A 288358-nucleotide genomic window follows, 5' to 3' on the forward strand; every position below is an offset into this window, starting at 1 on the left:
ACCTCTCGACGTAGCGATCTTGTTCACGGTTGGTTCTCACGGTGGTATATTCTTGACTTTGACTTTTACTAGACGATGTTCACTCGTAGTTTGATGCTCGATGACTGGTCCTGATTCCAGCGCTGGGCCCGTTTATATAGGCCTCCGGGTCCCGTTAATCCTCGGCCATTCCTTTTCTTCTCTCCACTCCAAGGTCCAAAGTCCACGGTTTTACCGTTTGACCTTTCGCCCTCTGCACACGGCACCACACTGAAGTCCACAGTGCAGCGCTGTACCGTTCCTTCCTTGCTCACGGCACGCCTGCGCTCTCTGGGCTCTCGCTCTGACTAGTGCCGTCTCGCTCTGGCACCTCTCTCCGCTCCGTCTCTCCCAATCTCTCCAAACTCTCATTGGGTTCGTACTTTGTACTTTCTCTCCTCGTACTCTCCAACTGCTTTCTCCAAACTCTCTTTTCCTGCGTTGCCGTTACTACGCGAAGTAGTTGCGTAAGTAGCAACTGGCAGGTTTTCCATGCAGTTATTTTTGAGATATTTTGTGTGGAGTTATTTAACTCCTCACAAATCTAACAAATTATTATCAGTGCATATCCTACTTAGTCCGTCGGCTAGAGCATTTTCTTTTCCTTTAATGAAGGCTATATCGAAATCATATTCATTTAGTTGGATTTTCCATCTCTGTAGCTTTAAATTGGATTCTTTTAAGTTGTTTAGCCATACTAGTGGGCGGTGGTCGGTTTTTATTAAAAACTTTCTCCCATATAAATAATAATGAAAATGTTTGACGCCCCAGAAAATAGCTAGAAGTTCCTTTTCAATCGTGCTATAGTTCAGTTCGTGGGTTTTTAAAGTACGGCTGGCATAACATATTACTTTGGTATCCTGCATTAGCACCGCTCCCAAGGCATGGTTGCTAGCGTCTGTAATAAGTGTAAACTGTTTTTGAAAGTCAGGGTAGGCTACAACTGGTTCGCTTTTAATTAAGACTTTTAGCTTTTCGAAAGATTCTATAAATTCTAAATCATTTGTATTAATTTTAGAATTTTTTTTCAGGTATTTTATTAAATGTTTTGCAATTTTAGAGTAATCTTTTATGTATCGCCTTAAGTAGCTAGTCATGCCCAGAAAACTTTTTATTTGTTTTTGCGTTGTTGGCAATTTAATCCTATCGATTGCCTCAACTTTTTTTTTGCTGGGTTTCAGACCGTCTGAATTTAGAACGTGCCCTAAAAACTCTATTTCGCATTTGGCAAACTCACATTTGTCAATTTGAAGCTTTAAGTTTGCATTCTTCAAGCAATTTAATATTTTGGTAAGGTGCTCAATATGTTCTTCGATTGTTTTCGAAAATATAAGAATATCGTCCATATATACAATACAAAAATGGTCTATATAGTTTCTGAGTAAGTGGTTCATAAGCTGTTGAAAGGTTGCGGGAGCATTTCGAAGACCGAATGGCATACGCAAGAATTCGTAGTGCCCGCTAGCAGTTGAAAATGCCGTCTTTTGGATATCGCTCTCGCTCATTTCAATTTGATAGAAACCCTTTGCTAAGTCTAAGGAAGAAAATATTTTACATCCATCCAGCTTATGAAATATCTCATCTATATTAGGAATAGGATAGCGATCTTCAATTGTTTGCGAGTTTAATTTTCTGTAGTCGACAACGAGTCGCCATTTCGGTTGATTTGATTTATCCAATTTCTTTTGGACAACCCATAAGGGACTGTTGTACGGACTATTCGAATGTCTTATTATTCCTTGTTTTAGCATATCGGATATTTGTTTGTTTACTTCGTCATTATGGGCCTCGGGATACCTATAGGCTTTCGAATAGATAGGAATATCATTTTTTGTATGAATTTTGTGTTTAACTTCACTCGTAAAGGTTAAATTATCTCCTTCTTTATAAAATATACCTTCAAATCGTTTTAAAACTGGAGTGAGTAGTTTCTGAGAAATAGGATTTATATATTCTAACGACACGCTATGGCTAGTGTTAACTTCCGGACTATTTAACGTACTTGGGTGCCTTGTGTAGAAGTTTAGTTTAACATTATTCAAAGTAATTGTCTGTTCTGAATAGTTTATTATTGCGTTTAAATCATTTAATATGTTTCCTCCTATTATGCCATCGAATATATCGTGGAAGTTGTATTCCAAGAACTCACACGAATAATTATTTGTTCCAAATTCTTCAAATGAAGGAAATCTACATAGTTTATGTATCTGAATAATGTTTCCCATTGCTTTTACTTGAACTTCGATGTTTGTTTTCCATTTTGGGTGGCATATGTTTTCATTAATGATACTGAATTCCGCTCCAGTGTCGACAATGAGTAGGAGGTCTCTTTGAGTTGATCGAAGTTTTATATAGGGTAGTTTTGCTGGTCCCCTAGTTGAAAATTTGCATTAATATGACTTACTTCCATTTGACCTACCGAATTATTATTTAGAGTGTTACGTGTAGCTACCTGTTGAGGCTGGATAGTGTTATAGGACATTCTAGAATTACTAGATGGATTAGCGGCGTAATTGTTATTATAACTGGCCCTATTTTCATACCTATTTGTATTTTGCCTGTTGGAACTGCCAGGATTTTCCTCTACTTGTGGTTGATTATGGTATCCATTTGGAGTTCTTTCATTTCGATTGTTACTATCGTTACTGAAATATTTTCTAAAAGGAGGTTTGTGCAGTCTATTGGCCATTTCGTTTATTTTGTCGTAATATTGCTCTATTGTGGATTCTATTCTACATAGTTTTAATGCGTCCATCAATTCATCACTACTTTCCTTTTCCCCAAAATGTTTTATTAGTATTTCTTTTAGTCTTTCCCAGGACGTAACGTTTCCGTACCTATGCAAAACGGGTCTTACTAGTCCACAACATTTATTTTTTATAAAGTTAAAGAGGACTTGTCTCGATTGTTCGTCGAACACTTGAAAAGATGGCATTAATACGTTGATTTGATTTATAAAGTCGGGAAGCTGGTTTTTATCTGAGCCATCAAAATCTTGGATATTTTTTATACAATTTAAATAAACAGTTATTTCGGGATTCATTTTTAGGCCTAGTTTTTTTTTTTTTTTTTTTTTTAACTTAAATGTAAAATAAAATTAGAACTTACTTAAGATTAACAAATACTTCTGGATCGTGAAAAGAAAGTAATACACAATGATAGATTTTACGACTCCAGTATTCCTAGGCGGAAACTTTTCCTCTCAGAATTTTTTGACCAGTGTCGTCTTCTCCGAAGTCCAAAATAGTGCGAAATAGATGATACCGTAAGTGATGACGTCGACAACGATAGTAATTGCAAGGGCTCGTCGTAGCGAAAATCGGTGAATAAGTTGAGCGCAAAAACAGAGCTTTGTCTTTTGCTGATAAGGATGACGTATGTGGAGTTTGGTGTAATGTTTTCGAGCCGCTTGTCTCAGACCATTACGCAATATCGTGTGCATTTAAATACACGTGGTAATTTGGAAAATTTAATTCCAAAATCGGTGGTTTTTGAATCCTCGTCGCCAGTTAGATCGCGGCTTGGCCCATTATACGCGACACCGTCAGTTGACTTTCTCGAGGGTATAGATTTGGGTAAAAAGGCGTTCTTAACCAATTTTAATTGCCGGTTTCGATCGAGTCGTTGTTACAAGTCTAATTGCTAGTTAGGTCCCGCAAAGATTAAGTTCCAATTATGAAATCTCATTTAAATTGTTTCAAAGAGATGTTTTATTTAAAGCGAGCTGTTGCTTGTGCGGTCTGTACACGACTACTTGATTCGAGCTTTTATTGTAATGTCTTTCTTTCTTATCTTTATTCTTAGGCTAAGCTTATACATGTAGGTTACAATTAAGGGTATACAAATAGTTATACTTGGATATGTGACTATATAGAGCTAAATTTATTATAAAAAATATAAAAAATTGGGTGGGGGGGGAGGGGTATACTTTCACTTTTCCAACAGGTGTGTATAGGTATGTAGAACACTATAAAAAAAACCTAACTGAAATATGTTACATAGTTCGCGAGTTATTAATTTATTCCAAAAAATCGGGCAAATTCCCCATAGTGCAATGTAGCAACTCAAAAATAGAGATAGTTGATTTACCTGAACAAGGAATAATAACTTTAAGGTCAGATTGTACTGCTCGAACTGATGAGAAAATCTTGGTTGCTTAACACAGTATTCAGCTAGAAGATCAGGGAACATTAGCTTTGTCTTACATTGGAGAAGTCAACGAAATACCAAAGATTATTTGGAACCCGCTCGAAATACCATTAATTAACCATACGGACGAAATCAATCGTTTATCAAAGCAAATTCAATATTTTAAAAACTAGACTTTCACCATTTAACTGGACACGCATCATTTTAGCAAAAATACAAATACAAAGGCAGTTACAAGCCATAGCATTACCCAGCGGTATGCTTAATTTTTAAATTTGTAGACGCAATAAATCAATGATATAAAAATGTTTTATGTTAAAAAATAAATAAATTTACTAACATGTAAAAACACAATAAGTGCAAGCCGTGGCAAGGTGTCAAAATAATTATGCAAAATGAAATATATCGAATTAATACAGTCCACTAATTTTGTATTGCAATGTTTTTGAGAATAAATAAAATAAATTGTAATTAAAACATACACCAAACACTAATAAAAATAAAATATAATACTTTATGAGCTCTGTGCATGTCATGTGACAATTGTAAATCGACCCAGAGCCATAAACTATGATCTGTAATTTTAAACCCTACAAGGGAGCGGTGTTAGCATTTGTAATCTGTAAGTGCAGGCCACTTGAGATAATCACTTGAGATGTTTCTCACACTGCACTAAGGGTTCCTGTGCGGGGGGCAAATGATAACTCTCCCGCTCAGGTAGACGCGGCCTCTGCGTAGGCCACAGATAAGACCAGAATAATATTTTCATGTTAGTTTCCTAAGCAGGGACTTAGAAAATAAAAATCAGTTTTTAATACAGAACTCAACTGAAAACGTTGTTTTATTTAATTCATCCCTTTCACACGGGGTCGTATTTAGTTAACTTTTCCACGTCGCACTTTTACTGTTTTTCAGATTATTCCCGGCGAGCTCCCAAATGTGAGGTTTTATTAATTTCGCAAATGATAATGAATATTATATGAAATTATATTTTAAGTTATTTAAGGCCAAGGTATTTTTATACCCTTGCAGAGGGTATTATAATTTTGGTCAAAAGTGTGCAACGCAGTGAAGGAGACATCTCCGAGCCTATAAAGTATATATATTCTTGATCAGGATCACCTCCTGAGTTGATATAAGCATGTCCGTCTGTCCGTCTGTCTGTCCGTCTGTTTGTTTCTACGCGAACTAGTCTCTCAGTTTTAAAGATATGGAATTGAAATTTTGCACACACCCTTCTTTCCTTTGCACGCAGTATATAAGACGGAACGCGGGGATCGGCCGACTATATCCTATAGCTGCCATATAACTGATTGATCGGAAATGCCATAACTTTGGTGTTTGTAAATTTAGGAAGTTAGGATTTTCTTTGGGTTTTATTTTTGGCCAATCAATCCGACATATCAAATTTCATAAGGATCGGCCGACTATATTCTATAGCTGCCATATAACTGAACGATCGGAAATGCCATAACATTGGTGTTTTTAAAGTTAGGAAATTGGGATTTTGTATGGGTTTTTTATTTGGCCAATCTATCCGACATACCAAATTTCTTAAGGATCTTTGGTGTGTTTTTCAGATTTAACTTTAAACCAAATTTTTTTACCCTTGCAGAGGGTATTATAATTTTGGTCAAAAGTGTGCAACGCAGTGAAGGAGACATATATATTCCTGATCAGCATCACCAGGAGAGTCGATCTAGCCATGTCCGTCTGCCCGTCTGTCCGTCCGTCTGTCCGTCTGTCCGTCCGTCTGTCCGCCTGTCCGTCTGTCCGTCCGTCCGTCCGTCCGTTTCTACGCAAACTAGTCCCTCAGTTTTAAAGCTATCTGATTGAAACTTTCCCAAAAGTTGTCTTTCTATTCCAGGTAGCATATAAGTCCGAACGAGCCGGATCGGGCGACTATATCATATAGCTGCCATATAACTAATTGATCGAAAATGCCATAACTTTGGTGTTGTTAAAGTTAGGAAGTTTGGGAGTTTTTATGAGTATTAAGAATGCATCATATAAATAATTTTGGAAAATTTAATTTATAGAATATTCTGCAAGGGTATATCAACTTCGGCTCCGCCCGAAGTTAGCTTCCCTTTCTTGTTAAGTAATGATATTAGTATGATCGTCGCCTTGTCGTCCCGTTGTTTACGCACGTCCTTACTCAATCGGTGGTCGTCGACAACTGCCTCTCGTTCTTTGGGCTGTCAGTGCTCTCCTCGTTTTCGTCTTCTCGTCGTAATAATCGTCATTTCCTTTTCCATCGTCTTACTCTGAAATGCGTCTTTTAGCTTAATTAATCGTCTTTACGCCGTGAAGCTGATTTCGTTGTCTAGGGCGTCTTTTGGAATAGTGTTGCTTTATATGGGGGACTCGTACGAAAGCACTCCCACATATATGTATACAAAGAGTTACCAGGAGGACTCCACTTCTCCGTCTACAGTCATACCTATACATTGAGTACTTACCAGGAAAACTTCGGAGCTTAGGATCTCTGGTTTTAACCAGGTTTCTGTAAACCATATTTTCACACATCCAGCAAGTCATTTTAGACTAATCAGTCTAGTTACCAGACTGCATTTTTTTCAGGAAATAGTACCAAGAGAGTACCACATCGAGCAGTTATAAGTACCGCAGGAGTGCAGAAGTCTCTTAGTAGGGAGACAGAAAAAACATAAGCGTAGTGTAGTTAGTGCAACTATTAAAATTTCATTACGTTGAAAACGGACAACGCGCATAAGAAAGACAGCAGACGGAGAGTTACAAAACCAAAAACTTAGAACCGATATACAAAATTAAAATAGTTTTATTAGTCTGACTTTTAAAATATAAACAGTTCAACCCAAAAGCGAACGGGAACGGAAATGTATATTTAAATAGGTGACCGATAGTGAAAAAGTTTGGATAAAGCCCACCGATGAAAAAACGTGAATTCCTTGTATGCAATAAATTAAATTACAATGGCATCTCGGCATACAATTAGGTATGCAATGGTCAATTACCGATCACGCTGATTCTGGTACTAAATTTTCTTCCTAGCACTTTTAAAGTTGTCATCAGTTTCCTTTTCAACAAATTCAACTGGCTTCCCGAATCTAAAAAGCCCCTACAGTTTTGGTATATATATTTGTATATATTTATGTTTTTTCTAATTGCTAAGTAAGCTAAAAGGAATTTTGGTTATATAAGTGAAGCAAATAATATGTCTTAATTTATTATACCCGTTACTCGTAGAGTAAATGGGTATATTGTATTCGTGCAAAAGTATGTAACAGCTAGAAGGAAGCGTTTCCGACCCTATAAAGTATATATATTCTTGATCAGGGTCACTAGCCGAGTCGATATAGCCATGTCCGTCTGTCCGTCTGTCTGTCCGTCTGTCTGTCCGTCTGTCTGTTCGTATGAACGCTGAGATCTCGGAAACTATAGAAGCTGGAAGATTGGCATTTTGCATGCAGATTCTAGGAGTTCCTACGCAGCGCAAGTTTGTTTCAAAAAGGTGCCACGCCTCCTTTAACGCCCACAATCGCTTATATACGATTTTAAAACTTTAAATATTTCGGAAAAGTAAAAATGCAGTTTTATTAGATCTCGGAAACTATAGAAGCTAGAAGATTGGCATTTTGCATGCAGATTCTAGGAGTTCCTACGCAGCGCAAGTTTGTTTCAAAAATGTGCCACGCTCCTTTAACGCCCACAATCGCTTATATACGATTTTAAAAATTTAAATATTTCGGAAAAGTAAAAATGCAGTTTTATTGTGTTTATCAATACCTATCGAAATGTAGAAAAAAATTTTCAAATCGGACCATTCGTTAAAAAGTTATGCGTGATCAAAGTTTCTATCTCCATCTCCCTCGCACTCCCTTTACCTGAGTAACGGGTATCTGATAGTCGGGGCACCCGACTATAGCGTTCTCTCTTGTTTTTCTGTAAATTCATTAGTAAAGGAACATTTTTCTTATAAAGTTGAAATCAACTGGTGTTCATGACTTCTGAGGAACACTGTATGTAAAGAATTCTACAGATGTAGATCAAGGTTGGTAGGTCCGAACCGTTTGCGTTTCTCGAAATATCACGATGAAGAATAATAAGGATTGTTGAAAGCTTTTGCAAGCTGTATGCTGAAACATATTAGCACAGCGAAAGTTTCTTGACCTTAAAAAAACTTTTTGGACACGATTTTAACTTTGGGCTATTTGGATTTTGTATGTACTTTTAGATATTGAAAACTTTAAAAGCATTGGCCGAGAAGGAAGTTCAGTACAATCCCATTCGCTATCCTATTCTCTAGACTTCATTCGAGAATATTATAATGCTAAAATTTTTAAGATTGCTCAATGTAAGCTTAAATTTCACAACAAAGTTATTTTATGGTGTATCGGTTACTCTTTTAACTCTTGTTAACGATCTTGGCGTTCTCTTGGACCCTAAACTAAAATTTTCAAACCACATTTCGTCCATGGTTAAGAAAGCCAGAGGATTGCTTGGATTTATTAAAAGGTGGTCAAACGAATTCGATGATATTTATTTAACTAAAACTTTATTTATTTCTCTAGTCCGTCCGATTCTGGAGTATGGGTCTCCCGTCTAGAGTCCACAATATGGAATACATATTGGTCGTATTGAATCAGTACAAAAAACTTTCTTCTTTTTGCTTTACGGTGCCTAAACTGGGATGCAAATCTTAACTTACCTTCTTATTCTAGTAGTCTTCTGTTGATTAATTTACCCTCCCTAGCCAACCGTAGAACGAAGCTTCCTACTGTCTTCATTTATAACCTTATACATTGTGATATTGACTCCCCCGACTTGGTAAGTCGGCTAAACTTTTCTGTGCCAAGTGATTAACTATAAATTATATTCCCCTAATATTAAATCATTGTAGATCTAACTATGCCTTTCAGAGTATTATGCTCTGACTATAATAGACTTTTTCCTATAATCTCAAGTCTTGACTCTCTGCCGCTCCTAAAACGATTGATACTAGCTTCATTGACACAAAATTGATCTTACTATTACTTTTTTCCCCGGAATTTTACCTATATTTCCTTATTTCGCGTCTATCTTCTTGTGAATCGTGCCGGTAAAAGGGACGTGGGACTCCGCGCGAAAAAAAAAAATTAATCCAATAAAAGTCAATAAGTTACCCAATAAAGGTTAAATTGCTTGCTGAAGTTTTCTTTGTTGCACCTGACTTGCTATTAACAAACTCCATTTACGCGTTGATGTATGTGTGGAGTTCCAGTCCAACTTTACTTTGGTACGTGTGTGCAATTAAAGCTTATTGTGAAAATTTGTAAGTAATCGCTGTAAGTAAGTTAGTAACCAATAAGCCAAAATACATTATTATGTTATGCAATACCTGACTCAGCGTTGCCCTCGAATACATATTTACTTTCTCAGTTGCAATTATTAAAAGTAATGTTATTTTATTCTTTTTTTCAATTAAATTTTCTAGTGACTTAACAAAACCTAGAATTCCATGTGGATTTTTTCTACTACCTGCAATTACTTAAGTTAGTATTTCACGAGATCTCACTGAAAATTGATTTACAAAATATAAACACTTGTTTAATGTATGTAAATATATAAATGGTAAAAGGCTTTGAAATAAAAGGGTACGGTCAGAAAAAATTCGAACCAATTTGATAATATTTTAAGTGAAACTTAAACTAAACAACAAGGATGCCCTAAAAATATTTCGTTTAACTTTTCGTCATCTACGGACAAGAAGGAGATCATTATGAACCCATATTAACAAGGATCAGGTTTGAGACACTCTTTAAAAAAGAGTACGTGTTTTTCTTTTCTACCACTCAGATAACTTAATTTGTTATTATTAAATTTATTTCAGAAGATTGCATTGAAATCAAACCCTTTATTAAAAACAGTGTAAAATATAATACGTAAGTCTGAATTTTAAATCTGAAAACATTCATTTAAAATGCCGATAGCTCCAACACGATTATCGTTGGAGACTTTCCAAAAGCTTTGGTATTGCGGACAGCTCCAATATACCTTTGTAGTTACGGTAAGATAAGCAAATTTTTTTTTGACTTTTGACTCTGTTAATCATGAAGTTTTTTTTTTTTTTTTTATACTTTATTCTTATTTATTGGATCTTCTCTATTACTTAAGAGACTAACAATAAGTTTTCAAATCTTAATCTGTGTTACGTTAACTTATGTTATTGAAAAAGGGATGGGAAATCATTCCGCTGTAGACGGGAATGATAGCTTAGCCGGTTGAGTTGTCTGGCAAGCAGGTTTGGGTGATTTGATAATCTGGCTTCATATTTAATTTTTCTGGAAACAATTTCTTCTTTTACGGGATTTATATCCAGGTCTCTCTGGATGTTTGCATTGCGGATGTACCAGGGGGCTCCAGTTATTGTTCGTAGGGTCTTTGATTGTACTCTTTGAATAATTTCTATATTGCTGCTGCTTGCGTTTCCCCAGAGCTCGGAACCGGAACCAGATCGGCTTTAAGCACGAGTTATACAGTAGTACTTTATATTCGAGTGGAAGGGGGGAGCGGTAGTTCATGAGCCAGTGAAGGCTGCTGGCCTTTAGTTTTAAATGGGTCTTCTTTGCTTCTATATGCTTTCTCCAGGTAAGCCTCCTGTCTAGGTGTATGCCGAGATAGGTGACTTCGTCTGCTTGTGGAACCGGCTTGTTGTTTAGCGTCAGTGGTGGGCATTTCGACAAGTTTAGTGTAAATGTAATGTGCTTACACTTTTGCTCATTGACTTTGATACGCCAGTCTGCGAGCCATTTTTCTACAGCTACCAGGTGTTCTTTTAAATGGGCTGTAGCTGTTTTTGGGCATTTCGAGCGGCTGACAATGGCAGTGTCGTCAGCAAAGGTTGAGATGAGGGTCTGGCGGCTTGTTGGAATGTCTGCCGTGTAAAGGATGTACAAGATTGGTCCAAGCACACTTCCTTGGGGTACTCCAGCTTCGATGTTACGGATGGTTGAAGTAAAGGTTTTACATCTCACGGTGAAAACTCTGTTTCTGAGGTATGACTCAAGCAACTTGTGAGTGTTTTCCGGTAGGAGGGTTTTGATTTTGTATACCAGACCGTCGATCCAGACGCGATCAAATGCCTGTGATACGTCCAGAAATAAGGCACTGCAATATTGCTTGTGTTCGAAAGCCGTGCGAATTTCAGATGTTAAGCGGTTTACCTGTTCGATAGTTCCATGCTTTTCCCTAAATCCGAATTGGTGCAGAGGGATCGTTCTGTTGTTTTGAAGATGTGTTACTAGATGAACAAGAAGCAGTTTTTCAAATAGCTTTGATAGACATGGGAGCAGACTGATGGGCCGGTACGAGGAAGGGTGGGATTTGTCTTTTCCAGGCTTCGGGATCATTGTAATGACAGACTTTTTCCATTGGTCAGGAAAGTAGCCCCATTTCAATATTGAGTTAAATATAAATGCGATGCATCTGACTGCGCATGCAGGTAATTCAATTATCATTTTTGGAGAAATAAAATCGTGACCAGGAGCCTTTTTTGGGTTTATGTGTTCTTTAATAGCCTTAAGTATTGTGCTGGTTTCAAGGGTAACTGGGGAGGACGGCGATGCTAGCGAGACATTCGGTAGAGTGAATTGGTTGGATGGCGGGTGGGGCTTGAAGACGTTTTCCAAGTGATGGGCAAAGGTGTTAGCTCTTTCTTCGTCACTGCGCGCCCAGGCACCTGTTTGTGATCGAATTGGCCAATCGGGATCTATTGGTGGCTGCATGTTTGGGTGCGCTCATCATAGTGGGAATTTATTACCCGTTGGGGATAGTTTCGCAATGTAGGCCCGTTGGACCTGGTTCTTTTCGGTAGAGAGGGCCTTCGACAATTTTCGAGATGCTTCATTAAGTCTTTTCTTAGTAGCTGGGGACCGATGAGTCTGCCAGTCTCTGCGAAGTCTACGTTTTTCAAGTAGGAGAGACTCGATCTGGATACTTGAGCGTCCAGTTCTTAGCGGGTTTGTGGATGAGGGTTCTGGCGTAGAATGTTTGGCGGCAGAGGACATTACGTCCGTGAGGTGTTTAAGCGACTTGTCAATGTCAGATTCAGAAAAAATTTCAGGATCAAGTTCGATGTGTGCACTTACATATTTTTTGTACTTCAGCCAGTTTGTTTTGTTTGATGTTAGATGTTGGGGGCGTTCCAGAAGCTGCGGCTGTTCAGATAGACAGAGGAGAACTGGCGAATGGTCCGATGTAAGCTCTTTTAAGGTTTTTATGTTTATCAGCCTGTGCGAGACTCTTCTAATAACAGCGAAATCGATAATGTCAGGTTGTTTATTTGGATCTGTGGGCCAGTATGTAGGCCTAGCTGGTGAGACAAAGTCAAGCGCATTACCAGGAGTGATAATAGCGTTGTATAATTGGCGGCCTTTGGGGTTGATAAGACGAGATCCCCAGTGGGGATGCTTTGCGTTATAATCACCGGCAGCTATAAAGCAGCGTCCTAGTGAGTTGTAGAAATTCATAAACTCATTTTCTGCAATACTGAAGCGTGGGGGGCAATATATAACGGATAGGGTAAGTGGGCCGCCAATTAGGTTTATACGTAGGGATGTGGCCTGCAGGTAGTTAGTAGCGAATGTCTCCAAGGGATGATGTTTTATGCGTTGTTTTATGAGTATACCGGTACCTCCGTGTGCTTTACCGTCCGGGTGGTTGGTCGCGTGGAATATATATCCGATGATATGGAAGTAGTTTTTATTAGTTAGATGGGTTTCAGAAAGTAGCATGATATCGATATTGTGGCTGTTTAGGAACTGTAGGTGTTCGTTTTTGTACCGGGAAACGCCGTTTGCGTTCCAGAAGCATATTCTTAAGGAGTCCATTTATACAGACTTTTGTTTGATCAGCAGTTCCATTAGAAGGCTCTGGTTTCGCAGTAGTTCTTGAAGGGAACTTTGAATCGTCATCATGACGTTTGCAAGAGTAGCTAGTGTAGATTCTAGACCGCTAAGTGTTTGTAGGGGAAGAGTTTGGTTTTGCTGCGTAGAAGATTGACTTGTTGTTTGGCCATTTTGGCTTAAGAGCGGAAAATCATTTAGGTTTGATATGGGTGGCTGTGGACGCAATGCTGCAGGTTGGGCGGTAGATGTTTGTGAGATTCCAGGGTAGCGGAGTGCGTTGGCCAAGGAGACACCAGGAGTGGTTGTTGATGGGAATCATGAAGTTCTGTGTTCAAAATTGAAAACTCAGTTCAATTTTTCAACAACTTCTGTCAAACTTATGACCTCGTACCTAAAAAATCGTCGGCAGTCTGTAGTAATATCAAATGTTTCGTCTTCTCTTGTAGTCCTTAAACGTGGTGTGCCTCAAGGCTCAGTTCTTGGACCTTTACTGTTTACTCTGTATTTCAATGACCTTCCCTGTGTGTTGTCAAATAGTGATGTTCACATGTACGCAGATGATGTCCAGATGTATGTTAGCCGTCCCATTAGTAGAATTAACGAGTGTGTGAATATATGCAATCGAGAGCTTGGTAAAGTTAGCAGCTGGGCCAAAGACAATGGCCTTGGTCTAAACCCAACAAAATGTAAATGTCTCGTAATATATAAAAAGAAAGTAAATATTGCTGACCTGCAGCCATTGATGATAAACAGCATGCCCATTAAATATGTTGAAAATGCTACAAACTTGGGTTAAAAGTCTGTTACCCATAAATGTTCGTATGTTAATTGCCAAGACCTGTTTAATCTCTACACTTTTTTATGGGATAGACATTTTTTCAAATTGCGATGCAGCCAGCCATCAAAAAATAAAAGTTGCAAATAATAATATAGCAAGATTTATATTTAATCTACGTCGATTTGACCATGTTACAAGCTATGCATATAGAATATTTGAACTTAATTTGACCGGTTGGATGAAACTAAGAGTTTTAATATATCTGCACAAAATAATTTACACGCGGGAACCAACTTATCTCTTTGAAGCATTAAGATTCACTTCCTCAAGAAGAGCAAATAACCTCATTCAAATAAGACACAGATCTCTACTTTCTGAAAGGCAGTTTTTCGTACACGCAATAAGGCTATGAAACCAGCTCCCAACCCCTTTAAAAAATATAAGTAGCGCCACGCAGTTTAAGTCAAAACTCACATTACACCTACAAGATACTAGCACAATATAAAAAAAAAAAAAAACACAAAGCGACCCTTTTCTTTTCTTTAACCTTTAATGTTTAAGCGTAATTTTAAGAATTCCATTTAAACTTCCAAATAATTTATAAGTGACTACGTGACTATCGCACTAATTATAAGTTATCAACTTGTAGCGTTAGGAAAGCATTTTAAAATAAATTTAAATTGAAAATTGAAAAAAATTGTTAGTGGTATTCACAGGGTGCAGTATCTATAGATAAGCTTATAAGCACACAGGACCCTAAAAGGACATAAAATTAACTTTTCCTTGGACATCGCAGGAAGCTAAATATGTCTGCTTGAAAAATTTTAAATTATTGTATTGCTGTGTTACAGGCCGAATTAAGAATACATTTGGCCCTCGCTTAGCACGGACTCTTTTAGCACGAACTAGGTCTTACACGGATGCAAATTTGCTCCCATCCCCCTTTTAACACGCTAAAAACCTCGTACTTACACGATTTTTCCTTATAAGTAGTGCTATAAAGAAGCTTTAAAAGTCACCAAACAATCGAAAATTACTGATTTTTTTGATAAGGAACAAACTGGCTTAAACTATATATGCCTGTTAATTAATTATATGAAGCTTTTTGATTTTTTCATTTAATACCAATTTTTAATTTTGAAGATATGAATGCATAATTTATTAAATGCATATACTTAATAACTTTTGGTTAATTTGGAACACATGTATGAAATTTTAATAAAAACAGGCCAAATTTGAACAATAAAAAATTTGTTTTGCTGCCGATTTAAAATTTTGAGAACTTAACCTCTTATTTTGTACTGAATCCATGTTTCACTTAACACGATTTCGATTAACATGAGGATTTCTAGGGACGTAACCCCCGTGTTAAGCGAGGACCAAGTGTATTTAAGAAAATATATTTAACTGTTTGGATCTCCTGAAAGCTGGACGCAAAAACGAGTAAAATAGCTTTTTAAGACTGACCTAACCCTTTGGAGATCCAAGAAATTTGGACTTGTCCATTGAGTAGGAAAGAATAATTCTGTTCAGTTGTGCAGAAACTTAAAAAGAAGACAAAATAAATGCAAAAACCACAAGTAAAGCATTCAATTTTAAATAATTTTATTAATTACATTACACACGCAAATCGACTGAAATTTCGTTAAAAACACACTATGATAAAAAAATTAGAAACGCCAAACAAAAACACAGCCATTCACTGTGAGAGCGAATAGAGATTTTTGTTTACTTACTTGTTGTCAAGGTTTAGAAAAATAAAATTTGTATTCTAATCATGGTGTTTTTTTAAGTTTAAATTATGTTTTCCGACTGTTTTCATGTCTAATTTATTATACCCGTTACTTGTAGAGCATTGTATTCGTTTAAAAGTAGACCGACCCTATAAAGTATGTTGTATATGCATTCAGGCATGAACGTCAAGGTTTCTATTGGTCGGGGCACTCGGCATTAGAGTTCCTTCTTATTTAGAATCTTCTTTTCTAACTAACCAACTATGGTCATTGATATTATCTTTTCAGAAATATAATTTTTCTGCTTAACCTTAAAAACTAAGGATGTTCTTGGGGTGTTGGGATTTTCTACGTGTTTTATATTTAGCCAATCAATCCGACCTACCAAATATCATAAGGATCGGCCGACTATATCATATAGCCGCCATATAACTGATTGATCGGAAATGCCATAACATTGGTGTTTTTAAAGTTAGGAAATTGGGATTTTGTATGGGTTTTTTATTTGGCCAATCTATCCGACATACCAAATTTCTTAAGGATCTTTGGTGTGTTTTTCAGATTTAACTTTAAACCTAATTTTTTTACCCTTGCAGAGGGTATTATAATTTTGGTCAAAAGTGTGCAACGCAGTGAAGGAGACATATATATTCCTGATCAGCATCACCAGGAGAGTCGATCTAGCCATGTCCGTCTGTCCGTCCGTCAGTCCGTCTGTCCGTCCGTCCGTCCGTCCGTTTCTACGCAAACTAGTCCCTCAGTTTTAAAGCTATCTGATTGAAACTTTCCCAAAAGTTGTCTTTCTATTCCAGGTAGCATATAAGTCCGAACGAGCCGGATCGGGCGACTATATCATATAGCTGCCATATAACGATCGGAAAAGCCATAACTTTGGTGTTGTTAAAGTTAGGAAGTTGGGAGTTTTTATGAGTATTAAGAATGCATCATATAAATAATTTTGGAGAATTTAATTTATAGAATATTCTGCAAGGGTATATCAACATCGGCTCCGCCCGAAGTTAGCTTCCCTTTCTTGTTAAGTAATGATATTAGTATGATCGTCGCCTTGTCGACGCGTCGTTTACGCACGTCCTTACTCAATCGGTGGTCGTCGACAACTGCCTCTCGTTCTTTGGGCTGTCAGTGCTCTCCTCTTTTTCGTCTTCTCGTCGTAATAATCGTCATCTCCTTTTCCATCGTCTTACTCTGAAATGCGTCTTTTAGCTTAATTAATCGTCTTTACGCCGTGAAGCTGCTTTCGTTGTCTAGGGCGTCTTTTGGAATAGTGATGCTTTATATGGGGGACTCGTACGAAAGCACTCCCACATATATGTATACAAAGAGTTACCAGGAGGACTCCACTTCTCCGTCTACAGTCATACCTATACATTGAGTACTTACCAGGAAAACTTCGGAGCTTAGGATCTCTGGTTTTAACCAGGTTTCTGTAAACCATATTTTCACACATCCAGCAAGTCATTTTAGACTAATCAGTCTAGTTACCAGACTGCATTTTTTTCAGGAAATAGTACCAAGAGAGTACCACATCGAGCAGTTATAAGTACCGCAGGAGTGCAGAAGTCTCTTAGTAAGGAGACAGAAAAAACATAAGCGTAGTGGTGTTAGTGCAACTATTAAAATTTCATTACGTTGTAAACGGACAACGCGCATAAGAAAGACAGCAGACTTAGAACCGATATACAAAATTAAAATAATTTTATTAGTCTGACTTTTAAAATATAAACAGTTCAATCCAAAAGCGAACGGGAACGGAAATGTATATTTAAATAGGTGACCGATAGTGAAAAAGTTTGGATAAAGCCCACCGATGAAAAAACGTGAATTCCTTGTATGCAATAAATTAAATTACAATGGCGACTCGGCATACAATTAGGTATGCAATGGTCAATTACCGATCACGCTGATTCTGGTACTAAATTTTCTTCCTAGCACTTTTAAAGTTGTAATCAGTTTCCTTTTCAACAAATTCAACTGGCTTCCCGAATCTAAAAAGCCCCTACAGTTTTGGTATATATATTTGTATATATTTATGTTTTTTCTAATTGCTAAGTAAGCTAAAAGGAATTTTGGTTGATTTCGCTGTTATATAAGTGAAGCAAATAATATGTCTTAATTTATTTTTCTGTAAATTCATTAGTAAAGGAACATTTTTCTTATAAAGTTGAAATCAACTGGTGTTCATGACTTCTGAGGAACACTGTATGTAAAGAATTCTACAGATGTAGATCAAGGTTTGTAGGTCCGAACCGTTTGGGTTTCTCGAAATATCACGATGAAGAATAATGAGGATTGTTGAAAGCTTTTGCAAGCTGTATGCTGAAACATATTATCACAGCGAAAGTTTCTTGACCTTAAAAAAACTTTTTGGAAACGATTTTAACTTTGGGCTATTTGGATTTGGTATGAATTTCATACCTTTAGATATTGAAAACTTTAAAAGCATTGGCCGAGAAGGAAGTTCAGTACAATCCCATTCGCTATCCTATTCTCTATACAGTCACATTGTCAAGCTTGTTGCGAACCAAATTAGACATACCAGCTAATAAAATTTGTTGCTCTTCAGCTAGGAAGAAAACTAGTTGAGAATTTTCACTGTCTACTAAAATTCTGAAGGCATCTTAGATGGCTTGACACGTTTTAAATTAAATAGCTCGAGAAAATAGGACTGAACCATAATTGCTTTATTTTCGTAACGAGCTATCCCCAGGCGTAGAGCACGAAGATAATTAGCCCCTGTTATCTCCAGGCAATCAATGTAAGTTACGCAGACTGAATCATCAGCATTGTAAATGTCAATTCGTTGAATTTTTATTTCTGAAAATTAAATTGCCTATGTATTATTCTAGACTTCATTCGAGAATATTATAATGCTAAAATTTTTAAGATTGCTCAATGTAAGCTTAAATTTCACAACAAAGTTATTTTATGGTGTATCGGTCACTCTCTTAACTCTTGTTAACGATCTAGGCGTTCTCTTGGACCCTAAACTAAAATTTTCAAACCACATTTCGTCCATGGTTAAGAAAGCCAGAGGAGTGCTTGGATTTATTAAAAGGTGGTCAAACGAATTCGATGATATTTATTTAACTAGAACTTTATTTATTTCGCTAGTCCGTCCGATTCTGGAGTATGGGTCTCCCGTCTAGAGTCCACAATACGGAATACATATTGGTCGTATTAAATCAGTACAAAAAACTTTCTTCTTTTTGCTTTACGGTGCCTAAACTGGGATGCAAATCTTAACTTACCTTCTTATTCTAGTAGTCTTCTGTTGATTAATTTACCCTCCCTAGCCAACCGTAGAACGAAGCTTCCTACTGTCTTCATTTATAACCTTATACATTGTGATATTGACTCCCCCGACTTGGTAAGTCGGCTAAACTTTTCTGAGCCAAGTAGATTAACTATAAATTATATTCCCCTAATATTAAATCATTGTAGATCTAACTATGCCTTTCAGAGTATTATGCTCTGACTATAATAGACTTTTTCCTATAATCTCAAGTCTTGACTCTCTGCCGCTCCTAAAACGATTAGTACTAGCTTCATTGACACAAAATTGATCTTACTATTACTTTTTTCCCCGGAATTTTACCTATATTTCCTTATTTCGCGTCTATCTTCTTGTGAATCGTGCCGGTAAAAGGGCCGTGGGACTCCGCGCGAAAAAAAAAATTAATCCAATAAAAATCAATAAGTTAAATTGCTTGCTGAAGTTTTCTTTGTTGCACCTGACTTGCTATTAACAAACTCCATTTACGCGTTGATGTATGTGTGGAGTTCCAGTCCAACTTTACTTTGGTACGTGTGTGCAATTAAAGCTTATTGTGAAAATTTGTAAGTAATCGCTGTAAGTAAGTTAGTAACCAATAAGCCAAAATACATTATTATGTTATGCAATACCTGACTCAGCGTTGCCCTCGAATACATATTTACTTTCTCAGTTGCAATTATTAAAAGTAATGTTATTTTATTCTTTTTTTCAATTAAATTTTCTAGTGACTTAACAAAACCTAGAATCCCATGTGGATTTTTTCTACTACCTGCAATTACTTAAGTTAGTATTTCACGAGATCTCACTGAAAATTGATGTACAAAATATAAACACTTGTTTAATGTATGTAAATATATAAATGGTAAAAGGCTTTGAAATAAAGGGGTACGGTCAGAAAAAATTCGAACCAATTTGATAATATTTTAAGTGAAACTTAAACTAAACAACAAGGATGCCCTAAAAATATTTCGTTTAACTTTTCGTTATCTACGGACAAAAAGGAGATCATTATGAATCCATATTAACAACGATCAGGTTTGAGACACTCTTTAAAAAAGAGTACGTGTTTTTCTTATTATATAACTTAATTTGTTATTATTAAATTTATTTCAGAAGATTGCATTGAAATCAAACCCTTTATTAAAAACAGTGTAAAATATAATACGTAAGTCTGAATTTTAAATCTGAAAACATTCATTTAAAATGCCGCTAGCTTCAAGACGATTCTCGTTGGAGACTTTCCAAAAGCTTTGGGATTGCGGACAGCTTCAATATACCTTTGCAGTTACGGTAAGATAAGCAAATTTTTTAGTGGTATTCACAGGGTGCAGTATCTATAGATAAGCTTATAAGCACACAGGACCCTAAAAGGACATAAATTTAACTTTTCCTTGGACATCGCAGGAAGCTAAATATGTCTGCTTGAAAAATTTTAAATTATTGTATTGCTGTGTTACAGGCCGAATTAAGAATACATTTGGCCCTCGCTTAGCACGGACTCTTTTAGCACGAACTAGGTCTTACACGGATGCAAATTTGCTCCCATCCCCCTTTTAACACGCTAAAAACCTCGTACTTACACGATTTTTCCTTATAAGTAGTGCTATAAAGAAGCTTTAAAAGTCACCAAACAATCGAAAATTACTGATTTTTTTGATAAGGAACAAACTGGCTTAAACTATATATGCCTGTTAATTAATTATATGAAGCTTTTTTCATTTAATACCAATTTTTAATTTTGAAAATATGAATGCATAATTTATTAAATGCATATACTTAATAACTTTTGGTTAATTTGGAACACATGTATGAAATTTTAATAAAAACAGGCCAAATTTGAACAATACAAAATTTGTTTTGCTGCCGATTTAAAATTTTGAGAACTTAACCTCTTATTTTGTACTGAATCCATGTTTCACTTAACACGATTTCGATTAACATGAGGATTTCTAGGGACGTAACCCCCGTGTTAAGCGAGGGCCAAGTGTATTTAAAAAATATATTTAACTGTTTGGATCTCCTGAAAGCTGGATGCAACAACGAGTAAAATAGCTTTATGAGACTGACCTAACCCTTTGGAGATTCAAGAAATTTGGACTTGTCCATTGAGTAGGAAAGAATAATTCTGTTCAGTTGTGCTCTAAAGACAGAAACTTAAAAAGGAGACAAAATAAATGCAAAAACCACAAGTGAAGCATTCAATTTTAAATAATTTTATTAATTACATTACACACGCAAATCGACTGGAATTTCGTTAAAAACACACTATGATAAAAAAATTAGAAACGCCAAACAAAAACACAGCCATTCACTGTGAAAGCGAATAGAGATTTTTGTTTACTTACTTGTTGTCAAGGTTTAGAAAAATAAAATTTGTATTCTAATCATGGTGTTTTTTTAAGTTTAAATTATGTTTTCCGACTGTTTTCATGTCTAATTTATTATACCCGTTACTTGTAGAGCATTGTATTCGTTTAAAAGTAGACCGACCCTATAAAGTATGTTGTATATGCATTCAGGCATGAACGTCAAGGTTTCTATTGGTCGGGGCACTCGGCATTAGAGTTCCTTCTTATTTAGAATCTTTTTTTTCTAACTAACCAACTATGGTCATTGATATTATCTTTTCAGAAATAAAATTTTTCTGCTTAACCTTAAAAACTAAGGATGTTCTTCTCTTTTAACAATGTATCCATTGTTTATAATTCGTTTAAAGAGGGTAACGTTGGCAACAGAATTTCTAAAAACCAGTTTTGGAAGAAGCAAAAAATGTTAAAAGCCGGTGAGGGCGATTAAATGTAATGGAACCTTATTGAAAATGCATATAATATTAATATCAAAACAGTTAAATTAACTTTTAATGAATGAATAAATTTGTTCAACATTCATTTCTAAATATATACAAGAAATATAAATATAATATAATAATACATTAGTATATTAAAAGTTACCAATTTATATTCATCTATGTGCATTAAAAATTATTTAAATTGTGATTTCAGTTACAAAGCAAAAATGTATTTTATTATCTCAGTAATTTTCAAGATATGCCGCAACATACGGACTTAAAATATCAACGAATGACTAAACTTCCTCGTTTAACTTTAGTATTCACTTGGACTTGGTCAATGCATGGTCAGCTTAAAAGCTATTAACGGTTTTGCTTTTGTTGATCTAAAGGCGATCCAAAATTTAGCTAAGGTAAAAAATAAATTATAAAATAAACACATAAATAAGAACGTATAAATAAAAGTGTGTTAAGTTATAAGTCATGTTAAAATTATTTATATATAGACCAGCGATTTTTGACGCATCTTTGCCAATGATATTTCACTTTCATTCATATTTTATTACTATTGTGCAGCTAAACTTTTTTTGGGTACAAAATAATGTATCTGAATAATATTTTAATCATCGTAATGTATTTAAATACCAGTCGGCACTCTCCGTTCAATATGAGGATTTTTGACAAGCAAAAATTGAAAAATTAAATATATTGTAATTTCTAAAAGTTATTATGTTTTATTCTATTTCTAATTAAAAAATTATGAATTAATTTGATTCATATAAAAGTAAGTACAGATCACTGCTATTATAGATCACACTGTGACTTGTGACTCTATTCCCCTGGAGTAAGTGGGAACACAAGTACGCTGCATACATCACTGTGGACGGCGTTACACGTAAGTAACAGAGGGTATTAAAATTTCATGTAAAAAGATTGCAACGCAGTGAAGGAGACATTTCCGACCCTATAAAGTATATATATTCTTGATCAGCATCACCAGGAGAGTCGATCTAGCCATGTCCGTTTGACTGTCCGTCCGTCCGTCGGTTTGAAACTTTCGCAAAACTTTTCTTTCTATTGCGACTATATCATAAAGAAAAAAAATTTTTAAAAATTATAACTTTGTTGTTCTTAATTTTTTTTTGCTCTTTGGAATTTGGTAATATTAAAATATCAATTCAAATCGGACAACAAAATCATATAGCTTCATTGTTTTATCCACATATTGTGGATAAGTAAAAAGTTTATCTTTTAGTCCGGTAAAAAATCAGAAGTTAATTGAGAATGGAAAATAAAAAAAGGTGAATGTGGTACGCTCTTACTGTTACCGGCTATCGCACTGGATATTCGAGAAACATTGTTTTCTGACAACACACACCCCAAAAGATAAGCCTTGAACTCAGATCGACGAACACTGCTCGATTTTTTTACTGTTTGTCAACAAAGCCAACAGATTGGCGGGAAGACCGTTGCGCAATCAGTACATATTTTTATTATTAATTATTATATTTTCAACTTTCTTTTAAGAAATTGTCATTGTACTTGTTTGCGATTTATTTTAAGCTTTTTATTTTGTGTTCGTTTTACTACAATAAGTAAAATAATAAATCCGTTAAAGAAAATTATAATTTAATGTCAAAATTGTACAAAAAGAAACTAGGAATATATTTATCGACCTAAGCAACACCTATTGTGAACAAGAAAGAAAAGCTAACTTCGGGCGGAGCCGAAGTTGATTTACCCTTGCAGAATATTCTGTAAATTATATTCTCCAAAACTATTCACATGATGCATTCTTAATACTCATAAAAAATCCTAACTTCCTAACTTTAAAAACACCAAAGTTATGGCATTTCCAATCGTTTAGTTATATGGCAGCTATAGGATATAGTCGTCCGATCCTTATGAAATTTGGTAGGTCGGATTGATTGGCCAAATATAAGACCCATAGAAAATCCCAACTTCCTAACTTTACAACCACCAAAGTTATGGCATTTCCGATCAATCAGTTATATTTTCGATCAATCAGTTCCGACATATATACTGCGTGCAAAGAAAAGAAAGATGTGTGCAAAGTTTCAATTCGATAGCTTTAAAACTGAGAGACTAGTTTGCGTAGAAACAGACAGACGGACAGACGGACATGGCTATATCAACTCAGGAGGTGATCCTGATCTAGAATATATATACTTTATAGGGTCGGAGATGTCTCCTTCACTGCGTTGCACACTTTTGACCAAAATTATAATACCCTCTGCAAGGGTATAAAAATACACACCATTATCCATTAGACAGCAAATTGCAATTTTATATACATAGTAAACAATTTATATTTGTAGCAATAAGTGCTTGTTGCTTATGTTGCTTGTTTGCATATGGTGTTGTTAAGACAATAGCGGCATTCAGATGTTTTATTTCGCACCAAAGGATAAATTTTCTTAGTCAAATTCCCAACAATTTATTAAGATTTGCTAAATTCGGTGATTGGATTTACTGTCCCATATTCCTGTGTGTTCAGTTCCAATTATACCATTTTTGATTAAATACACGTATTTTAAATGAAATATATAAAAAAAATAATAATTACAATTTCATACCAAAAGTCAATATATTTCTGATGCGCCTGCTAAATTAGAAATTTAAATATAAAGAAGAATAATAAAGGAACATACTGAGGAATTATTAAACAATTTTTACAAATATAAATTTACCTGGAAAAGCACATACTAAACAGACCAATTAGTATAAACCAAATAAACGATTATCGGTTATCAAGTTTAGAGTATAAAACCCCAGCGGTAGAGGCGACTTTGCGCCCTCATAAAAATACATATTCTCGCATCTCTAGACGAGTGCCCATCTGTGTTTTTGCCGTTTGCGAGCTCGGTTTAAAAGCTTAACATTTCATTATCTGTTTTTGTCTTAAATAATTTTTGTATCCTACCTTGAGTCTTAAGAAAACCGGATAGCGGTCATATATCTACAATACTGGCGTTAGGTTACCCTGTTCATTCGCGTAGTGTAAAGCTATTAATATACAACTTTTAAGATCCTATTTTTATGTGCATATCTTAAAAAATCTTCTCGATCGGATTACAATCGAAATATAGTCGTTTTATGCAAAATTAAATTTTTCCCCAGCTGCTAGGTATTTAAACTTCGGCTGGCGGAACTTGTCTTTCAATTCTTGAAGTTGGTTTTAGCTAAAAACCATATTCCTAGTGAGGATGTAGCAATTCCTCAAAATGTATTTGGTGCAGACCCTTAAAATATTATGTGACTGGGAAAAACCATAACAAAAGGCACGAATGAAAAGTAATGTTTGAGGCAATGAAAATTTATATTCACTAATTAAAAAAAAATTATACCAAAATCGCGTGTTGATTTGAGTATAATTTTTTTTTATAAAGTCTTCTTCCATTTTTGAACAAAATGGTTATCTTTTATCTATATTTAAATTTTTCTGTCTTTATAAACGGAAGAACTTTGAATGCGCACTGTTATGCAGAATAACAAAAAACGCTGCCGAAATCAATTCTATCACGACTACAAACAGTTTTTAAAATATCAGTCATTTTAAAGGTAACTTAGCCCGCTTTTATACAAAAAACAAGGACGGAAGCTAACTTCGGCAAGCCGAAGTTTTAATACCCTTACAGACTTTGCCGAAATTGCTAAAAGTGAAAAAGTAGCGAAAGGAATAAGGTATACATAAGTAAACTAGATTTGCATCGTTTCAAGTCAATTGCTTTTATACTCCAAAATTGTCATATACAAATAGGAAAAAAAGGCTAAACGATATAGACGTCCAATCGGCAAGCGCTTTTACCCTGATCAAGGTATGCGTAAATAAATAAGACTTGGAAAAATGTATGTCAATAGCTTATACACTGCGCGAAAAATTCTAAAAAACATGAAATTTTGACCGATTTCACCGTAATGTTCCTATGGGAGCTATAGGATATAGACGTCCGATCGCCACGCGCTTTTACCCTGATCAAGGTATGCATAAAAAAATACGATTTGGAAAGATTCATGTCAATAGCTTTTACACTGCGCGAAATATCATCAATTCTTGCAAGATATATCCAATTGTTCCTATGGGAGCTATAGGATATAGACGTCCGATCGATTTTCAAACTTGATCTGCGTACACATGTTTTAGGACGAGTGTGAAAGTTTCAGATCGCTAGCTTTTAAACTGAGCTCGCAAACGGTATTGAAACAGACGGACAGACGGACATGGCTATATCGACTCCCCTATTGATCCTGATCAAGAATATATATACTTTATAGGGTCGGAAACGTCTCCTTCACCGCGTTACAAACTTCTGTCCAAAATTATAATACCCTCTGCAAGGGTATAAAAAAGATTAGCTATACCACTAAATGCACCATTTCATGCTACAAGCCATATATTATTATTCTTTCTAAACATACTCTTAGCATAATTTAGAGATTATCTTTTTTCTCTTTTCTTAATCCCAGTGCTCAGATAGAAAAACAAGTTCTAAAAATTACTCTGCTCTGACCAAAAACACTGTAAAAAATTACATTTTTTAATCTTTTCGCTAAGGTTTAAGTGCAAATTCGTCATATTTTTCATATTATTTTATTGGTCGCCATTTGACTAGATCGACGTTGAGCAATTTTGTTCAATAATTTACATCAAATAATCGATCAACAGCACAATCTTCTTCGTGAGCATAATAAATGGGTCAGATTGTTTTACATTGTGACTTGCTGTGGGAATACATGACAATTCAATGCTTTTACTATTAATGATTTTTTTCCCGTAAATTATGGCGATATTACGGTAATCTGTATTCTTCCTGTTTATGCGTTTTTTTTTATCGAAATATCGAATAACATGGTTCATGCTACCGCCATTTACTAATTTTAATGAATCACATTGAAATATAAAATGGTTTCTTTCCTTAATTTTGTCTTTAATTAGCGCCTAAAAAATAAATAAACACAGAAGGATTTCGAGATGCCTGCTATATATATTTATATTAGTTAAATTGCAACATAAGAGCCATCCGAAAGCCTCCGGACTTGTATCTGCCACGAATCGTTGGGGTTATAAGCCAGACATGATTTTAGCTTTTCGAAAGCTTTTTGTTTCTCAACGCCCCATGCAAGTTTAACGCAGCCGTCTTAAGTTTTGCTGCCAGTCAAAGACTGTTTTCTTTATTCAATGACGAAAATACAGACGCTTCGCTCTAGTGAAATTGGCGCTTCGAATGCACAAATTACATTGAGAATTTGAAGTGTAACCTTTTTACAGATGCTGTGCGTTGGGCCAAACACTAAAAACTGTAGCTTTGTTTCCTTACAAAATGGTCCAGTCTGCTTGACAGATGAGGCTATGTCGAGAACTAGAATCAATAAACAGATCTGTCCCACCGATTCGGCATTTAGTGCAAATTTCTCCATCTTAACAGGATTCTTTCTCGATCGTTGTTGTCAATGACTTATCAAATTCGTTAGAATGCAGCAATAATTTTCAGATTGTAGGGTTGGTAATATTTCCGCATTCGTGATTTTGGTTTCCGGGTCGCTGTTTTTCGGACGAGATTCTATTGACCGGTTCCGTAATGAGTTCCACCATCGTTTTAATCTCTTCGTAGACAAGGCAAGCTTTAATGATCTCGTGCAGATAGAGTTCCTATTCTAACAGCTTCCTTTTTAGATGCAACAAAAGTCAATGTCTTTATAACAGATATCTTCCTTTGTTGATCGAAACTCACATTTCTTTATTTGTTGCCCCAGACGCAGTACAAATTTCGCACAGCTCTCAGCTTCAGCTGGAACCAAACTTCTGAAAGGTATCTCTCAAATTATGAATTTAGCTTTGGAGAGAGATATGCCATCAACTTATCGACTAATATTAGAAACACATCCTACGGTGATTCCTCGTTTAACTCCACAAAGGACTCCGACCATGAGAATGGCACGACTTACAGTTGAGTTCCGCCAATATGCAAAGGTTTAATTTCAGCCATTATCTGTAATGAAATAATATTTTTTTTAAATATATATATTTGTCTATCTATGGTTAACTGCCTCTGAACTCTTTTTAAATAATTATCATGCAGATCCTGCCCCTGACCTTCGTCAGCTGATTATAAATGTGGTTAACTGCCTCTTACACTTTTTAGATAATTCGCTTTTCTACACTCATAGCAAAATTAACCCTAAATTTTAGAAATTCGCCATAAAACTTTATTTTTTCTAAATCCAAGAAAAGATTTATATTTTCAAGGAATTTTTTTCTCAAAACAAGAAAACTTTTCTTGAATCAAGAAAATGTTTCTCAAATGTAGAAATTGTCGCCATAAACTAAACTCGCCTTAAATCCAAGAAAGAATTTCTATATTTTAGTAAAAATGGTACTTGTTTTTAGAATTTTTTTTTCTTAAAATTAGAAATTCTGCCCTAAAAAATTATTTACCCTAAAAAATACAAAAAATTGTCTCGAATTAACCTTAAAAACTCGATAACCATAAAAAATAGATACGCTTTCTTAAATATAGAAATATTTTCTTAGATATAGAAATATTTTCTTAAATATAGAAATATTTTCTTAAATATAGAAATATTTTCTAAAAAATAAAAATTAATCTCAAAATATAGAAATATTTTCTATAACTTAGGCATCATTTTCTAAAATGACCATAAAATTGTTCTAACCCTGTCCGAGTAGCCTAGGGGTTAGAACGTCTGACCAGAAATCTAAGCACCGCAAGTTCAATTTCAGATGCCGTCATCTTTCTTTTTTCTTTTTTGATGAGAAGAAATGCTTAGCACGACTAAAGGTTTTACCCTTTATTGAAAAATAATTAAAATATTTGTTGTCATAAGAAATATCATCTTAGAAAATTTATTTTAAATATTTCGACTTTTACAGTTGCGACTAAACGAGTTCTAAAAACTTTTGTAAACTAATATTCTTCGCAAACGCCCCATCATATAGTCTTTGCCGTGCGTTCTTCGCGCGTGACCGTGGATCCATTCAATGTCTTTGAACTCACGCGCCGGAGAACTGGGTTGGAATTCCACCGACGGTCGAAACAAATTATAAGTTTTTTTGGATAAGATACTTATCGGAGTTTACTTGTAAGAACTGAAATAAATCATAGTTGTACACAATTTCTCTCTCTTCCCCTCAGAATTACAGTTGAAATCGATATTGGCCATTCGTTAGTGCAATACTAATACAAACTTTGTGACTTTTCTGAATGTAAAGCGAAGTGATTAAATCATATATGTGCATATGTATACACATACATAAGTCAATAAATCCTGAATGAAAAATTACATTATGATGAATGTAGGCTCATTTTTTTTAATTTTTAGAAAATATACCCTAAATTTTATGGTTAGATGCCCTACTTTTAAGAAATATTTTTCTATTTTTTAGAAAAGTTTTTCTTGTTTTTAGGGCCCTTTGCCTTAGATTTTAGAAAGGAACGCCCTTAATTTTAGAAAAATTTACCCTAAAATTTAAGGTGCGATGCCTTTGAAGACAAAAATTAGGCGAATTTCTTGTTTTTAGGGTTAATTTTGGTATGAGTGTATATTGTCCCTAGCCGCTGCCAGCGGCCTTAAGGGGACCCCCCATTCTCGGTTAAAAAAAATCTGCATTTTTTTATTTAATTCGAACCGATAACTATTTAAGAATGTTCTTTTAAAATTTCATGTGAATATTTCAAAAACTTTTGAAGATATAACCGATATGGTGGAAGTGTCAGGCGACGACGAGAGCTTCTTAAAACTTTAAGCGCTTTTTTCTCGAAACAGTATTATTACGACTGGCGCATGAGGTTACTCAAAAACTATTAATCCAATCGGTTCCAAATTTTAACACGTTTTGTTTAATGACAAAAAACAACAAAATAAAAAATAAAAAAATGATGTTATATTTTTTCTTGATAAAAAAATAAAATATGTACATTTACCAGCCCATTGAATATCGTCAAAATTTGAAATTTGAAATTTAAATAAAATATTTTTCTTTCAACGATCACATCTGTTTGGTCAAACATTTCAGCAGCTCCGTAGTTCATCACAGCTAAAATTCATCACATTTTAATCAGCAATTCATCAAATTTTCAGCGGTAAACAAGAGAGAACGCTATAGTCGAGTGCCTCGACTATTAGATACCCGTTACTCAGCTAAAAAAGTTCAAATTATCAATTTGAATTCGGCGATCTCTTAGCGCTTGCAGCTTTACAGCACGAGCATCAGCACCAGCGCTGCTTTAGCGCAGGCAATAAATTGACTGGAAATATTAAACATACATACTTATATTGGCTAAACACATACATTCTTAAATAGTATTATGTATATTAAAGTCTAAATGTTTGCACAACACGAGTAACGGGTATAGCGAATAGCTTTCTTTGAAAGGAGTTATCTTTGCCGGGCAATTGCAACTGTGTACAATGTAAATACATACATATGTATATGCTTACATACATACACACATACGCCATTGTTTGACTCAGACCTCCAATTTGGCTGACTTGATTTGATTTGCATAGTTCTTGGGATATAGTTCGGTATTGACAAATGAAAACCATCGCAATTTCCTTTAATAGAAATCCTTATCGAGAATTAACGTTGACTCTGTTGAGCACCTTGACCAGCTGTTCCAAAGTCACACGTTAGATGGCGCTATTGTATTGCGCCATCAACCCTAAGACATTGGTACCACGGGCCATGAAAGCCTGAAATGTAGGCGCTAGCCAGGCTTAAGCGTTTAATGGGTTTTTGGGCGTTAGAGTGGGCGTGGCAAACTTTTATTAGGCCAATCGATAGGTATTGACGAAACAAATACATATCAATTAAAATTTTCATAATAGCATCAAAACTGTGGCCACAGCTTGTGGCTTGTGGGCGTCAGAGGGGGCGTGGCACCATTTTGAAACAAACTTGCGCTGCGTAGGAACTCCTAAAATCTACATGCAAAATGCCAATCTTCTAGCTTTTATAGTTTCCGAGATCTCAGCGTTCATACGGACGGACAGACATACAGACGGACAGACGTACATGGCTAGATCGACTCGGCTAGTGATCCTGAACATGAATATATATACTTTATAGGGTGGGAAACGCTTCCTTCTACCTGTTACATACTTTTGCACGAATACAATATACCCTTTTACTCTACGAGTAACGGGTATAATTAGCGCATTTTAACCGGTAAATCAATGCATATTAACTAGTAATTCATTGGATTTTTATCAGCCTAGCAGCTTGATCATATACTTTTCATGAAAATATTAATACATATATTTGCAGTATAAGTTAAGTATATAAGTTATGTTAAATTAAGTTGTTAGTTTATTTTTAATAGAAAAACCGTGATAAAAAACAACTTTTCTGGAAATGTTTTATTTTTTTATTCTGATGGACGATGATGCACTACGAGCAGTACAAACAAGTGCCCAACAACACCAAGCACGAGCTTGTTACGCGCGGGCCCTATTATCAATTTGGGCAATAAATGCGAGTTCGCGAGGAAAATACATAAATTAAATAGAGACAAGACACAAGTGAAAATAAAAGGCACAATTAAGAGGAAAGCAAATGAGTTAAAATATTAGTTTTTAATAACGGGATAGAAGTGGAAATGCAAATTAGATGATAAAGGTTGTTATAAGTATTACATAGAACGCAAAAGGGCTCGTGCAGACAAAAATTTGATGAACATCGTGGCAAATTTAGAGGAATATAATTTCGTGTTAGTCTAACAGGAACATTGAAAGTTAGGCGGTTAACAAGTTCTGCAGAATCAATATCACCTCTTATAAGATTAAGCATTAAAAATAGTACCAAGCATTTTTCTACGATTTACAAGTGTAGGTAAATTAAGCAACAGTAATCTACTCTGGTAGGAAGGTAGCCTTACGTTTTGATCCCAGTTCAAACTACGAAGGGCACTTGATATTGTGGACTCCAAACCGACGAACAATATTCCAAAATAGGACGGACAAGGGAGGTAAATAATAATTTGGTCGTATAAGGGTCATCAAATTTTTTTGACCATCGCTTTATAAAGCCAAGAACACTCATGGCTTTATTAACAGTGGACATTATGTGGCAGTCAAATTTAAGTTTAGGGTCCAGAAGAACACCTAAATCGTTAACTGAATATATACGGTCGGGTGACGTATTTTCAAGAGAATAACTAATAAACGTAGGAGTACCCCTATAAAAAGTCACAACTTTGCATTTAAGGTAGTTCAACTTTAAAAGGTTGTACTCACACCATTCATGAAAACAATCAATATCTGACTGTAAGTTAAATCCCGACGCTATATGATTATATGATAAACAAAGCTTAACATCATCAGCGTACATTAGTACACGAGAATGTGTTATGATAGAGGGAAGATCGTTGATAAACAAAGTAAATAGCAAAGGGCCCATTTGACTTCCCTGAGGGACTCCAGATGTCACGTAGATCAATTTTGAAACAGAATTCTTGAATATAATCCTCTGAGTCCTACCATTCAAGTAACTTGAAATCCAAGTTAATAGATTACCAGGAAACCCAAGCAGATCTAATTTGAATAAGAGAAGAGAGTGGTTGACGGAGTCAAAGGCCTTACTAAAATCTGTATATACTGACGTTAGTCTGCATTTTTTTCTGAAATCCATTTATTACAATAGATGACAATTCAAGAAGGTTGGTGGTGGTCGATCTTCGCTTAACAAAACCATGCTGACCCGGTGATATAAGCGAGGAACATAAATGTTGCAAATGAGAAGTGATAATACGTTCAAATGCTTTAGGAATTGCCGACAATTTGGAAATACGTCTATAATTCTTGGCATCAGCCTTCGCACCCTTTTTATGAAGTGGAATAATAAAAGAGTCTTTCCAGATAGTAGGAAAAACTGATGATGAAATAGACAAATTAAAAAGTTTAAGAATCGGTTTACAAATGGTTGACGCACAAAACTTGAGCACACATCCAGGAAGTCCATCTGAACCGGGAGAATAAGTCAGCGTTGTAGTTTCTAAATCTATTAAGAGAGAGTTTTCAGTAATTAAAGGGGTAAAAATACAATTTGCCCTATTTAAGGGAGTAGGGTAGGTAGAACTTGACCAAGCTGTCGAACTATAAGTGGTTTGGAAAAACTCAGCAAATTACGTTAAATAGATACACATTTCCTCAAGTATATCATATTCTGCAAAAGAAAGTTATATTATTAATTCTCTGTTGATTAAAAAACTGTTTTTTTCAATGCCACATCTTATTTGTCCCATTTCTTAAGTTATTTCTTAGGTCAAAAGTAGACAAGAACTTTGTGCAGCTATGAACGTTAAATAAACAAATAATTATCAGTAAATATTGTTTTTTAATTTTTTTGCACAGCGGCAGAGTTGTTTTGACACGGTAGTTCATTATTATTAATATATTCCTTTGCACAACAAAGGATCAGTCCCGCAAACAAGATTTTTAAATTGTAACTGTTGGTCAATAAACCGTAGCCACTCAATTTTAATGAACTTTCTAAAAATGATGTCTTACTACAATCTGAGTACTAGGCTTTAAAAAACTAAATTTTAAGTAGAGCAACAAAGTGAGTCCAGCGATTGAGTCCACTTCTTAAAAAGGAGACACGAATTAAAATTCCCTTGCAGAGGGTATTATAATTTCAGTCAAAAGTTTGCAAAGCAGTGAAAAAGACATTTCTGACCCTATAAAGTATTTATATTCTTGATCAGCATCACCAGGAGAGTCAATCTAGCTCCGTAGCTCCGTTTGTCCGTCTGTCCGTCCGTCCGTCCGTCCGTTTCTACGCAAGCTACTCCCTCAGTTTTAAAGCTATCTGCTTGAAACTTTTCCAAAAGTTGTCTTTCTATTGCAGGCAGTATATAAGTCGGAACAAGACGGACGACTATATCGTATAGCTACCATAGGAACAATCGGAAAAAACAATTCAAAAAAATTATAACTTTGTATTTAATTTGTTTTTTGTTTTTTGGGATTTGGTAATATTTAAATATTATGGAATTACGGTTTTAATTAAATTAAAATCGGACAACAATATCAAATAGCTGGCATAGAAACGGGGAATTCGAATTCGGGATTATTCATTAGCCAAATCCATGCGGAGTACTGTTCGTTCTTTTACGGGAATATATTTATTTTAAAATTGTCGTGGCGTTCGACTAAAGTGTTCCTTCTTGTTTTTTCTTGATTTAAATAAACTAGTTAAGCTTATTTAGTGTATGGATAAGGAAACTTTGCTAAACGTTTGCAATCTGAAACAAGAATACATTTCTTAAACAACGATTTTACCCAACATCCATCTGCCACTCTGTCACCAGTAGTAAAAAAAATTGTTTGAAAATCGTGTCAGCCATGACCGTCTGTCCGGCCGCAAACTAGTCTCAGTTTGAAAGATATCTGCTATTTCAGGTAGCTCGAATACCATTTTTGGATTTTCAGGCACAGATGCAGCTACTAATGTACTTATCAAAACGGTAATGTCACAGGCATAGGGAATACGTTACTTGAACATGGCCACGTAAAATATGTGAGTCTGTCTATTCGTCTAATTGTTTCCAACATCAAAGCGGAAAATAATAAAATATAGATACTATAGATATTGGATAAATAGAACGAATAAATATTTAACGCCCTAGAACTTTTCGGCCAATTTTCAAAATAATCTTAGTGAATCTTAGACACAACGAGAGTCAGCACGAAAAAGCGATCTTATTTTTAAAGTTCATGAGATCTCTTTGTTTATAAAAACAGGCGGACAAACTGACAGACCTAGCTGAATCGACGACTGATGACCCTGATCAAGAATATATATCATTAAAGGCATAAGTTCCCTAATAATAAAATGGGTTAAAAATATAACTATATACCCCAAATCTGATTGGCATTTTTACTCAATTATTGTCTTTTTAAAATCAGGAAGGTATTATTCTAATGAAGACAGAATGAGTTATTTGAAAAAATGGTCCATTGGCTTTATTTTTGCCACTTCGTTTTCTTTTATGACCTGCAACGGTCACGGGAGACTGATTGAGCCACCTAGTAGAGCATCCGCTTGGCGCTTTGGATTTCAAACACCGCCCGACTACAATGACCATGAACTATACTGTGGCGGGTTTACCAGACAATGGAAAAGAAACGGCGGTAAGTGTGGGGAGTGCGGAGACGCATGGGATATTCCGGAACCACGCCCCCATGAACATGGTGGCCAATGGGGTCTAGGCTTAATCGTGCGGAATTATTTGCCTGGATCCAAAATGACTATTCGTGTAGAATTAACTGCTAGTCATATGGGGTAAAACAAATTATATCTTATGCTCCCCAATGTTTTAAAGCATATACAACTCTTTACAGATATTTTGAGTTTCGGATATGTCCAAATCACAGTGCTATACAGTCCTGCTTGGATAAAAATGTATTGATAATACTTGATGGCTCTCCCTCCCAGGCACATCCACAAGACCTCAATTTCCGTTTTTATCCCCGAAACGGAAGTCGCATCTATGAAATACATGCACAGCTACCAGGTAATATTGTAATAAATTATATTTAATAAAATTGGTTTTTTTACAAGCCAAACGCTTTTTATTAGGCCTGACATTTTAACCGGATTTACAATATTTTTTTTTCATATAATAAAAAAGCGTAAAACTTAATTTAAATAAATGTAGGTGTTTTAAGTTTGTAACTAAAACAAGAAAGGAAAGCTAACTTCGGACGGAGCCGAAGTTGATATACCCTTGCAGAATATTCTGTAAGTTATATTCTCTAAAATTATTCAATTTTGTTTGTTGGCGACCTTTGATGAATGTTTTATTTTTGAGTTTTTCCGGGTCAAGGTTAACAATTGAAAAAAAATTTTTTTTTAAACAAAAGTTTTTAAAATTTTATTTTTTTTAAATAATTTTACATATCTGCACCGTCGGACGTGGAAATTCAGTATTAATCCCCACGACCGACGGTGCAGACTTGTAAAATTATTCATATGATGCATTCTTAATTTCAACTTTCTAACTTTAAAAACACCAACGTTATGGCATTTCCAATTGTTCAGTTATATGACAGTTATAGGATATAGTCGACCGATCCTTTTGAAATTTGGTAGGTCGGATTATTTGGCCAAAAATAAAACCCATAGAAAGTCCCAACTTCCTAACTTTAAAAACACCAAAGTTATGGCATTTCCGATCGGTCAGTTATATGGCAGCTATAAGATATAGTCGACCGATCCCGGCCGTTCCGAAATATATACTGCGTGCAAAGGAACGAAAGGTGTGTGTAAAGTTTCAATTCGATATCTTTAAAACTGAGAAACTAGTTTGCGTAGAAACAGACATGCTTACATATATCAACTCAGGAGGCGATTCTGATCATACTTTACAGGGTCGGAGATGTCTCCTTCACTGCATTGCACACTTTTGACCAAAAATAATAATACACTCTGCAAGGGTATAAAAAACAGGTATATTAAAAAAAAACAAATTACGGTTGTTCCTATTGGACACGGAATGCCCGATCCGGCTCGGTCCGACTTACATATATACTACTTGCAATAAAAAGACAACTTTTGGAAAAGCTTTAGCAAGATAGCTTTAAAAGTGAGGGACTAGTTTGCATAGTAACAGACGGACGGATGGACGGACAGACGGACGGACAGACAGGCGGACATGGCTAGATCGACTCTCCTTGTGATGCTGATCAAGAATATATATATTTTATGGGGTCAGAAATGTCTCCTTCACTGCGTTGAAAACTTTTGACTGAAATTATAATACCCAGGGTATAAAAATGTTAATATATACGTATTTAGTAAAATTGGCAGGACGTGACACAAAACTTGAATCAGCCTAGCTTGTAAAAGATTGACCCATATATTTAAATATTCAAATATTATTTTATACATTTTAGATTTTACATGTGACCAATGCGTTCTGCAATGGCGCTATGTTGCCGGCAATAATTGGGGCATGTGTAACGATGGTATAGGAGCCATTGGATGTGGCCCACAAGAAGAATTTCGTTCGTGCTCGGACATTGCCTTAACTACAGATACACAACTTCTTATTGGTCCTAGTCATCCTTTTTACTCGATACCTACACAATCTAATAGAATGTCAACAACCACGGAACATATTTTAGAAAATAATCAAAGTGACACATTTATATATAATATTATATTGTCGCTAGTTGTAGTGCTTTTATTATTTGTTTGTGGTGTTGGATTATTTTTTTTATACAATAATAACAAACCATTTTGTTCAAAAAAAAAAATTGACAATCTAAAAAATATATCAATGTATTGGATTTCGATTCAAAAATCCATTACATGTGATGCATTTAAACCGAAAAGCGATGACAAATTTGATAGCCCACCAATCCCACCCCTACGAACCAAAAAGAAAAATCTTGCAAATGAAACAATTAAGGTATAATTAGCGTTATTTTGTTCTTATTTCATAATTGTGTCCAACTGCCAATATATCCAAACAAAGTTTAGTTATTAAATCACAAATTACTCACAATGTATTTATGTTCATAGACTTTAATCCGAGTATTAATTAAAAATAATTGTAAAATTAATTCCGTGGTGGAAAAACCGTGTCGTTATTTTTAAACATATAAATTAAGGGATTATCCGGGTCTTGACACTTCGAATTCGAAAATTCATTTTTTTTAATCTTTTTTATATAATAGTACAAAGTGTCAGGAATATTGTCTGAAAATTTCAAGTCGATCGAAGCAAAACTAGGAATGGGAGAAATTTAAAGCCCAGCGCGTCGAATGAGTCACAACAGGCAATTCGGGCTCTGGCGTCAAGCAGTATCGGCACTTTAAACGCGTGTAACGACCCTGTTTTGGGAGGCGGTATAGCTCGGCGTGGTCAGGGTTCGTGACAGATATTTATATTTATTCCTCTATAGATCGGTTTACCTCCCTTTCCCCAATAATGACACAGATGGGTAAAACTAGAGACGTGTATTTCAAAGTAATCGTATGATCGTGTAGTTGTGTGTAGATGCGTCGGGACTGCTTGCCCTGTCGATTCGGCGCTTCGGAAGGGCCGAATGATGAACTGCTTGCTGTCGAGATCCGGTGTGCGAGCTTCGGCGCTGCGAAAGGGCCGAGTGATCAACCGCTTGCTGCTAGTGTCGGCGCTGCGAATGGGCCGAGTACTGAACTGCTTGCTGCGAGTGTCGGCGCTACGGGTGAGCCGAGTGATGAACTGCTTGCTGCGAGTGTCGGTGCTGCGGGTGAACCGAGTGATGAACTGCTTGGTGCGAGTATCGGCGCTGCGGATGAGCCGAGTGATGAACTGCTTCGTCGTGCGTACGTCGGGTCGAAGTGTTCTGGGTCGTTGGGAGAGATCTACTTGGTTTCTAGTGGGATTCGGGAATGTAGGGCATCGTTAGTTTCGGTCTGCCGGGCATCGCTAGGTTCGAACTGCCGTTTCTACATCCGTTTCGTTTCCGGGTCGGGAGCCGGAAACGTGACTTCTGGGGGAACTCACTGAGGTGGGCCTGTATTACGAAAACCGGGCCGCCTCAGTGATCACGACTGGGTCTGGGCTGATTTCTAGGAATCCACACCGGGACGTCAGTGATCCTGTCCAGGTCGTAGAACCGATTTATAAACCGCGTTCTTACGGATCCACTACTACTACCAAGACTATCTACCAGAACACTTACCTTGTTGCTGATGTTTCCTCGAAGATCGTCGGAACGCAAGTGCATTTTTCTACGATTTACAAGTGTAGGTAAATTAAGCAACAGTAATCTACTGTTGTAGGAAGGTAGCCTTACGTTTTGATCCCAGTCACGTAGATCAATTTTGAAACTGAATTCTTGAATATAACCCTCTGAGTCCTACCATTCAAGTAACTTGAAATCCAAGTTAATAGATTACCAGGAAACCCAAGCAGATCTAATTTGAATAAGAGAAGAGAGTGGTTGACGGAGTCAAAGGCCTTACTAAAATCTGTATATATAACGTCAGTCTGCATTTTTTTCTGAAATCCATTTATTACAATAGATGACAATTCAAGAAGGTTGGTGGTGGTCGATCTTCGCTTAACAAAACCATGCTGGCCCGGTGATATAAGCGAGGAACATAAATGTTGCAAATGAGAAGTGATAATACGTTCAAATGCTTTAGGAATTGCCGACAATTTGGAAATACCTCTATAATTCTTGGCATCAGCCTTCGCACCCTTTTTATGAAGTGGAATAATAAAAGAGTCTTTCCAGATAGTAGGAAAAACTGATGATGAAATAGACAAATTAAAAAGTTTAAGAATCGGTTTACAAATGGTTGACGCACAAAACTTGAGCACACATCCAGGAAGTCCATCTGAACCGGGAGAATAAGTCGGCGTTGTAGTTTCTAAATCTATTAAGAGAGAGTTTTCAGTAATTAAAGGGGTAAAAATACAATTTGCCCTATTTAAGGGAGTAGGGTAGTTAGAATTTGACCAAGCTGTCGAACTATAAGTGGTTTGGAAAAACTCAGCAAATTACGTTAAATAGATACACATTTCCTCAAGTATATCATATTCTGCAAAAGAAAGTTATGTTATTAATTCTCTGTTGATTAAAAAACTGTTTTTTTCAATGTCACATCTTATTTGTCCCATTTCTTAAGTTATTTCTTAGGTCAAAAGTAGACAAGAACTTAGTGCAGCTATGAACGTTAAATAAGCAAATAATTATCAGTAAATTTTGTTTTTTAATTTCTTTGCACAGCGGCAGAGTTGTTTTGACACGGTAGTTCATTATTATTAATATATTCCTTTGCAAAACAAAGGATCAGTCCCGCAAACAAGATTTTTAAATTGTAACTGTTGGTCAACAAACCGTAGCCACTCAATTTTAATGAACTTTCTAAAAATGATGTCTTACTACAATCTGAGTACTAGTCTTTAAAAAACTAAATTTTAAGTAGAGCAACAAAGTGAGTCCAGCGAGTGAGTCCACTTCTTAAAAAGAAGACACGAATTAAAATTCCATGTGCTTTTGATGTAATCCTTCTTTACCCTTGCAGAGGGTATTATAATTTCAGTCAAAAGTTTGCAACGCAGTGAAAAAGACATTTCTGACCCTATAAAGTATTTATATTCTTGATCAGCATCACCAGGAGAGTCGATCTAGCCATGTCCGTAGCTCCGTTCGTCCGCCTGTCCGTCCGTCCGTCCGTCCGTTTCTACGCAAGCTAGTCCCTCAGTTTTAAAGCTATCTGCTTGAAACTTTTCCAAAAGTTGTCTTTCTATTGCAGGCAGTATATAAGTCGGAACAAGACGGACGACTATATCGTATAGCTACCATAGGACCAATCGGAAAAAACAATTCAAAAAAATTATAACTTTGTATTTAATTTGTTTTTTGTTTTTTGGGATTTGGTAATATTTAAATATTATGGAATTACGGTTTTAATTAAATTAAAATCGGACAACAATATCAAATAGCTGGCATAGAAACGGGGAATTCGAATTCGGGATTATTCATTAGCCAAATCCATGCGGAGTACTGTTCGTTCTTTTACGGGAATATATTTATTTTAAAATTGAGTACGGATTTCTTATTGTCGTGGAGTTCGACTAAAGTGTTCCTTCTTGTTTTTTCTTGATTTAAATAAACTAGTTAAGCTTATTTATTGTATGGATAAGGAAACTTTGCTAAACGTTTGCAATCTGAAACAAGAATACATTTCTTAAACAACGATTTTACCCAACATCAATCTGCCACTCTGTCACCAGTAGTAAAAAAATTGTTTGAAAATCGTGTCAGCCATGACCGTCTGTCCGGCCGCAAACTAGTCTCAGTTTGAAAGATATCTGCTATTTTAGGTAGTATTCCAGCCGAAGCCATAGAAAAGACCTTAACAAATAGATTAAAAATTATTATTATTATCTTTACGATTTTAAAAAATATACTTTTTGTAGGTTTTAAATTAAACGGAAGTTCTCATTAAAAATTACTGAAAATGAAATAACTTCGTTGTATACACATGAGATATACATACATATGTACTTTTTACGATATCAAAATTAATGGTTATATGAAATAAAAATAGAAATTGACATGGAGTCGTTTTATAGAATATTACATTTATCTCAAAGCTACTTCAAAGTGTTCCCGTTTTCTTTTTAATGTTTTAAACTTTGGCTTAGCGCTCGAATACCATTTTTGGATTTTCAGGCACAGATGCAGCTACTAATGTACTTATCAAAACGGTAATGTCACAGGCATAGGGAATACGTTACTTGAACATGGCCACGTAAAATATGTGAGTCTGTCTATTCGTCTAATTGTTTCCAACATCAAAGCGGAAAATAATAAAATATAGATACTATAGATATTGGATAAATAGAACGAATAAATATTTAACGCCCTAGAACTTTTCGGCCAATTTTCAAAATAATCTTAGTGAATCTTAGACACAACGAGAGTCAGCACGAAAAAGCGATCTTATTTTTAAAGTTCATGAGATCTCTTTGTTTATAAAAACAGGCGGACAAACTGACAGACCTAGCTGAATCGACGACTGATGACCCTGATCAAGAATATATATCATTAAAGGCATAAGTTCCCTAATAATAAAATGGGTTAAAAATATAACTATATACCCCAAATCTGATTGGCATTTTTACTCAATTATTGTCTTTTTAAAATCAGGAAGGTATTATTCTAATGAAGACAGAATGAGTTATTTGAAAAAATGGTCCATTGGCTTTATTTTTGCCACTTCGTTTTCTTTTATGACCTGCAACGGTCACGGGAGACTGATTGAGCCACCTAGTAGAGCATCCGCTTGGCGCTTTGGATTTCAAACACCGCCCGACTACAATGACCATGAACTATACTGTGGCGGGTTTACCAGACAATGGAAAAGAAACGGCGGTAAGTGTGGGGAGTGCGGAGACGCATGGGATATTCCGGAACCACGCCCCCATGAACATGGTGGCCAATGGGGTCTAGGCTTAATCGTGCGGAATTATTTGCCTGGATCCAAAATGACTATTCGTGTAGAATTAACTGCTAGTCATATGGGGTAAAACAAATTATATCTTATGCTCCCCAATGTTTTAAAGCATATACAACTCTTTACAGATATTTTGAGTTTCGGATATGTCCAAATCACAGTGCTATTCAGTCATGCTTGGATACAAATGTATTGATAATACTTGATGGCTCTCCCTCCCAGGCACATCCACAAGACCTCAATTTCCGTTTTTATCCCCGAAACGGAAGTCGTATCTATGAAATACATGCACAGCTACCAGGTAATATTGTAATAAATTATATTTAATAAAATTGGTTTTTTTTACAAGCCGGACGCTTTTTATTAGGCCTGACATTTTAACCTGACTTACAATATTTTTTTTTCATATTATAAAAAAGCGTAAAACTTAATTTAAATAAATGTAGGTGTTTTAAGCATATTTCTTTATTTCAAACTCAAGCTAATTGTAACTAAAACAAGAAAGGAAAGCTTACTTCGGGCGGAGCCGAAGTTGATATAGCCTTGCAGAATATTCTGTAAATTATATTCTCTAAAATTATTCAATTTGGTTTGTTGGCGACCTTTGATGAATGTTTTATTTTTGAGTTTTTCCGGGTCAAGGTTAACAATTGAAAAAAAATTTTTTTAAACAAAAGTTTTTAAATTTTATTTTTTTTCAATATATTTCGGTTGCACTCGGCAAGCGTCTACAGGGCAAATAATTTTACATGTCTGCACCGTCGGACGTGGAGATTCCGTATTAATCCCCACGACCGACGGTGCAGACTTGTAAAATTATTCATATGATGCATTCTTAATTTCAACTTTCTAACTTTAAAACAAGAGAGAACGCTATAGTCGGGTGCCCCGACTATCAGATACCCGTTACTCAGGTAAAAGGAGTGCGAGGGAGATGGAGATAGAAACTTTGATCACGCATAACTTTTTAACGAATGGTCCGATTTGAAAAATTTCTTCTACATTTCGATAGGTATTGATAAACACAATAAAATCGTATATAAGCGATTGTGGGCGTTAAAGGAGCGTGGCACCTTTTTGAAACAAACTTGCGCTGCGTAGGAACTCCTAGAATCTGCATGCAAAATGCCAATCTTCTAGCTTCTATAGTTTCCGAGATCTAATAAAACTGCATTTTTACTTTTCCGAAATATTTAAAGTTTTAAAATCGTATATAAGCGATTGTGGGCGTTAAAGGAGGCGTGGCACCTTTTTGAAACAAACTTGCGCTGCGTAGGAACTCCTAGAATCTGCATGCAAAATGCCAATCTTCCAGCTTCTATAGTTTCCGAGATCTCAGCGTTCATACGGACAGACAGACGGACAGACGGACAGACGGACATGGCTATATCGACTCGGCTAGTGACCCTGATCAAGAATATATATACTTTATAGGGTCGGAAACGCTTCCTTCTAGCTGTTACATACTTTTGCACGAATACAATATACCCTTTTACTCTACGAGTAACGGGTATAATTACGGTTGTTCCTATTGGACACGGAATGCCCGATCCGGCTCGTTCCGACTTACATATATACTACCTGCAATAAAAAGACAACTTTTGGAAAAGTTTTAGCAAGATAGCTTTAAAAGTAAGGGACTAGTTTGCATAGTAACAGACGGACGGATGGACGGACAGACGGACGGACAGACAGGCGGACATGGCTAGATCGACTATCCTTGTGATGCTGATCAAGAATATATATATTTTATGGGGTCAGAAATGTCTCCTTCACTGCGTTGAAAACTTTTGACTGAAATTATAATACCCAGGGTATAAAAATGTTAATATATACGTATTTATGAAATTGGCAGGACGTGACACAAAACTTGAATCAGCCTAGCTTGTAAAAGATTGACCCATATATTTAAATATTCAAATATTATTTTATACATTTTAGATTTTACATGTGACCAATGCGTTCTGCAATGGCGCTATGTTGCCGGCAATAATTGGGGCATGTGTAACGATGGTAGGAGCCATTGGATGTGGCCCACAAGAAGAATTTCGTTCGTGCTCGGACATTGCCTTAACTACAGATACACAACTTCTTATTGGTCCTAGTCATCCTTTTTACTCGATACCTACACAATCTAATAGAATGTCAACAACCACGGAACATATTTTAGAAAATAATCAAAGTGACACATTTATATATAATATTATATTGTCGCTAGTTGTAGTGCTTTTATTATTTGTTTGTGGTGTTGAATTATTTTTTTTATACAATAATAACAAACCATTTTGTTCAAAAAAAAAAATTGACAATCTAAAAAATATATCAATGTATTGGATTTCGATTCAAAAATCCATTACATGTGATGCATTTAAACCGAAAAGCGATGACAAATTTGATAGCCCACCAATCCCACCCCTACGAACCAAAAAGAAAAATCTTGCAAATGAAACAATTAAGGTATAATTAGCGTTATTTTGTTCTTATTTCATAATTGTGTCCAACTGCCAATATATCCAAACAAAGTTTAGTTATTAAATCACAAATTACTCACAATGTATTTATGTTCATAGACTTTAATCCGAGTATTAATTAAAAATAATTGTAAAATGAATTCCGTGGTGGAAAAACCGTGTCGTTATTTTTAAACATATCAATTAAGGGGTTATCCGGGTCTTGACACTTCGAAAAATTCATTTTTTTTAATCTTTTTTATATAATAGTACAAAGTGTCAGGAATATTGTCTGAAAATTTCAAGTCGATCGAAGCAAAACTAGGAATTGGAGAAATTTAAAGCCCAGCGCGTCGAATGAGTCACAACAGGCAATTCGGGCTCTGGCGTCAAGCAGTATCGGCACTTTAAACGCGTGTAACGACCCTGTTTTGGGAGGCGGTATAGCTCGGCGTGGTCAGGGTTCGTGACAGATATTTATATTTATTCCTCTATAGATCGGTTTACCTCCCTTTCCCCAATAATGACACAGATGGGTAAAACTAGAGACGTGTATTTCAAAGTAATCGTATGATCGTGTAGTTGTGTGTAGATGCGTCGGGACTGCTTGCCCTGTCGATTCGGCGCTTCGGAAGGGCCGAATGATGAACTGCTTGCTGTCGAGATCCGGTGTGCGAGCTTCGGCGCTGCGAAAGGGCCGAGTGATCAACCGCTTGCTGCTAGTGTCGGCGCTGCGAATGGGCCGAGTGCTGAACTGCTTGCTGCGAGTGTCGGCGCTACGGGTGAGCCGAGTGATGAACTGCTTGCTGCGAGTGTCGGTGCTGCGGGTGAACCGAGTGATGAACTGCTTGGTGCGAGTGTCGGCGCTGCGGATGAGCCGAGTGATGAACTGCTTCGTCGTGCGTACGTCGGGTCCAAGTGTTCTGGGTCGTTGGGAGAGATCTACTTGGTTTCTAGTGGGATTCGGGAATGTAGGGCATTGTTAGTTTCGGTCTGCCGGGCATCGCTAGGTTCGAACTGCCGTTTCTACATCCGTTTCTGGAACTCACTGAGGTGGGCCTGTATTACAAAAACCGGGCCGCCTCAGTGATCACGACTGGGTCTGGGCTGATTTCTAGGAAACCACACCGGGACGTCAGTGATCAGGTCGTAGAACCGATTTATAAACCGCGTTCTTACGGATCCACTACTACTACCAAGACTATCTACCAGAACACTTACCTTGTTGCTGATGTTTCCTCGAAGATCGTCGGAACGCAAGTGCATTTTTCTACGATTTACAAGTGTAGGTAAATTAAGCAACAGTAATCTACTCTGGTAGGAAGGTAGCCTTACGTTTTGATCCCAGTCACGTAGATCAATTTTGAAACTGAATTCTTGAATATAACCCTCTGAGTCCTACCATTCAAGTAACTTGAAATCCAAGTTAATAGATTACCAGGAAACCCAAGCAGATCTAATTTGAATAAGAGAAGAGAGTGGTTGACGGAGTCAAAGGCCTTACTAAAATCTGTATATATAACGTCAGTCTGCATTTTTTTCTGAAATCCATTTATTACAATAGATGACAATTCAAGAAGGTTGGTGGTGGTCGATCTTCGCTTAACAAAACCATGCTGACCCGGTGATATAAGCGAGGAACATAAATGTTGCAAATGAGAAGTGATAATACGTTCAAATGCTTTAGGAATTGCCGACAATTTGGAAATACCTCTATAATTCTTGGCATCAGCCTTCGCACCCTTTTTATGAAGTGGAATAATAAAAGAGTCTTTCCAGATAGTAGGAAAAACTGATGATGAAATAGACAAATTAAAAAGTTTAAGAATCGGTTTACAAATGGTTGACGCACAAAACTTGAGCACACATCCAGGAAGTCCATCTGAACCGGGAGAATAAGTCGGCGTTGTAGTTTCTAAATCTATTAAGAGAGAGTTTTCAGTAATTAAAGGGGTAAAAATACAATTTGCCCTATTTAAGGGAGTAGGGTAGTTAGAATTTGACCAAGCTGTCGAACTATAAGTGGTTTGGAAAAACTCAGCAAATTACGTTAAATAGATACACATTTCCTCAAGTATATCATATTCTGCAAAAGAAAGTTATGTTATTAATTCTCTGTTGATTAAAAAACTGTTTTTTTCAATGTCACATCTTATTTGTCCCATTTCTTAAGTTATTTCTTAGGTCAAAAGTAGACAAGAACTTAGTGCAGCTATGAACGTTAAATAAGCAAATAATTATCAGTAAATTTTGTTTTTTAATTTCTTTGCACAGCGGCAGAGTTGTTTTGACACGGTAGTTCATTATTATTAATATATTCCTTTGCACAACAAAGGATCAGTCCCGCAAACAAGATTTTTAAATTGTAACTGTTGGTCAACAAACCGTAGCCACTCAATTTTAATGAACTTTCTAAAAATGATGTCTTACTACAATCTTAGTACTAGGCTTTAAAAAACTAAATTTTAAGTAGAGCAACAAAGTGAGTCCAGCGATTGAGTCCACTTCTTAAAAAGAAGACACGAATTAAAATTCCATGTGCTTTTGATGTAATCCTTCTTTACCCTTGCAGAGAGTATTATAATTTCAGTCAAAAGTTTGCAAAGCAGTGAAAAAGACATTTCTGACCCTATAAAGTATTTATATTCTTGATCAGCATCACCAGGAGAGTCGATCTAGCCATGTCCGTAGCTCCGTTCGTCCGCCTGTCCGTCCGTCCGTCCGTCCGTTTCTACGCAAGCTAGTCCCTTAGTTTTAAAGCTATCTGCTTGAAACTTTTCCAAAAGTTGTCTTTCTATTGCAGGCAGTATATAAGTCGGAACAAGACGGACGACTATATCGTATAGCTACTGTAGTATGCATGTATCATTGTAGCGAGTACCCACTGTACCGACACCAACATTGTATTACAGTGTACCTAAACAAATACAAAAGCGCCGGCCGCTAAACTTTTGCGACCAGCCGAAATATGAATGTGCCTCAGAGCCCAAGTTATGGGAAGTGCTAGTGTCAGCATATTCCCATGGCCTGAGTGCAGACACATACAAGGCATGCATGTACAACTTCCCTCGCGCTCTCAGTGCTACCAGCACAAATACAATTGCGAGCATATACTTCGATATATATGACGGCCGCTGCCAATGTTTGCAGGCAGCGCAGCCGCAAATAGCTAACTGAAATTCATTATCAATTAGACAATTCAATAATAAAGATCTGCCCATGGAAAAGTAAAACAAAGTGACTATTAATTATTATAAAAATATGATGGCAATAATATAACATGGCGACCGTGACACTGGTCCTGGAGGACCTAGGAAGGAACAACTGCAACTGGAAATATAAATCTGAGTGAGTAGAGATGGAGTTATGGCAAAACGTAGAGACGTGCAAACCAAACTAAAAAATATAAAAAAAAAAGTGGCTATTATATAAAAACAAACCAGCACCGCCCTGGGCAACAGCCCAAAAAAAAAAAATTACAAAAGAACTTGATTTTCTTAATTCAAGTTTTGTAAATAAAAAGCCAATAACTCCAGCTCACTCAGTGATTAAGAAAATTAATGACGACAAAAGAAAATTAACACCTCCACCTCCAAAGCAGTTTCCAAGAAGAAACAAAGTGTGCCCTAAGACGACTGCGCTGGGCGACTGGAACGCCAAGGTGCGAAGGCACCTGCGGAAAAACCTGTGCGATGACCGGCACCGGTACCGCCTGAGCCCATAGGCCCAGGACATCAGCAGCTGAGACAACAAGTGTGAGGGGTAGGCCGCCCCTTACGCCAGCGAAGGAGCATCAGCGACCCTGGAGAATTGAACCGACAGCGCTTCCAAGAGTGCACATCTTAAATTTTTTTTATTATTTTATATGCATCTGCGATGCAAAAACTTATAATTAACAATAATTGTACAGACCAGGCAGTTTCTAGCTGCGGGTCTTAATTTTTTTTTACCTAGGTAGGGATACATGTAACAATTTTATACACATACCACAAAATTTAAACAAAAAAAAATTTTTTTAATTAATTAATTGAATACATAATTAAATAAATGCCTAAGACAAAAAAAAAATAATAAGAGAAAAAGGAGAGGAGGTCAGAAGAACTTCCTGAATTTAAAAATAAAAGAATTAAATAGGCAGCTATATGCTGAAAAATCTACCCCAGTATCCTGGGATGAAAATGTAGAAATTAAGAAAGAATTAGAGAACACGTATAGGGAATTAGATGCCTACAAAAATAAAAATGATATGAAGGAGGCTAGAAAACCTAAGTGCCCTGCAGATTGTAAAGGGCCTTTCGAAAATACAGCTTGCGAGTATACGTGCCATAAGAAAAATTAAAAGATATCAAAACAAAAAGAAAATATTTAAATATGAATGAACATTTTTTGTTATGAAAAGTAACGCAATATCTAAAACAGATTTTGAAAGCGTTACAGAAATAATACCCAAAATGGGTTTAATTGATACTAAAACAGTGGACTCCACTGCTAATGTAATTAATAAAATCGAATCAAAAACTATTGATACCGATTTAACAAACATATTATTATCAATAATTGTTTTTATAATGAGTGCATACATTTTGTATAAAGCCTATATGTACCGCAATAAGTGTGTATCAAAAAGAGCTATAAATAGAAGCCAGGCCAACGATCTGGATAAGATTTAAATTTATAAAGCACAAACAATTATTATAAAAATATGTTCAAAATAAAAATTAAAGTCAAAAATTTGTAAATGTATGCAATGACATACCAAAATAAGAGAATTAAAATTTTGAAATAAAAATAAAAATAAAATATATTAACATACAAAATGAATACCACAGATTGCATAAGAATTACTCTATCCAATCAACCAAATTTTGAGAATAGGGTATTAGCCATACTAAGAAACAGAGGAGAGGCTCTTTCAATTTCAGATTTTGAAGACGAATATATGAATAGGTACGACCTAGCCTTTTCCCCGCTTTTTCATTGCAGCGCTACGCAAAAAGCAATAGTACTGTCTACAGTAAGACACTGTAAAGTATTTTCTGAAGTAGACATACACCCAGTCCTAGGACATATAATTGTACTAAAAATTATGCACAACTAATACAAAAAAAAATAAGTCCTTAGTATGGAATGGGAGCAATTAACTCTCCACATACGAGAATTAAAGGACACATTTGACAAGTCTTACAAATGTATAAGCCAAAATAGGCCAATACATAAAGACACTATTAATAAACATGCAAAGATTCTTGTAGATTCTTTCAATACTGCAAGAACTTTAGTACATGAAAATAGGGCAGCGACAACGAATTGGTCAAAATTATCTAAATTTTTGATCAAATTACGTTCAAATCTAATAACTGTCAAAGATAGGTATAATTTAAATATATCGATACCGATAATTTTAAATACACCCTTGACAATAGATCAAGAAATAGAAGTAACAGAAAATGAAGATTCCGATTCGAGCGAAGGAATCGAAATAAAAGAAAAAGATCTACATGATCTAACAATTCCTGCAGTTATAACAGTAACAGAAGCAGAAGAAGAAGAATATATAGAATCAGATGTAAGCGTGCCAGACACAAAAGAAAACATAATGGCAGATCCAGCAGCCCAAAGGGCATATATAAAAGATATCTCGAATGCAATCCCGGAATTTAATGGGCAAAAGATACATCTTCAAAGATTCATAACAGCCTTGAAGTTGGTTAACTTAACTAAAGGCACATTCGAAGATTTGGCTGTAGATGTCATTAAATCCAAAATAATAGGATCTACACTATACAAAGTACAGAATGAAACAATAATAAATTCAATAATAAAGAAATTGCAAGACACTATAGTCGGTGAAACATCCCATGTAGTCAAAGCGAAAATGGCGAAAACAAGCCAAAAAGGCAAAACAGCTGAGAAATTTACATCAGAAATAGACAACTTACGAAAGCTCCTTGAAGCCTCGTACATTGACGAAGGCCTACCAGCCGAACACGCTGACAAATTTAGCACAAAAGAAGCCATTACCACAATGGTTAAAAATTGTGAGCATGGCCGCATAAAAACAATTTTAGAGGCAGGCAACTTCACAACTATGAATGAAGCCGTCACTAAGTACATACAATGCAGTACTGAAATGACAGGCAATGCAAATTCAATACTGTACACACAAAGAGGAAACAACTATCGCGGTAACAACTTCAGAAATAATTACCGCGGTAGGGGCAATAACCGAGGTAATTATCAGAATAACGGATATTACCAATATAATGGCTATAACCAAAATAACGGTTATAACCAAAACTATAATAATCAGACCAACAACAATTATAGAGGTCGTGGTTATTATAGAGGAAACAACCGTGGTGGAAACACCAACAACGCAAATACGAACACCAACGGTCGGAAAACCAATAAAGACCCTTAAGATAAAAAACACAGTAAAGAATACGGTTCATACTATCAATCTTAATTTCAATCTTTTCGTTTCTCTCAAAAATGAATGCACAAATAAATTATATACATTACTAGTTGGTACAGGTGCAGATATATCATTAATAAAAGAAACTTCGGACTCGTTTAACAATGTTGATTATAAAAATATTACCCAAATATCAGGTGTTGGCGAAGGAACAACCAACTCAAAGGGATTAGTATCAATAGAACTTCTTTCAAGCAACTATGCTATACCACATACTTTTCATTTAGTAACATCAAATTTTCCTATTCCATGTGATGGAATCATAGGCATAGATTTTATGAAAAAATACAATTGTCAAATAGACTTAAAACCAGAAAACAATTGGCTCATACTGAGACCAGATAACCTCTATAATCCGATTAATATTCCGATAAATCATACACTCGAAAATAATTCGACAATTTTACCAGCTAGATCTGAAGTCGTCCGAAAAATAACTATAAATTCAGAAACCAGGTATATAGTAATACCAAACCAAGAAATCCAAAATGGAGTATTCATTGGCAATACCATTGCAGATTCTAAAAACACTTTTGTCCGAATTCTAAATACAACAAATAAAACAGCAATTCTTCAATTAAATACACTTAAAGTCGAACCATTGGATAATTACGATATAATTAAATCCAATAAAAATACAAATAAAGAAGAAATCTTAGAAAAATTTAACAAAAATTTCCAGCCTCAATTTAAAGAAATACTTAAAGAATTATGCACCAAATACACAGATATATTCGGAATAGAAACCGAATAGTTGATATCGATCAACTAATAATTTCTATAAACAAAAACTAAGAATGAAAGATGATGAACCAGTATACATAAAGAATTACAGAATCCCCCACAGTCAAAAAGAAGAAGTAGAAAAACAGGTAGAAAAACTAATTAAAGATAAAATATTAGAACCATCAGTTTCAGAATACAACAGTCCATTATTAATAGTCCCGAAAAAATCATTACCAAATTGCGATACAAAAAGATGGCGTTTAGTAGTTGATTACCGCCAAATTAACAAAAAAATTTTATCAGATAAATTTACACTACCAAGAATAGACGATATTCTTGACCAATTATGGTTTAAAAATAGCGCCAAATTCTTTCCAAAGAATGATGACAATTGCATTTTCAGGTATCGAACCTTATCAGGCATTCTTGTATATGGATGACCTAATTGTCATCGGTTGTTCAGAAAAACACATGATTAAAAATCTTACAAACGTTTTTGATCTTTGTAGAAAAAACAATCTTAAACTGCACCCAGAGAAGTGCACATTTTTCAGACACGAAGTGACCTTTCTTGGACACAAGTGTACTGACAAAGGTATTTTACCAGATAGTAAAAAATACGAAGTAATAGAAAAATACCCAGTCCCAACGGACGCAGACAGCGCTAGAAGATTCGTTGCATTTTGCAATTACTACAGACGTTTTATTAAAAATTTGTCCGATTACTCACGTCACATAACTAGATTATGTAAAAAGAATGTTAAATTTGAATGGACAGATAAATGTCAAAACGCATTCGAATACCTAAAAACCCAATTGATGAAACCCACATTATTGCAATATCCCGATTTTAATAAAGAATTTTCCATAACAACAGATGCAAGCAAACAAGCATGTGGAGCTGTTCTTGCTCAAGATTACAATAACATTCAGCTACCAGTAGCCTATGCATCAAGATCCTTTACGAAAGGAGAAAGTAATAAAAATACAACAGAACAAGAGCTAGCAGCTATCCACTGGGCAATAAACCATTTTCGACCATATATTTATGGAAAACATTTCACAGTCAAAACAGACCATAGGCCATTAACCTATCTATTTTCAATGACAAATCCAAGTTCGAAATTAACACGAATGAGATTAGACTTGGAAGAATATGATTTTACTGTGGAATATCTTAATGGAAAAGACAACCATATAGCCGACGCGCTATCAAGAATAACAATAACGGATTTAAAAAATATCCAGACAAATAATAAAATTCTGAAAGTCACTACCAGAAATCAAAGTAAACAGAAAAATTCCTGCGCAGGAACAGAAAATGAAAAAATAGATTTGCCTAGGCATATTCTTAATAAAGCTTCTCAGCCCAACGTATACGAAGTCATTGTTAATGACGAGGTACGAAAAGTAGTGACCTTGCGAATAACTGATTCACTTTGCTTACTAAGGCATGGAAAAAGGTTATAGCAAGAATTGATGTTAGCGATTTGTACACCAATGAAATTCTCGACTTAGGTCAGTTCTTTCAAAGGCTTGAAAAAGAAGCCGGTATACTTAATATCAGCCAACTCAAAGTGGCACCGAGCGAAAAGATCTTTGAAACCATTTCAATGGAATCTTTTAAAATTATGGGCAATAAAAAATTACAATCATTAAGAGTAGCGCTACTCAAGCCGGTGACCCAATTATCAAATAATGATAAAGAAAAAGAAGCATTACTGTTTACATTCCATGATGATCCAATACAGGGAGGTCATACAGGCATAGCTAGAACATTAGCAAAAATAAAAAGGCATTATTATTGGAAAAACATGACCAAAGATATAACAAAATATATAAGAAAATGTCCTAAATGCCAAAAAGCAAAGACAACAAAACATACAAAGACCCCATTAACTATCACCGAAACGCCACAAACGGCTTTCGACAGGGTAATTGTGGATACGATCGGTCCACTACCTAAATCTGAACAAGGAAATGAATACATAGTAACGCTAATTTGCGATTTAACTAAGTACCTTGTAGCCATACCAATCCAGAACAAAAGTGCAAAAACAGTAGCAAAAGCTATATTCGAAGATTTTATTCTGAAGTACGGTCCAATGAAGACGTTCATTACGGACATGGGAACAGAATACAAAAATTCGATAATTGAAGATTTATGCAAAAACTTAAATATCAAAAACATAACTTCAACAGCAGATCATCACCAGACTGTAGGAACCGTGGAGCGAAGCCACAGAACATTTAATGAGTTCATCCGCTCATACATCTCAGTTGATAAAACCGATTGGGATGTATGGTTGCAATACTTCGTATATTGTTCCAACACAACACCCTCTATGGCACATGACTATTGTCCATATGAGTTAGTTTTTGGTAAAACTTCAAATTTACCTCAACAATTTAATAGCATAGATAAAATAAAACCTCTATATAATGAAGATGACTACGCTAAAGAATCTAAGTTTAGACTAGAACAAGCATTTAAGAGAGCTAGATTAATGTTAGAATCTCATAAAAAGAAACAAAAAATTAGATATGACAAAAATACCTTAGATTTGGATTTAAAAATAGGAGATCAAGTTTTATTGAAAAATGAAACAGGGCATAAGCTAGACTTTAAATATACTGGACCTTATAAGGTTGAAAGTATAAAAGAAAACGATAACATAGTAATTTCAAATAACAAAAATGAAAAACAAACAGTACATAAGGATAGGTTAAAAATTTTTATTTCATAATCACTTTAATTCTCTTATAATATATGACGTATGGCCATACATAAATTAAGAACCATAATTTAATGGAAATATAAGACAAAATTAAAAAAAAAAAAGAAAAAAAAAATATATATACTAAAATAAATAATACTTTCTGATTCGAAAAAAAAAACAATAATAAATTAAATAAATAACACAGCAAAAAAAAAATATATATTTATATTATTATAAAACAAGATGTTCATTTATATTTTATATACATATAGTAAGAAAATAACTTCATTGAATAACGTTATTTTTCAAAAGGAGGGAGATGTAGTATGTATGTATCATTGTAGCGAGTACCCACTGTACCGACACCAACATTATATTACAGTGTACTTAAACAAATACAAAAGCGCCGGCCGCTAAACTTTTGCGGCCAGCCGAAATATGAATGCGCCTCAGAGCCCAAGTTATGGGAAATGTTTGCAGGCAGCGCAGCCGCAAATAGCTAACTGAAATTCATTATCAATTTGACAATTCAATAATAAAGATCTGCCCATGGAAAAGTAAAATAAAGTGACTATTAATTATTATAAAAATATGATGGCAATATTATAACAGAGCTCTTCAAAATCATCGCGAACCTGGCTGCCGATTTCATTAATATCCAGCTCCTCAAGACTGTCATGGCCTGGGAAAATGCACCCTTATTCTCCTCTGAGAGTTTAACGCGAAGCTCTAATTCTTCCTCACTCATCGCCTGGAGCTTCTCAACAGTCAGGGCCTTCTCAGAGGCTTTAGCATTAGAAAGCATTGAATCAGCCTTCAAATTAAGATGCTTCACTCCCTGAGCTGGAGCAGCTAAAGTTGTTTCGGTTAACATTTTTACTAAATTTATTTGAATATTTTCAGTTTTTATCACTCTCAAAATAATTATATTCCACTGTGCAGTGCGTGCACAGTTGACCACCGAAAAACTAACGGATTGTATGTGCGTTTATTTGCACAGAAACGGCAATATAGCGGTGAAAGGGGGTGTTACGTACTCACGAACAAAAAACGTCTGGTCGCCGCTGTAAAACGTTTCAAAGCGGGAACGAAGGCACAAAGAGGAAGCAAAAATATTCTTTGCGATGCGCGGGACGGTTCAACAAAATTTTGGGTCCGTGAGCTTTTTCACCAACGCTAACCTTTGGTGGTGCCCAAATAAAATAAAACCGCTTTAGATTTCAATTAATTATGCACTAAGTTTATTCTAAATGACACGAAGGCCTTATTTACAAAGTTTAATATTTATGTTTAAGATTGGTTGGTTGGGCAGGCTGACCGATTTGTCTGTCCCTTTTAACTAGCGAGAGTATATGAACGAAGAGAATAGGCAGGGGATCTGCGACCGTGCCTTCAGCGAGCGAGAACAAATCGAACTAACTTAAGTAGATGCTTGCCGTGGACAAAGGACCAGGCAGCGATTGGCGAAAGGAATTCAAAAGGAGTAGCAATTATAGCAAATGAAAGAGTTGTCACGCAGGGCAAATAGAAAAAGCAAAGGAATTTAATTTACGTGACCGAACATTCCAGTTGATGTTCGTATCACTGCCACACGAGCAACTCCATCAGATCAGATTTCATGACCCTGGCTAATGGCCATTTGAGGAGGCAAGTTCTTGTTTTGAACCAGGACGACATTGTTGACTTGTAGCGCAGGTTTGGGGATGCGCTACTTTGACTGTTGCTGCAACAGGGTCAGATACTCTTCATGCCACTGTGACCAGAAGATTTGTTGAAAATAAGCAATTCTCTGTCGCCAGTCTAAATGGTTGAAGTTCAGCTTTGTGACGTCATGGTCAGAGTACAACACCAGCGGAACTGTGCCAAGAAAGTGTGCAGAAGGTGGCACCTCAAGATCTGCCGGATTCTCTGAAAGAGGGAGTAAAGGTCGTAAGTAAATAATTGCCGCAATGTGGCAAACGAGTGTACGCAGTTCATCGAACGATAATAAAGATGGGCCAACAGAACGATAGAAATGAAATTTGGCCGTTTTTACTGCAGAGGCCTGCAAAGTGTGGCGAAGGAGGGGGAATAAAACGCCACTCAATTGAATCTTCCATGCAGAATTTCTCTATAGCTCGAATGTTTGGGCCAGACAGGAATAAATTCTTCAGCTCAGCCAGCTCGTTTTTAGCTCCAAAGAAGTTCGTAGCAATATCTGACCATATCCGGACAGGTTTGCCTCTGGACTTGGACGTTGCAGCTGAACTGTTTTTCGGTCACCTATCGGCCAAAATTGAAATGCAAGTTTTTTCGAAGTCCATTATGATAGCACGTGTAACTGGATGCTGGCGTGGCAGTATGACAGGATGCTGCGCATTGTAATCCAAGGACGAATTTAGTAGTCTGCCAGCAACTCGCATCAGACCAAAGCTATTGATAAATGGAGAAAGTGAGGCCAACGGGCTGGATGATGTAATTTGCCGCTTAGAATGCAGCCTCCAGTAGTCATTAGCCAGGTTGCTCATTTGGATACTTCTGATAAGCATCTGTGTGCCCATTTTGACATCATCGACATCGAGACCATGATGTCTTATGCGGTGAACATATCCAAAAGTGTGCGTCATCTTTTGCCAATAATTCACGAATTTACATTTTAAAGATAGATCCACTTCGTTAGCGATGACGACCAAAACGCGATCTGAGGTCGGGAAGAGTCTTCACAGGCAAACAAGATTCAGGCCAACCGTGCTGTATGAACCAAAGGAAAGATTCCAGAAGCTCGCTTGGGGAAGCACCTCTTGACAAGATGTCGGCTGGATTACAGTGCCACTAGATAGCTCTTGAATTAAAGATAATCGATTAGCAATAAAAACTTGGACACGTAAAGGTTCATCGCTTATACATTATAAAGCTACAGCAGATTCTGACCAGCAATAAAACATGCGATCGAAGAGATTCATGTTGCGTACGTCCCGCATCAGTTGAGCCAGTAATAAAGCAGCGCACAACTCTAATTTGGGAACCGTGAGAGTCTTCAAAGGTGCCACACGAGAGTGAAGTCGCTTCTCGTTTGCCATCAGCTATTAAAACGAGATAGATACATCCTCCACCATTTGTATGCAACGCACGTCGAGGAAACATTATTTGCTGAGTACGACCCATGTTAGATGACAACTTCAGCCATGATGTGTTGAGTGCCTCAGGAAAGCTTTCATACCACTCCAACTTCTCTCTCAAGAATTGTTGCAGAAAGATCTTGGCCTTGGCAACAATTGTGGCAACTGAGCAATTGTGAAAAGCACCAATCATTTACATGTCTTCGGTGAGACCTGATTGGGAGAAAAAGAAAAACGAATGACATCCGCTGCAATGTCCCAGGCAAGACCCAGTGTCTTGGTAAAGTCGCTGCCATCGTCAAACTTCAGGAATGTTTCTTTTTCCGGGTCAGGAATTTTTCAAGGAAACCACGCTCGTTGGAACACCATTTTTTGAGCTTAAAGCCACCTCGTGCAAGCAAGTTTGTTGTTTGAGACATGATTTCGAGGACTTCCTGTGTTGATTGGCTTCCTGTGATCAGATCGTCAACGTAGAAGTCCCGCAAAATGATTTTAGAACCTATTGGAAATGTGCTCTTATCACGCGTCAATTGTTGCCAATTGATGCTGCAGGCTTAGTTCCAGTCACGGTATCAAGTTTGAATACCTGCACCTCCTGGTCCGGTGAGTCACGCCAAAGAATACATTGAAGAATGCTATCGGGTTCAGCCACCCGATCTATCAGCGATACATCTTACAGATGTCACCAGTCATTGCAACAGGGAAAGTCCGAAACTGTAACAGCGAGTTGAACAGCCTCTGTTGAATGGTAGGCCCTGCCATGAGAACCTCGTTCAGCGAATGTCCACTTGACGTTTTGGCAGACCCATCAAAAACAATTCGCAATTTAGTCGTGGTGCTGTCTTCTTCAAAAACGCAGTGGTGGGGCAGAAAATATTTGCAAAGACTCAAGGAGTCTCAGGGCACGACGGACATGTGCTTCAAATGCAAATATTCACGAATGAATGCCGAATATTAGACCTTGACTTCTGGCTTGCGCTCTAGCTTGTTCTCCAACTTGAGAAACCGACGATAAGCTTGATTGTAAGATTCACCCAGTAATTCTAGAGTGTTCTTTGCACGTATTCGTACGGAATATTCACCAGAGTCTAAGCGACGAAAGTTGGTCTTGAAATGACAGCTCTCAACTTCCCAAAAGCGACGGACTAGTTCATCCATATGAACTTCAGCAGCAACCAATTCACGCTGCACAGCTTGGCCGTGTAATGTAGTTGCCCTGCGAGTAGAAGATCCACCTCCTGTAACGATCCAACCAAGCCTCGTTTTTTGCAATAGGGGTAACCCAGCAGCCAACTCAATCTGCCCTACATATGATAGCTCAAAAAACATGCTCGCGCCAATAAGAAGATCTATTTGCCGCGATCTATAGAATTCAGGATCGGCCAACTGAATATTCGAGGGAATTTTCCAACCATCGGGTTTAACGGTCAACCTGGGTTGATTGTCGGTAATCGCTAGAGCAACAAGAGCAGATAGGCATGCAAAGTAATCAGAGGTATGCGACTTTAACTTAATGCAAACGGACACTCCTTCAGAGTATAATTGCGCATCTCCAAGACCAGCAACTGATACGGTAGACTTTGTTTTGTGCAATTGCAACTGGTGAGCGAGTCGGGAAGTCACAATATGGACTTGCGATCCCGAGTCTAGCAGCGCACGGCATGGGATCCAAGCACCTGATGGACTTTGAACGCTTATGACTGCAGTTGCAAGAAAGACAATGTCAGAATTACATTCTGAGCCAGCAAAGAGGTAGAAGGGCTTGACGTAATTGCAATTGGCGTACCTTGTTCTGCAGCGGGAGCTCGCAGAACCTGGGTCAAGACTGAGTGCCAAAATGGAAAAGGGCGTGATGCTTGGACCTGCAAGTTCGACAGCAGCTTGACTTACAATTGCGCATTTGATGCTCCTTCTTTAAGCAATTAAGGCAGAGCATTAATTCCTTTACTTTTCGAATACGCTCTTGTACTGAAAAATTAGAAAATTGACCACAGCTATAAATTGAATGGCCACTGTTGCCGCAGATTCTTTCCAATTGGCCTGAGTTTTGCTATCTAATTGTTGGAGTAAAACATGAACAAGAATGCAGTTTGAAATTTGCTCAAGCGAACCCATTGACTGAAAGGCACGTAGATTAGCATTTATTTTATCAGACACATCTCTCAGATTTGTTGCGAACCGCACCTTCACTTTGGGGAGACCCAAATTTGCCATTATATGAGATTGGAAAATTTGACGATTATTATTAAAACTTAAGAGTACAGCATAGTTGCTATCAAAAATTTCTAGTGAGCGCACTTCTCAACAGTCAGGGCCGTCTCAGAGGCTTTAGCATTAGAAAGCATTGAATCAGCCTTCAAATTAAGATGCTTCACTCCCTGAGCTGGAGCAGCTAAAGTTGTTTCGGTTGACATTTTTACTAAATTTATTTGATTATTTTCAGTTTTTATCACTCGCAAAATAATTAAATTCCACTGTGCAGTGCGTGCACAGTTGACCACCGAAAAACTAACGGATTGTATGTGCATTTATTTGCTTAGAAACGGCAATATATCGGTGAAAGGGGGTGTTACGTACTCACGAACAAAAAACGTTTGGTCGCCGCTGTAAAACGTTTCAAAGCGGGAACGAAGGCACAAAGAGGAAGCAAAAATATTCTTTGCGATGCGCGGGGCGGTTCAACAAAATTTTGGGTCCGTGAGCTTTTTCACCAACGCTAACCTTTGGTGGTGCCCAAATAAAATAAAACCGCTTTAGATTTCAATTAATTATGCACTAAATTTATTCTAAATGACACGAAGGCCTTATTTACAAAGTTTAATGTTTATGTTTAAGATTGGTTGGTTGGGCAGGCAGACTTTGCACTTAGCGCTATTTAAATCCAAATGATTTTTACAACACCATGTTTGAAAAGCATTTAGGTCAGATTGTAAGTCTAAACTGCTAGAAATTTCGTTATATTGCAGGCTTAACTTAACGTCATCTGCGTACATAAGGACACGCGACTTTTTCAAGACTAGAGGGAGATCGGAGGCAGACCGATTTTTCTGTGCCTTTTAAATAGCGAAAGTATATAAACGAAGAGAATAGGCACGCGAGCTGCGACCGTGCCTTCAACGAGCGAAAACAAATCGGACTAACTTAAGTAGGTGCTTGCCGTGCACAAAGGGCCAGGCAGCGATTGGCGAAAGGAATTCAAAAAGGAGTAGCAATTACAGCAAATTTTCGGACGTTGATGCACTATGATCAGCGCAAACAAGTGGCCATTACGACACCAAGTAGTGCTTGTTACGCGCGGAGCCCTATTACCGAATGGGCGTCAAAAAAAGACCGCGAGAAGTGACAAAGGACAATATAGAAGCGGGCAGACTAAGTTAGAAATACGTACAAGACTAATACTAATACTCATTTTGTGCTAAGTAAGATAAAATTAATGCTTTTAGGCTTGGCAAAGAGTCGGTAGTAGAAATAATATGGTGTAGTCTATTATAGTCGTTACACAGTACTTTAAACGGTTCATGCGTAGCATAGTTATTTCTAAAAATATATAAAGTAAGAGGAACATAGTTCCTGGTAATTCTATTAGGCACAGAGGAGTTTATGCGACCGAGTAACTAGGGACTCTCCACATCCCCGTGAATAAGTTTATAGATAAAAGTTGTGCCAAGCATCGTTCTACGAATTACTAAGGATGGTAGATTAATTAGGAGAAGTCTACTATAGTAGGATGGTAAAATAAGGCTTGCATTCCAGTTAAGGCCCCGTAGAGCAAATAATAAAAAGTTCTTTTGAACAGACTCTATCCGGTCTATATGTACACCATACTGAGGACTCCAAACTGCTGAACAGTACTCCAGGATTGGACGGACTAGTGAAATGAACAGAGTCTTTGTAACATAGGGATCAGCGAATTCCTTTGACCACCTTTTAATAAATCCAAGTACTCCCCTGGCTTTATTCACCATAGAAGTAATATGGTCACAAAACTTAATTTTTGGGTCAAGAAGGACGCGTCATCAACATGCGTAATTCTAGACAACGCGCAACCACCCAGCGTATACGTGGGATATTTTGGGTTCACCCGAAATAATGTCATTACTTTGCACTTAGCGCTATTTAAATCCAAAAGATTTTCACAACACCATGTTTGAAAAGCATTTAGGTCAGATTGTAAGTCTGAACTGCTAGAAATTTCGTTATATTGCAGGCATAACTTAACGTCATCTGCGTACATAAGGACACGCGACTTTGTCAAGACTAGAGGGAGATCGTTTATAAATAAAGTAAAAAGAAGTGGGCCAAGGTGGCTTCCTTGTGGTACGCCTTGGGTATGGCATTTGAATAAGACGGATTTGGACGGGATGAAAAAGAATATGTTGTCTGGAAAAACTGGGCAAATAGATTGGCAATTACCTGATCAGAATTTGCCGTAGAGTTTTCGAATGATAGCGATGCAGGGTAACAGGCTGATTTACGCTTAGTGTTAACAAAATTATAAGACTGTTTTGGATCTTGTGAAAATTGGACCCTACAACAAGTCAGATAGCTTTTAGAACACCGGGCGTTAAGCACGAAAAAATTTGACCGAGCCGTTTGGTACCGAGAGAAGGCAGATTGTGAACCGCACATTTTAAATTTATTGAAAAGTCTGGACTTAATATTTTTTAGGTGTGACAACTCTTTATTAAAACACGGAGGTTTATTTGAAATTGACGGATAGTATAACGGAACACACAGATAAAAGAAGGAATTCAATGCATTATAAAAGATATTAACGGCCTTAGCCACGTTAGTGCATGAATAAAATTCGGACCAGTCATAGCCGGATATAAAAGTATTTAAAAGATGAAAGTTTGCCTTACGAAAGCAGCGGATTCGTTTAACACGCACTCCAACGGTAATATCTCTCTGAGGTTCTTATACCGGAGTTAGTCGGTTAATAATCCCGCTCTCTCTCTTTTCCATTCTATCTCATTTCGTGGTGCCTAACATCAAAGTTAATCGGTGTTTCGCTCGCGCTCTGCCGCTCTCCTTTCTCTCTCATCAAAAAGTTCTTGATCGCTCTTGATTTTTTGTCCGCTACTGTGGTGCAAGAAAGTTTTCTCGGCTGGACTCAAAGTATTCCCTGCCCTGCAAAATCTATTACTGCCGTAAAAATACGGACCTGTTAGCTGAGCCCGATTCCCCAAAGCGCAAAAAAGTCGCGGTCGGTGGCCATTCTTTGGCAGGTGCCGTGCAACCTGCTGCCCGCGATTCGATTCCAGCTCAACTGCCAATCTTAGGTGCCACTCAAATGGTACTAAGAACGGGGGCATAAAGTGATTCGTTACCCGAAGTTGCTGGAACCGATGTGGCGCCGATAAGTACTTCCGCTCTGTCCGATCAAAATAAAGTAGTGGCCCCAACACCTTATGTGGACCGGCCGATACTAGTAGTACAGACACAAATTCTGTAGTACCAAAAAAGGGTTGCATGTGTTGTACAAAAAACGCTTAATTGTGTTCGGGTGCCCCAGCTAAAACATGTATTTGTTTCACGGCTCGCCCAAGACCTGTCATCACTGGATATTACGGCTTATATCCGTAACAAAATCCAAGTTGATGAGTTGAACGGACGTTGATGCACTATGCTCAGCGCAAACAAGTGGCCCTTACGACACCAAGCAGTGCTTGTTATGCGCGGAGCCTAATAACCGTAAAAACGAGATCGCGAGAAGTTAAAAAGCACAATGTAGAAGCGGACAGACTAAGATTAGAAATACGTACGAGACTAATACTAATACTAATTTTTTGCTAAGTAAGATAAAATTAATGCTTTTAGGCTTGGCAAAGAGTCGGTAGTAGAAATAATATGGTATAGTCTATTATAGTCGTTACACAGTACTTTAAACGGTTCATGCATATCATAGTTATTTCTAAAAATATATAAAGTAAGAGGAACATAGTTCCTGGTAATAATATTAGGCACGGAGAAGTTTATGCGACCCAGTAACTCGGGACTCTCCACATACCCGTGAATAAGTTTATAAATAAAAGTTGTGCCACGCATCGTTCTACGGTTTAACAAGGATGGTAAATTAATTAGGAGAAGTCTACTATAGTAGGATTGTAAAATAAGGCTTGCATTCCAGTTAAGGCCCCGTAGAGCAAATAATAAAAAGTTATTTTGCACAGACTCTATCCGGTCTATATGTACACCATAGTGAGGACTCCAAACTGCTGAGCAGTACTCCAGGAATGGACGGACTAGTGAAATGAACAGAGTCTTTGTAACATAGGGATCATCGAATTCCTTTGACCACCTTTTAATAAATCCATGTACTCCCCTGGCATTATTTACCACAGAAGTAATATGGTCACAAAACTTAAGTTTTGGGTCAAGAAGGACGCCAAGGTCATCAACCTGCGTAATTCAAGACAACGCGCAACCACCCTGCGTATACGTTGCATATTGTGGGTTCCCCCGAAAAAATGTCATTACTTTGCACTTAGCGCTATTTAAATCCAAAAGATTTTCACAACACCATGTTTGAAAAGCATTTAGGTCAGATTGTAAGTCTGAACTGCTAGAAATTTCGTTATATTGCAGGCATAACTTAACGTCATCTGCGTACATAAGGACACGCGACTTTGTCAAGACTAGAGGGAGATCGTTTATAAATAAAGTAAAAAGAAGTGGGCCAAGGTGGCTTCCTTGTGGGACGCCTGAAGTAACTCGGATCAAATCAGATATCGAGTTTTTAAAGTCTAGCTTTAATACAAGAAGCGAGTGATTTACTGAATCAAACGCTTTACTAAAATCAGTGTAAACTACGTCAGTCTGCATGTTCTTTCTGAAGCCATTTATTACAAAAGACGTTAGCTCCAAGTGGTTTGTCGTCGTAGATCTTCGCCTTATAAATCCATGTTGACATGGAGATATAATCGAACTACATAGATGTTGCAAATGGGGTGTAATAGTGTTTTCGAAAAGCTTTGGGATGGCGGATAATTTTGATATGCCTCTGTAATTACTTGTATTGCATTTATTTCCTTTCTTATGAAGGGGAATAACAAATAACTCCTTCCAAATAAGTGGGAAATGAGATGTTTTTAAAGGCAAGGTAAAAAATTTGTACAGAGGTCTACACAGAGTTTCAGCACAGTATTTAAGCACGCAGCCTGGAACTCCGTCCGGACCCGGTGAATAGACTGGCTTAACTTTATGGAGATCCAAAAGAAGGGAGCTTTCGCTTAACCTCGGACAAAAAATCAAGTTCGACTTGGGTATGGCATTTGATGAAAAAGAATATGTTGTCTGGAAAAACTGGGCAAATAGATCGGCAATTGCTTGATCAGAATTTGCCGTAGAGTTTTTGAATGATAGCGATGCAGGGTAACATGCTGGTTTACGCTTAGTGTTAACAAAATTATAAAACTGTTTTGGATCTTGTGAAAATTGGACCCAACAACGAGTCAAATAGCTTTTATAACACCGGGCGTTAAGCACGATAAAATTTGACCGAGCCCTTAGGTACCGAGAGAAGGCAGATTGTGAACCGCACATTTTAAATTTATTGAAAAGTCTGGACTTAACATTTTTTAGGTGTGACAACTCTTTATTAAACCACGGAGGTTTATTTGAAATTGACGGATAGTATAACGGAACACACAGAACACACAGAAGGTTGAACAATTTAAATTTTCTTGTGGTAGGAAAGTAGCCTCCTCTTTTCGTCTTTCCTATCAGAATACAAGAGGTTTACATAGTAAGCTGACTAAATTGTACTCGGATAGTTTTTCATTCCCATATAATATTATTGTGTATACAGAAAGCTGGTTAAGGCCGGATATTCTTAGCTCCGAAATTCTCCCGGGTAAGTACACAATTTACAGGCTTGATCGTCAGTCCAGACGGGGAAGTGGAGTCCTGATTTTATACCTAGGAATTCGATGTCATTAAATTCTTCGGATGTTAATAATTCAGACGAAAGGGTTGAGTCCTGATTGCTGTCGACTCAACCCTTTCGTCTGAATTACTAACTTTCGAAGAATTTACTGACATCGAATTCCTAGTTATAAAATGATCGTTTCCCGGTAGTTTTGTATATATTACTTGTTCATGTATCCGACCATCATCTGAGTTCCCTTGTACGCAAATCACCTTTCCGTTATTAAGTCCATTTCCAAAAAACTGTTAGATCGAGATCAGTTAATGGTATTAGGTGATTTTAATATACCTAGTACGACATGATCCCCAGACGAAAACTCTAACATTTTACTTCCTTTAGCGCAGCATGACTTTATTGACGGATTGCTTGACATTGCGCTATCCCAAGTAAACCATGTTAAAAACTCCTTAGGACGTTTACTGGACTTGTGTTTTGTTTCAAATTCAGAAGGCGTTTGTCTATTAAGAACATCACCACTTACACAACCAGAAGATCCTTATCATCCAACTCTAGAGCTGAGTGTAGATGCGAGAACAGAGCTGAATAAAAAATCCGAAAAGTCGGTTAAACGAATCCGCTGCAAACTTTCATCGTTTAAATATTTTTATTTCTGGCTATGACTGGTCCGAATTTTATTCATGCACTAACGTGGCTGAGGCCGTTAATATCTTTTATAATGCATTGAATTCCTTCTTTTATCTGTGTGTTCCGTTATACTATCCTTTGTAGATCAATCATTTCTCCGTGTCAACACGGATTTATTAAACGTAAATCACAAACCCTCTAGAGCTTACTACATTTGTCATAAAGGGCTTCAATAGTAGTTTTCAAACAGACGTCAATCCACTGACTTTAGTAAAGCATTTGACTATGTAAATCACTTCCTTCTTGACCTGTTAGGTTTTCCAGTTGATCTTCTTAGATGGATCTGAATGACAGGTCACAAAGGGTCCTTTTTAAAATTCTATTTCAAAATTTCTCCGTGTTACCTCCGGTGTCCCACAAGGGAGCCATCTGGGTCCGTTACTTTTTACATTATTTATTAACGATCTTCCATCAATTATAAGTCATTCTCGAGTACTTATGTACGCAGATGATGTTAAGTTATGCCTGCAGTATAAGGATATTTCCCGCCATTTAGACTTACAATCCGATCTATAGAATTTTCAAAACTGGTGCCGAGATAATTTACTAAATTTTAACGGTTCCAAGTGCAAGCTGATGTCTCTTTATCGAGCCAATCCGATATACGCGACTTACACGATAAGTGGCAGCTCTTTGGATAGAATAACTCTTGTAAACGATCTTGGCGTTCTCTTGGACCCTAAACTAAATTTATCGAATCACATTTCGTCCATGGTTAATAAAGCAAAAGAGTGCTTGGATTTATTAAAAGGTGGTCAAAAGAATACGATAAATGAGGAATTTAACTAAAACTTTATTTATTTCGCTAGTCCGTCCGATTCTGGAGAATGGGTCTCCCGTCTGGAGTCCACAATGCGGAATACATATTGGTCGTATTGAATCTGTACAAAAAACTTCCTTCTTTTTGCTTTACGGCGCCTAAACTGGGATGCAAATCCTAACTTACCTTCTTATTCTAGTAAACTTCTGTTAAACGATGTTTGGTAAGTGTCTTCATTTATAACCTTATTCATGGTAAGATTGACAGCCCCGAATTGGTAAGTCGGCTTAACTTTTTTGTGCCAAGCAGATTAACTAGAAATTATATTTTTAATTAATAATTTTAGATCTAACTATGCATGAGCCCTTCAGAGTATCATGTTCTGACTTTTTCCTACAATCTCAAGTATGGACTCTCTGCCGCTCTTACAACGATTAATATTTAATTTGCACAAAATTGATCTTACTTTTTTTCATGGTCTTTTACAAATATTTTCATATCTCGCGTCTATCTTTCCTCGAATCGTCCTCTACGATACACGCCCCTCGGTGGATTGGGTGGCCGTGTGATTCCGTGCGATTTTATTTTCACAAGCTTCCCTTATACTTAATAACTAAACATTTTGCATAGTTAAAATCGCTTGGGACAATGTTCGGACTATAAGGCGTTGTCATGATGAAACACAATGCCCTTACAATACTTCAAGGCTGGTCGCTTTTGTTCAAGTGCAATCTTCAATCGCTCGAGTTACTAGATAACTATAAATAATATGCCACCATACACCCAGCAAAGCCTTCCTAGCCGTCAATCTTAGCTTTGCCACCGTTAGAGACAACTCACCGTGCTTCGAAGAGGTCAGAATTTATTGTTTGGCCACAATGAATAAGTATAATAAATATGCCACCATACACTCAGCAAAACCTTCGTAGCAGTCAATACTGGCCACCGTTAGAGACGACTCACCGTGCTTCGTAGAGGTCAGAATTGATTGTTTGGCCATAATGGATAATTAAAAATAATATGCCATCATACACTCAGCAAAACCTTCACAGCCGTCCAACCTTGCTTTGCCACCGTAAGAGACGACTTACCGTGCTTCGACAAAGATCTTTTTTTTCATCGCCAGTGACCAACCGATTCAGAAATGAGTCAAGTTTATTACGGTGCAGAAGGGATTCGCGCCATTGCGCGCTTACCCAACCAAGGATGCCCGAAGGATTCTACATGGGACATCACCCATGTTCAGTCGGCCAGAGCTGCTATTAACCCTAGTGGAGCTCCAAAAGGACTAATTGAGATGGGTAAGTATGATTACTGAGATCCGCTTTCTCTTTTTCTGTTTGAAGACCCTGTGAGCGATAAGACCAGACTCAAGGGGAACAGGATTGCCCAGAACTAAAAAATAATCAGGTGATATGTGTAATTTACAATAATATATATAATTTTTGTCGGCGCATGGGAAATGCTAGTTTCTTGGAATGCTTGTGTTTCACAGAACCTCGAATATGTCTTGTCTCTATGCAATATTATTGTTTCTCTTCGTTCGCCTTGCAAGGTTCCGTTAGATGCCGGAGAGTTGCAAGTGTAGCAATTCAAAAGTGAGTAGCGACACACAGCTGCCTTGATTTTATCTTGTTCCTTTTGAGAGGAATCGTTATATCGAAGCGTCAGCGTTGTGTCTCCGTCACCTTCTGTGGTTCGAAGGAACAGCATAGGCAGTTGGAAGAACGAATGGTCAGTCTTTGTGTTTAGACCGAAACTCACTTCGCTTTAATGGAACCCGAACATAATTCGACTGTAAATTATATTCTCCAAAATCGGATCGGTTGGCCAAAAATAAAACCCATAAAAAATTCAAACTTCCTAACTTTAAAAACACCAAAGTTGTGGCATTTCCGATCAATCAGTTATATGGCGGCTATAGGATATAGTCGGCCGATCCCAGCCGTTCCAACTTATATACTGCGTGGAAAGGAACGAAGGGTGTGTGCAAAGGAACGAAGGGTGTGTGCAAAGTTTCAATTCCATATCTTTAAAACTGAGAGACTTGTTCGCGTAGAAACAGACAGACATACGGACATGCTTATATCAACTTAGGATGCGATCCTGATCAAGAATATATATACTTTATAGGGTGGGAGATGTCTCCTTCACTGCGTTGCACACTGATGACCAAAATTATAATACCCTCTGCAAGGGTATAAAAATTTGATCGAACTTGTGCGAGCCATAAAAACAACGGAACCTGATGCAGGGCAGAGCAAATCGGTGCAACTACCCAAATTCAACCCAGACAGGGCAGGTGCCATCGCTTCATCGTGGTGGGAAACTATATTGGAAATTATATTAAAAGAAAATACATTGAACGCAAGCCGTATGATTTTAGAACTAACGACAAAATGACGCGAAATGGAAAAAGAAAAAATTGATAACCGTGGGCAGCGTCTGAGTTTCACATCAAATGTTCGAACCAGAGGTGATTTACAGTCCGAATTAAAAGTGTTCACATTTAATAAACGGAAAAGTGGCAAACGGCACGTTTGCACCCTTTTTAGTGATGAATCACAGGCCGTGCCCCATCAAGTGATTCCCCAGTTTAAAGTTGGAAGACCAATGGCCATAAAGAGCAGTAATCTTCGATATAGTGTCATTTTTGTGGAAAACAACAATGTTTGTGTGCAGACTCAAGAAACAACAACATCGAATGAGAAAGAGCGACATGGCGACACATGAACACCGATATGAAAAATCAAATGTAACCTGCTACAAGTGCGGAGACTGGGGACACATATCTACCAAATGTACAAAAAAGGAAGCCGATAAGAACATTCAACCGGGAAAGCGAGTGGTGCACTGCTCGATGCAGTTCAGGAGCGAAATGCTCACTGATGAAAGCTTAGTTTTCTGGAAAAAGAATAAATAATATTGTTATGTTAAAAAGGCATCGGCAGTAATAGAATATGTAGTACAGTACAAGTTTTAAGAAACATTAATATTGATTACATATTTATTGCGTTTTTGTTTTATATACAGGGTGGCCCATCTAGCGTTTGGTTTTTGAACTATCGATAATTTTGACTTTGACATTTCGAATATCATTGTCAATGTGTCAGATATTTAGTAGAAGGTTTGCGGTTTACGAAATGGTTAAGTTTAAGCTCGAAGAAAATTGGGAAATATTGAAAACTTTCTTCCAAAGTGGAGAGTCTTCAACCGAAACTGCAAGAAAATTGCGGTCAAAATTCGGAAAAAATAAAGCGCCTTCCAGGCAGTTTGTGGATAGTTTTGTGAAGCGTGTGCGTGAGACTGAATCGTTGATGGATAAAACAACACGTTTACGTGCTCGTCCAGTTCGGTCGGTCGAAAATATCGCTGCGGTTGCCGAAAGTGTGAATGACAATCCGTCGACGTCAACTCGGTACCGTGCTCATGAGTTGGACATTTCGCGCACTTCCCTGCAACGGATTTTAAGCAAAGACCTCCGTCAAAGGCCATATAAGATTCAGTTGGTTCAGCAATTTAAGCCGCATGACCATCCAATGCATTTTCGGTTCGCGGAATGGGCTCAGGAGCGCTTGAGAAAATCCACACGTCGTCTTGGAGAAGCCTATGCATCCACAACGAGTGACTGTTTGGTGCGGTATGTGTTCGGGTGACATCATTGGGCCGTTTTTCTTTGAAAACGAGGAAGGAGCCGCCGGTGTCCGCTATCGCGGCATGTTGGAAGACTTTTTCTTTCCCCGAATGGAAAAGGAAGACATAGACGACATATAGTTCCAGCAGGACTGCGCTACGTGCCACACAGCCAACGTCACAATCGATCTTTTGCCCGGTACGTTCGAAAATCGCATAATCAGACGAAACGGCGATGTCAACTGGCCGCCTCGCAGCTGCGATTTCATCCCGTTGGAATATTTTTTGTGGGGTGCCGTCAAGGATAAGTGTTACGCCAACCACCCAGAAACGATTGACTACCTAAAGCACGAGATTAAAGTCGCCATCAGGGCCATTGAGGGCCTTACCATCGACAATGTATTTAAAAATTGGGTCGACCGAATGGTCTACTGTGAAGCCAGCCGAGGCAGCCATATGAACGAAGTGGTGTTTCATACATAAACCGCAATGTTGAGGCTATCCAATAAAAAATTTTGAAAAATATATACTCGTTGTTTTTTTATAGCGATTTTAAAACGCAAATTTTTCGTAGGCCACCCTTTAATAGGCGATGATCACATGCAAAACGATATTGTCGTTGGGCGTGAAATACTGAAGCAGGGTTTTAATATTGTCATTTCATCAAACAAATGTTTTATTGTTTTATAAAAGGCATTCTATGTACTCAGGTGAGAGTTGACGAAATGAAAATTAGATTGATTGATCCAAGAAAAACAGTTCAAAGATCTTACCGATTAAGTCCATACGAGCGGAATTTAGTTCGTGAGAAAATTGAGGAGCTGTTGAGGTGTAATATAATAAGACCAAGCTGATCACCTTATGCAAGCCCTATATTGTTGAATAAAAAAATGGTTTGGATAGGCTCTGCGTTGACTATAGAGAGCTAAATAAATACCCGCTGCCATTTATACAGAATCAAATAGATTAAAATAGAGTAAATTCTTTTAGATGTTTAGATATGGATACTACCAAACTACTTTGGTTGCGGATTCTATTAAGTACATAGCGTGTTTGACGCCAGATGGCTAGTATGAGTTTTTGTCTATGCCATTCGGTCTTAAAAACCTTTTGTTTTCCAAATCTTAGTAATGCATGCGCTAGGGGATTTAGCAAATTCTTATGTTATCGTCAACATGGATGATATCATGATAACTGCCACAACACAATGCAAGCCGTTTGAAAGATTAGAATTGTTTTAAATGTGCTGACAGAGGCTGGAAATATTGGTTCAACATTTAGGCTACAGTGTTTGTGCTGGTGAAATTCGTCTAAACCCTCAGAAAATTGTAGCGTTGACTGCTCTTCTGCCTACACAGTCTGTAACAGCACTTAAATAATTTATTGGATTTGCAGGGAAGTTTGTTAAGGAGTTTTTACAGTTAATAAACCCGTTATATTTCTTAGCTTCAGACAAAAATAAACTTATTTGGAAAGCAGAACATGAACATATACGGAAACAGGTTTTTTCTATGTTTACCGATGAACCAGTCCTTATTATACCAGGGGGGGCCGATAAGTACTTAGCCTCCAAAGGAAAAAGGAAAATTTTGGAAAAGTGACGATTTATTTCTCAGCATAATCTCCTTTTAGCTCGATACACTTGACCCAGCGATGATCGAAATTCTTTAACCCGTCTGAAAAATACGTTTTTTCGAGGTCTGCAAAATAATACATCCCTGTGACCGTTTTGCCCTTCTCCAGGTAGTCGATGTAGATCACACCTTGTGAATCCCAAAAAACGGTGGCTATCACCTTTGCGGCCGATGGGACAGTCTTCGCCTTCTTCGAAGCAGGTTCGCCGGGTGAAGTCCACTGTTTCGACTGTTCCTTGGTCTTTGGTGTGTACCAGTGGATCCATGTTTCGTCGACGGTCACGAAACGACGCAGAAACTCCTTGGGATTGCGCTTAAACAGCGTCAAACACTGCTCTGAAGTGGTCTCATTCCCAAAATTTCAAGCAGGATAAGACCCACGCGGTCTTTTGACATGCCTACTGTCTCAGCTATCTCGCGTATCTTCAATCGGCGGTCTGCCAATACGAGATCGTGGATTTTTGACACGTTATCCTCCGCGGTAGCCGTTTTCGGGGCATCAGGGCGTGGCTCATCAAAAACCGACGTGCGACCACGTTGAAACTCTTTAAACCAATTTTTGACGGTCGCCATCGAAGGACAAAAGTGTCACCGTATACAGCATCCAAGCGCTCTTTGATTTCGCTGCGCGATTTCCCTTCCAAAAACAAGAATCGAATCACAGACCGATATTGCTCTTTCTCAATTTTTCTAAAATCCGCGGACACGTCCGATTCCACACGCAGTCAAAACAAAAGTACGAGTCCGATTCGACTGAAATTTCGACAGTAGCCGTCTACGAGAATGTAGAGGCTAAGTACTCATCGGACTGCCCTCGTATTAGGTTGTCAAATAACTCCTTTCCGCTCTTTTGCTCTTTATTCTTCATAATAGCCCCCTCGAAGAAACTTCTTACCTTATTTGCGAAAAACTCTGACAGCCACTTTTCACAACCCTCTTTTGAGCACCAATAAGGACATTCGCCATGGACAGGTAGTCACTTGGCGCTATGTCCGGACTATATGGTGGATGCGATAAAATCTCCCATCCGAGCTCCCGTAGCTTCTGACGAGTCATCAAAGAAGTGTGTGGTCTGGCTTTCTCCTAGTGAAACACCACACCCTTCCTGTGGCCAATTCTGGTCGCTTCTAGTCGATCACCAGCTTCAAGCGGTCCAGTTCTTAGCAGTAGATGGTAGAATTAAGCGTCTGGCCATATGGGTGCAGCTCATAGTGTATGATTACCTTCCAATCCCACCAAACACAGAGCAAAACTCTCCTGGCCGTCAATCCCGGCTTGGCCACTCTATTGGACGATTCACCGGCCTTTAACCACGACCGTTTTGGCTTTCACATTCCGCGTCAAAAATGGATGGAGTTCATTCCGTTTCAGCAGCATATCGCAGGTTTTTTTGCGTCAAATCATGCGGCACCCAAACATCCAGCTTTTTTTTGTATCCAGCCTTCTGCAGATGGTTTAAAACGGTTTGGTGACTAACTTCTATCTCCTCGGCGATGTCACGATATGTCACATGCCGGTCTAGCTTGATGTTTTCCATGATTTGATCGGTATTCGTCGTCACAGGTCTTCCGCCGTCTGGCTTATCCATGGTGTCGTTTTCACCGGCTCTGAATCGTCGAAACCGTTCCTCCGCGGTTCGATTAATCTTACGGAAAGTTTCTCTAGCGGATTTACCGAAGGAAAACTTCAAAACAGCGCGAATTTCGGCGTTAGCGAACTCCATGTTTACACATGTATAACTTTTCGACGCAATAACCAAACTGTTATGAATAGCGTCGTTTTGTAGGTAATGTCAAGACCTTTCAATCTATATATAGCATTGCCCGATACCGATATGTAGCGCTTTGCACAAAGCCGCCAAATTCAAAAACCAAAAAAGGGGAAGGGAGATATTTCGCAACCTGATATTTGAGCCAAATATAATGAGCCAATTGAATTGAATACAGATGCAGGTTGCAGTGGCTACGGTGCAATTTTATTACACAGAATTAATTACAAACCCCAGGCAATAGAATATTATAGTTAGTCTACATCACCTGCAGAGTTAAGATTTTACTCGTATAAGCTTTAGCGGGTTTTAACTCAATTAAACATTTTCGACATTAATTGTTAGGCAGGAACTTTACTGCTTACTCCGACTGTAACTCATTGAAGGTGTCAAGAAATAAACAAGATTTGACCCCTAGAGCACAGCGTGGTGGTCTTTTTGCAGTCATTTACATTCGATATGTGTCGATAATGCATTTAAATTTCGAAAAGACACTGCATAAAATGTACAATATTTACTGGTTTGACAATATGTCAAAATATATCAAAAAATTTGTTGACAACTGCAGCACTTGCAAAATGTCTAAATCAACCTCCGCAAAAATTCAGGCTGAACTGCGTCCAATCCCAAAAGTAAATATTCCTTGGGACACTGTCCACATTGACATAACATTGAAATTAAGCGGCAAGAGTGACCAGAAGGAGTATGTTACTCTACAAGTTGACGCGTTTAACAAGAATTGATATCTTAGTCACACCATTACTTTAGACTGTGAGAATTCCATAAATGCTGTCAAGTATGCTGTTTTCCTTGTTTGGAGTACCATACCGAATAATAGCTGACCAGTTCAGATCACAAAATAAACTTGCACTTGATTGCCTCCGGTGCTAGTCGAGCTAGTGGCCAAGTGGAACGAACAATGCGCACGTTGAAGAACATGTTAACGGCGGCTGAAACTGGAACAGAAAGGTGCCGCTAGCAATCATTTGTACAACTATTCATGTCACGAAGACAACTCCTCTGGAAATATTATTGGGTAAGGTAGCACGGCCATTTGGATTACTTCAACCTTGTAAAATAGAAAATTATGTTAATCTGTCGAACGTAAGAGCACAAGTTGAAAAAAATTGTCATCATTTTAAAGACCTTAAACAGTAAACGAACTTACAAGTATCCGCACGAAGATTTAATAATTTGAATGTGTGCGATAATTATAATAATGTTGAAAATGAAAATATTGAGAATGTTGAAGTTCCTGAAGAAAGTGAAGTGAGCCAGTAAGGGTGGCAAAAATATGTAGTATGTAGTAAAAGGAAATGGCAGAGTACTTGGATCGTGTAATGCAAGTACAGAAGTAAAATGTTTGAGAAATACGAAAGATTGTTTGGAAAGAGAAAGTAATAAAATGATGGAGAGACAGTATCGTGGCATGAGTGGACGATATTGTTTTAAGGAGGTTTGATACTATTTTTTAAAATAATGAGTTTTCATAAATTAAGAAATGAAAATTTGATTTCATATTTAAAAATTGAAATAAAAAGGGAGCAAAAGTAAAAGTGAAAATATAGTCTTTTATATACGAGGTCGCGTTAGACTCAGTAAAACCGAGTCGGCGAATGCTAGTTTCTTAAAATGCTTGTGTTTTACAAAACTGTGCGCGACACACAGCTGCCAGCTTGATTTTGTCTTCTCCCTTTTGAGAGGAACCGTTATAGCGAGGCGTCAGATTTGTGCCGCTGTCGCCTTGTGTGGTTCGAAGGAACAGTTAGAAGAACGAATGGTCAGTCTTCGTAGATCGACGCCTGTGTTCAGACCGAAACTCACTTCGCTCTAATGGACCCGAACATAATTCCACATATTTATGGCTTTTTTCTTCCTTTGTTGAGGCAGCATTTGCTGCTTCTCTTTATGGCGGCGCATGGTGCCAAAATGGAGCTGGCGAAGATAGCTGGGCCTTTCAGACCACGTCATACGGCCTCTATTGTCCCCCGGAATATAAGAGGGGAGCGCCAATGACCAGAGCTGGGTTTCAGGGTGCAGCCTTGTCAACCTTGGTGCCTCCTCACAACTGCTTTTAAGGAACCGACACACCGACGAAGGTTGCCGTCGAATATAACATGTCGAAATAAAAACTTTACCACTCAACAACCAAATGTGACTCACTGCTTAATTTTTGTAAGGCTCGGCACAACAAGCTTGACTTCCCGATCCACGTCTAGTTGGCTGTACAATGTGGTATCTACTGTGCTTATTTGCGCTGTCCCGATTCCTCCCGCCATTTTTCTAATCCTCTCTCATTTGGATCTATGGACCTATGCTACTCCATATAAAAATATCAGAGCGATCCTGGGCGAATTGAATCCCTAAAGTATTCCCTCCTACCAGGACGTGCACTTTACGGTGGGTGCACATATTTCTATGATATTATTCAGTTGATACGGATAATTAGGGCAGGCTTGGGTGAACCACTGTTCAGCAGTTTGAATCGTTAGTTTGTTGTCTAATAAGGCAGAAATGATCTGCCTGCAAGATTCCGCAGCAGTTTTTTCTTGCGCTAAATAAAATTTCAAAATGGCTCGAGTTTCACTGTTTGTGAAGTCCATTTCGATCGTTTGTAATTTGTAAGTGCGGAAACTGATGTAACTATACGTCATTTAAAAAGCGATTACCGGATTAATACAATTAAAACAGATTGTAAAAATATTTGTAATTCCATGGATTCCGTTCTTACCAAGACATATAAAACATTGCCAGATACGATTCCATTTCCACCTCACAAGCAAAGCCCGAAATTTGAATCCAAAAACCGGTATGTCATTAGCAACCAACCTAATATTTATTTAAGGTTCGAATACTATATAAAAAATATTTATATAATATATATTTTGTGTTTAACCTGTTTTTGGTGCTTTTTTGGAATTTTTTTTATACATTTGTCTCTGAGCAGACGTTTTTGCCCTAATAATAATAACCATTTTTATATTGGTTAGGCCTAAACTATGACAATGATCCACTTCCAAATTGCAGCAAACTCAGTTAGCACTGGCTTAAGGATGCCGAACCACAAAATGGGTATATCGTCACTTGAACATTTAAAGCATAAAACTCGTCCTCAAAATTAAAACATCGGGAAAAAGATCGTTAAAATATTTGTAATTCACTTGATCCCATTCTTACCATTAACGTTTTGGCATAGTAATTGTAAACTCAGTTATATACTTTTGGCATAAGTCACACTCTGGCTACGATGATTCTTGTGGTAATGGATTACAAAATTTGTGAAGTAATTCATCTGTGGCTAGCTTGAATTTAAAATTATTTTTTCATTCTCAATTTTTACTAACAAGGCACGCTTTGACTAGAATTTTAGAAAGTGTTCTTTGGCATAAAGCTTTATCTTTAGTAAAAAGCCTTCCAAATAATTGGGCGCTTAATGATTGTATTAAAATAATTACAAATTAATTTTTTTGTTAATAACATTTTTATATCTTTTAGTATTTTTATTTTGTCCTCTTAATAAACGGCACCTCATAACCATGTTATATAATTAATTGATAAATTGGTTAGGTTTAAACTATGACAATGATCCATTACCACATTGCAGCACATTAAAGCAAACGCAGCAGACTCTTACTGGTTTGTTTATGCCAAATTTCAAAATAGGTATATCGTTGCTGGAACATTTGGAGCATAGCACCCGTCCACAATGCCGGCTTAAAAAAAAAACATTGAAATATTATTTATATTTTTTAAATCAATATGTATCCGCTCTTACCAATGATGTTTTCGCATAGTAATTGTAAACCTTGTGGTACATTCCTGGCATAGGTCACACTCTGACCACGATGATTCTTGTGGCAATTGGTCCAACAATTTGTGAAGTAGTTGATCTGTAGCTAGTTTAAAATTAAAAATATTTACTCCTTCTCTATTTTCGGTACCAAGGCACGCCCCTGCTTTTACAAGTATTTTACAAAGTGGCGATTGGCCTCTCATAAAGGAAAGCAGCAGCGGAGTATTTCCATCCAAGTCAGGAATATTAATTGGATATTTTGGCATACATTCTAGAAATAGTTCGCAAATCAGAGCGGCTGTATTATCCTCAACAACACGACACAATTCATGCAAAGGATTCCGACCTTTTAAATTTGTTGCCTCTGCGTTTACTCTGGATTCTGTTAAAAGTTCACGTACAATGAAGAACTGACCGCATCTTACAGCTATGTGTAAAGCATTATTGCCATCAGCATCTGTTGCGTCGTAGTCGGCATTGTTTTGAATTAATGCACATACAGCGGAAAGATTTCCGCGCTCAATGGCAATATGAAGGGGCAATTTTTGGACAGCATCCCGTTCATTCATACGGGCACCAGCTAAAATTAGATTTCTGGTTATCATTTCATTAAATGAGGCAGCCGCCAAATGTAAGGGCGTAGATTGATTGACATCATGTACTCGAGAATTAACATCTACCTGAATAGCTATCAAAAATAAAACACTTTCTAAATCGTCTTTCATAATTGCTAAATGCAAAAAGTTTCTGCCGCGCTGGTCCATTTGCTCAGCTGCTGTTGGAAATCGATCCAAAATGCGTTGGGCGGCCTTGTGATTACGAATACCTAAGGCGGCTGCAAAAGGTGTATTTCCGGACCTATCACGGAGTTTAAGTTCTATAATAGGGTGACAAAGAAGAACGGCTATTATCTCTTCATGTTGGTTTTCAATAGCTACATGAAGTGGAGATTTGTTTTCAGCGTCCATTACGTTAACATTAGCACCGTGATCAATTAGTGTCTGAAGAACTTTGGTTAGGCCCCACTGACAACATAAATGCAGCGGGGAAGATTTTTCCTTTGCTTCATCTCCACCCTCACCATTCGGACCTGGCTGTCGTGCGGAGTCTAAGTCACATTGACTTCGAATAAGAAATATAGCAATTGATTCTTTGTTTTCATCAATTGCACGATGTAAAAGAGTTTGTTGGCATCCCTCTGGTCCGTTGCCCCAGCAGTCAGTGTCAACTCCGTGTCGCACAAGCACACTTGCCACATCTTCATGCGCAAGTTCCAATGCTGTCCATAGTGGTGAAACTCCTTTTGAATCGGGTCTTAGTGCGATTCCTCTTGTGCAAAGGGCATTCACGACTCTTGGTAGATCGTATTCGATCGATAACTCCAATGCAGAAACCTGATCATCTATTAAATGTAAAAAAGTTTTTGAACAAAATACAAATTGAATAAATTTATTTACCTGTTACAGCAGTAAAATCTGCACCTTGCTCTAGTAAAAACAATGATGTATCAGTGTCTCCATTCTTTATTGATTGATGCAACAGTGTTAAATTGTCCTTATTCTTTGCATTTACATTTGAGCCGCCTCGGATGAGAATAGGTACCAGTTGAGTTCTATTAAGAGCTAAGCATAGACTTAACGGTGAATTGCCATTAATATCTTGGCAATTAAAATCAATAACATCGGGGATTTCGTTTTTTATCTGAACAAAAGCTTCTAAGGCATTAACTGCATTAGCTTCAACTGCCATATGCAAAGCCGATTTAAGATCGCTCTCGATGGATTGTAAATTGCACGGAGCACCTTTAACAATCAATTTTTTTACTAGGTTTGGCATGTTTTTTGAAGCAGCAATGTGTAAGGCTGTTAACCCTCTTAAATTCATATGATGAAGAGTTGCAAAATCTGCCAAAAAAATTGCTGCGGACTCCCCTAGATGTCCGTCCATTGCAAACACCTGTAGTAGGCTATCTCCAGTTTTTGACTTTTTGGGATTTGGGTTTGCACCCATATTTAAAAGCATTGAGGCTATCTTAAACTCTCGATCTCCCAATAGTAAACTAAGTTCCAGGGCACTCTTTTCTTCGGAAGTGCGCAAATTAATATCAATATTTGGAACTTTAAGTAAATGAAATACCATTTCTGAATTTTGTCTGGCTATTGCTATATGCAAAGGTGTTTCTCCTTTTACATTTTGAATATTTACATTTGGATTCCTTAGTAAAATATTCTTTCCAACTTTTAATATTTCCGCAAAATTGTCTGGATTATTACTATATTCAACGAAATTACAAATAATATGTAATGCAGTATCCGACGATGGGCTAAAAAATTACATTTTAAAATAAATTTATTTTCATTTTTTTGTATTATGTTTACTCAGGCGAAAGGTCTAAAAGACAGTTTTCTTCCAAGAGGAAATTTGCCGAAAAAACGTCACCATTTCTTAAAGCAGCAATTAGCAGTGTAGACCCCTGTTGAAAAAATATTTAGTGAGTTGAAAGATTTGCTGAATTCTTACCTCTATATTAAGAGCATTTATGTTCGCCATTCCGCTTTTCACAAGGGTCTGAGCAATTTTAACATTTTTTGCTGATAAAGCCATTTGAAGAGGCAATAGTCCATTTTCAGAAAAACTATTAACCAGTTGTGGAAGCTAAAATACGCAAAGAAAATAAAAAATATTATATTATGTTTCTCTATTCTAAGACTTATAAAATATTTTTGATTTGGATATTGTTTTAGCACAAAAAATTAAAACTCCTTTCGTAGTGTTAATAATTATGTAAATTTAGCCCATCTGACAAACATTTTTTATGGGAATATTATCGGTATCTCTGATCGGAACATTATCTTATCTAAGATCAAGGCATGTGGAAGGTGAGGGAAAAATGTAAGCACGACGACAGCTTATCGTTTCTAATTCGAGACACGGCGTAAGCTTATGGTTCCAAAAATAGTGATTCGCAAGTACACTATTTCTCGTATAAGAAAATCCTTTTTCAAAACCAAAAAGTGCAAATACAAACGAACTCTGTGATAAACTTTTTCAAAGTCTTTCTTCTTTTTTATTTGTTTTGATTTCACATTCGCCAGCCAATCACATATACAAACTTATTGCGATATGGTGCATACACAAAATCAGTATTTAGAAGATAACCTTAAATGAGACAAAACTATCATAAACGAGTCATCTGAACTTCAAGAGACCTTGCAAGTGTCCAAAATAAGATCAACTAGTGAAACTGAGGCTAAAGCATGCGACCATAGAAAGAATAACAAAAAAACTTAAAGGACAGTGCTGAACTGTAATTGCAAATTCTAGAAATCTAGTTTTGAAGCCTTTGTGATACCCAAACACTAACAGAGGATGATTGCTGTGGAGACTCAGGTACAAATGATTTTTATTGTGTAGAGCAGAAAAAGCGGACTCATACACCGCATTGTTCTCGTTGCAGCCTCCGCAAAATCAAGTTTACGAAGGTCACGATGAGCACTTTTCTCTATTTTTTGATATTTTGATTCATTGATTGATTTTATTGATTGATTCATTTTTATTAGGCAAGTCCCAGATTGATATTGATTTTATACGTTTGTAATTTTTCCAAAAAAGTTACAATTGCAAAAACACAATTACTAAATCAATTGTTTAAATTTGTCTGCATTTTGTGGACTATAGATTTAAAATATATAGGCGTGCAAACACATACTTATGGGATGTATCTACCAAAATCAAATATAATTCAAAGCGAAAAATAAACAAAATTTAACTATTAATTTATAAATAAATAGTTTTGCAAAAACACCGCATTGTTCTCGTTGCAGCCCCCGCAAAATCAAGATTACGAAGGTCACGATTAGCACTTTTCTCTATTTTTGGATATTTTGATTCATTGATTCTTCTTGTAATAAATTGACTAAAAATATTAAACATACATACTTATATTGGCTAAACACATACATTCTTAAATAGTATTATGTATATTAATGTCTAAATGTTTGCACAATGGGTTTTTGGGCGTTAGAGTGGGCGTGGCAAACTTTTCTTAGGCCAATCGATAACTATTGACGAAACAAATACATTTCAATTAAAATTTTCATAATAGCATCAAAACTGTGGCCACAGCTTGCTGCTTGTGGGCGTCAGAGGGGACGTGGCACCATTTTGAAACAAACTTGCGCTGCGTAGGAACTCCTAAAATCTACCCAATCTTCTAGCTTTTATAGTTTCCGAGATCTCAGCGTTCATACGGACAGACAGACAGAAGGACAGACGGACATGGCTAGATCGACTCGGCTAGTGATCCTGAACAAGAATATATATACTTTATAGGGTCGGAAACGCTTCTTTCTACCTGTTACATACTTTTGCACGAATACAATATACCCTTTTACTCTACGAGTAACGGGTATAAAAATGCATTATTTTGTACACACGTCGATAAGCCAAAATTCATGGATTCTGTGATGCATCTAAACGAGCACTAGCTCTATGCTCGTTCAGATGCATCACAGAATCCATGAATTTCGTTAGATCACACACAATAAATACAAGCTTGTTATTTGGCACGCCCAATCTGGAGTTGTGTACTTACTTTAAAAAAACATTCAGAAAGTTTCAGCCACAGCTGCCCGCTACACTAGCAATAACTTTTTTGCACATACTTAAAAACAATACTTCAGTGGATGATCTATTTTAAATTGTTTTGTCGCAAATAAAGTCTGTTAGTTACAGCACAAAATCCAGGTGACATAATTTCCAGAGGCTTTCGTACCAGTGAAATTTTAAAGAACAACATGGGCCTAATTTTTTAATAAACTCATTGCAAGGAACGGCCAACATTAAGTCAACCATTAAATCCACCAATAGAAGCAAAAGAGCGATAATATCCTCAATGAGTTCCAATTAAAACTTATGAATATTTAATTCTGAGCACTGCAAAAGACTTAATATAGGACATCCTCTATTTTGATTCAATGTCGGTTTTTGACAGAATTGGATTTTGTTCTGTTCCACATTGCTTTAAATTTGTTAAATATATATTCAAGCCTTCTCATGTTACAATAAAACAAACGTTTGATAAAGTTAAAAAAAATGATAATATTAAACCATAGCTAAAAATGAACATCACGAACAAAACACTTACCTTAGAAGTTTAATTTATTTATAAGCTGGGGCAACATGTAGAAATAAACAGCATATTGGTACCACAATAAGAAAATATAATTTAACAAAATCAGGACAAATCTCCTAAACGAAAAGAGTTATTAAATGTTTGAAAAAAATATCCATCCGTATTCCCCTAAGGAGATAACCTTTATTTCGCTAATGCCGTTAAGCATTATATACCAATTACAGACCACATACCGGTATATATTAAACCATATAGGAATTCAGTTAATAAAAGACACGGAGTAAAGAAGCAACTGGAAAAACTCGTAGATCAAAAAATATTACGACACAGCCGTTCGTCATGATGTGCACCAGTATGATTAGTATCCAAAAGGACGGAGAACGAAAATGGATAATAGTAGTAATAATAATAGATAATTAAATGAAAAACTTGATCTATTATTTAGCTTAAGCAACGCAAAATATTTTTTAACTCTTGACTTAGCAAACGGATATCACCAAATTAAAGTCGAAACCAAGGAGAAAAGCTTTTGTCAAATGCCTTGGCTATAGGATACTCAGCTAACAAATTAAAAAAAAATTTGTTTTATTTGTTTAATGGATTATGTGTCTTAAACTAGTTTTCTGCTACCTATGGGGCAGCTTAATCAAATTATATATTGGAGTTACATTATATCTTATTATAGTTACATAAAAGTTTTGTTTTAATTTAAATATTTCTTTTCGTTTTTATATAATCCTGGAAGGGGGATCCGTAGGGTAGCACCTTTTAAGTGACTTGTTAGGCGTCGAACATAGCTGGCTGCATTCGTTTGAAGGGCATCGCCTACCTTGGGAACCCGTAGGTCCTGTTCAATGTCCCTGTTCCTCACGTACCAGAGAGCATCGCATATTTTGCTTAAAATGTTAGTTTATGTATTTTTTTACTTTGAAGTTGAAATTCTTTTAAAACGGCTAGTGAGTTGCCTTGTTTTATTTTGGCAAGAACTTTGTGAAGTCTGTTTGACAACCTTTTATACATGTGGTGAATACGCATGTCACCTGTTCTTACATATTCTTTTCTGACTCTTCTCTTCAAGCGTAAGAGCGCGTCAGCACTTTGCGAAAGGCCAGATCGTCGGTGTTGGTTGGCTGAATTCTGGGACGTAGGTTTTTTCATGAACAGTGATATCGCATCTTCTATATCTTCTGGACTGTTTATTTCCAATATTTTTTTTTTTTTTTTTTTTTTGCACGGAGTCCCACGGCCCACTTACCCGCCCAACCGACTGAGGGGCGCAGCCGTGTATCGTACGGCACGATTCGCGATAAGATAGACGCGAGATAGAAAAATAAAGGTAAAGGTCCGGGGAAAAAAGTAATAGTTAGATCAATCTTGTGCCAATGAAGCAAGTATCAATCGTTTTAGGAGCGGCAGAGAGTCAAGATTTGATATTACAGGAAAAAGTCTATTATAGTCAGAACATAATACTCTGAAAGGCTCATGCAAGGCAAAGTTAGATCTACAATGATTTAAAATTAGGGGAAAATAATTTCTAGTTAATCTACTTGGCACAGAAAAGTTTAGCCGACTTAACAAGTCGGGGCAGTCAATATCACCATGTATAAGGTTATAAATAAAGATAGTACCAAGCATCGTTCTACGGTTGGCTAGGGATGGTAAATTAATCAAAAGAAGTCTACTAGAATAAGAAGGTAAGATAAGATTTGCATCCCAGTTTAGGCGACGTAAAGCAAAAAGAAGGAAGTTTTTTGTACAGATTCAATACGACCAATATGTATTCCGTATTGTGGACTCCAGACGGGAGACCCATACTCCAGAATCGGACGGACTAGCGAAATAAATAAAGTTTTAGTCAAATAAGGATCATCGAATTCTTTTGACCACCTTTTAATAAATCCAAGCACTCCTCTGGCTTTATTAACCATGGACGAAATGTGATTACAAAATTTTAGTTTAGGGTCCAAGAGAACGCCAAGATCGTTTACAAGAGTTATTCTATCCAAAGAGCTGCCTCTTAACGTGTAAGTCGCGCATATTGGATTGGCCCGATAAAAAGTCATCAGCTTGCACTTGGAACCGTTTAAATTTAGTAAATTATCTCGGCACCAGTTTTGAAAATTATCTAGATTGGATTGTAATTTTAAATGGCAGGAAATGTCCTTATACTGCAGGCACAACTTAACATCATCTGCGAGAATGACTTATAATTGAGGGAAGATCGTTAATAAATAATGTAAAAAGTAACGTACCCAGATGGCTCCCTTGTGGGACACCGGAGGTAACACGGAGAATTTCAGAAATTGAATTTTTAAAAAGGACCCTTTGTGACCTGCCATTTAGATAACTCGAAATCCATTTAAGCAGATCAACTGGAAAACCTAAAAGGACAAGTTTTTGAATGAGAAGTAAGTGATTTACAGAGTCAAATGAGGAGTAATAATTTTTTCAAAAAGCTTAGGAATAGCTGACAACTTAGAAATACCTCTGTAGTTACTGGCTTCTAACTTGTTACCTTTTTTGAAAAGAGGAATAACAAATGATTCCTTCCAAATATTTGGGAATTGGGAGGTTTCTAGAGATAAGGTAAACAACTTGTGAAGAGGTTTGCACAGGGCCTTAGCGCAATAGCTAAGCACGCACCCAGGAATACCATCGGGCCCTGGCGAATAAACAGGCTTAATACGAAGAAGATCCAAAAGAAGAGAGCTTTCTGTTAAAGTGGGACAGAATATGAGGTTTGACTTGGATATGGTGTAAGAATAAGGCTGTGATGAATAATCTAAAGTAGAGTAGGTCTTTTGAAAAAATTTGGCAAATAAATCGGATATTGCCTGATCTGTGGTTGCCGTCATGTTTTCGAACGACAGCGAGGAAGAAAAAGAATTAGATTTACGCTTGGTGTTAACAAAATTATAAAACTGTTTCGGGTCCTGAGAGAACTGGACCTTACAACGGTTTAAGTAACTATTATAACACTGAGCATTAAGCACGGTAAATCTTGACCGAGCACTTAAATTTCTAGTAAAAACAGATTGAGAACCGGTATTTTTATATTTCCTAAAAAGTCTGGACTTTACAATTCTTAAGTGTGTCAACTCTTTGCTAAACCAAGGTGATTTATTGGAAGTTCACGGATAGTACCACGGAACACAGGAATAAAAAAATGAGTTTATTGCAGTGTAAAAAACATTAACTGCATCGGACATATTAATGCATAAGTAAAGATCAGACCAATTAAAGCCAGAGATAAAATTATTTAGCCTCAGAAAGTCTGCCTTGCGAAAACAAGGCATTCGTTCGGATTTTTCTGATTTTTCTTCCATAACTCTACCCGTATCAAATGAAAGTTCGATTGTTGGGTGATATGGATCTTCAGGTTGCGTGAGTGGTGCTACTCTGGACAGGAACACACCTTCAGGATTTGATACAAAACACAAATGACCTAATGAATTTCGAACATGGTTTACTTGAGATAGAGATATGTCAAGCAGGCCATCAATAAAATCATGCTGTGCTATAGGTAGTAAGACATTCGATCCATCCTCAGTGGACCAAGTAACTCCAGGTATATTAAAATCACCTAGAACTATCAACTGATCCCTATCGGAAAGCTTATTTGCAACGGATTTAATAACGGATAGGTGATTTAAATAATCAGGAAGTTCAGACAACGGCGGAATATATGAGCAAGTTATGTATATAAAGTTACCAGGAAGCGATAACTTTACACAAATAAATTCAATGGTATTGAATTCATCAAAAAATAACTCCTCAGACGGGAAGTTTGAATCAACTCCAATTAAGACTCCACCTCTCCGTCTAGAGGGACGGTCATACCTATATATTGTGTACTTACCTGGAAAAACTTCGGAGCTAAAGATCTCCGGTTTTAACCAGGTTTCTGTGAACACAATAATATGAGATGCAAAGAAAAGGCTATCAGAATACAATTTAGTGAGTTTGCAACGCAAACCTCTTGCATTCTGATAGGAAAGAAGGAGGTTAGAAGTTAGTTTTTTGAAATTGGTACACTGGTTTGGCCTCGACTAGGAAGTTTTACTCCCACGGGCCCCTTCTTCTTTATCTTAGCCTCGAACTCTTTTACAACCATATTATCCGGCCAAAAGTCGCCCGAGCATATGGCTTCAAAAAGCTCGTTAGGGACAGTTATCTTGAAAGATGAAATGTCTCTAGCATAAGAAAACTTAAACTTTTCCACCTTTACACTATTACAATCGGTTTAGTTTTGTCTTGTATATAAGACAATACATCAGAAGATGTTTGATCAGGGGAAAGCCGAGAAACAAAAATTTGTTTCTTTAGTGGAACCACTGTAAGGGATTTTGGTGGAGCAGACATTGTTTCTGCAAAACCAACTTGAGCCGGTTGTCCGGACTCAGTAGTCCCTTGTGGTGGAGATGCTACATTCTGAGAGATAGGTGGATCCCCTAATTGTGAAACCACTACGGACAAATCGGAATTCTTAGAAGTCCCTGGTTGCATGCATTCTGTAACGGATTGTTCGGATACCGAATCTTTTTTAGCTGCTGATCTTAGCAACATTTGAGGGTTTGCTGCGCTTAGGGGACTCTTCTAATAGCTTACGACTATTAAACTGCGAGTCCAGCGCAGAGAGGAGATCATCAGCTCGGCGAAAACTATCTCTAGCCACTCCGAAACAGCTAATCAGCCCCATCAGGCCGCCTTTAGTTTGGCGCATGAACGATTTCATCTCGTTCGCAACCTCGACACAAGCGTCACAACAAAACTGCAAATTGGGCCCCTTTGAAAGGTCATCACTTGTCCCGCCAGCGCACTTGGTGTGCACCATATTTTCACGCAGCCAGAAAGTCATATTAGACTGGTCAGCCCTGATTACGAGGCTGCATTTTTTGCAGAAGCAGACTAAATTTGTATTATTCATTTTATTTATTTACCACTGTACCAAGAAAGCGAATTGAAATTTGTAAGCGAGCAGTTATAAGTACCGCAAGAGAAACTGCACGCTTAGAACTTTCAAAAGCAAAGAGAGCAAGAGAGCGGGAGCGTAAATAAGTTAAAGTGCATGCACAAAAGAGAAACGGCGGGGTTATAAGAAAAGAAAACACAGATAAGAATTACGTAAACTAAAACAATTTATTAGTATTAGATACAAAGTGCACTCGCGAAGCGAACGGAGTTTAAATTTATGTTTAAATAAACCGGAAGAGAATTAAAATTGTTTTGATAAAACCCACCGATGGGAATAAACGAAAACAAAATGCAAAATTCGTAGCGCAGAAAAAAAAACACGACCGTTCACTTTGAAAGTCAAAGACGATTGAGTTGAGGTTTATTTTTCTATCTAGTTCAGATTTAAAAATATCAACATTGGATGCATGTGAGAGTATAACTTGCCTCTTCGGTATAAATTGCGGTGCTTTGTATAATGTGGCTACAACTGGTAAGTGATCCGAGGAGAGCTCATATTTAATTTCAACAGATAGCTTATTTAGAGCAATCCCATTAACAACAAAAAAATCTTGAGCAGAGGGTGTAAGTCGAGTGTTATAGGAATAAATTTAGAGCAATCCCATTAACAACAAAAAAATCTTGAGCAGAGGGTGTAAGTCGAGTGTTATAGGAATAAATCGTTGGCTCCCCCGTAGTAAGAATTTGGCAATTACTGCTGGAAATGGACTCTTACAAGTGCTTCCCTCGAGAGCATGACCTAAAGTGGCCCCACCATGGATGCTTTGCATTAAAATCACGACCAATGATGAACTTGTTGCCAAAGGATAACAATAGATGGTCAAAATAAGCTTTACACCATGGCTCATTTAGAGGTATATATACAGAAGAGATTTTGAAGCATTCACCATTAGTTGACACACTTACACTGGCAGTTTGTATGCTAGCGCTGGAGGTAGGTTCATTCTGGGAATGAACAATGACTGAACGAATCAAAACTGCCACTCGGATGATTAGCGTAGTATTGGTCCTACCCGGTAAATAAACTTTATAGCCAGGGCGCAAGTGGGTTTCTGTAATTAACATGATATCAGTTGAATTAGCGCTGATGAAAAGTCTGAGTTCTTCATTGTTTCTGACCAGTCCTCGTGCGTTCCATAATCCGATTTTAAAAAAGGATGGAATCATTTTGAGATTAGTTTATGTACCAGGTCTCGAAAGAATTTATTTGTTTCCATCGTTTCCTGAATTAGTTTGTCCATTCTTGTAATTAGGTCGTAGATTGCATTCTCCAGCATATTAAATTTATTATTGACATTGACATTGTGGTTCTGGGGATGATCGACTAATCGCAACCTATCCTGGGTTGAATGCGCATTGACTTGTTTTCCTTCTTTTGGCCTTACCATATCAGCGTAGGAGAAGCCGTTTTTCACAGTAGCATTCGAGATAAATTGTGCTTTGTCTACTTGATAAGCGGCAAAATTATGTCTGTTGCTATTCGGCAATCCGTCTCTTGGTAATCTTGCGTCTAGGTTGAGCTTAGGTTAATTCGGACAGGACAGCCCTTAAAGCTGGAAATGTGGTCTTCGCCACAATTGGCACAGATCGACTTCTCATTACATATTAGCTGACATTCTTTGGAACCCGTGGTATGGACACCAGAGAATTTGCCGCAAACTGGAGCTTTACGGCGGTAGTTCCGAGTATGTCCGAAATCTTGGCATCTGAAGCACTGCACTAGATCTTTATTAGCTCTTGCCTTCATCACATAGTTCACCATAGTTCCCCACTGATAGCCCTCAGGATTTTCGATTTTGCAGGCTGTATGATGTCAATGTTTCGGCTCCTCGCGTTCCCCCATAACTGGGAGCCATATGTCCAGATAGGCTTGTAGTCCAGGCGCAGGGCCGATCGAGCTATTAATATACAGTAGAATTTTTTTTTTTTTTATACGCCAATCAGATAGCCCTCTCTCAACTACGATGAGGTGATTAGCTAGTTGTGTTGTTGCTCCATGTGGGCACCTCGAGTGACTTAGGATTACAGTGTCGTCAGCGAACGTAGATGTTGTTAGCTGCTCATAGGATTATTTTATGTATATAGGACGAACAGAGTAGACCCAAGAACGCTTTCTTGCGGGACACCAGCTTCGATAGTGTTGTCGTCAGATGTTGTTGTGTTGCTGCCAGGAGTACATCTTCAAGAGCATCAGTGGAGCAGTCGATGTCTGCTTCGATGTTGAGCTGCGGGGTTAGTTCGATGTGGGAACTTACATACTTTTTATATACTTTAACCAGTTGGTTCTGTGCGAGGTTAGTCTCTGGGGGTGATCTGTAGTTTCTGGGCTTGAATAAGAGTTTTTAGCACTGGCGAATGGTCTGATGAAAGGTACAAAAGCGCTTTGGCGTTTATTATGTTGCTTGGAATGTTTTTTGTCACCGCAAAATCTATTAAGTCTGGGACTTTTCTGGGGTCTGCTGGCCAGTATGTGGGGCTACCAGGGAAAACATAGTCCAGTTTTTTGCATATATATAATTATAATTGCCTTTCTTAGGGAGCCACGAGTCGTGATCCCCAGTGCGTATGTTGGGCATTAAAGTCTCCTGATGCTATGAAGAGATTGTCCTTCAGAAATTGTAAAGCGAGGCGGGCAGCATCATCGTTTTGAGTATTTTGATGGCGCGTTGTTGTCGCCGCACGCGGTTTTTCAACTCCTTGTTGAAACACATCCCCTGTAGTTTGCCGTGTGATTTCCTCTGCAGTTTTCACATTTCTTATTTTGGGGATCTTCCTTGTTGGAATTGTGAAAATCTCTACAAACTACGCAGAATGATCGAAATGTGCAGTATGTCCTGGTGTGTTCATACTCCAAACAGTTTGTGAATTTCACTAGGCCGTTCCTTTTATGTGGCTCTTCCACCTTTATTCTTCGGTGCAATAGGTATTGCAGGTTATAAATAGGATGTACTTCATTTTTTTTCAAGACTCTGCTGTCTGGCTCCAGCTCTACCATGAAGAGTGGTTGCGGCTTTTTGCTTTTGTTAATGATGTAACCAACGTTCTTTGCAGAAAAACCGTTTTCTTTGAGGGCATCGATAACTTAATTTGGGGCTACGATGGGATCGATTCCTTTTAGTACAACTTGCAAGCCCTTGATGCTTTTTAGTTGGAACGTGTATTTGAACCCAGCTCGGAAATGTTCTTCAGATTTTGTCTGAAGTTTGGTTTCGTGAATATTCAGTTTAGTGAAAATTTCCGTCCCCGAGCAGCGCAATAATTTTGTTGACCAGGCCGTTCGAACTTTTCTCCCTTATGTAAATTGGTGGGAGCTTTGGTTTTGGTTGGGTCTCTTGACCCAGTTCTGGTTGAGTTTCAGCTAGAAGAGCAAATTTGTTGTTGTTGCTCCCGGGTAATTCGTTGTCTCGTTGGACAAGGACTATTTTATGCTTCTTACCCACCGTAGCGATCCATGCCGGTTTGTTTGGCCGTGCCCGCTTGTTGAATATTGTTTTGGTTTTGTTTTGATGTCATAGTTTTTGCTGCCGTTGTATTTGGCGCTACAGCGAAGACATCGCAGTCCATTTCGCGATAAGAGCCATTGCTGTGGATGTTGTTGATTTTGCTGCCGTTGCTGTAGTTGTTGCTGTTACTTTTGGTGCGATTGTAGAATCTGATGGTGGATGGTTTTACAATGAGAAAGGAAGACCTTTAGGTATCGACTGTCAGAAGAGTCGGGTTTCTATATTTTTATGTGTTTTAAGCGTCTTTTAACTTATTTTGTTACACACCAGTTTTGTTTTTATATTTTATTTGTTTTTAATACATCCACTTTCGTTTATGTTGGTTTTGTATCGACCTTGTAAACAATAATTGTAGTGTTATTGAATTACTCGAGGTCATACGTTGGTGATATTTTTTTTATTTCTTCTATAACACAACGATTTATTCCACTTAACTTTCATCACACTTACACTCCCTGCCTCCTGACGCTCTGCTTCCATCCCCGTAGATAGCTAATGAGTCTGAGGGGACGTGCAGACGAAACTAGCTAGTCCTATCATAGTCGGGTTCACTCCCCAGGGAGTGTAAGTGTGATGAAAGTTAAGTGGAATAAATCGTTGTGTTATAGAAGAAATTAAAATATAACCAACGTATGACCTCGAGTAATTCAATAACACTACATCCACTTTGTTTATTTTTTCCGGAGCTCGCGCGAACACATCCTGTTGCACTTCTCATTCTGTAGAATGTAGATATGCCTGGGGGTATACAATTCAAACCAGATACAGTTAAATATGGTCCGATTAATGACAAGTTTTATTGTATTCTTTGGAATGCCGAATAAAATAATTTGCGACCAACGAGTGGAACTATCGTCAAACAAGCTTAAAGATTTCTTATCCTTTACGTCTTTTTCACAGTAAAAAACTCAATGGTCGAAAAACTGGACTCCACTCCTCCAAATTTATAGAACAATAAAATAACAAGAAAAGGAAAAAAAATTGGCTTGAATAACGTACAAGTAGAACTCATAATTTTTTAATAATAATAAACACGATTATATGAAATTTGCATTTCAAGCAAAAATATATCCTTAAATGAGGAAAAGAGTCGAACAGCTAAAGCTAAATTACATCATTTTCAGAAAAGAAAATAGGAGGAATAAGCTAACCTCCTGACCCCAACGAGTTTGAAGCCTCAAAAAATTTAAATGCTGTAGATGCAAGAACACCGAAAAATAATTTTAATACATAAACGAAGAGCAAGTATGGCTGAAAACTTATATAAATAATTATAAGAACAGAATAAGAAAAACATTAGTTAAGGAAGACAAAAGGATTAAAAGATTAGAATTTATTGATAGAATGTGCTTAAAAATTGGCATGAAAAATCTTAATCTAAATAACATAACGGATATTGGCAAGCATAGAAATAATTCAGAAATTTATTGAGAAATTTATAAGAGTCGCAACTTTAACTATTCTTTGTGTTAAATGAAGTTAACGAAAATTGTCTGTACATTTCTATAAAAACGTGAGGATATAGAATGAGTGTGGACTAGAAATGCCGCTTGGAGGCTCAGCACTGGTAAATATTGGCGAATGCGGCGATATCTCCGACAAGCATAGAAAACAAGATGTCAAACGACTCAGGAGTTAGAGTAAATAAAAATGTAGATATAATTTTCAAACTAAACACACCAAACGACTTTTCAATCAACTATAATAAAAAAAAAAAAATGTTAACATCAACTAATCTACATCCTTTGAACTGGTTCTGAAAGATCAGATCCTTAATACTGATTTTTAAAATAATGAGTGTATAACTGAACATACACATATATTTAAGATAATTTGAAAAGCTTCTGTCAAAAACAAAATAACTAAACAAAAATAAATGAAATGTGCCACATTAAGATTATATCAATGGGAAAGCAAATGCACATATATTTTATAAGGAAAGATCTCAACGCTGAGTGACAATTTAACGTTCCTGGCCTGTATAAGTCTTGTATATATATCTTGTATTTATATATTAATTTGCCTTTATTAGACCAATGCTTTTTAGAATATAAGCTAGGAGTATGTTTGATTTACTTTACCTTAAACTTATCTGCTATTTTTGATTCACATTTTTTAGTGAGTTAAATTTTTGTTATCTTTTTGAACTTCAATTATTGCTATTCTACATTATATATATCTATATTTTCATTGATATAATTAAAAGGTTAAAGTAAACTGATCATGTCATGGAAGAAACGCATTCAAGGGGTGAGATTCTTTTACCTCGGCCCAAGTCCTTTAGGGTGGGGCACAAATATGCCTACGTAAGAGATCGGCGCGGTAAAACTCTTTATTCTTCTCTTCGAAATTCTTTCAGAGAAGTAGAACATCGTTGGAGAGTTGTTAGAATGGCAAAACTCCGATCCCGATTTAGCACTTTAGAGAAGCCTAATAACTGAGTTAATCTCCCGATCCATCTCAATCGTTCTCTGTCTATCTCGTTTCAAGGTATCTCGTTTCAAGGTAATCGGTGTAAAGCGTGAAACTTACTTTCTGTTTATTCAAAACTGCAAGAAAGTTATTTTGATTGGGAAGCTGAGTATTCCTAGTCATAAATGCGAGCAAATCTATCACGCCAAGTGTCTGGACTATTCAGACCTGTTTCGCGATGCCATCGAAAAGAGGAGTGGCATACGCTACTACTGCGATCAGTGCATCATATACCAGGCAATATATCATAGGCGGTGTTACGATTGGTTTCGCCGACTGAATCGCTGCCACTATTCGTATGCTATCTAAAACCAGATACCGGTAGTGCAGATACTAACGCGGTTGGATATTCTAAAGCATATATTAGGTTTTCAAATAACTCCCTTCAGCATTTTTGCTCTTTATTAAATGCTTTATAAAAATTGATACAGTGACCGGATTTAGATAAAATATCCGCCGTTTTGTTCGATAATGTGTTCTCATTTAGACAGCAACTTCATAATACCCCCCTCGTAGAAACTTCCCTCCTTATTTGCGAAAAACTCTGACAGCCACTTTTCACAACCCTCTTTTGAGCACCAGTAAGGGCATTTGCCATGGACAGGACACTTGGCGCTATGTCCGGGCTATATCGGCTCCCATCCGAGTTCCCTTAGCGTTGTCCTGGTGAAACACTAGACCCTTCCTGTTGGCCAATTCTGGTCGCTTCTGGTCGATGCGTAGTAGATGGTAGAAATTAGCGTCTGGCCATATGGAAGCAGCTTATAGTGTATGATTCCTTTCCAATCCCACCAAGCACTTTCCTGGCCGTCAATCCCGGCTTGGCCACTGTTTTGGACGATTCACCGGCCTTCAACCACGATCGTTTTCGCTTGATATTGTCGTATGTGATACATTTTTCGTCGCCAGTCACCATCCGCTTAAAAAATGGGTCATTCCGTTTCAGCTACATATCGCAGGCGTTGATTCTGTCCAACGTCAAATCATGCGGCACCCAAATATCCAACTTTTTTTTGTATCCAGTCTTCTGCAGATGGTTTAAAACGGTTTGGTGACTAACTTCTATCTCATCGGCGCTGTCACGAGATGTCACATGTCGGTCTAGCTCGATGTTTTCCATGATTTGATCGGTATTCGTCGTCACAGGTCTTCCGCCGTCTGGCTTATCCATGGTGTCGCTTTCACCGGCTCTGAATCGTCGAAACCGTTCCTCCGCGGTTCGAAGAGATAGAGTACCATCTCCTAAAACACCATTAATCTCACGGAAAGTTTCTCTAGCGGATTTACCTTTAACGAAGGAAAACTTTAAAACAGCGCATATCCATGGTGTCGTTTTCACCGGCTCTGAGTCGTCGAAACCATTCCTTCGCGGTTCGAAGTGATAGAGTACCATCCCCTAAAACACCATTAATCTCACGGAATGTTTCTCTAGCGGATTTACCTTTTACGAACATGTATAACTTTTCAATTCAATAACCAAACTTGTTATGAAATTCATTATATGAATAACGTCGTTTTTGTAGGTTATGTCAAGAGCGTTCAATCGATATATAGCATTGCCCGATTCCGATATGTAGCGCTTTGCACAAAGCCGCCAAATTCAAAAACCAAAAAAAAAGCGGAGATAATTGACAACCTGATAATTGTTTCACCGCTCGCCCCAGACTGGATATTATGCCTTATATACACAGAAAGTCCATGTAGATGAACAAAAGTTAAAGGAAGGCGAGAAAAGATTTCTACGGGCAGAAATCGGAGGCATGGAAGAACAACAAAAATTACTAATCTTTTTAAGCCGAAGAGACTGAGACAAAAATACAAGAACACAATTTGAAATTGAATCGTAATTTTGTGTTAATAGTAACTGAAGTTTAAGTAATGTTAAGTTTGCATTCTTGCATAATATCAAACAGTGCATAAAGCTATTAAGTTAACGTAACATTATAACCATTTTATTACTCTTTTATTGTATAGTCTTAAAAATGAATATGCAAGAGATTTCGCCAATGCACGTTGCAGAACTACGCGATATCGGACGTAATCTGAAAATGACAAAGGACAAAGGACGGTTCAGAGTTGGTTCGCAGATTAGACAGTCAGGTAATCACAGGACGAAAGCGTCAAATTCTCGAACAAGAATAAGAAATGAACTCATTCACAGAGTTGTTGAATGTGTGTTTGTGCAGATAGAAAGTACGCAGGATTTAGAGTTGAGATGTGTCGTGAAACACATGATAAATGAATACAACTGAATCAGAATATTCATTGTCCGGCTGAGATACAGATTTTACTTACCGAGTAGCCAGTATTTCAACATCCACGACGTATTCCTTAAACGAAACAGAAGATAGAAGTTGCGCAGGCGGCTGAAGAGTGGGCCGAAGAGAAGATTATCAAGACCTGTACTTCAGAGTACGCTCATAGTACTCAAAGCGAAAAATAAAGGGCAGAAACGATTGTATTACGATTATCGTAATCTTTTTTCTTTTTTTTTGTTTTTAACTTTGCTTTTATTTATTGAATCTTCTCTTAATTTTGAGACTTACAATAAGTTTACGAATCCTAACATTAAAATTTAACTAACAGTATAATAAGACTGCATTCTGGTTGCGCGTCCCTCAAGTCGGTCGCTGGGTAGGTAAGTCATTGCGACGAAGGCGTGATTGGTTCGTCAACCTTGTAAGACCTCTCGCCAGGTGGTTAGGGTGCAACGAAAGCTTGGTAAAGTACTTTTCCCTCTTTTTTGCGAACACTTCTTTGACTGCTAGAATGTTTAAGTCGCGATGTATGTTTTCGTTGCGAACTTACCACGGTTCTCAAGATCTTCGCCTGAGCTCGCTGGACTATGTGAATATTGCTATTGCTGGCATTCCCCATAGCTGAGCGCCGTAGTACCGTTAGTACCGAGTTATACACCAGAACTTTATATTCAAGGCTAAGGGAGACCGAGCGTTGATAAGCCAATGAAGGCTACTGGCTTTTAGCTTTAGGTGTGTTATTTTGGCTTCAATATGCCGGGCAGTTTTGCTTGTTGAGGGTGAACGTAACGTGCTTGCATTTTTGTTCGTTCACTTTAATTCGCCAATCTGATAGCCAATTTTCAACATCGACCAGATGAAGAGCTAGCTGCGCAGTTGCTTGCATCGGGCGTTTTGAGCGGCTGAGAATAGCTGTATCATCAGCAAACGTAGATGTTGTAAGTCGTGTGCTTGTTGGGATGTCTGCTGTGTAGAGGACATATAATGTTGACCCAAGCACGCTACCTTGAGGAACTCCAGCTCCAATAGTGAAATCGTCAGTTATAGCAGTGTTGCATCTCACAGCAAATTTTCTGTCGTAGAGGTTAGACTCTAAAAGCTTATGGGTGTTGTAGGGGAGCATTGTCTTGATCGTGTACATTAGACCTTCTAGCCAAACTCTATCAAATGCTTGAGAGACATCTAAAAATATGGCAGTACAGTACTCTCGTTTTTCGAACGCGTTCCGAATTTCTGATGTTATCCGGTTGACCTGCTCAATCGTTCCGTGCTTTTCACGAAACCCAAATTGATGTGACGGAATTCCTTCCAGGTATGTGTTTATCCGAGTCAATACGCATTTTTCAAAGAGTTTAGATAAGCATGAAAATAGGTCTTTTCCCGGCTTTGCTATCATTATTATAATCGACTTTTTCCATCTCACTGGAAAGTAGCTAAGTTTTGCGATGGCATTAAAAAGCTGGGTGATAGTTCAGCTGATTTTTGATGATGTTAACGATTTCGTTTGGGCGAAACTCAATTGGCTCATATTGAAGCTGAGGCTTTGGTTGAAAGACATTTTTTAGGTGGTTGGCAAACGTGCTGTCTCTGTCTGCATTGCTGTGTGCCCAGCCGCATGTGGGATTTCTAATAGGCATCACAGTTACTTTCGGTGAGCTTAGAGTTGGGTGAGCTCTCCACTCTCAATCACTTTGAATTTAGCTATTTTAATTTCTTTAAGTCAGAGACATATTCTGAAGGGATGTGGTTTTGGGAGGCTAAGGCTCCACCAGACTTAATTTGTATTCAGAATAATAAGCTATATTTAAAAGTGCAGGAAAGCTTTAAACCATGACCTATACGATTTTATAAAAAAAAAAAACGGAAAAATGTATTTATTAAACAGTTTGACTCAGTATATGGTGACACGATGGGACAGCGAGTTTCTCAACTCATAAAAATCGCACCCGTTCTGCTGCGTTTGGTAAGGGTAGTTGGCTCTAGGGGCTAAAAAGACACTTTTTTACTGCCGTTTAAAAAATTGTTTTAAAGTTAATAATGCAAGCGTTTACATGAAGTGTAGTCGATGCAAAATGGCTAATAAAATGTGTAACATTAATAACAAGTGTTTTTTAGTTTAATATATTTTTTTACACAGTCGTTGACTGCTCACTTTCGTTGCTTCCCTTCGACTACAATTAAACTCAACATACGTCGTGGTGAATTATTAGGCTCAGCTGACACCGGTTCCCAATTTTTTTTTGAGCAGTTTGAGATTTCCCTGAGGCGTCCGGTTTCAATTGGTTTTGTTGGGGATGATCCATCAGTCCCCTCTCGGGATTGGCATTGCTCTGGCCGCAGCAGCGGATTTCTTTCTTAAGGTGACTGACGTTCCTGGAGCTGCACCCGTTGTACTATGCGGTGTTACAATACATTAAAACGAACTTTTAAAACTCCTTCTTGTTTTTACTTCTACTCGCATATGCGATTTTGAAACGTTTAACCAGCGATTTATTCATATTCTCCACCTCGCCGTTCGCTCGTAGCCAATATGAAGGAGTTGTAAGCAACTCAATACCGTTTGTTGCACAAAATTCTTTGAATTCTGCGCTTTTGAACTGAAGACCATTTTCCGCTGTCAATGTTTGGAGAATACCTAGCCTTGCGAAAACTTCCTCCAATAAAGGTTATTATAACCGTTGATGTGATTCTCCTTGATATTTTGTACGTAAAATATATCGAGAGTAAAAATCGATGAGTACCAAAATATATTCTCCGTTAGGTAGCGGGCCCAACGATCGGTTGCCAAACACTTCCATTGGACATTTGGAAACGATTGCCTCTTTATTGGGGCCGGACGAACCGGAGCTTACACCAAAATGCAGCTCCGACTTCTCTATCCATTTTTGGCTACCGCTTCATTGCATTCTAGCCTGGATGACCCTCAAATGCTAACTCCAACACTTTCCGTTGTCGATCTTTCGGGATCACAAGGTTGCTCCTCTTAGTAGCAGATTACGGAGATTACGAAACGGATAGAAAGGTACGTCATTGCATCTATTATTTCCTCTTCGTACTCGGCTATCTCCGAGATTGATAACGAAACTGGTATTAAATTTGAGACAATTTGAAATATGTTTTTCTCTTTCTGCGAATGAGTTTGACTCGGTTTTCTGGGACAGTCTCGACAATTAGTCGGGGATGTTTTCTTTTCCTGGGTTATACACAACGCGGAAACGGCACGATTGTAGGCGTAGAAGCCACCTCTCGAAGCGGGCTGCAGGTGAGCATAAATATAGCTACAGGAGGCTTATGGTCCATCGCCAAGTCAAATTCTACACCGACCACCATTCTGCTTAACTCGATTAATGTTTAATCCTTAGCCTAGCCGGTCCCCTCTTTAGCCTTATCAGAGCTTCAAATACTCTCAATTTTTTTGAATCCTTTTTTCCGATTGTTCCTATAGGAGTTATATGATATAGTCGCCCGATCCGGCTCGTTCCGACTCATATACTACCTGCAATAGAAAGACAACTTTTGGGAAAGTTTCAAGTAGATAGCTTTAAAACGGAGGGACTATTTTGCGTAGAAACGGACGGACGGACAGGCGGACGGACAGGCGGACGGACGGACGGACAACTCTCCTGGTGTTGCTGAAAAATATATACACTTTATAAAAATGTCATTAGAGAAAAATGTCATAGAAAATTCAATGACAAAAATATTGTTCCACACATTTTAGTCAAAGGCACATCGTCCCGAACAGCGTGGTTGCTGGAATAGGAGGCTTTGGTTGTTGAACTCTGGGCTGAGTCATTGAAGGAGCTCAAAGAAAAAATTGTGATGTTAATTAAATGACGGTCATGATTGGACGGAGCTGAATACAATGTGTTTTGGGCAGAAGTTCGTACAATGCTAAAAAGCCTGTCAAGGTAGTACAATTTTAAGACTGTTTCTTTCAGAATTGCTCTTAGCAGCGAGATAAATGAAATACATAGGAAGCAGCATCAGAAGCCGACCCGAGCTGAACAAAATGGAGCGTTCCCAAACACTTTATTTTATTAGATGCAATAGAAAATGAGGTCATAATATTCTTTTTTAATCAGTGTTAGATTTTAAACATGAAAATAAAAAGCCAAGAATTTAGAATTTAATCTGTAATGATTTCTTAATTTAAAACGGACCTTCATAATTTTCTGTCAGCTCTTGATATATGAAGACATTGACAGTAAAAAGACTAGACAAGTAGGCGTTGGGAGTGTGAACCCCAGTTTCATTTTCCACCAGATTCCCATCGTTCCACCATAAAATTCGGTAATATGAAAAGGCTATTAAGGTTTGTTTCTCTGGAGTTAAGTTTTCAGTTAAACGAGTTTATTTCAAAACTATTTTTTTTTAGAAAAGTTTAGCATAGGGATCAAGTAAGGTGAGTTTATGCTGTGCTTGTCTGAATCTTGAGTTATCTAAGTTAAATTATTTTTATTGGATTTAATTTTTGTAGTTTACAAAAAAAATTTTTCTTAAAATTTGATTTGATTTGATTTTTAATGAGAGTCAAGTCACTGATACAAATAGGTTTTTCAGGTTTCCTACATCAGTTGAATATCTAATAATATGTGTTTTTATCCACAAATTTTCTGCGTTTCCTTTATGTTGTTAGTGTGACAATAAATTAAAAAACATCGATCCATTGGTGTTTTTATCGAAAGTTTCTCCACCTCTATTTCTAAAGTATATGGTTTTATGTGTTTCTTTTTTAAAACTATTAATATGATACAAATGTATTAAACCCGAATTTTTTTTTTTAAATCTGTATGTTTTAATATAAATTTTATGATTAACCAAATGTCCTGGGGGATGTCCGAAAAACAAAATAAAGCAGTCTGTTTTTTTTACAAGTTACTACATTTGCGTTATAAGCACAGCCAAGCAAACGTACATAAATAAGATATGGAAAGAAATCTGGATTGGATCTAAGATGAAGTACATATTAAATCACAAATTTGACAACTATCCGAAATTGTATATATACATATGTATATATGTTTGGAAATTGATTAACGTCAGTTTTACTTTATTTGTTGTAGTTTTCTCTGTAATTGATTTGATAGATTCACAATAAAAGAATATGTGCACATAATATAAGTTAAGTTATTAATTTGAAAAGCATTGAGACAAGGAAAACTTGTAAGTGCATACATACAATTGGTCTTCGTAAACGGTGAATTTTTTCAAAACTTTCTCTTTTACTCTTTTATATTTTTATTAAATGTTTATTCATACATATTTTGACATTTCCAGCATTAGTAAAGAAAATCATTTTTTTTAATTGCAGTTAACTTGATTCTCTTTTATTTTATGGCACAGTGACGAGCCAGAGGTTTATGTAAATATACGCACATGTATAAATATGGACAGCAATCAAAAATCAAGAAGCGGCGTATTTTCATTATTCATTGCAGTAATACTGGGTTTGTATTTCTTTTCCATTGATAAGTTTTTGGTAGGCCACACAATGAAGAAAAGTATTTCTAAGCTATAAAACGGAGAAACATTTCAATAGTTACGCGTTAATTTCTATATTTTATAACCTTGCAGAGGGCATTATAATTTTTATAAGTTCGCTACGCAGTGCGTTTGTCCGTCTTACCGCCCGACTGTTCGTCCGTCCGTCCGTTTCTACGCAAACTAGTCCCTTAGTTTAAAAGCTATCTGCTTGAAACTTGCCCAAAAGTTGTCTTTCTATTGCAGGCAGTATATAATAAGGAACGCGCCGGATCAGGCGACTACATACAGTGGCTCACAGCTTATTTGACCCACACCTAATTTTCAACATTAAACAGGTATAACTCCTGAACCATAAGAGATACGCATAAAAATAAAACGCAGAAAGGTTAACTGTTGTTTTAACTTCAAAAATATGTTTTCATTTATTTATTCTAGCAAGGAACTTATTAATTAAACAATAGAATCTAAAAATAATGCCTTTTTCAATGTCACAGCTTATTTGACCCAGTTCATCAAATTAATTATAAAAAATTGCAAAAAAATTTTTTTAACTTTTAGTATTTGGTATGTCCGCCCTTTTGGGTCCACAACCGACTTCAGTCGATTGGGAATAGATTCGACCAATTTTTTGAGGTTCCTGGGGTGATTTTAGCCCATTCTTTGAGCAAAGCCGTTTTCAAGTCATTTTATTGGAAATATTGCGCTCCCGAATTTTTGACTCCCGCAAAGCCCACAAATTCTCAATAACATTAAAATCGGGTGACTGAGCTGGAGATTTCATTATATTGGGACAATTATATCCCAGCCAATATTGAACAATACCCTACTTATGCTTTGGGTCATTGTCTTGGTAGAACCGAAAACCCTGTTTTATTCCCAATTTCTCAGCACTTTAAAGTAAATTATCCTTAAGGATATTAAGATAAACATTTTTATTCATTATGCTTTCAATAAATTTTAGGTTTCCGACTCCTGCTGCGGACTTACAGGCCCAAACCATAACGTGTCCGCCGTCATGCTTAACGGTGGGTTTTAGATGTTTGTCCTGCAGCTCTGTATTGGCTTTACGCCATAGCTAAGAACGTCCTCGGACCAAATATATTAAATTTTGACTCATCAGCGAAAATTACGTAATATTTTTGGGTCTAAATGTATGGCGTAAAGCCAATACAGAGCTGCAGGACAAACATCTAAAACCCACCGTTAAGCATGACGGCGGACACGTTATGGTTTGGGCCTGTAAGTCCGCAGCAGGAGTCGGAAACCTAAAATTTATTGAAAGCATAATGAATAAAAATGTTTATCTTAATATCCTTAAGGATAATTTACTTTAAAGTGCTGAGAAATTGGGAATAAAACAGGGTTTTCGGTTCTACCAAGACAATGACCCAAAGCATAAGTAGGGTATTGTTCAATATTGGCTGGGATATAATTGTCCCAATATAATGAAATCTCCAGCTCAGTCACCCGATTTTAATGTTATTGAGAATTTGTGGGCTTTGCGGGAGTCAAAAATTCGGGAGCGCAATATTTCCAATAAAAATGACTTGAAAACGGCTTTGCTCAAAGAATGGGCTAAAATCACCCCAGGAACCTCAAAAAAATTGGTCGAATCTATTCCCAATCGACTGAAGTCGGTTGTGGACCAAAAGGGCGGACATACCAAATACTAAAAGTTAAAAAAATATTTTTTTGCAATTTTTTATAATTAATTTGATGAACTGGGTCAAATAAGCTGTGACATTGAAAAAGGCATTATTTTTAGATTCTATTGTTTAATTAATAAGTTCCTTGCTAGAATAAATAAATGAAAACATATTTTTGAAGTTAAAACAACAGTTAACCTTTCTGCGTTTTATTTTTATGCGTATCTCTTATGGTTCAGGAGTTATACCTGTTTAATGTTGAAAATTAGGTGTGGGTCAAATAAGCTGTGAGCCACTGTATATGATATATGTAGCTCCCATAGGAACAATTGGAAAAATTCAAAATATTAATATTATATTTAAATATTATTGAATTACGGTTTAAATTAAATTTTAATCGGACAACAATATCATATGGCTGCCATAGAATCGATGACAAAATGCAGCGCAAAATGGCTTCATGGTTTTTAGTAATATAGGCATAGAGATCGAAATGTCGTCGATTCGTAATAACTTCGGTTTTCCGAATTTTGCTTCCTTTCTTGTTTTAACTTAAGAAACACCAAAGCTATAGTCATTTCCGATCAATCAGTTATATACCAGCTATGGGATATAGTCGGTCGATCCTTATAAAATTTGGTAGGTCGGATTGATTGGCCAAATATAAAACCCATAAATCCTTGAAAAAATACATCGGCTTGAAAAGGGTACTGACATAAGCTCTTAGCTTAGGGAAAGAATTATAAAATCATACGAGAAGGTTGAAAGGACCCAAAAGTCGATTGGCATACTCGGATATATATTTCGCTGCACTAAAAGGTTGTTTTTCACTTTTAAAATTATTGATTTTTTCTAGGTTCAATTCGTTTGTAGAAACCATCATGCAGGGCCTGAAAAAAGGCTGTTGGGTGAATATCCTTACCAAAGTCCTTCTTATCATTAACTTTGATACGTGTTGAGAAGATCTGGGGGTTGACATTATCCCTTTATACGATTCTTACGCTTTCCTGGCCACTCAAAGCCATGGATTGGCCAGTGTGCCCTGCATTTTGCAACTGCGTGGGTCCTTTAAAAAGTCGCAAAGAACTCAGAATGGGAAAAATGGCTTCAGTGTATCCTTTCCCCAATGTTGACATTCGATTAGCATTAATCCTGCTTATTCAATTTTAATTTTTGGACACATGCGGTTGATTTTATTTTTACATTGTAAAGTCAAACAACTTTTCCTTTATTTTAAGTCACTAAAACAATTTTAGCTATAAAATTAATCATCATTCCATTAAGATTATAGAGGCAATTAAATAATATAATTTAAAAAAAATGGTCAAATGGATAAAATTTTAACAAAATAGTTATTTAAAACCCAAGTGTGCCAATAATTTAAAAATATATTTATTTAATAATAAATTAAAACGTAATTTTATGCATTTGGTTTGTAGTATTTAATTACTCTCGTAGCAATAGGAAATTATTTGTAAAGTAACTATTGTTGGTACCTAGTAGATCTTTCAAACACTGGTCTTAACATAAGTTTTTGTGTTGAATTTGCACCTAGATGGACTCAAAATCATGTACGCCTTAAGTAATGACTGAAATTATAAAATTAATTGAAAACACATAACTTTCCAATTATATTCAAATTATTATACCCTTTCAGAGATATTATAATTTTAATCAAAAGTTTGCAACGCAGTGAAGGAGACAATTAAGTAAATTTATGAAAACTTCCAATTTCAGTCAAAATTTCTAACCCTATAAAATATCAAACAAAAACACCTCTTAATTTCTAATGTAACAATTTGTGACGAAAAATGATATTACATGCCATTTTTTTTTCTATGCAAACTAGTCTCTCATTTTTAAAGCTATCTAAATAAAAATACCAAAAACCTTCTATCTATTGCAGGTAGTATATATTTCGGAATGGTCCGCATATAAAACAATGGGAACAAAATGGAAATAATAAGGTTAAGAAAAAAATGACCTAACTTTTGAAGAATAATCGGACGACTATGTTAAAAGGCTCTTATAGGAAAGATCGAAAAATGAATAGGATAATAATAGGAAAATCGACCAAACTCCTTTGGTTTTAAACACGTCGATATATTTGTTTAAGGTCAAGTAAAATCAGTATATATTGAAGAAAGTTTTAAAATGAATTTGATCGTTTAATTCGATCATCACAACTTAAAGTTTAAGTGAAAGTTGGGGTTAAACATAAATTAATAAAGCAAATACAAATTTTTTAATTTTAATTTTTTTTAATTTTTTGGTCCTATGGAAACTATATGATATAGATGTCCGATATTAATTTAATTAATACCGTAATTCCATAGTATTTAAATATTACCAGTTCCCAAAGAAGAACAAAAAAAATTTTTTAAATTATGTTATACTCTTTTAAATTTGTATTTCTATTGTTTCTATGGGAGCAATATGATAAAGTCGCTCGTTCCGACTTATATACTACTAGCCAAAAGTAAGGTAAATTTTCAATTAAAAATTCGCGGGCTTAAGATGACGGACTAGTTCTTTTTTCTTGAGTTAATGTCAGTATCAGTACTATATTTACGCTTGTGTTTACCAAACGATCAAGAGTGCATTTATCGATTTTTACAATGTCTGCTTTAATTGAGCAGAGAAGTAGTGCCATCAAATTTTGTTTACGGAATGAAATTTCGGCTGCGGAAACGTTGAGGATGTTGCGGAAGGCCTTTGGTGATTCTACCATGCCGCAGAAAAATGTTTATAAGTGGTACAAAGTCTTCAAAGAGGGTCGGGATCGTGTTGATGACTTGGAGTGCTCCGGACGACCATCGACGTCAACAGATGACCAACTCGTCAATGAAGTGAAGGAATTAGTGCTAAAAAATCGTCGGTTGACTGTTAGAGACCTTACTGATATGATCGGAATATCAGAAGGATCTGTGAAAACCATTTTGAAAGACCATTTGGGCCTACGAAAAGTCAAATCTCGTTTGGTACCGAAAACGCTCAATTTCTGCACTCGTTCTTCGTGACCAAATCGCCAAGAATTCGACGCATATCGTTCCGCAACCACCGTATTCTCCTGATTTGGCTCCTTGTGACTTCTGGCTATTCCCAAAACTTAAGAGACCACTTCGCGAAACGCGTTTTGAGTCGATTGAAGAGATAAAAGCGGAATCGACGAGGGCGCTCATGGCTATATCGGAAAGGGACTATATGGCCTGTTTCGAGGATTTGAAAAAACGTTGGCATAATTTTTTTTTATCGGGAGGAGATTACTTTGAGGGGGATGAAATTGATTCAGGAGAATAAATAAAGAATTTTCACTTTACAAACAAATTCACCTTATTTTTTGCCTACAGTTGTACTACATGCAATAGAAAGACAACTTTTGGGAAAGTATTTTAGTCAAAAGTTTGTAACGCAGTGAAGGAGACATTTTCTTGATCAGCATCACCAGGAGAGTCGATCTAGCCATGTCCGTCTGTCCGTTTCTACGCAAACTAGTCCCTCAGTTTTAAAGCTATCTGCTTGAAACTTTCCCAAAAGTTGTCTTTCTATTGCAGGTAGTATATAAGTGGGAACGAGCCAGATCGGGCGACTATATCATATAACTCACATAGGAACAATCGGAAAAAAGAATTCAAAAAAAGTATTACTTTGTTGTTTTGAATTATTGTTTGTTGTTCTGGAATTTATAAAATTTCGGCATGCCGAAGTTGGCTTCCTTTCTTGTTTCTAACAATTCAAATATAAATTTATAATTGACGTTATAACCTTTTTTGAATGCGTAAAAGTTTATTTCAACTAAAAGTATCTAAAAAAAAATGTAATCCAAAAATTTTGTCACTTAGGCACTGCCAGTCTTGAACACCTCTTCGAAAAAATGGTGACGCTCTACTAAATTGGTTTTTCACTATCAATTATGGGAAAGACTCCTGGTAATGGTATTTGGCTTAAACCAACAATTTCGATTTCAAAGAAAATCACGTCCTAACGAATTAAAAAAAATGTCTGATATCAAATTTTGATATACCTCTGTGTTAGTCATATTTATTAAATATTATATATTTTAAAATTTTTTTTAAAAAACGAATGACTAAATTATTAAACTAAATAGAACGCTGTGGTTAAATAGATAAATGAACAAATTTTTATAACTGAAAGGGTATTAAGACTTGAACCAAAGCTATCTTTAGAATTCACAAAATATTTGGTTTAATCTTTCAATTCATTTAATGTAAAAGTGGGAAAACGTAAATAATATATTTTGTTTAATCTGTCAATCCATTTAATGTAAAATTGGGAAAACGTAAATAATTTGTTGTTTTTATATTTTATGCCCGAAGGGATTGCGTTTTGCAACATGTTGTATGTTCGGCTACCAACCATCATCTCTCGTCTCGCCAATAAGGTTAGCGGTAAATGTCGATAGGATTGTGCAGTGAGATGTCTAGGTGATTGAAGCACCCTGCGGTAAAACAATTATTAAATATTAAGTTCGTAGGAATCTATATGAATGTATTAAAGTCCCACACTCTCACCCGCTTAGTCTCTGCGCTGTGGTACATTTAACCTTTTTTGTCTATATTGAGTATAAAGGTATGAGAAAAGTGTATAGAAACTTTCTTGGTTATTAGATACATTTTTGTATTTTTTCACATAAATACCTACTATAAAAACGGTTAGATTAAGGTTTTTTGTTGTACATGGTTAATGCAAAGAAATTTACCTTCTCTGACTAAAAAAAACAAAATAATATTTATATTCTAATTTCAGTCAAACACACATTGGCTGATGTGTTACAATGTTATAAGTGCTCCGTATCTATAGAAAAATATGTGGTAGACAATAAAACGATGACGACACCACTATGCTCAAAGTTTCAAGAGTCTTCTAATTATATGGTGCAGTGTCCATATTCAACAATGTGTTTGAAATCTATTTCAATACTACACCTACAAAATGGACAAGAAAAAGAAGCTATTACCAGGGGATGCGCTCAACAAAAAAATACTACACAGGTGTGATAATTTAAGGAAACGAAATATTATAACAATCCCTAACTTATTTTTAGATTTTTCGCAATAAGCAGTGGGAACAAGAACATTTGGTTCAAGAAGTGTATGATGAAGGATGTAGACCCATAATCAACGATCTTTCGGGAGGATCAATAAAAAGACATTGCTATTGCCGCGGAAATCTTTGTAATACAGCTGGTTCTTTTAACACTAAAAGTAATGTATTACTTACGCTGTTTTTCGTTTGTAGCATCTACCAAAAGTTTTAAAACAACCGATAACTTGAGTAGCTTACTCTGGTGGTAACTGTTTTTTATATTGAGTCTTTAAGTTAACGTACACTTTTGACACAATTCGTCCGCAGTGTTGATAATGGACCAGTTATTAAAAAAAGAAAATGTTTTTGTTTACTGAGTTTTCCAAAAAGGTTTTTCTTTGTATATAATAATTCTGAAAATAACTTGTAGAATCCTAATAAAGTATGGAAGATGTTAGGAGATAATTAAATTAGCTGTATTAATTGCCTAATAATGTTGGAGATTTTTATAGATTATTAAACATCTAATAAGTTAAAATACGACTCCTAAGATAACAAACTATTTCGATTTTTTTTTAATGCGTGGTATGAGTACTAGGAGCTACTAATGGTTTATAATCAAAGCAAAACCTTTTGGTGGAAAAAAAGCATAACAAGTAATATTTTTGTATAGCTATGAACATACACTTTACATCTTTTATAACCTTATGTATTATTTATATTGATAAAGCTGAACAAGCGTGGGGTTGGTCATTCTCGCACACTTGACTTTGCTCAAAAATAGAGAACGCACTTTCCGCTTTTTTTGGGAAAAAGAAAACATAGTCAAAGGTCGGCAAAGGTTAGAATTAATGAGCATAGTAAGGGTTCCCGAATCCAACTTTGAGTCTTGAACACAGCAAGGGAGGAGCAAGTTACGGGTTCTCGACAGTACACATAAAAAATTCCGAAAAGTCGCCCAAGCGATGGCGAAAAGAACCCAAAATATTAAATTATATACTTCTATCAAATCACTGCCTTTTTATTGGGACAGGGGAAACGGAAATCACGGAAAGAGGACATCTGAGGAGGGAATTTCTGTTACGAACGCCCGTAAAAAAATCTTCAAGATCGATTTAAAACTTTTGTAGGTATGCAGATCAAATTTAACAAGAAAGGAAAGCTAACTTCGGGCGGAGCCGAAGTTTATAAACCCTTGCAGAATATTCTGTAAATTATATTCTCCAAAATTATTCATGCTTTCTTAATACTCATAAAAAATCTTAACTTCCTAACTTTACAAACACCAATGTTATGGCATTTCCAATCGTTCAGTTATATGGCAGCAATAGGATATAGTCGGCCGACCCGGCTCATTCCGACTTATATATTACCTGCAATCGAAAGACAACTTTTGGAAAAGTTTTAAGCAGATAGGTTTAAAACTGAGGAACTAGTTTGCGTAGAAACGGACGGACGGATGGACGGACAGACAGACGGACAGACGAATATGGCTAGATCGACTTCCCTGGTGATGCTGATCAAGAATATATATACTTTATAGGCTCGGAAATGTCTCCTTCACTGCGTTTTGACTAAAATTATAATACCCTCTGCAAGGTATAAAAATCTCCGCAATTAATACTCCGCGAATTCTTCGCACCTTGACGATATAAAAGAATAATTGTCTTTACTAGAAATGCGTATAGTTTGAACACAAGGACTCCAAGGACTCAAAAAACCCTTTAGGGCACAAGAATCGCAACAGCGAGTGGTAGTACGTGTTTTTAGGGAAGAAAAAGGTGCCGTAGCAGAAATTGGTAGTATCCAAATTAGTTTAAAAAAATTAACTAAACTAGATCGATAAAAATTTGTGACGCTCCAGAGCGCAAAATATAAGTAAATTAACATTAGGAAATATGCGTCTTTACAGAGAACGGTCGTGCTTTTGTTTTGCGCTCCGAATTTTCATTTTTCTTATTGAAACCACCGGGGTTTACTTAAATCTCTTTAACGTTTCTACACCTTTAAGTGTCTTCTAACAACTTTTCATTCGCTTCGCGAGTGCATCGTGATTAACTTGTGTTTAGTAAATAAAAAGTTTTTATCATTATTTAATTCGGTGCTGGTTTGTTGTTATTGTTTTCCATTGTCTTTCTCTTCGTCGTTGAGCGCTGTTGGAACGGCACGCACTCCAACGGTAATATCTCTCAGAGGTGTTTTATACCGGAGTTAATCGGTTAATAATCCCGCTCTCTCTCTCTTTTTGTTTCTATCTCGTTTCGTGGTGTCTAACATCAAAGTTATTCCGTGTTTCGCTCTGTCACTCCCTTTGTTCTCTTATTAAAAAGTTTTTGAGCGCTTTGGATTTTTTTGTCCGCTATAGCGCACAGTGTTCCGTGGTCAGTGATAATGGCTTTCTGTTCTTTAAAAAATTGCAAGAAAATTATCTCGGCTGGACAGCAATGTATTCCCTGCCATACATGTGAAAAAATTAATCACGCAAAGTGTCATGGCTATTCTGGCCTGGTTCGTGATGCCATCGATAAGAGGAGTGGCCTACGCTACTACTGCGATGAATGCATCGTATACGAGAACCAGGCAATATCTAAAAGCAGTGTTACGGAATTAATCCGGAACTGCCGTAAAAATACGGATCTGCTCGTGGCGCTTGGCAGCTCACTAGTCGCATGCTAGCTGAGCCCGATTCCTCAACGCGCAAAAAAGTCGCGGTCTGTGGGCATTCTATGGCAGGTGCCGTGCAACCTGCTGCCCGCGATTCGATTCCAGCTTAGCTGCCAATCTTAGGCGCCACTCAAATGGTACTAAGATCGGGGGCGAAAAAGTGATTCGGTACCCGAAGTTGCTGGAATCGATGTGGCTCCGCTAGGTACTTCCGCTCTGTCCGATCAAAATAAAGTAGTGGCCCCAACACCTCATGTAGACTTAACGTCCGGATTACTGGCCGATACTGGTAGTACAGATACAAATTCTGTAGTACCAAAAAGGGTTGCATGTGTTGTTAATTGTGTTCGGGAGCCCCAGCTAAAACATGTATTTGTTTCACGGCTCGCCCCAGACCTCTCATCACTGGATATTACGGCTTATATCCGTAACAAAATCCAAGTTGATGAGTTGAAGGTCGAACAATTTAAATTTTCGTATGCTAGGAAAGTATCATCATTTAAGATTGGTATTCCTTGTGCTCTTTTTGCATCTGTGTGTTCCGCCAGTTTCTGGCCCGACGGCATAATTGTAAAAGAGTACGGAGCTAAGAGAAAAAAGAATAGTTCAGGGAAAACGGAAAATACCATTAAAGAACCATCCCCATCGCCCTCCACATCCTCTTCTGTCCCAAAAACTAGCCTCCTCTTTTCTTCTCTCCTATCAGAATACAAGAGGCCTACTTAGTAAGATGACTAAATTGTATTCGGATAGTTTTTCTTTCCCATATAATATTATAGTATGTACAGAGACCTGGTTAAGGCCGGATATTCTAAGCTCCGAAATTCTCCCGGGTAAGTACACAATTTATAGGCTTGATCGTCAGTCCAGACGGGGAGGGGGAGTCCTGATTGCTGTCGACTCCACCTTTTCGTCTGAATTACTAACTTTCGAAGAATTTTATGACATCGAATTCCTAGGTATAAAATTATCGTTTCCCGGTAGTTTTGTATATATTACTTGTTCATACATGCCACCATCATCTGAGTTCCCTATTTACGCAAATCACCTTTCCGTTATTCAGTCCATTTCCAAAAAACTGTCAGATCGAGATCAGTTAATAGTATTGGGTGATTTTAATATACCTAGTGCGACATGGTCCCCTGACGAAAACTCTAACATTTTACTTCCTTTAGCGCAGCATGACTTTATTGACGGCTTGCTTGACATTGCGCTATCCCAAGTGAACCATGTTAAGAACTCCTTAGGACGTTTACTGGACTTGTGTTTTGTTTGAAATTCAGAAGGCGTTTGCCTATCAAGAACGTCACCACTTACACAACCGGAAGATCCTTATCATCCAACTATAGAGCTGACTGTAGACGCAAGAACAGAGCTGAATAAAAAATCCGAAAAGTCGGTTAAACGAATCCGCTGCTTTCGTAAGGCAAACTTTCATATTTTAAATACTTTTATTGGATCTGCAGCGGGGAGGTGGGAATTCGATGTCATTAAATTCTTCGAAAGTTAATAATTCAGACGAAAGGGTTGAGTCCTGATTGCTGTCGAATTAACCCTTTTGTCTGAATTACTAACTTTCAAAGAATTTAATGACATCGAATTCCTAGGTATAAAATTATCGTTTCCCGGTAGTTTTGTATATATTACTTGTTCATGTATCCCACCATCATCTGAGTTCCCTTATACGCAAATCACCTTTCCGTTATTCAGTCCATTTCCAAAAAGCTGTCAGATCGAGATCAGTTAGTGGTATTAGGTGATTTTAATATGCCTAGTACGACATGGTCCCCAGACGAAAACTCTAATATTTTACTTCCTTTAGCGCAGCATGACTTTATTGCTTAACATTGCAGTATCCCAAGTAAACCATGTTAAAAACTCCTTAGGACGTTTACTGGACTTGTGTTTTGTTTCAAATTCAGAAGGCGTTTGTCTATTAAGAACATCACTTACATAACCAGAAGATCCTTATCATCCAACTCTAGAGCTGAGTGTAGATGCGAGAACAGAGCTGAATAAAAAATCCGAAAAGTCGGTTAAACGAATCCGCTGCAAACTTTCATCGTTTAAATACTTTTATATCAGGCTATGACTGGTCCGAATTTTATTCATGCACTAACATCGCTGAGGCCGTTAATATTTTTTATAATGCATTGAACACCTTCTTTTATCTGTGTGTTCCGCTATACTATCCGTCAATTTAAAATAAGCCTCCATGGTTTAATAAGGAGTTTTCTTACCTAAAAAATGTTAAGTCCAGACTTTTCAATAAATTTAAAATGTGCGGTTCACAATTTGCCTTCCTCCGATTTTACCTTGCTTAACGCCCGGTGTTCTAAAAGCTATCTGAATCGTTGTAGGGTCCAATTTTCACAAGATCCAAAACAGTTTTATAATTTTGTTAACACTAAGCGTAAATCAGCCTGATCAGGCAATTGTCGATCTATTTGCCCAGTTTTTCCAGACAACATATTCTGTTTCACCCCGTCCAAATCCATCTTATTAAAATGCCATACCCAAGTCGAACTTGATTTTTTGTCCGAGGTTAAGCGAAAGCTCCCTTCTTTTGGATCTCCATAAAGTTAAGCCAGTCTATTCACCGGGTCCGGACGGAGCTCCAGGCTGCGTGCTTAAATACTGTGCTGAAACTCTGTGTAGACCTCTGTACAAATTGTTTACCTTGTCTTTAAAAACATCTCATTTCCCACTTATTTGGAAGAAGTCATTTGTCATTCCCCTTCATAAGAAAGGAAATACATGCAATACAAGTAATTACAGAGGCATATCCAAATTATCCGCCATCCCAAAGCTTTTCGAAAACTTTATTACACCCCATTTGCAACATCTTTGTAGATCGATTATATCTCCATGTCAACATGGATTTATAAGGCGAAGATCTACGACGACAAACCTCTTGGAGCTAACGTCTTTTGTAATAAATGGCTTTAGAAAGAACATGCAGACTGACGTAGTTTACACTGATTTTAGTAAAGCGTTTGATTCAGTAAATCACTCGCTTCTTGTAATAAAGCTAGACTTATTAGGGTTTCCATGTGATCTTCTAACATGGATCTCAAGTTATCTGTGTGGTAGGACTCAACGAGTCCTCTTTAAAAACTCGATCTCTGATTTGATCCGAGTTACTTCAGGCGTCCCACAAGGAAGCCACCTTGGCCCACTTCTTTTTACTTTATTTATAAACGATCTCCCTCTAGTCTTGACAAAGTCGCGTGTCCTTATGTACGCAGATATGCCTGCAATATAAGGAAATTTCTAGCAGTTCAGACTTACAATCTGAGCTAAATGCTTTTCAAACATGGTGTTGTGAAAATATTTTGGATTTAAATAGCGCTAAGTGCAAAGTAATGACATTTTTTCGGGTGAACCCACAACATGCAACGTATACGCTGGATGGTTGCGCGTTGTCTAGAATTACGCATGTTGATGACCTTGGCGTCCTCCTTGACCCTAAACTTAAGTTTTGTGACCATGTTACTTCTATGGTGAATAAAGCCAGGGAAGTACTTGGATTTATTAAAAGGTGGTCAAAGGAATTCGATGATCCCTATGTTACAAAGACTGTTCATTTCACTAGTCCGTCCAATCCTCGAGTACTGTTCTGCAGTTTGGAGTCCTCAGTATGGTGTACATATAGACCGGATAGGGTCTGTTCAAAATAACTTTTTATTATTTGCTCTACGGGGCCTTACCTAGAATGCAAGCCTTATTTTACCATCCTACTATAGTAGACTTCTCCTAATTAATCTACCATCCTTAGTAAATCGTAGAACGATGCTTGGCACAACTTTTATCTATAAACTTATTCACGGGGATGTGGAGAGTCCCGAGTTACTGGGTCGCATAAGCTTCTCCGTGCCTAATAGAATTACCAGGAACTACGTTCCTCTTACATTAAATATTTGTAGATCTAACTTTGATATGTATGAACCGTTTAAAGTACTGTGTAACGACTATAATAGACTATACCACAATATTTCCACTACCGACTCTTTGCCAAGCCTAAAATCATTAATTTTATCTTACTTAGCACAAAATTAGTATTAGTATTAGTCTCGTACGTATTTCTAATCTTAGTCTGTCCGCTTCTACATCGTGCTTTTAACTTCTCGCGATCTCGTTTTTACGCCTATTAGGCTCCGCGCGTAACAAGCACTGCTTGGTGTCGTAAGGGCCACTTGTTTGCGCTGATCATAGTGCATCAACGTCCGAATAAAGTATAATAATAAGCCTAGGTTAAGAGAAAAACATGAAGTTTAAATAATAAAAGCATGAAGCGAAAGTCAAATAGTCAGGCGAGCGCGCCAAAAAGAAGAGCTGGGCACACTGACCACCTGGCCACATGCGCTAAGTCGCATGGCACGGGTTTTGCTGTTGTACGGCCACACTAATCGGGCCAACCGGTATAAAAAGGTCACCTGGGTCTAGTACCCCATCCAAATACATTGTAGTTAGCCTCCCTTTACCCACTCCCAGAAAGACCGACCGTCATCAGTGACAGACGGTCTTGGGGATTCCACTACCAACTCCCGACTTTGAGGGACGAAGCCGCCATCAGTGGCAGCCAACTTCAATCTCGAGCCATCACTCGGTTCCCCGAGTCGATCACCCGCTCGGGTCCCACTTGGCTCGCCGAGCTAACCTTGCCAGACCCACAGTGGGACCTAAGTGGCCCCCAAACTTTCTCTCATAACATGGAAGACCTAAGTGGCCTCCAAACACTTCTCTCATCACCTGGAAAACCTAAGTGGCCTCCAAACCTTCTCTCACCCTGGCAGACCTCAGTGGTCTCAGGACGTAACTAGACGTAAGGGGAAATATATCCTGGCCTAGTCCAGAGGGACCCCGTCGGGACGTACCTACCTAGACGTAAAGGGAAACATATCCTGGCCTAGTCCAGAGGGGCCCCGTCGGGACGTACCTACCTAGAGGCAAAGGGAAACATATCCTGGCCTAGTCCAGAGGGACCCCGTCGGGACGTACCTATCTTTGTCTTAAACTCTTAAACGCACGTGTCATTCTCTGGGAACCGGGTCCAACTCTTACAGCAACCACTCCTGTCATAAATAAAATTGTTGGAACGAACACCTGGACACCGTTGAACTATCTCAGTACAGCAGGAACGTTACAAATTCAATTTAGAATTTTAGGGAACGACTAAAGCTTTTACAATTTTTATGGTTTAAAAATATGTTTCATTTTAAATTTTAGTTAGTATGTTAAGTAATAAGCTATCAACGACTAAACTTTTACTCTCGAATGCGAAAATAAATCATTCGTGTTGTGATACTAGTATTCTACAGAGTTGTCCGGAGGTTGTTAATTTATTTTTTTTGAATTTGATAAAAGTTGAAATTTTATGATACAGCTGACAACAAACAGAGAGCATAGATCTCCGATCTTAGATTAAAAGTTAACATTACGTTTGCTTCAATGTTAACAAAATAAAATAATGAATTGAAATGAGCAAAACTAGAACAACTGGACTCCGAATTTTTTTAAATTTTGATGAAAATAATTCGGAGTCACCAAACAAGAAATTTTAAACTGGGCAACTTACTGGCAAATAATTTTGTTGAACATGTGGTAACGTTGCAAACGTATTTTTGTAAATTACAGTCAGCTGTTTAAATAATACAAGCTGAATTGTTTTCAAACAAATTTGTAAAAAAAATGCATTTTTTTTGCCTTTATCTAAGCTGTAGGCCGTCGAAATGCTACGAGGCATATATATACCGCAGAGTTCTCTCATTAACTTATTGCTTATTTATGGGATACAAGAAGTAATAGCGTTGAAGACACTTAGGTCAGAAAAATGAAAAAATATCATTATAAAAACATGTCATTTTGTTCAAACACCTCTAAAACATGTCCGCTCTTAGCTGAGTAACTGCATCGCGGAATTTTGGTTAGCTTCAGCACATTAGTTTTTGGAAAGTATACGAAAAAAAACTTATAAACCGAGAGGAAAACAGGGAAAATCGGAAAGCCGCAAGTATATATACCCTTGCAGTTGTTACAAATCCACTACATTTCGATTTCTATGCCTATATTACTAAAAACAATGAAGGTTTGCCGATTTTGCGCTGCATTTTCCATCGTTTCTATGGCAGCTATTGTTGTCCGATTTTAATTTAATTAAAACCGTAATTCCATAATTTTTAAATATTATGAAATCCCAACAACAAAAAATAATTAAAAACAACAAAACTATACTTTCTTTAAATTGTTTTTTCCGACCGAAAAAGTTCATACTGCTTTTTCCATCGATTCTATGGCAGCTTTTGTCCGATTTTAATTTAATTAAAAACCATAATTCCATAATTTTTAAATATTATGAGATCCCAACAACACAAAATAATTAAAAACAACAAAATTATACGATTATTCCTATGTGGGTTATGTGTCCCCCGATCGGGCTTGTTCCGACTTATATACTACATGCAATAGAAAGACAACTTTTGGGCAAGTTTCAAGCATATAGCTTTAATTTTAATTTTTTTAATTTTCTTTTTTCCGATTGTTTCTATGGGAATTATATTATATAGTCGCCCGATCCGGTTCGTTCCGAGCAATAGAAAGATAACTTTTGGAAAAGTTTCAAACAGATAGCTTTAAAACGGAGGGACTAGTTTGCGTAGAAACGGACGGACAGACGGACGAACGGACAGAAGGACATGTCTAGATCGACTCTCCTGGTGATGCTGTTCAAGAATATATACTCGTATACTTTATAGCTTCGGAAATGTCTCCTTTATTGCGTTGCAAATTTTTGACTGAAATTGCAAGGGTATAAAAAGGAAGATAATTAAAGGTAGAGACTGACGTCACTGCATTGCGCATGGGCTTAAAGGTGCGTACGATTAAACACAAGTAGACAAAATTTAAAAAAAGAGTTCTGAGTTTTGACGCATTTGCATCGCGCATGTGTGTCCAGAATAGAACAAGGGGAGGATTTTCATAGTTTAGTTCAGAGTTATGACGCCACTGCATCGCGCAAGGTTGATTAATACTGGAAAGTGAACAGAAAAAATAGACAAATGAAAAAGAAATTTTAAGGAAAACTTCGAGAGCTATTAAATTGTATTTATTACTAGCAGGGTGGCCGCAGCTTCGCTTGCGATGTCTTATGTTTGCATTATTTCTGTCTCCATACAGGAAGCTCTTAAATATTAAGACATAATTTTTTAAATAGTGCAATTTATGCAATGTTTATATCGAATAATAAGATTAAAAACTACAAAAACGCATTTATATATGTACAAAATGCAATTATGCTAATTGGTATATCACAACTGCACATAATTAATAAATAACCAAATATTCATTTAAATGTTAATCATTTATGACTTTACTAATTAAGAAAAAACGAAACTAACTGGCAAATTTGTAAGTTAACATCAGAGATATCAACAAATTTGAACATTCAATAGAAAAAATTAATAGTCCGAGAAAGGCGAACTAAAATAATAATATACACATACGGTTATACACCAACATACACGGTTATGCAAAGAAATTTTCCTATTAATTAGGCAAAAAAACACAACTCGCGGCAAATTTTCTTGATACGTCTCTGACCAAATTGAAAGTTTCCCCGTTAACTCGCGGCAAATTTTCTTGATACGACTCTGACTAAATTGAAAGTTTCCCCGTTAACTTCTTCTTTTGCGCACTTGCTACACTCTTTCCTGTCTCTCTATCTACTGCGATCTCCCGCTCTTATGTTTCCTAACATCGCGTGGCAAAACACTGTAAAAATAAACACCGCAAAAAACAATTTGAATGGTATATTTTTACTACACTATCAAAAACCGGGCCAAACAGATTTACGCTAAAAAACGTCTTTTGCGTATTCTGGCAGCAATAACTGTAAAGAGCACTTAAACTCGATAATAGATCGTCTTTTTGCTTAGTTTCTTTGTTTAGAATATAGCTAGAGCTTTGGTAAAACCATCAAATGAATCGTTAAGGCTTAAGGAAAAACTTTACCGAAGGAATTTTTGATACTCAGTTTAGAAGTGCCATTATTCGACGTTTAAAGAGATTTTTGGCTAAATTGTAATTTTAGAACGTGTGTTAAAAATAGTAAAAAGGCTTAAATCTAAGCGGTCAAATTTTTTAAACATTTATAATGTCTTAATTTATTTTTTGGCGAAAACACGGATTCGATTGGTTAAAACACGAGAACACGGAATAGTTTTGAAAATCGGTATCGGTACCACCGCATAAGCATTTGGCAAGACAGGAAGATCAAGCTCAGATACCAAAAACTACCTGTTAGCATTTAAGCACGAACATAATTGTAATTGTACACATAAGAGTTTTCTGGGCAGAGGTTCCACATTTAGATCAATATGCCACAATACATATATTTATATTTTGACTGCAGAAAGAGAAGGTTCTTTATTTGAGATTAACAAATCAACAAGAAACTTAAAAACAACTACGGGAAATACCACAAACTGCAAGTTATAGTTCACTCGCACGCCCCTCTGTCGGCAGGAATCGGTGCAAAGGTAGCAGGATCGCGACGTGGTGCCATAATATTCAAACACCTGAGTGATTTATTTTTGTATACTTTATACTGTTCCTGGAAGATTGAATGGCCTACAAACCAAAATTTAGATGTTCTGTGAGATTCGGATCCTTAATCCTGAAAATAATAAGTGTATAACAGAACCTAACCATATGTTTAACTACAATGCACCAGCTCCTGCTCTTTGAGTGCCAAAAAAAACAACTACTTTGAATAACCACATCAAAAAAATGAAAAGACAAAGTCAATATGCAAAACGTACCTGAAGACTTAGCAAGAAATGTTACTTATAATAAACGCGCCCACAAACATAAGACTGAAATACAAAACAGAAGTTAGAAGTTGCGTTCATATTTACAGACACTTACTGAAATAAATAACTAATACTAGATGCTACAAATTTTTGTTTTTTTCTATAAAAAACATGTACAGTAATATTTTAAACTATTGTTTAAATTAATGTTATTTTATGTGTTTTATTTTGTTTAATAGTTACCCTGAAGACAGTTGCCGAAGCGCAGCCGAAATATAACAAAATTATTAAAATAAAATTGGATTAAAAATTAAACAACTAAATAAATATAAAATTGTTTTAAAATTAACTCCTTTGACAGCAAATTGCTTAAATTTATATTATGGCACAACTGAAACTTTGGCTGGCAAATCAGTAGCCAATATAGACACAAAAATCAAAGAGCCTGCATAACAAAGTCTTAAAGTTAAATGCTTACAAGAACAAATGAGAATCCAAGAGCATAGGATATAGCATAAAATAAAATAATAATATAATATAATTCGAGATAATTTTTTTATCTAACGATTTAAAATATATTTTTAATTCTATAAAACTTGAACCACTGAAAAATGTATCGGAAATCGGCAGATTTCTTCGTTCTAAAAAAACGCATAATAATCAAAATATTTATACTTTTTTTTTCGTTTGCCGCAGTTTGCTTCTTTTTTTGAATATTTAATAATTTTTTATTCCCATTTTAAATTCAATTCTTCGTTGAAGAGTATTCAATAAATTATATATATTAATATGTATTATTTTCTTGATTATCGAATCTTAAAGTATAAATATATCCTGCTTGGTAGCTCGCATTTACTACAGACTATCTTATCTCCAATTATAATCCAAACTTTTTTCCATCACTTGACTCGATTTAGGGCAACCGACTCACAGTCTTTGATTTTATTCATGTTACTGTAATTTTATTGTAAGCTGTTAAATTTAGTGGGTCTTAATTGATTTAGGACTGATTCTGTGACAGCAAATCAGGCCTTCTTTTGAAAAGACCTGATGGATGAAGGAACAAAGGAAAAATTAGAGACAATTCATGTCAACAGAATATTTTTATACCCTTACAGAGGGTATTATAATTTTAGTCAAAAGTGTGCAACGCAGTGAAGGACACATCTCCGACCCTATAAAGTATATATATTCTTGATCAGGATCGCCTCCTGAGTTGATATAAGCATGTCCGTCTGTCCGTCCGTCCGTCTGTCCGTCTGTCTGTTTCTACGCAAACCGGTCTCTCAGTTTTAAAGATATCGAATTGAAACTTTGCACACACCCTTCTTTCCTTTGCACGCAGTATATAAGTTGGAACGGCCGGAATCGGCCGACTATATCCTATAGCTGCCATACAACTAATTGATCGGAAATGCCATAACTTTGGTGTTTGTAAAGTTAGAAAGTTGGGATTTTCTATGGGTTTTATGTTTGGCCGACTATATCCTATAGCTTCCATATAACTGAACGATGGGAAATGCCAAAACTTTGGTGTTTATAAAGTTAGGAAGTTGGGATTTTTTACGTGTATTAAGAATGCATCATATGAATAGTTTTTGAGAATATAATTTACAAAATATGAATAGTTTTGGAGAATATAATTTACTGAACATTCTGCAAGGGTCCGCCCGAAGTTAGCTTTTCTTTCTTGTTTAATATAAAATTATTACAGCATATGAGATCAAATTAATTTACATAAATATCGGATTGTAATATTCTTTCTTTACTTAAAGGAAGACATTTTGGTTTATTAAATATTATTTTTGGTGCTCTATATATACACATTTTTAACGAGGACGGAAGCTAACTTCGGCAAGCCGAAGTTTTAATACCCTTGCAGACTTTGCCGAAATTGCTAAAACTAAAAAAGTAGCGAAAGGAATAATACATAAATAAACTATATATACATAAATAAACTAGATTTGCATCGTTTGATGTCAATTGCTTTTATACTGCAAAAATGTCATATAACAAGAAAGGAAAGCTAACTTCGGGCGAAGCCGAAGTTGATATACCCTTGCAGAATACTTTGTAAATTATATTCTCCAAAATTATTCATATGATGCATTCTTAATACTCATAAAAAATCCCAACTTCCTAACTTTAATAACACAAAAGTTATGGCATTTGCAATCGTTCAGTTATATGGCAGCTACAGGATATAGTCGGCCGATCCATATGAAATTTGGTAGGTCGGATTAATTGGCCAAAAATAAAACCCATAGGAAATCCCAATTTTCTAACTTTACAAACACCAAAGTTATGGCATTTCCGATCTATCAGTTATATGGCAGCTATAGGATATAGTCGGCCGATCCTTATGAAATTTGGTAGGTCGGATTGATTGGCCAAATATAAAACCCATAGGAAATCCCAGCTTCCTAACTTTACAAACACCAAGGTTATGGCATTTCCGATCAATTAGTTATATGGCAGCTAAAGGATATAGTCGGCCGATCCCGGCCGTTCCGACATACTTGTATATACTGCGTGCAAAGGAAAGAAGGGTGTGTGCAAAGTTTCAATTCGATATCTTTAGAACTGAGAGACTAGTTCGCGTAGAAACAGACAGACGGACAGACGGACATGGCTATATCAACTCAGGAGGTGATCCTGATCAAGAATATATATACTTTATAGGGTCGGAGATGTCTCCTTCACTGCGTTGCACACTTTTGACCAAAATTATAATACCCTCTGCAAGGGTATAGGTATTGACGAAACAAATACATATCAATTAAAATTTTCATAGTAGCACTGTGGTCACAGCTTGTGGCTTGTGGGCGTCAGAGGGGGCGTGGCACCATTTTGAAACAAACTTGCGCTGCGTAAGATCTCCTAAAATCTACATGCAAAATGCCAATCTTCTAGCTTTTATAGTTTCCGAGATCTCAGCGTTCATACGGACAGACAGACATACGGACATACGGACATGGCTAGATCGACTCGGCTAGTGATCCTGAACAAGAATATATATACTTTATAGGGTCGGAAACGCTTCCTTCTACCTGTTACATACTTTTGCACGAATACAATATACTCTTTTACTCTACGAGTAACGGGTATAAAAAGGGATACTTTCGCAGCCCTTAACAATTTTTCCTGCTGAAGCTATAAGATATAGACGTCCGATCGGCAAGCGCTTTTACCCTAATCAAGATATGCGTAAATAAATAAGAATTGGAAAAATTTATGTCAGTAGCTTACACACTGCGCGAAATATTCTGATAATCATCAAATTTGGACCGATTTCACCCTATTGTTCCTATGGGAGCTATAGAATATAGACGTCCGATCGTCACGTGCTTTTACCCTAATCAAGGTATGCATAAAATACGATTTGGAAAGATTCATGTCAATTGCTTATATACTGTGCGAAATATCCTAAAAATCATTAAATTTTAACCGATTTCACCCAATTGTTCCTATGGGTCTAAAGGGTCTATATACGATCGCCAAGCGCTTTTACCCTGATCAAGGTATGCATAAAAAAATAAGATTTGGAAAGATTTATGTTAATAGCTTTTACACTGCGCGAAATATCTTCCATTCTTGAAAGTTATATCCGATATCAGACAGACAGACCGACAGACAGGACGCGATCTTGATCAAGAATATAGTATATACTTTATATGGTCGGACATGTCTCCTTCAATGCGTTGCACACTTTTGACCAAAATTATAATACCCTCTGCAAGGGTAAACAACTGATAAACAATTTTCATGTTGTAGTTTTGTTCACTTAAAGGTTGCTAAGATCAGCAGCTAAAAAAGATTCGGTATCCGAACAACCCGTAGCGAATTGTATGCACCCAGAATTTTGGAAAATTCCGATTTGTCCGCTGTGCCTCCACACTGCCACAAGGATAATTGAGTCCGGATCACCGTCCAAAGTTGGTTCTGTAGACATCCCTTTCAGGGCTTCCTCTGAAGAAACAAATATTTTTTCTAGGCTTTGCTCTGATCTACTGATATAATGACTTTGATACAAGATAGAACTAAAGCCGATACCATCAATGTAAAGGTGGACAAGTTTAAGTTTTCTTACGCTAGGGACATTTCCTCTTTCAATTTCTCAATCCCAAACGAGCTTTTTAAAGACATATGCTCTGCCTAAAAAATATGTTGGTAAAAGAGTTCGAAGCTATGATAAAATAATAATGACCGTCCCTCTAGACGGGGAGGTGAAGTCTTAATTGGAGGGGATTTAAACCTTACGTCAGACTTATTTTTTAAGGAATTCAATACTATGGAATTTATTTTTTAACTTACTCAAATATTCTGCCGTTGTCTGTACTTGTCTGATTATTTAAATCACCTTTCCGTTATCAAGTCTGTTTCAAATAAATTTTCCGACAGGGATCAGTTTATAGTTCTAGGAGATTTTAATACACCGGGAGCTACGTGGTCTACAGAGGATGGTTCTAATGTTTTACTACTTACAGCACAACATGGTTTTATTAATTGCCTGCCATATCGTTATCAGGTCAGACTTTTTAAGTAATATAAAAATTCTGGTTCTCAATCTGTTTTTGCTAGATATTTAAGTGCGCGGTCAAGATTTGCCGTGCTTAATGCTCAGTGTTATAGTTCTCTCACGACCCGAAACAGTTTTATAACTTCGTTAACACCAAGCGTAAATCTAATTCTTATCATTTCCCGCTGTCGTTCGAAAACATGACGGGAACCACAGATCAGGCACCAGCCGATTTATATCCCCAATTTTTTTAAACGACATATTTTATTTTAGATTATTCAACAAACATTTTTTCTCACTTTAAACGAAAGCTCTCTTCTTTTGGATCTTCTTCGTGTTTATTGGAACCGATGGTATTCCTGGGTGCGTGCTTAGGTATTGCGCTGAAGCCTTGTGCAAACCTCTTCACATAATATTTACCTTATCTTTAGAAACTTCCCCATATTTGAAAGGAATTAATTTTAATTCCTCTACAAAAAAGGTAACAACATGGATGCACGTGTTGAACGTAGACACACAACCACTAACTCTCTGGAACACATTTATTTTGACGTTTATCGGCTTCAAAAGTAGTTCTCAAACAGAGGTTATTAACACAGACTTTAGTAAAGCATTTGACTCTGTAAATCACTCACATTTTCTACGGAATCTCGGCTTTTAAGGGCTCCTAGGGTATTTCCTTATATTAATCTTTAAGATCCAAAAAATTGAAATAATTTCATTCTATTGTAAAACTGTTTAAGAATATTGATTTAAAATTTCAAGTCGATATCTGAAATATTTACAAAGTTGATTTTGTACCGAACGGGTCGGGAGGCGTGTTCAAACGCTTCAAAACTTTAAAGGCTTTTTTCTCAAAACACCTTTTTCTGTTTTGTGTACACGATTGAGAAAAGCTGTACTGAACAGCTTTGTGACGGCTCATTTGATAAATCATTAAATTCTCTTCCATCTAAACAAATTTTGTAAAGTAAATTTTTTAAACGGAAATTGTTTAATTACAATTTTTTAAGCGATTTATTAACGCCATTCCCCCAGTTATAAGTCATTCTCGGGTATTTATGTACGCAGATGATGTTAAATTATGGATGCAGTATAAGGATATTTCCTCCCATTTAGACTTACAATTCGGTCAGGATAACTTTCAAAACTGGTGCCGGAATACTTTACCAAATTTAAACGCCTCTAAGTGCAAGCTGATGACTTTTTATTCTATCTTCAGATAGAATAACTCTAATCCGGTTTTGATCATTATTTCGTCCATGGTTAATAAAGCCAGAGGCGTGCTTGGTTTTAATAAAAAGTGGTCAAAAGAATTCGATGATTCTTATGACAATAAGACTCTATTTGTTTCGCTAGTCCATCCGATTCTGGAGTATGGGTCTCCCGATTGGAGTTCACAATGCGGAGTACATATTGACTACATTAAATCAGAAAGAAAAAACTTTCTACTTTTTTCTTGAATGCCCCTAAACTGGGATGCAAATCTTATCTTATCCTACCTGATTATTCTAATAGACTACTGTTAATTTATGTACCCTCCCTATCCAACCGTAGATCCTATTCGTGGAGAGATCAAGCAAAGTCAAAAAACTGGCTTTATAAGTCAATGTTATAGCGCGATCGGTAAGCAAACCAGAACAAATTAGTTAACTTCAATATACAATATATACAGGGTGGCCCATCTAGCGTTTGCTTTTTGAACTATCGATAATTTTGACTTTGACATTTCAAATGTCATTGTCAATGTGTCAGATATTTAGTAGAAGGTTTGCGGTTTACAAAATGGTTAAGTTTACGCTCGAAGAAAATTGGGAAATATTGAAAACTTTCTTCCAAAGTGGAGAGTCTTCAACATAAACTGTAAGAAAATTGCGGTCAAAATTCGGAAAAAATAAAGCGCCTTCCAGGCAGTTTGTGGATAGTTTTGTAAAGCGTGTGCGTGAGACTGGATTGTTGATGGATAAAATAACACGTTTACGTGCTCGTCCAGTTCGGTCGGTCAAAAATATCGCTGAGGTGGCCGAAATTGTCAATGACAATCCGTCGACGTCAACTCGGCACCGTGCTCAAGAGTTGGACATTTCGCGCATTTCCCTGCAACGGATTTTAACCAAAGGCCTCCGTCTAAGGCCATATAAGATTCTGTTGCTTCAGCAGCCTAAGCCGCATGACCATCCAATGCATTTTCGGTTCGCGGAATGGGCTTGGTCGATGATGACCATTTTTACCGAAAAATTGTGTTTTCTGATGAGGCCCATTTCCACCTCGGTGGTTATGTTAATAAGAAAAACTGTCGCATTTGGGGTTCAGAAAATCCACACGTCGTCTTGGAGAAGTCTATGCATCCACAACGAGTGACTGTTTGGTGCGATATGTGTTCGGGTGACATCATTGGGCCGTTTTTCTTTGAAAACGAGGAAGGAGCCGCCGTAACCGTTAATGGTGTCCGCTATCGCGGCATGTTGGAAGACTTTTTCTTTCCCCGAATGGAAGAGGAAGACATAGACGACATATGGTTCCAGCACGACAGCGCTACGTGCCACACAGCCAACGTCATCGCATAATCAGCCGAAACGGCGATGTCAACCGCCTCGCAACTGCGATTTGACCCCGTTTTACTATTTTTTATGGGGTGCCGTCAAGGATAAATGTTACGCTTTGGGTCGACCGAATGGGCTACTGTGAAGCCAGCCGAGGCAGCCATATGAACGAAGTGGTGTTTCATACATAAACGGCAATGTTGAGGCAAAATTTTGAAAAAATATATACTCGTTGTTTTTTTATAGCGATTTTAAAACGCAAATCTTTCGTGGGTTACCCTTTATAACAATATAAATTTTAAATGCGATAATGTTCTTCAGGTTTTGAACAACCTGAATTACGAATTAAGTGCATGGCACTGTTGCTTCGTCTTTCCGAATTAGTTTTGCACGCCGGATACAAATACCAAATACAATAATTGAGGATATTAAACCAGTCGATAAAGTAGGAGTAGTTGTCACTAAAAGTCGATCAACAAAACGATTTTTGAACTGCTAAAATAATAGTCGACAAGAATTCTTGGATTCTAATGACTAATGAGTAATTGAATAGAACAGGATATGGAAGATATTCTTTGTGAAAGGTTATGAGATCAACATCAAAATATTTTTAAGACAAATTATATATTAAAATCTTTAATTATTTTCGAACAGTCCTGCATTTGTATTGCAAAAAAAGTGTGAAAAAAATCTCTAAACTGTGATTTTTAAAATAATGTTACCATTACACCCATTCTAAAAAAACAAATAATGAGTAGGTTAAAAGTTCAAAAGTATTGACAGTCTGTGGAAATGTACCTTATATTATACAAATTTGTAATATTGATTTCAATTTTTTAATAATTTTTTTTATTATGTTTTGAAAACTTACTGCGTTACCATTTTCTTGAATGCACATGCTTACAACGTCTTCCCTTTGGAGTCTGACAGCAGCATGGAGGGGATACTTTGTTTTGGTCTGAAGCATTTCAAACAATAAAGGCCCGGACATGTGCTCAAAGTCTTGCGTTGTAAGGTCGTCCCAATGTGTTGATATAATGCCGGCACAGTATTCTAACAATGTTGATGCATCTACTTCTTTAGCAACACAATAAAATCGTATGCAAGACCTTACTCCCACCGAAGCAACTAATGCTCGCTCACACAGTCCTAAAAGAGATGGTAAACCAAATCGATGTGCGGTTCTAAGAAGATCCAAAGCTAGCCCATCATGCTGCAAATCAATAAGATCAGTGTATATCCAACGCAAAAGTGCCAGCACAACATCTTCATTTAAATCGCTCCAGTCGAGCTCTTGTATGCCGCTTAGGTGATTATCTCCCCATTTTTCAGAGCGTGCGTGAAGAACGATTTTGTGTGCCGGAAATACTTTCTCTTGTGCTCTAATGTAAATATCAGCATAAGTATGACTACCAAATAATGAAGCAACCGTTAATGACAGACGTGAGACAAAATTGTTGAGTCCGCCTGAGAACTCTTCATTTGCTGATGTAGCAACAATTTCGTTGTATTTTCTCTCCAATTCCCCATACTTGCGCTGTTGATTTTTATATTCATCCTTTAACAACGCTAAATGTTTCTCCAAATGTTGAACGGAAGCATTGTCATTTGTCCCTTTAAATATACAAAAATATTTAATGGTAAGTTAACGTCATATTGGTAAATGTTTATAAAATATGTTTAGCTTTATATTTGTATGTTTTTATATTTTGGTTTGTAACGTTAACAATAAGTTATACAGTTGTTTGAGATACTTTTACTTGCACAATTACTGCAAATAGAAATAATAAGAAATAACTTTTTGTTTATGGGATGGATTTAAGGGCGTCAAGCTGAATAAATTATTTATTATGATTATAGGGTAACTGTGAGTAAGCATGCAAATCAGACTGCATGGTTACCGGTAAGACTGGAAGACAAAGCAAAAATAAACAGCCCCTGACAGACCGGGTATCTGTGACGTAGAAATACCCAGATAATCTTGTCTCTTCACCGCAGATTGTAGGATCTATTCATAGAGAACAAACCACGACCAGCTGAGAAGCCATCCCAGTCTTCTGGTGGTCGAAAAACTCAAGAGAGCGCCACCACAGCAAGCGGATCCCTGAGTCTTAAAAAAGTCTTGTTTAATCAGGAAAGTCAGATCCAACATAACCCCCTGGTTGTACTCAGCATCTGCTAGGCAATATACCTTGCCGACAAAGTCCATACTAAACTGCGGAAGCCTTCGAAAAAGGTGGCTAGGCGATAAGGCGGAACATAGTTACTTTTGCTGGGCGATATACCTTGCAGGCCGGGATAGGGAGGTTCGCATAACATCCAGGGCCTTGGTGGAGCCGTCCCGATCTCAGCCTTTGGAAGGCAGAAGCGTCGCAGCAACCGCAAGCCAGAAGCGATGCAGTAGCAGGCAGGGAGCGACACAGTAGTATCAGCCAGCAAGAAGCTACGCAGCTGAGGACAGCGACAAAGAACTGCTTCCGCTGTGCACTAATTCTATAGTAAGAGAAACGCTATTAACTTAAGTCTCAAAGGAAAAAGCTATAAGAATTGAAAAAAAAATTTGTTACATAAAAAACTGTAGAAATAAATGTTTAAACCAACACAATAGTTTTGTTTGGTTAATGTAAAAAAAAAACTGAAAAACTTTCAGGCTGAAGTTCTTGAAAAGTTTGACCTTGACCAACTAGCTCTTATCTAAAATTTCTAAGTGCACAAATCCAAATAAAACAAGAGAGAACGCTATAGTCGGGTGCCCCGACTATCAGATACCCATTACTCAGGTAAAGGGAGTGCGAGGGAGATGGAGATAGAAACTTTGATCACGCATAACTTTTTAACGAATGGTCCGATTTGAAAAATTTCTTCTACATTTCGATAGGTATTGATAAACACAATAAAACTGCATTTTTACTTTTCCGAAATATTTAAATTTTTAAAATCGTATATAAGCGATTGTGGGCGTTAAAGGGGGCGTGGCACCTTTTTGAAACAAACTTGCGCTGCGTAGGAACTCCTAGAATCTGCATGCAAAATGCCAATCTTCTAGCTTTTATAGTTTCCGAGATCTCAGCGTTCATACGGACAGACAGACAGACGGACAGACGGACAGACGGACATGGCTATATCGACTCGGCTAGTGACCCTGATCAAGAATATATATACTTTATAGGGTCGGAAACGCTTCCTTCTAGCTGTTACATACTTTTGCACGAATACAATATACCCTTTTACTCTACGAGTAACATGTATAAATAGGGAGTTAATAAAGAACTAATTGTCGGACGTTGATTGCACTATGATCAGCGCAAAGTAGAACTTACGACGTCAAACAGTGCTTGTTACGCGCGGAGCCTTTTTCCTCAAGGTGACGTAAAAAACGGGCTCGCGAAAAAGAACAATATAGAAGCGGACAGAATAAGTTAAAATACAAGTTAAGATGAGAAGTACAAGGTCGGCAATCTGCTCGTAGCGCTGCCGTTTAATTTATTTAAGTTAGCAGTAATTAGTTCTCAATCCAAACGGATTCCGCATTATTTTTAACCAATAAACGGGAGAAATACCGATAAATAAAGATTTGTAATGAAACGGGAGTATAATCCTCTCTTAATTACATATGAACAAAATTCTAATACTAATTTTGTGCTAAATGAGATAAAATTAATTTTTTTAAGATTGGCAAAGAGTCGGTAAAAGAAATAATATGGTATAGTCAATTATAGTCAGAACAAAGTTCTCTAAAAGGTTCATGCATAGATCTACAATGATTTAAAGTAATAGGCTTGCATTCCAGTTAAGCCCCGTAGAGCAAATAGTAAAAAAAAATTTTGCATAGACTCTATCCGGACTATATGTACACCATACTGGGGACTTCAAACTGGTAAGCCGTACTCAAAAATTGGACGGACAAGTGAAATAAATAAAGTCTTTGTGACATAGGGATCATCGAATTCCTTTGACCACCTTTTGATAAATCCTTGCACTCCCCTTGCTTTAGTCACCATGCAAGTAATACGGTTACAAAACTTAAGTTTGGGTCAAGTCCTTCTTGAACAAGGTCATCAACATGAGTGATTCCAGACAACTCACCACCACCCAGCGTATATGTGGCATTTTGTGGGTTGACCCAAACATGCGTACATGAGAACTTTTCTTTGTCAAGGCTAGAGGGTAATCGTAAATAAATAATGTAAAGAGAAGTGAGCCAAGGTGGCTTCCTTGTGGAACCCCCAAAGAAACTCGGATCAAATTAGAGATAGAGATTTTAAAGAAGACTCGTTGAGTCCTATTAATTAGATAACTTAAGTTCCATGTTTGCAGAGTACGTGGAAACTCTAATAAGTCTAGCTTTAATAAAAGAAGCGAGTAATATACAGAATAAGACGCTTTTCTAAGGTCAGTGAAACCAAAGACCAATATAATCACTAAGATGCGTAACGCCCATACATTGGTTTTACAATATGCAGCTCGTTTTTTAATGGCGACGAAAATTCCGCTCTCTCCGCTCGCACAAAGTTGAGAGCGTAAAAATCTAAAAATAGAATTGCACGAATAAGAAAGTGCGAATGTGTGCGTATTTGTTCGAGAAGACGATTTTCGTCCAGAAATCATTTCTGGACTAAGAAACTAATTGTGTGTCAAAAGAACTTCTATGATTGAACAGGATGATTATTTAAATTGCATTTATGTATATATGGCAATGAAGCTTGATGTAAAACTTTTTTATATACCTTAAAAATTAATATCTGCATATTTAATTCAAAGTTTCGTTTTACATATTTAAATTAAAGCTAAAAACATAACTTTTAATACAAAACACATAAAACTGCTTGATTAAATTTAAAAATATTTCAATAAAGTTTTATAGGTTTGAATATACTATGATTGTTAAACAAAAACAAAGCGAACTATATTTAAGTTGAATATATTTAAAGGATATTTAATTAAATATATTTCGCTTTTTTTTATCCATGGCTGTTTAAAATGGAAATATTAAATTTAATTTTTATTCAAATATATTAAACTTTGATCTAATGACTTAAAACATTTTAAGTAAATACGAATAACATCATATCTAATATTATCAACCTGCATTTAAATCTATTCTTTTATAAAAAGTTAAACTATTTATAATAACACGAAATGAATGCTTAATTATAAAACTAAGCTACAGGATATCCTATTTATATTGTATATTACGTACATACATATTTATAACTTTTTTCCAAGTTGTCGAAAGCGTTTTGTTATATTTTTTAGAATGTTTTTTCGGTTCCATTTTTTTTTAATATTTCAATAAAACATTATTTATTTATTAGTGTCGCTTACAATTAACCCAAAAGCGCGCGTTTTACAAATCAAATTAAAAGGCGCAAAATCATTTAACCAAATTTAATATTCATAAGAAATACTAAAAATGGGTAATTTTTATAAAATGTATATATAATATTTAAGTATGTATTTGTATATTAACTATTTTAATTAGGTAGTATAATTAATATATTAACTATTTTAATTATTAAATAGTATATTCAATATATTGACTACTTAAATTATTTAAACCTTTTTTGTTTCCCCTTTGGATTTCTCTTTTTTCTAAATAATTAAAATAGTTAATTTACAAATATTTATATAAATTTAATTTATATTATGATAATAATTTTATATAATGTTATTATAATACGTATAATATAAAAATACCACATATTTTTTAATCCATATATTTAAAATACAATAAATATAAAAATATTCATTCTGTTCAATCGCAAAATTTCTGAGGCTCCTAAAAATCGTTCACACGTCGCATGCTGAATACCCTAATGACAATTATTCCAATGTGAAGTCATGTATGAAATAAATTATGTTATTTTTTATACTTAGATATATTTGGTCATTACTAAAAAATATTATACATTCGAATAATTAGTAAATAAAGTAAATATAAAGGCAATACAAAATAAGTATTTTTAATAATGTTATAATTTTAAAATAAAGAGTATATTTCGACAGCGCGCTGCAGCGAATTTCTTCGCTAGTGAATACATGTGCACACATACATTCGTCGGCTGTCGCAGTATGCGTGCAAAGAGCGGCTGGCTTTAGAGCGCTCTCTCGCTGGCTTTTGGGCAGAGAGCGAAAAGCCAGTTGAAAAGCCAGCACAAAAAATTCGTGTGCAAAAAAATCGTATGGCGTTACGCATCTTGGAGTTTATATTGGTCTTTGGTGAAACTAAGTCAGTATGAATGTTATTCCAAAGCCGTTTATTACAAAAGACTTTAGCTCTAAGAGGTTTGTCGTCATGGTTTTTCGGAAGTAATAACGTCTTTGAAAAGTTTTGGGATGGCAGTCACCTTGAATATACCTGTGTACTTTTTTTATTCGATTCGAGAAATAAAATTATTATGAAGGGGAGTAACAAATGACTTCTTCCAAATAAGTTGGAAGTGAGAAGTTTCCAAAGATAACTTGTGGAGAGGTCTACACAGGATTTCCGCGCAGTATCTAAGCACGCAGCATATAACTTCGTCGTGACCGGTGGTTGAACTTTATGCTAAAAAAAGAAAATGAAAACCCACTCTTTAATTCTGATAACTTAGAACAATATACATTAAAATAAAAAAAAACAGCCGGCGGTTTTGACCATATCACATATAAAATTAATAAAGATATTTAAATTATCTTTTCACTTTTACAACGCTAAGGCAGCGAAGTGCAAGCCTGTTTAGTAGAGATCCACCTATTCCAGAAAAAAAGGAATGTAAATGACCTTAGGAATTTTAGTCTAATAATTTTTAAAACCACACACACATATAAATGCGTCAATCTGGGAAAATCCGTGGTTTTAAACGTTTGCAAAGAAAAACAAAACTTTTAATATTGTTATAGAAAACAAGAAAGAAATCAAACTTCGGCTTGCCGAAACCAAACGACTACATTTCGATTTCTATGGCTATATTACTAAAAACAATGAAGCTATGTCGTTCCGACTTATATACTACCTGCATTAGAATGAAAACTGTTGGAAAAGTTTCAAGCAGAAAGCTTTAAAATTGAGGGACTAGTTTGCGTAGAAACGGACGGACGGACAGACAGACATTGCTAGACGACTCTCTTGGTGATGCTGATCAAGATATATATGCTGATATATATACTTTATAGGGTCTCCTTCACTGTGTTGCAAACTTTTGACTGAAATTATAATTGTAGGTATAAGAGAGGGTATGGCAAAATTTAGGAACACCTCGAGTCTTTATGATAACAATCAGATCGAAAAACCAGTAGGCCAGTGGAAAAACTTTAATATTTCAAGTGTGACAGCATCTTTAAGAGTTTATCAGAATTTAGTGTGCAACGGTCTTACTGTTCATCAACTAGGTTTGTTGACAAGCAGTTAAGAATCACTCTGCTCTGATAACAGACACTTCAAAAGATTACATTTTTGAATTTTTTCGGTACGGCCTGACGAACGTTCACTCAGAGTTTATTACATGTGGACGGCAATCTGGGAGCAATGCAAAAGCTTTGTGGTGCATGTCAACAAGGAAGAGCAAGGTTTGGCGGCGGTGAATCGCATAAGTTGTGCGGCGATAACAAACAACAACAAGCGGGTCCGGCAATAAAGACTGTCATAGATTGTTACGTCCAAATCAAACGGAATCTTAGACCGCAACAAAAAAGGGTTGGAAATAAACAAAACAACTGCCGTAATAAAGGCAGCGAACAACCAGGGGCATCTAGTAACAACAGATTCGCCCTTTTGTCGGAAGTTGAAAATAATCAATCCGAGCCTGGACAAGTGGTCCAAAAGAAGTTAGAGCCCCCACCAATTTACATAAGGGAACAGAACTCAAAAGTTTTGGTAAAGAAAAACGTTGCGCTGGTCGGGAGTGACTACTTTTATGTAACTCCTGTTGTCAAAGGAAATATTCACGAACAAAGCTTTAAACTTAAACTGAAGATCAATTCTGAGCTATAACAAAATACCTGGATGAGATTTAAAAATCCTACTACACGCATAAGCTCAAAAACAGCAAGGACTTGCAATTAGTGCTAAAGGCCATAGAGCACGACGTATTCACCACTGAGATAATAGAGGCATTGGAAAAATAGAGAATATAGCATTGGAATATAATCAACAGAAATAAAAAGCGGCAACCACTTTTTAAGGTCGAACTGGTGGCAGAAAGAAGAGCCTTAAAAAAACACAAGTGCAATTTCTGTTGCATAGAAAAATTTCTGTTGAAAAACCGCATGGGCGGAACGGTCCGCTGCAATGCATAAACTGCCAAGAGTGTGGACACACTAGAAAAAACTTTTTTTTTTTTTTTAACATTTGCATTTTATTTATTGGATCTTCTCTGAATTGAGACTAACAATAAGTATATAGAATCTTAAATTAAAAAGCTATCTGACAGTCAAGGTGACTGGCGCGAAAATTTAGGGGCTCTAATAACTATTGCTGAGCTGGAAGGTCATTGCGTTGCAATCGGGTCCGGATGGAAGCCCTGGCTAGGCCCCTGGCGAGCTGGTTTGGATGAGAAGTTAGCTTGGTGTGGTAGGACGCTTTTTGTTTTGATATTTCATCTTTTACGGGTAGAATGCCAAGATCTCTGTGGATGTTGTCGTTCCAAACATACCAAGGTGCCCCAGTGATAGTTCTCAGGATTTTTGATTGTGCTCGCTGAATAATGTCGATGTTGCTGCTGCTCGCGTTTCCCCACAATTGGGAGCCGCAGGGCAGACTGGCTTAAGCGTTGAATTGTAGAGCAGGACCTTGAAGTCCAGGCAGAGGGGGGAGCGCGCGTTTAAAAGCCAATGGAGACTGTTTGATTTTAGTTTTAGGTGAATTTTCTTAGCTTCGATATGTCTCCGCCATGTAAGTCTCCTGTCTAGGTGGATGCCAAGGTACGTTACATCGTCAGCTTGTGGAAGTGGCGTGTTATTCAGGGTTAGCGGGGGACACGTTTGTCTGTTAAGAGTAAACGTTATGTGTTTACACTTTTGCGCATTTATTTTTATGCGCCAGTCTGATAACCACCTTTCCACTACAACGAGATGATCAGCTAGTAGTGCTGTTGCCTGAGTTGGGCATTTGGACCGACTTATGATCGCGGTATCGTCTGCGAATGTAGAAGTAGTTAGCCGCTCGTTCGTGGGAATATCTGCGGTGTAGAGGAGAAATAGAGTTGGACCAAGGGCGCTACCTTGGGGAACTCCAGCATCTATAGCGTAGTCAACGGATGTTGTGGTGTTGCATCTCACGGCGAAGGCTCTGTTGTAAAGGTACGATTCCAGTATCCTGTGAGTGTTTCCTGGCAGGATCGTTCTGATTTTATGGATAAGGCCATCAAGCCAGACTCGGTCGAAAGCCTGTGCAACGTCAAGGAATACCGCACTGCAGTATTCCGGAAGCTCGAATGCAGTCCTTATTTCTGTTGTTAATCTGTTGACTTGCTCTATTGTTCCATGGCTTTCTCGAAACCCAAATTGATGTGCTGGAATAACGTTGTGCTCTTTCAGATATGGAATGATGCGCGTCAGAAGGCATTTTTCGAGCAGTTTTGACAGACACGAGAGTAAACTTATCGGTCTATACGAAGCTGGTATTGTGTGATCTTTCCCTGGCTTTGGGATCATTATGATTACCGATTTTCTCCATTTTTTTGGGAAATAGCCAAGTCGTGTAATCCCGTTGAAGAGTTTACAAATAACCTCAACTGCACAGTTTGGAAGTTCGATTAACATTTTGGGAGTTATTTGATCACCGCCTGGGGCCTTTTTTGGTTTCAATTGCTCGCTGATTACTTTTGCAATTTCACTTGGTTGAAACAGAATTGGCTCCGTCTCAGATTCAATTCGAATTGACGGCGACGGTAGTGCGAATGAATTAGTTGCAGGGTTTGGCTGAAAAACATTTCGAAGGTGTAAAGCAAATGTACAAGCTCTGTCTTTGTCGCTTCTGGCCCAGCTGCCTGAAGAGTCTCTTATGGGGATTACTGTTTCGGCCGGCGCACTTAGTTTTGGGTGGGCCCTCCACAAGGGATGCTTAGTGCTGGTGGGTGAAAGTTTCTCAATGTACTGGCGTTGTGCTTTTTCTTCTTCTTGCCTTAGAGCCCTGGTAAGTCTGCGACCAGCTTCTTTAAGACTTTGTTTTGAGGATGGCGATCTGCTGGTTTGCCAAGTACGTCTCAAACGTCTTTTCTCCAGAACAAGCTGTTCGATTTCATGGTTAGTTTTGTGTTGGTGTGTGCCCGTCCCACCCTTGCGGTGTTGAGACTTTGGCTGCTGCGACGAGTACAGACTCCAGGGCATCGGCGTAGCAGTCGATGTCCTCCTTGATGTTGAGCTGTTGAGTTAGTTCAATGTGGGAACTTACGTACTTTTTGAACTTCAGCCAGTTGGTTCGATGCGACGTCAGCCTGCGAGGGTGGTCGATTAATTCCGGGCTTTGAAGAAGAGTTATTAGCACTGGTGAGTGTTTCGATGATAGATCCAAAAGCGATTTTGCAGATATTAGATTGCGAGAGAAGTTTTTTGTCACAGCAAAATTAATTAAATCAGGTAGTTTTCTAGGATCTGTAGGCCAGTATGTAGGGCTGCCTGGTGAAACGTAGTCCAGTTTGTTGCATGTTTTAATGAGTGCATTATATAGTTGCCTTCCTTTGGGGGTCACAAGGCGGGATCCCCAGTGCGTGTGCTTGGCGTTGTAATCTCCTGCTGCTATGAATCGCTCTCCAAGCGAATTGTAGAAGTCCATGAATTGGTCTTCGGAGACTTTAAAGCGGGGTGGGCAGTAGACAGCGGCAATGGCAAGGTTGCAGTTGCCCAACTGTAATTTTATCGATGTAGCTTGCAGATGATTTTTAGCAAACCGTTGGTGAAAGTGGTGTTTGACGCGGTCTCTTATTAAGATTCCAGTGCCGCCATGCGCTTTACCATCTGGATGATCTGTGCCATAGAACGTGTATCCCCGTATTTGAAAGTTATATTTGCTGGTGAGATGCGTTTCTGCCAGCAACATAACGTCGATGTGGTTTTCGTTCAGAAATTTAGTTATTTCAGGTTTATGCCGTGAAACACCGTTGGCGTTCCACAGAGTTATTCGAAGACTAGGCATGGTTTATTTGGACTGCTGAGCTGCAAGCATTTGTAGTAAGATATTTTGGTTTTGCATAAGGGTTTGCATGGTGGTTTTCATGAAGGACATAAATTCCATCATATTTTGTTGCAAAGTAATCATCATAGATTCCATGTTACTTTGTGGCTGTCCCATGGCCTGCTGGATGTTATCAATTTTCGGCTCTATGTGAGCTGTGCCTGATCTTAGAGCACTGGCGTAAGAAATTCCGTTGGTGGTAATTGAAGGGCCAAATGATGATCTGGCTGCTTTTGCGAAGAAAACTTCCGGTGTCGTTTGTGATCTCATGTAAGTGTTTTGTGTGTTCAGGGAGCGTGCCGTTGTTGCTCTTTGCATCCGACTTTTCATCGCCTTGTAGACTGGACAGCCTCTGTAGTTAGCTGTGTGGTTTCCTTGGCAGTTTACACACTTTTTAGTGAGAGAGTCTTCCTTGTTGGCAGGGCAGGGTTCGGAGCCGTGGCAGTTTCCACAAGCTACACATACTGACCTGAGGGTGCAGTAAGCCCTGGTATGACCGTATTCCTGGCAGTTTGTGCATTGCACTGGTCCGGTCCGTTTGTGCGGCTCTTCCACTGTGATCCTACGGTGCAGAAGGTACTGCAACTTGTAGATCGTGTGCACTGCGTTTTTTTTCAAAGTTCTGCTGTCTGGCTCCAGCTCGACCTTGAAGAGTGGTTGCGGCTTCTTGTTTTTGTTCATAATGTTTATAACATTTTTTGCGCAAAAACCGTTTTTTTTAAGGCCTCTGTAATTTCGCAGGGGGTCACATCGGGTTCTATTCCCTTAAGCACAACTTGCAAACCTTTGCAACTTTTCAGCTGGTACGTGTAGTAATTCTTTTTGGCATCGTTTAAGTACTTCGACACTGCTCGGAAATCGTCTTCGGTTTTGGTTTGGAGTTTAGTTTCGCTTATATTCCCTTTCATAAGCGGAATAACATGAAAGTAATCTTTTCCGACAAGCTCAACTATTTTGTTGACTAGGGCATTCGAGATCTTCTCCCGAATAAAAATAGGTGGGGGCTTTAGTTTCCTTGGGGCTAATTGTGTCAGGCTCCGCCAGAATGGAAAATGGATGGAATGGATTTACAGGGCCTTTGTTGGAACGATTTATTTTGGGCTTATTGCCGTCCGAGTTTTTTGGGGGTGTTAGCTTGCGCTTGGAGATATTAATGTAGCGATCCATGCCTGTCTGAATGGCCGAACCCGCTTGCAGAATTGTCACTTCTTCTACCGTAGCTTTGTTTTTGCCGTTTGCACCGATTTTTGCACTTGGTTGTGTTGTTGCTTTACCCGCAGCACAAGAAGAGGGTGGAGTCCTTATTGCATTGTTGGCGACAGAGACCGTTGTAGTAGTCGTAGTAGTTTTTGTTGTTGTTGCGCTAGGCGGCAGAAGCTCTGTTGGAGTCTTGCATTGCTCACTCCATGGCGTTCGAGCGGTGAAGAGCAGGGCGGGAGAGCAAGAGTTAGCTCTTTGGTTTTCGGCGGTCAGTAAACTTGCACCTTCAAGCACTTTCGGTTGTAGAGTATTACTCGTCACCGTAAAATAGGCGTTGTTACGGGCCAAAGAGAGACGACGTTTGTCTTGTTCTCTCTGAATTTTTTCACGGGCTTCGTCTTGTTGTTTTTGTCGTTGAGTGCGCTGATCCACGTTCTTACTCATTTGTTTATAGTTAGTGCGTAAAGATTAATTATTTAATTAATAAAAACTTTAGTTTACGATATGCGATTTGCATCGCGAAACGCAAAACCTCGCGCTTATTTTTTTTCGAACGTTTTCGACTGATTGACTAATTGTTTTTCCGGAGCGTTAATAAAACACGTCTGCACGCAGCCGAATTGATTTTGTTGAATTGAACTAGAAAAAACTGCGGTCTTCGATTATTCTGCGTAGATTGTGCAGGCTTTCAGAACTCTGAACCGTGACCTGTGCCGCTAACTGTGTAGAAAACCGTACCACGAACTTCAGAGGTTTACCAGTCTATAAAGAGCTAAAGGTTCAATAAGCAAAATATGCACGCTCCCAGAATGCACAAAATGCTATCTCAAACCAAACCTGATGTTTTTTTGCGAAAGCAGCCAGATCTTCATTTGACAATCTAAACACAAATGGGGGAATTTCATACGCCATCACAAGATATTTTGTTACTAAAAAAGCGCCAAATCGCTGTGGGATCTATCATCGAACCACTAGCATGTTTTAATAACTCTTCTTCGAGCACCCCTAAAGCCCGACGCCAAATAGCACCAACTGGCTAAAGTCCTAAGTTTCCACATTGATATAACCCCACAGCTCAAAATTGAGAATGGCATCGTCTGCTGTACTGATGCCCTTTAATCCGTACACGTTTCAGCACCCAAAATCTCAACATCGTAAGAGACAATTGTGCGTAGTAACCAATACAAAACTAATCTGCAAATCGAAAAAATTGTTTGGAAAAAACGACGCCTACGACGCTCTCCGATAGAATCAGTCTCTCCGATAAGAGTGACTGCAGCGACGAAGACAGAACCGAAACGTTTGCTTACACCTACGAAATGTATTTCAGCCAACCTCGCCACAAACACTTTTTATACCCTTGAGGGTATTATAATTTTGGTCAAAAGTGTGCAACGCAGTGAAGGAGACATCTCCGACACTATAAAGTATATATATTCTTGATCAGGATCGCCTCCTGAGTTGATATAAGCATTTCCGTCTGTCCGTCTGACTGTTTCTACGCAAACTAGTCTCTCAGTTTTAAAGATATCGAATTGAAACTTTGCACACACCCTTCTTTCCTTTGCACGCAGTATATATGTCGGAACGACTATATCCTATAGCTGCCATATAACTAAACGTTCGGAAATGCCATAACTTTGGTGTTTGTAAAGTTAGGAAGTTGGAATTTTCTTTGGGTTTTATTTTTGGCCAATCAATCCGACCTATTAAATTTCATAAGGATCGGCAGACTAAATCCTATAGCTGCCATATAACTGAACGATCGCAAATTTCACAACTTTTGTGTTTTTAAAGTTAGGAAGTTTTGATTTTTTATGAGTATTAAGAATGCATCATATGAATAATTTTGGAGAATATAATTTACAGAATATTTTGCAAGGATATATCAACATCGGCTCCGCCCAAAGTTAGCTTTCCTTTCTTGTTTTGTTCTACCTTCGCTTCGCACTGAAATTGCAAGTGAGCCGGGTTCACAAAACTTGGGTACTACCCAAAAAAAATGGGAAACGAGAATGAACCTAGTGTGACTTGAAGGCTTTATGACATTAACATAGCGTTACTGTTAGAAAACATTCATAAGTTACCTTTACCACAAAATCTTCGCGGTGAGATGCAATGTAACAACATCCAACGTGGCGCACAGGGCCCTACTTTATTTGTCCTACACACAGCAGACATTCGTACAAACGAGAGGCTGACAACGTTTACATTTGCTGACGACACCGCAATCCTGAGACGCTCGAGATGCCCAACAGGAGCAACAGCTCTAGTAGCAGATCACTTGGTGGCGGCTAGGAAGTGGCTATCAGACTGGCCAGTTAAAATTAATAAACAAAAGTGTAAACATACAAAGTTTACTCTTAAAAGACATTCGTTGCCCCTGTTAATTATCAATAGTACGCAGATCACCCAAGCCAGTGATATAATATATCTCGGCGTCGACCTCGACAGACGCCTAACCTGGCTGAGGCACATTGAATGCAAGAAAGTATTATGAATTATAAATTCTCGATCACCCCTGTGTCTGGACTTCAAAGTTCTGCTCTACAACTCCCCCTTAAGCCCATTTGGACTTACGGCTCCCAGCTTTGTGGAAACGCCAGCAACAGCAAAGTTGACATTATACATCGCTCACAATCAAAAATCTTCCGAACAACCACTGGGGCACCATGGTATGTTCGTAACGAAAACATCCACAGGGATCTTGGCATACCGCCGGTTAAAGATGAAATCGAAAACGAGTACGAGAGGAGATCGATGGTCAAAGGCCAGTAAGATCTGGAAAATTACCAATTGTCGGTGAACTACGAGAAGTCCATTCTAGAGCAGCGATTGTAAAGGAAGGCGAGAAAAGATTTCTACGGGCAGAAATCGGAGGCATGGAAGAACAACAAAAATTACTAATCTTTTTAAGCCGAAGAGACTGAGACAAAAATACAAGAACACAATTTGAAATTGAATCGTAATTTTGTGTTAATAGTAACTGAAGTTTAAGTAATGTTAAGTTTGCATTCTTGCATAATATCAAACAGTGCATAAAGCTATTAAGTTAACGTAACATTATAACCATTTTATTACTCTTTTATTGTATAGTCTTAAAAATGAATATGCAAGAGATTTCGCCAATGCACGTTGCAGAACTACGCGATATCGGACGTAATCTGAAAATGACAAAGGACAAAGGACGGTTCAGAGTTGGTTCGCAGATTAGACAGTCAGGTAATCACAGGACGAAAGCGTCAAATTCTCGAACAAGAATAAGAAATGAACTCATTCACAGAGTTGTTGAATGTGTGTTTGTGCAGATAGAAAGTACGCAGGATTTAGAGTTGAGATGTGTCGTGAAACACATGATAAATGAATACAACTGAATCAATATTCATTGTCCGGCTGAGATACAGATTTTACTTACCGAGTAGCCAGTATTTCAACATCCACGACGTATTCCTTAAACGAAACAGAAGATAGAAGTTGCGCAGGCGGCTGAAGATTGGGCCGAAGAGAAGATTATCAAGACCTGTACTTCAGAGTACGCTCATAGTACTCAAAGCGAAAAATAAAGGGCAGAAACGATTGTATTGCGACTATCGTAATCTTTTTTGTTTTTTTTTTTGTTTTTAACTTTGCTTTTATTTATTGAATCTTCTCTTAATTTTGAGACTTACAATAAGTTTACGAATCCTAACATTAAAATTTAACTAACAGTATAATAAGACTGCATTCTGGTTGCGCGTCCCTCAAGTCGGTCGCTGGGTAGGTAAGTCATTGCGACGAAGGCGTGATTGGTTCGTCAACCTTGTAAGACCTCTCGCCAGGTGGTTAGGGTGCAACGAAAGCTTGGTAAAGTACTTTTCCCTCTTTTTTGCGAACACTTCTTTGACTGCTAGAATGTTTAAGTCGCGATGTATGTTTTCGTTGCGAACTTACCACGGTTCTCAAGATCTTCGCCTGAGCTCGCTGGACTATGTGAATATTGCTATTGCTGGCATTCCCCATAGCTGAGCGCCGTAGTACCGTTAGTACCGAGTTATACACCAGAACTTTATATTCAAGGCTAAGGGAGACCGAGCGTTGATAAGCCAATGAAGGCTACTGGCTTTTAGCTTTAGGTGTGTTATTTTGGCTTCAATATGCCGGGCAGTTTTGCTTGTTGAGGGTGAACGTAACGTGCTTGCATTTTTGTTCGTTCACTTTAATTCGCCAATCTGATAGCCAATTTTCAACATCGACCAGATGAAGAGCTAGCTGCGCAGTTGCTTGCATCGGGCGTTTTGAGCGGCTGAGAATAGCTGTATCATCAGCAAACGTATATGTTGTAAGTCGTGTGCTTGTTGGGATGTCTGCTGTGTAGAGGACATATAATGTTGACCCAAGCACGCTACCTTGAGGAACTCCAGCTCCAATAGTGAAATCGTCAGTTATAGCAGTGTTGCATCTCACAGCAAATTTTCTGTCGTAGAGGTTAGACTCTAAAAGCTTATGGGTGTTGTAGGGGAGCATTGTCTTGATCTTGTACATTAGACCTTCTAGCAAAGCTCTATCAAATGCTTGAGAGACATCTAAAAATATGGCAGTACAGTACTCTCGTTTTTCGAACGCGTTCCGAATTTCTGATGTTATCCGGTTGACCTGCTCAATCGTTCCGTGCTTTTCACGAAACCCAAATTGATGTGACGGAATTCCTTCCTGGATTCTTAGGTATGTGTTTATCCGAGTCAATACGCATTTTTCAAAGAGTTTAGATAAGCATGAAAATAGGCTTATAGGTCTATACGACTTGGGAATTGTGTGGTCTTTTCCCGGCTTTGCTATCATTATTATAATCGACTTTTTCCATCTCATTAAAAAGCTGGGTGATAGTGCAAACGGCGCAATATGGGAGCTCAATGATCATTTTGGGAGTTATGAGGTCGCAGCCCGGGGATTTTTTCGGATTCAGCTGATTTTTGATGATGTTAACGATTTCGTTTGGGCGAAACTCAATTGGCTCATGTTGAAGCTGAGGCTCATATGGTAAAGTCGGCAAAGTGAACGCACTAGTGGCAGGATTTGGTTGGAAGACATTTTTAAGGTGATTGGCAAACGTGCTGGCTCTGTTTGCATCGCTGCGCGCCCAGCCGCCTGTGGGATTTCTAATAGGCATCACGGTTATTTTCGGTGAGCTTAGAGTTGGGTGAGCTCTCCATAGTGAGTATTTTGTACTAGATGTTGACAATTGCTCTATGTACATACATGTGCTTATTCTTGCTGTAAAGCTTTTGTGAGTTGACGTCAGACATGCTTTAAGCGTTGCCTAGCAGATGGCGATCTGTGGAGTTGCCACTCTCGACGTAAGGGTCGCTTTTCGAGGACGAGCTGTTCTATTTGTAGATTTGTCTTCTTTTGGTTGCATTGTGTACTTGTAGTTTGTTGAAACTCGAGCTGCAGAGACGAGTACAAACTGTTTATTAACATAGCTGTCTACGTTGGCTTCATCGTTGAGATGAGGACTTAGCTCAATGTGTGAGCTAATGTATTTCTTGTACCCAATTGGTTTTCTGTGATGTCAACTTAAACGATTGCTCCAATGCGCATGGATGTCGGAGTAGAATAAACAGGAAAGGCGAGTGATCAGATGAAAGATCCGAGAGGCATTCGGCGCTTATCAGATTTTTATACCCTTGCAGAGGGTATTATAATTTTGGTCAAAAGTGTGCAACGCAGTGAAGGAGACATCTCCGACCCTATAAAGAATATATATTCTTGATCAGGATCACCTCCTGAGTTGATATAGCCATGTCCGTCTGTCCGTCTGTCCGTCTGTCTGTCCGTCTGTCTGTCCGTCTGTCTGTCCGTCTGTCTGTCCGTCTGTCTGTCCGTCTGTCTGTCCGTCTGTCTGTCCGTCTGTCTGTCCGTCTGTCTGTTTCTACGCGAACTAGTCTCTCAGTTTTTAAGATATCGAATTGAAACTTTGCACACACCCTTCTTTCCTTTGCACGCAGTATATAAGTCGGAACGGCCGGGATCGGCCGACTATATCCTATAGCTGCCATATAACTGATTGATCGGAAATGCCATAACTCTGCTGTTTGTTAAGTTAGGAAGTTGGGACTCTCTATGGGTATTATATTTGGCCAATCAATCCGACGTACCAAATTTCATAAGGATCGGCCGACTATATCCTATAGCTGCTATATAACTGATTGATCGGAAATGCCATAACTTTGGTGTTTGTAAAGTTATGAAGTTGGGATTTTCTATGGGTTTTATATTTGGCCAATTAATCCGACCTACCAAATTTCATAAGGATCGGCCGACTATATCTTATAGCTGCCATATAACTGATTGATCGGAAATGCCATAGCTTTAGTGTTTGTTAAGTTAGGAAGTTGGGATTTTCTATGGGTTTTATTTTTGCCCATACAATCCGACATATCAAATTTCATAAGGATCGGCCGACTATATTCTATAGCTGCCATATACATAACTGAACGATTGGAAATGCCATAACTTTGGAGTTTTTAAAGTTGGGAAGTTGGGATTTTTTATGAGTATTAAGAATGCATCATATGAATAATTTTGGAGAATATAATTTGAAGAATATTCTGCAAGGGTATTTCAACTTCGGCTCCGCCCGAAGTTAGCTTTCCTTTCTTGTTAGGAATGTTTTTGGTAATTGCAAAGTCTATTAAAACGGGTAGTTTCCTTGGGTCTGCCGGCCAGTATGTTGGTCTGCCAGGAGAAACAAAGTCCAGCTTGTTCTTGGCTTTTATAACTGCATTATAGAGCTGTTTTCCTTTTGGAGTCACGAGACGTGATCCCTAGTGTGTGTGCTGGGCATTGTAGTCCCCTGCTGCTATGAAGTGGTCTAGTGAGTTGAAAAACTGCATAAACTCATCTTCAGCTATAGTGAAGCGATAGGGGCAGTATAAGGCGGCTAGTGTAAGTTGGTTGCCAGTATTTATTTGCATTTTTATAGATGTGGCCTGTAGGTAATTTTTAGCAAATTTGTTATGATAGTGGTGCTTAATACGGCTTCTGATTAGAATTCCAGGCCCACCATGTGCTTTACCATCTGGATGATTTGTTCCGTAGAATGAATAACCTCGTAGTTGAAAATTGTATTTGTTTGTAAGGTGTGTTTCTGAAAGCAGCATTACGTCGATATGGTTGTCGAGTAGGAATTGAGCTAACTCAAGTTTATGCTGTGAGACGCCGTTAGCGTTCCACGTAGATATCCTTAGGGAAGTCATTATTTGGATTGTTGTGAAACCAGCATTTGAATCAATAGATTTTGGTTTCGCATTAAATCTTGCATAGTTGTGCGCATAAACGACATAAACTCCGTAAGGCTTTGCTGCAGGCTGTATATCATATCTTCAAAGTTGCTTTTTGACTGCTCCGAGAATTATTGCTGCTGAGCCGTGTTCGGTTCTTGGTATGCTGATTGCAGAAATGAACTTTTTGAAACAGGATTATCAGAGTTTATGGGTCCTAGTGAGGATCTGGCTGCAGTCGAGAAGAAGACTTCAGGGTTTGATCTGGAAGCTGTCATCTGTTTATTTTGGGTGCGGGCGGCAGTTCCTCTCTGGTGGATGCGACTTTTCAGCTCCTTATAAACAGGGCAGCCTCTGTAGTTGGCAGTGTGATTGCCACCGCAGTTGCCGCACTTTTTCGAGTTGCAGTCATCTTTGCTCGCTGGGCAGTGTGCGGGGTCATGAAGATCTCCACAAACCACACACGCAGTTTACAGTATGACCTTGTATGGCCATATTCTTGGCAGTTCGCACATTGTACCGGGCCATTGCGTTTGTGCGGTTCCTCAACTGTTATTCTGCGGTGCAGCAGGAACTGAAGATTGTAAATGGGGTGCACTTCGTATTTCTTTAGGGGCTTATTTTCTGGTTCGAGCTCAACCTTAAAGAGTGGTTGCGGCTTTCTATCCCTGTTAAGGATGTTGAAGACTGTCTTAGCGTTAAATCCCTTCTCTTGAAGCGCCTTTGTTATCTCTGCAGGCGTTACGTCGGACTCTATGCCCTTAAGTGCGACTTGCTGGCCCTTGGTACTTTTAAGCTGATACGTGTAAAAGTTCTTTTTATTCTCGGTAAGATATTTCGATAATACTCTGTAATTATCTTCAGACTTCATTTGAACCTTTGTCTCTTGGAAGTTTCCCCTTTACTAGAGGTATTATGTGGAAGTTATCCTTTCCAATAAGCTCGATAATTTTGTTGACAAGAACATTGGAACTTTTTTCTCGAATATAAATAGGCGGAGGTTTTGGCTTCCTTTTCTCGACTTCAGTAGATTCCGCCTCAACGTCGTAGGCGTCTTCCAAGATTTTAAATCGGTTTGAGTTCATTGGCGTTTCTATTCCAGCTAGGCTAGAAGTGTTACGGGTTATTTTGCGTTGAGAATTTAGAGGGCTCAGCTTCCTTTTGATTTGGATGCATACCAATCTGCACAGCCGGCACATTCGCACATTCATTGTTTTTGTTCTGTTTTTCGGGCAGCGCAGCGGCAGACGTATTAATATTTGCGCTGCTAGCTGATGATGTCATTAATCGCGCAGTCGATACAGTTGCAGTTTTTGTTGTAGTTACAGTTGACGTTGTTAAAGAAATTGCGGTGCTAGTTACTGCTTCAGCGCTCTTTGGCAGCAGAGACGTCGATGGTAGCGAGGGGGAGTAAGAACGCGCTTTCTCGCTCGCTACGTAATCTAAACGACAAAATTGTGAGGGATAACTTTCCGATGGTACAGATGGATAGCGTTATCGAAAAGTTACAGGGAGCAGAATCGAATTTCTCGGATGTTATCAAAAAACGCATGTGGTATCAAATTACCCCATAAAAGAAATTTGTTGATGGAATATTAGGAAGTTTGTTGATGGATATGCGATTTTAGCGAAGCCGTTGACAGATTGACTGAAGAAAGATGTCAAATTTGTGTTCAAAGAGTGGCAGCAGGTTGAATTCGAGCAATTAAAGCTGTTGATTAGCAACCCAGTTTTAATTGACTACAAAAATTCATACGGATGCGACTAATTTTGATTTCGGGGCAGTCCTTCTACAAAAGGACAAAAGTCAACTACACCCCGTCATGTAAATGATCCGTTAAATAAAGAAATGTGAGGAACAATTTCACTCATTGCAACTTTTACTAAATGGAGTGTATATGTCTTGGGGACGAAATTCAAATTCACTAATTTTTACGTTTTCGCCGTGATGATAAAAAAGAAGGAAGTTCCGTTACGAGTGGATAGGTTGGCGTTGAAGCGCTTAGCCGAGTTGCTTGTTTTGTATTGTCAGGGAGTGTGATACACAAATTAAAGGAAGCTCAGATGGCAGATAAGTGAACAAAGTCCGAATTAAGGTACATGAGGATTATTTTCACTTTAAATGGAAACCGAAAGAAAGAAAACGCAAGATTTAATAGATAAATCGCTGAAGGAGTTCCTTATGCTAAAACTGAAAGAACATGAGATACAAGAGATAGCTGAAGAGCGAGAACAGATACGCATAGGAACCCAGGGAAATTATTCAAGCCATACAGGAGGAAAACAGGAGGCCCTTTGACTTGAAGAGAAAGGAAGAAAAGCTCTATAACGTGAACGATTAAGTTGCGTACGCAGTACGGTGTTGGCCTTACGTTAAAATTAAAGTATTTTGATAGGTATGATGTTGAAAAAGTGGTACATAGCAAAGGTCCTTTGAAAACATCCGCTGTTGCTGAGTTTATAACGGAGTTCGGGCCGAACACCACGTCACCACGGGCCGAATGTAGGAATCAAGAATATTACAAATATATTTGCTTTATATCCAGGCAGACCAATGAACAGAAGACAAAAATTAAATTAAAAAGGCCGCAAAATGAAGATTATTTAACACTTATAGACCAATGTCGCGGATTTTTTTTGTAATTAATTCTACATTATACATTTTGGATGTGTGAAAGTGAATTTAGTTAAACGCAGCTCACAATGAAAATTACCTTGTCTTATCAAGATGCTCAGGTTTAGGTTACTTAGGTTTATCCCAATACACCATTTACATGTTATGTTCACAAGAGTGTTTCATTAATGACCATATTTGACAATTTGGATTTACCTTTTTGGAATAGGGTGAAGCCATTTTCGTTCGACCATGTATATATTAGCTAAGGTACGGGTAATATATAATTTCTGGCCGCCTGCATGCACATATGCATTCCGTTTTGACAGCACAGAGGGAAAATCATTAACATATATGTATCGAAAATAAAAGCAGCCCAATCTTTTAATGTATAATTATACCCGGTATTCGTAGAGTAACGTCGGTATCGCGGAAAATTCAGGAACTTTATATGGGATTAAGCAAGAAAGTTCTATGTTTATTACGCAGTGAAAGTTTATTTCAAATTATAATTAATAATTTGTGAGAGCGGAAGAGCGCGATATTGATATTGATTAGCTGAGTAAAAGGTATCTATGGAGTAATAGGCCATGTCGTTTCTGCTTGATTTGATTTCTATTCCTATTTTTCTTATATCTACCCATATACCACTAGTAACGATTTAGCGTCGCTTGTGAACAGTTGTGTTTACCTTTGTGCTCTGAGTTTTTGTAATTTTTCAGTGATTTTGTGCGAGTGTTTTGTGTTCATTTATTTACAAAGCTTAACCTAATATCTGTGTTAAAAATTTTAAATAGATCTCCCACTAAACGAGTATGTCTTTATAATTATTTTAACATTTCTATTATATTTGTTTAATCTCGTAGATTTGTTAGTGTAATTTACGCTCTCTATAGTTGCTAGAACTCTTTTACTCCCTCTCAATCTCTCCCACTCTATTTTATAACTGTAATTTACTCTCTATGAACTTCTGGTAGCCTTTTTCGTTTATTTCTCTAACTCTCTCTCTCTATCTTGCATGCTTTACATTGCTTTTGTTTATGATTAAAGTTGTTGTGTTGCACAAGCCACGCTCAGTCGATATAAGATTTATTCTCTCGTGCTCTCTCTCTATTCGATTTAATTCGTGATCTCGCGCTCTTACTGTTTTCGTGTTTTGTCCCCTTGTGGTTTTTGGATTTGATCCCAGTGCCAAATTTACTTTAATGTATTTTTCATATTCTTATTTTTATACCCTTGCAGAGGGTATTATAATTTCAGTCAAAAGTTTGCAACGCAGTGAAGGAGACATTTCCGACCCTATAAAGTATATATATTCTTGATCAGCATCACCAGGAGAGTCGATCTAGCCATGTCCGTCTGTCCGTCCGTCCGTTTCTACGCAAACTAGTCCCTCAGTTTTAAAGCTATCTGCTTGAAACATTCCCTAAAGTTGTCTTTCTATTGCAGGTAGTATATAAGTCGGAACGAGCCGGATCGGGCCACTATATCATATAGCTGCCATATAACTGAACGATCGGCAATGCCATAACTTTGATGTTTTTAAAGTTAGGAAGTTGGTATTATAAGGATCGGACGACTATATCCTATAGCCGCCATATAACTGATTGATCGGAAATGCCATAACTTTGGTGTTTGTAAAGTTTGGTATTATCTATAGGTTTTATTTTTGGCCAATCAATCCGACCTGCCAAATTTCATAAGGATCGGCCGACTATATCCTATAGCTGCCATATAACTGAACGATTGGAAATGACATAAGAATAGGAATGCATCATATGAATAACCGATCCGATTTTGGAGAATATAATTTACAGAATATTCTGCAAGGGTATATCAACTTCGGCTCCGCCCGAAGTTAGCTTTCTTTCTTGTTTTATTTGCATTAAACTTACAATGGCTCTTGTATGTTCTAAGAAAAATTGTACTCTTGCGTCTTCAACTAAAGACCCTTTTATTTTTTGCTGGCTCTGCAATTCGATGATGCACGTTAAATGTGCAGGATTTACTGGCAGAGTCAAAGATTTCATTGATCTTACTTCTGGTCTCATGTGGTCATGTGGGTCCTGCAAGGAAATGATAGTTGAGATGAGCGGCGTTATGAAGCAGACTCGAGACAGCCTATTGAATATTTCAGGAGCTTTTAAACAACTCAATGAGGGGTTCAATTCCGTCTGTGCCCAGTTTAATAATAAAAAATTATTAACCGAGTCGCCTAAACGTAAAAAAGCCAGTTTAACCGCCGTTAATATGATTGTTGAATCCACCCCAAATCCGAACTTGGTAGCAGCAGTTTCTGTTGACACAGGGGTAAATGAACCAACTGTGCCTATGGATACAGCTAGTTCGGGAGGAGTCCCTGCTTCCAGAATAAAATCTACAGTACTATAGGTACAGTAGGCACCGTTCCTGGTTCTCAGCCCAGTGAGGTTCAGACTGCTGCTGGGTGGCGTAAGAAACTTTCAGTTGTTCTACAAAGGAAGCAATTATTTGTTTATAGATTCACCCCAGATACCACATCTCAGGATGTTTTGGAATTTATACGTGAAAAATTCCCATCCGAGGATATGGCAGTTGACCAATTTCGATTTTCATACGCTCGTAGGATATCGTCTTTTAAAAGATTTGCTCCGCCTGATGTGTTTAATGTGTTACTTTCTGAAAGATTTTGGCTTAATGATGATTTAGTAATTAAAGAATTTTTTACAAATAAACCGAGAACAAATAACAGGCCTTCCACTGTGCCAAAAAAACTAAAAAGTTTATTCTTGCGGTATCAAAATGTAAGGGGACTAAATATGAAGCTACACAAGCTTTATGCTGACTCCTCTGCATTCACCGAAGATATTTTGGCTTTTACGGAAACTAGGCTAAAACCAGAGAGATCTGACTCTGAAGTTCTGTAAAATAACATTAATACTTATAGGACCGATCGCCCCTCACGTAGGGGGGGCGGTGTTCTGATTGCCGTTACCTCTAGCATAACATCTGAAAGAATTCTCACTCATATCCCAAACGAAATTGAATTTGTAAGTGTGAAAGTTTCCTTGCAATCTTTATCTATTTTTGTTACATGTTCTTATATTCCACCTGGATCTGATCTAGTAATTTATGAGCACCATCTGTCCGCAATAAAATCCGTACTATCCCTTCTTTCTAACAGAGACCTTTTGATTGTATTGGGTGACTTTAATCTACCTGATATTTTTTGGTCTCCTACCACTGACTGACTTGCCACTATAGCTTTATCCGCCCATGACAATTAGATCTTGTGTTTGTTTCAGACCCGTCTGAGGTCACGGTATTGACAATGGAATTGACAATTTGCCACCCCTGCTCTGATACCCTCTCTCCTTTAGTGCCCCCAACTAAAATGAGATGTTTTCGTAAATGTGACTATAATAAACTTAACGATATGATTTCTCATTATAATTGGAAAGACTTGTACAATTGTACAGACATTAAAAGTGCCACTGAATTATTCTATATAGCGTTAAATACTTTTTTTAGTGAATGCGTTCCTGTTAGGTTTCCTTCAAACCTAAACAGGCCTTCGGCTCCGCCCGAAGTTAGCTTTCTTTCTTGTTTTATTTGCATTAAACTTACAATGGCTCTTGTATGTTCTAAGAAAAATTGTACTCTTGCGTCTTCAACTAAAGACCCTTTTATTTTTTGCTGGCTCTGCAATTCGATGATGCACGTTAAATGTGCAGGATTTACTGGCAGAGTCAAAGATTTCATTGATCTTACTTCTGGTCTCATGTGGTCATGTGGGTCCTGCAAGGAAATGATAGTTGAGATGAGCGGCGTTATGAAGCAGACTCGAGACAGCCTATTGAATATTTCAGGAGCTTTTAAACAACTCAATGAGGGGTTCAATTCCGTCTGTGCCCAGTTTAATAATAAAAATTATTAACCGAGTCGCCTAAACGTAAAAAAGCCAGTTTAACCGCCGTTAATATGATTGTTGAATCCACCCCAAATCCGAACTTGGTAGCAGCAGTTTCTGTTGACACAGGGGTAAATGAACCAACTGTGCCTATGGATACAGCTAGTTCGGGAGGAGTCCCTGCTTCCAGAATAAAATCTACAGTACTATAGGTACAGTAGGCACCGTTCCTGGTTCTCAGCCCAGTGAGGTTCAGACTGCTGCTGGGTGGCGTAAGAAACTTTCAGTTGTTCTACAAAGGAAGCAATTATTTGTTTATAGATTCACCCCAGATACCACATCTCAGGATGTTTTGGAATTTATACGTGAAAAATTCCCATCCGAGGATATGGCAGTTGACCAATTTCGATTTTCATACGCTCGTAGGATATCGTCTTTTAAAAGATTTGCTCCGCCTGATGTGTTTAATGTGTTACTTTCTGAAAGATTTTGGCTTAATGATGATTTAGTAATTAAAGAATTTTTTACAAATAAACCGAGAACAAATAACAGGCCTTCCACTGTGCCAAAAAAACTAAAAAGTTTATTCTTGCGGTATCAAAATGTAAGGGGACTAAATATGAAGCTACACAAGCTTTATGCTGACTCCTCTGCATTCACCGAAGATATTTTGGCTTTTACGGAAACTAGGCTAAAACCAGAGAGATCTGACTCTGAAGTTCTGTAAAATAACATTAATACTTATAGGACCGATCGCCCCTCACGTAGGGGGGCGGTGTTCTGATTGCCGTTACCTCTAGCATAACATCTGAAAGAATTCTCACTCATATCCCAAACGAAATTGAATTTGTAAGTGTGAAAGTTTCCTTGCAATCTTTATCTATTTTTGTTACATGTTCTTATATTCCACCTGGATCTGATCTAGTAATTTATGAGCACCATCTGTCCGCAATAAAATCCGTACTATCCCTTCTTTCTAACAGAGACCTTTTGATTGTATTGGGTGACTTTAATCTACCTGATATTTTTTGGTCTCCTACCACTGACTGACTTGCCACTATACCTTTATCCGCCCATGACAATTAGATCTTGTGTTTGTTTCAGACCCGTCTGAGGTCACGGTATTGACAATGGAATTGACAATTTGCCACCCCTGCTCTGATACCCTCTCTCCTTTAGTGCCCCCAACTAAAATGAGATGTTTTCGTAAATGTGACTATAATAAACTTAACGATATGATTTCTCATTATAATTGGAAAGACTTGTACAATTGTACAGACATTAAAAGTGCCACTGAATTATTCTATATAGCGTTAAATACTTTTTTTAGTGAATGCGTTCCTGTTAGGTTTCCTTCAAACCTAAACAGGCCTCCTTGGTTTACCAATGCGCTTCAAAGACTTAAAAACCTTAAATCAAATACTTACATATAAAAAGTATAAAAAATCGGGTAAGCCATCAGATTTTTCGAAATATGTTGTGGCTCGATCGGATTTTAATGTTCTCAACAGTCATTGCTATTCTATGTATCTAAATCTATGTAAATTTGAATTTTCAAATGATCCGAAACAGTTTTTCAACTTTGTTAATGCCAAGCGTAAGTCATCGGCATTGCCTTCATCGGTACGTCTAAACTCAACGGAGGCATCGACGGATTCTGACATTGCTGATTTATTTGCGGAGTTTTTCCAAACCACTTATAGTTCGACAGCTTGGTCAAATTCTAACTACCCTAATCCCTTAAATAGGGCAAACTGTATTTTTACCCCTTTAATTACTGAAAACTCTCTCTTAATAGATTTAGAAACAACAACGCCGACTTATTCTCCCGTCCAGATGGACTTCTTGGATGTGTGCTCAAGTTTTGTGCGTCAACCATTTGTAAACCGATTCTTAAACTTTTTAATTATATTTCATCATCAGTTTTTCCTACTATCTGGAAGGACTATTTTATTATTCCACTTCATAAAAAGGGTGCAAAGGCTGATGCCAAGAATTATAGAGGTATTTTCAAATTGTCGGCAATTCCTAAAGCATTTGAACGTATTATCACTTCTCATTTGCAACATTTATGTTCCTCGCTTATATCACCGTGTCAGCATGGTTTTGTTAAGCGAAGATCGACTACCACCAACCTTCTTGAATTGTCATCTATTGTAATAAATGGATTTCAGAAAAAAATGCAGACTGACGTTATATATACAGATTTTAGTAAGGCCGTTGACTCCGTCAACCACTCTCTTCTCTTATTCACATTAGATCTGCTTGGGTTTCCTGGTAATCTATTAACTTGGATTTCAAGTTACTTGAATGGTAGGACTCATAGGGTTATATTCAAGAATGCTGTTTTTAAATTGATCTACGTGACATCTGGATTCCCTCAGGGAAGTCATATGGGCCCTTTGCTGTTTACTTTGTTTATCAACGATCTTCCCTCTATCATAACTCATTCTCGTGTACTAATGTATGCTGATAATGTTAAGCTTTGTTTATCATATAATGATATAGCGTCGGGATTTAACTTACAGTCAGATATTGATTGTTTTCATGAATGGTGTGAGTACAACCTTTTAAAGTTGAACTACCTTAAATGCAACGTTGTGACTTTTTATAGGGGTACTCCTACGTTTATTAGTTATTCTCTTGAAAACACGTCACTCGACCGTATATATTCAGTTAACGATTTAGGTGTTCTTCTGGACCCTAAACTTAAATTTGACTGCCACATAATGTCTACTGTTAACAAAGCCATGAGTGTTCTTGGCTTTATAAAGCGTTGGTCAAAAGAATTTTATGACCCTTATACGACCAAATTATTATTTACCTCCCTTGTCTGTCCTATTTTTGAATATTGTTCGTCGGTTTGGAGTCCACAATATCAAGTGCACATTGACCGTATTGAGTCGGTACAAAAAAAATTTCTTCTATTTGCCCTTCGTAGTTTGAACTGGGATCAAAACGTAAGGCTACCTTCCTACCAGAGTAGGAGGTAAATCGTAGAACAATGCTTGGTACTATTTTTATGCAAAATCTTATAAGAGGTGATATTGATTCTTCAGAACTTATAAACCGCCTAACTTTCAATGTTCCTGTTAGACTAACACGAAATTATATCCCTCTAAATTTGCCACGATGTTCATCAAATTTTTGTCTGCACGAGCCCTTTCGCGTTCTATGTAATAATTATAACAACCTTTATCATCTAATTCGCATTTCAACTTCTATCCCGTTATTAAAAACTAATATTTTAAATCAATTGCTTTACTCTTAATTGTGCCTTTTATTTTCACTTGTGTCTTGTCTCTATTTAAGGGGGCTTCTCATGTAAAATTTTAAAAAATCAATTTTTTTTTTCATAGATTGATAGAATAACGTCTTGAGAGTATATTCCCAAAGTTTTATGACTCAACTCTCAATATTATGGAAAATATGAGTGATTGAACGAGGGCGCTCGGGCGCGCTTTGTGTGCGAATTGGCGCGCGGTGCACAGCAGGTGTTTTTCTTTAAATCGTTTTTTCTCAAAACTATGAATTTAAAAACGCGGTACACGATTACGAAAAAACTACTGAACCGATTTTTGATTTCTAAAAAGTGTTTTGCAGATTATACATTGAACGAGTACATGAATATCTGAAAAAAAGTTATTTTATACACTTTTCAGACCAATTCAGCAACAAAAAAAAGACGAAAAAATTGAACTTTTTTTTCAAGACGTGATTTCAATCTTTTAAAATCGAATTTTTTGAAGTTGCACACATTCATGCACTCGGGGGAACCCTGCTGAATAATAAAAAATGTTTTTTGTATGTTTCAGATGAAAACTTTGGGCTCCACACTGTACCGCAATAAATCCGTCTATCAACGTCTATCAGAATAAAAGAATAACAAAGAATAACAATTGCAACTGTGTACAATGTAAATACATACATATATATATGCTTACATACATACACACATACGCCATTGTTTGACTCAGACCTCCAATTTGGCTAACTTGATTTGATAAAGTTCGGTATTGACAAATGAAAACCATCGAAATTTCCTTTAATAGAAATCCTTATCGAGAATTAACCTTGACTCTGTTGAGCACCTTGGCCAGCTGTTCCAAAGTCATCCGTTAGATGGCGCTATTGTATTGCGCCATCTACCCCAATATATTAGTACCACGGGCCATGAAAGGCGGAAATGTAGGCGCTAGCCAGGCTTAAGCGTTTAATGAGTTTTTGGGCGTTAGAGTGGGGGTGGCAAACTTTTCTTAGGCCAATCGATAGGTATTGACGAAACAAATACATATCAATTAAAATTTTCATAATAGCATCAAAACTGCGGCCACAGCTTGTGGCTTATGGGCGTCAGAGGGGGCGTGGCACCATTTTGAAACAAACTTGCGCTGCGTAGGAGCTCCTAAAATCTACATGCAAAATGCCAATCTTCTAGCTTTTATAGTTTCCGAGATCTCAGCGTTCATATGGACGGACAGACCGACGGCCAGACGGACATGGCTAGATCGACTCGGCTAGTGATCCTGAGCAAGAATATATATACTTTATAGGGTCGGAAACGCTTCCTTCTACCTGTTACATACTTTTGCACGAATACAATATACCCTTTTACTCTACGAGTAACGGGTATAATAAATCAAGCAGGCGACCTAGTGAATTTCGAACATGGTTTACTTGATATAACAATATGTCAAGCAGACCATCAATAAAATCATGCTCTGCTATTAGTTGTAAGACATTAGATCCACCCTCTGTGGATTACGTAACTCCAAGTATATATAAATTTCCCAGACCTACCAACTGAAAGCTTATTTGCAACAGACTTGATAACGGAAAGGTGGTTTAAATAATTAGGAATTTCAGACAACGGCGGATTATATGATGAAGTTTCGTATATAGAGTTACCAGTATGCGAAACCCTACGGAAATTAAAAAGTAACTAATTTAGAATCCACCTCCCCGTCTAGAGGGACTAACCATATTATGAGGAATAGGTGGATCCACAAGTTGTGAAACCACAGCGGACAAATCGGATACCGAATTTGATTTAGCTGTTGAACTTAGCAACATTTAAGGGTTTGCTGCAATCAGCTGCTGATCCGCCGGAATGCTCCGTTGTTCTTTTGATTGAGATTGCGGGGTTCTCCAGTTTTGCTGCTTACCACCAGCGGCTTTTTTGCGCTTAGGGGACTCTTCTAATAGCTTCCGACTATTAAACTGCGAATCCAGCGCAGAGAAGAGATCATCAGTTCGGCGAAAACTATCTCCAGCAACTCCGAAACAGCTTTTCAGCCCCATCAAGCCGCCTTTAGTTTGGTGCATGAACAATTTCATCTCGTTCGCAACCTCGACACAAGTATCACAACAGAAATGCAAATTGGACCCGTAACTTGTCCGGCCAGTAAAACCAGCGCATAGAATGAATATTGATCGATTAATTGAAAATTTATATTTCAAATGAAAAATAAAATGTTTTTAATAATGACTTATTATTTCTTACAAGTTAATTCCTATCTATCTTCGAAAACATCGTATTGTGCCATTATCGAGACCAAAATCGCATGGTGTCACCAAATAGCATTGATTATATTTTTTTGAGTTTTGACTGTCCAAATATTTAACACGCATTTTCTTGGAAGGTTATAATTTTTCATTTGACAAGTAAATATTTTAGTATATAATTTGTAATAAATTGGAACTTTCAATAAAAAGTAAAACTTTTCTAAACATAACTTTACATATAAACACACATGTAAAAAATGAGCAAATAAAATTAGGCCCTACGAAAATAAAAGAAGCCTTCCTATTTAAAAAAATACATTTTTTTGGAAAATGGTTTTTGTTTTACTTAAATATAGAATTTGTTGTTCATTTTTTGAACTTTTTCCTATAAGGGGGGTATAGTATTTACATTTTTTTTGCATTTTTTGTATTCCCTTGCAGAGGGTATTATAATTTCAGTCAAAAGTTTGCAGCGCAATGAAGGAAACATTTCCGACCCTATAAAGTATATATATTCTTGATCAGCATCACCAGGAGAGTCGATCTAGCCATGTCCGTCTGTTCGTCCGTCTGTCCGTTTCTACGCAAACTAGTCCCTCAGTTTTAAAGATATCTGCTTAAAACTTTCCTAAAAGTTGTCTTTCTATTGCAGGTAGTATATAAGTCGGAACGAGCCGGATCGGCCGACTATATCCTATAGCTGCCATTTAACTGAACGATCGGAAAGGCCATAACTTGGTATTTTTAAAGTTAGGAAGTTGGGATTTTTTATGGGTTTTATATTTGGCCAATCAAATCGACCTAGCAAATTTCATAAGGATCGGTCGACTATATCCTATAGCTGCCATATAACTGATTGATCGGAAATGCCATAACTTTGGTGTTTGTAAAGTTAGGAAGTTTGGATTTTTTGTGAGTATTAAGAATGCATCATATGAATAATTTTGCAGAATATAATTTACCGAAGTTAGCTTTCCTTTCTTGTTTATTTTTTTTCTGAATGCACAACATCTTGAGAATATTGTGTTAAAGTTTTAGATCGATCCGAGTAAAGCTTCCGAACTTATGGGTTGAACGTAGGTAAGTTAGGTCGTTTTGTATGGGTGTCCAAAACTTTAAAACGCTCTCCTGAAAAGTTACCCTTTTCAAAGTCGGTGTACACGATCCTGCAAAATCTACCGGACGGATCGTTTTGAAATTTTGCACAGTTGTTCTCAACTAAATTCGTCAGGTAACGCTGTCAAGTTTTTTTTTTTTTGGAAATTTATTATTTTTAGAGCAACAAATATCGACGTTTTAGGCGAAAATCGGTGTTTTGCAATAAAAAACGAAAAAAAAATAAAAACTTGACAGCGTCACCTGAGGAATCTTGTTCTTTAACTAGTGCAACTGGATTTTTTCATTTCAAATGATTCTGTGACCGGTTATCGTGTACACCGCAAAAAATCTTTTCTTCGAGGCGCCGCCGGAAATTGCCTGTATCTCAGTCAATTTTTAATATTTTTGGAAGAAAAAAATCACACATATTGTTTAAATGTTGCCCAATCACATGCAAAAAACAAAATTGAGCTGAGACTATCCGTATCGCCAATAAAAATTTTTAAAAAATGACCAATTTTTTACCGAATGAACTATATAACTATAATTAAGAAAAAATTAAATTTGGATCAGGATTATAATGTAACTTAAAATGAATATTAATCTTTTAGGATCGGATCATAGTCTCGAGAATTATCCAGGAATTAGGCATATTTAATAACATATTACGGCCATACATTTTTCTATTACTTTTATTTTATATTGTCCCTACTTCTATTGCTAGTCACGGCATTGGAAAACTTGGACTTTGCCTCTTATATGTGTATGTAACATTTTTCTTTAATGAAAAGTTCCCATGTCTTTCCATGATTTATTTATGTCTTGACTTGTGGGCAACGTTTTTAACTGATATATATTTTATTTTACAACTAATATGTAATCCTATAAAAGTACCAAGTTACGTTATGGGATACAATGAGTAATTTGTGTTCTAAAATGTGCACAACTTTGAAAATGTGGAATTTTCTCACTCTTAAATTACTGTCCGGTTAACGTCTGTTGATATCGTAAAAACTAGAAAAATAAAAAGTTTTCTAACAAACAACAAAAGCTGTCTTTTACAGAACTCAATAAAAAAATATTTTTTTTTTGTGAATTTTTAAAAGTAGACAGGAATAAAAATGGCATTATTGGGAAAGGTTGGTAAGAAAGCGAATTTCCACAAATTACTCTTGCAATTGTTACTAAAATCCAATATTTGGCTGAAACTATAATATCCTCTGTAAGGGTATAAAAATAATAAAAAGTAAAATAATGTTGCATGAAATCGATATATAGTTGTTTGGTAAATATTATAATAATAATAATTAATATTAGGAGAATATAATTTCTAGTTATTCTACTTGGCACATAAATGTATAGTTGTACGGTTGGTTATGAAAAGTAAATTATTTTACTGTAGTAGACATTTTTTGTACTGTTTCAATGCAATCAATATTCCGTACAATTAACCTCAGTCGGAAGGCAGAGTTGCCATTGCCCATTGGCATCAATTGGCACGTTACAATGTAATCCTAGCTGTTTAAATTTGGTACTTTATCCCGGTACCAGTTTGTATTGTAAATCTAATTGACAGAAAATATCGTTATTCTGAAGGTATAATATATATAAACACTGGTAAATGACTTACAACTAAGGACAGACATTAATAAATGAAGTAATAAAAAGCGGACGAAGATGATTTATTTGTGGAACCGGGCTGTGTTAATAAATAAAATCGGTTTTTACTTGTAGCTTTCGTTTAAACTCGGACAAAAAATGAAGTTTGAAAGAAATGAAAAAGAATATGTTGTCTGGGAAAACTGGGCAATAGATCGACAATTGCCGTAGAATAGCATCAAGTGATAGCATTGCTGGCTAATTTACGCTTGGTGCTTACAAATTTATAAAACTGTTTTGGACAACGTGACAGATAGCTTTTATAACAACGGGCGTTGAGCACGGTATAATTTTAATTTATTGAAAAGTCTGAACTTAACATTTAGGTGTGACAACTCCTTGCAAAATGAGAACAAGGAATACCAATCTTAAATGATGATGAAAATTATATTGCTGAACCTTCAAGTCATCAACTTGGACTTTGTTACGGAAATATGATGGACTCATCGAAGTAGTTGCGTAGGCCACTCCTCTTATCGATGGCATCGCGAACAAGACATTTTGCATGATAAATTTTATCACATGTATGGCAGGGAATACTCTGATATCCAGCCAAGATAACTTTCCTGCAGTTTTCAACGAACAGAATAGCATCATGAAAACATAGAGTAAGAATGTATATAGAGGTTTCATTTGCTCTGCCCGCACCTCTATTGCTGCACTGGTCGCTCTTATACCTAAGGATTTGGTGCGAGAACTCCATATTCATACCCATACCCATGCTTGTACTTCGCACAAGTTACGCGTGGGGAGAAACCGAAGCTAGCTTAGAACATGGCTCTCAGCAGAGCTTTGGCAGAGGTGCGGCAGAGCAAATGAAACCTCTATATAGATTCTTACTCTATGCTCTATGCCCGCACTGTGGCCAACAAAAACATGCGGAACTAAGGATAGGAAATACTATTAAATAAATTGAAAAAAAAATGGATTTAGTATAGTCCGCTGACATGCTTCCTCTGAAAATTTTTTGTCAATGAATGTTCGCCAAAAAGTTCGCGCTCATCGGTGGGCAAATGAAATTCTTGTGCGACGAAAAGTTGGTCGAACAAAATCGTCTGTGGATGGCCGGCTTTAACTCCGATATTAGACACCTCTGAACGGGATAGACAATAAATGTGATAGGTCGAGAGCGTAGCAAGGTTAGGTTTTGCCGTACCAACAACTCCGTATCGATGTTCTACTCCTCCGAGATAAATTCAGAGATGTAGAGAGAGAGAGATGTTACCGTTGGAGTGAAAAGTCGTTCCAACAGCGTCCGACGACGAAGTTAAAAAACTTAAAAGGGAGGCAATAGAAAAAAAAATACAACAAACCAGCACCGAAATATTGTTTAAAACGTTAAACAGTCACCTGAATAGTCAACGTTTATGTATGGGTTTCGGTTATAACTTTTTACACTAAGTTTTTGTTTATTTCTGAATAAGAACTTTGAGGATGTACACACAAATTTATAAAAATTTTATTAAAACCAAATGTCGTTTCGGTTTAAACCTTCTTGTTAGACAAAGATGTCCTAAAGACGCCAAAGAAGTCATGGCTAGCGGTATCGAACTCATAGCTAGATAGTTGGAACGAATAAGTCTGGACTGTGTTTCTCCAGAACGAACTTAAGATCGGATTCAGTATTCCCTTGTGCTGGTATAGGTATATCTTGAGGGAGGGTGGATCCACTAATTGTGAAAACACAGCGGATTAAACTGAATTTTTAAAAGTCACTAGTTGCACACACTCCGCAGGGGGATTGCTCGGATACCTAATCTTTTTTAGCTGCTGATCTTAGCAAAATTTAAGGAGTTTCCGCCACCAGCGCTTTTTTTAGCGCTTAAGGGACTCATCAAAAAGCTTACGGTAATGGCCGAGTCCAGCGCGTACAGGACGTCATCAGCTACGCGTTTTAAGAACTACTCTATATTTGTTCACAACCAACAAGCCATGTTTGACTAGTCTGGCATGATTACCACGTTGCATTTTTGCAGCAACAGACCAAAGCTAAGCTAACTTCGGCAAACCGAAGCTTTAATACCCTTGCAGACAATAAATTAAACCGAAATTGTTAAAATTAAAAAAGTAGCAAAAGGAATAAGGTTTACATAAATCAACTAGATTTTTATAGTTTAATGTCAATAGTTTTTATACTGCAAAAATGTCAAATAAAAATAGAAAAAAAGGGATATTTTCGCTGCCTTTAACAAGATTTCCTACGGAAGCTAGAAGATATAGACATCCTATCGGCAAGCGCTTTTACCCTGATTAAGATATGCTTAAATAAATAAGACTTGGAAAAATTTATGTCAATAGCTTACACACTGCGCGAAATATTCTGAAAAACATCAAATTTGGACCGATTTTAACCTATTTTTCCTATGTTAGATATAGGTTATACACTTCCGGTCGGCACGCGCTTTTACCCTAATCAAAAGATTCATTTATATAGCTTATATACTGCGCGAAATATCCAAAAAATCATTAAATTTTAACCGATTTCCTTGATTACCCTGATCAAGGTATGCATAAAAAAATAAGATTTGGAAAGACTTTTGTCAATAGCTTTTACACTGCGGGAAATATCTTCCATTCCTGCAAGCTATATCCGATTGTTCCTAAGGGAGATATAGGATATAGACATCCGATCGGTGCGGCTTTTAAACTTTAGGATGATTGTGACAGTTTCAGATCGCTAGCTTTTAAACGGTCGGACGGACATGGCTATATCGACTCCCCTATTGATCCTGATCAAGAATATATATTCTTTATAGGGTCGGAAACGTCTTCTTCACTGCGTTACAAACTTCTGACCAAAATTATAATACCCTCTGCAAGGGTATAAAAATGTTATTCGGATACCAGATATGAAATTTGAAATTTGTGTCAGCGAGCAGTTGTTAGTACCGCAAGAGCGCAGGCACTGCACACTTAGAACTTTTGACTTAGTGGGGAGACAGAAGGAGCGAGATATCGGGAACATAATGCAGTTAGTGTTCGCGAACCGAACCAAATATTAAAGTTATACAATATGTGACCGATTTTATTCAAATTAAGATATAGCCCACTAATGGGCTAATACGAAAGACAAAAACATGACCGATCACAAAGTCAAAGAAGATCAATCATTTTATTTTTTGATAATTTTTTATTATGCTTAAAGAAAAAAATCTGTTAGCCTTCTTCTAAACTTGAAATGTTTTTAAAATTTTAAGAAATAGTAAAACTGTTGTGTTCTTGCTAAAATTCAATCGTCGGTAGGGTATGCAGGCACCATCCGCTCGCAGAACAACAACCAAAGCTGATTTGGTTTGAAGTTTTTCAGGCACTAAGCGCAGACACCGACTGCGATATGCCCTGTTACTATATCGGTATATTGATTTCTATTAATTGGAATAAATTTATATTTGCAAAACATTTCCTGCTGCCACTGATTTGAATTTGCAAACCAAATGAAATTTTTGCTGAAATATTAAAAATTACAATAACATATAATATTCTTATTTTTATCATTAACCCAATAATAAATATGCCCGTATTGTAAGGGTATCAAATATTCTTGACGCGTCGAATTGAAATAAACGCACACATGCACCCCTGTATGAGAATGTATGAACATGCGCAGGCGCAACCTTTTTCAAAATTAGCGTCTCTGCGACTGAACGACCGAACTCGCGCAATGAGTGCGCGAGCATCAAAATGAGAATAAAAATGAGAGCGCAAAAACCCGAACGCACACGAAGTGTCTGGGGCCTGCCGCTTAGAGCACGGGGGCCTGTCGCTACAGAATTTTTGTTTCCATTTTCGTTGTATGAAATGACCAGACCTTACACTCGACGGATATCTCTGCGTGCACCACCAAAAAAATTTCAAAATCTAACTGTAAACCATTTATGCATATATTCAACCCATTGTGACGCTGCGCGCACAAAAAAGCATAAAAATAAAAAATTAAACGAAAGAAGCATTTAATTTAAAATTCAAACTAAGATCGCGCGCGGGCCAACGATCGCTCGCGTAGGGGCACACTAGACCGAGAGATATGGTCACACTTAGATCGGCAAATCCCACACAGACGGCGGGCACACTAGATCTCGCCGAGCCCTATATAAGTCGGACCACGGGCCATAGAAAGGCACTTAGCAGCCAACCGTCTAAGGGTACAGAGGCAACTCCCCAGTGGTGGTAAGCAGCAAAGTCATTTTTTGGTGGACTAGATCATTCGATCCAAGTCCGCTTATACATTGTAGTTAGCTCCCGTAGTACTTCCTCCGTCCCCTAACCTTCTCGGCTTGCCGGTCCGAAGTTATCCCTAGGAGACGTCTGATTTCAGGATCACACCTCCTTACGGCACGGTTCACCGGCCGAACTCTCTCTCTTGTGGCTGACTTGAGGGTCCCCAAGCAACTCTCTCTCTCTCTTGTGGCTGACTTTAGGGTCCCCAAGCAACTCTCTCTCTCTCTCTCTCTTGTGGCTGACTTCGGGTCCCCAAGCAACTCTCTCTCTCTCTTGTGGCTGACTTCAGGGTCCCCAAGCAACACATTCTCTCTCTCTTGTAGCTGACTTCAGGGTCCCCAAGCGACACATTCTCTCTATCTTGTGGCTGACTTCAGGGTCCCCAAGCAACACATTCTCTCTCTCTTGTGGCTGACTTTAGGGTCCCCAGGCAACACATTCTCTCTCTTTGTGGCTGACTTCAGGGTCCCCAAGCAACACACTCTCACTCTCTTGTGGCTGACTTCAGGGTCCCCAAGCAACATTCTCTCTCTCTTGCGGTTGACCTCAGGGTCCCCAAGCAACATTCTCTCTCTTGCGGTTGACTTTCGGCTTCCCAAGCACTAAAAACTGTCTCTCGCTCGTGGCTGACTTCAGGGTCCCCAAGCACCCCATTCTCTTTTCAGGCTATTCTCCCGCAACCGAGATCCCGGGCTGTTCCGCTCGAGCAGCTGGACGGCTCCCGATACCAGGTATTCGAAGTGTACGAAAGAAGCGAAGGCAAGGGCGGCACCCCGCCAATCCGGAGAACTCGTTAGTTATTAATCAAATGTCAAGATTCTTACTGAAATAAAACCTAGTTATAATCAATTACTAAGTAATTCCCCACGACTTCTACTCTGGGCTGGGTCGGAACTCTCTTTCAGCAACCACGCCTGACACAAACAAATTCTTGTGTCGAACCCTGGCCATCCCTGAGCCACCCGATAGCGACAAATCGTCACCGTGGCTCGCAGAACTGTCAGAAAAATATAAGAGAGAAAAAAGCCCGGCGAAAGAAACCATTCCGGCGATCTTGGTAACCAGGGAAAAGGAGGGGATAATGGAAAGGGGACGAAACGGAAGGAAAGTTAGAAATAAAAATGGAAACAGAAGTCATAGACCGGGTCCGGTATCAAGGAACAACAAACCCACTGGAGTTCCTAAGCAAAATAGAACAGAGGGCAGGCACGATACGGAATTCGGAAGGACCAGCTGATACAGACGATGCCATTCATCCTGGAGGGGATCGCGAGTGATTGGTGGAACACCACGCCGAGCAGGAACGTAACATGGACGCAGCTCAGAACAGAACTGCTCGAATACTTTTTACCACCAAGGTATGAGGAACAGTTGGAGAATCAGATTGCACAGATGAAGCAGAGAGAAACGGAGCCCGTAAGAGACTACGCAATAGGACAAAGAAAACTGATGCAATTCACGAAATTTCAGAGGAGGCCAAACTGTACCGAGTGAACAGAAACAGCAGGAGCAAGATAAAGCTGTACGCTAGGAGGGCAGGATTCAACTCGTTGACAGAGTTTCTCAAACTAGCGGAGGAGGTAGACGGAATAGAGGCAGAGGACCGGACACAGGCAAGCCAACCTGTGCAGCAGCTAAGACCGGAGATATGCATGCGCTGCGGAGGAACCGGACATGCGGCAATCCACCGACGCTGTTTTGCTGGGTCTGTGGAAGAAACGGTACGAGAACCACGGAGTGATGCAGGGCAGGTCCGGGAAACGCAGGAGGCCTGAGCAGATAAAGCTGGCAACTGAGGCGGCAACAAAAGAGCCAGCAGCAGGGGAACAGTTGTGTTGCGACGGGTTCCAAATAGTAGCCCGGATAAGGGTCGGAAACAAGGCAGGGAAAGGAATCGTGGACACAGGAGCATCAAGAAGCGCTATAAGCAGAAACAGATATCAATTTTTGAAACACCAAGGCAAACAATGGCCAACGGAACAACGCAGAAGGCGATAGGAGAATTCACGGCAGAAATCCAATTTGGAGGAAAATTGTTCAGGGTAACGTTCATGATACTAACAGAAGTGGCAGGAGGAATACTGTTAGGGATGGACTTTATGGCGGCGGTACACAGCACGCTGAGGTGTGGAAACTTAGAGCTGGGAATAAGAGAGCCCGGAGACGAAGAGGACCAACCGGAGACGAATACGGAGCAAGAAAACACGACAGGGGAACCGTCCGAGAAGGAAGTACAGGACTTTCTGGAAACGCAGAGGCAAGTAATTGAAGGAATGCAGGGAACCAGTAATATAACAAAGCACAAGATTTACCTCAAGAATGATAAACCGATTAAACAGAGGTACTATCCGCAAAACAGCAAGCGATCGTCAATGAACAGGTTAACGAGTTGTTGGCACTGGGACTCATAGAACCCTCACGTAGCCCGTACAGCGTACCTAAAGTACCTAGGACACGTCATAAGCGATCGGGGTATTCGGACATACCCGGACAAAGTAGCGGCAATTCGAGACTTACCAGCGCCGAGATCCACAAAGGAAGTACATAGCTTTTTAGGAATGGCATCATGGTACCGACGGTTCATACCAAATTTCACCGAACAGGCAGGAGCAATGCAAGGCTTAATCAAGAAAGGACAAAAATTTGAATGAACCGAAGAACAACAGGAATCGTTTGACCATCTGAAAACGAGCCTAACAAAGGCACCGGTACTGGCATGCCCCGATTTAACAAAGCAGTTTAAACTGCAAACGGATGCCAGCGACTTAGGCGTAGGCGCGGTCTTAACACAGGACGGAGAGGACGGGGAACATGTAATAGCGTTTGCCAGCAGGAGGGCACTAGGCCTACAACCATTCCAATTTGAAGTCCAGTACAGAAAGGGAAAATGGAATGCGGTAGCAGACGCCTTATCCAGAACACCACAGAACGAGTTGAAAACAATACAGTACACGGAGACATGGATTGAGGAAAAATACAAGGAACTGGAAAGAGACCTACAAAGCACGGAATTCAAGATAGAAGCAGGCAGGCTATATAAACTGGGTGGCAATCGGAGAGCCACACAACCATGGAAACTGTGCGTAACTGTGGCTGAAATTCTACAAGTATTAACGGAAAACCACAGTACAGCAGAAGCAGGACACCTGGGCATGTTCAAAACACTGAGAAGAACCGATATTTATGGCCACAAATGAACAAGGACGTAATTAAGATATAGCCCACTAATGGGCTAATACGAATGACAAAAACATGACCGATCACAAAGTCAAAGAAGATCAATCATTTTATTTTTTGATAATTTTTTATTATGCTTAAAGAAAAAAATCTGTTAGCCTTCTTCTAAACTTGAAATGTTTTTAAAATTTTAAGAAATAGTAAAACTGTTGTGTTCTTGCTAAAATTCAATCGTCGGTAGGGTATGCAGGCACCATCCGCTCGCAGAACAACAACCAAAGCTGATTTGGTTTGAAGTTTTTCAGGCACTAAGCGCAGACACCGACTGCGATATGCCCTGTTACTATATCGGTATATTGATTTCTATTAATTGGAATAAATTTATATTTGCAAAACATTTCCTGCTGCCACTGATTTGAATTTGCAAACCAAATGAAATTTTTGCTGAAATATTAAAAATTACAATAACATATAATATTCTTATTTTTATCATTAACCCAATAATAAATATGCCCGTATTGTAAGGGTATCAAATATTCTTGACGCGTCGAATTGAAATAAACGCACACATGCACCCCTGTATGAGAATGTATGAACATGCGCAGGCGCAACCTTTTTCAAAATTAGCGTCTCTGCGACTGAACGACCGAACTCGCGCAATGAGTGCGCGAGCATCAAAATGAGAATAAGAATGAGAGCGCAAAAACCCGAACGCACACGAAGTGTCTGGGGCCTGCCGCTTAGAGCACGGGGGCCTGTCGCTACAGAATTTTTGTTTCCATTTTCGTTGTATGAAATGACCAGACCTTACACTCGACGGATATCTCTGCGTGCACCACCAAAAAAATTTCAAAATCTAACTGTAAACCATTTATGCATATATTCAACCCATTGTGACGCTGCGCGCACAAAAAAAGCATAAAAATAAAAAATTAAACGAAAGAAGCATTTAATTTAAAATTCAAACTAAGATCGCGCGCGGGCCAACGATCGCTCGCGTAGGGGCACACTAGACCGAGAGATATGGTCACACTTAGATCGGCAAATCCCACACAGACGGCGGGCACACTAGATCTCGCCGAGCCCTATATAAGACGGACCACGGGCCATAGAAAGGCACTTAGCAGCCAACCGTCTAAGGGTACAGAGGCAACTCCCCAGTGGTGGTAAGCAGCAAAGTCATTTTTTGGTGGACTAGATCATTCGATCCAAGTCCGCTTATACATTGTAGTTAGCTCCCGTAGTACTTCCTCCGTCCCCTAACCTTCTCGGCTTGCCGGTCCGAAGTTATCCCTAGGAGACGTCTGATTTCAGGATCACACCTCCTTACGGCACGGTTCACCGGCCGAACTCTCTCTCTTGTGGCTGACTTGAGGGTCCCCAAGCAACTCTCTCTCTCTCTCTTGTGGCTGACTTTAGGGTCCCCAAGCAACTCTCTCTCTCTCTCTCTTGTGGCTGACTTCAGGGTCTCCAAGCAACTCTCTCTCTCTCTTGTGGCTGACTTCAGGGTCCCCAAGCAACACATTCTCTCTCTCTTGTAGCTGACTTCAGGGTCCCCAAGCTACACATTCTCTCTATCTTGTGGCTGACTTCAGGGTCCCCAAGCAACACATTCTCTCTCTCTTGTGGCTGACTTTAGGGTCCCCAGGCAACACATTCTCTCACTTTTGTGGCTGACTTCAGGGTCCCCAAGCAACACACTCTCACTCTCTTGTGGCTGACTTCAGGGTCCCCAAGCAACATTCTCTCTCTCTTGCGGTTGACCTCAGGGTCCCCAAGCAACATTCTCTCTCTTGCGGTTGACTTTCGGCTTCCCAAGCACTAAAAACTGTCTCTCGCTCGTGGCTGACTTCAGGGTCCCCAAGCACCCCATTCTCTTTTCAGGCTATTCTCCCGCAACCGAGATCCCGGGCTGTTCCGCTCGAGCAGCTGGACGGCTCCCGATACCAGGTATTCGAAGTGTACGAAAGAAGCGAAGGCAAGGGCGGCACCCCGCCAATCCGGAGAACTCGTTAGTTATTAATCAAATGTCAAGATTCTTACTGAAATAAAACCTAGTTATAATCAATTACTAAGTAATTCCCCACGACTTCTACTCTGGGCTCGGTCGGAACTCTCTTTCAGCAACCACGCCTGACACAAACAAATTCTTGTGTCGAACCCTGGCCATCCCTGAGCCACCCGATAGCGACAAATCGTCACCGTGGCTCGCAGAACTGTCAGAAAAATATAAGAGAGAAAAAAGCCCGGCGAAAGAAACCATTCCGGCGATCTTGGTAACCAGGGAAAAGGAGGGGATAATGGAAAGGGGACGAAACGGAAGGAAAGTTAGAAATAAAAATGGAAACAGAAGTCATAGACCGGGTACGCGGATGGGGCATCCGGTATCAAGGAACAACAAACCCACTGGAGTTCCTAAGCAAAATAGAACAGAGGGCAGGCACGATACGGAATTCGGAAGGACCAGCTGATACAGACGATGCCATTCATCCTGGAGGGGATCGCGAGTGATTGGTGGAACACCACGCCGAGCAGGAACGTAACATGGACGCAGCTCAGAACAGAACTGCTCGAATACTTTTTACCACCAAGGTATGAGGAACAGTTGGAGAATCAGATTGCACAGATGAAGCAGAGAGAAACGGAGCCCGTAAGAGACTACGCAATAGGACAAAGAAAACTGATGCAATTCACGAAATTTCAGAGGAGGCCAAACTGTACCGAGTGAACAGAAACAGCAGGAGCAAGATAAAGCTGTACGCTAGGAGGGCAGGATTCAACTCGTTGACAGAGTTTCTCAAACTAGCGGAGGAGGTAGACGGAATAGAGGCAGAGGACCGGACACAGGCAAGCCAACCTGTGCAGCAGCTAAGACCGGAGATATGCATGCGCTGCGGAGGAACCGGACATGCGGCAATCCACCGACGCTGTTTTGCTGGGTCTGTGGAAGAAACGGTACGAGAACCACGGAGTGATGCAGGGCAGGGCCGGGAAACGCAGGAGGCCTGAGCAGATAAAGCTGGCAACTGAGGCGGCAACAAAAGAGACAGCAGCAGGGGAACAGTTGTGTTGCGACGGGTTCCAAATAGTAGCCCGGATAAGGGTCGGAAACAAGGCAGGGAAAGGAATCGTGGACACAGGAGCATCAAGAAGCGCTATAAGCAGAAACAGATATCAATTTTTGAAACACCAAGGCAAACAATGGCCAACGGAACAACGCAGAAGGCGATAGGAGAATTCACGGCAGAAATCCAATTTGGAGGAAAATTGTTCAGGGTAACGTTCATGATACTAACAGAAGTGGCAGGAGGAATACTGTTAGGGATGGACTTTATGGCGGCGGTACACAGCACGCTGAGGTGTGGAAACTTAGAGCTGGGAATAAGAGAGCCCGGAGACGAAGAGGACCAACCGGAGACGAATACGGAGCAAGAAAACACGACAGGGGAACCGTCCGAGAAGGAAGTACAGGACTTTCTGGAAACGCAGAGGCAAGTAATTGAAGGAATGCAGGGAACCAGTAATATAACAAAGCACAAGATTTACCTCAAGAATGATAAACCGATTAAACAGAGGTACTATCCGCAAAATCCAAAACAGCAAGCGATCGTCAATGAACAGGTTAACGAGTTGTTGGCACTGGGACTCATAGAACCCTCACGTAGCCCGTACAGCGTACCTAAAGTACCTAGGACACGTCATAAGCGATCGGGATATTCGGACATACCCGGACAAAGTAGCGGCAATTCGAGACTTACCAGCGCCGAGATCCACAAAGGAAGTACATAGCTTTTTAGGAATGGCATCATGGTACCGACGGTTCATACCAAATTTCACCGAACAGGCAGGAGCAATGCAAGGCTTAATCAAGAAAGGACAAAAATTTGAATGAACCGAAGAACAACAGGAATCGTTTGACCATCTGAAAACGAGCCTAACAAAGGCACCGGTACTGGCATGCCCCGATTTAACAAAGCAGTTTAAACTGCAAACGGATGCCAGCGACTTAGGCGTAGGCGCGGTCTTAACACAGGACGGAGAGGACGGGGAACATGTAATAGCGTTTGCCAGCAGGAGGGCACTAGGCCTACAACCATTCCAATTTGAAGTCCAGTACAGAAAGGGAAAATGGAATGCGGTAGCAGACGCCTTATCCAGAACACCACAGAACGAGTTGAAAACAATACAGTACACGGAGACATGGATTGAGGAAAAATACAAGGAACTGGAAAGAGACCTACAAAGCACGGAATTCAAGATAGAAGCAGGCAGGCTATATAAACTGGGTGGCAATCGGAGAGCCACACAACCATGGAAACTGTGCGTAACTGGGGCTGAAATTCTACAAGTATTAACGGAAAACCACAGTACAGCAGAAGCAGGACACCTGGGCATGTTCAAAACACTGAGAAGAACCGATATTTATGGCCACAAATGAACAAGGACGTAAGAAAATACGTACAGAAATGCGTGTGTTGTTAAAAATACAAGGTATCGCAACAGAAAAAAGCTGGGAAGATGCTGTGTGGATTTCTTTAGGATGATTGTGACAGTTTCAGATCGCTAGCTTTTAAACTGAGCTCGCAAACGGTATTGAAACAGACGGACGGACGGACATGGCTATATCGACTCCCCTATTGATCCTGATCAAGAATATATATTCTTTATAGGGTCGGAAACGTCTTTTTCACTGCGTTACAAACTTCTGACCAAAATTATAATACCCTCTGCAAGGGTATACAAATGTTATTCGGATACCAGATATGAAATTTGAAATTTGTGTCAGCGAGCAGCTGTTAGTACCGCAAGAGCGCAGGCACTGCACACTTAGAACTTTTGACTTAGTGGGGAGACAGAAGGAGCGAGATATCGGGAACATAATGCAGTTAGTGTTCGCGAACCGAACCAAATATTAAAGTTATACAATATGTGACCGATTTTATTCAAATTAAGATATAGCCCACTAATGGGCTAATACGAAAGACAAAAACATGACCGATCACAAAGTCAAAGAAGATCAATCATTTTATTTTTTGATAATTTTTTATTATGCTTAAAGAAAAAAATCTGTTAGCCTTCTTCTAAACTTGAAATGTTTTTAAAATTTTAAGAAATAGTAAAACTGTTGTGTTCTTGCTAAAATTCAATCGTCGGTAGGGTATGCAGGCACCATCCGCTCGCAGAACAACAACCAAAGCTGATTTGGTTTGAAGTTTTTCAGGCACTAAGCGCAGACACCGACTGCGATATGCCCTGTTACTATATCGGTATATTGATTTCTATTAATTGCAATAAATTTATATTTGCAAAACATTTCCTGCTGCCACTGATTTGAATTTGCAAACCAAATGAAATTTTTGCTGAAATATTAAAAATTACAATAACATATAATATTCTTATTTTTATCATTAACCCAATAATAAATATGCCCGTATTGTAAGGGTATCAAATATTCTTGACGCGTCGAATTGAAATAAACGCACACATGCACCCCTGTATGAGAATGTATGAACATGCGCAGGCGCAACCTTTTTCAAAATTAGCGTCTCTGCGACTGAACGACCGAACTCGCGCAATGAGTGCGCGAGCATCAAAATGAGAATAAGAATGAGAGCGCAAAAACCCGAACGCACACGAAGTGTCTGGGGCCTGCCGCTTAGAGCACGGGGGCCTGTCGCTACAGAATTTTTGTTTCCATTTTCGTTGTATGAAATGACCAGACCTTACACTCGACGGATATCTCTGCGTGCACCACCAAAAAAATTTCAAAATCTAACTGTAAACCATTTATGCATATATTCAACCCATTGTGACGCTGCGCGCACAAAAAAAGCATAAAAATAAAAAATTAAACGAAAGAAGCATTTAATTTAAAATTCAAACTAAGACCGCGCGCGGGCCAACGATCGCTCGCGTAGGGGCACACTAGACCGAGAGATATGGTCACACTTAGATCGGCAAATCCCACACAGACGGCGGGCACAATAGATCTCGCCGAGCCCTATATAAGACGGACCACGGGCCATAGAAAGTCACTTAGCAGCCAACCGTCTAAGGGTACAGAGGCAACTCCCCAGTGGTGGTAAGCAGCAAAGTCATTTTTTGGTGGACTAGATCATTCGATCCAAGTCCGCTTATACATTGTAGTTAGCTCCCGTAGTACTTCCTCCGTCCCCTAACCTTCTCGGCTTGCCGGTCCGAAGTTATCCCTAGGAGACGTCTGATTTCAGGATCACACCTCCTTACGGCACGGTTCACCGGCCGAACTCTCTCTCTTGTGGCTGACTTGAGGGTCCCCAAGCAACTCACTCTCTCTCTCTTGTGGCTGACTTTAGGGTCCCCAAGCAACTCTCTCTCTCTCTCTCTCTTGTGGCTGACTTCAGGGTCCCCAAGCAACTCTCTCTCTCTCTTGTGGCTGACTTCAGGGTCCCCAAGCAACACATTCTCTCTCTCTTGTAGCTGACTTCAGGGTCCCCAAGCTACACATTCTCTCTATCTTGTGGCTGACTTCAGGGTCCCCAAGCAACACATTCTCTCTCTCTTGTGGCTGACTTTAGGGTCCCCAGGCAACACATTCTCTCTCTTTTGTGGCTGACTTCAGGGTCCCCAAGCAACACACTCTCACTCTCTTGTGGCTGACTTCAGGGTCCCCAAGCAACATTCTCTCTCTCTTGCGGTTGACCTCAGGGTCCCCAAGCAACATTCTCTCTCTTGCGGTTGACTTTCGGCTTCCCAAGCACTAAAAACTGTCTCTCGCTCGTGGCTGACTTCAGGGTCCCCAAGCACCCCATTCTCTTTTCAGGCTATTCTCCCGCAACCGAGATCCCGGGCTGTTCCGCTCGAGCAGCTGGACGGCTCCCGATACCAGGTATTCGAAGTGTACGAAAGAAGCGAAGGCAAGGGCGGCACCCCGCCAATCCGGAGAACTCGTTAGTTATTAATCAAATGTCAAGATTCTTACTGAAATAAAACCTAGTTATAATCAATTACTAAGTAATTCCCCACGACTTCTACTCTGGGCTGGGTCGGAACTCTCTTTCAGCAACCACGCCTGACACAAACAAATTCTTGTGTCGAACCCTGGCCATCCCTGAGCCACCCGATAGCGACAAATCGTCACCGTGGCTCGCAGAACTGTCAGAAAAATATAAGAGAGAAAAAAGCCCGGCGAAAGAAACCATTCCGGCGATCTTGGTAACCAGGGAAAAGGAGGGGATAATGGAAAGGGGACGAAACGGAAGGAAAGTTAGAAATAAAAATGGAAACAGAAGTCATAGACCGGGTACGCGGATGGGGCATCCGGTATCAAGGAACAACAAACCCACTGGAGTTCCTAAGCAAAATAGAACAGAGGGCAGGCACGATACGGAATTCGGAAGGACCAGCTGATACAGACGATGCCATTCATCCTGGAGGGGATCGCGAGTGATTGGTGGAACACCACGCCGAGCAGGAACGTAACATGGACGCAGCTCAGAACAGAACTGCTCGAATACTTTTTACCACCAAGGTATGAGGAACAGTTGGAGAATCAGATTGCACAGATGAAGCAGAGAGAAACGGAGCCCGTAAGAGACTACGCAATAGGACAAAGAAAACTGATGCAATTCACGAAACTTTCAGAGGAAGCCAAACTGGACCGAATGTACAGAAACAGCAGGAGCAAGATAAAGCTCTACGCTAGGAGGGCAGGATTCAACTCGTTGACAGAGTTTCTCAAACTAGCGGAGGAGGTAGACGGAATAGAGGCAGAGGACCGGACACAGGCAAGCCAACCTGTGCAGCAGCTAAGACCGGAGATATGCATGCGCTGCGGAGGAACCGGACATGCGGCAATCCACCGACGCTGTTTTGCTGGGTCTGTGGAAGAAACGTTACGAGAACCACGGAGTGATGCAGGGCAGGGCCGGGAAACGCAGGAGGCCTGAGCAGATAAAGCTGGCAACTGAGGCGGCAACAAAAGAGCCAGCAGCAGGGGAACAGTTGTGTTGCGACGGGTTCCAAATAGTAGCCCGGATAAGGGTCGGAAACAAGGCAGGGAAAGGAATCGTGGACACAGGAGCATCAAGAAGCGCTATAAGCAGAAACAAATATTAATTTCTGAAACACCAAGGCAAATGGTGTGGAGCCCGAGCAGAAATAACAATGGCCAACGAAACAACGCAGAAGGCGATAGGAGAATTCACGGTAGAAGTCCAATTTGGAGGAAAATTGTTCAGGGTAACGTTCATGATACTAACAGAAGTGGCAGGAGGAATACTGGACTTTCTGACGGGGGCACACAGCACGCTGAGGTGTGGAAACTTAGAGCTGGAATTAAGAGAGCCCGGAGACGAAGAGGACCAACCGGAGACGAATACGGAGCAAGAAAACACGACAGGGGAAGCGTCCGAGAAGGAAGTACAGGACTTTCTGGAAACGCAGAGGCAAGTAATTGAAGGAATGCAGGGAACCAGTAATATAACAAAGCATAAGATTTACCTCAAGGATGATAAACCGATTAAACAGAGGTACTATCCGCGAAATCCAAAACAGCAGGCGATCATCAATGAACAGATTAACGAGTTGTTGGCACTGGGACTCATAGAACCCTCACGTAGCCGGTACAGCGCGCCAGTTGTGCTAGTGAGAACAACGAATGCAGAATGTGTGTGGACTATCGACTACTGAACGACAAAACAGAAAAAGACGCCTATCCGGGACCAAGAATGAATTTCATCTTGGACCAGTTAAGAGAGGCAAATAGATAGATCTCAAGTCAGGATACTGGCAGATCCCAATGGATAGGAATAGTAGACAATACACGGCATTCAGAGTCCCCGAACGTGGACTGTTCCATTGGAAGGTTATGCCATTTGGGCTAACCACAGCTCCAGCCACGTTTCAAAGAGCACTGGACTCAATAATAGGGCCAGAAATGGAAATTTGCATATCTAGACGACATAGTGGTTATTGGCCGGAGCAAACGTGAACATTTGGAGAAGCTAAAAGAGGTTCTTAGGAGACTACAAAACGCGAACCTGCGGATTAATCCAGACAAATGCCACTTCTTCCAAAAGGAGCTAAAGTACCTAGGACACGTCATAAGTGATCGGGGCATTCGTACAGACCCGGACAAAGTAGCGGCAATTCGAGACCTACCACCGCCGAGATCCACAAAGAAAGTACATAGCTTTTTAGAAATGGCATCATGGTACCGACGGTTCATTCCAAATTTCACCGAACAGGCAGGAGCAATGCAAGGCTTAATCAAGAAAGGACAAAAATTTGAAAGGACCGAACAACAACAGGAATCGTTTGACCAACTGAAAACGAGCCTTACAAAGGCACCGGTACTGGCATGCCCCGATTTAACAAAGCAGTTTAAACTGCAAACGGATGCCCGCGACTTAGGCGTAGGCGCGGTCTTAACACAGGACGGAGAGGAGGTTGAGTAAAGTAGAAAACAAGAGAGAATGCCCCGACTATCAGATACCCGTTACTCAGGTATAGGGAGTGCGAGGGAGATGGAGATAGAAACTTTGATCACGCATAACTTTTTAACGAATGGTCCGATTTGAAAAATTTCTTCTACATTTCGATAGGTATTGATAAACACAATAAAACTGCATTTTTACTTTTCCGAAATATTTAAATTTTTAAAATCGTATACTAGCGATTGTGGGCGTTAAAGGGGGCGTGGCACCTTTTTGAAATAAACTTGCGCTGCGTAGGAACTCCTAGAATCTACATGCAAAATGCCAATCTTCTAGCTTTTATAGTTTCCGAGATCTCAGCGTTCATACGGACGGACAGACAGACGGACAGACAGACGGACAGACGGACATGGCTATATCGACTCGGCTAGTGACCCTGATCAAGAATATATATACTTTATAGGGTCGGAAACGCTTCCTTCTAGCTGTTACATACTTTTGCACGAATACAATATACCCTTTTACTCTACGAGTAACGGGTATAAAAAGTACAGCGCAACCGAAAAAGAATGTTTAGCAATATATTGGGGCATCAACAAGTACAAGATGTACCTAGAAGGCTATCGGTTCATAGTGTTAACAGACCACATGGCTTTGAAGTGGTTAAACTCAATAGAATGCCCGTCGGGAAGAGTGGCCAGATGGGCGCTAGGCCTACAACCATTCCAATTTGAAGTGCAGTACAGAAAGGGAAAATAGAATGCGATAGCAGACGCCTTATCCAGAACACCACAGAACGAGTTGAAAACAATACAGTACACGGAGACATGGATTGAGGAAAAATACAAGAAAGGAAAGCTAAATTCGGGTTGAGCCGAAGTTGATATACCCTTGCAGAATACTCTATAATTATATTCTCCAAAATTTTTCCTATGATGCATTCTTAAAAATTCAAACTTTAAAAACACCAAAGTTTCCAATCGTTCAGTTATATGGCAGCTATAGGATATAGTCGGCCGATCCTTATGAAATTTGGTAGGTCGGATTGGTTGGCCAAATATAAAAAATGTAGAAAATCCCAACTTTCTAACTTTACAAACACCAAAGTTATGGCATTTCCGATCAATCAGTTATATGGCAGCTATAGGATATAGTCGGCCGATCCTTATGAAATTTGGTAGGTCGGATTGATTGGCCAAATATAAAACCCATAGAAAATCCCAACTTTCTAACTTTACAAACACCAAAGTTATGGCATATCCGATCAATCAGTTATATGACAGCTATAGGATATAGTCGGCCGATCCCGGCCGTTCCGACTTATATACTGCGTGCAAAGGAAAGAAGGGTGTGTGCAAAGTTTCAATTCGATACCTTTAAAACTGAGAGACTAGTTTGCGTAGAAACAGACAGGCGAACAGACGGACAGACAGACGGGCAGACGGACATGGCTATATCAACTCAGGAGGTGATCCTGATCAAGAATATATATACTTTATAGGGTCGGAGATGCCTCCTTCACTGCGTTCCACACTTTTGACCAAAATTATAATACCCTCTGCAAGGGTATAACAAGGAACTGGAAAGAGACCTACAAAGCACGGAATTCAAGATAGAAGCAGGCAGGCTATATAAACTGGGTGGCAATCGGAGAGCCACACAACCATGGAAACTGTGCGTAACTGGGGCTGAAATTCAACAAGTATTAACGGAAAACCACAGTACAGCAAAAGCAGGACACCTAGGCATGTTCAAAACACTGAGAAGGGTGAAGAACCGATATTTCTGGCCACAAATGAACAAGGACGTAAGAAAATACGTACAGAAATGCGAGTGTTGCCAAAAATACAAGGTATCGCAACAGAAAAAAGCTGGGAAGATGCTGTGTGGAGATCTTGGGACCTCTACCCAGATCAAAGCACGGAAACACCACACTATTAGTAATCATGGACAAATTCTCGAAGTGGGTGGAACTTAAAGCAATCCGACAGGCTACAGCGGACGCATTCCTACGAGTCTTTAGAGAAAGGGTAATTGCGAGAGTTGGATCGCCAAAAACCCTGATCTCAGATAATGGGGTCCAGTTCACAGGAGGAAAAACAAGAAAGGCCATGGAGAAATGGGGGATACGGCAACAGTACACGCTTCAGGAGCAAATCTACCGAGCGAACGAATCGAACAGTCAAAACGATGATCGCGCAGCTAGCAGGAGAGGATCAGACCACGTGGGACGAACATTTACCAGAGTTAATGCTGACATACAATAGCAGTGTATCGGAATCTACAAGACTTAAGATTACCAAACACGATGTTCGACAGGGTAACAAAAGGATCGGGGTTACAGGAGCAAACTTTCAAAGTGAACGGTCGTGTTTTTTTTCTATGCTTCGAATTTTGTATTTTGTTTTCGTTTATTCCCATTGGTGGGTTTTATCAAAACAATTTTAATTTTCTTCCGGTTATTCAATCATAAATTTAAACTCCGTTCGCTTCGCGTAGTGCACTTTGTATTAATACTAATAAATTGTTTTAGTTTTCGTAATTCTTATATGTGTTTTCTTTTCTTATATCCCCGCCGTTTCTCTTTTGTGCATGCACTTTAACTTATTTACGCTCCCGCTCTCTTGCTCTCTTTGCTTTGAAAGTTCTAAGCGTGCAGTTTCTGCGCTCTTGCGGTACTTATAACTGCTTGCCTATAAATTTCAATTCGCTTTCTTGGTACAGTGGTCCCAATAAATAAAATGAATAATTAAAAAGCGTGCGAAAGGAGGCAACACAACATACAGAAGAAGCCGCGGAACAACAAAAACATCACTACAATCTACGGAAAAGGGATTGGAAACCAGATGTCGGAGACTTGGTATGGTGCAAGACACACTATCTGTCAAAAGCGGCAGAAAAATTTAACGCCAAACTAGCACCAAAGTACGACGGCCCCTGGAAGGTAACCAATTTCGTGTCATGGCAGTGAAAGACCCGAACACACGAAAAACAAAGAGAGTATACATCGGAAACACTGTAAACTAGCAAGACATGAAAAGCACAATCTATCATTGAATACTACACATAACCAAACACTAAACAAATGCCACTACTCCACACCACACAACTCACATAACATTAGTCATCACACTACACCACACCCCAAACGTAAACCAACACTACACCATAACCATAACACAACACTAAACGTTAAGCCTAACACAAACATTTGTCTCATTACAGAAAAGATGAACAAATTCACGGAGGCAGCACGGAAATTCCGAGACAAACACACAAAGTTACGAGCAGCGCAAACTATAGCGAAGTTTATAGAGCCGATACCAATGGCGGGAACCGCTCGAAAAAGGAACCGCTCGAAATGAACCGCTCGAAATGAAGACCACGGCACCAACCAGGAACATCCAGTCCGGGCAAGGCAACAGCCAAACAGCCAAAACCGCCCAGGAGAGCCGAGCAACCGAGACACCGGACAGAGACATCCTAGAGCTCTATGAGGAGGAGCCCAACGACGAGAGATGGATGCTACCGGAGGGAGCAATACTGTCCAGAACAGCAAGAAACAGCATCAAGGAGACGCTAGCAGGGAAGAAACCCGGAAGACAGCAGCGATGGCTGATAAAGGATGGAGAAACGACCTGGCGAGTGATATCAAATAGAGGGAACTACGTTACAATTCAACACCACTAGAATCCATAACGGGGGGAGTGTGACGCTGCGCGCACAAAAAAGCATGACATGAATAAATAAAAAGAATTAAAAATTAAACGAAAGAAGCATTTAATTTAAAATTCAAACTAAGAACGCGCGCGCGCCAACGATCGCGCGCGTAGGGGCACACTAGACCGAGAGAGATGGTCACACTTAGATCGGCAAATCCCACACAGACGGCGGGCACACTAGATCTCGCCGAGCCCTATATAAGACGGACCACGGGCCATAGAAAGGCACTTAGCAGCCAATCGTCTAAGGGTACAGAGGCAACTCCCCAGTGGTGGTAAGCAGCAAAGTCATTTTTTGGTGGACTAGATCATTCGATCCAAGTCCGCTTATACATTGTAGTTAGCTCCCGAAGTACTTCCTCTATCCCTAGGAGACGTCTGCACGGTTCCCCGGCCGAACTCTCTCTCTTGTGGCTGACTTCAGGGTCCCCAAGCAACTCTCTCTCTCTTGTGGCTGACTTTAGGGTCCCCAAGCAACTCTCTCTCTCTCTCTTGTGGCTGACTTCAGGGTCCCCAAGCAACTCTCTCTCTCTCTCTTGTGGCTGACTTCAGGGTCCCCAAGCAACACATTCTCTCTCTCTCTTGTGGCTGACTTCAGGGTCCCTAAGCAACACATTCTCTCTCTCTTGTGGCTGACTTTGGGGTCCCCAAGCAACACATTCTTTCTCTCTTGTGGCTGACTTCAGGGTCCCCAAGCAACATTCTCTCTCTCTGGCGGTTGACCTCAGGGTCCCCAAGCAACATTCTCTCTCTTGCGGTTGAATTTCGGGTCCCCAATTACTAAAAACTCTCTCTCGCTCGTGGCTGACTTCAGAGTCCCCAAGCACCCCATTCTCATTTCAGGCTCGCTACGTGGCAACCCTCCCCGGGGACTATTCTCCCGCAGCCGAGATCCCGGGCTGTTCCTCTCGAGCAGCTGGACGGCTCCCGATACCAGGTATTCGAAGTGTACGAAGGAAGCGAAGGCAGCAAGGGCGGCACCCCGCCAATCCGGAGAACTCGTTAGTTATTAATCATATGTCAAGATTCTTACTGAAATAGAACCTAGTTATAATCAATTACTAAGTAATTCCCCACGACTTCTACTCTGGGCTGGGTCGGAACTCTCTTTCAGCAACCACGCCTGACACAAACAAATTCTTGTGACGAACCCTGGCCATCCCTGAGCCACCCGATAGCGACAAATCGTCACAGTGGCGCCCGAACAGGTTAAAGTGGTTGCAGGAGATAAACCGACACCAGCGGAGTAATGTCGAGCTGGGTATATCTGGCACCAAAGAGCGAACTAACGAAATACACGGAAGAGTTCGGATTAGGAACAGCAGAAAGAAGTGAGGATTTAAGACGCTTGTTGGCAGCGTTCGCCAAAAAAAACGGATCATACAGAAACGGTCAGACAAAGACTCGCAGAACTGTCAGAAAAATATAAGAGAGAATAAAGCCCGGCGAAAGAAACAATTCAGGCGATCGTGGTAACCAGGGAAAAGGAGGGAATAATGGACATCAAAGGAGCAAGTCTAGGGGACGAAACGGAAGGAAAGTTAGAAATAAAAATGGAAACAGAAGTCATAGACCGGGTACGCGGATGGGGCATCCGGTATCAAGGAACAACAAACCCACTGGAATTCCTAAGCAAAATGGAACAGTGGGCAGGCGGATACGGAATACGGAAGGACCAGCTGATACAGACGATGCCATTCATCCTGGAGGGGATCGCGAGTGATTGGTGGAACACCACGCCGAGCAGGAACGTAACACGGACGCAGCTCGGAACAGAACTGCTGGAATACTTTTTACCACCAAGATATGAGGAACAGTTGGAGAATCAGATTGCACAGATGAAGCAGAGAGAAACGGAGCCCGTAAGAGAGTACGCAATAGGACAAAGAAAACTGATGCAATTCACGAAACTTTCAGAGGAGGCCAAACTGGACCGAATGTACAGAAACAGCAGGAGCAAGATAAAGCTGTACGCTAGGAGGGCAGGATTCAACTCGTTGACAGAGTTTCTCAAACTAGCGGCGGAGGTAGACGGAATAGAGGCAGAGGACCGGACACAGGCAAGCCAACCTGTGCAGCAGCTAAGACCGGAGATATGCATGCGCTGCGGAGGAACCGGACATGCGGCAATCCACCGACGCTGTTTTGCTGGGTCTGTGGAAGAAACGGTACGAGAACCACGGAGTGCTGCAGGGCAGAGCAGATAAAGCTGGCAACTCAGGCGGCAACAAAAGAGCCAGCAGCAGGGGAACAGTTGTGTTGCGACGGGTTCCAAATAGTAGCCCGGATAAGGGTCGGAAACAAGACAGCGAAAGAAATCGTGGACACAGGAGCATCAAGAAGCTCTATAAGCAGAAACAAATATTAATTTCTGAAACACCAAGGCAAATGGTGTGGAGCCCGAGCAGAAATAACAATGGCCAACGAAACAACGCAGAAGGCGATAGGAGAATTCACGGTAGAAGTCCAATTTGGAGGAAAATTGTTCAGGGTAACGTTCATGATACTAACAGAAGTGGCAGGAGGAATACTGGACTTTGTGGCGGGGGTACACAGCTCGCTGAGGTGTGGAAACTTAGAGCTGGAATTAAGAGAGCCCGGAGACGAAGAGGACCAACCGGAGACGAATACGGAGCAAGAAAACACGACAGGGGAAGCGTCCGAGAAGGAAGTACAGGACTTTCTGGAAACGCAGAGGCAAGTAATTGAAGGAATGCAGGGAACCAGTAATATAACAAAGCATAAGATTTACCTCAAGGATGATAAACCGATTAAACAGAGGTACTATCCGCGAAATCCAAAACAGCAGGCGATCATCAATGAACAGATTAACGAGTTGTTGGCACTGGGACTCATAGAACCCTCACGTAGCCCGTACAGCGCGCCAGTAGTGCTAGTGAGAACAACGAATGCAGAATGTGTGTGGACTATCGACTACTGAACGACAAAACAGAAAAAGACGCCTATCCGGGACCAAGAATGAATTTCATTTTGGACCAGTTAGGAGGGGCAAAGTTCATCAGCACGATAGATCTCAAGTCAGGATACTGGCAGATCCCAATGGATAGGAATAGTAGACAATACACGGCATTCACAGTCCCCGGACGTGGACTGTTCCATTGGAAGGTTATGCCATTTGGGCTACCCACAGCTCCAGCAACGTTTCAAAGGGCACAGGACTTAATAATTGGGCAAGAAATGGAACCGTTTGCATTTGCATATCTAGACCACATAGTGGTTATTGGCCGGAGCAAACGTGAACATTTGGAGAAGCTAAAAGAGGTTTTCAGGAGACTACAAAACGCGAACCTGCGGATTAATCCAGACAAATGCCACTTCTTCCAAAAGGAGCTAAAGTACCTAGGACACGTCTTAAGCGATCGGGGCATTCGGACAGACCCGGACAAAGTAGCGGCAATTCGAGACTTACCAGCGCCAAGATCCACAAAGGAAGTACATAGCTTTTTAGGAATGGCATCATGGTACCGACGGTTCATTCCAAATTTCACAGAACAGGCAGGAGCGTTGCAAGGCTTAATCAAGAAAGGACAAAAATTTGAATGGACCGGTACTGGCATGCCCCGATTTCACAAAGCAGTTTAAACTGCAAACGGATGCCAGCGACTTAGGCGTAGGCGCGGTCTTAACACAGGACGGAGAGGACGGGGAACATGTAATAGCGTTTGCCAGCAGGGGGTTGAGTAAAGCAATATATTGGGGCATCAACAAGTACAAGATGTACCTAGAAGGCTATCGGTTCATAGTGATAACAGACCACATGGCTTTGAAGTGGCTAAACTCAATAGAAAGCCCGTCGGGAAGAGTGGCCAGTTGGGCGCTAGGCCTACAACCATTCCAATTTGAAGTCCAGTACAGAAAGGGAAAATGGAATGCGGTAGCAGACGCCTTATCCAGAACACCACAGAACGAGTTGAAAACAATACAGTACACGGAGACATGGATTGAGGAAAAATACAAGGAACTGGAAAGAGACCTACAAAGCACGGAATTCAAGATAGAAGCAGGCAGGCTATATAAACTGGGTGGCAATCGGAGAGCCACACAACCATGGAAACTGTGCGTAACTGGGGCTGAAATTCTACAAGTATTAACGGAAAACCACAGTACAGCAGAAGCAGGACACCTGGGCATGTTCAAAACACTGAGAAGGGTGAAGAACCGATATTTCTGGCCACAAATGAACAAGGTCGTAAGAAAATACGTACAGAAATGCGAGTGTTGCCAAAAATACAAGGTATCGCAACAGAAAATGCTGGGAAGATGCTGACAAAAGTGGCAGAAGCACCGTGGGAAACCATATGTGTGGATTTCGTGGGACCTCTATCCAGATCAAAGCACGGAAACACCACACTATTAGTAATCATGGATAAATTCTCGAAGTGGGTGGAACTTGCAGCAATCCGACAGGCTACAGCGGACGCATTCCTACGAGTCTTTAGAGAAAGGGTAATTGCGAGAGTTGGATCGCCAAAAACCCTGATCTCAGATAATGGGATCCAGTTCACAGGAGGAAAAACAAGAAAGGCCATGGAAAAATGGGGGATACGGCAACAGTTGACGGCATCGTACACGCCCCAGGAGAAATCTACCGAGCGAACGAATCGAACAGTCAAAACGATGATCGCGCAGCTAGCAGGAGAGGATCAGACCACGTGGGACGAACATTTACCAGAGTTAATGCTGACATAAAATAGCAGTGTATCGGAATCAGAGATCTGCAACGAGTCAAACGTTTTGGGGTACACCCGATCATTGACTCGTATCTGGTATGATTCAATCACTTCGCTTGATCCAAAAAGTATGAGCGGTGAGCGAACGTTGTGAGTGAACATTTCTGTTGCATCAAACGATCAAAGCTTATCAATGACCGTGTGTGATCGTTCTCAACCGCAGGCATGATCGTTTGTGAGTGCAACATTTCTCATACATGATTGTTGTGATCAAATATTTGGGTTCGCTTGTGTTCGGATGGTTTACATGAGTGGTTTTTTCGTACGGTACTTTTCGTCTGAGATCGGTTTGATCGACTTTAGCTCGTGCCACTTTTTGAGTTTTGTGGCACGCGTTGTTTGACTTTTTCGCCGGCACGCAATAATTTGTAAAGTTTTTAAAAAATGGACATGGAAAGTGTTGCTGAGCAAATTACACATGGCACATACACACTATCTGCCAAACGTAAAGGACGCAGTTTAATTTGGAATGTCTTGGCAGAAATTGTAAAGCCAGACAACACCATATTGACCGTATTCGTATTCTGCCGCACTTGCTCCAAGGTCCTAAAGTACACCGCAAGCCAAACATCTAATTTAAACAGACATAGCTGCTGCAAATCAACTAAGCAGACATCACCTTTAAAATGTGTCTCCGCTTTGGACAAGTCTGAGGCCATAGAAAAATGTACATCGTGGATAACGGAAGACTGTCGACCATTTACAGCTGTGCGTGGATCTGGCTTTCTTAATCTAGATCGGGGCCACTTATGGTGAACACATCGATTTGGAAGACTTATTACCGGATCCCACTACAATTTCTCGAAAGGTTAAAAAGTGCGCCACAGAGAAAAAACAAAATATTAAGGAGGAAATAATTGACATTGTAAGCAGCGGTGGAGCCTCAGCTACAATCGACATGTGGACCGACAACTACGTAAAAAGGGCATGAAATCAATGGATTTCCAAAGATCCACAGGTGACAATGTCTTGCGAAAACTTAAAAGCCTGTTCATGGAATTTAATGTTCAAAGTATTGATAATATTAAGTTCATTACTGATAAAGGCTCCAATATGGTCAAAGCTTTGAACAAAATATTGGCCTAAACTGTAGCAGCCACTTATTCTCAAATGTGTTAGACAAATCTTTTTATGGCACCAAAGAGCTAACAGGAATCTTAGAATAGTGCAAAAAGGTGGTTAAATATTTTAAGAAAGCGAATTTACAGCATCTTTTACCTACTTCGTTAAAAAGCCAATGTCCGACAAGGTGGAACTCGCACTATAGAATGCTTAAATCTATAATCGAAAATTGGGGTGAAATGAACAGCGTCTTAAAAAATAATGATCACAGCCAGCTTTTGCTGCCTATAGATATAAACACCACTACAGCTCTGGTTGAAATGTGTGAGAATTTTGAAATCATTTTTAAGAAACTTAAACTTTGTAGTTTCCTATCATTGTGTTATGTTCTTAAATCTATTTTAAAAATTCAAAGCCTTTGTGCGCCAAATTCTGAAGATGTCATATCAATTTCGATTTTAAAGGAGAATATCCTTGTTAACATTGATAAAATATGGGTTCCCAATTTAAGTTTGTGGCATAAAGCTGCATATTTCTTATTTCCACCAGCTTTGAATATGCAACCAGATGACGTCGCCGAAATTAATAGATTCTGTGTTTCGCGCATGATAGACAATTCATATACTGCGTTGCTTACAGAAACTGGCACGAAGAGTGTCAATCCACACCTTCACTTGCTTCGACATCAAATTTTTCTTTTGATGCTATCGGCAGTGAGATAACTGATTTAAATTCGACTATACAAGCTGCAGCACCTGATAAAAACAACGACGCTTTCTTTTTTCCAAATTTAATAAAACAATCGAACTTAAAAATCCAAGAAACGCCCGAGGAAGAACTTGAAAAGTATTGCAAGGAATTCGTTGAAATAGACTACAAATTTAGTTTAATTGAATGGTGGTAAAGTAAACAAAATAAATACCCTTTGTTGTCAAAACTAGCGATCCAGATACATTCAATTCCAGCTAGCATTGCGGCAGCTTAACGATCTTTTTCATTGGCTGGAAACATTATTACAGAAAAACGAAACCGATTGGAGCCACGATCAGTTGACAGTTTGCTTTTCCTAAATTCTTATTATAAAAATTATAATACTTAGTTTAGATTTAAGACTACATATGTACATTTGAAAACAAGAATATGAAATATTGCTGTTAATAGTTTTTTTTTTTTTATATGAATTAATTTTTAAATTTTTATTTTGTATATGAAAAACGTTTTTTATTTTTTAATTTAATTTTTTTTAATTTGAACCTAATATGAAAAATAAAAACTTGTTCATTTAATCCTCCAACTAGCAACTAGCCTTTTCATTTTATTTGTTGATCGCAATCAACTCGAGTATTTTAGTCTTACTCACAATCAACTCATTCACATCGTCCACTAAATCGACCATGATCGGTTCGAGATGATTGCGAGTTCGGCAACGTTCATTTCATGGACTCGAACACGAAGCAAAAAATCAGCATGTTGATCGACCCGAAGAGCGACGATGAACTAAAAGAAATGATGCACGAGCATGATTATTCTCCGAATTTTTATTTCGGGTGTGCATCACTCACGATCACATTTCTGCAGAATGAGTTGAGTTGGATTGAGCGAAATTTGGGCACGCTGATCGAGTTGACTCGATCATACTCGTTGCAGATCTCTGATCAGAATCTACAAGACTTAAGATTACCAAACACGATGTTCGACAGGGTAACAAAAGGATCGGGGTTACAGGAGCAAACTTTCAAAGTGAACGGTCGTGTTTTTTTTCTATGCTTCGAATTTTGTATTTTGTTTTCGTTTATTCCCATCGGTTGGTTTTATCAAAACAATTTTAATTTTCTTCCGGTTATTTAAACATAAATTTAAACTCCGTTCGCTTCGCATAGTGCACTTTGTATTAATACTAATAAATTGTTTTAGTTTTCGTAATTCTTATCTGTGTTTTCTTTTCTTATATCCCCGCCGTTTCTCTTTTGTGCATGCACTTTAACTTATTTACGCTCCAGTTTTTTTGCTCTCTTTGCTTTGAAAGTTCTAAGCGTGCAGTTTCTGCGCTCTTGCGGTACTTATAACTGCTCGCTTATAGATTTCAATTCGCTTTCTTGGTACAGTGGTCCAAATAAATAAAATGAATAATTAAAAGGCGTGCGAAAGGAGGCAACACAACATACAGAAGAAGCCGCGGAACCCTGGAAGGTAACCAATTTCGTGTCACCAGTGATCATGGCAGTGAAAGACCCGAACACACGAAAAACAAAGAGAGTATACATCGGAAACACCAAACCGTACAATACAGAACGAACACTGTAAACTAGCAACACATGAAAAGCACAATCTATCATTGAATACTACACATAACCAAACACTACACAAATGCCACTACTCCACACCACACAACTCACATAACAATAGTCATCACACTACACCACACCCCAAACGTAAACCAACACTACACCATAACCATAACACAACACAACACTACACTGCTTTATACACCATACAACACTACATCCAACACCAACACTAAACTTTAAGCCTAACACAAACATTTGTCTCATTACAGAAAAGATAACAAATTCACGGAGGCAGCACGGAAATTCCGAGACAAACACACAAAGTTACGAGCAGCGCAAATTATGGCGAAGTTTATAAAGCCGATACCGATGGCGGGAACCGCTCGAAAAAGGACGGCACCGGCGAAGATGAAGACCACGGCACCAACCAGGAACATCCAGTCCGGGCAAGGCAACAGCCAAAACCGCCCAGGAGAGCCGAGCAACCGAGACACCGGACAGAGACATCCTAGAGCTCCATGAGGAGGAGCCCAACGACGAGAGATGGATGCTACCGGAGGGAGCAATACTGTCCAGAACAGCAAGAAACAGCATCAAGGAGAAGCTAGCAGGGAAGAAACCCGGAAGACAGCAGCGATGGCTGATAAAGGATGGAGAAACGACCTGGCGAGTGATATCAAATAGTGGGAACTACGTTACAATTCAACACCACTAGAATCGTTAACGGGGGGAGTGTGACGCTGCGCGCACAAAAAAGCATGACATGAATAAATAAAAACAAGAAAGGAAAGCTAACTTCGGGCGGAGCCGAAGTTGAAATACCCTTGCAGAATATTCTGCAAATTCTATTCTCCAAAATCATTCATATAATGCATTCTTAATACTCATAAAAAATCCCAACTTCCTAACTTTAAAAACACCAAAGTTATGGCATTTCCAATCGTTCAGTTATATGGCAGCTATAGGATATAGTCGGCCGATCCTTATGAAATTTGATATGTCGGATTGATTAGGCAAAAATAAAACCCATAGAAAATCCCAACTTCCTAACTTAACAAACACCAAAGTTATGGCATTTCCGATCAATCAGATATATGGCAGCTATAAGATATAGTCGGCCGATCCTTATGAAATTTGGTAGGTCGGATTAATTGGCCAAATATAAAACCCATAGAAAATCCCAACTTCCTAACTTTACAAACACCAAAGTTATGGCATTTTCGATCAATCAGTTATATGGCAGCTATAAGATATAGTCGGCCGATCCTTATGAAATTTGGTACGTCGGATTGATTGGCCAAATATAAAACCCATAGAAAGTCCCAACTTCCTAACTTAACAAACAGCAGAGTTATGGCATTTCCGATCAATCAGTTATATGGCAGCTATAGGATATAGTCGGCCGATCCCGGCCGTTCCGACTTATATACTGCGTGCAAAGGAAAGAAGGGTGTGTGCAAAGTTTCAATTCGATATCTTTAAAACTGAGAGACTAGTTCGCGTAGAAACAGACAGACGGACAGACAGACGGACAGACGGACAGACGGACATGGCTATATCAACTCAGGAGGTGATCCTGATCAAGAATATATATACTTTATAGGGTCGGAGATGTCTCCTTCACTGCGTTGCACACTTTTGACCAAAATTATAATACCCTCTGCAAGGGTATAAAAATAAAAAATTAAACGCAAGAATCAATTAATTTAAAATTCAAACTAAGAACGCGCGCGCGCCAACGATAGCGCGCGTAGGGGCACACTAGACCGAGAGAGATGGTCACACTTAGATCGGCAAACCCCACACAGACGGCGGGCACACTAGATCTCGCCGAGCCCTATATAAGACGGACCACGGGCCATAGAAAGGCACTTAGCAGCCAACCGTCTAAGGGTACAGAGGCAACTCCCCAGTGGTGGAAAGCAGCAAAGTCATTTTTGGGTGGACTAGATCATTCGATCCAAGTCCGCTTATACATTGTAGTTAGCGGTATTCCTAGGAGACGTCTGATTTCAGGATCACACCTCCTTACGGCACGGTTCACCGGCCGAACTCTCTCTCTTGTGGCTGACTTTAGGGTCCCCAAGCAACTCTCTCTCTCGTGCGGCTGACCTCAGGGTCCCCAAGCAATATTCTCTCTCTTGCGGTTGACTTTCGGGTCCCCAAGCATTAAAAACTCTCTCTCGCTCGTGGCTGACTTCAGGGTCCCCAAGCACCCCATTCTCATTTCAGGCTCGCTACGTGGCAACCTACCCCGGGGACTATTCTCCCGCAGCCGAGATCCCGGGCTGTTCCGCTCGATCAGCTGGACGGCTCCCGATACCAGGTGTTCGAAGTGTACGAAGGAAGCAAAGGCAGCAACGGCGGCACCCCGCCAATCCGGAGAACTCGTTAGTTATTAATCAAATGTCAAGATTCTTACTGAAATAAAACCTAGTTATAATCAATTACTAAATAAATCCCCACGACTTCTACTCTGGGCTGGGTCGGAACTCTCTTTCAGCAAACCACGCCTGAAACAAACAAATTCTTGTGACGAACCTGAGCCACCCGACAGCGACAAACCGTCACACCATTCTTTTTTTAAACATAATTATAATTTATTGTCTTCATTGACGTATTTTTTTTTTTAATTATTAAACAGTGTCTATAGCATCTTGAAGATGTATGTAGCTTTCTGCTCTCAGCTTTTTTTGATTTAGCCGAATAAAATTAAGCCTTTCTGTTTCTATTTTAGCATACATATCAACCAAAAATTGACTAAAGAGAGCTCTAAAATAGTGCAGGTGATTCCATACATTTTCTCTAAGCATTATTCGGAAACTGTAAAAATCTAACGCTGAGACTGTTTTCTTAACGTTTTTTTTGAAACGGGGTCAATTTTGGGTATATCTATAGTGTAACCATCTTCTCCATGACAAAACATTAATTTATATTGTAGGGCGTCATAAGATCGGTGAAGTTCACTGATTCTTTTTAACTGATTATTATAACCCTCAATAATAATGTCCCTTTTTTCAAATTGTTGGTCAACTAATACCAAAGCGACCTCATTTGCTTGGGGTGCGTTATAACGACCTCTATGAGCCCTAACAGGCTTTTTATTGGCGTGAATAACCATTTTAAATTGGCTACAATTCTTCGGAACTCTTTTAAGAGCAGTTTTAAAATCCTTAACATATGGATTACTTTCATGCAGCATCAACTGTAGTGATTTAACTAACGCATTTTTAACTCCAGGACTGTTTTTACACCTGAAATCGGCTTCTACATTGTCCTCACCAATAAAATAAATTTGGAGAAACTGAGCTTCTTCTTTAGAAGCTGGCAAAACGCTACCAACTATGTGGTTAACTTGCCCCTGTACTTTAAATGTGGGCATATAACCTTCATTAATAACTTTTGTCGCACCAAATGAAGTCACTTGAAAACAATTATTATATTTTCTGGTAAGCCCCATAAAATGTGTATGGTCTGGGTGATCACCATTTAAAAGACTTAAAAGAGGATCTGGTAATGTTTTAAGAGATGGAAGCTGGACTTTTCCCTCTTTGCAACACATACCTTTTGACTCTTCCTTCCATTTTAAGGCGCCACAAAATGAGCATCTCTTATTCATTATTCCAATATCAACTGATTTATCAGAATTGTATGCCAGATTTAAATCGTATAAAAGAGCGGAATTATGTTTTACTTTCCACGAATGTGCACTCTTTGTATTCTTTTGTTGTGTTTTTTTTGCAGTTTGAATTTCCTCACGATGCCTAACATGATAGTTCTTATTTTCAATCTTTTTCTGTTTTTTTCGAGAAAAATCAGTAAGTTCACCTCTTCTTTGAATGTTCTTTTTTTTCATAGAAGGAACTTCTAATATATTTTGAGTGGGAGAGCTTCTATCATTAAAGGTTTCAATAGGCTTGTAGACATCATAATGTCCACCAGATAAGCTTCCACTGAAACGAAATCTTTTTATGGTACTGCCCTCTGTACCAGCAACTGCAATGAGCGTTTGATTAAAGTAAACTTCAATATAAATAGGGTACAATTTAGCAGCAGCTTTTAGTTCAGCATACGAACCAAACATGTGCGGTTTAATCATGTCATTTTCATAATCCACAGGATTGGCATAATTATCTCCGTTAAAATTACATGTGTCATCAACAAATGAACTAAATTGGGAAACTATTAATCGAACTATTGATTTTCGAATGACTTGAGCATAACTTTCATTGTCAAACAAAACGTAGGACACAGCCCGGAATAAGCAAGCTCCATCACCTGTTATAGGTATAACAGAGTGAGGTACCGGAGCACCATCTATATTTAAATACTCTACTTCCATTGTAAGCAGTAAATCTAGAAAAAAATCAATATTTCAAAATGCTATTAAAATATACTTGTAATTTAAATAGTTATTTATCTAACTTTTTAAATATATAAGTTTTTGCAATAGTAATATTGATGTTTATATATTGCAAAATATATTGCAAAATAATTTCACACTGCACAACAAAGATTTGCAGATATAAAGATATTAATTCAGTTAGTTAAGACTAAAAAGTTACATGCGTATCATATGTTATTTAAATAATTTTCATGCAAAACTAAATGTAACTTAATTTTGAAATGTTAATAAATTTCAAGTTTTTAAGAAGTCTGCCGATTACAGATAGATTGTTTAAGGCAACAGTTTTGAAAATTATATTTTTCAAAATGTATAACGCTTAAATTACAATCTAACAAACAAAAGTTTGTAATTTTGACCATTAAAGCTATAGAAGCAGCTATAGAGTTATTTTCTAAACTCAAGGTCTAACCGGTTTAATATAACTTTTTGTTGTTTAGCTTTTGTAATAGGTTTAATAGACGTTACTCAAATTATTTTGAGATTACAGAGTGTGTTATACAAACTTCGCCTTGGCAACCAAAAAGCTAACCAAATTAAAGCTATTTAGATTTTAAAATATTAGGAAATTTTAAGTTTAAAAATAATCTGCCGATTACAGATAGAATGCTTAAAGCAACAGTTTTGAAAATTATTTTTTTCAAAATTTTAACGCTTATTTTCACAATCCAACAAACAAAAGTTTGTTATTTTGACCAACAGGTTATGTTTCACTTGAATTAATTACAGCAAACGGTCATTTAATGGGACGTAAAGAAGTATGCAAAAGAAAAAGATTATATTAATAATAAAGACAGGTGGGGGACGCCGTGAATCAAATTGTTTAAACATTTGCATTTGTTTAAACAATATGAGGCACGTGTAATAAAGAGCGTGAGAATAAATTGGTTTGAATATTTAATGTTCTTTTAATATTATCAATGCGATTTGAATTTTAAATGACAAAAATCGGTTACAAAATGTCTTAAATCTGTTGTGGAAATGTAAATTAAATATTCTTTTAGCAAAAGGATATCAGTATTATCTTGATTTTTTGGATATACATATTTCGTGCGTGTGTGTGTACATAGCAGAGCGAATCATTGTTTATTTTTGTTTTTTACAAATCCAAAGTTTGTAGATAACTCAACATTTGAAAACAAATGAAAAGATTTGCGATATAATCGATTTTTTAACCGCGCATTTTAAATTTTTTGTGACTGGTATTTTCATTTTTTCCCCTGCGCGGTCACACTTAAAATGCTACATACACTCATTTACGACTTAATGCAAAGTGCGCCAGCAGAACATACATACAAACATATGTGGAGGCCGTGACGTCACGCATAAGAGAATTGGAAAATATTGGGGACTTGGTTAAGGAGGCTGAATTTCCAAAAAATTTAAATGCAGTTAGTTGCGGCTATGCCATAAGATTATGATCATAATTTTTTTAAACCATTTTAACAACATTTATAACAGAAAAATGGCAAAAGAAAGAATTTAAAAAAAAACGAATCGAATTTTGGGGCACTTTGGGGTCGTTTATTGTTTTAATTTGTACCTCACACACGTCTCCTAATTATTTCAGAATTATGCGGATTTTTCTAGATTTTTATGTCAATCCGCTCTGGTAGGAATTTACCACTGACCCATTTTTTATTCGAAGACTTTTATATAGTAGTTTAGATAAAGACAGGTGGGGGACGCCGTGAATCAAATTGTTTAAACATTTGCATTTGTTTAAACAATATGAGGCACGTTTAATAAAGAGCGTGAGAATCAATTGGTTTGAATATTTAATGTTCTTTTAATATTATCAATGCGATTTGAATTTTAAATGACAAAAATCGGTTACAAAATGTCTTAAATCTGTTGTGGAAATGTAAATTAAATATTCTTTTAGCAAAAGGATATCAGTATTATCTTGATTTTTTGGATATACATATTTCGTGCGTGTGTGTGTACATAGCAGAGCGAATCATTGTTTATTTTTGTTTTTTACAAATCCAAAGTTTGTAGATAACTCAACATTTGAAAACAAATGAAAAGATTTGCGATATAATCGATTTTTTAACCGCGCATTTTAAATTTTTTGTGACTGGTATTTTCATTTTTTCCCCTACATACACTCATTTACGACTTAATGCAAAGTGCGCCAGCAGAACATACATACAAACATATGTGGAGGCCGTGACGTCACGCATAAGAGAATTGGAAAATATTGGGGACTTGGTTAAGGAGGCTGAATTTCCAAAAAATTTAAATGCAGTTAGTTGCGGCTATGCCATAAGATTATGATCATAATTTTTTTAAACCATTTTAACAACATTTATAACAGAAAAATGGCAAAAGAAAGAATTTAAAAAAAAACGAATCGAATTTTGGGGCACTTTGGGGTCGTTTATTGTTTTAATTTGTACCTCACACACGTCTCCTAATTATTTCAGAATTATGCGGATTTTTCTAGATTTTTATGTCAATCCGCTCTGGTAGGAATTTACCACTGACCCATTTTTTATTCGAAGACTTTTATATAGTAGTTTAGAAGTTTAGATAAAGACAGGTGGGGGACGCCGTGAATCAAATTGTTTAAACATTTGCATTTGTTTAAACAATATGAGGCACGTGTAATAAAGAGCGTGAGAATCAATTGGTTTGAATATTTAATGTTCTTTTAATATTATCAATGCGATTTGAATTTTAAATGACAAAAATCGGTTACAAAATGTCTTAAATCTGTTGTGGAAATGTAAATTAAATATTCTTTTAGCAAAAGGATATCAGTATTATCTTGATTTTTTGGATATACATATTTCGTGCGTGTGTGTGTACATAGCAGAGCGAATCATTGTTTATTTTTGTTTTTTACAAATCCAAAGTTTGTAGATAACTCAACATTTGAAAACAAATGAAAAGATTTGCGATATAATCGATTTTTTAACCGCGCATTTTAAATTTTTTGTGACTGGTATTTTCATTTTTTCCCCTGCGCGGTCACACTTAAAATGCTACATACACTCATTTACGACTTAATGCAAAGTGCGCCAGCAGAACATACATACAAACATATGTGGAGGCCGTGACGTCACGCATAAGAGAATTGGAAAATATTGGGGACTTGGTTAAGGAGGCTGAATTTCCAAAAAATTTAAATGCAGTTAGTTGCGGCTATGCCATAAGATTATGATCATAATTTTTTTAAACCATTTTAACAACATTTATAACAGAAAAATGGCAAAAGAAAGAATTTAAAAAAAAACGAATCGAATTTTGGGGCACTTTGGGGTCGTTTATTGTTTTAATTTGTACCTCACACACGTCTCCTAATTATTTCAGAATTATGCGGATTTTTCTAGATTTTTATGTCAATCCGCTCTGGTAGGAATTTACCACTGACCCATTTTTTATTCGAAGACTTTTATATAGTAGTTTAGATTTTAAACTCAACACTTATCGATAAGTCAGTTTTTAAGTGGGAATCGTCTTTATTCCTATTTGAAAATATGATCTAATACTCAAATCGACGAAATTCGTCGACAGTTATCAGGAAGAGCGTAAGACAAATAGTTGGCGGATATTTTACGTCGAGGTCTTTTTAAGCTCTGATATTTAGAGCGAAGAAGAAGAAACTATATAGCGTTGACCGACAAAATTTCTTTTTACAATCCATTTGTGTGAAAATTGTCAAACAAATATATTTATAAGCAATAAATACTGCCAAATCAATAGCGACTTTAACCTTTGCGTCATTTTACCTCAACATATCGTTATGTGTTTTATTAAGTGCTAATTGTTTATTGTTGATTGACAGTATGACCGCAGCACATTCAGTTTCACCCATACTCTTAAAAAATGTTACCTCCTAGAAAGATTACAATTTTTTCGCAGTTTCGGATAGAAATAAATTTGTAAACCCTTGCAGAGGGTATTTTAATTTTGGTCAAAAGTGCAACGCAGTGAAGGAGACCCTATAAAGTATACATATTCTTGATCAGGATCGCGTCTTGAGTTGATATAAGCATGTCCGCCTGTCTGTCTGTCCGCCCGTCTGTCTGTTTCTACGCGAACTAGTCTCTCAGTTTAAAAGATATCGAATTGAATTTTTGCACACACCCTTCGTTCCTTTGTACGCAGTATATAAGTCGGAACGGCCGGGATCGGCCGACTATATCCAATAGCTGCCATATAACTGATTGATCGGAAATGCCATAACCTTGGTGTTTGTAAAGTTAGGAAGCTGGGATTTCCTATGGGTTTTATATTTGGCCAATCAATCCGACCTACCAAATTTCATAAGGATCGGCCGACAATATCCTATAGCTGCCATATAACTGATTGATCGGAAATGCCATAACTTTGGTGTTTGTAAAGTTAGAAAGTTGGGATTTCCTATGGGTTTTATATTTGGCCAATTAATCCGACCTACCAAATTTCATAAGGATCGGCCGACTATATCCTATAGCCGCCATATAACTGAACAATCGGAAATGCCATAACTTTGGTGGTTTTAAAGTTAGGAACTTGTGATTTTTTATGAGTATTAAGAATGCATCATATGAATAATTTTGGAGAATATAATTTACAGAATATTTTGCAAGGGTATATAAACTTGCTTATATCAACTCAGGAGGTGATCCTGATTAAGAATTTATAGGGTCGAAGATTTCTCCTTCACTGCGTTGCACACTTTTGACCAAAATTATAATACCCTCTGCGAGGGTATAAAAATGAAAACAAAGTTTTTTTAATATCTTTCCGATGTATTTCTGATGCGTTTCGGTGACCATCTTTAGGGTAAATATAAACAACATAAAACTCTTGACATAACATTAATTTAGACAAAAGCTTCCAAAAATTACTTCACATATTTTTATACATTAAAAACAATAATTAATTAATTTTCTTTTTTATAACATTTTGAGTTTTTAAGGCTTTCTGATCCGTGAATATCAGAAGTCCACTGACGAAGTAAAAGCTAATGATTCGTCCTGATGCTGTTGGTTTTTTATTACACTTTGGTTTTAATGTTTCCATGTCTATAAACCATTTACTCAAAATATCCCAGCCTTCCATCGTCTTCTTCGTCTGAAGTCTTCTGAAATAAAAAACCAACAGGATCAGGACGAATCATTAACTTTAATACCAAACACCCTAAAACAATGTTTACTAATACAGCAGTAGGTCGTATACAATGGATGCTAACAATTTCCTACCAAATATTTGATAAAGAAACCAAAGAATAAATAAGTCTGATCTTAAAAGACAACGACTTCCCAAACCATTTAATTAAAGCATTTATAAAAAGACACCAAAACATTGAACAAAAAATAATATGTCCAGAACCTATACATTTCATGTCCGTAACATATGTACCTAGACTATCAAAACTAATTAAAAATTTAGAATTAAAAAAAAATTGCACATAAACCCAAAAAAAATAAATAAATTTTTTATGACATATGATATAAAAAGACACCAAAACATTGAACAAAAAATAAAATGTCCAGAACCTATACATTTCATGTCCGTAACATATGTACCTAGACTATCAGAATTACTTAAAAATTTAGAATTAAAAAAAAATTGCACATAAACCCAAAAAAAAATAAATAAATATGACATATGATATAGTTGTCCGATTTTATTTTATTTAAAACATTAATTCCATATTACTTAATTTCAAAAAACAAAACAAAACTAAAAGTAGCAAAGTTATACTTAAAAAAAAATTGTTTTTCTGATTGTTCTCGTGGGAGTTATATGATATACTTAGTTCCGACTTATATACTACCTGCAATAAAAAGACAACTTTTGGGAAAGTTTCAAGCAGATAGCTTTAAAACTGAGGGACTAGTTTGCGTAGAAATTATAATTCCCTTTGCAACGGTATTAAAATGTGAAAGCATATATGTATGTATGTAGGAATAACATAATCTAAACAAAAAACTCGATTATCACAAAACAGATCAGATTTCAATTAAGACACTAAGCTAATACACAAAAAAGTACTTATGGCCCCATCTCCAAATTTTGTAGCAGCGACAATTTTTGAACTTTTGTTTTTATTTTTAACAATTAAACGCTTGACCTTGAGCCGGTAAACCATTAAAGAAAATTAAAAAATAATTATATGTCGAAGAAATTTTCATACATATTCTAAAATAAAGAAGTTCTATGGATTTTAATTTTATTTTGTAATTTTTTTTTCGATTGTTCCTATGGTAGCTATATGATAAAGGCGATTCATCCGGCCCGACCTATAACTACCTATAGAGAGACTAGTTTGCGTAGAAACGGACTGACGAACATGGCTGGATCGACTCTCCTGGTGATGCTGATGTCTCACATTTTTCAAGAAGTTAATGAATGTGTGTTAATTTTAAGGCTTTCGTTGGGCAACAGATGTCTCCTTACTAGCTTTCTTTTCGATCTGGCAATGCTCTCAAGGCTCTCACAATTTAAGCCTTATTTTGACAGACTCCATTTTTATATTTTCCATTTATTCCTTATTTCTTTGTCTTTCGCTTTTGTCCTTGGTAATCTACCTTAATTAGATCTGTTATATGTTACACATCTAACTGCTTTCTTTGCTATTAGTAACTTTTTAGTGCTGCACTTAGCTTTTAAAAATGTATGGCTAACTGCTGTCAAGATGTCAATCCACTAGTCAATAAATAGTCTGTTATTAACTATGTAAATCATTTTTGTACGCCGAATAAAATGTATAATATCATCGACTATCAAAGGTCTTACCCCAATTTGCAATGATACCTCTAAGTGATATACACGTATTTACTGCTTTGACAACCCTTCCGTATCCTAGATGCATGCTTAAAAATTAACAGCGTTCGTTTGGGAGCTCTAAAATTGAAGTAGGAAAAGCGTTTTATAGACAACTATTAGGAATTTATAATATTTTATAGTAGCCATAGTAACACTAACATCAAAGAATCAGCGAATCGATGGACTAGAAGTGTATAATTGATTTCTTTCAAAATACTGGGGGACCCGGTCTTTAGATTAACTCCAGAGTGATAATACAACCACAGATAGTTTATATTTCAATGTGGACCTTTTGATTTAAATTTTTCTTTCTCAATTTTTCATAACATCTAAATTTTCAAAAAAATATTTTTGACTCCGCTGTCCCCCCTCTTATCAGGCCTGGTTATATTTCACTGAGCTGTGAAGATTCCTATGCGTTCCTCTTGCCATTGTGAACAACTGAAAAAAAAGTTGAGCCAAACCAGCCATTGTTTGTTGGAAGATTTTGTCATCCATATACTACAAGTACACGGAATGGGTAGAGGTTACTGTCCCCGTTGGACAACGATTTGTAAAGGATAAAGATTTTGGTGTCAAGGAAATTTTTATATCAAGGAATTTTGTATCAGTTACTAGTTGAAAATATATTGATGACAAAACTTTTCAAAGATTGTCTATTTGCTCAAAAAAGCTTAAAAATTAAAAAATAAAACAAATCTTGCTGTTGGGTAAGGTTTGTTTGAGTGCAAGAAATGTGTGCAAGCATGCTTTTTATTTGGTTTTTTTATCATGAAAACGGGAAGGGATTCACGATAGCGAATAGGATTCCAAAACAGGGGTGACACAGAAACATCTTTTAACTAATTCGGTTGAAATAATGTACATATTTAATATGTATGTACATACAAATTCCATCCAATTTATGTTGGGAACCATTTCTGTTACACTTTAGGTAATGGCCAGACGGCTACGCTAATGACCATTTCCAGATTTCATTTTCCACCCAAATTATGACCATAGTATTTTTAATATCATTTTATTTGAGTTGTTTGAAAAGTAAACAAATAAATGATGTGTCACATCTTTCATTTAGGTGCATCTTTTCACATATGAATGTACACATGCCATATACATGTATGTTAATAAAACGCACTAATTAATGGTTTGTTTAGGTATGAATATTTTTATGTACAAATATGTATTTATATTTTAAAAAATGGTTCTGTCATATGTACATACATACATATGTATGTATGTACCTTTATATTTACATTTCCAGAACTCGATTTTAACATAGCTAAGCATTTAATTACATGTTTTAATACACATTAATGGTTATTAAACACCAAAACTGTTTTAAAACTTACCCATTTTTTATTTATGTATGAACAAATTATTATTAGTTGAAAAAAGAAATATAAGTGACCACTCAACCAAATAGAAGGCGTACAATCAGCTGTTTAGGATCATTATAGAACTGGTTCCGAAACAAAATTAACGCGGGTCATGTTTAAAAACACGAAACCATGTTTAAAAACACGAAACATCTAAATGTTTGTTAAGTTAAATCAGGCATTTTAGATTTTATGTAGTCCAAAAACCAAAAATAAGACTATTTTTTTAGGTTTAATTTTCATGATTTCTGAAGTGAAGCTGAAGTAGGCTTTCTTAATGTGATAAAAATAAAATTTAAAAATGATATTCCAGACGTTTTTCAAATAATCAGAAACAATCAAAATGGTCAATAAACAAAAGTTTTATTAAACAAAATGTACATTTTTGTTGTTGTCAAAAGAAAAATTAGAGTCAAAATAGAAACGGTCAGACAACGACGAAAATGGAACGATGGAAGTAGAAAAATCGTTTGTTTTCATATTTGTGACTGATACTGATTTGAATGTCCCGGACGGACAAATCGCCTCCCACAATCTACAAATACCCGATAATAAATAGTGTGCCGTTAGCAGATTGTTTTTTAATGGTCCTGCTACTCCAAACATAACGTTTTATCAGTCAGCAAGCGGATATAGGATTGTGCTTTTAGGAAATAGACATTAAAGTTATAAACAATAACATGTAGTCCCGTGTTGGCGCTGGAGAAGGATAAAAACGCAAGAGAGGCATAAAGATATAGTGATACTACCAAGTTATTATGAAGACCTATTAGATATTATTTCCATACTATTTATGTATGTACTTACTCAGAAATTCCGTTATAAATTAGTACTTAGCATATTAAGCGTTTGCATTTCTTATAAAAAAATAAAATAAATACTAAACTCACAAATTTGTTTCTTACTCAACATTGGTTTTAATTAGATTATTCAAATATTTAATATATATTTTTGTGGTTTTTTTCTGCCTTGTAGTCTAGCAATTTTTATACTGTCTAGCAAGACATCTGGCCACACCACTAGGTCGACGACGTCTCCGCAGACGTATGGTCTCTGCGTGACAGACACGGCCGTCCGTTAATAAACGTTGTGTTTTAGAAGAAATCAGAAAATAACCAACGTCTGACCTCGAGTTTAATCAATAAGATACACGTTTTTGGACGTTGGACGACTAACAGGCGAAAAACTAATAACGGTTTGTCGGAAATTCTCACAATATTTTGATATGTTTTCAATATCCTTATCGATAACTGGCCAATAAAAATAAGCGAGCAGTGATCTTCACTTTTGACGATACCCATGTGAGCGCCATGTAGCTCTTTCAATAGCAACATCCTGAGTTTGGTTGGGACTACCACTCTGTGCTGGAAAGTAAGGCAACCAACTGAGATTTGGTAGTAATATTCCAAGTCCATTATGACCGCTTTTGATAGCATGAACTTTTTCTCCCAAGCGCTCATCTGTTCTGTTCTCCTAGCTATTAGAATATTTTTGCTATAACATCAACGTTGAAGTTACTAAGTAGTTGTAGTTGTCCATGCGCAAAATTAATATTGCCGGTAAAGATTTTTGGATTTTTTGAAAATTCGGTAAGCATACGACCATTTGATAGCAAGGGCCGCCTTATCAATCTGTCGGTAGTGCTGACTTGTTACAGTCGTCGTTTGGCTGGCATAAGCTATTGGCCGATTCTTTCCATCCATATTACGGTTTGACAGCAACTCATTCAGAACCATTTTATTGATGTCCTTTTAAAGTAGGGTCAGATAGCGCTAAAACTTGCGGTAACACCAATAATTGCATAATGCTTTTGTGAGCCTATTTCTAAATGTTAATAAGCAATGCCATCCTAAAGACTATTTTTTTAAGAGTCGTCAGGTCTGAAATAACTTTGAAATAAAAGGTAAAAGCCATCGTATCGCTCGATTTTCAGATTCAAACTCGAGATGAACATTGCCTTCGTCAGTCTTGACAAAATACCATCGATCTGTGGTATAGGATATGCATCCTTTTTTGTCACAGAGCTGACTTTGCGAATTTCTAAACACGGACGACCAACCGCTCTGAGATTCCTCTATCACTCCCATTTTCAACATTCTATCGACTTCCGAATATACTAATTTTTCGACAGGAAAAGGGTCACTTTAGCAACGCAACTTAGCAACTTACAGGAAACTAATGAGATTTTTCAAACCCGAATACTGCGAATAAAGGAAATTTGGCGACCACCTCGTTGAGTATCGGACTATATTGTTGATTTCCTAACACTATTTTAGAGTCTTGCATAAATGGTGGTGACAAATCAATAGTATTCCAAAATTATATCCCTAAGTATATGTAGGTTCTGACCCAAGAACGATGTGAAAATCGTTCATAGTTTACCTATGACGTCCTGCTTTGTACTATCGGCTGTGTGTGGTACCATGGAGAGAGAATTTTAGCCTGCTCCGTATGATTTATGCTGCCAATTTGCCTCCAATAACATTTATGACTGCTCCAGTGTCCAACAATCCTTTGACTACCCAATTCAATAACATGACTTCTGCGTAAGGACGATAATCATTGTTTTTAAAACGTATGCTATTATTTGTTTTGATCGAATTCCAAAACGATCTCAACCTTTCAGTATTTCTTAATATTGTTTTTCAAAGTAACTCCCGACTATTTAAAATAACATTATTACCAAGTAGATTGTTTGACAGCAAAATATGAACGTGTAAAAATATACAAATTTTAATAACTAAAACTAAATAAATTCGTAAACAAAAGACGCAAAGAAATAAATATCATAAATTTAATTTAACGTCGAACATAAATATTAAACCTGACAAAGAAAAGACAAGTGCAAAGAAAAAAAAATTGCAATTGCGTGTGCATTGCGCTTATCGCTTTTCCAAAAATAAACAACAATAACAATAAGGACCACACGCAGACATCGGCAAGACGATCGTCAAGGCGTTTGTGAATTAAAATAAATTGCAAATAAAACTGCATATCCAATGCAATTTATGTCAAGCTGATCTGTTTAATGAGTAATTAGGTTACTCCTCTAAAGTTTATTTGAATGTTGGTTCATTAACCGTGGTCAGGCTTCGAAATTGTATAAAAATTGCAAAACGATTTTATTCTTTAAGTATTTCTTAATATTGTTTTTCTACGTAATTCCTGACTATTTAAAATATCATTATTACTAACTAGAATTGTTGGCCTAATTATTATGCTATTTATTGAATTTTCTTCTTTCGGATACTAACAATAAATGTATCAAATCTCAAAGTAATCTAACTAACAGTCATATGACTGGTATTGAGTAATGCGGCCCTGAGAATGATTGCTGGGTGTGAAGGTCGTTGCGTTGAAGGCGGGTTCTGCTGGAAACCCGAGATCTCAGTGGATGTTTTGGGTGCGAATATACCACGGTGCCCCAGTGATAGACCTCAGGATTTTCGATTGTGATGTCAATGTTGCTGCTGCTCACGTTCCCCCATAGCTGGGATCCATATGTCCAGATAGGCTTGAGAGTAGAGTTGTAGAGCAGGACCTTGTAGTCCAGACGCAGGGGCGATCGAATGTTTAATATTCAGTGGAAGCTGCTGGCTTTTAGTTTTAGATGTAGTTTGTTGGATCCGATGTGTTTCTCCAGGTTAGTCGTCTGTCTAGGTGGACGCCAAGATACGTTACTTCGTTGACTTGGGGAATCGGCGTACTATTCAATGATAGTGGAGGGCATGTTTGCCTGTTGAGAGTAAATGTTATGTGTTTACATTCATCTTCATTTATTTTAATACGCCAAGCCGACAGCCACCTCTCAACTACGATGAGGTGATTGGCTAGTTGTGTTGTTGCTCCGCTTGGGCTCCTCGAGCAGTGTCAGCAAACGTAGATGTTGTTAGCTGCTCGTTTGTAGGAATATCCGCTGTATATGGGACGAGCAGAGTAGGCGCTTCCTTGCGGGGCTCCAGCTTCGATAATGTAGTCGTCAGATGTTGCTGTGTTGCACCTTACTGCAAAGATTCTGTTGTACATATACGACTCAAGTAGTAGTTATGAGCAGTGTTGTGATATACCTAGATACTTTTACCTATGCTGAGTGGTACCTTTTACCTTACCTAGGTATAAGAATAATTGGATAACTTTTACCTTACCTAGCTACAGATTTGTATATACCTTTAGAATTATAAAGCTATTTTATGAACAATGAAGTAAGCAAATAGATAGGAAATCTCCAGAAACACCGTAAGGTAAGTTATATGCGTTTTGTTTATGTGTAGGATATGTACATATACATTACTTATGTCCATGTTTGAAAAAGAAAATGTGAATAAGGGTAAAAACGCAGTTTTATTTTATATAATTTTGTGTACAAATGTATGTACTACATTGATGTATTTATTTAAGGCTATATTTCTCAATAATTGGACGTAATATTAAAATAAAACCCTTCCACAACTTTAGAGGGTTCATCCAAGCAGTTACACGGAGTACGAGGCCATGAAAGCTAAGACGGATTTGGAACTTTCTAAGGAACAAAATAATTCAAATTTCAGACCTGGGCGGAACTGAATTACATTAATGGCAACATTTAATAACTCAATGTATAATAATGTGTGTTTATTTAAATATTTGTAGATCAATCAGAAAGTGTGCGACTACATCGTGACGGAGATGCTACCAATATCTCACGTTAAGCATGACACAAATTTAGGAGCGTTACATAAATATAAACGCATTTTGGATGTAATCCTATATTACAATACAGTTCTGCCCAGCTCTTCGCCAGTTGAAAGATTATTTAGTTGTGGAGGTCAAATTCTAAACACAAAACGAAAAAGGGTGGGAGACGAGTTTTTCGAAACATTAGTTATGTTAAAAAAGACAACATTTAAATTATGATTGTTATAAGAAAATGAAAAGAAAATGTTACATATTTTTAAGAGGACTAAATCCTGAAATCTGATCTTATTTTAAGTTGAATTGATGTAATAAAACAAACAAACTAATAAATAAATAATACAAAAAAATCATAAAAATTGAAAAAACGATATTTTTACCGTTTACCTTTACCTAGGTACAGGGAAAATGAAGTACCTTTACCTTACCTAGGTATTTATTTTTGCCCAATAGCTTTTACCTTACCTAGGTAAAAAAAAAAACAGTACCTATCCCAACACTGGTTATGAGTAAATGTAGGCAAGTGTGTTTTGATCATATGCCTGAGGCCATCGAGCCAGACTCGATCGAAAGCTTGAGATATTAGGTTGTCAAATAACTCCCTTCCGCTTTTTTGCTCCTTATTCTTTATAAAAATTGATACAGTGAACGGATTTAGATCAAATATCCGTCGTTTTGTTCGATAATGTGTTCCCATTTAGACGGCAACTTCATAATACCCCCCTCGTAGAAACTTCCCTCCTTAGTTGCGAAAAACTAGCCACTTTTCACAACCCCTGTTTGAGCCCAACTTTTCACCACTAAGGGCATACCATGTCTTTGACGGAAGCCAAATTGTGCCGGGATAACATTGTGTGCCATATCTGGTATTATGCGTGTATAACGGGATTTTTCGAACAATTTAGACAGGCACGATAGTAAACTTATTGGTCTGTAGGATGAATGAATTGTGTGGTCTTTTCCGGGCTTCGGTATCATTATGATAGTAGATTTTTTCCATTTGCTCGAATAGTAGCCGAGACGTATGATGCCATTGAAGAGTTTATAAATAGCCTCAATAGCAGAGTTTGGAAGTTCAGTTGTCATTTTTGGTGTTATTAGGTCACTGGCCGGAGCCTTTTTCGGTTTCAGATCCCCGATCACTTTCGCGATCTCTTCTGGCTTAAGCAATGTTGATAAGGATATAGTTTCCGATTCGATGTGTGGCAGGAGAAATGGACCAGTGGCAGGGTTCGGCTGTGTTTTGCACTGGTTGGCGAAAGTTTTCCGATGTACCGCAGTTGTGCATTTTCAGCGACTTTCTTCAGGGCTCGGTTTAGTGTGCGAGTTGTTTCCTTAAGTTGTTGTTTTGAAGATGGCGATCTATTGGTTTGCCAAGCACGTCGCAGACGCCTCTCTTCCAGTACAAGCTGTTCCAATTGCAGATTAGTTTTGAAATGGTTGCTTTGCATGTCCTTCGATTGTGGTGTTGATATAGTGGCTGCTGCCACGAGTACATCTTCAAGAGCATCAGTGGATCTTTTGATGTCCGCTTCGATGTTGAGCTGCGGGGTTAGTTTGATGTGGGAACTTACATACATTTTATATTTGATCTGGGGTGATCTGTAGTTTCTGGGCTTTGAATAAGAGTTATTAGCACTGGCGAATGGTCAGATGAATGGTCCGAAGGCGATTTGGCGCTTATTATATTGCGTGGAATGTTTTTTGTCACCGCAAAATCTATTAAGTCTGGGACCTTTCTGGGGTCTGCTGGCCAGTATGTAAGGCTACCTGGGGAAACATAGTCCAATTTGTTGCTCAGTTTTATTAACTTAATAACCGGAATTTGACGCTAGATGTCCGTACTAACCAATATCGTAAAACCTCGAACTTTAAATATATGTAATTTTGAAAGTGCATTTAACAGATAAATGACAATCAGTCAACAAAACAATTTTATCTTGTGTGCATCAGTGGCGGATCTAGGGGGGGGCGAAAGGGGCAAGCGCCCCGGGCGCCAAATCTAAGTCGAGTCCGACTAGCAATATATGTTTCGAGAATTCATATTTTCCCGCGGCGCTGCGCATGTAACGCTCCCTATGGAATACAAGTGTAAGTGTTTTATGATGTGCTCAAAAGCAAAAGGGACGCTCGAAACGTCATAATAAACTTTCTTGCTTAGAGAGAGAGAGCGAGCAGTGCCAAGTTGTGCCGAGTTTAAAAAAATCCGTCAAAAAAACAACACACCGAAAATTTGTCGAAATAATAATATAAATAATAATACAAATAATAATGTTTTTCTGTTGTAACTGACAACAGAATCGATATGAAATACAATTCTTCAAACATATAAGCTTTTAATCATTAATTAATTAATATAAGCTTTTAATACAGTGTCCTCTTTTCAATAAAGTTGTAACACTGGCTTTAAATTATTAATATTGTTTATTCCATTCATCTTGTAACTTAAATTTGACAAAACTTCTGTAATTATGCAAAAGCGTCCGATCGAGTCGAGATTCTGGCGGCGACTGACTTAGCGAGGAGTTGCCAGACATTATTTTCTGCAGTTGATTACTTCCTTTTCAGTATATTTCCAAAGAAGGGAGACAAAGACTAGGAGGTGAGACCGCTCCTGGTAACTCTGGTCTCATCACCAACACTACCGGATCCCACATTCGGCCTTCCTGACGATTGATTCGACCCGAATGGTTTCATAAATTCTGCAACTGTCTTAGTCCTATATGGCCCTATATGATTATTGATCTTGACTTCTTTATAAGGCCCTAAATACTTTCCTTTCAACTTCAAGCCTGTTCCGTATTGGGTACGTTTAATAGCTACTAAATCGTCAACCTCAAACTTATTTTCTTCCTTTCTTTTAGAGTCAAATGCCTTTTTATTTTCTGTTTGAATATCCTGAATATTTTGCCTTGCTTTCCCTCGCAACTTTTCTCTTTCCTCGTCTAGCTCGGAAATTAAACACTCTTCAATCAATTCTTTTAACTCTGCATTGCTCGAAACACGCATATCAAGGCCTGTTAGCAACTTGAACGGAGAAACCTTTGTACTCCTTGGCTCAGTGTTATTAATCGTCTGTTGTACCCTGCCAACTTGCTTATACCAGCACCCTGGATTTTCCTGGCTCAGTTTTGATAACATTGGGACCACTATCTTGTGCATTCGTTCTACCTGTCCGTTACCCCTGGAAACTCCTGTCGCAATTAGCAAATGCTGTATATTTCCCTTTTCGCAATACTCTTTAAACAAGTGTGACGTAAAAGCGGCTCCTCGATCCGATACGATTCTGTATGGGTTACCGAAAAGAACTGATTGACGCTCCAAGCAACTCAGTACTTCTTCAACTCCTGTGCTTCGTGTAGGATACAACCATACGTACCTAGAAAAAGCATCAACTATAACGAGAATGTGATTATAGCGTTTTTTGGTTAACTCCATCTGGCCAACATGGTCTATATGGTATGTCACCAAAGGTCTGTCACCTTTGTCAATCGGTTTCAGAAACCCTTCCTGCTTCCCAGCTTTCGCATTCACCAAAATACACTCTACACAGCTCTCAACAATCCTCGCTATCTTTTCCTTCAGCTCTTCCCATTCTTCTTATCCACCAAAACAACTGGCGAAGCAAACTTGGACGTACTTGGCTTGATTATCTTATCCCTAAGCCATTCCTGCACCTGGTCATCGACTATCTTTTGGTCACAATAGGCCAAACGCCTTGGATGTTGAAATACCGGCAACTCGTCTGTCAACAAAATCTTCATCTCCACTGGCGAACTGAGATTTCTTATCGGCTTATAATTCTCCACCAAGAATTCTACTTCTGCAGCGACACCCTTACTTAAATGATCTAGTTCTAAGCCTGGCTTACTGTCTTCGGTGTTTAGCAAACAAAGGCTATCAAATTCTTGCATTAGTTGCACACAGGAACTTTCTGTAATCTGTTCCTCCTGTGGCTGCGTACATTGAACCCTTTTCGAAAACACGGTTCCTCTCTTTGTAACCATCATGTCGACGTTTTCTAAAATAGTTGTTCCTAAGATGGCATCAAACTTCATGTCCTCGTCTGGAATCACGTGGAACTCGATACACATTTCGATGCCATCGATATTCACTGGCGCTTTGAAGCTGCCGAAAGTTAGCACCTGACTTTCTCCAATTCCTGTCAAAACTCTTTGCCTGCCCATCAAACTGCCAACGCCTACGCCTAGTTTTAAGAATATACGCCTACGCATTAGGCATAGTTCTGCTCCTGTATCTACAAGGCCTTTGAATTCAACATTCGAACAGAAAACGGATTTTACATCCAAACTACAAGCAACTGGTGCATGAGATTGTTTATACCCGTTACTCGTAGAGTAAAAGGGTATATTGAATTCGTGCAAAAGAATGTAACAGCTAGAAGGAAGCGTTTCCGACCCTATAAAGTATATATATTCTTGATCAGGGTCACTAGCCGAGTCGATATAGCCATGTCCGTCTGTCCGTCTGTCTGTCCGTATGAACGCTGAGATCTCGGAAACTATAAAAGCTAGAAGATTGGCATTTTGCATGCAGATTCTAGGAGTTCCTACGCAGCGCAAGTTTGTTTCAAAAAGGTGCCACGCCCCCTTTAACGCCCACAATCGCTAGTATACGATTTTAAAAATTTAAATATTTCGGAAAAGTAAAAATGCAGTTTTATTGTGTTTATCAATACCTATCGAAATGTAGAAGAAATTTTTCAAATCGGACCATTCGTTAAAAAGTTATGCGTGATCAAAGTTTCTATCTCCATCTCCCTCGCACTCCCTTTACCTGAGTAACGGGTATCTGATAGTCGGGGCACCCGACTATAGCGTTCTTTCTTGTTTGGGATTACTTTCTCTGCCTGGACTACATTGGTTCTTTCTTCTGTTTTGACTTGAGCCTCCGCCTTACACTGCGCTGCTCGGTGTCCTGGCCGATTACATTTAAAACATTTCACTTGCACTGGACAATCTCTCTTCATATGAGATGGATCTCCACATCTGAAACACTTTCTAACCGACTCTGTTGTCTTTTCCTTGGCTGACTCATTGGCTACCTTACTGCCCTGAAAAGTATGCTTGCTTTCTGGCTTATATGTGCTTCTTGCCTTTTGGTATGCCTCGATCTGCCACTTCAAGTCTTTTAGATTTATAGCTTGATAGTGCATAGATTTATTCGATCTTGAGTCTGGGATACCTTCTACAAAGTACTCAATTAGACTTTCATCCTCCAAACGTATCGGCTTAGCTATCTCCATTAATGCATATAAAAACTCCTGCAATGATTCACCCTTACTTTGACGACGCTTTCCCAACCTGCGATGAATCTCGGCTGTAGATACCTGCACTCCGAACTCCAATGACAAGGCTAACTTCAAACTTTCCCAGTCCTTAATGTCTCTCTGGCTACGCACAAACATTTTAGCTGCTCCACTAAGTAATTGTTTTGCATAAACAAACTGCTGCAGCGGGCTCCACTCCACAGTAGTCGCACAATCTTCTAACTCCTCAATCCACAGATCTATATTTGGGAATCCTGAACCTGAAAACTGAGAAACACTTCCTTCGACGTCTTTCAATGTAAACCACGATCTAGACTGCCCCTGCGCTACTTGGCCATGTTGTCTTTCTTCTCTCCTATGTGGAACTGCCGGTGTGGGCGATGTAGACCTAAAATCTGCGGGCTCACCCTCAGTCTCTGACTCACCCTCATCCATTAAATCAAAATGGTTTAGCAAACGTTGTTGTAATTGAGCCTTTAGTCCGGTTGTACTCATCTGCAGTTCTGACAACTTCCGTCGCAACTCTTCCACTCGCAATGCCAAGATCTCGCCTCTCTCCATTTTACAAAAGTAACCTGCTAAAAAATTACAGTTAATATGATGACAAAATTGTGTTTTAACTCTAATTCCTTTTGATACAATTGTAATCAATCTGACAAGTCTTCAAACCAAATATAACCGGCGACTACCCTGCTTCGTCTCTTGCTGTCTCGCTGCTTTCCGCGTTCACTGCAACTGTTCCGCTGCCTCTACGAGTCTGAACTCAATTGGAATCCTCCTGGCCGTCTACGTCTGCCTCCAATTCCGTGTTCCAGTCCTGGCCAACACGTTCTTGCCCGCACGCTCCGTTAACGCCACCAGCTCCAATGTCTTGTCTGCTCTCGCCTTCCTTCTGCTGCCTCCAGCCGATCTGCAGCCTCTCGAACTTCAGCCCTCTATACCGCTGCCTCTACGAGTCTGCACTCAATTGGCATTAACTGGCCGTCTACGTCTGCCTCCAATTTCGTGTTCCAATCCTGGCCAACACGTTCTTGCCCGCACGCTCCGTTAACGCCACCAGCTCCAATGTCTTGCCTGTCCTCGTCTGTCTCCAGCCTGCTCCGCTGCTGTCTAATCCTTGCTTTTTACCAGTCTGATCAGATACGTCTACTTCTTGAGTCACCGCCACTCGATCTCGTCGTTTTTACTCATGTGTCTGTATTTTGGCTTCTGATGAATGATGGCGGCGACTGACTTAGCGAGGAGTTGCCAGACATTATTTTCTGCAGTTGATTACTTCCTTTTCAGTATATTTCCAAAGAAGGGAGACAAAGACTAGTAGGTGAGACCGCTCCTGGTAACTCCGGTCTCATCACCAACACTACCGGATCCCACATATATTGCAAGATTTTTCCATATTAATGCATCAAATTTCGCTAAAAAATTCCGGTTACTAAGTTGCACGCCCAATATAATTGCATAATATAATTGCCTTCCTTTGGGAGTCACGAGACGTGATCCCCAGTGGGTATGTTTGGCATTATAACCTCCCGCTGCTATGAATTGTCCTTCAGTAATTGTAAGGCGAGATGGGTAGTAGACAGCGGCTCTGGAAAGGGGTCCGCTATCTGACTGCACTTTGATAGACGTGGCCTGCAAGTAATTACTTGCAAACCTTTCTTGAAAGTGGTGTTTAATGCGTTTCCTGATTAGGATGCCGGTTCCGCCGTGGGCTTTACCGTCTGGATGATCTCTGCGGTAGAAGCTGTAGCCTCATATTTGGAAATTGTATTCGTTTGTGAGGTGCGTTTTCATCAGTAGCATAATGTCGATATGATTTTCATTCAGAAACTGTGTTATTTCATTATTGTGCCGGGAAACCCCATTGGCGTTCCACATGGTTATTCGAAGATTTGCCATCAATTTTTTGGACTGCTTTGCTGCAAGCAACTTTAATACCATGTCCATCACCGTCCGTCGCGAAATTGTTTTCTCAAAGTATTACAATGGAACTCTCATTGAAGATCACTTGTTCGCTTGTGGCACCTCCAAGTAAAATTTTCTACCCTTTCCTTCAAACAACAGACTTGCATTGCTACTAACGATGGAGTCTGTTCCGTGACAGTCTGAACCCGAAAAATGAAGTTATCAACGCATACGGTTGCCAAGGAGATTATGAGTAGGCAGCGATACAGGATTGAACTTATGCCCACATTTAGTTGTATATGTTTTGGCTGAATCACAGCGAACACTGGAGGGCTGAAGTATTTTCCCCATCCGCCATATTAAATGTATATTAATCCTAGTCTTAACCAGTGTTGGGAAAGGTACTGGGTACCTAGGTAAGGTAAAGGCTATTGGGCAAAAATAAATAAAAATAAATAAGGTAAAGGTACTTTATTTTCCCAGTACCTAGGTAAAGGTAAACGGTAAAGATATTTTTTTGCAGTTGGAGTCGATAATGGGATAGACTCTATCGATAGGTTAGAGTGATAGAGCGATGGTTTTGGTGGCGCCCCCCTTTGGGGAATCTGGCGGACGATGTGGCCATTTGAAATAATCCCGGTTCGCTCAGGGATTACCTTTCGGTGGCCTTGAATATGTCCATGGACCCAGTTTTGAGAGAGGCAAGGGAATATGGCGATATAGCAATGATAGGCAGATATTGGGACAGTCGCAGCCATATTGTCCAGAAAGCTAGAAGGAGCGGGAGTTATTTAATAAGTGTTTGTGCCGAAATCAAAAATAAAGTGAGTGTTAGAGTTGTTGAGAAACCTCATAACTAATTACTATAATCTGGTATATTTAATAGTGTTTAAGATATTCCTTCTTAAGATGGTCCGGTCACACGATATCTTAAGATGGTCCGGTCACACGATATCTCTCTCTCTCTTCCTCCTGACCACGAGCTGTCAACATGAAATAAAGCGTAATTTCTTATTGTGAAATAATTGTATTGTTCTATCAACCCAATTTGAAAGTGGTCTTGCAAACCATTTAGCGTGATCTATTCACCATCATTGTCTGGTCCTTCGAGAGCCGGAATACTTCCTCATCTACAAACTGTTTAAGTAAATCTACCCACCATGGAGCAACAGACGCTTAAACGCCTTACCCAAGCACGTGGTCGGCTAAAGGCGACCGTAACTCGCTTGGTCAATTACATCGATAATCCACCTCCACAGAGCACTTACTCCGGAGTCGATGCCATGCTGGCACGGCTAAATCAAGCCTTCAGAAGCCTGACGAAATGCACGTGTACGATAACGTTGAGGCTTTCGAGGATCCTACCGAAGACTTCTAAGCGTATGAGGAGAAGTACCTGCGCGCGCTTACCTTATTCGCGTCGTTAAAGAGCGAGCTTCAGCCAAGCGCCATACATCAAGCGGATCACAACATGGTCACATTGCTGCAACAGCAAAGTGAGTTCTTGCAGCGACTTTCTTGGCCACGCCGCCGCCTGCTGCAGTTTGTTTAACTGAAAACCCGTTGCCGAAAATCCACATCAAACCCTTTGGTGGAGACTACAAGGAATGGCCAGCGTTTAAGAACATTTACAAGAGCACCGTCCACAACAAGACCCACCTGGAAAAGATTCAGAAGTTTCATTACCTGAAGTCTTTCATAGTTGGTGAAGCGGACAATCTTCTCAGTCACATGTCCATTACGGAATGAGCTTATGATTCAGCATGGGAACGCCTCAACAAACGCTATGATCGCCCAAGGCATATTGTGAACTCCTTACTGGACACTTTCATGGAACTGGCTGCTGCCCCCAACGGCGAGGTATCTAATCTACGCAAACTTACTGATGGCGCCAATGAAATCATTCGTGGCCTAGATGCAGTTGGGGAGACCAGCCGTGACTGCTGGGTGATTCATCTTGTGCTGGGTAAAATTGATCCCGACTCTAGAAGAAAGTGGATTGAGGACACCAGAGGCTCTGCGACACCAACCGTTGCAGATTTTTTTAAATTCCTTGATGATCGTTGCGAGGATTTTGAATTAAGCCAAGCTACATCGGCAATCAAACTCGATCCTGGCAGCCACACAGACAAGCCTGCCAAAGCGAAGCGCGTACTTATTGCAGTGAACCGTGGCAATTGTGGTAAGTGTGGCTATGGTGACCATCAGCTGTATATATGCTCACAATTTGTGAGCTTCAATTGCCTTCGCCCTGGACACCGATCTTCACAATGTCAATCGAAACATTCGTGCAAGCACTGCAATGGCCGTCATCATTCTCTTGCACATCCTGAAAACATGGATTCCATGACAGTTGCTCCTGCGGACACTGCACAGGTCAGTCCTCAAACTTCTGGATGCAGCTCAACTTTGGTCGCCCAGACGCAAAACAGCACCTCATTAACACAGTCACCGGAACTCAAAAGAAGCACATTGCCCACAGCTTTGGTGTATGTCCAAAACTCAAAAGGGACTTACACAATTTGCCGTGTGCTTTTGGATAGCGGCTCTGAGATATCCTACGTTTTTAAACGATGCGTCAACGAACTTGGGCTCGCACGTTCACCCTGTCGCAGCCCATGTGCTGGGCAAAATCACATCATCACTTCAACGGGACGACATTGACGAATCAGCTTTAAGGATCTACATTGGACTCCAGTTAGCCAATACTTCGCTTAACACATCTTCACCTGTAGACATATTTCTGGGAAATGAACAAATTTGGTCCGTTTTGTCAGGTGATAAAAAATATGACACCGATGGAAATATTATTGTCATCAGCTCGATCTTTGGATAGATAATCACTTCCGTTGCAATGCCGCATCCATAAACCGTCAACACGCTCATGACTACTGTTGACATAAACGCCTCTCTTCAACGCTTTTGGGAGATCAAGGATAACACTGAGTATACACAACGAGACCCTTCCCACGAAAAGGTGGAGCAGCACTTTCTGACCACACATTCCCGAGCCCCAGACGGCAAATACATCGTTAAATTGCCTTTTAAACGCGAATGCCAAGAGTTCGGAGACAGCCTGCAGGGCGCTGTCTCACGCTTCTATGCTGTGGAACGTCGCTTGCAGCTTGATATGGAGCTACGCAAACAATAATTTAAAAAAACAAGTTATAAACGAATATCTAAGCCTAGGTCATACGCGTATGCTGGCCCCTGAAGAATGCAATACATCAGCCAAAACATTTTCCATGCCACACCACCCAGTTCTAGGAAAGAAGCTGCGCGTGGTATTTGACGGGTCATTTGAAGACGTAAACGGCCACGCTCTAAATGACGCCTTACACATCGGACCCAGCATACAACGCAACCTTTTTCATGTATGCCTTCGCTTTCGAATACAAAAGTTTGTGTTTTCGGCGGACATAGTTAAAATGTTTCGTTACAGTCACCTATGGAACAAGCTGTGCACCGTTTCTTGCTGTCAGAGTACTGGAACAACTAGCGCGAGACCACCCGGATGAGTTTCCCACAGCCTCCAAAATTGGCGATGTCCTCACCGGCGATGAAACTGAAGACGAACTACTGAGCTGCCGCGACGAACTCATCCAGCTGATGTTCAAGGCTAAGCTTGAGCTTGACAAATATCTAACAGCAGCGTCATCAGCCACACCCGGCAAGACGAGCTCCAAATAACCAGTGCGGTTAAAGTTTTAGGAATGCTATGGAATCCCCAAGACGACATCCTGTCCTACAAAGCTTCTCTTTCAAGGGAGCCAGATGCTACTAAACGGCAAGTATTGTCAGATGTCTTACGAATTTTTGATCCTCTAGGTATTCTGGCCCCTGTGGTAGTACAGTTCAAGATCCTTTTCAAGAACTCTGGCTACTTGACCTGGACTGGGATTCAAAACTCCCACCGAAACTGGCTGAGTGGTGGCAGACCTGTCACGACGATATTAACTACATAACAAACCTAAGGATTCCACGTTATGTACACAACGAATCCGGAAAAATCGAATTACATGGATTTTCAGATGCATCTGTCGTTTACAGCCGTGTAAGCAACGCAGACGGCACTTGCTTGGTGTCACTTATGGCAGCTAAAACACGCGTTGCGCCACAAAAGCAACAAAGTCTTCATCGGCTTGAGCTCTGTGGCGCGCTATTGCTCACTCGCCTTCTCCGAGCTGTTAAAGAAGGCTTGCATCACGAGGATATAGTTGTGCATGCTTGGTGCGATTCCACGATTGTCCTTTCGTGGCTGTCGCACACCCCATCGAAGCTGAAGACCTTTATCGCCAACCGTACTTCGGAGATCCTGGATGTCATACCACGCAGCGCATGCCATCACGTTGGCTCAAAAGATAACCCTGCCGATTGCGCATCGAGGGGAATGCTAGCAGCCAATCTCATGAGCCATGAGCTGTGGTGGAAGGGACCACATTGGCTACACCTCAACGATCTGCTTGCTTCAAAGCTGCGTAGTGGCCACAATCCCACAACAATTTTGGACACGCCCATAATGGATGGGCTGAAATCCTCTTCACTATCCAGCCGTATTGACTCTGAACCTGAAGCGTCCCCGATTGAGTGTCTATCGTTTCGAGTTTCTTCCTGGTCCAAGCTGATTCCCTGCACTGCTTATGTTTTACGGTTTATGCATCGAAGAATGAAGAAACGGATTGAGGATTGTCTAAGGCAGTCTCAAGGAAGCTTCTCATCCGATCTACACCTATTGCAAAGGGGAACAGCTGTGTCAAATTCGTTAACACTTCGAACACTCTCACCCATGGTTTGCAAGAACGGCCCGCTTCGTGTAGGTGGGCGCCTCTCAAACTCGCTACTACCGGAAGAAGTCAAGCATCGAATTATTCTGCCGAAACATCATCGCATTTCTCTGCTTATTTTGGAACACGAGCACAGGATACATCTTCATCCAGGTGTGACAGCACTTTTTGTCATCGTTCGCCAACAATATTGGATTGTTGGCGCACGCAACATGATTCGCAAGCTTATCCATGAGGGTATCAAATGGAGTTTTATACCACCGCACGCACCCCACTGGGGCGGAAAATTGGAATCAGCTGTTCGCTCCGTAAAGCTTCATCTGCGTCGTGTCATCGGGAATTCTATCCTCACATTTGAACAAATGCACACCCTTCTGGCTCAAATGGAATCCGTCGTCAAGTCACGCCCACTCTTCGCTAAGTCAGACATCGAAGTTTCCTACTTGTCACCCGCACACCTGCTGATTGGACACCCTTATACATCAGTTCCAGAGGGCGATTTTGGCCACATAGCAGTTAACCGACTGTATTACTGGCAGAATGTACAGGCAATGCAACAAGACTTTTGGAAGAGATCTCATCAGGAGTACCTCACTACACTCAAACGGCGCCCTAAGTAGAATACGTAGAGGGCGAACATTGCTACTGGGAATATGGCGATCATCAAGGATTCAAACACACCCCCCGCCGCTTGGACTTTGGCGCGCATAATTAAAGTCTATCCAGGCAAGGACGGGCTGGTACGCGTCGTAAAGCTGCGAACTTCATCAGGAGAACTTGTTAGACCCATTTCTAAAATTGCCATCCTGCCTAATTCAGAAACTTAGTTTCAGGGTGGGCCGGGCTGTTGAGGAACCTCATAACTAATTACAATAATCTGGTATATTTAATAGTATGTAAGATATTCCTTCTTAACTCTCACTCTCTCTCTTCCTCCTGACCACGAGGTGTCAACATGAAATAAAGCGTAACTTCTTATTGTGAAATAATTGTATTGTTCTATCAACCCAATTTGAAAGTGGTCTTACAAACCATTTAGCGTGATCTATTCACCATCAAGAGTAATTAGCGTGTTTGGTTTATTAGTTTATTTTATTCACGAATAATTATTCGTAGGGCAACCGGGGTCCCAACACAAAGGGCCCCGGGAGAAATAATTTTTAGATTTAATCGGGAGATTTCATTTGGAGATTGGCGTATATACGTACCTTCGTTGGACCCAGCTACGATATCTGGACCAGCATCACTCGCCTTCCTGGGACGCCGCCAACGCCATCCAAAATTCCCCGGTGAGTCCGTTCCGGGCTATTAAGACCCACTCGCTTTGGGGTCGTCAGGCTGCCAATTCGAGCGGCGTTGAGATGCACCGCCATCATTCTCGCCTTCGCCACCGTTCTTCGTGGTGTTCCAGGCCTTCATTGCCGCTGGTCTCCGGCAGAGTACTCCTCGGCCGGGGCATATCATGCCCGGTGCCTAGCTCAGAAGTGGCTGAAAATCATAAATGTTAATTAAATGTACACATTACTTAATTTATATACTTACCGTGTTGACCTTTGAATTCCTGAAAAACCTCAGTTGTCCTCGTTGTTGCCTGTACAAAATGGTCGCGATTATTAGTTTTCGGCGGGATCGTTTACAGCGCATATTACGTACCGTTTGGCCTTCTTTTCCCCAGGAGCTCCTCAGGATTAGGTGACCCGACACATACATAGTGTGTGCCCCTTTTTTTTGCGCCTCGTTTCACTGCGAGTTTCACCAATAAATGACTGGTGGAACATAATTTCAACAATAGCCACCAAAACCTTTTCCCGTCACTTATAATTATTTGCGATGTTTACGTTTTGTTTGTTTTGTTTGTTAGTGATGAGCGATTATTTTGTGATGTGAGAACGTTTATGTTGCGGGCCGTGGCATTAAGGGGAATCCGCCCGGCACTGCCAAAGAAAAAAATGCAATTCGTAACATAATGGCGCACAATTTAAACAATAAAATGGTCGAGGCGACGACGTCTCTCTCATTGATGGCCCTGGTACATGGATAAAGATCCGGGAAATAGGCACGGCCACCAGCTAAGGTCGATGGGTCCTTCCGGCGACGAAGAAGACGCACTCCGGTCCACTGACGTAGAAGGTGCTGCAGGGTTCCCGCGGGTATCACTGGCTGGGGCTTTACCCAGAACGCCAATAGGCGGTGGTCCAGTGGATCGGATTAGGGATCAACCGGCGGATCTCGAACAGCATCGGTCGCCCAGAACCCTCGATTTCCAGGCGGTCGTGGAGGCGAAGGACAAATTGCAAATTCCGGAGCAGAAGAATTCTCAGGAGAAGAACCTGAACGAGATTCAGCAGCTGAGTCGGCGGCAAATGCAGCTCTGGCACAAGCGGCCCAGGAGTCAGGAGTTAGCCAGACGTTGAGGGAGGAGATCCGAAACGGCTTCATGGACATGATGAAGTTGCTAAATGACGTCCTTAGGCCAGCCGGGAGCAGACCGCAGCCACTACAGGAGAGCGAGAATCGCCAAGGATCGCTGGTGTCCAGGCCTACGCGTCCAGAAGCCGTCGCAAATGGCCCAGCGGGAGAAGTCCAACAACGGCAGGAGACGGTCAGAGGCATCCGAACGCCTCCGGAGCTGCCGCCCAGGCAGCGACCTCGCCACTGGTGAACGACTCTCCGGGGATCGACAGCAGCCTGAGCCAGGAACCGGAGTACCATTGAGCAGGCAGGAGCGATCGCCACGCACGGCAGTGGCGTATCGAGGATCGCAGGCTTACGGATTTCCGGGACGAGCAGCGGCTTTACGCTAACCCGGAAGCTTTCAACGGGTATAGAAATATAGAGGGCTTTGATGGATCGGTTCCGTGGTCACCAGACGGAACACGAAAGGATGCACGAGCTACTACAGCGGGAGCAGCAACCGGGGCGTGCAATGCAGCAACTAGTCTCCCGCCAAAAAACCAGCCAGAGCGGCAGTTGGTGAAGGTCGAAGCAGAGAAAATTTTCGGTTGTCGAGGGCGCGCTGCTTTTGGGGAGCTGAACAAGTTGCGGCGCGCATACCAGACGAAGTTGACGAGCAACAAATCCTCGATGTGGACGAGCTCCATGGAAGGCCGAGAAATCCTTTTAAGCCAGGCTGCTGGAATTGCGGTGCCGCGGAGCATGGATTCCGAGACTGCCCGTCCACGGAGTGGAAGAGGTTCGGTTTCAAGTTCGGCAAACCGGACACAATTACTGCAAAATGCCCTGAGTGTGCGGAAAACGGCCGAGGGAGGGACTCGCCCAGATTGGAATCCCACGAAGTAGTTCCTAAATTAAATAACAATAATAACATATATACCCAATCTGATAGGAATAAGTGTTCGTTAAGATACCTACCGGCGGAGGAACGGCTACGGCGATATATGGAGGCGCGAAATAGGATATTTGCAGAACATCAGTTGAGCGGCATGCGTATGGTCTCAAGGAGAGTCCAGAAGGCAAGAGAACGCTTCAGGATAAGGAGATCCAGGCGACGAAAGGTGGTGGCCGCCGTGAAGCGCATCGACTCCGGCGATCCTAGACCCTTTGCCGACGTGGAGGTCATGAGCCAGCTGTTCACAGGCTTGATGGACACGGGGGCCAGTGTAAGCGTGCTGGGTAAAGATGGCCGAGAACTCGTGGAAACGCTGGGGGTGACTGCTCAACCTTATTTCTCAGTAGTCCGGACGGCTTCTGGCGAGGATTGGTCAATTATTGGACGCGCAGAGCTGCTTGTGAAATACAAAGGCGTGAGTAAGATGGTCATGTTCTACCTTTGCACATACCTGGAACAAACAGTGTACTTCGGAGTCGACTTCTGGCGGGCGTTCGGCCTAGCTCCAGCCGTCGTAGGAATCCCGGCGCCGAGAGCCATCAAGGCAGCTTAACAAATCCATGCCAGTCAGATGGATCACTACGCCGAAAAGGAGGATGAGGGCGAGATAAGGGAGTTACCCGAATCCTGGAGCCTTTCTGCGGAGGAAAAGGAGGCATTAGAGAAGGTCAAGGAGGAGTTTCTTACCTTTGAACGGGATGGCCTCGGAACGACCAGCGTGGAAAGGCATTCCACTGAGCTGATAGAGGAAGCCCGTGTAGTATGCGCACATATCGAGTACATACTGTACATTAATAACGTTAAATTATAAATACACAAAAGTCCAACGGCGAGCACATTTTCAAGTTCATTAATAATATGATCACCCTAGCAAACAACTGTCACTGTGTTGGTATGTTATACACAGGCCGACTTTCTTGAATATGATTTATATGTCGCGCACGCTGCATACCCCTGTTTGCTTAAACAGCGAATATTAATTTATTCGCATACAACTAATGGGCAAGAAGAAGATATTCTATAAGAATATTGGCATCTTAAATGCCCATTCAGCACAAGCCGCCTTAAGGGGCTGTGCTTGGATTTATTTGATTGCCAGCGTGGTGAATATATGTAGAACACCACGGTCAACATATTTCCCCGCTGCTGCCAAATGCCCAGCAACGACACTTAAGCTTAAGCAAAGACATTGATAATTGACAATTAATAAAGAGAAGACCTGTTGGTCTATAAAACTTACTTTTAAACGACTTATTGAGGATTGAGGACCTTTAAACGATTTACATGGCGACCGTGACATCCAAGGATCATGACAGCAAAGGATCCGTGGACCATGGAAAAAATTATCTGAGTGAGTAGAGATGGAGTTATGACCAAACGAGGGGGCGTAAAAAACAAGATAACAAAAAGAATAGCTCACATAAAGTGGCTATTATTTAAAAACCAACCACACAGCAACAGCCCAAAAGTTACAAGAAGAACTTGATTTTCTAAATTCAAGCCTTAAAAAATCAAAGCCAATAACTCCAGCTCACTCAGCAATTATAAACCTGTGCAAAGAAAAAAAAATAACACCTCCTCCTCCCTCAAAGAAAATACCACAAAGCATCAAGGACTGCCCGGGACCACTGGAGAGCCAACACTTCAAATCAAAGTGTATTAAAACCTGTGCGATGACCGGCACCGGTACCGCCTGAGCCCATAGGCCCAGGACATCTGCAGCTGAGACAACACGTGTGAGGGGCAGGCCGCCCCTTTTTTTTCGAACGTTGATGCACTATGATCAGCGCAAACAAGTGGCCCTTACGACACCAAGCAGTGCTTGTTACGCGCGGAGCCTAATAGGCATAAAAACGAGATCGCGAGAAGTTAAATAGCACAATGCAGAAGCGGACAGACTAAGATTAGAAATACGTACGAGACTAATACTAATACTAATTTTGTGTTAACTGAGACAAAAATTAATGCTTTTAGGCTTGGCAAAGAGTCGGTAGTAGAAATAATATGGTATAGTCTATTATAGTCGTTACACAGTACTCTAAACGGTTCATGCATATCAAAGTTAGATCTACAAGTATTTTACGTAAGAGGAACATAGTTCCTGGTAATTCTATTAGGCACGGAGAAGCTTATGCGACCCAGTAACTCGGGACTCTCCACATCCCCGTGAATAGGTTTATAGATAAAAGTTGTGCCAAGCCTCGTTCTACGGTTTACTAAGGATGGTAGATTAATTAGGAGAAGTCTACTAGAGTAGGATGGTAAAATAAGGCTTGCATTCCAGTTAAGGCCCCGTAGAGCAAATAACAAAAAGTTCTTTTGCACAGACTCTATCCGGTCTATATGTACACCATACTGAGGACTCCAAACTGCTGAACAGTACTCCAGGATTGGACGGACTAGTGAAATGAACAGAGTCTTTGTAACATAGGGATCATCGAATTCCTTTGACCACGTTTTAATAAGTCCAAGTACTCCCCTGGTTTTATTCACCATAGAAGTAATATGGTCACAAAACTTAAGTTTTGGGTCAAGAAGGACGCCAAGGTCATCAACATGCGTAATTCTAGACAACCACTCAGCGTATACGTTACATATTGTGGGTTCACCCGAAAAAATGTCATTACTTTGCACTTAGCGCTATTTAAATCCAAAAAATTTTCACAACCCCATGTTTGAAAAGCATTTAGGTCAGATTGTAAGTCTGAACTGCTAGAAATTTCGTTATATTGCAGGAATAACTTAACGTCATCTGCGTACATAAGGACACGCGACTTTGTCAAGACTAGAGGGAGATCGTTTATAAATAAAGTAAAAAGAAGTGGGCCAAGGTGGCTTCCTTGTGGGACGCCTGAAGTAACTCGGATCAAATGTCAATAACGATTTAGCGTCGCTTGTGAACAGTTGTGTTTACCTTTGTGCTCTGAGTTTTTGTATTTTTTCAGTGATTTTGTGCGAGTGTTTTGTGTTTATTTATTTACAAAGCTTAACTTAATATCTGTGTTAGAAATTTTAAATAGATCTCCCAGGAAATGGGTATGTGTTTATAATTGTTTTAACATTTTTATTAGATTTGTTTAATCTTGTAGCTTTGTTAGTGTAATTTACGCTCTCTATACTTGCTAGAACTCTTTTACTCCCTCTCAATCTCTCCCGCTCTATTTTATAACTGTAATTTACTCTCTATGAACTTCTGGTAGACTTTTTCGTTTATTTCTCTAACTCTCTCTCTCTCTCTTGCTTGCTTTACATTGCATTTGTTTATTGATTAAAGTTGTTGTGTTGCACAAGCCACGCTCAGTCGATATAAGATTTATTCTCTCGTGCTCTCTTTATTCGATTTAATTCGTGATCTCGCGCTCTTACTTTTTTCGTGTTTTGTCCCCTTGTGGTTTTTGGATTTGAGCCCAGTGCCAAATTTACTTTGAGGTATTTTTCATATTCTTATATTTTATTTGCTTTAAACATACAATGGCTCTTGTCTGTTCTAAAAAAAATTGTACTCTTGCGTCTTCAACTAAAGACCCTTTTATTTTTTGCTGGCTCTGCGATTCAATGATGCACGTTAAATGTGCAGGCTTTACTGGCAGAGTCAAAGATTTCATTGATCTTAATTCTGGTCTCATGTGGTCATGTGGGTCCTGCAAGGAAATGATAGTTGAGATGAGCGGCTTTATGAAGCAGACTCGAGACAGCCTATTGAATATTTCAGGAGCTTTTAAACAACTCAATGAGGGGTTCAATTCCGTCTGTGCCCAGTTTAATAATAAAAACTTATTAACCGAGTCGCCTAAACGTAAAAAAGCCAGTTTAACCGCCGTTAATATGATTGTGGAATCCACCCCAAATCCGAACTTGGTAGCAGCAGTTTCTGTTGACACAGGGGTAAATGAACCAACTGCGCCTATGGATACAGCTAGTTCGGGAGGAGTCCCTGCTTCCAGAATAAAATCTACAGTACTATAGGTACAGTAGGCACCGTTCCTGGTTCTCAGCCCAGTGAGGTTCAGACTGCTGCTGGGTGGCGTAAGAAACTTTCAGTTGTTCCACAAAGGAAGCAATTATTTGTTTATAGATTCACCCCAGATACCACATCTGAGGATGTTTTGGAATTTATACGTGAAAAATTCCCATCCGAGGATATGGCAGTTGACCAATTTCGATTTTCATACGCTCGTAGGATATCGTCTTTAAAAATATTTGCTCCGCTTGATGTGTTTAATGTGTTTCTTTCTGAAAGATTTTGGCTTAATGATGATTTAGTAATTAAAGAATTTGTTCCAAATAAACCGAGAACAAATAACAGGCCTTCCACTGTGCCAAAAAAAACTAAAAAGTTTATTCTTGCGGTATCAAAATGTAAGGGGACTAAATATGAAGCTACACAAGCTTTATGCTGACTCCTCTGCATTCACCGAAGATTTTTTGGCTTTTACGAAAACTAGGCTAAAACCAGAGATATTTGACTCTGAAGTTCTGTAAAATAACTTTAATACTTATAGGTCCGATCGCCCCTCACGTAGGGGGGCGGTGTACTGATTGCCGTTACCTCTAGCATAACATCTTAAAGAATACTCACTCATATCCCAAACGAAATTGAATTTGTAAGTGTGAAAGTTTCCTTGCAATCTTTATCTATTTTTGTTACATGTTCTTATATTCCACCTGGCTCTGATCTAGTAATTAATGAGCACCATCTGTCCGCAATAAAATCCGTACTATCCCTTCCTTCTAACAGAGACCTTTTGATTGTATTGGGTGACTTTAATCTACCTGATATTTCTTGGTCTCCTCCCACTGACTCACTTGTCGCTATACCTTTATCCGCCCATGATTTTGTAGATGGCCTTTTAGAATTATCGTTACAGCAAGTAAGCTTTATACGAAATTCTTTAAATAGACAATTAGATCTTGTGTTTGTTTCAGACCCGTCCGAAGTCACGGTATGTAGAATTGACGCTCTTGTTGTACCTGAAGACCGATATCATCCAACAATAGAATTGACAATTTGCCTCCCCTGCTCTGATACCCTCTCTCCTTTAGTGCCGCCAACTAAAATGAGATGTTTTCGTAAATGTGACTATAATAAACTTAATGATATGATTTCTCATTATAATTGGACAGACTTGTACAATTGTACAGACATTGAAAGTGCCACTGAACTATTCTATATAGCGTTAAATACTTTTTTTAATGAATGCGTTCCTGATAGGTTTCCTTTAAAACTAAACAGGCCTCCTTGGTTTAACAATGCGCTTCAAAGACTTAAAAACCTTAAATCAAATACTTACATATAAAAAGTATAAAAAATCGGGTAAGCCATCAGATTTTTCGAAATATGTTGTGGCTCGATCGGATTTTAATGTTCTCAACAGTCATTGCTATTCTATGTATCTAAATCGATGTAAATTTGAATTTTCAAATGATCCGAAACAGTTCTTCAACTTTGTTAATGCCAAGCGTAAGTCATCGGCATTGCCTTCATCGGTACGTCTAAACTCCACGGAGGCATCGACGGATTTTGACATTGCTGATTTATTTGCTGAGTTTTTCCAAACCACTTATAGTTTGACAGCTTGGTCAAATTCTAACTACCCTAATCCCTTAAATAGGGCAAACTGTATTTTTACCCCTTTAATTACTGAAAACTCTCTCTTAATAGATTTAGAAACAACAACGCCGACTTATTCTCCCGGTCCAGATGGACTTCCTGGATGTGTGCTCAAGTTTTGTGCGTCAACAATTTGTAAACCGATTCTTAAACTTTTTAATTTGTCTATTTCATCATCAGTTTTTCCTAATATCTGGAAGGACTCTTTTATTATTCCACTTCATAAAAAGGGTGCAAAGGCTGATGCCAAGAATTATAGAGGTATTTTCAAATTGTCGGCAATTCCTAAAGCATTTGAACGTATTATCACTTCTCATTTGCAACATTTATGTTCCTCGCTTATATCACCGTGTCAGCATGGTTTTGTTAAGCGAAGATCGACCACCACCAACCTTCTTGAATTGTCATCTATTGTAATAAATGGATTTCAGAAAAAAATGCAGACTGACGTTATATATACAGATTTTAGTAAGGCCTTTGACTCCGTCAACCACTCTCTTCTCTTATTCACATTAGATCTGCTTGTGTTTCCTGGTAATCTATTAACTTAGATTTCAAGTTACTTGAATGGTAGGACTCATAGGGTTATATTCAAGAATGCTGTTTCAAAATTGATCTACGTGACATCTGGATTCCCTCAGGGAAGTCATATGGGCCCTTTGCTGTTTACTTTGTTTATCAACGATCTTCCCTCTATCATAACTCATTCTCGTGTACTAATGTATGCTGATAATGTTAAGCTTTGTTTATCATATAATGATATAGCGTCGGGATTTAACTTACAGTCAGATATTGATTGTTTTCATGAATGGTGTGAGTACAACCTTTTAAAGTTGAACTACCTTAAATGCAACGTTATGATTTTTTATATGGGTACTTCTACGTTTATTAGTTATTTTCTTGAAAATACGTCACTCGACCGTATATATTCAGTTAACGATTTAGGTGTTCTTCTGGACCCTAAACTTAAATTTGACTGCCATATAATGTCCACTGTTAATAAAGCCATGAGTGTTCTTGGCTTTATAAAGCGTTGGTCAAAAGAATTTGATGACCCTTATACGACCAAATTATTATTTACCTCCCTTGTCCGTCCTATTTTGGAATATTGTTCGTCGGTTTGGAGTCCACAATATCAAGTGCACATTGACCGTATTGAGTCGGTACAAAAAAAATTTCTTCTATTTGCCCTTCGTAGTTTGAACTGGGATCAAAACGTAAGGCTACCTTCCTACCAGAGTAGATTACTGTTGCTTAATTTACCTACACTTGTAAATCGTAGAAAAATGCTTGGTACTATTTTTATGCATAATCTTATAAGAGGTGATATTGATTCTGCAGAACTTGTAAACCGCCTAACTTTCAATGTTCCTGTTAGACTAACACGAAATTATATCTCCTTAATTTGCCACGATGTTCATCAAATTTTTGTCTGCACGAGCCCTTACGCGTTCTATGCAATACTTATAACAACCTTTATCATCTAATTTGCATTTCAACTTCTATCCCGTTATTAAAAACTAATATTTTAACTCATTTGCTTTTCTCTTAATTGTGCCCTTTATTTTCACTAGTGTCTTGTCTCTATTTAATTTATGTATTTTCCTCGCGAACTCGCATTTTTTGCCCAAATTTATAATAGGGCCCGCGCGTAACACGCACGTGCTTGGTGTCGTTGGGCCACTTGTTTGTACTGCTCGAAGTGCATCAACGTCCATCAGAATTAAAAAAAAAAAAAAAAAAAAAAATCAGAGATCGAATTTTTAAAGAGGACTTGTTGAGTCCTACCACTCAGATCCATGTTAGAAGATCACATGGAAACCCTAATAAGTCTAGCTTTAATACAAGAAGCGAGTGATTTACTGAATCAAACGCTTTACTAAAATCAGTGTAAACTGCATCAGTCTGCATGTTCTTTCTAAAGCCATTTATTACAAAAGACGTTAGCTCCAAGAGGTTTGTCGTCGTAGATCTTCGCCTTATAAATCCATGTTGACATGGAGATATAATCGATCTACAAAGATGTTGCAAATGGGGTGTTATGGTGTTTTCGAAAAGCTTTGGGATGGCGGATAATTTGGATATGCCTCTGTAATTACTTGTATTGCATTTATTTCCATTCTTATGAAGGGGAATGACAAATGACTCCTTCCAAATAAGTGGGAAATGAGATGTTTTTAAAGACAAGGTAAACAATTTGTACAGAGGTCTACACAGAGTTTCAGCACAGTATTTAAGCACGCAGCCTGGAACTCCGTCCGGACCCGGTGAATAGACTGACTTAACTTTATGGAGATCCAAAAGAAGGGAGCTCGGACAAAAAATCAAGTTCGACTTGGGTATGGCATTTGAATAAGACGGATTTGGACGGGATGAAACAGAATATGTTGTCTGGAAAAACTGGGCAAATAGATCGGCAATTGCCTGATCAGAATTTGCCGTAGAGTTTTCGAATGATAGCGATGCAGGGTAACAGGCTGATTTACGCTTAGTGTTATCAAAATTATAAAACTGTTTTGGATCTTGTGAAAATTTGACCCTACAACGAGTCAAATTTGACCTAGCCCTTAGGTACCGAGAGAAGGCGGATTATTATTATTATTATTATTGAAAAGTCTGGACGTAATATTTTTTAAGTGTGACAACTCTTTTTTAACTACGGAAAAAAAAACAAAATCAATTCGGCTGCGTGCAGACGTGTTTTATTAACGCTCCTGAAAAACAATTAGCCAATCAGTCGAAAACGTTCGAAAAAAAAATAGGCGCGAGGTTTTGTGTTTCGCGATGCAAATCGCATATCGTAAACTAAAGTTTTAATTAATTAAATAATTAATCTTTTCGCACTAACTATAAACAAATGAGTAAGAACGTGGATCAGCGCACTCAACGACAAAAACAACAAGACGAAGCCCGTGAAAAAATTCAGAGAGAACAAGACAAACGTCGTCTCTCTTTGGCCCGTAACAACGCCTATTTTACGGTGACGAGTAATACTCTAGAACCGAAAGTGCTTAAAGGTGCAAGTTTACTGACCGCCGAAAACCAGAGAGCTAACTCTTGCTCTCCCGCCCTGCTCTTCACCGCTCGATCGCCATGGAGTGAGCAATGCAAGACTCCAACAGAGCTTCTGCCGCCTAGCGCAACAACAACAGAAACTACTACGACTACTACAACGGTCTCTGTCGCCAACAATGCAATAACGACTCCACCCTCTTCTTGTGCTGCGTGTAAAGCAACAACACAACCAAGTGCAAAAATCGGTGCAAACGGCAAAAACAAAGCTACGGTAGAAGAAGTGACAATTCTGCAAGCGGGTTCGGCCATTCAGACAGGCATGGATCGCTACATTAATATCTCCAAGCGCAAGCTAACACCCCCAAAAAACTCGGACGGAAATAAGCCCAAAATAAATCGTTCCAACAAAGGCCCTGTAAATCCCGGGCCATTAGATGAAAACAGATTTTCCATTCTGGCGGAGCCTGAAACAGAGTCTGAACAATTAGCCCCAAGGAAACTAAAGCCCCCACCTATTTTTATTCGGGAGAAGATCTCGAATGCCCTAGTCAACAAAATAGTTGAGCTTGTCGGAAAAGATAACTTTCATGTTATTCCGCTTGTGAAAGGGAATATAAGCGAAACTAAACTCCAAACCAAAACCGAAGACGATTTCCGAGCAGTGTCGAAGTACTTAAACGATGCCAAAAAGAATTACTACACGTACCAGCTGAAAAGTTGCAAAGGTTTGCAAGTTGTGCTTAAGGGAATAGAACCCGATGTGACCCCCTGCGAAATTACAGAGGCCTTAAAAGAAAACGGTTTTTGCGCAAAAAATGTTATAAACATTATGAACAAAAACAAGAAGCCGCAACCACTCTTTAAGGTCGAGCTGGAGCCAGACAGCAGAACTTTGAAAAAAACGCAGTGCACCCGATCTACAAGTTGCAGTACCTTCTGCACCGTAGGATCACAGTTGAAGAGCCGCACAAACGGACCGGACCAGTGCAATGCACAAACTGCCAGGAATACGGTCATACCAGGGCTTACTGCACCCTCAGGTCAGTATGTGTAGCTTGTGGAAACTGCCACGGCTCCGAACCCTGCCCTGCCAACAAGGAAGTCTCTCTCACTAAAAAGTGTGTAAACTGCCAAGGAAACCACACAGCTAACTACAGAGGCTGTCCAGTCTACAAGGCGATGAAAAGTCGGATGCAACGAGCAACAACGGCACGCTCCCTGAACACACAAAACACTTACATGAGATCACAAACGACACCGGAAGTTTTCTTCGCAAAAGCAGCCAGATCATCATTTGGCCCTTCAATTACCACCAACGGAATTTCTTACGCCAGTGCTCTAAGATCAGGCACAGCTCACATAGAGCCGAAAATTGATAACATCCAGCAGGCCATGGGACAGCCACAAAGTAACATGGAATCTATGATGATTACTTTGCAACAAAATATGATGGAATTTATGTCCTTCATGAAAACCACCATGCAAACCCTTATGCAAAACCAAAATATCTTACTACAAATGCTTGCAGCTCAGCAGTCCAAATAAACCATGCCTAGTCTTCGAATAACTCTGTGGAACGCCAACGGTGTTTCACGGCATAAACCTGAAATAACTAAATTTCTGAACGAAAACCACATCGACGTTATGTTGCTGGCAGAAACGCATCTCACCAGCAAATATAACTTTCAAATACGGGGATACACGTTCTATGGCACAGATCATCCAGATGGTAAAGCGCATGGCGGCACTGGAATCTTAATAAGAGACCGCGTCAAACACCACTTTCACCAACGGTTTGCTAAAAATCATCTGCAAGCTACATCGATAAAATTACAGTTGGGCAACTGCAACCTTGCCATTGCCGCTGTCTACTGCCCACCCCGCTTTACAGTCTCCGAAGACCAATTCATGGACTTCTAAAATTCGCTTGGAGAGCGATTCATAGCAGCAGGAGATTACAACGCCAAGCACACGCACTGGGGATCCCGCCTTGTGACCCCCAAAGGAAGGCAACTATATAATGCACTCATTAAAACATGCAACAAACTGGACTACGTTTCACCAGGCAGCCCTACATACTGGCCTACAGATCATAGGAAACTACCTGATTTAATTGATTTTGCTGTGACAAAAAACATCTCTCGCAATCTAATATCTGCAAAATCGCTTTTGGATCTATCATCGGATCTATCATTTGGATCTATCATCTTCAAAGCCCGGAATTAATCGAGCACCCTCGCAGGCGACGTCGCATCGAACCAACTGGCTGAAGTTCAAAAAGTACGTAAGTTCCCACATTGAACTAACTCCACAGCTCAACATCAAGGAGGACATCGACTGCTACGCCGATGCCCTGGAGTCTGTACTCGTCGCAGCAGCCAAAGTCTCAACACCGCAAGGGAGGGATGGGCACACACACCAACACAAAACTAACCATGAAATCGAACAGCTTGTTCTGGAGAAAAGACGTTTGAGACGTACTTTGCAAACCAGCAGATCGCCATCCTCAAAACAAAGTCTTAAAGAAGCTGGTCGCAGGCTTACCAGGGCTCTAAGGCAAGAAGAAGAAAAAGCACAACGCCAGTACATTGAGAAACTTTCACCCACCAGCACTAAGCATCCCTTGTGGAGGGCCCACCCAAAACTAAGTGCGCCGGCCGAAACAGTAATCCCCATAAGAAACTCTTCAGGCAGCTGGGCCAGAGCTTGTACATTTGCTTTACACCTTCGAAATGTTTTTCAGCCAAACCCTGCAACTAATTCATTCGCACTACCGTCGCAGTCAATTCGAATTGAATCTGAGACGGAGCCAATTCTGTTTCAACCAAATGAAATTGCAAAAGTAATCAGCGAGCAATTGAAACCAAAAAAGGCCCCAGGCGGTGATCAAATAACTCCCAAAATGTTAATCGAACTTCCAAACTGTGCAGTTGAGGTTATTTGTAAACTCTTCAACGGGGTTAGACGACTTGGCTATTTCCCAAAAAAATGGAAAAAATCGGTAATCATAATGATCCCAAAGCCAGGGAAAGATCACACAATACCAGCTTCGTATAGACCGATAAGTTTACTCTCGTGTCTGTCAAAACTGCTCGAAAAATGCCTTCTGACGCGCATCATTCCATATCTGAAAGAGCACAACGTTATTCCAGCACATCAATTTGGCTTTCGAGAAAGCCATGGAACAATAGAGCAAGTCAACAGATTAACAACAGAAATAAGGACTGCATTCGATCTTTGGGAATACTGCAGTGCGGTATTCCTTGACGTTGCACAGGCTTTCGACCGAGTCTGGCTTGATGGCCTTATTCATAAAATCAGAACGATCCTGCCAGGAAACACTCACAGGATACTGGAATCGTACCTTTACAACAGAGCCTTTGCCGTGAGATGCAACACCACAACATCCGATGACTACGCTATAGAGGCTGGAGTTCCCCAAGGTAGCGCCCTTGGTCCAACTCTATTTCTCCTCTACACCGCAGATATTCCCACGAACGAGCGGCTAACTACTTCTACATTCGCAGACGATACCGCGATCATAAGTCGGTCCAAATGCCCAACTCAGGCAACAGCACTACTAGCTGATCATCTCGTTGTAGTGGAGAGGTGGTTATCAGACTGGCGTATAAAAATAAATGCGCAAAAGTGTAAACACATAACGTTTACTCTTAACAGACAAACGTGTCCCCCGCTAACCCTGAATAACACGCCACTTCCACAAGCTGACGATGTAACGTACCTTGGCATCCACCTAGACAGGAGACTTACATGGCGGAGACATATCGAAGCTAAGAAAATTCACCTAAAACTAAAATCAAACAGTCTCCATTGGCTTTTAAACGCGCGCTCCCCCCTCTGCCTGGACTTCAAGGTCCTGCTCTACAATTCAACGCTTAAGCCAGTCTGGACCTACGGCTCCCAATTGTGGGGAAACGCGAGCAGCAGCAACATCGAAATTATTCAGCGAGCACAATCAAAAATCCTGAGAACTATCACTGGGGCACCTTGGTATGTTTGGAACGACAACATCCACAGAGATCTTGGCATTCTACCCGTAAAAGATGAAATATCAAAACAAAAAGCGTCCTACCACACCAAGCTAACTTCTCATCCAAACCAGCTCGCCAGGGGCCTAGTCAGGGCTTCCATCCGGACCCGATTGCAACGCAATGACCTTCCAGCTCAGCAATAGTTATTAGAGCCCCTAAATTTTCGCGCCAGTCACCTTGACTGTCAGATAGCTTTTTAATTTAAGATTCTATATACTTATTGTTAGTCTCAATTCAGAGAAGATCCAATAAATAAAATGCAAATGTTAAAAAAAAAAAAAAAAAAACTACGGAGGTTTATTTGAAATTGACGGATAGTATAACGGAACACACAGATAAAATAAGGAATTCAATGCATTATAAAAGATATTAACGGCCTTAGCCACGTTAGTGCATGAATAAAATTCGGACCAGTCATAGCCGGATATAAAAGTATTTAAAAGATGAAAGTTTGCCTTACTAAGGCAGCCGATTCGTTTAACCGACTTTTCGGAATTTTTATTCAGCTCTGTTCTTGCGTCTACAGTCAGCTCTAGAGTTGGATGATAAGGATCTTCCGGTTGTGAAGTGGTGACGTTCTTAATAGGCAAATGCCTTCTGAATTTGAAACAAAACACAAGTCCAGTAAACGTCCTAAGAAGTTCTTAACATGGTTCACTTGGGATAGCGCAATGTCAAGCAAGCCGTCAATAAAGTCATGCTGCGCTAAAGGAAGTAAAATATTAGAGTTTTCGTCAGGAGACCATGTCGCACTAGGTATATTAAAATCATCCAATACTATTAACTGATCTCGATCTGACACTTTTTTGGAAATGGACTGAATAACGGAAGGGTAACTTGCTTAAATAGGGAACTCAGATGATGGTGGGATATATGAACAAGTAATATATACAAAACTACCGGGAAACGATAATTTTATACCTAGGAATTCGATGTCATAAAATAAAAGCAACTTTGAAGATATGATATACAGCCTGCAGCAAAGCCTTACGGAGTTTATGTCGTTTATGCGCACAACTATGCAAGATTTAATGCGAAACCAAAATCTATTGATTCAAATGCTGGTTTCACAACAATCCAAATAATGACTTCCCAAAGGATATCTACGTGGAACGCTAACGGCGTCTCACAGCATAAACTTGAGTTAGCTCAATTCCTACTCGACAACCATATCGACGTAATGCTGCTTTCAGAAACACACCTTACAAACAAATACAATTTTCAACTACGAGGTTATTCATTCTACGGAACAAATCATCCAGATGGTAAAGCACATGGTGGGATGGAATTCTAATCAAAACCCGTATTAAGCACCAAACAAATACTGGCAACCAACTTACACTAGCCGCCGTATACTGCCCCCCTCGCTTCACCATAGCTGAAGATGAGTTTATGCAGTTTTTCAACTCACTAGGAGACCACTTCATAGCAGCAGGGGACTACAACGCCAAGCACACACACTGGGGATCACGTCTCGTGACTCCAAAAGGAAAACAGCTCTATAATGCAGTTATAAAAGCCAAGAACAAGCTGGACTATGTTTCTCCTGGCAGACCAACATACTGGCCGGCAGACCCAAGGAAACTACCCGATTTAATAGACTTTGCAATTACCAAAAACATTCCTAAAAATCTGATAAGCGCCGAATGCCTCTCGGATCTCTCATCGGATCCCTCGCCTGTCCTGTTTATTCTACTCCGACATCCAGGCGCATTGGAGTAATCGTTTAAATTGACATCTCAGAAAACCAATTGGGTTAAGTACAAGAAATACATTAGCTCACACATTGAGCTAAGTCCTCATCTCAACGATGAAGCCAACGTAGACAGATTTGTTAATACACTGGAGTCTGTACTCGTCTCTGCAGCTCGAGTTTCAACACCCCAAACTACAAGTACACAAAGCAACCAAAAGAAGACAAATCTACAAATAGAACAGCTCGTCCTCGAAAAGCGACGCTTACGTCGAGAGTGGCAACTCCACAGATCACCATCTGCTAGGCAAAGCTTAAAATATGCCTGACGTGAACTCACAAAAGCTTTACAGCAAGAAGAAGCACAGGTCCACCGACGCTACATAGAGCAATTGTCAACATCTAGTACAAAACACTCACTATGGAGAACTCACCCTACTCTAAGCTCACCGAAAGTAACCGTGATGCCTATTAGAAATCCCACAGGCGGCTGGGCGCGCAGCGATGCAGTCAGAGCCAGCACGTTTGCCAACCACCTTAAAAATGTCTTCCAACCAAATCCTGCCACTAGTGCGTTCACCTTGCCGACTTTACCACATGAGCCTCAGCTTCAACATGAGCCAATTGAGTTTCGCCCAAACGAAATCGTTAACATCATCAAAAATCAGCTGAATCCGAAAAAATCCCCGGGCTGCGACCTCATAACTCCCAAAATGATCATTGAGCTCCCATATTGTGCCGTTTGCACTATCACCCAGCTTTTTAATGCCATCGCAAAACTTGGCCACCTTCCAGTGAGATGGAAAAAGTCGATTATAATAATGATAGCAAAGCCAGGAAAAGACCACACAATTCCCACGTCGTATAGACCTATAAGACTACTCTCATGCTTATCTAAACTCTTTGAAAAATGCGCATTGACTCGGATAAACACATACCTAAGAATCCAGGAAGGAATTCCGTCACATCAATTTGGGTTTCGTGAAAAGCACGGAACAATTGAGCAGGTCAACCGGATAACATCAGATATTCGGAACGCGTTCGAAAAGCGAGAGTACTGTACTGTCATATTTTTAGATGTCTCTCAAGCATTTGATAGAGTTTGGCTAGAAGGTCTAATGTACAAGATCAAGACAATGCTCCCCTACAACACCCATAAGCTTTTAGAGTCTTACCTCTACGACAGAAAATTTGCTGTTCGATGCAACACTGATATAACTGACGATTTCACTATTGGAGCTGGAGTTCCTCAAGGAAGCGTGCTCGGGCTAACATTATATGTCCTCTACACAGCAGACATCCCAACAAGCACACGACTAACAACATCTACGTTTGCTGATGATACAGCCATTCTCAGCCGCTCAAAATGCCCGATGCAAGCAACTGCGCAGCTCGCACTTCATCTGGTCGATGTAGAAAAGTGGCTTTCAGATTGGCGAATTAAAGTGAACGAACAAAAATGCAAGCACGTTACGTTCTCCCTGAACAGGCAAAACTGCCCGCCGCTCATGTTAAACCATACTCTACTCCCGCAAGCAAACGAAGTGACATATCTAGGAGTACACCTCGGCAGAAGACTCACATGGCGCCGGCACATTGAAGCCAAAAGAACACACCTAAAGCTAAAAGCCAGTAGCCTTCATTGGCTTATCAACGCTCGGTCTCCCCTTAGTCTTGAATATAAAGTCCTGCTGTATAACTCGGTACTAAAACCTATATGGATGTACGGCTCTCAGTTATGGGGGAATGCCAGCAATAGCAATATTGACATAGTCCAGCGAGCTCAGTCGAAGATCTTGAGAACAATCACCGGGGCACCGTGGTACGTTCGCAACGAAAACATACATTGCGACTTAAACATTCTACCAGTCAAAGATGTGATCGCAGAACAGAAGGAAAAGTACTTTACCAAGCTATCGTTGCACCCTAACCACCTGGCGAGAGGTCTTACAAGGTTGATCAACCAATCACGCCTTCGTCGCAATGACTTACCCACCCAGCGACCGACTTGAGGCACGCGCAACCAGAATGCAGTCTTATTACACTGTTAGTTAAATTTTAATGTTAAGATTCGTAAACTTATTGTTAGTCTCAAAATTAAGAGAAGATTCAATAAATAAAAGCAAAGTAAAATAAAAAAAAAAAAAAAAAAATTCGAAAGTTAGTAATTCAGACGAAAAGGTGGAGTCGACAGCAATCAGGACTCCACCTCCCCGTCTGGACTGACGATCAAGCCTATAAATTGTGTACTTACCCGGGAGAATTTCGGAGCTAAGAATATCCGGCCTTAACCCGATCTCTGTACATACTGTAAGGATGCTCTCAGGATACAACTCTCAGTCGGATCCAGAGGTCCTTTTACAAGAAATTTGTAAAGTCACTGAGACATAGGGCTAGAGAATAATGTTCGCGTGGCGAACGGTGATTTTTGATCAATTGTCCCGAAGATTCTACGCATATTCCCTCGAGGGAGGAGAGGGGGTGTTCCAGGACCTTCGAGGGTACGATAACATCAGAACACCAAGTCCTTCCGGGACGGAAAATTCCACGGGCTGGACCTTCGGGCGAGGCCGCAGCCGGATTCTATCGTGGTTGGCCGAGATACGTGGTTCGAGGGGCCAAGAATCCCACGGGCTGGACCTTCGGGCGAGGCCGCAGCCGGATTCTATCGTGGTTGTCCGAGATACGTGGTTCGAGGGCCAAGAATCCCACGGGCTGGACCTTCGGGCGAGGCCGCAGCCGGATTCTATCGTGGTTGGCTAAAGTATGCGATTCCAGCGGTCAAGAATCCCACGGGCTGGACCTTCGGGCGAGGCCGCAGCCGGATTCTATCGTGGTTGACCGGCTGAAAGCAAGTTTGATTAGTCAAAGTCGGAAGGATCTGCCGTTCCACTACGATGTGGGATTAATGGGGCCAGTGAGAGGATCTTCCGTCTCACCGTCGGAGTTAATAGGATACGAAGGGATCTCCCGCTTCGCGGTAGGATATTAGGGGAGGATGCGTGAGAGGATCTTCCGTCTCGCCACGGAGGTTCGTAGGACACGAAGGGATCTGCCACTTCGCGGTAGGGTGTTAGAGGAGGATGCGTGAGAGGATCTTCCGTCTCGCCGCGGGGTTAGTAGGGCACGAAGGGATCTGCCACTTCGTGGGGAGGGGGACTAAGTAGGAGATTGAGGGGATCTTCCGCCTTACTACGCAGGCAGGTTAGTGGATGAAATTCAGAAGATCGGGAGAACGTGTATGTATATGGTGCAAATAATTTACCGCTCCAAATTGGGTCATCAGTCATTAATGGCCTGAATCACTCGGGGAACAAAGGGGGTACGGGGTAAAAACAAAACAAAACATGTATAACAATCCGGCTTGACGTTTCTTTTCGTACGAGTTCACTCAGTTTAATTCCTTGGTTTTAAAACGTCCCTGTGTTTCACTGCGCCGATTACAGTGATTCACTAACCTTATTTCCTACCGACCGCGTTTTCTTTCACACGTGTTTTCTTTACTTATTTTGTCCGCGTGCGCGACCAATCGCTTCGAAGTCCAAGAGCCGAGAGAGTCCCGGAAAACGCCCTCTCATCCTTTTGGACCTTTCCTACCCAGGTTGGTTTGGTATTTTCTCTATTTTCCAGTATTTTTCTCTATGGTTGCCACCTCGGGCGGGTGGTGCGGAACCAAACTTGACCTATTTTGGTTTTATACCCAAAAATCCATATGATTGCTTAACCATTAGTAAATTATAATACTTCATTTTATATCTATTACGTACTAATGGTAATAATGTGAAACTTAGACAACTATTTCTAAAATATCCCGCCTGACGGCTAGGCCGCCACACCCCCCTTTCCTACCGGGAGCTGATGATGAGCCGCCCGTCACTCTTCACGGTGACGATGTAATGCCAATCCATCCCCTTAACGGCGAAGCGAACGCGGTGTCCTCGTCCGGCTTGTTTGCCCGCCCTCTCGGCGATCAGACGAATGGCCGATGCCGGCAATCGCCGCAGTTCGCCCGTCCTAGTCCAACCTTCAAGTAACGGGGCTAACTCGTCTCGAGGTACTTCCGGAGTTGCTATGGATGAGGTCAACTCCTCCATGAACGACCCGTCCCAACCGGTCCCCTGGATCTCGGTCAAGACCTGATCGAGAACTCCGTCCTCCCATTCGGTCAGTGGTGCTCCTGGCGGTGCGCAGATCAGGGATTGATGTGACGTCGATTGGACCGCAACGTCTTCCTTCTCGGCCTCGTCCGTCGGGTCCGGGTCTGCCATACTGGCCTCTGCTGCCTCCGAGTTCTGGAATACCCGACGGAACAGGGGGCGATCCTCTACCCCTTCCTCGCTGTCGGTCGCCAACTCGCACTCCGCAAAATACTTCACGTGGTGATTCCCGGGGTGTGAACTCACGCTGCAACGCTTCGCCTCCTGCCCTCCGGTCTCCCGTGGTGAGCGCCGTAGTCCAACCGGGGATGTCTGGGCCGCCTGGACGCGAGTCTCCCTCGGCGAGCGTTGTCGGTAAGTTGGCGACGTCTGGACAGACTGGGCACGGGTCTGCTTCGACGAACGCTGCCAGCAAGTCGGGGATGACTGAGTTTCCTGCGTACGGGTCTTCTTCGGCGAGCACGGCGGCCGACGGGGGGACGTCGGGACCTCTGCCTGGGGACGGAACGTCGCGTCCCAATCCAGAGCGGGGGGCAGCGGTGGTGAAGGAGGTTCGTCTACGTAAGGACCTTCGGCGTGTACCCAGGGTGTCTTAAACACGACCAACTTGACCTCGATGCGCATCATCGCGACATGCCCTTCCCAGCGGCTGACTTGGTCTTCGACCGTACGATGGCACGAGTGTTCAATGGAGGGACGTTGGTGGGACTCAGTGTATCGAGGGTGACCGCCTCGAGGATCTCGCCTGGTCCACGGCTGTTCGTCGTCTTCTCGCGGTGAGTAATACCCTGGCCTCTCGACCTCTCGTGTAATCCTGAGGCTCGTCGCGTTGGTCGCTGTCGCTTGCGTTGCTGGAGTCGTCCTCGACGTTGAACGCTGCCGAAGGTCGATCGGGTCGTCGTGTCTCGCCGGGTTTAGGGCTCCACATGCCCGCAAACCGCGACCTACCTGTACCCCCAGGCTCCTGGTCGTCGGAAGACTCAGCGCCGCCGTGTGCGTCTTCTTCACCTTGGCCATCGTCGGTAACCTGGTCCTCTGCGATCTCTCCCTCTTCGTCCCCCGATGTGTCCGAATCTCCTCCGCTGTATCCTTCCGCGACCCACTCGTCGCGATCGGAAAGGTCGTGATGAAAATATTCAGTATCGTCGGAACCATCCGACAACTCGATGACTTCTTCCATCTGTAAGCGGAGACTAAACTTATAGATACGAGACGTTTATTGATTAAGCTCCCTACTTATCAATGCAGTGAAACCTCGACTTAGAATACTTAGATAATAACATAGGGTGTGTTAGAACAATTCAGCTTAGAAATTACCGTATGATCTTGTATCCTACTTAACACTTTGTCACCGAGCTTCGGTCTCCACTCACGGCGTCGAAGGTTGTAATGACGTGCTTGCTCTTGGGAAGCACGTAGGAGGTTGGATCTGACGATGTCGAAGATTCCTCTGAGTTGGAGAGCTTTTCCTGCGGGGTCTTTAGAAATCACCGCCAATCCAGGGGTGACCTCGTCATATAACATAGTAGGGAGTCTGGGCTCGCGTCTTTGCGTCAGAAAGGCGGGACTGTATCCCGTAGAGTCCGATACGCTTGCGTTGATGGCGAGCGCTATTTCCGATAACAGCTCGTCCCAGGAACTTTGGTCTCCCTCGGTGAGTTGGGCTATCATCGTCTTGACAGTCCGATTCGTCCTCTCGGTAGGCTTCTCTTGTGGACAGTGTGGGGCAGTATATTGAACCTCTACCAATATCATGCTGAAGTACTCTTTCAAAGTGCGACTGGTAAATTGAGTACCATTATCGCAGACGAACTTCCGAGGGATGCCGACCCGGCCCAGTATCCGTTCCCGGAATGCCTTCTGAACCTGGGCGGCGGTAGCTTTCCGTAACGGGATCAACTCCACCCATTTGGAAAAGATGTCATGAAATACGAGGGGCATGTTGTTTCCGTGCTTCGACCGGGGTAGCGGCCGACAAAGTCTGCGCATAAAACGTCAAACGGTTCGCTCGTTACGCGGGTTAACATTTTGCCTGCAGCTTTCGTCTGGGCGGTTTTAAACTTCTGGTACGACTCGCAGCGCTGGACGTAACGCTTTGCGTCTCTAAACATGCCGGTCTAGAAATACCACTGAGATAGTCCAGAAACGGTTTTTCGGACGCTCAGATGTCCAGCCGTGGGCGCGTCGTGGCATTCTCGGAGGACTCGGACCCTATTTGAACTAGGGACGCACAGCTTCCACGGGAAGTAGTCCTCGTCATCCGCTCTGTGTCCCAAATTCCGGTATAGTTGTCCATTTTCCATCATGTAGTCTGAGAACTTCTCGGGGTACTCTCTTATCTTAACTTGCATACCTTGGATCCATTTACAGGGTGTCTCCACCTCGGCCATCTGTTGCAAGACTTCACAGGGTTGCCGGGATAACGCGTCCGCCACCACGCTCAATTTGCCTCGGCGGTACCGCACGTCGAACTGGAATTGTTGCAACTCCAGCGCCCATCTGGCTACCCGACCGGAGGGGCTTTCGATGGAGTTCAACCATTTGAGGGCTAGGTGGTCGGTAACCACTTCGAACCGATACCCTTCCAAGTAGCACCGCATTTTCCTAATGGCCCATATAATGGCCACTCTTTTCACTCTTTTCTTTGACACTCTTTTTCCGTCGTCGTATAATTGCCCTCCGTGGCCGTGAGTCGACGGCTGGCGTACGCGATGACCCTCTCGTCAGTTTGCAACACAAACGTCTTGTCGAAGTCGGGACATCCTAGCATGGGGGCGGTGGTTAACCTCCTTTTCACCTCCCCCAGCCCACTCTGTTGTTCGGGACCCCACGACCACTTCCTGCCTTTCTTTAACAGGACCGTCATCGGTTGTACCACGGTCGCGAAGTTAGGGACGAACCGGCGATACCAAGATGCCATGCCTAGCCACTGCCGGAGCTCCTTGAGACAGGTAGGGGATTTAAGGTTGGTAATGGCCGTCACTTTCTCCGGGTCGGTTTGGACTCTTTCGGCACTAATCACGTAGCCTAGGTAAACTAACCTCCGCCTGAAGAACGCGCACTTCTTTGGATTCACCTTCAGCTTCGCCCTCCGCAGCCTACGGAGGACTTCGGCCAGGTTGGACAAATGTTGTTCCCCCGTGGCGCCTATAACGATGATATCGTCCAAATAGGCGAAGGCGAACGGCTCCATGTCCGCACCAATCACGCCATCCAAAGCGCGTTGAAAGGTTGCACTGGCCGAGTGAAGCCCGAAGGTCATGACCTCCCACTGGTATAGGCCTCTGCCCGGAACGGTGAAGGCCGTGAATTGGCGGCTGTCCTTGGCCATGGGTATTTGCCAATAATCGTGCTTTAAGTCTAGCGTCGAAATGTATCGGGCTTGTCGTAGCTTCTCCAGAATGTGGTTGATCCTGGGGACGGGGTACGCGTCGGGTACTGAGTGAGCGTTCAATTGTCTATAATCAGCACACATGCGCCATTCACCCGTCTTCTTTTTGACCAACACGATGGCGTCTTCGCGAAGTAGTTCGTCCACTTGGGTGTCGATCACGCTCTGCATTGCTGGATTCCTTGGGTAGTACCTTTGTTTCAAGGGTTTATCGTCTCGCATTATAATCCGATGCTCCGCCACGTGTGATACACCTTGAAGCTCCTTGAAAAGCGCCAACTCGCGGGTGATGAATTCCCGCTGGTCGGGTCTGCAGTCACCGTCCTAGGAATACCTGCGCGACTCGACGTCAGCTGTCTCACACTTTCGTATTCCGTTGCCATTTGGTAAGTTGCTCCATAGTCGCGAACTCGTGGCGTCTTATATACAGACGATATTCTGGTGCCATATTTTCGTAGATCCGATAGAGTTCTTCTTCCTTTTGGTGTCCGACTTGCTGCAGCTTGGTCCTCAACTCGACTAAATATTCCTTAAATGTCTCATCCGCTCCCTGGATGTGGGCTCGGATTTCGTCCTCTAGTCGCTCGAAGTAACGTGGGGGCAGGAAGAAACTTTAGAACTCGGCGCGAAACTCTGCCCACGTAGCCGTCTGTAAGCGGCTCGTGCGGAACCATTGTGCTGCCCTACCTTCCAAAATCTCTGACATGGCTCGGGGTACTTCGTCCTGGTTGGTTCCGTATGTTGCTATCTTCTCTTCAAGTTCGGCAATCAAGGTCAGCTTATGCATCCGCTCGGCTAGTAAATGACGAGGAAGAGTGATAATGAGTGGAACTTCTGACTCTGGCGGCTTCGACACGCCATGATTTCCGAGTGATGAGGCGATAAAATCTCGTGACGCGCCGGGATGGACTCCTCGATAGCTTGTCAGTCTTCCGGGAGAGTTATGGCCGGCGAAATATGGAACCTGACTCTGGACAACTTGGGTTATCTTGGCTCCCGGCATGAACCCTTTGTCGCCTCCTAGGCGGTTCGGAGTGACGGCTCTCGAGCTGTACTGATCCTGTAGTTGAGCGAGTCGTTTCCACACCGACTCTGGAAACGATCCTGTGCTTACGAGTGTAGCGAACGCCTTCTGCGTTTCTGCTGCGGTACCGTCGGCGCTAAACCCGAACTCGAGTGCTAGAGCGGCTAACTCATCTTTACGGCGGGCATAAATCCATCGTACTCCTACGCCTGGGTTTTCTATCGAATCGGCTTCCTCGTACTCGCCGTCGGACTCCTTCGTATTAGCCATGGTTTATTGTAATACGTGAAACTTCTTCCTTTTCCTTTGCCTTTCCTTGTGGGACTGAGACATAGGGCTAGAGAATAATGTTCGCGTGGCGAACGGTGATTTTTGATCAATTGTCCCGAAGATTCTACGCATATTCCCTCGAGGGGGGAGAGGGGGTGTTCCAGGACCTTCGAGGGTACGATAACATCAGAACACCAAATCCTTCCGGGACGGAAAATTCCACGGGCTGGACCTTCCGGCGAGGCCGCAGCCGGATTCTATCGTGGTTGGCCGAGATACGTGGTTCGAGGGGCCAAGAATCCCACGGGCTGGACCTTCGGGCGAGGCCGCAGCCGGATTCTATCGTGGTTGTCCGAGATACGTGGTTCGAGGGCCAAGAATCCCACGGGCTGGACCTTCGGGCGATTCCAGCGGTCAAGAATCCCACGGCCTGGACCTTCGGGCGAGGCCGCAGCCGGATTCTATCGTGGTTGACCGGCTGAAAGCAAGTTTGATTAGTCAAAGTCGGAAGGATCTGCCGTTCCACTACGATGTGGGATTAATGGGGCCAGTGAGAGGATCTTCCGTCTCACCGTCGGAGTTAATAGGATACGAAGGGATCTCCCGCTTCGCGGTAGGATATTAGGGGAGGATGCGTGAGAGGATCTTCCGTCTCGCCACGGAGGTTCGTAGGACACGAAGGGATCTGCCACTTCGCGGTAGGGTGTTAGAGGAGGATGCGTGAGAGGATCTTCCGTCTCGCCGCGGGGTTAGTAGGGCACGAAGGGATCTGCCACTTCGTGGGGAGGGGGGACTAAGTAGGAGATTGAGGGGATCTTCCGCCTTACTACGCAGGCAGGTTAGTGGATGAAATTCAGAAGATCGGGAGAACGTGTATGTATATGGTGCAAATAATTTACCGCTCCAAATTGGGTCATCAGTCATTAATGGCCTGAATCACTCGGGGAACAAAGGGGGTACGGGGTAAAAACAAAACAAAACATGTATAACAATCCGGCTTGACGTTTCTTTTCGTACGAGTTAACTCGCTTTGTTCTAATTCTAATCGCGACTTGAGCTTGGCGTATTGTTCGGCGAGTCCGACAGAAGTGAATAAAAAAGAGTCCTTCGACAAAGAACCGTGGGCTCGGAAGGGAAGTTGTCCAGAACCAGCTGCCGTGCGAAAACAATTGCCTTGTCGAATTCCGGCGTACGCCTGAACCAGCAGGCGAGAATTGTGCAGGCCCTGGTGCGAGTAGCCACGAAGGACGCGCGTCCGAACCACGGGTGTCTCGAGATGCGTTTGCGTCGAGAGCACAGTAGTTCCCCGCCAGAGTCCTAGACAGGCAGCTGACCGAATCCCGAGAGCCAAAGACCCGCTACACCTAGTCTCACAAGAGCACGCAGACTTCGTAGCCAGGATCCGCGCCGTGAGCAGAGCAAGGACATCGAGGACACAAGAAACGACGAGCATTCATCGCAGGCCCAGCAGCAACCGAGCCATACTACAACGTATCCAGTCCACGGCTAAGTGGCGAGGGGGGAAGCGTTCGTCTTGAACCTAGCGAGGCAGCGGAGAGCGACGGTGGAGCGACCACCATTCTTCAAGGAAGGCGTTGAGACAACCATCTGTCACCATTAGTCCCACCGAGGGACAAGTCGGCGAATAAAGATCCTTGTATAAATATCCTAACCTTCTGTGCGTTCTCACTAGACAATCGGGCGGTCACGTTTATATAAATTTGGTGGGACGAACAACACACATCTTCTGAGCTAGCCGCACGATAACTCGTAGCGAGCAGACATACAAAAAATCAGTTCGTTACAAGCTTCGTACTCTTTTACAAATATGCCCTCGGGCCAGAAACTGGTGGAACACACAGATGCAAAAAGAGCACAAGGAATACCAATCTTAAATGATGATACTTTCCTAGCATAAGAAAATTTAAATTGTTTAAATTGAGCCAGCCGGCGACGACCAGCTGATGCAGACAAGGACGAAAACATCCGGAAACAGGATTAAAAACAAAAATAAATAAATAAAAGATAAAAACTTGTATATGTATAAGACAAAAGTTGTAAAATTGAGCTGAATCTTCACTGCCCGATTATAACTGTAGCCCGTAAAGCTATACTAAACCATAGGCAGGAAAATTGAAAATTAAATTTAAAAAAAAAAATAAACACAAAAGAAAATTTGATTAGATTTTTTTTATGAGTTAATGAATTTCAATAATAGTATAAGTAAGACATTTTCTATTGATGACAGAATGGCATAAGATTTAAAATAAAAGAATTGGAAAGAATACCCAAAATGGGTTTAATTGATACAATAATTGATATTGTCAGCAAATCTTTTTATGAAAGTATACAAGTTGCACAACAAATGTTTGCGAAAAAGATTAAAAAATCAAGCCAACGACTTGGACAAAATTAAAAAAAAAGAAACAACTGCTCTATATAATTATGATTATTATTAAAAGTAACCAAAATTGAAAAAGAAAATAAATAAAGTATATATATGAAATAAAATAAAAGACACGAAAACAAACAAAAAAAAGAATCATGACTTCTTTATAAGTTATTAGACAAGTTAATTATAGATATGCCTATTTTACCGAAAGAATTCAGCAATTAGTCTCAACGACTCCAATAAGCATTTATGAGTTAGAACTGATATATTTAGAAACCTTCAATTTGGATTTCTCTCCCCTAATACATTGCACTCAAACACAAAAGGCAATAGTATTGTCCACTATTTCCGCTATTCAGTTTTTTTTATTTTTTATTTAACTTTGCTTTTATTTATTGAATCTTCTCTTAATTTTGAGACTAACAATAAGTTTACGAATCTTAACATTAAAATTTAGCTAACAGTATAATAAGACTGCATTCTGGTTGCGCGTGCCTCAAGTCGGTCGCTGGGTGGGTAAGTCATTGCGACGAAGGCGTGATTGGTTGATCAACCTTGTAAGACCTCTCGCCAGGTGGTTAGGGTGCAACGATAGCTTGGTAAAGTACTTTTCCTTCTGTTCTGCGATCACATCTTTGACTGGTAGAATGTTTAAGTCGCAATGTATGTTTTCGTTGCGAACGTACCACGGTGCCCCGGTGATTGTTCTCAAGATCTTCGACTGAGCTCGCTGGACTATGTCAATATTGCTATTGCTGGCATTCCCCCATAACTGGGAGCAATACATCCATATAGGTTTTAGTACCGAGCTATACGGCAGGACTTTATATTCAAGACTAAGGGGAGACCGAGCGTTGATAAGCCAATGAAGGCTACTGGCTTTTAGCTTTAGGTGTGTTCTTTTGGCTTCAATGTGCCGGCGCCATGTGAGTCTTCTTCGAGGTTTTTTTTTTTTTTTTATTTAGTGGTGGTCTAAAGCATTGAAAGCCAACTCGGAGCTGAGATAGCTTGCCGAAGTCTGGGACTCTAACCCAGTAAATACTCCACCCCCTCCCCGCTTCCCCGACGGAACTGCCGTTAGGTATTACTTCGCGGGGGGGGAAGGCCCTTAGGGCTTTCTAGGATTCTATCCTATTGGAATTTCGCAGTCTTTCTGCGTTGCGCAGCTTTTTGAGTACTATTGTGGCCATATTGCATACTGCAGACCAATTTTCTTCTGAAACGAGCATAATGTCCACCAGGTTACAAGCGGCTGGCGTCCTCTCAACCCTAATGCTCAGATCTCTTCGTTCATTTTCAAATCTCGGACAGTCAAAAAACACGTGTTCTGCGTCTTCGTTATCGGACTCGCAGAGTGGACAGTGCGGATAACGTTCATGCTTAAATCTATTAAGATAGTATTTAAAGCATCCATGTCCTGTCAACAGTTGCGTTAAGTAGAAGTCCACATGTCCATGCTTTCGTCCCAGCCATCTCTGCAGTTCTGGGATAAGCTTATACGTCCATCGTCCTTTGCTACTTCGCAATGGTAAGTTATCTGCACCTTTTCCGTAGGGATTCAGCTGTTTCGATTTCCGTGCTACCTGCTCGGATCTCAACTGATTCCAATGCCAGGTCAATCGGTCTTCTTCGAGGTGTACTCCTAGATATGTCACTTCGTTTGCTTGCGGGAGTAGAGTATGGTTTAACATGAGCGGCGGGCAGTTTTGCCTGTTCAGGGTGAACGTAACGTGCTTGCATTTTTGTTCGTTCACTTTAATTCGCCAATCTGATAGCCACTTTTCAACATCGACCAGATGAAGAGCGAGCTGCGCAGTTGCTTGCATCGGGCAGTTTGAGCGGCTGAGAATGGCTGTATCATCAGCAAACGTAGATGTTGTTAGTCGTGTGGTTTTTGGGATGTCTGCTGTGTAGAGGACATATAATGTTGGCCCGAGCACGCTTCCTTGAGGAACTCCAGCTCCAATAGTGAAATCGTCAGTTATAGCAGTGCTGCATCGAAAACTCTAAAAGCTTATGGGTGTTGTAGGGGAGCATTGTCTTGATCTTGTACATTAGACCTTCTAGCCAAACTCTATCAAATGCTGGAGAGACGTCTTAAAATATAGCAGTACAGTACTCTCGTTTTTCGAACGCGTTCCGAATTTCTGATGTTATCCGGTTGACCTGCTCAATTGTTCCGTGCTTTTCACGAAACCCAAATTGATGTGACGGAACTCCTTCCTGGATTCTTAGGTATGTGTTTATCCGAGTCAATGCGCATTTTTCAAAGAGTTTAGATAAGCATGAGAGTAGGCTTATAGGTCTATACGACGTGGGAATTGTGTGGTCTTTTCCTGGCTTTGCTATCATTATTATAATCGACTTTTTCCATCTCACTGGAAGGTGGCCAAGTTTTGCGATGGCATTAAAAAGCTGGGTGACAGTGCAAACGGCACAATATGGGAGCTCAATGATCATTTTGGGAGTTATGAGGTCGCAGCCCGGGGATTTTTTCGGATTCAGCTGATTTTTGATGATGTTAACGATTTCGTTTGGGCGAAACTCAATTGGCTCATGTTGAAGCTGAGGCTCATATGGTAAAGTCGGCAAGGTGAACGCACTAGTGGCAGGATTTGGTTGGAAGACATTTTTAAGGTGGTTGGCAAACGTGCTGGCTCTGTCTGCATCGCTGCGCGCCCAGCCGAATGTGGGATTTCTAATAGGCATCACGGTTACTTTCGGTGAGCTTAGAGTAGGGTGAGCTCTTCATAGTGAGTGTTTTGTACTAGATGTTGACAATTGCTCTATGTAGCGTCGGTGGACCTGTGCTTCTTCTTGCTGTAAAGCTTTTGTGAGTTGACGTGAGGCATATTTTAAGCTTTGCCTGGCAGATGGCGATCTGTGGAGTTGCCACTCTCGACGTAAGCGTCGCTTTTCGAGGACGAGCTGTTCTATTTGTAGATTTGTCTTCTTTTGGTTGCTTTGTGTACTTGTAGTTTGGGGTGTTGAAACTCGAGCTGTAGAGACGAGTACAGACTCCAGTGTATTAACAAATCTGTCTACGTTGGCTTCATCGTTGAGATGAGGACTCAGTGAGCTAATGTATTTATTGTACTTAACCCAATTGGTTTTCTGAGATGTCAATTAAACGATTGCTCCAATGCGCCTGGATGTCGGAGTAGAATAAACAAAACAGGCGAGTGATCCGATGAAAGATCCGAGAGGCATTCGGCGCTTATCAGATTTTTAGGAATGTTTTTGGTAATTGCAAAGTCTATTAAATCGGGTAGTTTCCTTGGGTCTGCCGGCCAGTATGTTGGTCTGCCAGGAGAAACATAGTCCAGCTTGTTCTTGGCTTTTATAACTGCATTATAGAGCTGTTTTCCTTTTGGAGTCACGAGACGTGATCCCCAGTGTGTGCTTGGCGTTGTAGTCCCCTGCTGCTATGAAGTGGTCTCCTAGTGAGTTGAAAAACTGCATAAACTCATCTTCAGCTATGGTAAAGCGAGGGGGTCAGTATACGGCGGCTAGTGTAAGTTGGTTGCCAGTATTTGTTTGTATATTTATAGATGTGGCCTGTAGGTAATTTGTAGCAAATTTGTTATGATAGTGGTGCTTAATACGGCTTCTGATTAGAATTCCAGTCCCACCATGTGCTTTACCATCTGGATGATTTGTCTCGTAAAATGAATAACCTCGTAGTTATACCCGTTACTCGTAGAGTAAAAGGGTATATTGTATTCGTGCAAAAGTATGTAACAGCTAGAAGGAAGCGTTTCCGACCCTATAAAGTATATATATTCTTGATCAGGGTCACTAGCCGAGTCGATATAGCCATGTCCGTCTGTCCGTCTGTCTGTCTGTCCGTCTGTCCGTCTGTCTGTCCGTCTGTCTGTCCGTCCGTATGAACGCTGAGATCTCGGAAACTATAAAAGCTAGAAGATTGGCATTTTGCATGTAGATTTTAGGAGTTCCTACGCAGCGCAAGTTTGTTTCAAACTGGTGCCACGCCCCCTTTAACGCCCACAATCGCTTATATACGATTTTAAAAATTTAAATATTTCGGAAAAGTAAAAATGCAGTTTTATTGTATTTATCAATACCTATCGAAATTTTCAAATCGGACCATTCGTTAAAAAGTTATGCGTGATCAAAGTTTCTATCTCCATCTCCCTCGCACTCCCTTTACCTAAGTAACGGGTATCTGATAGTCGGGGCACCCGACTATAGCGTTCTCTCTTGTTGAAAATTGTATTTGTTTGTAAGGTGTGTTTCTGAAAGCAGCATTACGTCGATATGGTTGTCGAGTAGGAATTGAGCTAACTCAAGTTTATGCTGTGAGACGCCGTTAGCGTCTAGTTAGCAGTGTGATTGCATCCCGCAGTTGCCGCACTTTTTCGAGTTGCAGTCATCTTTGCTCGCTGGGCAGTGTGCGGAGTCATGAAGATCTCCACAAACTACACACACCGGGCGCAGTTTACAGTATGACCTTGTATGGCAATATTCTTGGCAGTTCGCACATTGTACCGGGCCATTGCGTTTGTGCGGTTCCTCAACTGTAATTCTGCGGTGCAGCAGGAACTGAAGATTGTAAATGGGGTGCACTTCGTATTTCTTTAGGGGTTTATTTTCTGGTTCCAGCTCAACCTTAAAGAGTGGCTGTGGATGTTAAGGCTGTTGAAGACTGTCTTAGCGTTAAGTCCCTTCTCTTGAAGCGCCTTTGTAATCTCTGCAGGCGTTACGTCGGACTCTTGCAGGCCCTTGCTACTTTTTAGCTGATACGTGTAAAAGTTCTATTTATTCTCGGAAAGATATTTCGATAATACTCTGTAATTATCTTCAGACTTCATTTGAACCTTAGTTTCCTGGATGTTGCCCTTTACTAGAGGTATTATGTGGAAGTTATCCTTTCCAATAAGCTCGATAATTTTGTTGACAAGAACATTGGAACTTTTTTCTCGAATATAAATAGGCGGAGGTTTTGTCTTCCTTTTCTCGACTTCAGTGGATGCCTCAACGTCATAGGCGTCTTCCAAAATTTTAAATCGGTTTGAGTTCATGAGCGTTTCTATTCCAGCTAGGCTAGCATTGTTACGGGTTATTTTGCGTTGATAATTTAGAGGGCTCAGCTTCCTTTTGATTTGGATGTAGCGATCCATACCAGTCTGCACAGCCGGCTTAGTACATTCATTGGTTTTGATCTGTTTTTCGGGCAGCGCAGCGGCAGACGTATTAATATTTGCGCTGCTAGCTGATGATGTCATTAAACGCGCAGTCGATACGGTTGCAGTTGTTGTTGTAGTTACAGTTGATGTTGTCAAAGAAATTGCGGTGTTAGTTACTGCTGATGAGCTTAGGTTATTGCATACCTGCATTGGAGCACTCAGAGCTTGCATTTTTTTCGGTTGCTTTATTGTATTGAGAGCCGTCTCTCGTCTTGCTCACGTTGACAATGTGTGCGAACGTCGTTCAGACTCATTGTATTCGCGGTAAAGTTAATTAGAGTTTTAAGTGTTAAGTTTTATATTAATTAAATGACCAATCAATATTAACATTCGCGACTTCATCGCACAAAGCGTCTTTTCGCGTTATAGTATGTAGATTTATTAAAACGGTCACTGCACTTTTGTGATTTTATTGAATACTTTTTCCCGGAGCACAATAAATACACGTCTGCATGCGACGACGATCTAATGTCATCCAGTATTCAGGTGAAATCAATTGTAAACGATCACCTAATACTAGGCAAAAATCTTTCAATAATAGCCTTTAAAAAGTAATAAAAACAAATAATGGAATGGGAAGAATTAAAAAGAAGATTAAATGAACAAAAAATTATATATGATTAATTATACAAATCTATGGCACAAAATAGGCCAATTCAGAAAAATACGGTAAACCAACATGACGAAATATTAGTAACTTGCTTTAACAATGCACGTTCACTAACATATGAGCAGAGAAAAATTAGAAAAAGCCTACTGGACACAAGTATCAAAAGTTTTGATCAAACTACGATCAAATTTGATCTTAATAAAAGAAAAGTATAGTTTGGAAATAACAGTTCCAACTATCCTTAATATCCCCCTGACCATACAAATAGACACTGAACCGGAAGATTCTGATTCCGAAAGCGAGGAAATAAAGGGAGACGATTTAAACGATCTTACCATTCCCGCTGTTTTAATTCAATCTGAATTATCAGGTCAAGAAAATAACGATTCTGATTCAGACAACGGCATATTAGAAAATAATCATTCTATAATGCCTGACGAAACGGCCGCCCAAAGGGCTTACATTAAAGATATTTTGAATGCAGTGCCAGAATTCGATGGGAAGAAAATTAATTTCCAACGATTCATCACGGCAATAGAATTGGTCAACATCACAAAAGGGCCATATGAAGAAATAGCCATAGAGGTAATTAAATCAAAAATAATTGGTTCAACTCTCTATAAGGTACAATTATTATTATTAATATACTACAAAGCACAATTGTTGGCAAAACCTCAGAGGTAATTAAAGCTAAAATGGCAAATATTTACCAAAAAGGAAAAACTGCAACTCAGTTTACAAACGAACTTCATAACTTGCGTAAACTGCTAGAAGCATAATATATCGATGAAGGATTAAATGCTGAACATGCTGACGAATCCAGCACAAAAGAAGCTATATCCACTTTGATAAAGAATTGCGAAAGCGGAAAAACAAAAACAATTTTCGAAGCTAGCTCATTTAATAATATGAATGACGCTATAACAAAATACATTCACTGCAGTAATCAACAAACAAATAACTACAGTGTAATGTATACAAATAACCGAAGTAGTTATTATAGAGGCAATGGCAGAGGAAGAAATAACTTCTACCAGGGAAATTATCGCGGCAGAGGCCAATATTACCAACATAATAATAATCAAGGAAATTATGGCCAAGGCCAAAACCAAAATTATTACGGAAACCAAAATACAAATTATAACAGAAACAATCGAGAAAACTCAAATGCTCAAAAGTGCACCTCTCAAAATAATTCAAACAATAAAGAAAACACGAATGCTCAAGTCAGAGCTATGGGAACTGAACAGGAAATCTAAGAAATTCCCTTAAGGGGGGGTAAAGTAATAATTTTTTTTTTGCATTTTTTTTAAAATTTTTTTTTTTAATGCACAACATCTTGAGAATATTGTGTTAAGGTTTTATATCGATCCGAGTAAAGCTTCCGAGCTTATGGGAAGTTGAACGTAGGTAAGTTAGCTCGTTTTGTATGGGTGTCCAAAACTTTAAAACGCTCTCCTGAAAAGTTTCCCTTTTCAAAGTCGGTGTACACGATCCTGCAAATCTATCGAACGGATCGTTTTGAAATTTTACACAGTTGTTCTCAACTAAATTCCTCAGGTAACGCAGTCGAGTTTTTTTTTTTTTGAAAATTTATTATTTTTAGAGCAACAAATATCTTGACGTTTTAGGGGAAAATCGGTGTTTTTGACTTCCAAGTGCCTTAAAAAATCGAAAAAAAAAATAAAAACTCGACAGCCTTACCTGAGGAATCTTGTTCTTTAACTAATGCAATTGGATTTTTTCATTTCGGAAGATTCTGTGACCGGTTATCGTGTACACCGCAAAACATCTTTTCTTCGAGGCGCCGCCGGAGATTGCCAATTTTTAATATTTTTGGAAGAAAAAAATTACACATATTGTTTAAATGTTGCCCAATCACATGCAAAAAACAAAAGTGAGCTTAAGCTATCCGTATCACCAATAAAAATGTTTAAAAAATACGCCCCCTTTATAAGAATAAGCGACACAAAACCACTATATAAAAAAAAATCTTAGTCTCAACATTTACATTCAAATAAAAAATTATCAAACAAAAACCCCCTTAACCCTTTTAATAGGTACAGGCGCTGATTTAAGTCTTTTAAAAATAAACTCTGATAACTATGATAACATAGACACATCAAAAATAATAACAATGGCTGGAATAGAAGAAGGTACTCTTAAATCCAAAGGTTTAGCATTTATAGAGATACAAACAGGAAAATTTCAACTTTCAAATAGTTAATGATAACTTTTCGATACCCTGTGATGGTATAGTAGGAATGGACTTCCTAAAAACATTTAATTGCCAATTTGAACCATTAGATAACTATCAAAAACCACAAAGTACAGATTTCAAAATCAGACAAAATGAGGTCCTATCCAAATTAACAAAAAATTTTCCTGAAATGTTTAAAAGTACACTCACTAAACTATGCACCGAATTTACTGATATATTCAGATTAGAAACGGAACCAATATCCTCCAATAATTTTTATGAACAAAAATTAAAAGTGAAGGATGACATTCCAGTTTAGCCTAAAAGAAGAAATAGATAAACAAGTCGAAAAACTAATTAAAGATGGCATTGTAGAACCCTCCGTATCAGAGTACAGTAGCCCATTACTTCTTGTGCCAAAGAACTCACTTCCCGGAACAGAAGAAAAACGGTGGAGATTAGTTATTGACTACCGACAAATAAATATAAAATTATTAGCAGATAAATTCCCATTACCAAGAATCGACGATATACTCGATCAACTTGGCAGAGCAAAATTCTTTTCATGTTTGGATTTAATGACTGGTTTCCACCAAATAACTTTAGAAAAAGAATCCAGGGACATAACGTCATTTTCAACGAGCACTGGCTTATACCGCTTTAAACGATTACCTTACGGTGTAAAACTCGCCCCTAATTCATTTCAAAGAATGATAACATTAGCCTTTTCGGGACTAGAACCATCCCAAGCTTTCCTTTACATGGACGATCTAATAGTTTTAGGTTGTTCCGAAAATCATATGATTAAAAACGTAACTTACGTATTTAACCGATGTCGAAAACACAATCTCAAGCTTCATCCAGAAAAATGTTCATTCCTAATGCACGAAGTCCCATTCTTAGGCCATAAATGTACAAACAAAGCAATTTTACCTGATGATAAGAAATATGATGCAATATCTAAATACCCTGTCCCTTCCGATGCAGATGAATCGGGAAGATTCGTCGCTTTCTGCAATTATTACCGACGCTATATACCAAATTTCTCGCATTACTCAAGACCTTTAACTCACCTTTGCAAGAAAAATGTACCATTTAACTGGACACCTGAATGCCAAAAAGCTTTCGAATACCTTTAAAATGCATTAATTCAACCAACCCTACTACAATACCCAGATTTCAATAAAGAATTTTGTATAACAACAGAGGCTAGCGAGCAAGCTTGCGGAGCAGTCTTAACTCAATCACACGATGGAGTTTATCTCCCGGTAGCATACGCCTCAAGAACATTTACAAAAGGCGAAAGCAATAAATCAACAACCGAACAAGAATTAACAGCAATACACAGGGCTATAAATCACTTCAGACCATATGTATATGGCAAACATTTCACTATTAAAACAGACCATAAACCGTTAACATATTTGTTTTTAATGAAAAATCCAACTTCCAAGTTAACAAGAATGAGACTAGATCTAGAAGAATTTCAATTCACAGCAGAATACCTTAAGGGAAAAAATAATTACGTGGCAGATGCCTTATCAAGAATAAGCATCGAAGAACTCAAAGACATAAACAAGCAAATTTTAAAAGTCACTACAAGATTACAAAATAGACAAAATAATAATAACTGCGCAGTTTCAAAATCAGATTCAGATTTGAAAAAGCAACCGACAGCTTCTAAGCCCAAAATATTTGACGTCATTCGAAATGAGGATGTTTATAAAGTAGTGACCTTGCATTTAACAGCATCAAATTGTTCCCTCAAAAAAGGAAAAAAGATATATGCAAGAATAAGTGTTGATGATCTATATACCAATAGAATATTCGATTTAGATCAATTTTTCCAAAGGCTGGAAAGAACGGTCGGTATAAATAAGATTAGCCAACTTAAAATGGCACCGAGCGAGAAAATCTTTGAAATTATTTCAATAGATATATTCAAAAATATGGGCAATAAAATATTAATGAATTTAAGAGAAGCGCTACTCAAGCCGGTAACCACAATAAATGATAGAAAAGAAAAAGAAGCTATACTGTCTAGACTACATAATGATCCAATACAAGGTGGACATACAGGAATTACTAAAACGTTAGCGAAAATTAAAAGACTTTACTATTGGAAAAACATGACGCGTGACGTTGCAAACCACATGAAAAAAAATATTAAATGTCAACAGGCTAAAACAACAAATCATACAAAAACTCCCTTGACTATTACAGAACCACCTCTGAAAGCATTTGATAGAGTGTGTTCGCGTACCACTTGAGTCGCTAAGCCACTTGATGTTCACGGACAGCGCCAGCTCTGCCTGAGCTACCTTTTCTATTTTTACTAACCCTAGCGTATTAACTCCTTGTGTGGGAGACAATTATGATGACTCTGTACCTTTGTATATCTTAGAACATAAGCAATGCAATGTATTTTTAACTAACACCCCCATACCACTTTATTGCTATGGTGCCCCCCTTGACTCTGAAAAACGTGTATATAAACCCGACTTTTTACCCTAATAAAATCAGTACTCAAGCAATACTTGTGTATTCAACTGCTCTGCGTTCTACGGGTGAGCATCGCTGTGTCTTTGGCCCTCATACGCATGATCCCTCCGAGTTAAACCAATTTAAGTGTTGGTTTAGCAACCTATCGTCACTAGAGTATGTTCTAGGGGCAACCATTCCTATAAATAATAAAAAATAAAACTACAAACATTTTGGTGACCCCGACCATTACATGAAATTCTAGTCAACTTGGCGACTAATTTCTGCACATACTTTGCTAGACAGATTCCCGATCAACTTGGCGATCGAATCTTCTAGAGTTAAAGTTGTGAAAACCTTGCTCAATAATTTAGATATTGAGCAAAATTCATAACAAAGGGAATTTTGCCTCGAATAAATTTCTAAGCATATTCCCGAAAAAACTTGAAATTTTCAAGGAGTAACTTTTTAACCTGGCGATCTGTAACTACAATATTGGAAATAAAAGTAGAAGAAGTCAACCCGGCGACTCTTCCAACTTACAACATCCATATAATCCGATTTCTGGAGTCAACAAGGCGACTCCCAGTATAATCGTCGATTATTTTTCCGAAATTGAAGTAGTCAACAAGACGGCTCTTCAACTGGAAAACAATAAATTCAAGTAGTCAACAAGGCGACTCTGGAAGCGGTAGCATCCAAAAAATTTAAATTGTTGGTTAAACAATATAATCCAATTTACTGGTGTCAACTAGGCGACTCCCAGGATAATTGTCGATTTATTTTCCAAAATAGAAACAGTCAACACGGAGGCTTTTCACTGGAAAACAAATATTCAAGTAGTCAACAGGGCGACTCTTGAATAATTCTGGAAGCGGTAGCATCCAAAAAATTAAAATTGTTTTTTAATACTATAATCTGATTTACTGGAGTCAACTTGGCGACTCCCAGGATAATCGTCGATTAACGTTCGAGATTGAACAACAAGGAAGTACTTCAAGTAGAACTCAACAACTTCAAATAGTCAACAAGACGGCTCTTAAATATTTCTGGAAGCGTTTGCATCCAAAACTAAAAACATTTGTTTAACACACATATTAAATAAAATAAAAAATACTTTTTAAATAAAAAGGTTTTAAACTATTTGTTGGCTTTCTTTTCTAATCCGAAAATCCTTAATTGTCTTTGACCATAAATCGGTTGCGAGTAGAACCGTAGCCAGCTTATATAAGCAAATCAATTATCTTCCAACGGGTCAGGCAATTGTTAAGGCAAAATGGAGGTTGAAAATTTGATTGCCATACAAAGCCAAATTGGCGAAGAAATCCAAATTTTGCTACGGAACATCAAAAAGGATTCCAGCAAACGAAAGGAAAAGGCGTCGTATTTTGAAGACAGAAAACGACAAATTGAAGAGCATTGGAAAAAATTCGACCAAGGAAATAATAGTATCCTAGAATCATTAAAGGGTACTCCACATCCACATGGGTATTTTGAAAAACAATATTACAATCAAATGTATAACACCTGAAGAAGTGGGCTATAGTATGGAGCGATTTATTTCCGCGGAAGAAGCAATGTTGCAATTCTGCCATCCATATGCAGACCCCGTTTCAGTAGCCACCAATCAAGCGGTTTCGACAATCTCTTCAATACAGTTGCCAAAAGTTTCCATTCCAAAATTTGATGGAAGCTATCTAAAATGGCAACAATTTCATGACATTTTTAATAAAATGGTTCATGAATCAGCGATATAAAAAATACAGAAAATGTGGTATCTTAAAGCTAATCTGTCTGGCGAAGCAGAAAGGTTAGTCAGGCATTTAGAATTAACAGAAGTTAATTATGATACGGCCTGGACCATGCTTAAAGAACGTTTCAATAATAAGCGGGTCCTTTCGACTGCAATATTTGAAAAATTATTTGATCTCTGATTCTCAGTCAATAAAAAATCTGCATGACAATATCAATGAATCCTTGCAAGCCTTGAAAAATATTGGAATAAAAACAGATACATGGGATCCAGTCCTTCTGTTCCATATGACAAGAAAACTAGATCGGCTTACACACACACTGTATGAGCAAACTATTTTAGATACCAGGGAAATTCAAACAATAAAGGAATTCCTTGGGTTTCTAGAACAACGTTTTCTCGCACTTGAAGCCATCGGCGGAAAAATGCATAAAGAAAAACAAAAAACAAGTGCTTCAGCAACAACAAGTTCATTGGCATGCCTGTTTTGTCAAAAAGGGCATAGCATATACAAATGCGAGAAATTTAAGGAGTCAACTCCTGCTGAAAGGCTGACCTGGGTTCAGCGAAAAAGGCTGTGCGTCAATTGTCTTAAGGCAGACCACATGACCAAGCAATGCATGTCTAAATATACATGCATCAAATGTAACAAAAAACACAACACATCGCTACATTTAGGTAACGGAAAACCAAATACCGAACCGAAAACGTCCGCTTCTGCTGCTACGAAAAACAGTTGTGAGAACAAATACACACTGTTAGCAACGGCTAGAGTCATAGTACAAGGACTTAATAATCAAGAAGGAGATTTTCGCGCACTGCTTGATTCCGGATCACAAATTAATCTGATTTCAGAAAGACTGGTTAAGCGTTTATCGTTGCAACTACAACCAACAAACCTTCGCATTGAGGGAGTTGGAGGTCAGCCGCGAATAAGTAAAGGACGCGTTAGTGTTTTAATTAAATCAAAACATAGCGATTGTGAAACAAGAGTTGAAGCCTTTGTTCTTCCTCATATTGTGGCCGATCAGCCTACGGAACAAATAAAAGTAGCTGATTTAAAAATCTCGAAAAATATCCGGCTCGCTGATCCACATTTCGCGAAACCAGGAAAAATTGATATATTGCTTGGCGCAGAACATCACTTTTCCGTTATAAAACCTGAACAAATTAGGTCTTATTCAGACCAACTTATTCTCCAGAACACCGAATTTGGTTGGATAATTGGTGGGCAAGTAAACATGAGTGCAAAAATGCCACAAAATTGCATGGTAGTTTCCTCAGCCGAGGAAGCCAAATCATCGTTGGAAAAATTCTGGAAACTGGACAACATGGAACCGATAAGGAAATACCGGACGCCAGAAGAAAGACATTGCGAGAAGCATTTTTTGGAATATCTTCAGCACGCACAAGATGGAAGGTTAATTGTCAGATTACCTTATTCTGAAGATCCCTCAGCCCTGGGGAAGTCTTGCGATATTGCGACAAGGCGTTTTCTTTCGTTGGAACGAAGAACCAGCCCAGACATTAAAATATTATATAACGATTTTATGGCCGAATACGAAAAACTAGGTCATATGAAGCAAGTATTACCTAGTCAAATACCAAAGGAACATTATTTTATTCCTCACCACTGTGTTCTGAAACCAGAAAGCACTACAACAAAATTAAGAGTAGTCTTTGATGCTTCCTATAAGACATCTACAGGAAAATCATTAAATGATTTACTTTATCCAGGACCAGTTGTTCAAAGTGATCTGTTTGCGATTCTATTGAGATTTAGAGTTCACAAATATGTTTTTACGGCGGATATAGAAAAAATGTATCGGCAAGTTTGGATGAATCCAAAAGATCAATTTAACCAAATGATTGTTTGGCGCTACAATCCGTCCGGCTGAAAACTGTAACTTATGGCACAACGTCAGCTCCATTTCTTGCCACAAAATGCTTGGAGCATTTGGCCAATAAAAATTTGGAAAAATGGCCATTAGGATCAAATGCACTGAAAAATGATTTCTATGTTGATGACTGCCTAACTGGAGCAGATACAATTATAGATGCTGCAAGGATTCAAGAAGAACTAAGCAAAATCTTTCGACCTTGCGGATTTAAACTAAGAAAATGGTGCTCTAATTCACACCATCTGCTAAAGGAATTTTCACCAGAAGATATTGCTAGCAACATAAATCTTGGCACTGCATTGGAACATACCAGTGTAAAGACTTTTGGAATTGTCTGGAGCCCTAAGGATGACAATTTGTGCGGAAAGGCTCAAGAACATAACACTCAAACAATTACAAAAAGAGTGGTAGCCTCTGAGTTGGGTCAAATTTTTGACCCACTTGGTCTTTTTGCTCCAGTCATAATCAGAGCAAAAATATTTCTACAAAATCTGTCAGTCCTTAAACTAGATTGGGACACAGAGATATTAGATTCCCTAAAGGAAAGGTGGGAGGACTTCAGACAAGACTTGCTGTGTTTAAATAAAATGACTATTCCGCGACACATTTATGATGGTAAGATACCTCAAAAACAAGAACTCCATATATTTGTGGATGCTTCTGAAAAAGCGTTTGGTGCTGTGGCTTATATAAGAGACATATATATAAGAACAAACAAACGACTGTGCGCTTATTATGCGCAAAATCAAAAGTAGCACCTCTTGAAAAGCAAACCCTACCACGACTAGAGTTATGTGCAGCTGTGTTAGGTGCAGAGCTTGCTGAAAAGGTGAAAAAGGATCTTAAATCAGAACAGATTCCACCATCGTCTTATGTTGGATAAATGCAAAAGCATCGAATTTACATACATTCGTTGCAAATAGGTTGTCGAAAATACAAGATACAACCTGTCCAAATCAATGGAGACATGTGTCATCAAGTCTCAACGCTGCAGATGTACTCTCTAGAGGGATACCTGCATCTCAATTAAGTGCACATACATTGTGGTTATACGGACCACTGTTTCTTCATGGACAAGAAGAGAAATGGCCAGCTCTATTTAAAGCTCCAAAGGACAACACTATTTCTTTGGAACGGAAAACAAAAATTGTTACTTTGGCAACATTTTCGCTTATAGAAGAAATATATGGCATTAAACACGGAAATTCATTCAATCGCTTGCAACGTATAATAGCATACATGTTACGATTTTGTTATCGTAAAAATAGAAAAAAAACCGTCTTACTAGAGCTTGACGAATTAGAACAAGCTAGGCGGATTATAATACGTTGTATACAACAGGCTGATTTCATAAATTAATTTAATCACCTTCGACGTCATCCCGAACGCCCATTACCCAATAGCAACAAGGTCGCATCTCTTCATCTTCATTTGGACGAAAACTCTATTATAAGAGTAGGAATAAGGGTGGAAAATGCCCCAATTTCCGGGGATGCAATGAATCCCTACTTACTCCCATACAATGACAACATCGTAAAAATGCTGTTACATAAACTTCATGAGGAAAACATGCACTGTGGTCAAAATACTTTAAAAGGTATTGCACGACAACAGTATCACATCATCAAAATCACTCGTATGGTTAGAAACGTAATTATGAAATGCGTGCCATGTACCAGGTTTCGTCCAAAATTACTTTCTCAAATAATGGGAAAACTACCTGATCATAGAGTCTCACAAAACAGACCATTTTTAAATACCGGAGTTGATTATTGCGGACCCTTCTGGATACATCACAAAATCCGAGGCAAGCGACCTGATAAAGCATACATAGGAGTATTTGTTTGTTTATCCACAAAGGCTGTCCATCTGGAACTTGACGGAGATTTAACGACTGCAGCATTCCTTGGAGCATTACAGCGATTTATAAGTCGTCGCGGGAAGTGTCAGACCCTATACTGCGACAATGCAACAAATTTCGTTGGCGCCAGCAACCAATTGAAGGAGTTAAAGGAAACAATCCACTCACTGCAGGCTAAGAACTCCATACTTCAGCTGTGCAATACGAAGGGTGTTCACTTTAGATTTATTCCACCAAGATCCCCTCACTTTGGTGGATTATGCAGTAAAGTCAGCAAAAACGTTGTTATTAAAAAATGTGTCCACTGCAAACCTCACCTTTGAGCAGTTGAGCACTGTCATAACAAATGTCGAGGCAGTATTAAATTCTCGGCCACTTACTCCAATGTCGAATGATCCTAATGACTTTACAGTTCTTACACCAGGTCATTTATTGATTGGAGAAGCACTAGTCGCTCAACCAGACCCAGAACCACTTAGAATAAAATCACTACCTGAACAATGGGAACTGGTGCAGCGACTCAAGCACACATTCTGGACGCAATGGTCCAGAGAATATTTAACAAGCCTGCAACAACACTCAAAATGGAAACAGGCCCATAAAAATGTAAGAGAAGGCATGATGGTTATTGTCAAGGAAGACAATGTGCCTAGGCTTCAATGGCTTATAGGACGAATAATAAAAATTTATCCAGGTCAAGATAGATATGTGCGAGTTGCAGACGTAAAAACTGCAACAGGAGTTTAAAAGAGCAATCCATAAGATTGCTCCACTATTCCGTCAAGAAGATCCAGGAGAAAAACGCAAGGAAATTAATGAAGAAGATGCTGAAGAAGAAACAAAGGAAGATCAAGAGCCAAAAAAAACGAAAGAGCCCATCCTTACCAATGATATCGATGCCATTATTAATCTTGCTGCTGCTATTACAATTAGCCATCGCCGGTCCGATTAACATAACCAGGTTTGGTTCTAGGCCAGGAATTTATTACGAAAAAATTGGATCTACTCGACTAGCAACTGCAGACTGGACAATCATAGCTTATTATGATTTAAAGCCGTATCTCGAAGATGTAAAGACATTTTACACGGGGACACTTAAGGTTGGTCAAATGTGTTCACATATACAACCAGTTCAAGCATGTGCTGCTGTATATAACCATTTTCAACACGTTTACGAAGAAATAAAAACTGAAAATGATTTACTCCACATGTCAAGAATACGTCGTTCTCCCTTGGACATATTGGGAAATATTGCCAACAGCTTATTTGGCGTATTAGACACAGAGTATGCCAAGAAGATGTCATCAACTTTTCAAAAGGTGAAATCGAATGAAGATTACATTTTAGAATTAGTTAAGAATCAGACTTCAATAATTGATTCTACGATAAACATCATGAAACGAGATGAAGCTACCATCGATAAAAGGATTAAAATAATGACTCAGCAAATGGAGGATATAGCCAATGCTCGTCTAGATTCTCTCAAAGCCTTTCAATGGTATATTGCATTGACAAATCAATTATCCATATTGGCGGCAAATCTTCAAAGATTTCAGACAGAGATTTCACATGTTCTGACAAACGTCCATCACAATGAAATTAGCCCACTGCTCGTTTCTCCCAAGCAACTTCGACAACATTTAAACAAATTAAAAATTCACATGCCTCAAGGAAAAATGCTCCCTCTCATCAACGATGATATACTTCAATTATATAAGTTAATGAGGGCAGAAGCAAAGGTGGTAAAGGATTATGTAATCTTTAAATTAACACTGCCATTATTATCAACACAGTTATTTGAAATATATAACTTGATTCCAATACCGGTAATCATCAACAATAAAATGATTTCCCTTGATATGGAATTTCCAATCATGGCTGTGAATCAACATCGAGATCAATTCATAACTATGTCATCAAGTGAATTTGATCTTTGTAATTCAATTAATGACGAAGAGTATATTTGCTCAGATAAGCAATCCATGTTTTCTATTGAAAATCATTGCGAGTTTCAAATGTTTAATAACAAATCATCGTCATCGTGCCAAACAAAAAGTTCGACGAAATCATTCTCATGGCAAAGATTAAGAACAAAAAATCAATGGATAATTTCAATTAAATCACCAATGGAGTTATCAGCAGTATGTGATGATCAATTATCAACAATTACAATTGATAATATCGGACTCTTATCCATGGATCCGAAGTGCACTCTAAGAAATCCTTTTCTGAGCGTAATTGGCCATCAGGTAACCTCTACTGGAACATTGAAGTTATCGTATGCTCGCTTTGGCAGTCTGAATGAATCTTTAACACCGCTTCCTAAAGTTTCACACCCAAATAATTCATTGAAGCTAAGTTATAATGAATTAAATGAGCTCAGTAAAGAATTGATTCCGAGAATAAAAATAACAAGAAAGGAAATCTAACTTCGGGCGGAGCCGAAGTTGATATACCCTTGCAGAATACTCTGTAAATTATATTCTCCAAAATTATTCATATGATGCATTCTTAATACTCATAAAAAATCCCAACTTCCTAACTTTAAAAACACCAAAGTTATGGCATTTCCAATCGTTCAGTTATATGGCAGCTATAGGATATAGTCGGCCGATCCTTATGAAGTTTAGTGGGTCGGATTGATTGGCCAAAAATAAAACCCATAGAAAGTCCCAACTTCCTAACTTAACAAACACCAAAGTTATGGCATTTCCGATCAATCAGTTATATGGCAGCTATAGGATATAGTCGGCCGATCCCTATGAAATTCGGCATGTCGGATTGATTAGCCAAATATAAAACCCATAGAAAATCCCAACATTCTAACTTTACAAACACCAAGGTTATGGCATTTCCGATCAATCAGTTATATGGAAGCTATAGGATATAGTCGGCCGATCCTTATGAAATTCGGCATGTCGGATTGATTAGCCAAATACAAAACCCATAGAAAATCCCAACTTCCTAACTTTACAAACACCAAAGTTATGGCATTTCCGATCGTTCAGTTATATGGCAGCTATAGGATATAGTCGGCCGATCCCAGCCGTTCCGACTTATATACTGCGTGCAAAGGAAAGAAGGGTGTGTGCAAAGTTTCAATTCGATATCTTTAAAACTGAGAGACTAGTTCGCGTAGAAACAGACAGACGGACAGACAGACGGACAGACAGACGGACAGACAGACGGACAGACGGACAGACGGACATGGCTATATCAACTCAGGAGGTGATCCTGATCAAGAATATATATACTTTATAGGGTCGGAGATGTCTCCTTCACTGCGTTGCACACTTTTGACCAAAATTATAATACCCTCTGCAAGGGTATAAAAATGCCAAACGAGATCGTCGATCTACAACATCACCACATAAGTGCATATGTCGCCCTAATTTTATCACTTGGGGTGATAATATTTTATGTATGGAGACGTTTCCAAAAGAAATCACATCATTTAACTTAGCCATCGTCAAAGGACATCGACTTACCAGAAAGGCCAGCGTTAACCAACTCCCCAAGAAGACATCACCAGACACCTGTACCCGACGCCTTTGAGATCAACATTGGATGATGTTGAACACCTGTTCAACGGCCGGGAGTACCACTTGAGTCGCTAAGCCACTTGATGTTCACGGACAGCGCCAGCTTTGCCTGAGCTACCTTTTCTATTTTTACTAACCCTAGCGTATTAACTCCTTGTGTGGGAGACAATTATGATGACTCTGTACCTTTGTATATCTTAGAACATAAGCAATGCAATGTAACTAATTAACAGCCCCATACCACTTCTTTGCTATGGTGCCCCCCTTGACTCTGAAAAACGTGTATATAAACCCGACCTTTTGCCCTAATAAAATCAGTACTCAAGCAATACTTGTGTATTCAACTACTCTGCGTTCTACGACAGAATACAAGAATTCAGTAATCAAAGATTTATGTAAATATCTAAATATTGAAAACATAACATCTACTGCACACCACCACCAGACTTTAGGTACAATAGAAAGAAGCCACAGAACTTTTAACGAATATGTTAGATCATACATCTCGTCAGACAAAACAGATTGGGATGTTTGGCTTTTATACTTTACATATTGTTTTAACACTACAACCTCGATGGTACACGATTACTGTCCATACGAGCTTGTTTTTAGTAAATCTCCCAAATTAAACATTTCATTTAATAGTAATGATAATATTACACCTTTATATAATATAGATGATTATGCCAAAGAATCAAAGTTCAGACTCGAAAATGCATATAAAAGAGCAAGAATAATGATTGAACAAAATAAAAAACGGCAAAAAAAAATAAATGACAAAAACATTAAAGATTTTAAAATAAAAATAGGAGATAAAGTTTTATTAAAAAACGAAATAGGTCATAAGTTAGATAAACAGTACTTAGGACCCTACGTAGTAATCGAAATTAATAAAAATTACAAAATTACAAATTAAGATAAAAGACAATAAGAACAAACAGCAGGTAGTACATAAAGACAGATTAAAAATGTTTAATACGTTGAAAAATTAATTTCAATTAATTTCATTTAATAATTTTTTTAAATTTTAAATAAAAACCTTACAATTTCATTAATTATAATTAATTCAACATTATTTAATATAATCTCATTTATAAAAATTTCCCTTTATAAATCTCTTATATTTTATTACAAATATATCATACGGTATGGCCAAACCAAAAACAATTTTAATAATGGTAATACAAATAAAATTTAAACAAAACACAAAAAAAAAAGTTTTACTACTAATAAGAAAATAAAATATACCTATATATATATCCATTTTTCGGATTCGAAAAAAAATATACATATATAAACAACATTTTTACAATTTCTTTATATTTTTAATCATACATTTTAAATAAAAAAAAAAAACATAATCTTTAAAATATATAATCTTTAGAAAATAACTCCACTATATAACGTTATTTTTCAAAAAGAAGGAAATGTAGTATGCGCACATATAGGGTACATACTGTACATTAATAACTTTAAATTATAAATACACAAAAGTTCAACGGAGTTCAAATGATAACCCAGCAGACAACTGTCGCTGTGTTGGTATGTTACACACAGGCCGACTTTCTTGAATATGATTTATATGTCGCGCACGCTGCATACCCCTGTTTGCTTAAACAGCGAATATTAATATATTCGCATACAACTAATGGGCAAGAAGAGGTCTATAAGAATATTGGCATCTCAAATGCCCATTCAGCACAAGCCGCCTTAAGGGGCTGTGCTTGGATTTAGTTGATTGCCAGCGTGGTGAATATATGTAGAACACCACGGTCAACATATTTCCCCGCTGCTGCCAAATGCCCAGCAACGACACTTAAGCTTAAGCAAAGACATTGATAATTGACGATTAATAAAGAGAAGACCTATTGGTCTATAAAACTTACTTATAAAACGACTTATTGAGGATTAAGGACCTTTAAACGATTTACACCCGGGTGTTTAAGGATCGTCCGTATCCGAAGTCCGCAGAGAGTAGTCGAGGATGAAATTGACAAGATGCTGGAACTGGGTGTCATCGAAGAGAGCAAAAGCCCTTGGAGCAACCGCACAACGGTGGTGTCGAAGCCAGGGAAAGATCGGTTCTGTATGGATGCCCGTAAGCTGAATGGACTGACTGTTAAGGATACGTATCCTTTTCCCAGTATTGATGGAATCCTCTCCAGGATAGATCAGACGCACTACATCTCTAGCGTAGTCCACAAGCTTGCGTTTTGGCAGATCGAACTGGAGAACAGGAGCAAGGAGTACACGGCGTTCACGGTTCCAGGCATACCGTTGTACCAGTTTCGAATGATGCCATTTGGGCTGTGCAACGCGGCGCAACGCTTGGTGCGACTTATGGATCGGGTGATACCAGCGCAGGCACCATCCGCTCGCAGAACAACAACCAAAGCTGATTTGGTTTGAAGTTTTCTCAACCACTAACCGCAGACACCGACTGCGATGTGCCCTGTTCCTATCTCATTAGATTGATTTATATTAATTGGAATACACATATATGCAAAACATTTTTCTGCTACCACTGATTTGAATTTATAAACCAAAATGAAATATTTGCGGAAATATTAAAAAATATACTATAACATATAATATTCTTATTTTTATCATTAAACCAATAGTGAATACGTTCATATTGTTAGGGTACCAAGTCTGAAAAGTAGCAAAAGACAAAATATTCTTGCTGCATCGAAATGAAATGATCGCACACATGCACCCCTGTATGAGAATGCATGAACACGCATACATACAAAGCCCAATTCAAGCGCAGGGCAACCTTCTTTAAATTGCGCGTCTCTGCCACTGAACGAGCGAACTCGAGTAATGAGCGCGCGAGCGTCAAAATGAGAATAAGAATGAGAGCGAAAAAAACCCGAAGGCACACGAAGTTTCCGGGGCCTGCCGCTACCAGCTGTGGGGCCTCCCGCTTTGAAACTTTTGTGACCATTTTCGTTGTATGAAATGACCAGTCTATATGTTGTATGGTTAGTGGTGGTATCGACGGTTCGTTAAGAACTTCGCCACGCTGGCTGCACCGCTCTCAGAGGCCTTGAAGAAAACCGGAAACACCAGGTTTTCTTCTATTCTTTCAGCGGAACGAGCGGGGACGAGCAGCCCATCGCGTTCTTCTCAGCCAAGATGAACAAGCACCAGGTCCACTACTCAGTCACTGAGAAGGAGTGCCTGGCGGCCATCCTAGCCATTCGGAAGTTCAGACCGTATGTGGAAGGGATGCCGTTCACATGCATAACCGATCACGCCAGCCTGAAGTGGTTGATAACGATGAAGGATCTATCAGGACGTCTCGCGAGGTGGTCTCTCCAGCTGCAGGGTTACGATTTCAGCATTGAGGATCGTAAAGGCAGCGAGAACGTAGTTGCCGATACACTATACCGCTGCATTGAGGAAGTCCTTGTTGATCCGACTTAATTATTGGGATTCGGGACGACCAAATTTGCTGCAGAAGTTTACTTGGAGTTAGTGCAAGACGTGGAGTCCAATAGGAAACACTTACCGGACCTAAAGGTGGATAGCGGACTAATCTTCAAGCGCATGGGGAATCCGAATCTGAACGATGAACTGGAAGGACCCGAGTGGAAGCTGTGGATCCCACAGAGCCTGATGCACAGCTTGGTAGAGCGTGCCCATTTGGACCCCAAGGCTGGCCATGGTGGATTGGCGAAGACATTGGAGACCCTGCGACGCCAGTTCTATTGGCCGGGTATGACGATACAGGTTTGTGAATACGTCCGGGCTTGCGAGGTGTGCAAGGAGTCCAAAGCGCTTAACTTCAGGATGCAGGTAGGAATCGGAAACAGGGTAGAGACGGAAAGGCCATTCCAGAAACTCTATATCGATTTCCTGGGCAAATATCCGAGGTCCAAGAGTGGTCACGCGTGGATATTCATCGTAGTGGACCATTTCTCCAAGTATACCTTCCTGAAGGCCAAGCAGGAGGCGACGACGTTGAACTTAGTGAACTTCCTGGTAAACGACGTATTTTACAAGTTCGGTGTGCCTGAAATAATACATTCTGATAATGGAAAGCAGTTCACATCCAAGACGTTGGAGGAGATGATGGATGGCTTCGGTATCAAGCACATCAAGACCCCGATATACTCACCTCAGAGCAATGCAGCGAAAAGGGTTAACCTAGTGTCTTGGCAGCAATTCGCAGCTTCTTGGACGAAGATCACCGTGAATGGGATACACATCTGCCCGAGATTGAGGTAGCCATCCGGAACACTGTCCACTCAGCTACAGGAAAAGTGGCGTTCTTCACCGTATTCGGCCATCATATGTTCTTCAACTGTTCCAGCAACAAGCTAGCCAAGTTTGCCTGCAAGTTCCTGAAGGCCAGGGTTGGCAAATCCGTTGGCGTCAATGCATACTTGCTGGAGGACCTCCAAGGCCGCAGTCTTGGAGTGTATCACGCTAAGGACATCTGCCTTCGATCTGAAAGAAGGACACACAAAGCATACAAGCATACTACAAAATCAGAAATACTTCCCGTCATGCGTGGGCCCCGCGTTAGGAGTCGTTCGAACTGCAGGATGATATCAGTGCCGTGTTGATTCCTACCGTATCTTTAAAGCTTCCAATTATTTCGTCGTTCTGCTGAGACTCCGGGTAGCGCCTCTCGAAATCTTTGGTTGGTGTTGCAGTTGGAGTCGATAATGGGATGGACTCTATCGATAGGTTAGGATGATAGAGCTATGGTTTCGGTGGGAAATTTGGGAAATCTTGCGGACGATCCTGCCATTTGAAATCATCCCAGTTCGCTCAGGGATTCCCTTTCGGTGGCCTTGAATATGTCCAATGACCCAGTTTTGACAAGGGAATATGGCGATATAGCAATGATAGGCAGATATTGGGATAGTCGCAGCCATATTGTCCAGAAAGCTAGACGGAGCGGGAGTTATTTAATAAAAGTTTGTGCCGAAATCAAAAATAAAGTGAGTGTTGCAGTAATTAGCGTGTTAGGTTTATATATTATTATTATTATTATTTATTTATCTTCCTAGCGCTAAAGTTAACAATTTAACTTAAAAGTAAAGGACTAGTCACAAAACAAAGTTTACAATCTTACAGAAAGTTTTACAGAATTACTTAAACATATTTGCAAGTTTTGATTATTATCCGTAGAACAATTTTTTTTTTTTTTTTTTTGAATTCTTATCTATAGTTAGTTCTTGGATTTATAATTAGTTGTGTGTGGTTGTGGGTTAGTTATTTTTTAACATTAATAATAATTCTTTCCGAAACTGTCTAGCGCTTCTTGTATTCTTTAAACTGTGTGGTAAATTATTCCAAAGCTTAACAGCCCATGCAAAGAAGTGATTTTCACTCGAGGAATAGTTGATTCTTGTGGGAATTATATTATTCGTTCTGGCTGATTGTGCAAAGTTGAGAAACGAAAACAAGTAATTTGGTTCCTTGGTCGTGACTATTTTGTGAAGGAGAATCAGTGTCCTAAATTCAGCTAATGTGGAAAAGTCTAGTCCAAAGATTTGTTTAGCATGACTTGAAATTGAATCGTGTGGTTTAATATTGAAAATAAATCTTGCTATATTGTTGTATGCTACGGTAAATTTATTCCTACTTATTGAGTCGCATTTTCCAAATATTTCAATGCAGTATAAAAGTGAAGGGATTATAATCGACTTTGCTAATACCATTTTACTATGGGTTGGTAAAATACTCTGGATCAGTTTTAATTGACAATACGTCTTACCAACTATATAGTTAATATGATTGGACCACGAAAGAGTGCTGTTGAACACAATTCCGAGGTTGTTAGCTCGATTTACGTATTCAATCTCATCAGTATCTACCTTGAGCCTTTGCACTGGTGGGTTTATTTCTTTTTTAAAAATTATCAAACATTTGGATTTTTTTGGAATTATTTGAAGACTGTTATTCATTGCCCAGTTGCTAACTAGTTTAAGTTCACTATTATTACTGACATCAATACATTCAGATATACGGCTATATGGACGACTCACATACATTTGCATATCGTCAGCATACATCTGTACTTCACAATTAGACAAGACATTTGGAAGATCGTTCACATATATCAAAAACAGTAATGGTCCAAGGACCGACCCTTGGGGGACACCACGCTTAGTAAATAAAAAGTCAGAGGTCTCAGACTCCGTTACAACACATTGAGATCGGCCCATTAGGTATGTTCTTACCAAGCTTGTAGCTGGGTTTGAAAAATTATATAGTTTTTCTAACTTAGTACACAGAATAAAATTATCGACAGTGTCGAAAGCCTTGCTATAGTCTAGCAGTGTTAGAAATGTAACTTGCCTGTCATCCGTTTTCATGCGAATATCCTCTGAAATTTTTAAAATTGCTGTCATACAACTACGTGTTTTCCGAAAGCCATGTTGTCGTGTATTCAACAGTGAATTATCGTGAAGATACAAATTAATTTGTGTGGAGACTAGGCGCTCAAATGCTTTGGATAGAAAGAAAGTATGGATATCGGTCTATATTCACCCTTTATTTTTGGTATAGGAAGCATGTTGGAAATGTAGAAGATGTTATTGCTGTATTAAAAATGTGTGTTATATATGGAAGTAGCTTGGGGACAAGGATTAGTAAAAATTTTGGATGTATATTATCGAGACCCATTGCACATAGGACATCACACTGACTCACACAAACAAAACTAAAGCTAGTATCACAGTTGTTGTTTGGCAATGTGTTCAGGTACGGGTTGTTAGTTTGATCAGGTACTAAAGGATGAGATTTCACAAATTTATTATTTAATTGATTAGCATTAATATGGCAAGCTGTCACTTGTCGTTGTTTTCCTACTCCAATACATTTTATGTTTTTCTAGAATTCTTTACCAGATGACACATTATTGAATTTCTGTTGATAGAATTTCCTTTTAGCTAACCAGCATGACTTATTGACCTTTATTCTCAAGGAACTGTACTGCTTGTGTAAGTAATCTGTTTTATAGCGTTTCCACTTTCTATAGGCCCTATCACATGCATTAATTGTATTTTTGATTTCCATGCTAATCCACGGGTTCTCATTTGGCCTAATTTTTTTTGTTTTGACTGGTACATATTTGTTGTATAGAAGCTCGATATTGTTGTTAAAGAACTCTAACTGTAAATCAACATTGGGAATTGTATACAATGCTTGCCAGTTGTAAGAGTTACACTCTGAGTCCAGTAGCGTATAGTTTATATCTTTTAAGGCCCGATAGGTTATGGAGTATTCCTCAGCGCTTACGTCTATGCTATACGTCAAGTAGATAACATCATGCCGCGAGAAAACTGGTACAGATACCTGGTCATATAAAAGGATTTTACTCGCGTCATCTACGAAAAATACATATAGTAGGGTTTGTGAGGATTTTGTGAAATGGGTAGGGTGTGTGACATTTGCTGGCTGAAGTCCGAGTGTTAAATCACCGGTTAATGCAATATTTTTGTATGTCCATGTTAGGGCAGTCAGATTGGCAAGTATATCTGAGTAGCAAGTAGTACGATGTGGTCTATAGGCACAGCCAATAAGAATGTTTTGAGAATTTTTTCCTCGTACTTCTACAAATAAGTATTCTATTGCACTCTCTAGCTCTTGCTGACGTATAACTTTACATTTAAATTGTTTACGGACAAAAATAGCAACACCGCCGGCATGATTTACTCTATCAGTACGAAACAGATTGTAATCAGCACAACGAAGATATGAACTACTGATATCGGACGTGAACTAAGTTTCGGAAACACAGATGACATCGACTTTTGAATTTTCGAATAGGTACCTGAACTCATCGATTTTATTAGTCAGACTTTGCGCATTTATGTGACATATTTTCAGACCAGTAGTTTGTTTACAAAGAATTCTGATCAATGCATGGTTGTTAAAGTTTGGATTAGGCTCGATTGCAGACATAAGTAAAAGAAGTATAAGTATTTTGAAGTGCTAAGACCTGGAACACACACACAGTACCACACATAATATAATAAAAGTACAAATTGCAATTGAAAGTAAATATAAATAGAACTAATAATACCTTAAAATGAACATTTAGTTGAACTGCATTAACGAAATAAATTAGGTGTCGCTCCATCCTTCCTAGAGTCAGTTTCAGCAGGTGTCTCATGCCGATCAGGATTAATGTCGGTAAGGGCCTTCATGTTCTCAATGCATAGGACCTGATCACTGTCCGTCTTCTTTACGTGGACCATTGCTCGACAAGTGAAGACAGCCGATAGGACCTTCTGACGCTTCATGTGCATGGCTGCTGTAAAAATCTCATAGTTGGTTTTAGTCAGCTGTTCGTTCAGATAGATTGGAGTGGGCGAATCTATGCCAACATAACTTAGAGAAAGCTGGCTTTTCGTTTCACGCCGTAGTGCACCCACGGTACGCATTAGGTTAGCCTTGTCCTCAAGTCTATCAAACTTAATCATTATAATTGGGTCAACTATAGAACGACCGTTTCTAGGGGGTTTCATCCGGAAAATATCTCGAATTCTTGGGGTGGGGGTAACCTTAAGGTTAAAGCAAAGGGTGTGAAACAATGCCCTCACATCTTCGCCTTGATTAAATGGTACCCCATGTATTAGTTTATTTTATTCACGAATAATTATCCATTGGGCAACCGGGGTCCCAACACAAGGGGCCCCGGGTAGAATTAATATTAAGATTTAATCTGGAGATTTCATTTGGAGATTGGCGTATATACGCACCTTCGTTCGACCCAGCTACGAGATCTGGACCAGCACCACTCGCCTTCCTGGGACGCCGCTGACGCCATCCAACATTCCCCGATGAGTCCGTTCCGGGCTATTAAGACCCACTCGCTTTGGGGTCGTCAGGCTGCCAATTCGCGGCATTTTGAAAATGAAATGTAAAACCGACAGTAATCTGCGAGCGACAGTCAATATATTCAGAAGCACCCTCTGTGCTTTTCTCTTTTATGTTTCCTTACATAACCTAATTAAATCGAACGCACATTTTTGGAACCTTTCGACTTCTTATTTGGGACCTTGGGAAACAGACCGCCACTCCGAGGAACTTCAAACGCCGCCACAGGTGGACAATCACTCTGTGCGCCGCTTCACATTTTGCTGAAGATCGGGGCTCGGTCGGTACGCAGCCACAGCCAACACATTTTGGTGCCGAAACCCGGGAAGACTTCTCTTGGACTGCGTGGAATATCTGTGGGTCCCTACTTGGACTACGCTGGAGCGCGAAGAGGTTATTGCAGAAGGTTAGTGCAGTGTGTTTTGTTGTGAGAAATAGGGTCAAGGTCATGGCTGAAACATTTGAAAAATTAATTTCGGAGCAATCAGCTTTGATTTATTCTGTACGCCGCATGTTAGAGAACTTTCGGAAAGCTGGCACTAATAATTCGGAAGCGCATATGGAGACTAGATTAGAATCTCTGGCCAATATTCGCATGGAGTAACCATCAGAACGATTATATGGAGGCAGATCTTGAAGGAAAGTTCCAAGAAGCGTATATTGATAGTGTGGCGCAGATTAGAACTGACCTAAATGAGACTAAGGATCGACTTCTTGCATCAACAGGAATTAACAATCTTGATTTTTAGGATGGGCATCGCAACGCGCCACCGTCGGGGCGCACCAGACCAAACCACGATCGATGAGGTTAAACTTCCAACGGTTAAATTGCCTATATTTAGCGGTGAATTTGTAGATTGGCCGGCATTTAAGGAAATATTTGAAGCACGAGTTCATAATAGCCCTAGACTCATTACCTCAAAGCTTCTTTGTCAGGGGAAGCAATCAAAGATATCCAACATCTAACACTGATCGAAACAAATTATCATGTAGCTTGGCAAATGTTATTAAACTTATATGATAATAAGCGTGTTCTGAGCAACAGCCCATGGTGCAGAGCGATGACCCTGTTTCGCTTAAGGGGTTTTTACGAACTTGTCGTTCTTGTATTAAATCATTGGAAAAGGTTGGCGTTAACCTTTTCGATCAAAGTCATGTCATAGTTTACATGGTGACTGGCTACTTCGCAGGAGTTACCAACATTCGAGGAATTATCCGCGCATCTCGATGGACAATACAAAACTATGCTTACGTCCGCCAGTGGAGAGAGGACAATATTGTCTAACAAGGATCGAAAGGGAGCATCGGGATCATCTGAGAAGCGCCGAGATGTGAAATCTTCCTTTGTCGCCCGATCGGAGCAGAAATGTGCCATATGTTTTAAGAACGGTCATTCTGTCCAAGATTGCAAGGTTTTCGAAAGCATGCATCTAACAGCACGGAGGGAAGCTGTTATGAAGCAACGTTTGTGCTTCAACTGTTTGTTCGATATGCGCAGATCGGCATCACACGCTCATACATTTGGATCGGGTTCGGCTAACTAAAGAACCAAATGAGCAGGTTCAACAAGTTACTTCCAACGCAATTAGCGGGACTTCGAGTACAACTGGTACTAGTATCCACCAGTGGTGGATCCACGTATCCACCAATGAGGTAAAAGAGGCATTGAAAGAAAAAGGATTCTTCTCCAAAAATATTATTAATATTATCAACAAAAATAAAAAGCCGCAACCACTCTTTAAGGTCGAACTGGAGCCTGAAAGCAGAGCCTTGAAGAAAAATGAAGTGCACCCGATCTATAAACTGCAATACCTGTTGCACAGAAGGATTACTGTAGAAGAACCGCATAAGCGGAATGGCCCGCTACAATGCACAAACTGCCAAGAGTATGGACACACCAGAAACAACTGCGGGCTTCGTTCAGTCTGCGTAGCTTGTGGTGGCTTCCACAAATCCGAACCTTGCCCTGCAAGCAAAGAAGACCCAAAGACAAAGAAATGCGCTAACTGTGGAGATAACCATACCGCAAACTACAGAAGCTGCCCGGTCTATAAAGAGCTAAAGAGTCAGTTTCAACAAGCAAAACAAGCACGCTCCCAGAATGCACGAAATGCGTACGTGCAATCCCAAACCACACCTAATGTTTTCTTTGCGAAAGCAGCCAGATCTTCATTTGGGCCCCTCAACACAAATGGGGGAGTTTTATACGCCAGTGCCCTAAAATCAGGACTTGCCAATCAGACGGGGTTCCCACAAGCTCAATGCTCTGAGCAAAATATAATAACACCTCAGCAAGCAATAGGACAATTACCAAACAGCATGGAAACCATAATGCTGACTTTACAACAGGGTATGATGGAATTTATGTCCTTCATGAAAACAACAATGACAAACCTTATGCAAAATCAAAACATTTTAATAAATTTGCTCACATCCCAACAATCTAAATAATCGATGTCTTGTCTTCGAATATCCATGTGGAATGCCAATGGCGTTTCACGGCACAAACTTGAAATAACTCAAAAACCAAATAGATGTAATGCTGCTGGCAGAAACGCATCTCACAAGTAAATACAACTTCCAAATAAGAGGTTATACTTCATACTGCACAGATCATCCGGACGGTAAGGCTCACGGAGGAACTGGAATCCTAATCAGGGAACGCATTAAGCACCACTTTCACCAGAGGTTTGCAACAAATTATTTGCAGGCTACATCTATAAAACTACAAGCAGGCAACGGCAGTATCACTATAGCCGCTGTCTATTGCCCACCGCGTTTTACAATAACTGAAGAGCAATTCTTGGACTTCTACAATTCACTCGGAGATCGCTTTATAGCAGGAGGAGACTACAACGCCAAGCACACGCACTGGGGATCAAGACTCGTGACGCCCAAAGGAAGACAACTGTATAAAGCAATCATAAATTTGAGCAACAAACTCGACTATGTCTCCCCTGGCAGCCCCACATATTGGCCAGCTGACCCCAGAAAACTCCCGGACTTAATTGACTTCGCTGTGACCAAGAACATCCCAAGAAATTTAGTCAGCGCCAAATCGCTATCGGACTTATCATCGGACCACTCGCCTGTTTTAATAACTCTCCTTCAAAGCCCGAAAGTAATCGAGCACCCCTTCAGGCTGACCTCGACTAGAACTAACTGGCTAAAGTACAAAAAGTACGTAAGTTCCCACATTGAACTAACACCACAGTTAAACATAGAGAACGACATCGACTTCTGTGCTGATGCCCTGGAGTCAGTACTCGTGGCAGCAGCCAAAATCTCAACACCAGAAGAGACAATCGTGCGTAGCAACCAATACAAAACTAATCTGCAAATCGAACAACTGGTTCGGGAAAAACGACGTCTACGACGCGTTTGGCAATCCTGCAGATCGCCCCATTCGAAGCAACTCTATAATGATGCCACCCGCAGACTCACCAAAACCCTCAAGCAAGAAGAGGAGCTTGCGCAGCGCCGGTACATCGAGAAACTGTCGCCGACCAGTACAAAGCATCCTTTGTGGAGAGCTCACCCAAATTTAAGCTCTCCGATAGAATCAGTCACTCCGATTAGAAACTCCTCGGGTACTTGGGCCCGCAGTGACGAAGACAGAGCCGAAACATTTGCTTTACACCTACGAAATGTATTTCAGCCGAACGCCGCCACAAACTCTCTTCAACTACCGCCGTTTAGCTCTGAAATTGCAATTAACCCGATTTTGTTTCAAACACCTGAAATTGCTAACGTCATTAGGAAGCAAATAAAACCGAAAAAGGCTCCAGGGGCCGACCTAATAACCCCAAAAATGATAATTGAACTTCCAAACTGCGCAGTGGATGTTATATGCAAGCTATTTAACGGGATCGCAAAACTTGGCTACTACCCCAAAAAATGGAAAAAGTCCGTGGTTATAATGATACCGAAGCCTGGCAAAGACCACACAATTCCCTCATCGTACAGGCCAATAAGCTTACTATCGTGGCGGTCCAAATTACTGGAAAAATGCCTGCTCACGCGCATTACACCATATTTAAGAGAACAAAACTTAATCCCGGCACATCAATTCGGGTTTCGAGAAAGCCACGGAACCATCGAGCAAGTCAACCGGATAACTTCAGAAATTCGTACAGCCTTCGAACATCGGGAATATTGTAGTGCGATATTCCTCGACGTCTCTCAGGCATTCGACCGAGTGTGGCTTGAAGGCCTTATGCATAAAATCATAACATTACTGCCAGAAAACACTCATAAGTTACTTAAGTCGTACCTCTACCACAGAGTCTTTGAGGTTAGATGCAATACAACGACATCCAACGAGTATAACATTGAAGCCGGAGTCCCACAAGGTAGCGCCCTGGGCCCTACCCTGTTTATCCTATACACAGCAGACATCCCTACGAACGAGAGGCTGACTACGTCCACATTTGCTGACGACACCGCAATCCTGAGCCGCTCGAGATGCCCAACTAGAGCAACAGCTCAACTGGCTGATCATTTGGAGGTAGTTGAAAAGTGGCTATCAGACTGGCGAATCAAAATTAATGAACAAAAGTGTAAACATATAACGTTTACCCTTAACAGACAATCGTGCCCGCCGCTAACTTTGAATGGTACGCAGATTCCCCAAGCCAGCGATGTAACATATCTCGGCGTCCACCTCGACAGACGCCTAACCTGGCGGAGGCACATTGAATGCAAGAAAGTACATCTCAGACTTAAGGCTAGCAGCCTACACTGGATTATAAATTCTCGATCACCCCTGTGTCTGGACTTTAAAGTTCTTCTCTACAACTCCACCCTCAAGCCCATTTGGACCTACGGCTCCCAGCTCTGGGGGAACGCGAGCAACAGCAACGTTGACATCATACAGCGCTCAGAATCAAAAATCCTGCGAACAATCACTGGGGCACCATGGTATGTTCGGAACGAAAACATCCACAGGGATCTGGGCATACCACCGGTCAAAGATGAAATAGCAAAGCAGAAAGCGGCCTACCATAACAAGCTTACACTGCACCCAAATAATCTCGCAAGGAACCTAAGACGGGTTTCGAACAGAACTCGTCTGCATCGTAACGATCTACCAGCCCAGCAATAAATATTAGGGCCCGTTAGTCTAAATTCAGTCTACATGACTGTAAGTTAAGTTATATTCTTAAGATTTGATATACTTATTGTTAGTCTCATATAGAGAAGATTCAATAAATAAAGCATATATTTAAAAAAAAAAAAAAAAAAACTGGTACTAGTTATGAAGTGCTATTGCCAACAGCGTTAGTTCTGATCCAGTCCGTAGAAGGGTTTGCACTACAGTTCCGAGCATTTCTGGACCAAGGATCGCAAGCTTCGTTTGTATCAGAACACGTAGTTCAGAAGTTGGGACTAACTCGTCAAAAGGCATACCTTAAGGTTAATGGACTGGCCAACGCCCGAATTACCGAAGCGTCTTCTTCCGTTGTTTTATGTTTTGGATCAAGGTTTGAGCCACAGACAAGGTGTAGTGTGACTGCGTATATGTTACCAAAGGTGAGTAAGCGCATGCCAAATCGTCGCTTATCTGTGGAAAAATGGTCTCAATTTGAACAGCTTTGCCTGGCTGATCCTAATTATTTTGTTCCACAAGGTGTGGACATATTGTTGAGGAGTGATATCTATGATGAATTGATGCTAAGTGAAATACATCGTGGACCGGATGGCTGTGTGACTGCGTATGTGTTACCAAAGGTGAGTAAGCGCATGCCAAATCGTCGCTTATCTGTGGAAAAATGGTCTCAATTTGAACAGCTTTGCCTGGCTGATCCTAATTATTTTGTTCCACAAGGTGTGGACATATTGTTGAGGAGTGATATCTATGATGAATTGATGCTAAGTGAAATACATCGTGGACAGGATGGCTGGCCTATTGCTCAAAGCACACGACTTGGATTTATTATATCAGGAAAAGTTAAGGAACCCATCACAAGGGCCTCGGTAAAAACGGTGACCGTAATCAAGGACGAATCATCTGCGGAATTAGAAGGATTACTTCGCACATTCTGGGAATTTGAACAGTTGGATGGGGCAGTAGAAGTTTTGTCAAGAAAGATTTGTGGTGTGAGGAATATTTTGTTAATACACATGTGCGGTTACCTTCAGGGAAATATCAAGTGCGGTTGCCATTTCTATCCACTTTGGATCCCCAGTTAGTAATTGGGTCGTCGCATCAAGGTGCTTTGAAACGGTTGTGCCATTTGGACAAGCGTTTACGCAACGATTCCAACCTGAAGGAGGTGTATTCCAAAACCATAAAGGAATACTTGGAGTTGGGCCAAATGGAAAAGGTTGTTACACAAGCTGGGCAAACGGAAGAAACAGGCTACCCGGGGGAGCCACACCACCCAGTAAACAATGAATCGTCAAAGACTACCAAGGTGCGCGTCGTCTTTGACGGATCGATGAAGACGAGCAATGGGAAATCTTTGAATGAAATCTTAGCAATAGGGCCAAATTGCACATGGAGCTTCCAGCAATACTGATCAACTGGAGAGTAATAAGATTTGCTTTCCTTGCGAACGTGAAAAAAATGTATAGATGTATTAATATACATAAGAAGTATGCTCAATTTCAAAGAATTTTGTGGAAACCGGACAACACTGTCCAGGTAGAGGAATATGCCTGCTGCACGGTCATGTTTGGCACGAGCTGTGCTCCGTATCTGGCCATTAGAGTTATGCAGCAGTAAGCCGAAGATGAAGAGCATAACTACCCGCTGGCAGCCAATGTACTTAAACGTGAGATGTATGTGGACGACGTTTTATCTGGAGCAAATAGTATTTCCGATGCAAAGGAACTGCAAGCTCAAGTTAGAGGAATGATGAGAAGGGGATCAACTGTTAAAAGGAATACCTCTAGAACATCGGGAATCCAAAGAGCCTCTAAACTTTCAAGGTGACGAGACGATTAGAGCGTTAGGATTATATTGGAAACCCAATGAAGATGAGTTTCGATTTCAAATTAATTTTGATCTCCCGGCAGGTATACCAACGAAGAGAAAGATGCTTTCGACGATTGCGAGGTTATTCGACCCAATGGGATGGTTGAGTCCAATTACCGTTGTTGGAAAGCGAATGGTGCAAGCTCTGTGGAAGACAAAACTTAGTTGGGACGACCACGTACCATTGGAACTTTAAAAAGAATGGCAGAAATTCATTCAAGAGCTGCCAAACCTGTCTAAGATTCATATACCGCGCTACATTGCTTGGGGAATGACATAGGGAACTCCACAGTTACACATTAGGGTTGTTGATAATATATCAAAATATCAATATATACATATTTATACCCGTTACTCGTAGAGTAAAAGGGTATATTGTATTCGTGCAAAAGTATGTAACAGGTAGAAGGAAGCTTTTCCGACCCTATAAAGTATATATATTCTTGTTCAGGATCACTAGCCGAGTCGATTTAGCCATGTCCGTCTGTCCGTCTGTCTGTCCGTCTGTCTGTCTGTCTGTCTGTCTGTCTGTCTGTCAGTCTGTCCGTATGAACGCTGAGATCTCGGAAACTATAAAAGCTAGAAGATTGACATTTTGCATGTAGATTTTAGGAGTTCCTACGCAGCGCAAGTTTGTTTCAAAATGGTGCCACGCCCCTCTGACGCCCACAAGCCATAAGCTGTGGCCACAGTTTTGATGCTATTATGAAAATTTTAATTGATATGTATTTGATTCGTCAATACCTATCGATTAGCCTAATAAAAGTTTGCCACGCCCACTCTAACGCCCAAAAACCCATTTAACACTTAAGCCTGGCTAGCGCCTACATCTAACGGATGACTTTGGAACAGCTGGCCAAGGTGCTCAACAGAGTCAACGTTAATTCTCGATAAGGATTTCTATTAAAGGAAATTGCGATGGTTTTCATTTGTCAATACCGAACTACATATATCCCAAGAACTATGCAAATCAAATCAAGTTGGCCAAATTGGAGGTCGGAGTCAAACAACGGCGTATGTGTGTATGTATGTAAGCATATACATATGTATGTATTTACATTGTACACAGTTGCAATTGCCCGGCAAAGATAACTCCTTTCAAAGAAAGCTATTCGCTATACCCGTTACTCGTGTTGTGCAAACATTCAGACTTTAATATACATAATACTATTTAAGAATGTATGTGTTTAGCCAATTTAAGTATGTATGTTTAATATTTCTAGTCAATTTATTGCACTCAAAAACATAAACATAAAAACAGCTGCTGGTGCAGGACAACAGCTGCCTGCGCTAAAGCAGCGCTGGTGCTGATGCTCGTGCTGTAAAGCTGCCAGCACTCGAGATCGCCGAATTCAAATTGATATTTTTTGAACTTTTTTTCCTTTTTTCCTGTGGTCACTCTAATTCACATTATGTTAATGCAAAATCTAAATCATTTGAAATGGGGCGCGCATTTTGTCTCTTTTTGCTCCTATTCGTTTCTCACAAGTGCATTAACCTGCGCTAGAGAGAAGGCACGGTTCGCTGTTAGCAAAAAGGGCGGGAATCCGTGCAAGTAAATTGGCGGTTATGAACTTTGCAGAGCTGCAAACTATTCTGCTCTCGCTTTAGTCTACGACTAACCATCGTATGTGATCTCTCTGCTCGTCTGCGATTGCGATTTTTGTCAGTTTTGCCTATCTTTAAACAAATCTCCCTTAACGTAAACTATCCATTTTTACTTGCATTTTTGTAAACTCTTTAAGCTCATTTTTCTGTGCTTAAAACTAACGTAAATTTTGTAAACAAATTGTTACGCGGTCGCGAGTTGTTGCTGCCTCTGCCGATTTGCTGCCGACGTCGCTGCCGTTGTTTGCTGCTGGGATAGTTGCTGCGCTCGCTGCTAAGTACCCCTTTTAATAATAATATAAGATTAAGTCTTTTTCAAGACTTACTCTTAAATTATTATTATTCATATTTTTCACATTTGCAAATTTTTAACATAATTCATTTTTTGCCGCTCCGCCCCTTTTAACGTAGATTTGTTAAAAATAATATAAGATTAAGTCTTTTTCAAGACTTACTCTTAAATTATTATTATTCATACTTTTTACATTTGCAAATTTTAACGTAATTTATTTTTTGCCGCTCTGACCCTTTTAACGTAGATTTGTTAATAATAGTATGTAAGGACTTTTCTTAGGCTGGGATAGACTTCAGTCCGGCCAGAGTCCTCTACAGTTAAATTTGTAGAAACACAGGAGACGAAACGGGACTGGGAGTTGCCGCCGGGATTTTGTTTACGGGATCACCTGCTCTGGGTCTCCACCTCTACGTGGCGTAGATCGCTCGGAGGCGTAATGTCAACTGGCCGACACCAATCAGCACCCGGGGTTAGCTTTTCCGGTCCGGCAAGCGTCCGTATTGCACAGAGAAAACCTCGGAAGCGCAATACGGGGACTTGTCCGACGCGAAGGAGCACGCGTACAGCCTCGTCGTCCGTGTTGCGTAGAGAAAAGAACCTCGGAAACGCAACACGAAAAACAGGCCGTCACAAATTAACTCGAGAGGGATGTTCGACTGGGCCTGAGCGTGGGCGATCGGCGATAGCTTTTCCGGTCCGGCAAGCGTCCGTATCGCACAGAGAAAGCCTCGGAAGCGCAATACGGTAACTTGTCCGACGTGAATAGGCCCGCGGGCAGCTTTGGCGTCCGCGTTGCGCGGAGAAAATAAACCTCAGAAAACGCAACTCAGAAGCCTCACTGACCCGAAAGCCCCTCCGCGAGATGCACTAAATCTTATTAGCCTCTCCCTAACCTGAACGTGTGCAGAAAAGGCCGGCGATAGTTTCCCGCGCTTTTCTCTAGTCTGGTAAACGTTCGTATTGCGCAGAGAAAATAAACCTCTGAAACGCAATACGAGAACTTGCCCGACCTGGAGTAGCACGTGGGTAGCTTTGGTATCCGCGTTGCGAAGAGATAATAAACCTCGGAAACGCAATACGGTAACCTAGCCGACCCGGAAAACACTCAGCGAAGTTCACTAAATTTTAGTAGCCAGGTTTGGGGTTTGAGTTTCACAACTTTATATGTATTTTATTCACTTGGTCTTTCTCCCTAACCTTCGCACTCAGTATCTGGGTTTCTAACCTCTGCCGTTTGTCTTACTCTATGCCTTTGATATGGCGTTGCCGTCCGCGGGAGTCTCTGCTGCTGGTGTGGTCCTTGTGGTCTGCGCTGCTTGGCTGCCGGAAAAGAATGAGAGCGATCTCCGTCGATCGCGGTTCCACGTCGACACGCTTTTTCCCTTTACAGCACGCGTTTTATTATTAACAGCACGAAGCTTGTCCTTAGTCACACGCTTTGCGCTTAACAGCCCGCGCGCTTATTCACGGGTGATTTGCGATAACTTATCGATACTGTTGGCCATTCGCCCCGACTAGCCAGCGGACTGATCTTGCTGATCAATACTGGTGACCTGCGCGCGCCTATTTGAAACAAGGATTACTTAGGTTTTAGACTTAAATATATATATTTTAGAAACTTAATAACTAATAACTAATAACTAAGATATGGCCTCCAATGGCTGAGATTAGGTTTTTGGCCTCCAATGGCTGAGATTAGTTTTGGCCTCCAATGGCTGAGATAAGTTAAGATTTGAGAGGCGCCTTTAGGTCGTCCTCACACCCCCCTTTACTTCGGGGTGGTTATTGAGACGGGCGGAGGGTCACGGAGACTTCGCCTCGTGCGGTCACGCTGATCCGGAATTTGGCCCCGTCGAAGTGGCGTAGATACCGAACGCGTCGGCGATCCTGGGCCTGAATGGACGCGACGAGGATGGGGGGCAGACGGCGATCCGGAGTGTCTACCCTCCAGTCCGCTGGGGCCTCGATCCAGTGGGCGTCACCCCTGACTGGGTCCTCTGCTGGGTCCTCCTGGAGGGCCTGAAGCACCTCATGTTGCTCTCCGCCGGTGAGGAACAGCTGCAGGTCCAGCTCCTCGTCTCCGCTTTGGGACGGCGCCTGCGTCAAGGGTCTTAGGAACAGGTCCATGACCGCATGGGGGATGGATCGGCCGGGTGTGGGTGGTGCTTCCCGCTGAGAGGGTCCGAGGCCGGGTGACAGCGCGGGCGACGACAGCTCCAGGCGCGGACGTACCGCGTTGGTGGGGGTCCGCGGGGACTCCGTTTGGCAGCGTCTCGGTGTGGACGGGGGGTTGGAGCGTGCTGGAGTTCCGGGTGGAGTATGGTCCTGCGGGTTCTCGGCTATAGCGGGAACGTGCTCCTCGGTAAGCGGCGCAGGTGGCCCACTGGGCTGCTGGAGGGCCCTCAGCCGGCGGCGCTCAGGCGACGGCGCGGATGGACTCCAGAGTGCTCCTGATGTGAGCGGGCTGGGTAGGCGCTCGTTGCGGAGTAGATCGGCGTTGTCTTAAGTGGCAGTACAGATTCCCCTATTTGCTCTCTAACTAGGCTTTTTTTTTTTAAAACTTGGGTGTTCCTAATCGAAAAAAAATTTCCCACGGCTGGGCATGGGTCTTTAAGCCATGCGGTTGATACTGAAAACCCAACTCCTACAGGATACCTAGGTCGTCCCTGAGTCGTCCCTGTTCGGGCGCCAAACTGTAAGGACTTTTCTTAGGCTGGGATAGACTTCAGTCCGGCCAGAGTCCTCTACAGTTAAATTTGTAGAAACACAGGAGACGAAACGGGACTGGGAGTTGCCGCCGGGATTTTGTTTACGGGATCACCTGCTCTGGGTCTCCACCTCTACGTGGCGTAGATCGCTCGGAGGCGTAATGTCAACTGGCCGACACCAATCAGCACCCGGGGTTAGCTTTTCCGGTCCGGCAAGCGTCCGTATTGCACAGAGAAAACCTCGGAAGCGCAATACGGGGACTTGTCCGACGCGAAGGAGCACGCGTACAGCCTCGTCGTCCGTGTTGCGTAGAGAAAAGAACCTCGGAAACGCAACACGAAAAACAGGCCGTCACAAATTAACTCGAGAGGGATGTTCGACTGGGCCTGAGCGTGGGCGATCGGCGATTAGTTTTTCCGGTCCGGCAAGCGTCCGTATCGCACAGAGAAAGCCTCGGAAGCGCAATACGGTAACTTGTCCGACGTGAATAGGCCCGCGGGCAGCTTTGGCGTCCGCGTTGCGCGGAGAAAATAAACCTCAGAAAACGCAACTCAGAAGCCTCACTGACCCGAAAGCCCCTCCGCGAGATGCACTAAATCTTATTAGCCTCTCCCTAACCTGAACGTGTGCAGAAAAGGCCGGCGATAGTTTCCCGCGCTTTTCTCTAGTCTGGTAAACGTTCGTATTGCGCAGAGAAAATAAACCTCTGAAACGCAATACGAGAACTTGCCCGACCTGGAGTAGCACGTGGGTAGCTTTGGTATCCGCGTTGCGAAGAGATAATAAACCTCGGAAACGCAATACGGTAACCTAGCCGACCCGGAAAACACTCAGCGAAGTTCACTAAATTTTAGTAGCCAGGTTTGGGGTTTGAGTTTCACAACT

The 288358-nt window shown here is 39.4% G+C and overlaps 4 protein-coding genes across 5 annotated transcripts; 2 read left to right on the forward strand and 2 right to left on the reverse strand.

Annotated features, from left to right (window-relative positions):
* Positions 1-21954: 21954 nt before the first annotated feature.
* On the forward strand, positions 21955-37240 carry LOC123037201. The gene is made up of 4 exons (XM_044456854.1): positions 21955-22041; positions 34580-34955; positions 35015-35187; positions 36569-37240. The coding sequence occupies exons 2-4, from the start codon at positions 34606-34608 to the stop codon at positions 37090-37092; spliced, it is 1047 nt and encodes a 348-aa protein (XP_044312789.1). The 5' UTR covers positions 21955-22041; positions 34580-34605; the 3' UTR covers positions 37093-37240.
* Positions 37241-73063: 35823 nt separating this feature from the next.
* On the reverse strand, positions 73064-73429 carry LOC123037295 (histone-lysine N-methyltransferase SETMAR-like). Its single transcript, XM_044457359.1, has one exon. The coding sequence runs from the start codon at positions 73427-73429 to the stop codon at positions 73064-73066; it is 366 nt and encodes a 121-aa protein (XP_044313294.1).
* Positions 73430-76608: 3179 nt separating this feature from the next.
* On the reverse strand, positions 76609-202269 carry LOC108043611 (rabankyrin-5). Of its 2 annotated transcripts, XM_044457432.1 has the most exons (7): positions 201853-202268; positions 127195-127937; positions 79788-79922; positions 79646-79740; positions 78725-79590; positions 77250-78669; positions 76609-77187 (listed from the first exon to the last, which is right to left on the reverse strand). In XM_044457432.1, exons 1-7 carry the CDS (start codon positions 201854-201856, stop codon positions 77049-77051), a joined length of 3402 nt encoding a protein of 1133 aa, XP_044313367.1. In that variant the 5' UTR covers positions 201857-202268; the 3' UTR covers positions 76609-77048. The 2 variants fall into 2 exon arrangements, with proteins under 2 accessions (XP_044313367.1, XP_044313368.1); XM_044457433.1 differs by lacking the exon at positions 76609-77187 and having other exon boundaries at positions 78421-78661; positions 201853-202269.
* Positions 100551-108797, forward strand: LOC123037318. The gene is made up of 4 exons (XM_044457434.1): positions 100551-100570; positions 100955-101058; positions 107509-107753; positions 107807-108797. Exons 1-4 carry the CDS (start codon positions 100566-100568, stop codon positions 108017-108019), a joined length of 567 nt encoding a protein of 188 aa, XP_044313369.1. The 5' UTR covers positions 100551-100565; the 3' UTR covers positions 108020-108797.
* Positions 202270-288358: the final 86089 nt, after the last annotated feature.

The sequence above is a fragment of the Drosophila rhopaloa genome, unplaced genomic scaffold, assembly GCF_018152115.1.
Source record: "Drosophila rhopaloa isolate 14029-0021.01 unplaced genomic scaffold, ASM1815211v1 contig_155, whole genome shotgun sequence".
In the NCBI taxonomy this organism is placed as follows: Eukaryota; Metazoa; Arthropoda; class Insecta; order Diptera; family Drosophilidae; genus Drosophila; species Drosophila rhopaloa.

Excerpts from the sequence above, each read along its gene's own strand:
- LOC108043611 (XM_044457432.1), bottom strand. Across the intron at positions 79,923-127,194 it reads TTCAAGAAAATGGTAACGCA|CTTCCACAACTGGTTAATAG; the intron begins GTAAGTTTTCAA and ends TGCGTATTTTAG. Across the intron at positions 79,741-79,787 it reads TAAATGCTCTTAATATAGAG|GGGTCTACACTGCTAATTGC; the intron begins GTAAGAATTCAG and ends TTTTTTCAACAG.
- LOC123037318 (XM_044457434.1), top strand. Across the intron at positions 101,059-107,508 it reads ATTCATTGCAGTAATACTGG|TCAAACACACATTGGCTGAT; the intron begins GTTTGTATTTCT and ends TTCTAATTTCAG. Across the intron at positions 107,754-107,806 it reads AACAAAAAAATACTACACAG|ATTTTTCGCAATAAGCAGTG; the intron begins GTGTGATAATTT and ends ACTTATTTTTAG.
- LOC123037295 (XM_044457359.1), bottom strand. The coding sequence starts at position 73,429 with ATGGAGTTCGCTAACGCCGAAATTCGCGCTGTTTTGAAGTTTTCCTTC.
- LOC123037201 (XM_044456854.1), top strand. The coding sequence starts at position 34,606 with ATGAGTTATTTGAAAAAATGGTCCATTGGCTTTATTTTTGCCACTTCG. Across the intron at positions 34,956-35,014 it reads TTAACTGCTAGTCATATGGG|ATATTTTGAGTTTCGGATAT; the intron begins GTAAAACAAATT and ends AACTCTTTACAG. Across the intron at positions 35,188-36,568 it reads AATACATGCACAGCTACCAG|ATTTTACATGTGACCAATGC; the intron begins GTAATATTGTAA and ends TATACATTTTAG.